General features: G+C 37.1%; 4 protein-coding genes across 8 annotated transcripts in view; 1 reads left to right on the forward strand and 3 right to left on the reverse strand.

Annotated features, from left to right (window-relative positions):
- Positions 1 to 30,914: 30,914 nt before the first annotated feature.
- Positions 30,915 to 59,941, reverse strand: Znf518a (zinc finger protein 518A). Of its 2 annotated transcripts, none has more exons than XM_071611045.1 (3): positions 59,876 to 59,941; positions 57,505 to 57,591; positions 30,915 to 37,659 (listed from the first exon to the last, which is right to left on the reverse strand). In XM_071611045.1, exon 3 carries the CDS (start codon positions 37,531 to 37,533, stop codon positions 33,079 to 33,081), a length of 4,455 nt encoding a protein of 1,484 aa, XP_071467146.1. In that variant the 5' UTR covers positions 37,534 to 37,659; positions 57,505 to 57,591; positions 59,876 to 59,941; the 3' UTR covers positions 30,915 to 33,078. The 2 variants fall into 2 exon arrangements, with proteins under 2 accessions (XP_071467146.1, XP_027786219.2); XM_027930418.2 differs by having other exon boundaries at positions 57,460 to 57,591.
- Positions 59,942 to 114,649: 54,708 nt separating this feature from the next.
- On the reverse strand, positions 114,650 to 133,253 carry Ccnj (cyclin J). 4 transcript variants are annotated; one of them, XM_071611048.1, is made up of 6 exons: positions 133,086 to 133,253; positions 132,383 to 132,492; positions 124,853 to 125,063; positions 118,534 to 118,833; positions 118,288 to 118,411; positions 114,650 to 117,716 (listed from the first exon to the last, which is right to left on the reverse strand). In XM_071611048.1, exons 2-6 carry the CDS (start codon positions 132,449 to 132,451, stop codon positions 117,305 to 117,307), a joined length of 1,116 nt encoding a protein of 371 aa, XP_071467149.1. In that variant the 5' UTR covers positions 132,452 to 132,492; positions 133,086 to 133,253; the 3' UTR covers positions 114,650 to 117,304. The 4 variants fall into 4 exon arrangements, with proteins under 4 accessions (XP_071467149.1, XP_071467148.1, XP_027786234.1 ...); XM_071611047.1 differs by having other exon boundaries at positions 118,288 to 118,414; XM_027930433.2 differs by having other exon boundaries at positions 118,288 to 118,447.
- Positions 133,254 to 137,164: 3,911 nt separating this feature from the next.
- On the reverse strand, positions 137,165 to 233,881 carry Cc2d2b (coiled-coil and C2 domain containing 2B). Its single transcript, XM_027930308.2, is given in 35 exon segments — positions 137,165 to 138,254; positions 147,173 to 147,350; positions 149,031 to 149,089; positions 153,899 to 154,021; positions 154,638 to 154,772; positions 157,035 to 157,148; positions 159,722 to 159,811; positions 161,109 to 161,306; positions 161,471 to 161,656; positions 163,552 to 163,650; positions 176,438 to 176,534; positions 183,351 to 183,460; positions 184,134 to 184,252; positions 189,049 to 189,230; positions 190,280 to 190,371; positions 192,531 to 192,623; positions 194,390 to 194,593; positions 195,635 to 195,773; positions 197,700 to 197,844; positions 198,759 to 198,909; positions 201,975 to 202,152; positions 204,592 to 204,710; positions 204,923 to 205,031; positions 207,018 to 207,158; positions 214,735 to 214,832; positions 217,577 to 217,786; positions 220,592 to 220,720; positions 220,819 to 220,955; positions 221,125 to 221,323; positions 223,511 to 223,604; positions 225,916 to 225,983; positions 226,443 to 226,519; positions 228,095 to 228,155; positions 232,192 to 232,256; positions 233,809 to 233,881. Coding segments are annotated over 35 exon segments (4,395 nt in total). The 5' UTR covers positions 233,816 to 233,881; the 3' UTR covers positions 137,165 to 138,065.
- A 28,860-nt stretch (positions 233,882 to 262,741) lies between these two features.
- Positions 262,742 to 282,003, forward strand: part of LOC114080607 (ectonucleoside triphosphate diphosphohydrolase 1-like) — a 23,065-nt gene continuing 3,803 nt past the window's right edge. Inside the window, exons 1-7 of the mRNA XM_071611050.1 lie at positions 262,742 to 262,753; positions 264,489 to 264,606; positions 266,229 to 266,379; positions 268,407 to 268,566; positions 269,262 to 269,501; positions 271,147 to 271,407; positions 275,319 to 275,432. Coding sequence (XP_071467151.1) covers positions 262,748 to 262,753; positions 264,489 to 264,606; positions 266,229 to 266,379; positions 268,407 to 268,566; positions 269,262 to 269,501; positions 271,147 to 271,407; positions 275,319 to 275,432 — 1,050 coding nt within the window. The 5' untranslated portion in view covers positions 262,742 to 262,747. The remainder of the gene's footprint in view (positions 262,754 to 264,488; positions 264,607 to 266,228; positions 266,380 to 268,406; positions 268,567 to 269,261; positions 269,502 to 271,146; positions 271,408 to 275,318; positions 275,433 to 282,003) is intronic.

A 282,003-nucleotide genomic window follows, 5' to 3' on the forward strand; every position in this document is an offset into this window, starting at 1 on the left:
CCTCTTAGAACTGCTTACAATGTGTCCCATAGATTCCGATATGTTGTGTCTGTGTTTTCATTTATCTCTAAGAATTTTTTAATTTCCTCCTTGATGTCTTCTATAACCCATTGATCATTCAGTAACCTATTGTTCATTCTCCAAGTGATGTATGCTTTTTCCTTCCTTCTTTTATCGTTGATTTTCAGTTTCATTCCATTATGATCAGATAAGTTGCATGGTATTATGTCTACTCCTTTATATTGTCTAAGAGTTGCGCTGTGACATAATATGTGATCTATTTTTGAGAAGGATCCATGTGCTGCTGAGAAAAAAGTGTAACTGCTTGATGTTGGGTAGTATATTCTATATATGTCAATTAAGTCTAGGTTATTAATTCTGTTATTGAGTTCTATAGTTTCCTTATTCAACTTTTGTTCGGAAGATCTGTCCATTGGTGAGAGAGGTGTGTTGAAGTCTCCCATGATTATTGTATGGTGGTCTATTAGACTCTTGAACTTGAGAAGAGTTTGTTTGATGAACATAGCTGCACCATTGTTAGGGGCATATATATTTATGATTGTTATGTCTTGTTGGTGTATGGTTCCCTTAAGCAGTATGTAGTGTCCCTCTTTATCCCTTTTGATTAACTTGGGCTTGAAATCTATTTTATTTGATATGAGTATGGACACACCTGCTTGTTTCCGAAGCCCATATGAGTGATATGATTTTTCCCAACCTTTCACCTTCATCCTATAAATGTCTTTTCCTATCAAATGCGTCTCCTGTAGGCAGCATATTGTTGGGTCTTGTTTTGTGATCCATTCTACTAGCCTGTGTCTCCTAATTGGTGAGTTTAAGCCATTAACATTTATGGTTATTATTGAGATATGGGTTGTTCTTCCAGCCGTATTTGTTTATTTCTGTTACTAAACATGGTTTGTTTTCCTCTTTGATTATTTTCCCCCCTTTACTGTCCTACCTCCCACTGTTGGTTTTCATTGTTATTTTCCATTTCCTCCTCCTGTAATGTTTTGCTGAGGATGTTTTGAAGAGATGGTTTTCTAGCTGCAAATTCTTTTAACTTTTGTTTATCGTGGAAGGTTTTAATTGCATCTTCCATCCTGAAGCTTAATTTCGCTGGATACACAATTCTTGGTTGGAACCCATTTTCTTTCAGTGTTTGAAATATGTTATTCCAGGATCTTCTAGCTTTCAGAGTCTGTGTTGAAAGATCAGCTGTTATCCTGATTGGCTACCCCTAAATGTAATCTGCTTCCTTTCTCTTGTAGCTTTTAAAATTCTCTCCTTATTCTGTATGTTAGGCATCTTCATTATAATGTGTCTAGGTGTGGATCTCTTATGATTTTGCACATTCGGCGTCCTGTAGGCTTCTAGGATTTGGGATTCTGTCTCATTCTTCAAGTCTGGGAAGTTTTCTCGTATTATTTCATTGAATAGATTGCTCATTCCTTTGGTTTGAAACTCTGTCCCTTCCTGTATCCCAATGACTCTTAAATTTGGTCTCTTGATGTTATCCCATATTTCTTGGATGTTCTGCTCATGGTTTCTTAACAGTCTTGCTGAGCTGTCTATGTTCTTTTCAAGTTGAAATACTTTATCTTCATTGTCTGATGTTCTATCTTCTAAGTGTTCTACTCTGCTGGTAGTATTCTCAATTGAGTTTTTAAGTTGGTTTATTGCTTCCTGCATTTCTAGGATTTCTGTTTGTTTGTTTTTTATAACCTCTATCTCCCTGTATAGTTGATCTTTTGCTTCTTGGTTTTGTTTATGTAATTCATTGTTGAAGTGATCTTTCATTGTCTGATTTTGCTGTCTGATGTCTTCCTTGAGACTCCAGATCATCTGAAGCATGTATATCCTGAATTCTTTATCTGACATTCCATCTGCTGTAGCTATTACCTCTTCTAACGTTGAGTTGACCTGCATTGCTTGTGGTCCTTTCTTTCCTTGTCTCTTCATACTGTTCGCGTTTCTTTCTGCTTGGTGAAACTTTGTGCTATTGAATTTTCCCCCTATATATTTATATTGGTCTTGTATAGTTGCAAAGTCTCCCTCACAGGCGCGGGCGGCGGCTCTGCCCCTCCTCCAATTGGGGCAATGTGCCTACCACGCCGGCAGGCCGCTGGGCCTGTTCTGCCGGTCGGTAGCAGGTCCGCCTACCTTGCAGGCGCAGGCGGCGGCTCTGTCCCTCTGCGGGTCGCTAGGCTTGTTCTGTCTTTGGTCGCAGTTCTGCCTAGTTTGCAGGCGCAGGCAGCGGCACTGCCCCTCTGCAGGCCTCTGGGGCTGTTCTGCCGGTGGGTTGCAGGTCCGCCTACCTTGCAGGCACGGGGGGGGTGGGGCGGCTCTACCCTTCCGCAGGCCACTGGGCCTGTTCTGTTTGTTGGTTGCAGGTCTGGCCTGTTCTGTTGGTGGTCACAGTTCCGCCTACCTTGCAGGCGCAGGGGGGGCGGCTCTGCCTCTCAGCAGACCGCTGCTCCTGTTCTGCCGGTGGGTCGCAGGCCCGCCTACCTTGCAGGAGTGGTTGGCAGCTCTGCCCCTCCGCGGGCCACTGGGCCTTTTCTGTCGGTGGTCACAGTTCCGCCTACCTGGCATGCGCGGGGGTGGGGTGGGGTAGGGGGCGGCTTTGCCCCTCAGCAGGCCGCTGGGCCTGTTCTGTGGGTGGCCACAGTTCCGTCTACCTTGCCGGCGCGGGGGGAGGGGGCGGCTCTGCCTCTCAGCAGGCCGCTGCTCCTGTTCTGCCGGTGGGTCGCAGGCCCGCCTACCTTGCAGGAGTGGTTGGCAGCTCTGCCCCTCCACGGGCCACTGGGCCTTTTCTGTCGGTGGTCACAGTTCTGCCTACCTGGCAGGCGCGGGGGGTGGGGGGCGGCTCTGCTCCTCTGTAGGCCGCTGGGCCTGTTCTCTGGGTGGTCACAGTTCCATTTACCTTGCCGGCGCGGGGGGAGGGGGCGGCTCTGCCTCTCAGCAGGCCGCTGCGCCTGTTCTGCCGGTGGGTCGCAGGCCCGCCTACCTTGCCGGTGTGGTTGGCAGCTCTGCCCCTCCGCGGGCCAGTCACTCACAGTCATTCTTCAAATACAAGAGTGCACCTCCATTCCCCCTTTCCTGAATTTGTGTTACTGCCATTATGCATTTTACTGCTATGTGTTAAAAAAAAAAAAAAACTCTGTAAAGTTTTTGTTATTATTATTATTATTATTTGCATTTAATGGCTAATTTTCTCTTTAAAATAAACAATGAGAAGGACAAACGGTGCTCTTGATTTCTTTGTGTAGATTCATATATCAACCTGGTATCATGTTCCGTCCACCTGAAAAATTTAACATTTCAGATAGTGCAATGTTACTGCTGATGAGATAGCTCACATTTCAAAATTGTTACATTGTATTTTTTATATCTTCATTTTTTATTTCAAAATTATATCCCATTTTCAGAGGTACTTTTTATTTGTTCTTATTAGTTATATATGATAGTAGAATATGTTTTGACATATTATACATATATGGAGTATAACTTCTCATTCTTCTGGTTGGATATGACGTAGACTTGGTCATGTAGTCATATATGTACATAGGATAGTAATGTCTGATTCATTCGACTGTCCCATTTCCCCTCCTTTCCTTTCAGTACCCTTTGTCTAATCCAAAGTACGTCTATTCTTTTTTGACCTTCCTCCACACCTCTTGCTGTGAACCAGCATCTGCATATTAGAGAAAACATTCAGCATTTGGTCTTGGGGGGTTAGCTTATTTCACTTAGCATGATAGTCTCCAGTTTCATCCATTTACTGGCAAATGCCTTAATTTCATTCTTTATAGCTGAGTAATATTCCATTCTGTATATGTACCACATTTTCTTTATCCATTCATCTGTTGAAGGGCACCTAGTTTGGCTCCATAACTTAGCTATTGTGAATTGAGCTGATATAAACATTGATGTGGCCACATCACTGTGGTATGCTGATTTTAAGTCTCATGGATATATGCCAAGGAGTGGGATAACTTAGTCAAATGGTGGTTCCATTCCAAGTTTTCTGAAAAATCTCCATTCTGCTTTCCAGAGTGGTTGAACCAATTTGCAGTCCCACCAACAATATATGAATGTACCTTTTCCCCCACATCTTCACCAACATTTATTGTTTACTTGTATTCTTAATAATTGCCATTCTGGCTGGGATAAAATGAAATCTCTGTGTAGTTTTAATTTGAATTTCTCTAATTGCCAGAGATGTCAAACATTTTTCCTTGTATTTGTTGACTATTTGTAGTCCTTCTTGAGAATTATCTGTTTAGTTCCTTAGCCCATTTTTTATTGGGTTATTTGTCTTTTTGGTGTTAAGTTTTTGAGTACTTTGGAGATTAATCCTCTATCTGAGGTTTAGGTTACACACATTTTCTCCCATTCTGTAGGCTCTCTCTTCGTGTTCTTGTTTCCTTTGCTGTGAAGATGCTTGTTAGTTTAATTCCATCCCATTTATTCTTGATTTTACTTCTTGCACTTGAGGAGTCTTGTTAAGGAAGTCAGTTCCTAAGCCAACATGATTGGAGATTTGGGCCTACTTTTTCTTCTAGAAGGCACAGGGTCTCTGTTCTAATGCCCAAGTCCTTGATCCACTTTGAGTTGAGCTGTGCAGTGTGAAAGATAGGAGTCTAATTTCATTTTACTACATATGGATTTCCAGTTTTCCCAGCATCATTTCTTGAAGAGGCTATCTTTTTTTCAATGTATGTTTTTGGTACCTTTGTCTAGGATGAGATAACTGAATTTATGTAGGTTTGTCTCTGTGTCTTCTATTCTTTACCATTGGTCTACATGCCTGTTTTGGTGACAATACCATGATATTTTTGTTACTATAGCTCTGTAGTATAATTTGAGGTCAGGTATTGTGATGCCTCCTGCTTCACTTTTCTTGCTAAGGATTGCTTTGGCTATTCTGGGTCTCTTACTTTTCCAAATGAATTTCATGATTGCCTTTTCTAGTTCTATGAAGAATGTCATTGGGATTTTAATGCATTAAATCTGTATAGCACTTTGATAGTATGTCCATTCTGACAATTTTAATTCTATCTATCCAAGAGCATGGGAGATCTTCCCATCTTCTAAGGTCTTCCTCAGTTTCTTTTTTTAGAGTTCTGTAGGTTTCACTGTACAAGTTTTTCACCTCTTTGGTTAGATTGATCCCCAAATACACACACACACACACACAAACACACAATGGGATTGTTTTCCTAAATTCTGATGTAAAGGAATGCAATTGATTTATGGGTGTTGATTTTATATCCTGCTGCTTTGCTGAATTCATTTTATGAGTTCTAGAAGTTTTATGGTGGGAATTTTTTTTAATGTAGAATCATGTTATTGGCAAAAAGCAATGCAATTGATTTATGGGTGTTGATTTTATATCCTGCTGCTTTGCTGAATTCATTTTATGAGTTCTAGAAGTTTTATGGTGGGAATTTTTTTTTAATGTAGAATCATGTTATTGGCAAATAGGGATAGTTTGAGTTGTTCTTTTCCTATTTTTATCCCTTTAATTTCTTGTAATTTCTCTGGCTAGATTCAAGGATGATGTTGAATAAAAGTGGCGAAAGAAGGCATCCTTGTTCTAATTTTTTAAAAAAGCATTTATTTTTTAGTTGTAGTTGGCCACAATACCTTGATTTTTACGTGATGCTGAGGATTGAACCCAGGGCCTCACACTTGTTAGGCAAGCACTCTATAGCTGAGCACAATCCCAGCCCCCTTGTTCTAATTTTTACAGTGACTGCTTTCAATTTTTCTCCATTTAGAATGATATTGACCTTCGGTTTAACATACATAGCTTTTACAATGTTGAGGTTTGGGCTTAGTATCCCTAGTGTTTCTAGTGTATTTTGTCAAATGCTTTTTCTACATCTATAGATATAATAATATGATTCTTGTCTTTAAGTCTATTCATGTGATGAATTACATATATTGATTTTCTTATGTTGAACCCACCTTACATCCCTGGGATGAACCCCACTTGATTGTGGTGTACTATCTTTTTAATATATTTTTGTATACAATTTGACAAAATTTTATTAAGAATTTTTGTATCTATGTTCATGAAGGATATTGGTCTGAAGTTTTCTTTCCCTGATGTGTCTTTGTCTGGTTTTGGTATCAGGATGGATACCAGCTTCATACAATGGGTTTGGAAAGGTTTCCTCCCTTTCTGTTTCAAGGAGCTAATGAACCTTACACTGAATTTGTAGATAAGCTTATTCAAACAGCTACCAGAGTTTTTGGGAATACAGAACAAGCAATGCCATTAATAAAACAACTGGCTTATGAGCAAGTGAATCGTTGGTGCAGAGAAATCATTAGACCATGGAAACACGAAGATTTAAACACATATATTAAATTATGTAGAGACATTAATGAACAAGGGCAAGTCGTGGCAGCTGCAGTACAACAGGTTTTAGATGCCAGGCCAAAAACATGCTACAATTGTGAACAAACAGGACATTTTAAAAGGAATTGCCCCATAGGAGGAGGGTTTAACAAAACTAGGTATCAAAGGAGTAGAATACCGGGTATTTGCCCATGATGCCATAGAGGGAGACATTGGGCTAATAATGAATGTCGTTCTCAAACCACCATAGAGGGTATTCCATTATCAAAAACTGAACAAGGACCAGGTGTCTATCCGTGATATCGTGGAGAAAGGCATTGGGCTCCATTGCCAAAATATGGACAGGGGGGCCCAATGCTCCGGGGCCCAAAACCACAAATATACAGGGCAATGGAGGAACCCAGCAACCCCATCAGGGTAGTGCCCAGGACACATTGTCCATTAGATCCCTCATCAGACAAACCAGAGGGAACGCAGGGTTGGACATCTGTGCCTCCGCCAGAGCAGTACTAACTCCAGAGATGGGAGTTCAAATTATTCCCACAGGAGTAAAAGGACCTCTTCCCAAAGGAACAGTAGGCTTATTATTTGGACGCAGTTCTTCTACTCTAAAAGGACTTATGATAAGTCCTGGGGTAATTGATCCCGATTATGAAGGTGAAATAAAAATTATAGCCAGTTCTCCAAAGGGTATATCAGTAATTTCACCAGGAGACAGAATAGCACAGTTACTAATAATACCCAGCCTACATGATAAATTTTCCAGTCATACTGTAGAAAGAGGTTCCAGGGGATTAGGCTCCACAGGTGTAGATTGGGCTATGCTTTCTTTAAATTTAGATTCTCGCCCCATGCTAAAACTAAATATTCAAGGACATGAATTTAATGGGCTACTGGATACAGGTGCAGACCTTAGCATCATCTCTCGTCAAGAATGGCCAAAACATTGGCCATTACAACAAGCTACTCAAACGCTTCGAGGCCTAGGAGTGGCGACTAATCCCAATAGAAGTGCAATGGTATTAGATTGGAAGGATCCTGAAGGATGTGAAGCAACTATACAACCATATGTATTGGATCATCTTCCCAAAAATTTATGGGGACAAGATGTCCTAGATCAATTAGGTTTCACATTAACAAATAACATCAATCAAAATGCACCTACTATTATGGCTACATGCTGGGAGCCATTAGCCAAGTAGGTATGACAATTTCCTTGCCAGCATACCCCATGTTGCTTAGTGGAAGGACTCGTGGAAATGTGACATTGCAGTTAGGTGACCTTGCTCAAGGACCAGGGCGGATCGGGATTAGGGTGTTCTCGGTTTAGGATAATCAGGTTTAGGGCGTTCCAGGTTTAAGATTATTCCTGCTGGGAATAGGGCGTATCCTGCTGCCTGAGATCCCCTTGAGTTCTCACGGGATTCAGACAGTATTTTTTTGGGAGATAGAAGCCCAGTGGAGGTGGATTTGGGCAGAGAACGTGGATTTCCCCAGAACGTGATTGTAGATGGCTGGTGTGATTTTGGGAATAAAGAGTTGCTGTTTGAATCTACAAGCTGTGTGGTGGCTCGTGATTGTGTGCCCAGCCAGACTGCAGCATTTGTGCCCAGCCAGACTGCGGCATTTGGCGTCCCGTGCGGGGAACTTCTGAAGCTTAGAGGTAAGTGAAATTTCTCACCCTTGAGGAAGAGAGAACGAATGGGTCACCAATTCAAAAAACAATGTGTTATTGTTTTGATTTATTTTGTTTTTATTTCAAGTTGCCTGTTCCTAGAACTTTCTCAGGCAAACTGGGGAAAATGGTTGACTCAAGGTTTGAAGTTGTTCGCCTCCGAGCAAGATAAATTGTTAGAGGAAGGAGGCACCCCAGTAAGACCAAGAACAGTTAGGACATATGTTGATACAATACAAAAATGTAGCCCATGGCTTTTTAAAGACAAGTTATTAAGTATATCAATGGGACCATCATGGTATCCTGTAGAAGGATTTTTCTTCAAGAAAGAGATGACTAGTTCTGTTTACTACATTTGTCTAAGATCTTGGTTTTTACAGACATCTGATTAATTTACAAAGCTAAAGTGTTAAAATATCAACCACTAAATATGAAATCAAGTACTCTTTACTTATTAAGTTCCATAAGGTAATATATTTAAACATTATGTGTGTTTTCATAAATTGGTAAATGGAAAAAGGTTTAATATTGCTTTGGTCTGTGTCTTTGCTGAAACAAGGTTACTAAGAGTTAAGATTCTATCATGTGTAATTTATATACAAAGAGTAGAAAAATTTTCAGTTGGGTTTCAATTATAGTATTATAGTATCATAAAAAACATGAAAGTCTTTCATCTTATTAAAGTGGAGTAATTTGTCTAAATCAGAAATTTTATAAGAGTTGTTTCAAAATGTGAATTTATAAAAAGGGTTAACGGTTAAAAAAGAGATAGAAAAAGATTCAAGATGTGGAAATATATTTTAATATAAAAGGTTAAAGGAAAAAGAAATGTTTCTAGATGAGATAATCTCTGTGTGGTAAAGTAAAAAGTTGTAAAATGCCATTTAAAAAGATTTTGAGGAAACTAGACTTAATTTAAAAGCTTGGGAAAGGAAGAAAGAAGAAAAAGGTATTTGTACATGGCAGATTGAGACAAAGCTTCTCAATGGAGTTAAAAAAAAAAAAAGCCTTTGGTTGAAGGGCAGCCATGTAAACTAACATTAAAGAGATTTAAACAGAATCTAAGCCTCGTTTAAAAGAGTGAAGTTGTAGGTGGTGAAAAAGTACATTTAAAAGTACAGTATAGATTATAATTAAAAGGCTTTAAAAGGTTAAATTGAAGGTGGTCGAGATACCTTCATGGCAGAAAAAAGAAAAAAGATATTTGTAAAATGTCTAAGTTGCAAAAGGCTTTAAAAGGTTAAATTGAAGGTGGTTTAAATGCCTTCATGACAGAGGAAAGATTGCATCATTCAAAGCCTAGTTAATCCTAAAGGCAGTACTTAAAAAAATGGGAAGATAATAGGATAAACGATATTTAGATAAAGAAGATTAAAAATTTGAAGTGAATAACTTTAAAGACAGAAGTATAGAAACTTAAAAAGAAAAAAAGAAGATGTAGAAAGAAAAAATGTAGGAAGACAAGAATTTTAAACCCACAAAATAGGAAAAAAAAAACAAAACTAGAAGACAGAAATAAGATTGAAAATATCAAGTAAGGTATTACAGATAGAAAATGCAAAAAGCTAAGACAACTATTAGATACAGACATATACTTATTAAAGCAAAAAGAGGGAGTTGGGAAGGGGTATATATCCCCCAAAGATAAACTTAAAATAACCCTTTTTACTCTAAACTTTTAAAATTTGGATTCATAAGGACTTAGTGCTGCGGAAAGACATATGTATCAAAAAAATGTACATAAGCCTAAGGTACTTTGGAAAGATATTCTAACAGGACAATGGAAAGGTCCTGACCCAGTGATTGTCTGGAGTCGGGGTTTTGTTTGTGTTTTTCCACAGGGAGAACAGCAGCCGATTTGGATTCCAGAGAGATTAACTAAAACAATTTCTGCAAATCGAAAAGAAGATGATTTGACTCAAATCCATAACAGCTGATATCCAGAACTCCAGCTTGGCCATTCTTACATCTGCGACAGTGATTAACTAGGATGCTTTTTTCAATAGCTATTTTATTATTGCATTTTTCCACATCATAAGGTTCTATTTTTATTTTTTGAGCTCATACAAACCTAGGTTAATGTTTTTCTGATCAGTTTTATTTTTTGACTGTGGAGTTTTTAAACATTGCAATGGAGATTTCACCCAGGTAAAGCTACAAGGCCTTTACTATTTTCTTATGTGTTGTACGTTTGTATACACTCTTGTGTTTTGTGTTGTATGTCTGTATGTGCGTATGTCCATATTTCTTATATGAGGAGCGCTCATGAAAAAATGGATCCAAATTATTATTATTATTTTTTATTCACGTGATTTAAATGGTTTAATTTAAATTAGGTAAACAGCTGTTAAGGATTGTTTTTAAAGGAGGTTAACAGATTTGTTTGTTTACTTTCACCTTTCCTTTTCATTATATTTAATAATTCTTTTCAGGATAATGTCTCTTTAGCATCATTGCCAGAATTCCTATCTTCATCCCAGTGCCGGTGAAGACAAAGATAAAACCAAACTACAGCTTCTATGATAGCTATCACAGTAAACTGTATAAACTGATGCATCAATGAATATAACTCAACAAGTAATGCTCAATCAAGGAGTCAACTTACTTTGGGAGGAAACGGATTTTGGGAGGAAATGGACATATTGATAGATTCCTCCGCTTTGAACTGCTTGCAGAACTTGCCTGGACTATGTAACTATTGTTTGGTGCAGCGAATTGTGGTAATTCTGGCATATCTTTGCTGATGGTGTCACCAGTGATGCAATTTTTCCCAAGGAGCCGTCAACTGGCTTGGTGTTGTGGCATTTCTGTATCCTCCTCCCTTCTGCTAGTGATGGTCTAAAATTTGGGGGCCAATGGCTGTATGCTGGACCGGTAGTCAGTGACGGGTATGATCCAATTGCAGTGGTATCAACCTAAGACAGGAGGCTGACGCCTAAAGGTCAGTTTTCCGATGACGGGTAAGAACCATATGTTGAATTGGACAACCTACCAGGCACGGTCCTTAAGCCACATTAACCTCACTCCCCCACTGGCACCAAGGCCAAATTTGGAGGCCAACAGAGGTGAGGCAAAGAACCTCACCCCCCCCCCCACTGGTGCATAGAATTAATCAGAACGGGGGAGATGCTGGGAGCCATTAGCCAAGTAGGTATGACAATTTCCTTGCCAGCGTACCCCATGTTGCTTAGTGGAAGGACTCGTGGAAATAGGACATTTTGCAGTGACATTGCAGTTAGGTGACCTTGCTCAAGGACCAGGGCAGATCCGGGATTAGGGTGTTCCCGGTTTAGGATAATCGGGTTTAGGGCGTTCCAGGTTTAAGATTATTCCTGCTGGGAATAGGGCATATCCTGCTGCCTGAGTTCCCCTTGAGTTCTCACGGGATTCAGACAGTATTTTTTTGGGAGATAGAAGCCCAGTGGAGGTGGATTTGGGCAGAGAACGTGGATTTCCCCAGAACGTGATTGTAGACGGCTGGTGTGAGTTTGGGAATAAAGAGTTGCTGTTTGAATCTACAAGCTGTGTGGTGGCTCATGATTTTGTGCCCAGCCAGACTGCGGCAGCTACACAAGGTTTTAGGAAAGGAAAAAGATTAGGAGAACAAGAACAAGGTATAGCAGCACCAATACAAATAGATCAAGGAACAGACAGACATGGGTTGGATTTTCAGAAGGGGCCACTGAGACAATAAAAATTACTTGGAAATCAGAAAGACCAGTATGGATTCCTCAGTGGCCCCTGACTAAAGAAAAGATACAAGCAGCCCATGACCTGGTCAAACAACAATTAGCGGAAGGACATATACAACCTTCTGTATCTCCCCATAATACTCCCATTTTTGTCATCAAAAAGAAATCTGGTAAAAGGAGATTATTGCAAGATTTAAAAGCCATTAATAATGAGATGGTTATTATGGGACCTGCTGAATCGGGGATTCCTCAATTGTCTGCTTTGCCAAAAACCTGGTATGTTTTAGTTATAGATATTAAAGATTGTTTTTTTTTTTCAATTCCAATTCATCCTGAGGATAGTCCACGTTTTGCATTTACTATCCCTGCACTGAATCATGAAGGTCCTGATCAGAGATATGAATGGAAAGTACTCCCTCAAGGGATGGCTAACAGCCCAACTATGTGTCAAATTTATGTTAACAAAGTAATCCAGCCACTTAGAAATCAAAATCCTGAACTACAAATATTTCACTATATGGATGATATATTATTACCACACAAAGATAAAAACACATTGCTAGAATGTTATGCCACACTTACAAACTTATTAAAAAATTATAATCTAGAGATAGAAATAGATAAAGTACAATTAAATCTTCCAATTAATTATTTAGGAGTTCTATTATCCTCAACCATGGTCCGTCCACCAAAAATTCAAATACGAGTAGATCAACTCAAATCACTTAATGACTTTCAAAAGTTATTAGGAGACATAAATTGGATAAGACCTTATCTAGGTATTCCAACAGGAGAGTTGGAACCTTTATTTGATATCCTAAAAGGTCCATCAGATCCAAATTCACCCCGAATATTAACGCCTGAAGCAAGAAAGGCATTAAAAATCATTGAAACATATATGGAAAATATGCATTTGGATAGAATTGATATAAGTTTGCCTTTATATTCCTACAGGAGTATTTTGGCAAGAAGGTCCATTATTATGGATACATTTATCTTATTCTCCTAACACTATTCTTACTAGGTATCCTGAGGCTGTAGGACAATTAATACTCAAAGGAATAAAAGCAGCAAAGGGAGTGTTTGGGATTTCTCCCAATAAAATTATTACTCCATATACTATGGATCAAATTAATGAGTTAGCTAATGAGTTAAATACTTGGGCAATAATCATGTGCAAATCTAATGTTTCATTTGATAACCACTTACCATCTAATCCTTTATTGTCTTTTTGGTCATCGCATCCTGTAATTTTTCCAAAAATGACAAGAAAAACACCTATCATGAATGCTCCAAATATATTCACTGATGGGTCAAATAATGGTACAGCAGCAATAGTTACCCCTGATCAAACTTTTACATTTTTAGTACCCAAACAATCAGCTCAAAAGGTAGAGCTTAATGCAGTATTACAAGCTTTTGTGATGTTTAAAGTCTCTGTATTTAATTTATTTTACGATAGTCAGTATATAGTTAATGCTGTAGTATCCCTTGAAGATGCTGGTAGGATTTCCCCTTCCTCTACTGTTTTCTCTTTGCTTTCCACTATACAAAGTCTAATCTGGGACAGAAAAGATCCATTCTTTATAGGACATATCAGGGCACATACAGGATTGCCTGGAGCCCTTAGTTTGGGCAATGAGTTAGCAGATAAAACTACACATGACATACATATTTTCTCCACAATAGAAGAAGCTATAAATTTTCATAAAAGGTTCCATGTCAATGCTAATACTTTACAAAAGCGTTTTAAAATAACTAAAGAACAAGCCCGACATATAATAAAACAATGTCAAAATTGTGTGACATTTTTACCACAAATTAATCTTGGAGTCAATCCTAGAGGACTGATACCTAACCATATTTGGCAGATGGACGTCACACACTTGCCAGAATTTGGAAAATTAAAATATTTGCATGTTACAGTTGATACTTCTTCCGGATTTTTGATGGGCTCCCTTCATGCCAGATAAAAAACTAAAGATATTATAGCTCATTGCTTACAAAATTTTGCCACTGTGGGCATTCCAAAACAGTTAAAAACAGATAATGCCCCTGGTTATACTTCTACCTTTTAAACAATTTTGCTCATCATTTGGCATTACTCATATAACAGGAATCCCATACAATCCACAGGGACAAGGCATAGTTGAAAGAGCTCATCAAACTATTAAAATGTACTTATTAAAGCAAAAAGAAGGAATTGGGAAGGGGTATATATTCCCCAAAGATAAACTTAAATAACCCTTTTTACTCTAAACTTTTTAAATTTGGATTCATCAGGACTTAGTGCTGTGGAAAGGCATATGTGTCCAAAAAATGTACATAAGCCCAAGGTACTTTGGAAGGATATTCTAACAGGATAATGGAAAGATCCTGACCCAGTAATTGTCTGGAGTAGGGGGTCTGTTTGTGTGTTTCCACAGGGAGAACAACAGCCAATTTGGATTCCAGAGAGATTAACTAAGGTCCTGACCCAGTGATTGTCTGGAGTCAGGGGTCTGTTTGTGTGTTTCCACAGGGAGAACAGCAGCCGATTTGGATTCCAGAAAGATTAACTAAAGCGATTTCTACAGACCAAAAAGAAGATGATTTGGCTCAAATCTATAACAGCTGATATCCAAACCTCCAGTTTGGCTATTCTTACATCTGCGACAGAACCAGGATGCTTTTTTCAATATCTATTTTATTATTACCCTTTCCCACATCATGAAGTTCTATTTTGTTTTTTGAGCTCATACAGACCTAGGTTAATGTTTTGCTGATCAGTTCTATTTTTTGACTATAGAGTTTTTAAACATTGCAATGGAGATTTCACCTGTAACAAATTATAAGGCCTTTACTATTATGTTGTGTGTTGTATGTATTATATTATGTGTGCACACTTGTGTTTTGTGTTGTATGTTTGTATGTACGTATGTCCATATATCATATATGATGAGCGCTCATGAAAAAATGGATCCAAAATTTTTTTTTTATTCACGTGATTTAAATGGTTTAATTTAAATTGGGTAAACAGCTGTTGAGGATTGTTTTAATATGTGGACAAAAAAGGAGGTTAACAGATCTGTTTGTTTACTTTCACCTTTCCTTTTCATTATATTTAATAATTCTGTTCAAGATAATATAAATTGTTCAGAAAATTGTTTTCTTTTAGTGCCTTCTGGAATGTTACATAATTTTTTCTTTAGCCATTATTGCCAGAATTCCTATCTTCATCCCAGTGCCGGTGAAGACAAAGATAAACCCAATCTACAGCTTCTGCAATAGCTATCACTGAACTGCTTGCAGAACTTGCCTGGACTATGTATCACTTGTATGCATTGTGAACTCACTTGTATGCATTGTGAACTATCTGTTGGTGCAGCGACTTGTAGTAGTGTTGGGGTATTTTTGCTGATGGTGACATTAGTGGTACAAATTTTCCAAAAGGAGCCCTCAATTGGCTTGGTGCATCCTCCTCCCTTCTGCTTGTGATGGTCGTTCAGCTAAAATTTGGGGGCCAACAGAGGTGAGGCAAAGAATCTCAACCCCCCGCTGGTACAAAGACCTATCCACAGGTGTGGCTGTATGCTGGACTGGTAGTCAATGATGGGTAAGATCCAATTGCAATGGTACCAACCTAAGACAGGAGCATGACGCCTTGAGGTCAGCTCATCTGATGACGGGTAAGGACCATATGTAGTATTGGACAACCTAAGGTAGGCATGGTCCCTAAGCCACATGCTTGTTGTTTAAACAGAGAGGGGGAGATGTTGAGAGCCACAGTCGAAGAGGCCCCAGCAAACTTCCAGCTGCCAGCAAACTTCCAGCTGCCAGCTGATGATTGGCTCACAGCGGCCCCAGCAAATTTCTAGCTGCCAACTGATTGGCTCCTCTGTGGTGATGCTCATTGTGTTGTTTCCCCACCCTTTCAGACCACGGAGCTGCTCATTGGGGGACTTTTTTTGGCTCCGCCCACGCGACCCAGCCAATCTGCCTCAAGAGCAGGAGGAGTGGGGGAGATTGAGAGGCTTGTGGGAAGTTGGTGGTGGCATTTGGGCTCTGAGGGTTTTCCTGAAGAGTTGTGTGGTGCCGTGTGTGTGTGTGTGTGTGTGTGTGTGTGTGTGTGTGTGTGTGTTTGTTCTAAAAATAAAGTTCGTTTCTTTTGACAAGTGGCTCCTGAATTGTGCCCAGCTAGACTGCGGCAATGGAGTAATTTGAGGAAGATTGGTGTTAATTCTTCTTTGAATTTTTTTGTAGAACTCAGCTGAGAATTCATCTGGTCTTGGGCTTTACTTACTTGGTAGACTTTTTGTTGGAGTCTTCTATTTCACTGCTTGAAATAGATCTGTTTAAATTATGTATGTCCTCCTGATTCAATTTGGGTAAGTCATAGATCTCTAGAAATTTGTCAATATCTTCAAGATTTTATATTTTATTGGAGTATGAATTTTCAAAATAGTTTGACTGTCATTTGTATTTCATAGTGTCCATTGTGACATTTCCTTCTTCATCATGTTTTAATAATTTAAGCTTTATCCCTCTTTGTTAGCATGGCTAAGAGTTTATCAATTTTATTTATTTTTTCACAGAACTGGTTTTTGTCAATTTTTAAAATTTTTGTTTGTTTCAATATCAGTGATTTCAGCTCTGATTTTAATTATTTCCTGCCTTCTACTGATTTTGGTGTTGATTTGTTCTCTTTTTTCTAGGACACTGAGATATAATGTAGTTATTTATTTGACTATTTTCTATTCTTTTAATAAATGAGCTCAATACAATGATTTTTCCTTTTAGAACTGCCTTCATAGTGTCCCAGAGATTTTTATATATTTTATTACTATTCTCATTTATTTCTAAGTATCTTTTTTTATTCCATTCCTGATTTCTTCTGCTACCCATTTGTCATCCAATAACATAGTACTTAGTCTCTAGGTGTTGGAGTAGCTTTTATTTTTTATTTTATCATTGTTTTCTAATTTCATTCCATTATGATCTGATAGAATGCAAAGTATTGTCTCTATATTTTTGCATTTGCTAAGAGTTGCTTTGGGGCATAAGATGTGGTTTATTTTAGAGAAGGATTCATGTGCTACTGAGAAGAAAGTGTATTCAATCATTGATGAATGAAACATTCTCTACATGTCTGATTGTACTATTTAGTTCTAAAGTTTCTTTGTTTAGTTTTTGTTTGGAGGATTTATCCAATGGTGACAGAGGTATGTTAAAGTCACCCAGTATTATTGTGTTGTGGTCTATTTGGTTCTTGAAACTGAGAGAGGTTTGTTTGATGTATGTAGATGCTCCATTGTTTGGGGCATAATAATTTATGATTATTATGTCTTATTGACATATAATTCTTTTAAGCAGTATGATATATACTTCTTGTTTCTTCTGATTAACTTTGGCTTAAGTCCACTTCATCTGACATGACAGAAACCCCTGCCTGTTTACATGATCCATGTGAGTGATGTTTTTTCCCATCCTTTCACCTGCAGTCTATGTATGTCTTTGCCTATGAAGTATTTTGGAGACAGCATATTGTTGGGTCTTGTTTTTTAATCCAATTTGCCAGTCTGTATCTTTTGACTCATGAGTTTAGGTTATTAGTGTTCAAGGTTATTATTGAGATATGATTTGTATTCCCAGTCAATTTGGTTTATTTCCAGTTTTTAATTTGAAATAAATATTGAAAAAATATTAAGAAAAATTGCCAAGAATGTTACATAGTGCAAGTTTCTAGTTGTGAATGCTTTTAACTTTTGTTTATCATGGAAGGTTTTAATTTAATCTTCAACTCTGAAGCTTAATTTTGCTGGATATAGTAATCTTGGATGGCATCCATTTTCTTTCAGAGCTTGGTATATATTATTCCAAGACCTCCTACCTTTGACAGTCTGGGTTGAGAAATCAGCTGAGATCTGAATTGGTTTCCTCCTAAATGTAATATGACATTTTTTTTCTGGCAGAGTCTAAAAATCTATCCTTATTCTGTATGTTAGGTATTCTCATAATAATGTGACTTGGTGTGAGTCTCTTGTAATTTTGTACATTTGGGGTCCTGTTATATATTCATTTTTTGAAGGATATTTTACTATGAAATTTTAAGATGACTTCAATTTCCCTTCAACACTTTAAGATGTCATCATACTGTCTTCTGGCTTGCAAAATTTCTGATTATGTCTATAATAATGCTTATCTCTGATTATCAATTGTTAAGAGCCACAGCCAAGTAATATGATGCATGGCATTTTTGGTTGAAAGGTGATGCCAGCAAGCCATTGAGATGATATGATTATGTTAAGATTTGCATTCATATGGATATTGGACTCCTGCTGTTCACCTCGGCCTGCTACGGGACTCCTGGAGAGTTCCCAATGGTTGGGGAAGTGCGGTAGGAGGGAATTCTGGAGGAGGGAGTCCCTGTTGGGACCCGGGAGAAGCTGCGTGGGTCAGTCGGCTATCTTCCCGGGAGCGTACGGGGCATTGGTGGCAGTTTCAAAAATAAAGTTTGTTCCTGCTTGAGTGGCTCATGATTTTGTGCCCAGCCAGACTGTGGCAATTGGTGGCCCGTACGGGGAACGCCTGAAGCTTGGAGGTGAGTAAAATTGCTCGCCCCTGAGGGAAGGCGAAAGAATGGGTGACCATTTCAAAAAACAATGTGTTCTTGTTTTGATTTATTTTGTTTTTATTTCAAGCTGCCTATCCCTGAAATTTTCTCAGGCAAACTGGGAAAAATGGTTGGCTCAAGGTTTGAAGTTTTTCGGCCCTGAGAAAGAGAAAATTGATACGACCATTTTTTGTTCCGTTTTTGTTTCATTCTGTTTCGGTTTTGTTTTATGTTATCTTATTGGGTTGCATTACCTTTATAGTAGATTAGAAATTAGTAAAAAACAAACCGAAAGACTGTTAAGTAAATTGTTAGAGGTCCAGACTATGGTAGAAAACATGTTAGGTCAAGCAAAAGAGAAGGTCTCTCGAGCTAGTCAGACAGAGGAAAATTTGAAGGAAGAAAGCTTAGAGGAAAAACAACCATCAGGGGGGGTTCTACAACAGGAGGCTGCTACTAACTCCGTTCTATCACCAGAGGGCGTAATTCAACCAACAGCTCCATCTACAGCTGAGTGGCCCTCAACTCCCGTAGTTGATGGACAGAATCCTGAGGCAGGACCTCAAAGATTAGCATGCCCTGTACTTGAGCAGGCAGGAGAGCAACGAATTCACCATGCTTTAGATTTTAAAACAGTGAATCAATTAAAGGAGGCTGTAACAACCTATGGCCCGCAAGCACCCTTTACCATAAGTATGGTCAAATCTATTACCAACTTGGAAATGACACCAGCAGATTGGGCTAACGTGTCGATCTGTGCTAAATGGAGGACAATATTTGTTATGGAAGGTTGCCAATGAGGAATTTTGCACGGAGACAGCTAGGTGAAATGCAGCAGCTGGTTATCCTCAAAGAAATCTAGAAATGTTGTTAGGAAAAGGATCTTATGAGGGTCAACGGCAACAAATTGAATATGATCCTGTGTGTATACGCACAAATTGCTGTAGATGCGGTTAGGGCATGGAAAACTTTATAGGGGCATGGAGATTTACAAGGACAATTATCTAAGGTAATACAAGGAACTAATGAACCTTACGCTGAATTTGTAGATAGGCTTATTCAAACAGCTTCCAGAATATTTGGGGAAACAGAACAGGCAATGCCATTTATAAAACAACTGGCTTATGACCAAGCAAATCGTTGCTGCAGAGAGGTCATTAGACCATGGAGACATGAAGATTTAAACACATATATTAAATTATGTAGAGACATTAATGAACAAGGGCATGTCTTGGCAGCAGTACAACAGGCTTTAGATGCCAGGCCAAAAACATGCTACAATTGTGATCAAACAGGACATTTTAAAAGGAGTTGCCCCATAGGAGGAGGGTTTAACAAAGCTAGGTATCAAAGGAATAGAATACCAGGTATTTGCCCACAATGCCGTAGAGGGAGACATTGGGCTAATGAATGCCGTTCTCAAACCACCATAGAGGGTACTCTGTTATCAAAAAACGGACAAGGACCAAGTGTTTACCCACGATATCATGGAGAAAGGCATCAGGCTCCATTGCCAAAAAATGGACTGGGGGGCCCAATGCTCCGGAGCCCAAAACCACAAATATACGGGGCAATGGAGGAACCCAGCAACACCATAACGGTAGTGCCCAGGACACATTATCCATTAAATCCCTCATCAGACAAACTAGAGGGAGCGCAGGGTTGGACATCTATGCCTCTGCCACAGCAGTACTAACTCCAGAGACGGGAGTTCAAATAATTCCCACAGGAGTAAAAGGACCTCTTCCCCAAGGAACAGTAGGCTTATTATTGGGACGCAGTTCTTCTACACTAAAAGGATTTATGATTAAGTCCTGGGGTAATTGATCCCAATTATGAGGGTGAAATAAAAATTATAGCTAGTTCTCCAAGAGGTATATCAGTAATTTCACCAGGAGATAGAATAGCACAACTATTAATAATACCCAGTCTGCATGATAAATTTTCCAATCGTACTGTAGAAAGAGGTTCCAGGGGATTAGGCTCCACAGGTGTAGATTGGGCTATGCTGTCTTTAAATTTAGATTCTCGCCCCATGCTAAAACTAAATATTCAAGGACATGAATTTAATGGACTACTGGACACAGGTGCTGACCTTAGCATCATCTCTCGTAAAGAATGGCCAAAACATTGGCCATTACAACAAGCCACTCAAACGCTTCGAGGCCTAGGAGTGGCAACTAATCCCCATAGAAGTGCAATGGTATTAGATTGGAAGGATCCTGAAGGATGTGAAGGAACTATACAGCCATATGTATTGGATCATCTTCCTATAAATTTATGGGGATGAGATGTCCTGGATCAATTAGGTTTGACATTAACAAATAACATCAATCCTAACCCGCCCATTACTAGGGCTAGAAAAGGCTTTAGGAAAGAAAAAAGATTAAGAGAACAAGAACAAGGTATAACAGCACCAATTCAAATACATCAAGGAATAAATAGACATGGATTGGATTTTCAGAAAGGGCCACTGAGACAATCAAAATTACTTGGAAATCAGAAAGACCAGTGTGGGTTCCTCAGTGGCCCCTGACTAAAGAAAAGATACAAGCAGCCCATGACCTGGTCAAACAACAATTAGTGGAAGGACATATACAACCTTCCATATCTCCCCATAATACTCCCATTTTTGTCATTAAAAAGAAATCTGGTAAATGGAGATTATTGCAAGTATTAAGAGCCATTAATAATGAGATGGTTATTATGGGACCTGCTCAATCAGGGATTCCCCAATTGTCTGCTTTACCAAAAACCTGGTATGTTTTATTTATAGATATTAAAGATTGTTTTTTTTTTTCAATTCCAATTCATCCTGAGGATAGTCCACATTTGGCATTTACTATCCCTGCACTAAATCATGAAGGTCCTGATCAGAGATATGAATGGAAAGTACTCCCTCAAGGGATGGCTAACAGCCCAACTATGTGTCAAATTTATGTTAACAAAGTAATCCAGCCACTTAGAAATCAAAATCCTGAACTACAAATATTTCACTATATGGATGATGTGTTATTGGCACATAAAGATAAAAACACATTGCTAGAATGTTATGCCACACTTACAAACTTATTAAAAAATTATAATCTAGAGATAGCAATAGATAAAGTACAATTAAATCTTCCAATTAATTATTTAGGAGTTCTATTATCCTCAACCATGGTCCGTCCACCAAAAATTCAAATACGAGTAGATCAACTCAAATCACTTAACGACTTTCAAAAGTTATTGGGAGACATAAATTGGATAAGGTCTTATCTAGGCATACCAACAGGAGAGCTAGGACTTTTATTTGATATCCTAAAAGGTCCATCAGATCTAAATTCACCCCGCATGTTAATGCCTGAAGCAAGAAAGGCATTAAAAATCATTGAAACACATATGGAAAATATGCATTTGGATAGAATTGATATGTTTGCCTTTATTATTTATTGTACTACCAATAAAAAATATTCCTACAGGAGTATTTTGGCAGGAAGGCCCATTATTGTGGATACATTTATCTTATTCTCCTAACACTATTCTTACTAGGTATCCTGAGGCTGTAGGACAATTAATACTCAAAGGAATAAAAGCAGCAAAAGGAGTGTTTGGGATTTCTCCCAATAAAATTATTACTCCATATACTATGGATCAAAATGATGAGTTAGCTAATGAGTTATATACTTGGGCAATAATCATGTGTAAATCTAATGTTTCATTTGATAATCACTTACCATCTAATCCTTTGTTGTCTTTTTCATCTAAACATCCTGTAGTTTTTCCAAAGATGACAAGAAAAACCCCTATCATGAATGCTCCAAATATATTCACTGATGGGTCAAATAATGGTACAGCAGCAATAGTTACCCCTGATCAAACTTTTACATTTTTAGTACCCAAACAATCAGCTCAAAAGGTAGAGCTTAATGCAGTATTACAAGCTTTTATGATGTTTAAAGATTCTATATTTAATTTATTTTCTGATAGTCAGTATGTAGTTAATGCTATAGTATCCCTTGAAGATGCTGGTAGGATTTCCCCTTCCTCTACTGTTTTCTCTTTGTTTTCCACTATACAAAGTCTAATCTGGGACAGAAAAGATCCATTCTTTATAGGACATATCAGGGCACATACAGGATTGCCTGGAGCCCTTAGTTTGGGCAATGAGTTAGCAGATAAATCTACACATGACATACATATTTTCTCCACAATAGAAGAAGCTATAAATTTTCATAAAAGGTTCCATGTCAATGCTAATACTTTACAAAAGCGTTTTTAAATAACTAAAGAACAAGCCAGACATATAATAAAACAATGTCAAAATTGTGTGACATTTTTACCACAAGTTAATCTTGGAGTCAATCCTAGAGGACTGATACCTAACCATATTTGGCAGATGGACGTCACACACTTGCCAGAATTTGGAAAATTAAAATATTTGCATGTTACAGTTGATACTTCTTCCGGATTTTTGATGGGCTCCCTTCATTCCGGAGAAAAAACAAAAGATGTTATAGCTCATTGCTTACAAAATTTTGCCACTGTGGGCATTCCAAAACAGTTAAAACAGATAATGGGCCTGGTTATGCTTCTACCTCTTTTAAACAATTTTGCTCATCATTTGGCATTACTCATATAACAGGAATCCCATACAATCCACAGTGATAAGGCATAGTTGAAAGAGCTCATCAAACTATTAAAATATACGTATTAAAACAAAAGGAGGGAATTGGAAAGGGGTATATATCCCCCAAAGATAAACTTAAAATAACCCTTTTTACTCTAAACTTTTTAAATTTGGATTCATCAGGGCTTAGTGCTGCGGAAAGACATTTGTATCCAAAAAATGTACATAAGCCTAAGGTACTTTGGAAGGATATTCTAACAGGACAATGGAAAGGTCCTGACCCAGTGATTGTCTTGAGTCGGGGCTCTCCACAGGGAGAACAGCAGCTGATTTGGATTCCAGAGAGATTAACCAAAACAATTTCTACAGACCAAAAAGAAGATGATTTGACTCAAATCCATAACAGCTGATATCCAGAACTCTAGCTTGGCTATTCTTACATCTGCGACAGTGATTAACCAGGATGCTTTTTTCAATATCTATTTTATTATTGCTTTTTCCCACATCATAAAGTTCTATTTTATTTTTGAGCTCATACAGACCTAGGTTAATCTTTTTCTGATCAGTTTTATTTTTTGACTGTGGAGTTTTTAAACATTGCAATGGAGATTTCACCCAGGTAAAGCTACAAGGCCTTTACTATTGTCTTATGTGTTGTATGTTACGTGTGCACACTTCTGTTTTGTGTTGTATGTCTGTATGTGCATATGTCCATATATCATATATGAGGAGCGCTCATGAATAAATGGATCCAATTTTTTTATTATTCATGTGATTTTAATGGTTTAATTTAAATTGGGTAAACAGCTGTTGAGGATTGTTTTAATATATGAACAAATTGGAGGTTAACAGATCTGGTTTTTTACTTTCACCTTTCCTTTTCATTATATTTAATAATTCTGTTCAGGATAATGTAAATTGTTCAGAAAATTGTTTTCTTAGTACCTGTTGAAATGTTACATTTTTTTTTTTTTTTTAGCATCATTGTCAGAATTCCTATTTTCATCCCAGTGCCGGTGAAGACAAAGATGAAACCAAACTACAACTTCTTCGATAGTTATCACAACAAACTTTATAAACTGATACATCAATGAATAATAACTCAACATGTAATGCTCAATCAATGAGTCGATTTATTTTGGGAGGAAATGGACATATTGACAGATTCCTCCACTTTGAACTGCTTACAGAACTTACCTGGACTATGTATCACTTGTATGCATTGTGATCTATCTGTTGATGCAGCGAATTATGGTAGTGCTGGCGTATCTTTGCTGATGTGTCACCAGTGATGCAATTTTTCCTAGGAGCCGTCAATTGGCTTGGTGTCGTGGCATTTCTGTATCCTCCTCCCTTCTACTTGTGATGGTCTAATTTGGGGGGCCAACAGAGGTGAGGCAAAGAACCTCACCCCCCCCCACCGGCACCAAGGCCAAATTTGGGGACCAACAGAGGTGAGGCAAAGAACCTCACCCCCCCACTGGTGCATAGGCCTATCCACAAGTATGGCTATATGCTGGACCGGTAGTCTGTGACGGGTATGATCCAATTGCAGTGGTACCAACCTAAGACAGGAGGCTGACGCCTAAAGGTCAGTTCATCCAATGACGGGTAAGAACCATATGTTGAATTGGACAACCTAACAGGCACTGTCCCTAGCCACATTGCTTGTTGCCTAATTAAACAGAAGGGGGGAGATGCTAAGAGCCACAGCCAAGTAATATGATGCATGGCATTTTTGGTTGAAAGGTGATGCCAGCAAGCCATTGAGATGATATGATTATGTTAAGATTTGCATTCATATGGATATTGGACTCCTGCTGTTCACCTTGGCCTGCTACGGGACTCCTGGAGAGTTCCCATTGGTTGGGGAAGTGCAGTAGGAAGGAATTCCGGAGGAGGGAGTTCCTGTTGGGACCCGGGAGAAGCTGCGTGGGTCAGTCGGCAATCTTCCCTGGAGCATATGGGGCATTGGCGGCAGTTTCAAAAATAATGTTTGTTCCTGCTTGAGTGGCTCGTGATTTTGTGCCCAGCCAGACTGCGGTAATCAATATAAAATGTAATATTGGTATCTAGCTTCTGTTAAAATCTGTTTTCAGTACTATGATTACTGTCTTAGTACTAGATGCTATGAGAACATACCATAGTCTGGGTATTTTAAACAACAGATATTTGGAGTCTGTGATCAGTGTGCTAACAGGTTCTGGTGAAGATCCTCTTCCTGGTTTGCACATGTTTTCTTCTTATATACTCACATGGAAAACAGAGGAAACTCTGGTGTCTCTTCCACTTCTTATAAGAGCACAAATCTCACCTTGGGGACCCCACTTTCAGGGTTTCATTTAAACCTAATTGTGCCACCTCCTAATACTTCCATTGAGGGTTAGGGCTTCAACATATGAATTTGGGGGTACTCAAAGATTCAGTACATAACACCTCTATTCTGTTTGGGGAAAGAGTTTGCAAATAATTGGTATTTCTTTTTAAATATTCAATAGAATTCACCTTTGAATTCTAAAACTACCTGAACCTGGGTTTTTCTTAGAATTTTTGTTTGTTTGGGGGTAGGCTAGTTCAATATCTTAGTTGATATAGGCTTCTTCATACTTTCTAATTTTTTCTTCAGTGATTTTGATAGTTCTTTTAGGAACTTTTCCATCTCATCTAGGTTATCTAATTATTTGGCATACAATTATCCACAGTATTCTCTTATATTCACTTTATTCTGTAAGGGCAATAGTGATGTCCATTTCCACTAGATTTTATAGTAATTTGAATGTTCTCTGATTATTTTTCGCCAGCCTCACTAGTGGTTGACAATTTTGCTACACTTTTAAAAGAACTAAATTTTGGTTTCATTCATTGCTCTAATAACTTTTTATTTTCTGTTTCATTTGTTTTCACTCTACTTTTTTATTTCCCTCCTCTCTTTGCTTTTTAGTTGTTTCCTAATTGTTTTTGTAGTTCCCTAAGATATAAAGTATGTTACAGATTTGAGATCTTTCTTGCTTTCCACCTGAACACTCTTTTAGTAATAAAGCAAGTTTGCAAGCAACAAATTATTTTAATTTACCTGGGAATATCTATTTGCCTTCCATTTTGAAAGGCAGTTTTGTTTAAAATAAGGTTTTTGGTTAACAGTATTTTTTTCCTCAGAACTTTGAACATGTCCACTTCCCTTCAGCCTTCATTGTTTCTGCTGAGAAGTCTGCTGTCAATTTTATTGGTGGTTCCTTGTTTTTTTGTTTTTTGTGTTTTTTTTTTTTCCTTAATGATTTCAGGATTTTCTTCTTGCCTTCCACAATTTCTTTAGATATTTTTTGTTTGGACTTCCATTACATGTATGATGCACTTAGTATTGTGTTGTTCTGCAGTTCTCTGAAGTCATATATCTGCTATAGCTTGGGTGTGGTAGGATAGGAGGCTTGGTCCCCAGGGTGGCACTATTTTAAGTAGTGCTGGAATCTTTAAGAGGTGAGATGTAATGGAACTTCCTGAGGTCATTTGGGGTATGATGTAGCAGATCCTTGAGTTCCTGTGAGAGGGTCTTTAAAAAAGAAGTAAGCCTGACATTTCCCATCCTGTTTCTTTTCATAGTGCAGATGTAATCTTCTTGCCAGAAAGCCAAAGAGAGAGGAAGGTGCTAGGAATTCCAATATCCCCTTCAAGGATACACTCCCGAAGATTTCCTTTCACTAGGACCCACCTCCTAATGGTTCCATGTGCCCCCAATAGTGCCACAGGCTGTGCCAAGCCTTTAACACAAGAGCCTCTGAGGGGAAAACTACAGATCCAGACTATAGCAAAGCCCTTCAGGCTGAAATGAAAGTGGGGAACTAGAAAGTTACTCAGACTCATATGAGGGGATTTTAAAACACTGACAAAGGTAAATATAAAGATGAGCACAAGCACATACTTTTTTTTAATAAAGGAATTTTTAGTTTGTAACTTCTGTTTCCTCCTGGTTTAAAATACAACAACCATAAAGCGACAAGTATAAATGTATATATATGGATACTTTATAAAAGATGTAATATGTGACAAAAACGGCATGGGAAGGAATAAAACTATATAGGTCAAACACTCATTGAAATTGAGATTCATCTGAATTAGGTGAATAGAATAGCTTTTCAATCTCCTCTAATAAAATTCTATGTATTGTTTTAAAAATTGCCCTTTTTTGTTTTTGTTTCATATCTAAGGCAGCTTTGCCTCAATAAAGATAACAAATATCTTCCTCTAAATCTTTTAGTTTTTGCTTACATTAAAATCTATGATCCATTTTGAGTCAATTTTTTGTGTATTATTTTAGAGTGAAGATTTTTTTCCTTCATTCTTTTTTTCTATCTATGCTTCAAATTACATATTCTCTTAATCTATTTTCATGTTTGCTGGTTCTTTTCCCAGTTTAAATTGCTGCTCAAACCTTATTGAATTTTTCACCTTGGTTATTGTACTTTTCAACTCCAGGATATTCATATGGAGATATATATATATATATATATATATATATATATATATATATATATATATATATATCATATTTAAAGAAATAAGGAAAATATGACAATGCCTAATCAAATAGAAAACATATATATATATATATATATATATATATATATATATATATATATATATATATATATTTCTATCTCCTTGTGTTTTCTATCAAATAGAATATATATACATATATTTCTATCTCCTTATGTTTTCTATTTGATTAGGCATTGTCATATTTTCCTTATTTCTTTAAATATGGTTTCCTTTAGTTCTTTGAACATTTTAGAAATAGCTTCTCAGCATTTATCCTATATCTGATATCCCTCAAAGGAAGTTTCTATTATGGATCACACTTTTCTTTGCTACCTCATAATTTTGTGTTGTAACTATATATTTTAGGTAACTTATAGCATCTCTGCATATTGATCTTTCTCACTTACTTCAGATGTATCATTATTTAGTGACATGGCTGGACAAATTCATGAAGCCTATTTCTTCCTCAATATGCCACCTTAGGCACTAGTATTCAACTTTTCCTCCCTGGCTTTCCTAGGGGTTGCTTGAGTCCGCACGTGTGGTCAGTTATTCAGTGGTCAAAAGTTGTACTTCAGCCCTCTGAATCAGTAAGATTTTCACCTTATCCTGGGGGTATGTGTGTGGCTTGAAGATTGCTTTCACAGCTTATGGTTTAAAAGTTGGCCCTGCATTCAGCCAGGAACTCGTGACTCAGAAGTTCCTTCTCTGGTCACTCTTAGGTCACAGACTTCAGGATGCATTCTTCCTGATCACAAGAGTATCTGTGATTTTATCAAGGCTCTTTCTCTTTCTAAACTCCTTGTTGTCTCTCTTGGTATCATCATCAACCATTAGCCCCCAACTAAATTTTAGGTGCATGCTCTATGGTTTTTAGCAATTCTTTAGCGTATTCATTGTTCCAGTCCTGTCCCAAATAAAGTCAGGCCCTCAGATGGTTATTTTTAGGCATCAATTTTAAGAATTCTTTTGAGAGCTGGTAAAGCTTTATTTCTGTATGTATCTCTGAAGTTATTTTCAGAGATTTGTGTGTTGATGGATGGAATGGGGAAGTGGGCATACTTCTCTTTTGCAAACTGGTGACATTCTCCTGCCCTGGAATACTGGACCTTCTGGTTCTCTGGCCTTTGGATGTCAACAGCCTCGCGTGGGTTGTGAGGCCTTACACTACTGGCTTCTCTGGTTCTGAGATTTTGAGATTTGGACTGAGCAATGCTACTAGCATCCTTGAGTCTCCAGCTGGCAGGCCACCTTCTCAACCTCCATAATCATGTAAGCCAATTCCCCTATGTACCCTCTCATATATTTCCATAGTTTGTATGGGTTCTGTCTCTCCAGAGAATTCTCATACAGAACCCTTGTAACATGTAGTATGTTGTCAAGTCTTTGAAGCTCACTCCAACCCTCTCTACAGCTCTCTACCTTTGTGCTATGAAGCAGAAGGTGGGGTTAATGAAAAACTGGCTGTTCATTGAATGCGCTACCCTGGAGCTGCTGTTGGGTGCAGGGAAAGCAGGGAGAAGGGCAAAGTTGTGGAAAATATAATCTCCCACGTGAGTTTATTTAATCTTCCACCCAGATATTCCTGTGGTTTTCCAGTAGCTTCATACAACTAATCAGGTTATTTTGTGCCTTTTACTATAAATGGGTCTTTTTTTTAAAAAGACTGTTTTCCAGCTAATTACTGTAGTTTTCAAGGAAGGTAATTTTCAGCATACTCCCTTGGATTTTCAAGATACTGAAAGCAAGTCCTCCATAATATTTCTTGATCATCTAGTTTTTAAATGAAGCACATATAAACCAATGAACCACAATCAACCATTTCTACTCTGCATTGTAAGGAAAATTTTTTGCTAATGTCATTTAATTGGCAACAATGAAATAAAAAATTAATTCCTCCAGCAAGTTTTGCCAGATGGGATATCAAGATACCTTGCCAAGAACAAGAACCCTAATAAATTTCTAAGGCAAATAATCGGTGTACTAACCCAAACAGGTATATATCCCAAGTAAGCAAATATCAATGGTAAAAAGGAATTTCATTTTTGAAAATATCTGTCAGCTGTGTGGAATTAGTGGGTAATATTCAACTCACCTCCATCATGTCCTATCCAAGATCTCTTATTACTTTTTCCTAACAACTATTTCAAATGAAAAAACTAGTAGCTATTTCTGACCTAACCTGGACATAATAAGTTCTGCAATTCTGCTTTTTTCATCATTTTTACTTCCCTCCCTAATTTGCATTAGTCTTGGCACACAGATGACATATTTACCCACTTATTGTTTTCATTACACTTAAAGTTTTTCATTATGTACTCTCCACTTTTACACAAAAATAACATTTACAGTGGCAACTTTATATCAAATTCAGTTTTTATACTTTGCAACTCAAAACAGATGGAGTGTATCACAAACCATCAAACTGGTATTTTTTAAATGCATACCCTACCCTAAAAGCACAGCTTTGAGGGACCTCAAGCAATAGTTGGTACACTATGACTGGTGGGCGAAATCTAAACTACTGCCTATTTTTTTAAAAAAATATTTTTTTCATAACTTCATTTATTTTTATGTGGTGCTGAGGATCAAACCCAGTGCCTCACACATACTAGGCAAGCGCTCCACCAGTGGAGTGACAACCACAGCCCCATTGCCTATTTTTGTAAATAGTCTTATTAAAACACATTCACCTTCATTTATGTATAGTCCCTGGCTATTTCTGCATTATAAGAGATGAGTAACAACAGAGACTATATCCAATAAAGCCCAAGTTATTTACCATTTGACCCTTTCCTGAAAAACAAACTGCTGACCCCTTAATGAAAATTTTCATAAAAACTACAGCATTTCAATCTGTGCTACTGAATACTCAGCAAGATGAAATTCTTTGAAAAAGTAAATTACTTTTTAAAGTCAATGCTAAACAGTGGGAGGCCCACATCAATGGAAATGGATAAATAGGAAAATAAACTAATTCTTGACTCTGAAGTTTGATTAGCTCAGTCATCTTTAGTCAAGAAAAATAAAGAACAGAGGGTTCTATTTATTTCCTACTCGACAATAAAGAAGTTCCAAGCAGGTTTGCACCCTTCAGAATAACCTAAATTAAAACCAAAAGGTTCCCATATGCAACTGATTTTAAACGGTTTTTAAAACTTTCAGACAAATATATCACAACTGTAATTTTTCTGGAATGGCTACTCTGAAAGTATTTTTAGAGCATCACAAAGACTGGCAGGATAATTCCTTTTTTCCTTTCTAGTCACAGGAAGCAATGGCTCATTACAGATCTATCCTTAACACAGCATTTCAGTTTTACTGCTGTAGGGTATTGAAGAGCATAAGCCACCTATGGCTCACCTTGCCAGCACAACAGAAAAAAATATGGTAAATGTGACCCTTCTCAAACAAAATTTCATCTATGACTTTTTCTGGGGAAGAGGCTCATACTTTATTTTGTATAGTTCACTAGCATAGCATAAAAAACAAAAAACTTCACACACTTTGGAAATATAAATAATTACCCATCAGAATAATGGGTACAATCTCCTATTAGATTTTAGCACAGTTAAAAAAATTCTTATGTAAACACAAACTTAAGATAACTTTAATTGAAGAAAACATTCATCAACAAGGAACAATGAAATTAACAATGCTTACCATTCTTTAAACACCATATACATTATTAATATATACTGTGTATTTCCAATCAACTCCATTCTTAGGCTCAATTTTTAAGAAACACGATTTTACCAGGTTTTATACAAAAAAATACTTCACTAAGAAAGTAGATAAACTGCACAAAAACAGTACAAGTATAATGTGCATAGCAAGATAGCTTGAAGCATCTATGTATGGCTTTCTTTAAAATAAAAAACTATTAGGGGAATGGGCCCATTTGGGACCTTACTGTTACAGTTGACATATGTAAACTGTTTCACATCTTTTTTAGGCACTTGCTAACAATAGTGTTCAATCCCTGAAAAATTAATTTTACCTAAAAAAAATCCACATCTGAAATAATAACCAAGAAAAATAGAAAATAACATGGGTTAAAGTTTTACATATTCTCTTTAAATTAAACAACCAGTTTTATTAGTGCATGCACAGAACTAAACTAAAAGAAAATAAATTTTTTGTGACAAAACTTTCTGTGCAAAATTTACATAACAAAGTACAAAAAATATGTACAGATTTGTTATATACAGAAAAGAAGCCCTGAAGTTTTCATCCAATCAATGAAAATATCATTAACACTTATAGTAACAATATAACAAAAACCATACAACACACAATTTTGTAATATAAGAACTTCATTACCCAATGATCCAACAAAATTTGAAGAACTTCATTACCCAATGATCCAACAAAATTTGATCCAAACTTACAAGGTGAAAAATTTAAATCTATTGATTGTTATGAAAATGTTCACTTAGAAACTCCTTTGGGCATGTTCCTTAGGAATCTGTCCTGAAGTTTTATGAACTACCAGAGTCCAGTGTTAATTCTTCCCCATTTTCCAACACCAACAATTAGTATATATCTGCTTTGGGTTGTCCATTATACTGAAAAGTTGCTAACAAAAATGGTTTGTCCTAATTTGGACATGTTCAGATAATAATAGTAATTAAACTGACAAAAATATGATCTGCCTTGCTAATCATGCTTCAAAATATCATCTCTGTAAAAAAAAAAAAATGTTAATTTTCAAGAAAATCTATTCCCTTAGAAGTGTTTCTATGTTCCACGGTTAAGGGATGGCAACTAGGAAAAGATGGTCACTTGGTTTTTGGGAAACAGTTTAATTCAGATGAGCACACTTCTGTGCAATGGGATCATTGGAGAATATAATCAGCTTAAGGAAAACGTTGAAATTCTTTAACTGGACTTGAAACTAGACAAAGAGATTCTCTTGAGGCTGCCCATCTATTGCAATGCTTGACATGGCCATTTAGAAAATCAAAATCACATTGGGAGGATGTTCCAATTTTTGACATAGAAGAGAGCTTAACATAAAACAGGGTTTACTTGCCCCATACTCTGAGCTTTATTTAAGATGTAACTATAGTAAGTTAAAAGATACTTTCAAAGGAGTCTAATACCCTTTAGACTGTATTTAGCAAATGTCAAGTAACTTTTTTTACCCAAGCTCTCAGTATATCTTCACAAGTGAGGAGAAATTTCTCAACTCCATCGTGAAAGAGCTCTCCATCTTCAGAGGAGCTGTATATATCAGACTTATAAGGCTGGTGGAAGAAGAGAGGGAATGGAGCTGCCATTACCCTCTACTAAGAGTCTCTAAAGACGTAAATTGGGAAAACTTTTTATCAAAATTTTCTTTAGCCCTAACTTCCCACAAACACATCTTTAAAAAAATCAAGGTACATCTGTGCTGATTAGTTTCTTCCAAAACTTATGTGTGTAACGATGGCATTTTCAAGTACCACACATAAAGCTTTTGCTCTTCCAAAAACATATGACTTTTAAAACATTTAATTTCAGGAACTATACCAAGTAAAAGCTGCATGTAGTATGGTACTTCAACCCAGTGTTTTCTTCTAAGGTAATGTTGCTTTTCTTTTCCTTGGTAATTACAATACCTTATTCTAACATATTCCAATCCCGAGTGGCTTCCATTAAATGTCTCTGCCCATGACCAGCCCAAGCGTCCTGATTGTCAAATACTCTACCACAAAACCAACAATTAAACTTAGTTTTCAAAACATTTTCAGAGGTAGTTTTTACAATCTGATAATTATTTTTGCTTGTCTTTTTGAGTGTTAATTTTAGCACAAACCTTTCTTTCACAGAACTAACATGTTTAAATGTTTTGTGCCTCTTGGAAAAATCATCATAAGTTGTTTTTGAATGGTTATAACAAACTGGTTTCAGTAAAGCATTCATAGTTCTTTTTGACAATGAAACTTTAAGTACACGTCCATTAAATTTAGCGACAGTTTTCATCACATTCACTACTTCTGGTGCATCTGCATCAGGATGATTTAAAACCACAACTGGTTGGTTTCTCCTAGGACATTTCACAAGCTGTTTGGAACTAAAAGGGAAAAGCCGCAAAGTTCTAACTGAATCTTTTGAAAGTCTAGGTCTGCTAAATCCAAATGTTTCACGAACATCTTCAGTTTTAGCCTTTTCTTTACACTTTCTATGCAATGACGATTTTTTTCTTGGAGGTTCTTGGGAACTATCCCTACACTTTCGTTTACAGTTTCTGTTTCTAGCTACAAAGGCAGTTTCAGAATCTTTATTTCTTACACTTGTTTTTATTTTTGAAAAATTTTGGGGGGAAGTCTTTCTTCTATTGAAATTTCTCTCAATTGTACAATTTGTCTTACATCTTAATACCCTGGCCTCTGAATGGTCACTGATACACACTGGTTCGTCAGAAGATTCAGGGCATGTTGCAGTAGAGGTTATAACAATTTCATTTGCTGGCATCAAATCATCTAATAAGAACGGTAAGGCATCTCTAGAAGATTCTGGCTCTTTCTGCTCTCCACCTATAGTCTGATTAGATGGTACACCGTCTTTCTGTGGTGAGGATGCAGAGTTGCTAACTAACAGATTATTAGCAGCAGTCACATTTAACACAGGGTTAAAAATTTTCAGCAATATTTTTTGTGATGTTCCTTCAGGTCTCTTTGGCTGTATATTTTGATAATAAGAACTATTTTGGACTAACTTAGGCTTAAGCAGCTCAGCATTATTTGGCATCACACACTTTAAAAAAACAGCTTGTGTGCCATCAGGCAAGAGGGTATAAAGTGGTGTTTTTGAAAAAATTTCATTCTGAGGTTTTACTGAATCCAAGATATTTAACTTTGTTCCCTGCTGCTCAGACAATGCATTGGGAATAGGAATAGCTTTCACTGAAGAACTTGCTGATGTTTTAATAATGTAAGGGCCTTTTAATGGCAATGTATTTTCTGAGCTACTTTTCATGCTCAAACAACTGCCAATGCTGGAACAAAGTGCAGGTGTTAGACAATTGTTGTTTTGTTCTACCTTTAAAAAAGGTGTTTTGCAAGGATCCTTGGTCACAGTTCCACAAACTTGAGCACTCTCAGTTTTTACAGTAGAAAGACCTTCAAGTTTCCCATTATTAAATGTCAAAATCATCCCAGGCTTCTTGTTTAAAAGAGGAGGTACACCTTGCGTATTAACTAGTGGACGTGGTCTTCCTGAAAAAACATGGAATCCAGGCTTATTGGCAACATGCAGTGGTATAAAAAAACCTTTTGGAGTTTGAACAAATATAGTTTTTTTATGTTCTGAGTTTAGAAGTGGACTCTGCATATATAAAGAACCTGAATTTTGTGTAGTGGCTCGTAGTTTGTCCTTTACAAGCTGCTGTGTTATTATTGCATCTGACTGAGTCTTAAGTAATGTGCCAATACCTGAAATTCTAGGTGTCTTCTCTGAATCTCTCATATCTTGTGATACAGATAGCACTTGTTTTTCCTTTCCATTACATTTTAAATTCAGATCATTTGGGGGCACATCAACACCTCCATTACTAGAGAGAAGTGGGAAGATGCCTTGCCCTCTGAAGTCTTTTGAAGATTCAACTATTGTGCCTTCTCCCTCGTGTTTCTGAAATGACTGGTCACAATGAAGTGGCAGGCTTTGATTTGGAATGTCAGAGTCTTGTTTTACATCAGATTTTGGTTTTAATATATCTTGAAGCAACTGGTTTACTTCAGGGGGCAAAAATTCGGATGCCTGTTGGCTCTGGAGAGAAAAAACAGATGTAATTCTAGGCATCAGAGGTGAATCGACACTAGAAATGTCATTCCAGTTAGATTTTTCAGTTACACTCTCTAAGTTTTGGTTTTCATTAGTGTACAGGTTTTGTCCCTCAATGTTGTGTCCTTTTTCTAAAACACATTGTTCTTCAACTTCAGCTTTCATTTTTAAAATTCCATCTTTATCATTTAAAAAGCTGACAGATGATAACAGGCTATCTGGGTTTGAGCTCTCCTTCCTCACTAGTGATAAAGCTGTCTCACTAACAACTGGCTGCTGAACTGTTTTGCTTGAAGATTCTCTCTGAAGGTTTTCACACATTGCTGTTCCTGAAAACCTTCGACGTTTATTCGAGTTATTCACTTTTGAGTAATTATGAAAAGGCAATGATCCTTGGTTGGAGGACTCAACAGGTAACTCAGAGTTGACATAATTAATGCAATAGTTGTGCATATCTCCACTGTTGTATGCATTTGGTTTGGTAGTATGGTTGACTTTGTCTGGACTTTTAATGGTAGTACCTAACACCTCAGGATGACTCTGAATGATATGATTTCCCCATAAGTCAACATTATCTCTTGCTTCAACTTTTGTGGTCACTGATGTGGTAACCAATTCTGATGTTGTTGGTAAAGAAGATACACTTTTGCCATAATCCATTGTTGGAAGCATGTTATTCTTTTCTGATATAAAAGCCATTTCTTTCTCTGAAATTACTTTCCCTGAAAGTACAGGAGATGAACATGAAAATGGAGGTGGTTTCATATAAACTGTGTCACTTATCTCAGTTGTTACTCCTGTTAAAAATCCAGGTGTGTCCAAAGTCTGGGGCTGCAAATTAGTAGTACTGTCTTTTGCAGCATCTGAGTGTGAGGTGGGTGAGTATAAATTCTGCTTATTTGTAGGCAACAATTTTATTACAATATGCTGTTTTCCATCTACCATCTTGAAGCCCATAAACTTAGCACTATAGTTAGCAGGAATTGTTATTTTATTATTTTTCACCATTAATACTGTAGGTCCTTGTAGAGCAGTCTTCAAGAAACCTGAAGTAGCATTGGATCCCTCCTCAGCTCTATTACATTGCCCAGTGGACAAAAGAGCTGGTTTTCCTGACTCCAACTCTGCAGGCTTATCACTATTCTCACAGTGTAGTCTTTCACCCTTTTCCTTATTTAAATGTTCTTCACCAAGATAGCTCTGGTCTTCAGATTTGGTCTGTGTTTTATTTATTTTATTAAGCACTTGAGTGTTTTCTTCTATATTTCTGTCACTTCCATTAGTAATTTTCTTACGTTTCCAGAATGTCTTCCTTGATGCACCTATTTTATATCTTTTCAGTATTAACTTGAGTCCCGATGAAGTGTTTGCCATCCTTTTTTCATATTTGTCTTTTTCCAGTTTTTCTTTTGCATACAAGTGTTCTTTGTGCAAAGTTATAACATGTCTTATAAGATAGTCTTTACGGGTGGCACCATAGCTACAATATTGACAAGTGAAGGGAAGAGTACCAGAATGCACATGAAGGTGCTTCTGAAGCTCCCCTTTGGTAAAACATACATGATGGCATTTACCACATTTATAATGAACTTCATTATGTCTATGAATGTGCTGGACAAATGTGCCAACATCCTGGGTGGAGAATTGGCATTTTTCACATTGAAAATTACCATTAACACAATGTGTAGATGTGAAATGCTTTGTCAAATCCAATAAAGTATATACACGCTCATTGTTACAAATATCACATTTTACTAAAGTGCTCCTATGGGTTCGTCGGTGCTGTTTAAATATCTGGAAGTCATTTGCTGAAAAACTGCACATTTCACAAGGATATGAAGGCAATTCACCATGGTGCCACATTTGAAAGTGTTTCTGCAAATCATTTGGGCTATATAGAGTGCTGTCTTGGCATTTTAAACAGCTGAAATTGAGTATTTTTGCAGACATTTTTATACCCTCTTCTTCAGGTCTTTCACACTTATGAAGTAATATGCACTCCTCTACACAGCTCACAGTCTTTACACTGATAGATTTTCTTGCAGTCTGTGGTTTACTCTGAAATAATTTTCTATATTTGTCAACTTCACTTTTCACTAGGACTTCATTTGGAATATTTATCTTCGGCAAATCAATTTTCACATTTTTAAGATCATAATGAAAACTACTTTCTGAAATTTTTGGTCTAGGTACTGATCTTATAGGATCAGATATCACCTTTTCCACATCATTTTCTTTTTTAAATGTAGTTTGGTTTTTATCACAAAAAAACTGTTTCTGTTCAGATGGCATGATTTAATTAAAAATCTCAGTTTCTTTTGTTCTGAAAATCTCTGAAGTTATCTGTAATTTAAACAGGAAATGATACTGTGTCGAGACATCTTCAAAATAACCAGAATTTTCCCCACATCATTTCACCTAAAATTAAACAAAAAAATTGAAATTTTCATCACAAAATTCAAAGTAAGTTTTATATCTCTACATTCATATTAGCAGACTAGAAATACTAATCAAGCATGTATATTAAAGACACAAACCACCTGTTAAGTATGTTAAGAAAAACTTAGCAAGAAGTAATCATTTAAAGTAAAACTAAAATTCATTTGGAAGTCAGGAAAGCATACTCTAGTTTAAACTCTATTATATGACACTGGGAAAGCTTCAGCTTCTCTGTACCTCAGTTTCCTCATTAAAAGAAAACAACAGCTGGATAAGTACCCTAGAGCTCTAAGATTTTTATAGTAAACTAGTTTTAAAACAGGATTAAAAAGTTATTTTTTGAGATAGGTTCTTATTATGTTGTCCAGGCCAGCCTTGAAATCCAAGGCCCAAAGGATCTTCCTGCCTCAACCACCTAAGTAGCTAAGACTACAGGCATGCACCACTATATCTGATGGAATAAAAATGGCTTCAGAGCCAGGCATGGTAGTAGCACAGGCCTATAATCCCAGCTACTCAAGAGGCTAAGGCAGAAGAATAACAAATTAGAGGCCAGCCTGGACAACTTAGTGAGACCCTGTCTCAAAATATGATTTTAAAAAAGGTGGGGAGCTGGGAATGCAGCTCAGTGGTAGATTGCTTGCAAGGTCTTGGGTTCATGCCCAGTTCTAGGGGAAAAAAAAAAAAAAAATCCTAACAAGAGAGCTCTAAAAACATACGCTCCAGTTATACCAGTTAAGCACACATGGTTTGTGCACACTATTAACTTTTACTTTTTCACTCACATAGTTGATCCTACACTCATAAGGTAATTCTCAATCCCGAAAGATTTCACCCCGAATTTTCTATTTCCTTAGTTACCCAGAGATAATCTACATTTAAAACAAAAGCCTGATTCATCTAACACAAACAACAACAAAAAGACGACATTTACTATCTAAAGTTATCACTACTAACTGGTGAAAAAATAATAAGTAGGAAAAAATTGAAAGAAACAGAAATTTCCCTTATTCTTGAAGTCTGTCTACGACCTGGTCTGGTTTCCTACCATTTAGGCTATTTGGGGTTTTTTGGTCCCAAGTACTCAGGCAGATGGGAGTAATGAAAGCCTCTGGCAGGTTAGAATATAACCATTACTATCCACTTCCACTAATTAAAGTACCTATTGTTCTTGTTATTCTAACAAGTTTGAATCTGTGTTATAATCTCTTCGCTGGAAAAATGGGGGAAAATCAGTACTTCCCCTTCCTCCTTCACAAGGCTGCTATAAAAAATTGAGAAAATACACATGGCCAGGTGTGTAGGGGCATACAGCTGTGATCCCAGCTCTCAGAAGGCTGAGTAAGGAAGAGAACTAGACTCAAGACCACCCTGAACAACTCAGTGAGGCTTGGGATGTGATAGCACTTTCCCAGCATGTGTAAGGGCCTGGGTTCCATCCTCAGAAGGAAAGGAGGAAAGAAAAAGAAAACACACATAAAGATTGTTAAGAACCATTAACAAACTGTTGAGAACCATTACCTTCTGATTACCAAGTACATTGCTGAGATTGGAATTTGAGTACTAAAAGTTCAATAGTAAACATATAAAATTATATTTTAGAAAACTTAGATTTTCTTATTTTTATGTTCTTAAATACATAAGCAAATATTAGATAAAACTGGATAAGCTAAAGAAAATAAAGTATAAATCATATTAAGCTCCACTCATAATGACCAAAGATCTCATGTTTAAATTTTAGTTAATCTAAATACCTAAAAACTTCAGTGTTACAGAAATCTTTTACTGAAGGAACATAATTAAAAGTCAAATTGCTTTACAGATTAAAATATCCTTATATTATTTCTCAAATCTATTTTAGGCCACATCTAAAAAAGCACATTAATGTACATGCTAAACTAACAATATATATTAGAAAGGTGCCAGGTTACTGATTTTTTAATATGCCATGCCTAATATAGTAAAATGTTAAATTTTTTACTCTAAATATTGTACTGTATCGCTAAATGTAATTTTTACATTTTAAAAAACATTTTGTTCTTCAAAACTACAAAAAATAATAATAAAGGGATAGATAAAAGTTCCCATGTACCTGGTGGGCATTGGAATATTCCCTATAGAGCAGTTTCTCAACAATGACAAGCATCATAACCACCTATGTAACTTTCACCATATCAGAATCTGACTGTAAGGTTCAAACGTGTGAAACGTTATAATTAAGGGTTCTCCGTTTGCCAAAGACCATAGTGTGGTATTACTACATAGATGGTATTACCTATTGCTACATATAGAGAGGACTATCATGGGGTTCATTACAAAAAGCAAACTACTTCTTATAGTAATATTACATGTCCAAAACTGTATTTCTACAAGTGCCCCAAAAAACCCCTATATTTTCATACTTCTAAATCCCATCAATCCCGTTTCAAATATCTACATAATTAAAATTTTTTCTTATAAAGTAACATTTCCCAAAGACTGATAGCCAGAGTGAAAATAGGCTTTTAAAGCAACTCAATCTGCCGGGTACTGTGGTGCATGCCTGTAATCCCAGCAGTTTGGGAGGCTGATGCAGGAGGATGGCAAGTTCAAAGTCAGCCTCAGCGATGGCGAGGTGCTAAGCAACTCAGTGAGACTCTGTCTCTAAACAAAATACAAAATAGGGCTGGGGATGTGGCTCAGTGGCCAAGTACCCTTGAGTTCATTCCCTAATACCCACTCTCCCCCCAAAAACCAACTCACTCTAATAAAAACTAATAAATACCTAATAAATATCAAGTATTTTGATAGGTGCTATGGAGAGATTAAAATAGTGGTCCTTGCCCTACTGCATCTTTAATCTAAAGCAGAAAGGACGTGTACATTAACACATTGTTTATTCAGTGCTGACTATCCAGCAGCTCTTCCAGTATATAAACAAGAACAGAAAATATTAAGCAGGATGTGTGGCAGCCAAAAGAGATGCCATGAAGTCCACTCATGAAAGTACATGAGCTCTCCTCATAGGCAAGTTCTGCATATTCTCAGGCAGATCTGACTTATTTCCAACAATTTAAGTGAAATTGTGTTGGTTTCACAATCCTTAGCAAATGAAGAAGATTAAGAGTTCCTTGGCAGTGAGAGAGCAAAAATATTTTCAAAAAGGAAGAGAGGATACCATGAATTACCCAGAATAGTTAATACCACAGAGATGGAAAGCAGGTTCATTGTTTTTAGGAGTTGAAAGGAAGAAGGAAAATGGAACTGATTGCTTAACGGGTATGGGGTCTCCTTTGGGAAGATCAAAATATTCTGGAACTAGATGAAGGCAATGGGTGCACAGAAGATATATGTAATAAGTACCACTACAGTATATACTTTAAAATGCCAATTTATGTCATGTGATTTTTCACCCCAATAGAAAGGGGGGAGAGGCACAAAATCTTAGAAGCATAGCTTATTAAAGTAACATAGCTTAAGAACGAAACAGTTATACCTGTGCCAATAACCTGAGGGCATTCTACAATACAGAACTACTGATAAACATAATGGCCCCAAAACATATTAAGAAAGAGTCATATCGTACTAAGAATACCCTATTTAAGAAGGTATGAAATTATTTAATATATTTTAGCATATCAAAAAATTTCATCAAAAGTAAATGGGCTGCTCAGTACAACGCAATGGCACAACACACCCATAATCCTAGCCAACTAGGAGGCTAAGGCAGGAGAATCATAAATTTGAGGGCAGCAACATAATGATACCCTGTCTCAAAATAAAAATAAAAAGGACTAGGGGTGTAGTTCAGTGGTAAAGCACCCCTGGGTTCATTTCCCATTACAAAAAGAAGTTAGTTAGAAAGTTCACTTAGCATTCTCATTTCTCTGACAATGACAAATTATTTTAAATTAAGATTATTTAGCATGTGTCTATATATGCACATCACAAATGTCAATCTTATGGGTTGGTGTCACCTTTTCACATTCTCTTGACTTTCTATAAAAACCATCCAAATATTTTTAAAAGCCTAACATTTTAGGGTCTACACTACATTTTCCAGTTTCCTGCCATAATAGAAACAGCACAAATTTCTCTGCTAGACTATGAATTCCTATTATTGTAGAAAATATGGTTGGCTTGATTATGAATTTAAATACAGATACTACCTACAGCTTTCTTTGAACATCCATTTATGAAAAAGGCTGTCAACAATGTGACTCAGGTATCCAGAAGACAATGAGTACATTACCATGACCAGAGGAAAGAGTCCATATAAGAAAGTAAGACACTAAAAAACATCTTCAGTACTGTTTGTAAATATTTTTAAAAGTAGTATTATAGTAAATTTTATAATTCAAAATAATGAAGGGAAAGAAGAGTGGAGAAAAACAGTATATAAACACAGTATTCTTTTATTGGGCTTTTAACCAATTTTTGTTTCCACTCATTTTTATAGGCATGTTAAAAAAAGTCAAAATAACACAAATTTAGGGTGAAAAGAAGAAAGCCCCCTTGGTATCCTCTCCCTCAATGCAATTCTTCCATGAAGCACTGTTAACATTTTGATGAGTAACATCCCAGACCATTTTCTATATATTTATAACATACCTGTTTGCACAGAAGTTAGTGCTCTCAGTTACAGATGTCCAAAAATCCAACTCAGTCTGATCTGAGCAAAACAGAATTTACAACTACTGGAGATGTCTAATACACTAAGCTAAGAGGAGGTTTCACTTAGATATACAAACAATGTAATTAGTATCTGGTATCTCTCATTCTCTTGGCTTCATTTTCAGGTTCAAGGTGATACCAAGATGACTGGCTAACATCCTTCTAGGTACAAGACTAAGAAAAGAGCATGTTATTCCCTCAAAAGTAGAACATAAGTCTCAGCCCAAATTTTCTTAAGTGCCAATCCCTACAGTGAGATAAATTTTTATGAATGACCAGGCCTGATTTGCAGGCGGCCTTCACTGGAGCCAGAAGCATGTGAACACCATCCAATAACATGAACTGAGATTACAGAATAGAGACTGGATAGTTCCCTGGAAAGAATCAGAGCATTATTATCAAATGAAGGATGGATAAGTAAACACAAAAGTCATACATATATATGGGGTTTTCTCAATTTATTCCTATGTAAATAGAATACTCTACATACTTTTGCAACTTGACTTCTTTCACTTTTATATCATAGACTTCTTTCCAGGCCAATGCCTGGAAATACCCTCTTTAATGGCTGCAGAGTATTTCACAGAACAAATGTATTCTGGCTTATTTAATGAGATACTCACTGGTAGGACTTGAAATCTTTTCCAATGTTTTGCTGTTATGAAGACTGATACAATTTCAGTCCTTGCATGTAAAACACCCTGCACATTTACCACTTAACTATATCCTGAGTCCTTTTTATTTTGAGACAAGGCTTTGCTAAGTTGTTAAGGCTGGCCTCAAACTTGTGTCTGGCAATGCATATTAAGTACTTCTGAAGGATGAATAGATTTACATTTATTCTCATCCCAATATGCACTTCTGCAGTCCTAAAAACTTGTAACATTCACAACAAAATAAAAAGTCCACACTGAAAATATAATTCAAGAGCTACTGGAAGGCTTATTAATTTCCCTGTCTATTGCATAGCTCTTACCTATTTTTCATGTTTCTCTCTCTCACACAGACAATGTGTTTTACAACTACAAATATTGTCATACCTAGATGTAGGATTATCTGTTCCTTGTATACTAAATAAGATTCTGGATTTAAATCTCCCTTGGTTGCAAATTATATTTAAAAACTCAGAACAGGGCAAATTATAGAATCATATAAGCAAATATTCTATCAAACATTTTGTTTCATTATCTTAACAAGAAAACACAATTTTCAGGGATGATCCCTACAAGGAAAGTTTTGCTCAAAGAAGTTACTATGTAATTCAATAAGCCCATTAAAGAGAGTAAACTAAGCTACTGACTCATAACTATCTCTTTAATGAGGACATCTTTCATACAGTGAACCCAGAATGGAATGTTATAATTCCTTGTTATAATTCCTCAGTATTACAAAGAAAAATAATGCAAGGTGAAGGAAGGCCCTGTGGAGGGAATGGAAGGCCATAAAGGGTTACCAAAATTAACTGGAACTGTAAGGAAGCTGGGATAGAAGACTGAGAAGGCCATTTGACACTATCCTTTCATCAAGAAAAATTCCAAAATGATGAGCAAAGCAGTGCACTTTTCTTTCCAGTAGAATGGACCAGCCACTCATTACCAATAAGAGGAGTCTCTGCAATGAAGGAGTCAAGTTTTAATTTACTGTTTTACTGAGGCCATTTTATGTAAGAATTGCATTATTTTTTTTCAAAATCAGATTTACTAAATCACCTTTCTGGTTTTTGTTCAGTGACTAGGGCAAGATGGGGGAAGAAATTCTGAAAAGCTAGAAACTGAACTGTTCCAATCTCTTTAAGTTACTCTACTGTGTAACTCAGGAGTCAAAATGGTTATAAAATAAAATATAGCAAATTAAAAAAAAATACAACAGATAGATTTGGCTTATTCCTTCCTTAATTACAGCTCACTTGAAACTTAAAATGACATTATGAAAAGTCCTGTTTCACCTTTGCCACCTCTTCTATAGTAATCTTGAGTTTTCATGTAAGTTCTCACTAACTTCAGGTTCAAATACAAGAGCTTAAAAAGCTTCATTGGAACATTTTTGCTAGACAAAAGAAACAAAGATTGTGAAATACTAGTAAGGGAAGAGACCACTTCAGAAAGAAATCCAGTTAGTCTTAAGTCTGATAACTATATATAACCATAAATAACTAATGTTAAATGTCAATATTTTTGTATGTGATTTATAACATGTAGAATACTGTATGACGGGAGTTGTGTCTTTTAGGTAGTTTTGGGTTTACAATTTACCCTCAAAATTCAAACTGTAAGCGTGCGGAAACAAAGATAATACTTGATAGCAACTTATACTAGGGTTGCCACCTGTGGTTAAAAATGTACTATATTTTGGGAACAACTCAGGTAAAGTACAAAAAGTAATGAGAAATTTTTATTGTAACTTTAATCTTAGAACCTATTTGGTTAATGCTCTTTTTATTATAGTTCAATCTCTACCCCACTAACAAGGATTACTGATTTTAAATGTGCTACTTAAACTACAGTATCATTACTTCATGAGAACTGACCAATACCCCTCGTCTTGAAATAAGAAAATTTCTAAAAGTGTTAAAATAATCTGGGGAACTTCCTGCATCAAGATGGCAAATTAAACCATTTAAATTCCTCCCTTTCCCAAGTACCCACTGAAATAATCAAACACTACAATAAAGAGAATACTACAAAATGGCTAAAAACTAGAAAAGCATTCTATAGACATATTATGTTTGGTTTAAGAAATGGACAAATACTGAACCAACCAACAACTACCATCTTTTTTTTTTTTTTTTTTTTAACCTGAGCTCTGCCTACTATGATTCCCAGACTGGCCTCAAACTCCTCGCTTCAAGTGATCCTCCTACCTCACATAATCTGAATACTGAGAGAAACTTCTTTTCTATCCAGCAATGAAAAATATTAACTACAATAAAAGTTACTGCAATAAAAAACAAATAAAAATAAATCAAATGATAGAGTAGTCCCCACCTTATCTTGGGGAGGATATATTCTAAGTATCCCAGTGGAACCAAAACTCATGTACTGCTTTTTTCCCTATCATTACATACTTAGGATAAAGTTTAATTTATGAATTATATAACGAGACTGACAACAATAATAATAATACAATAGAAGAAAATGCGTTTTTTTTTTTCCTTAAGACTTGAATTTCGAAAATTAAAGGCTCCCTAAATACCAAATAAGATTACCAGTAAGGAGAATATGAAACTCAATATCTATAATTTATCCTAGTAAAAAAAATTTTATAGGATAAAAATGAAACGCTACCTAAAATGTGATGAGGTAGTTATCTGAAATGGTATTCAATTTTTCATGAGCAACACCAACTTAAAACAGACACCAATATTAATCACAATTGTAAATGCTAGAAGACAATGATTAACAGTTTTTTGAGGGAAAAAGATTAACCCAAGAATTAATTCTATCTCCAGGAAAACTCTCATGTTAGGGAGAAACAATTTTAGAGATACAGATTCAGAGAATATATGACATATGTACTCTCTGTGGAAAAAGTAAATACTTCAACAAATTCAAATTTCAATCAAACTGAAAAGACATCTGTTGAGAGCCACAGCCAAAGGGGTCCCAGCAAACTTCCAGCTGCCAGCAAACTTCCAGCTGCCAGCTGATTGGCTCCTCTGTGGTGATGCTCATTGGGCTGTTTCCCTGCCCTTTCAGACCATGGAGCTGCTCATTGGGGGACTCTTTTGGCTCTACCCACGCGACCCAGCCAATCGGCCTCAAGAGCAGGAGGAGTGGGGGAGGTTGAGGCTTGTGGGAAGCTGGTGGTGGCAGGTGGGCTCTGAGGGAATTCCTGAAGAGCTCGTGTGGTGTGGCGTGTGCCACCAAATGCCGCAGTCTGGCTGGGCACAATTCACGAGCCACTTATCAAGCAGAAACTAACTTTATTTTTAGAACACACGCCACACCAGCTCTTCAGGAATTCCCTCAGAGCCCAACTGCCACCACCAGCTTCCCACAAGCCTCTCAATCCCCCCCCCCACCACTCCTCCTGCTCTTGAGGCCGATTGGCTAGGTCTCCTGGGCAGAGCCAAAAAAGTCCAATGAGCAGCTCCATGGTCTGAAAGGGCGGGGGAACAGCCCAATGAGCATCACCGCAGAGGAGCCAATCAGCTGGCAGCTGGAAGTTTGCTGGGGCCGCTGTGAGCCAATCATCAGCTGGCAGCTGGAAGTGTTTTTTTTGTTTTGTTTTGTTTTCTTAGGGAGAGAGAGAGAGAGAAATTTTAATATTTATCTTTTAGTTATCGGGGGACACAACATCTTTGTTTGTATGTGGTGCTGAGGATTGAACCCGGGCTGCACGCATGCCAGGCAAGCCCGCTACCACTTGAGCCACATCCCCAGCCCGGCAGCTGGAAGTTTGCTGGGGCCCCTTAGGCTGTGGCTCTCAACAGACATCTGAGGCAATCCTCTAAAATTAGTTCATAATCCAGACCAAATTAATGGAAAAAAGTAATTATTAAAGTGGAGATTATACATTAAGATAAAATATTTTTTAAAACTCATTGACAAAGGGCTGAAGAATATAGCACAGTTGATAGAGCGCTTGCCTTGTATGCACAAGGTACTGGGTTCAATCCCCAGCACCACCAAAAAGAAAAAAGAAAAACAAAAATCACTCATTGATAAAAAATAGAAATAAAAACAGTGCTGCTGATCCATAATGGGGGGGGGGAGGCATGGGAAGAATGGAAGAATGGAAGAACTTGGGCAAATGGGCGGGAGGGAGGGGAGGGGATATGGGGGCAGGAGAGATGGTGGAATGAGATGAACATGTACCCTAGGTACATGTATGACTGCACATGTGGTGTGACTCTACATCATGTACAAGCAGAGAAATGAAAAGTTGTGCTCCATTTGTATACAAAGAATCGAAAAGTATTCTGCTATCATGTATAACTACCTAGAACAAATAAGAATAAAATGCAAAAAAGAACAGAATGTTACCCCCCCCCCCACCAAAAAAAAGGAACATTAAGAGAACAAAGAAGAACTCTAAATAAATATAATAAACACCAGAAGCAATGGCATATGCCTGTAGGCCAGCTACTCAGGAGTCTGAAGCAGGAGAACCATGATTCCAAGGACAGCCTGGACAATATAGGCAATATAGCAAGACCCTGTCTCAAAAATAATAATAAAAGAAATAAAAAGCTAGGCATAGTGGCACACACATCTGTTATCACAGCTTCTGGGGAGGCTGAGGCAAGAGGATTATAAGCTTGGGGCCTGCCCGGGGAACTTGTCACAAAAGGTTTAAAATTTTTTAGAAAAAAGTTCAGGAAGTAACTCAAGGGTAGAATGCTCCTGGATTTAATCCCCAGTACAAGACAGGGAGGAAAAGAAGGACAGGAAGTAGAAGGTTTAAAATACAAGATAAAAATAGGAGAACCAAGAAAATTAATACGAGAAGCAATTCAGGTCTAACACCACAGGAATGGAGAAACAAAGTACAAACAAAAAGAGGGAGGCAATCATAAATTATTTTTTACAGTACTGAACTGTATAAAATCAGTTTCCAGGATAAAAATGTCTTCTATATGCACAGCAAGGCATATCATATGAACCAAGACATATCATTGCAAAAGATTCAGAACAGTAGGGCAAAAAGAATATCCCAAATGTTTATAGAGAGAAAAACAGTTCATATAACAAAAGTTCAGAAATCAGAAGGCTCCAGACTTCTCACAACAACAATGGGAAGACAAAAACAAAGCACAATGCTTTCAAATCCTGAGGTAAAACTTCTAACTGAACATTCTATAATTCACCAAGCTATTGATCAAGTGTAAGGATAAAATGAAGACACGAAAGAAAAATCTCAAAATTTACCTGCCAGATACCCTTCCTTAAGAAGTTCCTAGAAGATACATTCCACCCAAATAGAAAATAAACAGTAAAGGGAAATCCCAGTATAAAAGCTGGGCATCAGATCACATGTTCCAGGCAGGTCAAAGATGAACACTCATCATTAAGAACTTCACACCATCTTTTCAACCTTAGCACAGAATTCCCAGGTGAGCCAGGCCCAGATCTCATCTGTATTTGACTTGTGTTGATATCTACTGATGGTTTTTCTGTTTTCCTTTCTATGTTCCTATATTCACACTGTGACTCAGCATGTAACTTGTCACATGGTGACCTCAAAAACCAATTTCAAACCAGACTACTCATTCTTCCAGATATCCAATATCTGTCCACACTACAGACCCATCAGATTCTGATTATGGTGAGCCCTCAAGTTCCTAGGATTCACTCTTGACTTAATACACCAACATCCCCAAAAGGGCTCCCAGTTAACTACCACAAAAGCTAAAGCTAGACTATGGCCCAGGTGCCTTGTTCACCTTAGCATCCCCTGGGAGCCTTCATCTAATACCATTGTTACTTTTCATTGCATAGCTAGATGCAAGATTTAGGCTTATTACCAAATTTTCAAAACTAAAAAACTTGGAGTTAATTCTTATAAAAATACCAAAAGTGTCAGAATAGCAATTTCATATGGGTAGGGAGGATAGAACCAAAGAGAACACATTGGTTAACTTAAAACAGTAAATATAAAGGTTATTTGTTTTATTATCTAAGACGTGTATATTTTATGCATTTTTATATAAATATATCTGACAATAATAAAAACACATTACAAAATGGGCAAAGAACAAAGTCACAGAGGACTCTTAAGTGAAAATATGGGCAACATCCGTAGAATCCAAAACAAATTAAAATAAGAAAAATTCTGCCAATCGATTGTTACAGATGTCACATGTTTTTATTTTTTGAGGTGCTGGGGATTAAACTAGGCCCTAACACATGGGAGGCAGGTGCTCCAACACCAAGCTACATTCTTAGCACCGACACGTTATAAAATTTCTTTCTTTTTTTAAAAATATTTATTTTTTAGTTATAGGTGGACACAATATCTTTATTTTATTTGTATGTGGTGCTGGGGATCGAACCCAATGCCTCACGTATGGTAGGCGAACACTCTACCTCTGAGCCACAGCCCCAAACGGACATGTTGTATATTTCTAATGCCCACTGTTGGCCAGTGAAGAAAAAGGAACAGAGGATGGGGACTGGGGTGGGGAGAGGGAAAGACGATGTAGACACTGAACTGACTTGTAAAGATATTTATTGTGAATAATATTTTTATTTTTAAAATAAAGGAAGTTGTAGGTTAAGGCATGCAATACATTTTTAAATTAAAAGACCCTCATTTCTATGTCATTTTTGTCAGAAGAAATATTCCATGACTATATGTTTGTTAAACATATTTGACAAATCTGGGCTGGAGTTGTGGCTCAGCAGCGGTAGAGCGCTCGCCTAGCATGTGCAAAGCCCTAGGTTCAATCCTCAGCACCACATAAAATAAAATAAAATAAAAGGTACTGTGTACAACTATAACTAAAAAAATAAATATTTTTAAAAAATAGACAACTCTATATAGAAAGACATTCTCTAAACTACTGATGACATGTTAATTCTTTAGAAGAATGACAGCATGGTATAGCATAAAAGAAACAAACCAAATCAATAGGGAGAGATCATTGGCTTTCCCAAGTACCCTCACTGAAACTAATTACTCTGATATTGCTTGTAGCCATAAGCCTCTACTGAGGTCTGCCTGTATGTTCTTGTCCTTGAATTTTAGGAATCCCTTTTCCTTAAAGTAACTCCTCCTTTCAGCTTGAACTAGTAATTCACTTTGGTTGCTATTCCTTAGGACAGAAAGTTGATAGATCAATGCTAACTGTGTTTATTTCACAAAAGGGTAGGTTCTGTAAAGGTCTTTTGAAGAGAAGTAGGACTTAAACATGTAAGAAAGAAAGCAAAAGCAATCTAAACCTGAAAAACAGAAAAGTTGGAAGGAAAGCATTTTTCTCTCAAGTGCTAGATCAAAGAAAGAATGAATGCATAATGGGTGGTTAAGTAAGAAAGACTACAGAGGACAGATGTGAACTTGATATGAAAGGTAACTAGGAGCCATTGTTAATTTATGAGGACAGAGAAGTTTCAAAAGTAGTTATTTCAGAAATATTCTTAGAATGGCACCAGAAGGCAAGATAAATTGGCCAAAGAGTAAAAATAGAGGTGAGAAAATTAGAAGACTAGAGTAACAATTAAAATTAAAAATGAGGAAACAGGGAAGTAGCAATGTTAACATAGGACTCTTACACTGGGTACAAAGAAATTCCCAAAGCAAAATGCCAAGGATAAGGATGATTTGAACAGAGTGAATCAAAAGGTACCATTCCTGGAGAGTTATATTGCTCTTTACAACAAAATAAAAAGCAAAGTCATTCTACAGAGCCTAAAAAAGAAGACTCTATGTGCTACTAACTACACTTTAGTTGGTTAAACACTAAGAAAGAACTAAAAAACTCTGATTTTAGCACAGCCATATTTGTGACTCAGCATGTAACTTGTCACATTACACAGAAAGGAAAACAGTCATGATTTTTTTTTCTATAACTACTGCATTCTTGAGCTACCTACTCTTTTCCTGTAGAGATAAATAAGTATGAAACACTTATATATGACTGGAGATCAAAGTAGCTTGCAGCAGGAAAAATTTACTGAAAAATACAAGAATCTAGAAAACAAAGAAAAAAAAAAAAAAAACACCCCTAAGACTTATATAAGTGCCCTTGAAATAGCTACTGTCTTCATAACTTGGAAAAAAAACTAATGTCTTTTTGTTTTGTAGCTGTTTCAAGTTTTTAAAAAATTCACCAGAGGAACTAATGCCTGTTATGTTTTAAATAAGAAAAAAAGTTTTGTAGAATTGATATACATAACCAAAGCCAGCTCCCTTCCAATCAATGTGGCCTAAAAAGTAACTCAAACACAGAAAACAGAAATGTAGGCTTAAGTATGCAAATGTAATTTAGTGTACATGTGAGCCACATACCATTAAGGTAGGATGGCATGAACAAGTTTAAAATTAAAGATTAAAATACACAGACACAGTTCCTAATTCAGGGAAACATTTCTCATGCTATGAACTATGATGCATAACTGTTTAATATAAAAGATGCTTACCCACACATACATGCCTTAATTTACCTTGTTCATACTGTTTCCTTTCACCAGGCATGTCATTCCCTTTCCTCTAACTAAATTCAGTAACAGTTGAATATTCCAATTCTCTCCTACAGGGACGTGAGACTTCAGCAATACTCACTAATCTTTCCCTTCCTTAAATACTTACAAAAAGGGTAGTCAGTGCTCACCACCTTATCACAATCTGGTTCTATTTTATTTGTTTGTTTGGATATTTTTTGGTAGTACTTGGGATTGAACTGAGGGCCTTGAGAATGCTAAGCAAGCGCCTACACAGAGCTCCAGCTCCAGTCCTTTTTCTTAAATTTTATATTTTGAGACAGGGTCTCATTAAGTTGCCAAGGCTGGTTCTGAACTTGTGATTCTGCTTCAGTCCTGCAAGTAGATGGGATTACTGGCATGTGCCTTGGCAAAATGTGTTACATTGTTATGCCATTTCATCTTTTAAATTTAACCTCCCCGGATTATTTATAAACTTATATAACCTTTTTTAATTTTAAATTTAAATTTGTCCTTATTAGTTTTATACACACACACACACACACACACACACACATATATACATACACACACACACACACACATATGTTCTTTGCTGTAACACCAGCATCTGGGATAGTGCTGGACTTATAGGTGGCACCATTAGGTACCAGTCTTTGTTCTAAGCACTGGGAATACAAAAGTCAATGAAGCAAACAAAAATCCCTCCCCTCATGGAGTTAATACTCTACTAGTTATTTAGGTGATAAAGTAAATAAGTTATATATAATACATTTAAAGGTGACAGTTTTCCCTGCAGAAAACAATGAAGCAGGGAAGAAAAGACAGAACCAGAGAGTTCAATTTTAAATATGAAGTCAGGGAGGCCTCACTTAAAAAGGTCTTATTAGGAGCTGGAGAGTGATGTGGAGGCTTTGGGTTCATCCTCAGCAACCAAAACAAAAACAAAACAAAAAAGTATTATTGGAGCCAAAATTTTTTAGTTATAGACAGAGACAATACCTTTATTTATTTATTTATTTTTATGTGGTACTAAGGATCAAACCCAGTGCCTCACACATGCTAGATAAGCACTCTATCACTGAGCCACAACTGCAGCCCCCTGGAGCCAAAATCTTAAGAAAATGAGGGAGCCAGTACTCCAAGTAGAGAAACAGTAAATACCAAGACCCTGAGTGTACAGCATGTCTAGCCTATTTGGGAAATACCAAAAATATCAGCACAACTGAACGAAAGAATGAAAGGTAAAGCAGTAAGAGGTCAAAGAAGTAACATGGGAGCAGTTGTGTTGGTACACACCTGGAATCCCAGCTACTCAGAAGGCTAAGGCAGGAGGATCACAAGTTTAAGGTCAGTCTGTGCAACTCAGCAAGAACCTGTCTCAAAATAAGAATTTTAACAAAGGGCTGGGGATGTGGTTTAGTGGCAGAGTGCTTGCCTAGTATGCATGAGGCCCTCAATTCAATCACTAGTACTGCTTCCTCAAAAAATAGGGCTTGGGGCTTGATGGACGATGCTGTAAGGACTTTGGTTTTACTATGTATGAGATGGGAAGCTAGTGAAGCAGAGAAGTAACATGAGCCAAATTATTTTTTAAAGAGATCACATTTCAGCATTTAAGAGGGATCTAAGAGCAGAAGCAAGGGACCAGTTTGAAGGTTAATATACTACAACTATCCAGTTGATGAGATGATGGGTCTTGATGAAAGCAATAAGGCATGGTAAGATTCTGAATATATTTTGAAAAACATGACCCATAAGATCAGGTGACATACTTTCTGAGAGAGAAAAAAAAACATATCAAGAATAACTAAAAATTATGACCCCAGTCACTGGAAGAACTGAGTTGCTCTTTACTAAGGGAAAAAAAAAAAAAGGGACTCTGAAAGTAGCAGGGAATTATATCAAAAGGCCAGTGTTAGTTGTGTAAACTTTGAGATGTCTATCTGACATCCAACTGGAAATGTGGAATGTGTAACTGGATATAGAATAAAAAGGTTTAGGTGGAAGATAAAACTTTAAGAGTCAAGAAGAGATATATGAATTTATATATTTGGAACAGGATGAAATAAACAAGAAATAAATACAGAAAACCAAAGTCTGAGCCTTAAAACATTACAACACTGAGAGGAAAAAGATAAGAACCATCAAATGAAATGGAAAATAAATAAACAGTGAAACTAAAGGTAATCAGAATGTAATATTCTGAAAGCCAAATAAAGAAAGTGTTCCCAGAATAAGGAAAGAATCAATTCTAGTAAAATGAAAAAACTGTAAAAGAAAGGAATGAATGCAGTAACAATGCCTTTCAACAGGTCAGAAAGGATAGAAACTAGTGAATAAGTTGCAATTGAACTTGGAAAGGAGCATAGTATCATTTGTAGTAACTAGAGAGGAGAATAAAGATGTTAGCAGGTAGGCACACAGGACTGAGAGCTTGTGAAATGCCTGATAAGTCTACCACAGAGGTTGGCATACTACAACCTGTGGACTAAATCTGGTCTGTGGCCTATGTTGGAAATTTTCATTGGAACACAGCCACACACATTCATTTACATATTGTCTGTGACTGCATTCATGTTATAATGTCAGCTGATAACTGTGACAGAAACCATATGGCCTAAAACATTTACTATCTGGCCATTTATAGTAAGTTTGCCAACTCTGGTATAATGGAATATTTCAAATGATGCTCTCCAAATTGAGGGTCAGATAAATGGCTGTGAGGGGAAAAGGTAGGCAAGGGTCTAAAACACAATAGCATTTAATAACAAAGTGACATATTAACCTCTATACTATTCCTAGTATCCAGCTCAAAATGAATTCTATAAGCAATCAAATATTGCTTCAGTTTTGTTCTTTGTCTCTTTTAAAATATTTTGATAAATATATTGCTACATTAGTTTTAAACTGGCTGTATTTCTAAAGAGGGTATGGTTTTATCTGTTTATACTGAAAGATCTCTTGAAAAGGGTGAGGTAAGAAAAAAATATGTATGAAACATACATTAGCATTCCAAGTTAATTACTGTTTTTTAAAAATTCAAAATAGATAAACAACCAAGTTTTTTCCACAATGAATGACTTTACACCATTTTGTTACATTTACTTTATGTTTTACCATCCCTAAATGGCATTATCTTAAAAGGAATATAAGCATTTTACTCAAAGAAACCTCTAAGTAAAAAGAAATGAAATTCCTGGTTGGCTTTCTAAATGCCACACATATTTACCTAAAAAGTCAAATCTTATTTGCTACTATCTTCTTACTCCCCCAAAATAATGTTACAAAGCAATCTCCATCCCATCTTGAGTCAGCCAATAATCATTTCCAACTCCACTGTTTCTTTAATTATTCTCTGTGCCTATCAAAACTCCACTTACAAGTCAAAACCCATGTGTAGTTATGACTCCTTTAAAAAAAAACCTGCCTACATGGGCCAACCCTAATTTCCTTCCTAAATGAACTCAGATTTAAAAAAACAACTGTGCATTCATTTATCTGTTTTTTTGTGTTGTTCCCTACACATGAATTTGTATTCCTTATCTGAAAGCACTTTGAGTTCTTCAAACTCCTCTAATTCTTACTGAAATGTTAAGCACAGTACTGATTATTCTCAACGCATGTTTGTTGGTCTGTGTAAACTAAATATATTTCTTAAATGTGCTATATTAGATAAAGTCCACCATCCACTCAGCCTCATTCAGAATCTTAACCATTCAGGCAGCCGCACATACTTACATGTAATAGACACTCAATAACTGTTTGTAAGATGAATGAAGAAAGAACTAAATGCATGAAGGAATGATGAATAAGTAGTAAGTGAAAAGCATCTTTTATAAGGTAGAGGAAAGAAGCAAATATATGGAGTATGTGAATGACCATGCAATGCACTCACCTTAAATTTATAAGGGTCACATAATCATAAGAACACTTTCTGCTGCAATCCCATTCAAATCAATTACACATGGAATTTTAGCCCAAGAGTCTATGTTCCCTGAGACTGAAAATGGCACTCTATCACTATCCATTTCTCATCTCTATTGGCTTCACATTCTCCCTCTACAAATGGGATTCACATACACATGGGAAAGAATGTCACTAGCTCCCTCCCAAATTAATAACTTCAAAGAAAAGGGAGCTTCTTTCCACATTCATACATCAATTTCAAAGAATTCTAATGGGCTCTGCTTGAGTAAGAAATAATCACTGCTGTAACTGGGATGAGTTATAATACTGACAGCTCACCAATCACTCAGAATAGTGAGGGTTGTTTCCCAAATGGTGCAATACTAAACAGACAAAAATCTGTATGTCTTCTACCAGTCAAAACCTACAACCCAATTTTCAACAGGAACTAGTGATGCTTTACTATATTTTGGAGTTACTTAACTTTTTATAAAGCCAATACTTGGTTTTAGCTATTACTACCTCTTGAAATGAGATTCCCCCTGGGAAGCCTATTTAATTCTTTTAAGCTTCTATTCATTTTATGGGGTGATATTGGGGATTGAGCCTGGGGGCCCTTTACCACTGAATTACATACCTAGCCCTTTTTATTTTTTCTTTTGAGGCTAGCCTCCATCTTGTGATCCTCCTGCTTCAGCTTCCTAAGTAGCTAGAATTACAGGCTTGCATTACCAAGGCCAAGTATTTCTCCTAAGCACTTTCATTTTAATATTCTGACACTTTCTCACACAGCCAGACCAGGGAATAGGTTTATTTATTTGGAGGCGGGGCGGGGGGGGGGGGGGGGAGCACTCTATCAACTGAGCTATAGCCCACAGCCAGACCAATCACAACAAATTTCTAGTCAAACTTTGCTCATAAATTTTGCAAGATGAAACAATCCAAATCATTTGCTAAGTCATCATACAGCAGTCTCTTATTTACTTCACTACATCCGAAGCTCTTGTTCTAAGCACTTGTATTTCTTTTTTTGAATAATGTAGACCAAATATGGAATATAAAACTCTTAGTATTCAGCATTAGTTTCTCTACTCAGGAACAACACAGTACCCATGTAAATCTCCTAGCAAGAGGCTCAAACAAATATTATAGAAGATGTTATTCAAGTAAAAAACATTGATAAACTGGTACCTCAACTCAAGCTTTGTTGCTCTCTACTCAAAATAGTTGTCATAAATTTTTTGACAAAATTAAAAATTCATGCCTTTGTGAAAAGTGGCCCTGAAAAAGAAAACCATCTGTGAAGATCAAGGAGGAACACAGTTATGATTGATAAAATAATAATGCAGGGTGATATGGTTTACTTCAGCTCTTCAGCTGTTACATACATAATCTTTTTCCTCAGTGCTATATTAATGAGTATATTTAATACCCTTGATGAGAAGAATTTTAAGATACTGAGATACCCAAGAATTCTGGGATTTCAAATATCTTAAGACCTATCAAATACAAACAAGGACATCTGTGTGTGAGGAGTAGATAATCAGTACAGGGTAAAATATTTCCCACTACATTTCCATAGCTTTCCCTCTAATAACATGGATTTATTACCAGATTTTTGCCTTTTCTTTTGTCCACACCAGGATATTCAGATGACTGTCTCCAGGAAATTAGTAATAAATCTATAGTGATTCCCACACCCTTTTCTGACTCATAATGTAGATGCTATTAATATAAATACATATTTCATAATTTTTCTTAGGTGTACTACTTAGCACTGATCAGACCAAAAACACAGTCACTTTTCTGGCCATTTATACAGCTATAAAATAAGTTTCTATCATTTTTATCTCCAGTGTTCATTATTCAGATGCCCCTATTACTACCTCTACATTCATAAAAATAACAAATCTAAAATTCATCTTTAGAGCTTTAAGAAAAATATTAAATAATAAACTATAAGACCAAAAATTACCTTTTGGTTTCTATTAAAAGGAAAACCCATGTATAAATAATTTATTAAGACCAAAAATAAAAAATCTAACTTATAATTTATGAAAACTGATATTTAAATAACTATTTTAGTTTAATCCAGTATTAAAACATATGAACTTACTATGTAACAAATCAAATACTCCAGGTATTTCAGTCTTTACAATACCTCTTTCTTGAAGGAATAAAAGGCACACAATTTAATGCTTGGACAATGTCACAATCAGCAACCGTGATCAAAGGAAGAGATGATTATCTGCAAACAAAATGCAAGATTTTAAAATTTTGATTACAAAAACTGTTAGTGAAACATTTCTGTACTCAATTCGGTAACATTTCACATTCAATACAGCATAATTTTGAAAAACCTCCTCTCTGAACCTATGCATATTACATTGTCATTGATATCCAGTGACAACATTATATATTTACAAAAGTTACAACTCAAAGCTTGGAATCAATCTAGTTAATACCTTTATTTAATATGAGAGGGAACATTAGTCTGGCCCAACCCTGATATCCTACTACCATATTACCTCTTAACAATTCTCACTCTGGTATAATGTCCTATGAAAATTGCTCATCATGTGAAGTCAATATCCCATTCACTGCCTACACACCTGGATCAGATAATAAGTAAAATTTCAACATTTTGTAATAGTCCTTTTCTTCTGATTATAGTGTTTTGTCAATAATCTTTTAGTAGAGTACCTGAAGGAATCTAGGCAAAATTCAAGTCTCATATAATTTAAAAAAAAAAAAAAAAAAAGTTGTATTAGTGCCTTAAAGCACACAATACTCCAATGAGAAAAATTCCAAACAAATACAAACCAAAAAATAACAATAAAGGTATGTTAAAAGGGCATTTTAAGTTGTATTTTGAAGTCAAATTACAGATACAGGCTAAAATATTTCTCTTCATATTTCAAAATAGAAAAACTTTGGGCATCATAGGATACTATTACCAGAAAAGACAGGATATGAAATGTGACATAGTAAAAATCTGAAGCACTTCTACATTCATACAGTAGATATTCACTGTGGTCACTGTCCTTTTATCTTTTCATACAACCATATATAAAATGTTTTGAATTGGTAATTACAATTTTAGCAAAAACCAACGTGGTCTACTGTTTACCTTCCCCCACAAAATGCCGATGCCCTGAAAATATTAATGCAACATAATGTCTGTAAATTTCAGGGGGAAAAAAGATTTGCTGAAAGAAAATGAACCCATTTGTATAGATCTGGAGTTAAACTCTGACAATGACAAGGAATTTCCATGAGTCAATTAAAATAAAATGGTAGTTATTTATTCAACCTGAAGATATTAACTTTACGCTCAAATTAAACCTCTTGCTGCAGAAAAGGTAATTCAAACAATATCTTATAGATTATGACTAATATGCACAGACTCTCAAATTAATTTCCTAACCTGATGTGTTTGTTGTCTTCACTGTTCATGACTAAGACAATCATACAAAGTTCAACATTCTTATGAATCCTTTAAACACTAATTTCATTTTCCTAGAGTTTTTTCTTTTTTTTAAGACTTCTGGTAAGAAACTCAACCATGTTTTCACTAAAATGGTTCACAAACACTAAAAGACCAAATTTTAAACATAAAAAAGGGAAACCGAGCCTCAACTTTTGTTTTTGGAACTTTAAAGATACAACTGTCTCACTGGTCTACTTAAGAGCTAAAACATTTTATCTTACGTACATTCACCCCCATATACTTTCAATTACCAAAGACACCTAGTCAGAGACTACCTACTCGACAAAGAGGACACCATGTTAAGAACAGTTTCAAAATGGACACTTCAAGTGCAAAAAAGCCAGTTACACCAAAACTCATCTGCCATTGAGTGTGGTTGGGGTCTACAGGTAAGAGCACCTTTGCCCAGCTCTTAAGAGGGCGAGAAGGGTGCGAGCGCCAGGGAGCTTGGCACCTCTGCAAGAAACAGCCCCCAATGACCATAGACTGAGACCATAATAGGGATGCCGTCGAGTCGGGCTTAGCGAACCTACAGCTCGAGGGGTGGGGCCTGAGGGGTGCCCATGCAGTCTCGACGAGCCGCGGTACCCGCCGAGTGGTGCTTCGAGCGCCGCGCGCCCCGCTTCGCCCCAAACACCGCGCCCGATCCGCCCCTTCCTCCGGGGTTCCGCTGCCCCCTCGGGCGCGCGGAGGCACACCGTGCCGCGCTCCCGCCCAGCCCCTCGGATGTGAGAGAGTGGAGAGTTCAAAAAGCTCAGACTTAAAACAACCCCCAGCTACGAAGCGAACAGACCAGCCCTAGCAGCCTGCAAAAGCGCTGAATAAAAAGACTGACTTCTCCAGAAAAACTTTGCAGCAAGTTAGGCGGAAGCGCTGCATGGCCGGGACTATTTTAACAGGCGCTTCCTATCACAAGAGGCGGATCCCCTAGCCCGTATTGGGGACCCGAGAGCCCCCACAAATTCGCTCTTTGGCTCCTAGCTGGTGCTCTAGAAGTCCCGGCATCCTAGCCGGTTTGGGCAGTCCCGCTCACAGGGAATACCTGTCGTGGTCCCCATTGCCTGCGAGTCCCTGATGGCGGCCATTACCCTTCCATCCGGGTATTTCCGGAAAGCCGAGCGCAGCGCTATCGGGAATGCACGTTGCGGCGGAGGGATCCGCGCTGCACCTGAGGCGAGCGGAAGACAACGGAGGCCGGCTGGGTCCGCGCCTCATCTTGGTGAGAGTAGGCCATAGAGCCGGACTCTCGGCTGAGTTCTGTAGTTAGCGCTCTACCCTGTCTACTGACTTGTTGCTCCCCATTTTGCTCACCAGCAGCTGCAGAGATCCTACTGCCAATGAAATGGCAGACAGACGTCCATTCTGGGCTCTTCAGAGTAGACACCAGAGCAGGAACTGTGTGCACTTGGCAAGCTCTTGCTGACTGGGAATGGTCTCAACTCTGAGATTTTAATCAGTTCCGGTTTAGCAAATGGCGTCTTCCCACCACTGGCCACTGACAAGCAGATTTTAGCAGCCATTGAAGCCCCAGTCAATGAAAGAAGCTGCCGTCCACGACGCTGGGAGACGTGTTGAACTCCCAGCTTATACATATTTAACAATTGGTCTAAAAGTTGTCTTTACAGTGAGAGAGGCTGTCGTCCCAATCAAAGGAATCTTCCCCCCCCCCCCCCCCCGCATTCCCCAACAGGACTAGACCAAGAGTACAAATGTGGCCCCTCTTCTCTCCTTTAGAGCATTTCAGAAATGCACCCTATTAAATCAGTCTCATTCCTTACACAAATTATCTTTCTTAAAACAAAACAAAACAAAAAAAAAAACCCACAAGTGAGTCTGGCAGCAACTGTTACTACAGAAAAAGAAAAGAGGGGTGGGGTGCAGAGGGATATGACAAGATATTAAGGGGTGTTAAGATGACATTTTTGGATTCTATTTTATGTTCCTTGTTTGTTTTTTAAGCATGTGTATCATTTGTAATATTAAAAAAAAAAAAAAACTTTAAATGATAGGTATGATGAATACTACTTTTCATTGTCTTAGAGTATGCTTTGGAAAATTTCGATCCATAGCCATACACAAGATTTTCTCTATTCTTTAATAAAAATAGCATGTGAAGGATCCTCATTTTGTCTTAGGAAGCTCTGTTTGTCACTGTGCCTGTTGATCTAAAAATTCCACCAAGAAAAGGAGAGTAGTCATAAGGAGAAATTCTTATGTAAATGTCAAAAGGGACATGGTGGAATGATAAATATGTTTACAAAATGGATTTTCTTTTGACTTATACAACATCCCTCTCTCTCCCGGTCTTCAATTCTAATCAAGCCAGAAGCAGGCATGCACATTGTAGAGGAAAGGGAACCGATTTTGGGGGGGTTAATGAAAGATGATTGTTGGGCAAAGTTTGTTTTGATGAGGTTTTTGTTTTTCACATTACGTACACCCTCTCCTTCATTCACTGTACCTTTTACTTATATGTATATATTCATCTATAAAACTTTGCAAACCTCCATGTATATTATACAATAAATAAAGTATATTTATTAAGTAAATTGAATATTAGATCTACCTTATCTTTCCCCTTTCCTCTTCTTTCATCCCTAATACACAAACTTAGTAATTCTTTTGCTTTCCTCTTAGGTATTAAACCTTGAAGTTAGCAAAGAAAAGGAGTGAAACAGGAAGGAAAGAATAGGACTGAAAGAGAGAAAGGGAAGAACTATAGGGGCTGGGGTTGTGGATCCTCAGCACCACATAAAAATAAATAAAATAAAGGTATTGTGTCCTGAAAACTAAAATTATTTTTAGAAAAAAAAAAAAAAGAACTACAAAAGAAAGCTAAATAATAGCTTAAGAAAAGATTCTGGAATATTTTATACTTGAGAAGAATAGTTAATGGGGATAGGGTATCTAGATTAATGCTTTAAATAGTTGGTTCTGAAGACCTGAATGCTATTTATTAGCTTCAGGGCATTTGATCTCTAAAATTCTCAGTTATGCAAAACACACTTAACCATTAGTTGGAAGATTGCAGCATAATCCTTTGCACATACAGTAATGTAAGTGATACAATAATGTTGGTGGTGATAGCACAAAGTTTCCATCTTAATTACAAACTTCGGCTTTTTTTTAGTTGATTCTTTTTAGTTATATGAGACAGCAGAATCTATTTTGATATAATTATATAAGCATGGAATATATCTTGTTCTAACTCAGAGCCCAGTACTTCTCCTTCCCCTTCTTTTTCCCCCACCCCTACTCCCTTCCCTCTATTGATCTTTCTATATTTACCCATAGTTATTTTTTAATTAATTTCTTGTGGATGTATACATGGTGAGAGTCACTGTGGTACACAGGAAAATTATGTCAGATTCATTCCACTGTCTTTCCTTTTTCCATCCTCTTCCCTTACCTTCATGCCCCTTTGTCTAATCCACTGAGCTAATATTTCTCCCCCCTATCCTTATTGTGGGTTAGCTTCCACATATCAGAGAAAACATTCGACCTTTGGTTTTGGGGATTGGCTTATTTCACTTAGCATGATACTTTCCAGATCCATCCATTTACCGGCAAATGTCATAAAGTCATTCTTCTTGAAGTCTAAGTAATACTCCAATGTCTATATATACCACATTTTCTTTATCCGTTCATCTGTTGAAGGGTACTTAGGTTGGCTCCATAGCTTAGTTGTTGTGAATTGTGTTGCTATAAATGTTGATGTGGCTGCATCACTGTAGTATGCTGATTTTAAGTCCTCTGGGTATAAACTGGGCAGTGGTATAACTGGGTCAATTGGTAGTTCCATTCCAAGTTTTCTGAGAAATCTCCATACTGCTTTCCAGAGTGGTTGCACCAATTTGCAATTCCAAGAGCCATGTATGAGTGTACCTTTTCCCCACATCCTCACCAACATTTATTGTTACTTGTATTCTTGATAATTGCCATTCTGACTAGACTGAAATGGAATCTCAGTGTAGTTTTAATTTGCATTTCTCTAATTGCTAGAGGATTTTGAACATTTTTTCATATATTTGTTGACTCTTCATATCCTTCTTGAGAAAGTGTCTGTTTAATTTTTTTGTCCATTTATTGACTTGGTTGTTTATTTTTTGGTGTTGAGTTTTCTGAGTTCTTTGTGTATCCTGGATATAAATGCCCTATTTGAGGTGCAGGCGGCATAGATTTTTCTTCCATCTGTAGGCTGCCTCTTCATGCTCTTGATTGTTTCCTTTGCTGTGAAAAAGCTTTTAGATTTGATTCCATCCCATCTATTGATTCTTGATTTTACTTATTGCACTTTAGGAGTCTTGTTAAGGAAGTCAGGTCCTGAGCCAATATGTTGAAGTATTGGGCCTACAGTTTCTTCTAGCAGGTTCAGGGTTTCTGGTCTAATTCCTAGGTTTTTGATCCATTTTGAGTTGAGTTTTATGCAGGCTGAGAGATGGGGATTTAATTTCATTATACTACATATGACTTTCCAGTTTTCCCAGCACCATTTGTTGAAAAAGGCTATCTTTTCTCCAATGCATATTTTTGGTGTCTTTGAGATAAATGTATTTATGTGGGTTTGCCTCTGTGTCTTCTATTCTGTACCATTGGTATATGTGTCTGTTTTGTTGCAAATACCATGCAGTTTTTGTTACTATAGCACTGTAGTATAATTTAAGGTGTGGTATTGTGATGCTTCCTGCTTCATTTTTCTTGCTAAGTATTGCTTTGCCTATTCTAGGCCTCTTATTTTTTCAATGGGATTTCATAACTACTTTTTCTATTTCCATGAATGCCCTTGCAATTTTGATGGGAATTTTAAAATATCTGATTCACAGACCTAAAGCATATCAATATAAAACAGTGAAATTTTCTCCTGAAAATAATATATAAATGGAAAATGCATCTCACTCTACAAATAACCATCTCTAAATCACATCATACCATGCCATAATAAACAAGCTTATATATGCATTTACAAATATGTAAGTATGCTTTTTAGCCATAGATAGCTTGATAGTAGCTATCAAGAAGCTATCCTAAGAACTACAATTATAATTAAATTATAAATTTGGAGATCAAGAGTCCCTTAAAAATGAATCTCTTCTTTTTGCTCATCTCTTACCTCAAGCTCAAACTCCTTACCCTCAAGTGCATATAGAAATGGAAAAAAGAGGGACAAAGAGCCTAGGTAATCTACCATAATGTGGTCATATTTCTTGGTCAAAGAGGTTATAAGGTGATTATTCTTGGCAATCTATCAAATGTTTGTTGAGCTTCAAGCAGTATCCTTCCCAATGTTTTTTTCCAGTGTCTATTTTAATATTATTCAGCTGGAATTTTCTTGAACACCTATTATGTGCCACAGAGGAGAGCATGTGGATGACATTAAAGTACACAAAAACAACTAGGATTGATTAAGAAAAGATTTCAGAACATCTTAGGTGGGGGAGAATAGATGATGCTATAATTCACAGGGTAGCCAAGAGTTTAACATATGCCAGAAAATACAAAAGTCTTCCCCTGCTCTCATACCAAAAAATTACGTCAATGTTGAGTAAAGGGACAATATAACTCTGACCAGGAAATTTTTGATGTATACCTATTTTCCCCACCTCTCTCTTTATAGTCAAGCATTCCAGTGTGGATGATAATCATATGATCAGTAGAATGATGAAGGAAAATTGCTGAAAATCTCATCAACTAAGAGCAAATAATCTCAGAAATGTTTGGCCTGCCTTTCTCATTGCTTGGACCATTCTTTCCTCTCTTCTCAAACTCACACACAAAAAACACACACTAACTAGGACCTGATTTTCAACCCGACCCAAACACACAACCAGAAAACAAGTACAAGTTCCCAAGACACAAGAAGAAAATTAGAAGGAAAGATATTAAACCAAACAATATAAACTTTCTGATGAAGAATTACCTGCAGCAAAGATGTAAACATGCTAAGAACACTTAAAGAGATGAGGGATTATATAGTACAAGAACAAGAAATTATTGCAAGAATGGGGAAATACAAAATATATAAATAAAGCAGTTGAAATAAATGAAACAACTTATGGTTAAATGAGAAAATGGAAAAAAACCACCGAACAACTCAGTGAATGTAAGAACAGATTAAGGGATTTTCATAGAAGGATGCAGAAAAGCATGATAAGATAGTAAAGGAAAGAAATGGAAAGACAAAAGATGTGGAAGACAAAAGTAAATGTGTCAATATTTGAAAATAGGAGGCTTATATGAGAGAAAAGAAAATATTTGAAAAAAAAGTTTTCCCTAAATAAATTATAGGTTGTCAAATAGGAAATATAATTTTTTTAAAAAAAAACCTCAACATGTTATAGTGAGATTTAAGAATATCAATGGCAGAAAGGAAATTCTAAAAGCTTCCAGAGAAAAAGAGAAGATAATTTATAAAGAACAAGAGAAAGAGTGAGATCCTGTAGCCACCGTGGCACCAGGTATTTTATCCTCCCTTGGCAGCAAAGTAGATGTGAGCAAAAGCAGAAAAGGTCTTTCTTCTTATCATTTTTAATCAGGGAGAAACTTTTTTTTCTCCCAATAAGTTTCTCTTTATATTTTACTGGTCATGACTGAGTAACATACATACCTCTGAAATAATTGATGGCAATTGTTTGCCATTGTGATTGACTCAAACCAATCATGACTTATATTCTGAGATGGGGCCAATTACCACCTGATCTAAAATTATGGTTCTAACTAGCAAGGAGAAAGGATGAATAATTTTTGGTTGGCAAATAAATATATTTGGCATCTGCCAATAGCATAATAAGAAAGATAGAAAACTAGGTATTACAGAAGAAGAGAAGAGTGCCCATGAGATAGTCTTATCAATTTACAGGAAATACAGAGATCAGAAGAACATATTAAACAACACTATGGGCAAAATCAGTATGAATTTTGAGAAACTAAACAGGACAAATTATATGATTTCTCAGCCTGACAAAACTATTAAGGAAAAAAAGAGATTGAAAGGAAAACCTACAAATTAAAAAGAGACATAAATTACTTACCAATCACTATAATTCAGACAAACAAAAACATAGAGCATTTATGAGACAATTGGATATTTGAAAACTGTCGGTATTAAGATGTAGGTATTAAGAGTGATACATACCTAGTATTATAGTTTTAAAAGTTTACCACTTAGAAATACTTGCCAAAATATTTACAAATGAAATGATAGTGTAACTGAAATTTACTTTAAAAGTAAGAAGAAGACATATGAGAGAATTTAGATGAAACAAGATTGGTCTTGAATTGATAACTGTTAATCCTGAAAAACAGGAGCAAAAAATTATTATAAAATTCTGTCTACCTTTTTGCATGTGAATTACATTTTAACAATTTCAATGACATAAGTTGGCATAAGGTGAAAGGAGGAAAGAGGAAGGAGACACTATGATCAAGCTGCTTTGTGTCTCACTGATTTCCTAACAGGAAATGAAGATGTCATGTTTTAGATATCAGGTGTCCCCCAAAAGCTCACATGTGAAACAATGCAAGGAAGTTTAGAGGTAAAATGATTGAGTTGTGGTAATCTTGATCTAATGAGTGCATTAATCCCCTTATAGGGATTAACTTAGTAGTAACAGGAGGTGTGTAGAATATGACTGGAGAAGGTAGGCATTGAGGGCATGCATTGAGGGTATATATTTTGTCCTTGTTGAGCAGAGGTCTGTCTGTCTGTCTATCTATCTATCTATCTTTCCTTCTGTGACATCTGAGCTGTTTTTTCATTCTTCTGGCATGATGTCCTCACTCACCTTGGGCCTTGAGAAATTGAGTTGGCTATCTGTGCACTGAGACCTTTGAAACTGTGAGAGCCCCCAATAAACCTTTTCTCCTTTAAAATTGTTCTTGTCAGGTCCTTTGGAAAAGGACTGGAAAAGGTTGACTAAAACAGAAGGCTAGAGGAAGACTAGATCACAGCAGAAAAGGGGAAGTTCGTACCAAAAACCAGTTTTGCATTACTGAATAAATCAACTGAGAGTGAAGAATATATCCATAGGTCCATAGGCCTCTACTTGAAGACTGATCTTGTCATCAACATAGCCTATGTTCCTCAAAGACAAAGGGAACTGCCTCTAAGACAACAGAGACTCAACGAATTTAAATGAAAAATGTTCATAAGTAGACTGATGTTACTCCACTTTTCTTCTATTTTTCGGTTACTTAGGCAGCTGAATAACCGAAAAATAGATATAAGCTATCAACATTGAGCTCCTAGCTCAAAGTGTAATAGAAGGATTAAACCACTTTCTAGATAAATAGGAAGGGGAGCTGAAAACACTCTTCCAACTTTACAAGTACTGACACAGAGTATTTTAAAAATTAATAATAAAAATAATTAACAGAATCCATGGAGTACATATAAAAATTCTCCTCCCTCCAAAAAATGAAAGATATTTAGAAAAGTATTCTGGAAGGATCTCAGAATAGGAAGCACCAGGCATCTGGCACCATACCTATTCAAGGATTGGTAGAATCTCTCTGATGTAACTATTTTGGAATTTTAAGATTTATTTAAGGTTTGCAACTTCCAGGGAAGTCTTGGATGGTAAATTGCAGTTAATTTTGGTCAACTTGAGCTCTTAGCTCATCCCCCACCCTGTATCTCCTAGGCTGGCAGCTGGGTGCTTTTTCTTGGATCACAGAGCTTTCAAGAGTGATTTGGACAATAAGGACCAAATATTTGTTCTTCAGACACAGGGATCTTCTTCTGTTTTGAAGGGTGAGGTTGTGTGTGTGTGTGTGTGTGTGTGTGTGTGTATTGGTGGTGGTGGGGTGTCCTGGGGATGAAGCCAAGAGCCTCACCCTTGCATTTCTAAACACAGCTACAGAGGGGGACAGTCATCTTTGCACCACCACCACCCTACCCAAGCTGGTTCTCCAAGGTAGCAAGGTAACAAAACCCACCTCCTCCTCTGGCTGAAGCAACTGCAAGAGAATATAAAGGGTCAGTGCCTTTTACTTCCCTTTCATTATTTGGTGGTGGGATGGTGGGGGAGAGTACCAGGGATTGAACCCAGGAGCACTCAACCACTAAGCCTCATCCCCAGCCCTTTTTCTTTCTTATTTTGAGATAGTCTAGTTAAGTTGCTTAGGACCTTGCTAAATTCCCCGAGGCTGGCTTTGACCTAGAGATCCTCCTGTGTCATCCTCAGAGTCCCTGGGATTACCCCTGTGTGTCAGCACGCTAGGCTTTTATCCCTTCTGAGAGCCAGACTAGGACATTCAAATGAAGTTGTATATCCAGGGGAAAATAAGAAGTCATTTCATGTGCCCAGGGAAAGGCACAGGCTCAGAAAAAAATCTGAAGAGAACTTAAGTGTATACCTCAGGTTGATTCTTGACATGGGGACAGGCTACAAAACAAAACAAAACCAAAGCAAGCAAACAAAAAAGTAAACTCCTGGGAAGGGGAGGAATCTGATTGCCAGAGTTCTCACTGTTAGTTACAGAGCAGGCTGAACAAATGTTAGCTGCAGGGTGGGCTGAACACTCAACCCTCGCCCTCACTCATCTGGTTCCTTATCAGCTTGTTTGCCTCAAGTCTGAACACTCAGTCCCACTCAAGGCTGAACACTCAGCCCCACTCAAGGTTGAACACTCGACCCCCACCTGTCTGATGCAAAGGAAATCCACATCTGACCCCTACCCCATCTGCCTAAAGGCAGAAGATGACACCCTTAGCAACTACTGTATGATCTAGTCACTGTATGCCAACAAGGAAGCTTACAGACCCAGAGACCCCATTAGATTTTGGCTATAAAAACTCTCTCCTGCTGGACCCCTTCTCTTGCACGCACTCTCTCTCTCTCTCTCTCGCCCTCCCTCTCTCTTTCTTCCCTCTCTCTCTCTCACTTTGCTCTCTCCCTCTCTCTTTCTTCTTTCTCTGCTCTCTTTCTTTCTCTTTTTCTCTTCCTTCCCTGTTAATCAGACACTGCTGCAATAAAGGTCTCTTGGTCGCTCTGAGTAGCGTGGTCATTTCTTTCACTCACGTCATTAGAGTCACATATCCAGCTTTCAAAAACAACAAATAATGACAAAAGAAAAAGGAAAGTATGCCCGGGTGCCAGGACAGATGCCTGTAATCCCAGCCAGTCGGGAGGCGGAGGTTTCAGGCCAGCCTCAGCAATTTAGCGAGGCCCTAAGCCTTAGCAAGATCCCATCTCAAAACTCAAAGGAGGGTAGGGGGTCGCTGGGGATGTAGCTCGGTGGCAAAGCACTCTTGAGTTCAAGCCCCAGTACAAGAAAGAAAAAGGGGAGGGGGGCGGGTAGAGAGAAGAGAAAAAAAAAGAAAGAAAGTATGGTCCATTTAAAGGGGAAAAAATAAACCAACCAAAAGTGTCACTGAGAAAGACAGACCCATTAGGTAGACATTAAAACCACGGTCTTAAAGATTCTATTGAATTGTAATAAGTAGAACTAAACCAGCTTCCCTGAGTTCAAAGGGGCGTGGTACACAGTGCTGCAGCCTGACTTGATCTGCAGTAGATTGTGACTTAATCTCAGAGTATGCTCTTTGTACTAGGCAACTAAATTTCAGCCAATCACAGCAGTTTACCGCTTTGCCAATCCCAGGCTGAAGGTTGCCAAATTATGCCCAATAGGCAAACACCAGGCTGCACCAATCACGTAATCCCTATGTCACTTCCTGTTTTCCTGGTTATAAAATTTCATTGCACTCTTTGAAGGAGGTGAGGGCATTCTGACCCATTTTTGTTCTGGAATGTTGACTGGTTCTAGAACCCTTTTCTAGTTCAAGTAGACCGCTAAATTGAACCCTTCTCCGTTTTTCTTAATAACGTCCAAAGAATTAAAGGAAGAGGTGAGAGAAAAGTTGGGAAATTTATGTATGAACAAAACGGAAATATCAATAAAATGATAGGGAAAAACTTATCAAAAAAGAAGCCAAAGCAGATCTGAGCGGACACAAGAAAGAATCAGTGAAGTTGAATATAGAATAATTGAAATTATCCTGGCTGAGAGGCAGAAAGGAAAAGAAATGAAGAACGTGCACAAAACCTGAAGGAGCAGGGAAACATCATCAAATGTGCCAACATATGCATTTGGGGAGTTCCAGAAAGAAGAGAAAGAGAAGCAGAGAAATGATTTTACGCTGGATTTGCTCCATAAGAAATGCTAAAGGGAGTCCTACAGGTTGAAAAGAAAGGACACTAGACAGTAGCTTAAAGTCATCAAGAAATAAGCATCTCAATAAAGGTAAATATATGTGCAATTTAAAAGAAACTAGCACTATGGTAACAATGATTTCTAACTTTATGTTTGTTTTCTACTGAATTTGAGAAACTAATATATTTATCTAAAATAATTATTACTCTAAAACTTAGCATTATTCTAACTTTGGTTTGTAACAACATATTTCATTTTCCACATAATCTAAGAGACTAATGCATTTTAAAAACCAATCACTAGTTTATTTTAAAATGTACAATGTATAAAATGTAATTTTGTGATATCACTAATTAAAAGAATTAGAAGAGTTGGGCACAGAGGAATGAAAGAGCAGACTTTAGGGTAAGTTATTAAAGTTCAACTGGTATAAGTAAATTCATTAATTTAGTGATTACTTAATAATTACCATTATAACTCTAAGATGTTATATAAGAACATAATTATAGAGTACATACAAAAGGAAATGAGAAGGGAATTAAAATACCTTACTACAAAAACAATCAACTACAAAAAAGAGTAATGCAGCACGTAAGGAACAAAACCTATACAGCATATAGAAAGCAAATAGCAAAATGGAATAAGTTCCTTCTTATAAATGATTACTTTAAATATAAATGAATTAAGCTCTCCAATAAAAAAGCTGAGATTGTCAGAATGGGTTTAAAACAACCCCACAATCCAACCATATACTACTATATACTACTCTGTTTAGATTTAAAGATACAAATAGGTTGAATTTCACACTGAAGTTCACCAACATGACCATATCAAATTAATAAATTAATAAATTTTTCAAAAAACATTTTACTATTTTTGAAAAAAGTTGAAGCTAAAACTATATGCAATTACAAATACAGGATTTGGAGTTGGGCTTGGCATTCAACAATAAAGGTCATATTGTATTCAGAAGAAATAGTTACGGACAGTGAGAGTGAAAGGATGGAAAAATATATATATATTTTAAATGTTTTTCGTTATTGATGGACCTTTATTTTATTTTATTTATTTATTTTTATGTGGTACTAAGGACAAACCCAGTGCCTCACACATGCTAGGCAAGTGCTGTACTGAGCCATAGCCCAGCCCCGGAAAAACATATCTTATGTGAACAATTAAGATAGAATTATCTTATGATCCAGAAATTCCACTTCTGGGTATATATCCAAAAGAATTGAAAAGGGTATTGAGGAGAGAATTTGTATACCCGTATTCATAGCAGTAGTATTCACAATAGCTAATAGAAAACAAAAAATTAAAATCTAACATCCAATTAATAAAAGCTCCAGAAAATGAGGGAAGGGAAATGAAAGTGAATTATTAAATACAATAAATGTCCCAGACTGAATTTCCATACTGAATTTCACATAGACATGAACTTACATAATGAATTTCACACTGAAGTTCACCAACATGACCATATCAAAATACATCATTGTAAAATTTACATTAGAATACAAAGCCTAACATCTTACAGAATGAAAAAAGGTCACATAAAAAAGATTATGACTAAAAATAGAACCAGATTTCTCAAGCATTTCACAAATTGCTAGACAACAATGAACTTGTATCTTTTAATTCAAAGAGAAATTAAACTATTATTTAAATGAGTAGAATCAAGACATGTTCAGAAGCAAATATTCTCCAAAATTTAACTCACACTCTTTCCTAAATAGGTAATTCTTCCCTAAAATTAAGTAGCAAACTCAAAAATAGCAAAACATAGAAATCAGAAAATAAGAGATATAAATCAGAAGAAAATCCCTGGCAAATACAAGAAAGTCCCAGAGGAAAAAACACTACTGACTGTATTGGAAGCTATGATAGCCTCTGTTTACTCTGCAACAGGTGGCCTATAATTTATAATATAAAATCTTGTTCCAACCTGTGGACTGAGGTAAGCTGAGAAACACAACTTCAAAATAACTAGATGAGGAAGAGTAAAAGTGAGAGAAAGAGAAATAAAAGACAAAACTTCCCAAACTTCTCGGATTGAATCTGATAATCAAATTCTGAACCCCATAATGTAATCTAATGCTATGAAAGTAGTTAATAAAATCAAACCTTAAAATATAAATTCACTCCAGAAGAAATTGAAGTGCTTCACAAAGGCAAATGGAAGAATGATGCTGAAAAGAACAGGCAATGAATTATGAGGAAGGTAGAAATAAAATACTGATTGATATTAAAGCCAATCCATTAAAATTATAATTAGAAATCTGAGAAATGGAAAAATACCATAATAAAATAAAATACCATAACTTAACAGACTGCATGAAGTCTGCAGAGGCTATAATAGCAAAGTAAGTGCGAACATAGCACTGAGGAATTTCCTTGAGCTATAGCAAAGAGAGATAAATGTTTTAAAAGAACAGTTAATGGTATGGAGAAGATATTGAATGTTTCTGACATGCATCACTTACAGGAATACCAGAAGTATGCCAATGTGTTAATGGTGAAAAAAAAACCAAAACAGTGTTTCAAAAGATGAGGGCAGGGCATTTTCTAAATTGAAGAAAGACAAGAATCCTCCATTTGAAAATGTACAAGAATTGCATAGAGTAAATTAAAACATACCTGAACATGCCATAGAAAAATTTCAAAATAACAAAAATAAAGAGAATTTTTTTAAAAAGTCTCCAGTGAGAAAAAAAAAAACATTAAATACAAATGAATAATAGTCTAAAAACATACTGTCATATTTTTTTAGGTGTTAAGAGAAAATTACTGTCGACCTAGGATTTCATATCTAGCTTACATAATAAGTACAATGAGGGCAAAATAAAGATATTTGTCTTCATATGAAGACTAAGTAAATTTACCTATTATATAATCTCTCTACAAATACTATTAAATAAAGCACTTTAGCCAGAAGGTAAGTGAGTCTAGAGGGAAGGGAGAAGATTTAGCAAAATTGGTGACTCCTCAAACTTACAAAATTATTCAATAAATTAATAAATTTTCAAAAAACATTTTACTATTTTTGAAAAAAGTTGAAGCTAAAACTATATGCAATTACAAGTACAGGATTTGGAGTTGGGCTTGGCATTCAACAATAAAGGTCATATTGTATTCAAAAGAAATAGTTACGGTCATTGCTAGAAAATTTTATATATAATTATGTACATCATATATTAAGGATTACTATTAAAAGAATAAACACATTTCATAGTTTCCAGTTCAGGAAAGAAATCAAAGGCAGTGATATTTTTAAAAGATTTAAGCATTCATAGCTTAATTCTTTTTTAATATTAATTTTTAGTTGTAGCTGGACACAACACCTTTATTTTATTTATTTATTTATTTATTTATTTTTATGTGGTGCTGAGGATTGAACCCAGGGATTGAACACACGTGCTGGGTGAGCACTGTACCACTGAGCCACAACCCTAGCCCAAAGCTAGGGTTTTTTAATCCAATATTAGAAAGGAAAACTTAAGGACATAATGATACAAGGTGGTAAATTAAACATGTAAATATACCATTATGGCAAAAATAAGTACAAATATATCAACAATCATTTTAACAAGTTAAACTTATATATTGAAATATAGATTCTCAGAATGTTTCAAAAATAAATTCTATCTCTGTGTTATGGGTAAGAGAGAACCTAAAACAAAATTATACAGAAAGTTTCAAAGTAAAGGGTGGAAAGATACACCAGGAAATAGTAAACTAAAGGAGGATGGGTTAAAAACATTAATATGGGTCCACAATATCAGTTTTAGATACAAACTTTAACAGGAATCAAAAACAGTTCACTACATAGTAATAATAAAAAGAACAATAAAAATAATTTATCACAATCCCGAACTTATAAACAACAACATAAGCTTGGAATTTATAAAGCAAAAACTCTCAATTAAATGAAAAAAAAATGTGAGGAATCTATAATCAAAGCGGACTTTTTGTTTGTTTGTTTGTGTATTTTTGTCTTATCAGTACTGGGGATTAAACCTAGGCTTTTTGTAGGCTAGGCAAGCACTGTACCACTGACCTACATCCCTAGCCCTTTTAATTTTATTTGGAGACAGGATCTTTTAAGTTTCTGGGCTAACCTCAAAGACTTTGGTCTACTCAGGGGCTGGGAATACAGGCATGCACCACCACACCCAGCTCGAAGAGGGATTTTAACACACTGGGTAAACTTATAGATTTGCCCAACAACATCAGCAAGCTTGGTCTAATTTATATATTCGTGTGTGTGTGTGTGTGTGTATGATATATATTAGGGATTGAACCTAGGGCTAAGCAAGCACTCTAGCAATGAGTTATATCCCCAGCCCATTTTTAAACTTTATTTTGAGATAGGGTCCAGGCTGCCCTCAAATTTGTGATCCTCCTACCACATCCTCCAGAGTAACTGTGTGTGATGATTAATCTGAATTGTCAACTTGATTGGATTAAGAGATGCATAAGATTAAGAGGCTTTTGGGTGTCTCAGTGAGGGTGTTTCTAGGAATGATTGGCATGTGGTACAGTGAACTGAAGCAGAGACCCACTCTTAAGTGTGGACAGCACAGTCCAATAGATTGGAGGCTTGGATGGAAAAAAAATTGGAAGAAAAAGGAAGCAGCAATAGATGGGGTTCTTTAAAAAATTTTTTTTAGTTGTAGATGGACTCAATACCTTTATTTTAAAATTTATTTTTGTGTGGTGCTGAGGATTAAACCCAGTGCCTCATATGTGCAAGGCAAGCACTCCACCTCTGAGCTACAATCCCAGATACAGATGAGGTTCTTGATTGCTGCTACAATTGCCTGAGGATATCAGACTCCAGCTCCCTAACTTTTTTTAAAAAAATTGTTCTTTTTAGTTACACATGACAGTAGAATGTATTTTGACATATCACACATACATGGAGTATAACTTCCCATTCTTGTGGTTGTACCTGATGTAGGGTTACAATGGTCATGAATGCATATATGAAACTAGGAATGTGTCCAATTCATTCTGCTGTTTTTCTATTGTGTTTCCCATTCCCATTTCCCCACTTCCTCCTATTCCTCCCAATTTGATGATCCTCCACTCCTTGTTCCCCTACCTATTGTGAGTCAGCATCTGCATATCAGAGAGAACATTTCAGCCTTTGGTTTTTGGAGATTGGCTTATGTCACTTAGCACCTTAGTTTCCAGTTCCATCCATGTACCAGCAAATGCCATAATTTCATTCTTCTTTAAGGCTGAATGATATTCCATTGCATATATATATATACCACATTTTCTTTATTCATTAATCTGTTGAAAAAATTAATGAATTAACTGGGTTCCATAGCCGAGTTATGTGAATTACAACTCCTTAACTCTTCCAAAGCAGACTCTGCCTAGTGACTCTCCAGGGAGGCTGCCTCATTGATACCTCTGTTCTGAGGCTTCAGCTTCTTGGATGTAGCAGCTACTGGTTCCTCCAACTCTCCAGCCTGCAGACAGCCATTGTGGGACTATCCAGTTTCTGGTTGATATATATATATATTTTCTATATTATTCACAGTTATAATATACATACATATATATGTATGTAGGAATATATTTCCTGGTGGCTCTGTTCCTCTAGAGAATCCTTACTAATACACTGGGATTCCAGGCCTGTGCCACAATGCTCAGCTTTTCCTATCACTTTTGTGCTTCTTTTTCTCTTTGGGTGTTTTATTATTCCTTTCTGTCACTTTTCTCAGTTTAGATAGTCGTCTATATTTGTCTTCAAGTGCTTTACCTATAGCTTATATTATTCATCCTTGACTTATTAATGTCTAATGTATATTAATACTTTATCCTTTGCCCAATAAAAAGAGATCACTCGACCTCAGTAATCCATCTTTCCTGCTAATATGCTTTTGTTAACGTACTTTAATTCTTTCTATATTTTAAAACCCAAGAGACAGATTTACTTTTACATTCTCTCATACTGTTTTATAACTCTGAGCTTCCATCTGGGCTCCTTTTCCTTCTGCCTGAAAAAATATAACCCATTAATATCTTTTAGTATGTGTTGGCTGGTGATGAATTTTTCAGCTTTCACTTGCTTGAAGATGCATTTCTTTTCCTTTAGGACTTCATCGTTGATTGATATGAAATTCCAGGTTGGCGATTATTTTCTTGTGCCATATTAAAGATATCTTTCCACTGCCTCTGGCTTCCATTGTTTCTGTTGAGAAGTCACAGCTATCTATCCAATTTTTGTTCCATTATCTTTTTTTATTTTTTTATAATAAGAGTTTCTCTTTTAAAAAAATTTCCCTTTGTGTTTGATTTTAGTAGTTTGGCTCTTATGTATATTTATTATGATTTTTAAATATTTACCTCAGTTGTAATTTTCTGTGAAAAAATATCCTCAGATTTGTGAAAATTTCATGGGTTAGCTATTTATAATTACATCAAAAATTACCCCAAAGCTTAGCAGATAAAATTTCAATGCACATTTATTATCTCATATGGTGTTTGTATGGGTGAGGGATCCAGGAACAGCTTAGCCAGTTGTTTCTCACACAGTCTCTTAGACTGCTCAGATGCTTGCCAAGACTGCAATCACTCATAGCTTGACTTAAGATCCACTTCCAAGGTGTCTTACTCACATTTCTGGCAAAGTAGTGCTGTTAGCACTACTTTGGTGGTCCCAATATAATGTCACATGGACCTTTCCATTGGGCTGGTTGAGTGTACTTCTGGCATGGTAGTTGACTTTCACTGAAGAAAACGATCCAAGAGAACACAAAATAGAAGCCACCTGGTCTTTTATTACTAAGTCTCAGAAATTACATTCTCTCCTTTACACAATGTTGTGCTGTTTACAGGGACCAACTGTATTCAATGCAGGAAGGGATTACACAAGTGTGTTCACACCAAGAGGCAAAAATCACTAGAAGCTGTCTTGGTGGCTGGTTATCACATTCTACTATCTCTCCCCAGTTGTTAATGCCATTAATATATGTAGTACACAATAACCCTCAAAAATTTCATTACAGCAAGAACTCAAAGTCCTTGAATTTATAGGTCCCAGATATGAATGGGTCTCACTGGGTGTAGTTCTTAACAAAAGCGCCTCTAGTATTTTTCCTCTCAGTCTGAAGGCATGTGAACTTAAAGGACCTTTTGCATTTTCCATTCCAAACATAGAATGGTGGCGTAGGCATGGGATAACCACTGTAGATGCTTTTGTTTAAAAGGGTAGGTTTGGGGGAGAAGGGGCCAGCACAATGCATGATCTGCACCAGTTCTGAAATCCAGCTGGGCAAAAAGATCTTTGATTAGGACTCATTCCAAATCATGCACAGGAATGAGTCTTCAAATCTCCTAGTTCTACCATCTGAGCTCTTGGATCTTCTTTATGAAGATCCATAGAACACAGCAATGCTTATTGAGTCTATAAGGCTATCCATAGCAAAGTTCATGATTTTGATGATGGGTTATTACTTTCATCATTATGAAATTGTCCCTTGATCTTAATAGTTTTACAGTCAGCTGTACTATGGTCTGATAGTATCTTTGCTAACTTAGGTCTGCTGCCATGTTTTTTTTAGTTGTCAATGGACCTGTATTTATTTAATTTAAATTAATTTATATGTTGTGCTAAGAATCGATCCCTGTGCCTTCTCACACATGCTAGGCGAGCGCTCTACAACTGAGCCACAAGCCCAGCCCTGCCATGTTTTTTTTTTAAATCTATTTTTAATGAGTTTGTATTATTTTTAGATGTCTCTTCCACACAGAGTAAAGTTGATTTTTTAAAAATTGCAATTGAAGCATATTATTTAGGCTTATCTTATCCTTAGAAGATCATCACAGATTGTGTTAAACTTACTCTTTTAATAATTTTTGAGTAAATTTTCATTTCATTCCCCAGACATGACAAAACTTTATCATATTTATTTCCCTTTAGTCTTCTCCTATACAAGTTTTCTACTCTGTGAACATATTTTAGTTCTTATGACTGTGAAAAAAGTTACTCTCCAAACTCAGTATTATAAAACCCAATTTTATTCTTATAGATTTTGTGGATCAGAAACTCAGACAGGGTTGTGAGGAGATGGCTTGTCTTGATTTACAATGTCTGGAGACCAAATCAGAAGACTCTAAGGCTAGGTTCTGGAATCATCTGATGACTCATTCTCTTAGAAATCTGGTGGAGTCTGGCTGGAAGGTTCACTTCCTTTCCTTTCCATATACTGTCTCTTTGTCACCTAGTTTGTGTTCCCTCACATTATGGTGGCTGGTTTCCCCAGATCAAACTGTCCAATAAAAGAGAACCAAACTGAAGCTGTATCTTGCAACCCTCAAGTCGCAAAACATCACTTTGGCGTACTCTGTTGTTTAGAACCATTACAAACTGTCCAGATTCAAAAAAAAAATATAGAATCTAATTCCTGTGCTGGGGAGTAAGGAGTTTCTGGAAAATCATGTGGGACTGAATATATTTCTATGTCCATTTTTGGAAAACAACATCTGGCAAAAATATTGTTTAAAATATGCACACCAGACAGCTACAACAAAACATTTCATAGGGCTAGGATTGTGGTTCAATGGTAGAGCGCTTGCCTAGCATATATGAGGCACTGGGTTCATTTTTAGCACTGCATATAAATAAACAAATAAAGATCCATCAAAAACTAAATAAAAAAATTTATGAACAAAAATAAATTTCACTAAGTGTATGTGCAACTCTGTCTTGAATTCAATTGTATCTTCTTTCCAGAGGTGCTCCTTTTATGGTTCTGCAGGTGCAAGATTTTTGAGTCTTTGAAATATCTTCAAATATACTCTTTCCACCCTTCAATTGGAAAGGAGTTTTGACTAAGTACAGAATTCTTGGCTCCATAATTCTTTTTTTTAATAATTTGAAAATATTGCTAGTTTTTCCTTTTTTTCCATCCAATATTGGTGAAAATCCAACTTCAATGATTCTCCTTTTGTAGGAGATCCCTGATAACTTTTAAAATTATTTTTTCATCCCTGATATTTTAAATTTCTCTACAATGTATGCAGGCTTCTCTATGGTATGTTCAATATAAATAAGTCACTTCAATTTAAAGATTCATGTCTTTCATTTGTTCTGGGGAAATTTATTATTAAATTTATTATTATTAATTTATTATCATTAAATATTATTTTTGTTGTTATTTCTGTGTTTCTTCTTTTTTATCCTCTGTATTCTCTCCTTCCTGGAATTCTTCATGGATGCTAATGCCTTTGAATTGATGCTTTACATCTCTCAATATTTCATTTAAACATTCTATCATTCCACTACAACCTAATGTTTAAAATATAAACTCTGAAATCAGACTTCTTAGATTCAAAGCATGGCTCTCCTATTTACTAGATGTAAAATTTGGGCTGAGATCTTGATTTGTTTGTGTTTTTATGTTCTTTATCAGTGTAATAGGAATTGTAATAGCACATTCCTGACAGGTTTAGTCTTAGAATTGTATGGGTTCCATATGTACAAAGGATAAGATGATGCCTTTAACACAGTGAGCACTGAGCACACATTAGCTAGGTCTTCTTCTGACCTCTCTTCTTATTCCCTTTGTTGTTCAACATATCAATTCACCACACTAATCTTCAGTTACATCTACTCTGCTGTTCAGTTCACATACCGAGGGTTTATTTCAACAATCACATTTTTCATTTCTAAGATATTTAATGGATTTTTAAAAATCACTTGTTCTTGTTTTATGCATCAAATACCTTTTCATCAAACTGAGAATATTAATTTTACTTATTAGTCATTAGTTGTTTCATTTTGGTTATGAATTCCCTACTTGTTTCCTCTCTCATAGAAATTACAAACCTTAATGACTAGTGATAATTGACTCATCTTTGTAGTTGTTATTTCTTACTAGTCCTCAATGCAGCCTTCCTAGTAAGATAGAAGAAAGCAAGTTACTCAGGGTTATTGTCTGTTTTCAACTGCGATGGTGGGGGTGTGCCTGAGTTGCTGGTCTTCCAGGCTGTCCCTCACTCCCTCTCAATACTATCAGACATTTATCTCCACTTCAAGACCTGCTTGCTACATGGAAACTAAGCACCTGTATTATAAATCCTAGATTTTCATTCTGGATATTTTATTTCTAGATATTGTATCTATCCCCCATTCTGTACCTAGGATCAAGTATAGTTATTGGCATGTAGTAGACACTTAGTAAGTAGGTACCAAATTCACAAAGAAAGGAAAAAAGAAAATGAATTAAAATTTAAAATCTGCCATGGCTTATAATAAGAATTTAAGACAAGCTACTTCAGCACACATTAATTACATGCTTGTGCTAGGCACTCTACATACATGATCGTATTTAATATTCACCATGAGTCAACGAAGTGGGTCAAATTCATTATGGTATAAGTTTAGCAACTATTATGGAGACTTAAAAGTACAGTGGACAGTGTACAACCAGAGATATGAAAAATTGTACTGTATATGTGTAATATGAATTATAATGCATCCTGTTATCATATATAACAAATTAAAATTTTAAAAAATACAGTGGACAACAGCAGACTGGAACTTATTTCCCTTTCATGCAACAATCTGGTTTAAGTAGTCTAGGACTAGTGTGGTAGCTTACAGTGTTGGAGACCTAAACCCGTTCCATCTCATTTCCCAGCTGTTCCTAATTTGTTACCCTTGGTTTATGGCCCAAGTGACTCACCACTCTATCCTGATTCCAATCAGTAAAGAGAGAGGGATAAGGAGAAGGGAAGAGGCACAAACCTTTCAAAGTTGTGACTTGAGATTTGCACATATCTCATGTTCTGGTCAGCACTAAGTCACATGACCTAGTTACAAGGGATACTGACTCTTTATTTTTGGCAGCCCTGTGCCCTGCTAAGCTTGAGGGTGAGGTATCTGTTAAAAAATACTACTATTGTCATTTTTTTTTGTAATAGGCATTGAACCCAGAGCCACATCCCCAGCCCTTTTTATATTTTTAATTATTTGAGACAGGGTCTCGGAGTTGCTCAGAGTCTTGCTATGATGCTGATGCTGGCCTTAAACTTGTGATCCTCCTTCCTCAGCCTCTCAAGCCTCTGGGATTATAGTTATGTGCCACCATGCCTGGAACTACTGTCTATTTTTAAATTGAATCCAAGAACATAAAAAAATGTTTCCAATAATGATAATGCTTTCTCTTTTTAAAAAAAAAAATTTTAAATTGTAGATGGATACAGTACCTTTATTTTATTTATTCATTTTTATGTGGTCCTGAGGATCAAACACAGTGCCTCAAACATGCTAAGCAAATGCCCTACCACTGAGCTACAACCTCTGCTCCAATAATCCTTTCTTACCACTTAAATTTTTAAAAATTTTGGTCTGTTATATATGACAATAGAATGCGTTACAATTCATATTACCCATATAGAACTCAATTTTTCATCTCTCTGGTTGTACACAAAGTAGAGTCACATCCTTCATGTCTTCTTACATATACTTAGGGTAATGATGACCATTGCATTCCACCATCTTTCCTACCCTAATGCCCCCTCCCTTCCCTTTTCCTCTTTGCCCTATCTAGAGTTCATTTAATCCTCCCATCCCCCTCTCAAAGCATATTATGGATCAGCATCCTTAAATCAGAAAATCATTTGGCATTTATTTTTCGGGGATTGGTTAATTTCACTTAGGATTATCTTCTCCAGCTTCATCCATTTACCTGCAAATGCCATGATTTTATTCCCTTTTAATGCTGAATAATATTCCATTGTGTATATATACCACATTTTCTGTATCCATTAATCTACTGAAGGGCATCTAGGTTGGTTCCACAGTTTAGCTATTGTGAATTGTGCTGCTATAAACATTGCTGTGACTGTGTCCTTGTAGTATGCTGTTTTTAAGTCCTTTGAGTACAATTATTTGAGGAGTGGGATATCTAGGTCAAATGATGGTTCCATTCCCAGTTTTCCAAGGATTCTCCATACTGCTTTCCATATTGGCTGCACCAATTTGCAGTCCCACCAGCAATGTACATGAGTCTTATCACTTCAATTTTTTATTGTGGACATATTGAAATAGAACTTTTCAATTTATTTAGGCATGAACTCAATTATATATCACTCCTATGAAACATATATTAATATATAATATGTATTTGTATATTTAATATGAATATATAAAATAAGTTACTTGGTATATTTCAAAAAGTTCTTCATATCCAGAGTCTTGACTGTTCTGAATCACTTTAACTCAGTGGCATAAACATCTGAATTTTTCTCTCCAGTATCATTGCTGACATCAAGTCTGTAGGTTTTGCCCCTGAATATAACTAAGGGTAACTGGTGAAATCACATTGATTCTGACTAGCTATGGATCTAGATTTAATTTGAGGTTCGGTAAATATAGAAAGGGAGAATAGATATTAGGGGGAAATCAGCAGTCTTGGCAACATGTTTATCATTGAAACCTCACACATACAAGGTAAATGAAGCCCAGAAAGTGAACTGATTTTCCAAATGATAGACAATCACTGAATTTTGAAGCCAGAATCAAGTCCAGGCCTGCCGAACTCTACAAAACTGCTCTACAAAACAAATCTAGAATTGACAAGGAAGTGGTCATCTTCAAACTATTTGTGGGAGTGTAAACTGTTACAACATCTAAAGAAGGTAATTTAACACCACCTGTCAAATTTGAAATGTGCTTCTCTTTAAACCCTACAGTACAATTGTACAAAGATACATTAAGGTCTACTTGAATGAGAGGTTTTAAATTGGAAAGTAGTATTGCAAATATAGGTTACAGACTGTGGCAAGCACATTGAAATGGCAGAGCCAATACAGGTAGTATTGTCAAACCAGTGGCGTTGATATTTAAATTAAAACCATGTTGCAAAGATAGATAGTTGTACACTAATGTCCATTCTCTCCTTCTATATTTACAGAACCTCAGTATTGTCATTGGTGCAAGCCACAGCAAATATAACCAGCAGTAATGGCTGGCAACTGTTCTCACTAGACCAGTTCTGTAGTGTGATTTTTTGGGGATTTGTCTTGGTGAGCTAGTCTCCAGGATGAAATTCTGGCCATTCCAGAAATTCTGTGAGCTGCCAAGTGTCTTTCAGTGAATTCCTTTTCTACTTACATTGTTACATTGTCTTCTACTGATTGCAAATGAGATCCATAACTGTAACTGGTCTCTTCTGTTTCTCCAAACCGCCAAGTCATTATTGCCGCAGGACTTTTGCTTTTGGTGTTTCTTCTGTCTTAGTCATACAGGGATGATTCCTTTGCTTCTCTCAGGACTTAGGTCAAGTGTCACCTTGTGGAAACAACCCAGATCCTCCAGCTAAAGAAGTTCTACACCTACCCTTAGCACTCCTCATCAGATTGCCCTGTTGTCTTCACAGAAATCATCAATAGGTGAAATTATTTAGTTCACATTTGTTTATTTTCATGTTTATTTTTACCCTCCCCACATATAGAATAGTGCCTATTCTTGTCTAGAATAGTGCCTGGCATATAGTATGTGTACAATATTCAACAATATTCTTTATTGAATTGATAAGTAAACAAAAGGGTTTGTATCTTTGTTTTGTAGTACATGAAATTTGAAACATCATAAATGTATATAAATTGGAAATTACCCAAATAAATCAGGGCAAACCATACAGTAGAATATCATGCATCAAGGGCTGAGGTTGTGGCTCGGTGGTAGAATGCTTGCCTAGAACGTGCAAGGCCCTGGATTTGATCCTCAGCACTGTGTAACAATAAATAAATAAAATAAAGCTATTGTGTCCAACTACAACCATAAAATAAATATTTTAAAAAAGAATATTATGTATGCATCTATTAAAAAGTGGAAGTACATTTCATATATCTTGACATAGAAAAACTTCCATAATATATTGCTGAACTAGACAGTGACAGACATGGATTATACAATAGTATAATTTCACATGTGTAATATACCTAGAAAAAATATGGAAAGATTTTAAACAAACTGTTAAAAGCAGTTAATGCAGTGCAATGGGAATAATAAATTGGAAGAAGGAGGGGAGAAGCCCTGTACTTCATGCTTCATAATAGTTTTTGTATTTTACAAGCATTAAATCTTTATTATGATAAAGCTAGACAGATAAATTCATTGGGAAAAACTAAAGTATGATATCCTTTGTAATGGATGGAAAGGTTAAACACACAACTACAGAGTCTCAGGAACTCCCTGAAAATGACACAGAAACTCTCAGATCTTTTCCCATCAATCTTCTATTTTGACTTCTCTTTACTTAATAGTTTCACTCTATCTCACAGCAAAAGACCTTTGTACAAATAGTACAGAATGTCACTATTGATAGTTGCTAAACTTTTCTATCTATGCTCTTCCACCCTTTCTGCCTCTATGAGATGAGAAAGACTAACCTGACTCTTTTCCAGGTTCAATTTGAAAAATCCAAAGCTTTCAGATTTACTCTAGTGGCTAGAGCCTCCCATGCAGCAACTATAAAGTTGTTCCCAGAAGAACAGGAGAAGTGTTGAGCAGTAAAAGTATGAGAGATACAATATAATATACTATCTTAAAAATGAAATACACAACAACAAAAAAGTGATTCATTGAAGTAGTATCTGTATATCTGTATTTCAAAGTTCACCCAATTTATATATGAACTCATTGGCCAAAGGTGAGGAAAATTAATAATCAATATTTCTACCTGTGCTATATAGAATAATGCCCCCCAAAATGCCCATGACATAGTCATGAAAATCTGTTACCTTCATAGCAAAGGGACTTTGTAAATGTATGTTAAGAATTGTCAGATGGTCAAATACATTTTACTGTCATGTATAACTAAAAAGAACAACACAAGAATTGTCAGATAGGAAGATACACTGAATTAATCTAGGTGGATCCAATTTAAATTCAAGAGTCCTAATACCAAGAAGGTGGGAGAATCAAGAGTAGAAAAGAGATTCTGAAGATCCAATGCTGATGGCTTAGAAAATGGAGGAAGGAACCATGAACCAATAAATGCTCATGGCCCCTGGAAGCTGGAATAAGCAAGCAACCACATTATCTTCTTGAGTTTCTAGGGAGAACAAAACCCTGTTGATATCTTGATTTTATCCAGCAAGGCTTCTTATTTGCAGAACTGTGAGATAATAAATGTGTGGTTCTCTAATCCAGTAACTTCATGATAATTTGTTATTTCAGAAAAAGGGAACTAAAATGCCAACATCAGGCATGAAGCATCAATAAAATAATTAAGGATGTATTAAAAATCTCAAAGAAAATTCCTTAATCTGATAAAGGTCATATACAAAAATACTGTAAACACCATACTTAAGAGTGGACAATTAAAAGCATTCCACCTGACACCAGCAAGAGAAGAGTGACATTAATACCATTTCTACTGAACATTATATTTGGTACCCTTACTGATACATGAAACAAGAAAAAGAAATAAAAATATGAATAGAATAATAATTTGTCATTATTTACAGATTATATGATTTGGGATATAGAAAATTTGAAAGAACCTATATATGAATGAATGTGAAAGTTCAGCAAAGTTGCTGGATATGCAAAATCAACATATGAAAATCTGTTGCATCCCCAATCAATAGTTAAAAACTAAATATTTAAAGATAATGCCATTTACTAGAGCAATAAAGAAGTACTATTCCTGGAGTAAACATTAAAATAAAACGTTTTTGAGACTTTTGTAGAGAAAATTCTAAGGCTTTGGTAAAAGGCATTAAAGTATACTTAAATAAATGGAGTATACTTAAATAAATACCACATTCATGAATTAGAAGATGCAATTGTATAAAAGTGTATGCCTACCCAATTGCACAGAACAAGTCAGTAACTCTGGGGAACAGGGGAACTAACTTTGGTAGACAGGCTATAGGCAGGAAGTAAAGGGCTCAGAACAAGTCAGAGTACTTCTGTAGATGCTGCTAGAACTGGGAGCCATAGCAAACTAGTGCTTATCTCTCTGTGGCTTAATCAAAGGCAGCTCTAGGCAGTTGCATAGACAAAGTCTGGGTGACTGGCTCACAGACAGCCAGCTTGCAGGACTCCAGACATATGTACATGTGGGTCTGAGGAGTGGGTAAAAGGGAACAGTGACTCGAGAAGGCACAGTCTAACACTATTCTAGGTTTCCAAGCTATGCCTCAGCAACCCATGTTTAAAGCTGAGCATAGTGACCCAATGCTTCAGAAAGCTGCCTCCTTCATACCTCATACTACAGAAATCTACATAGACTGAGCAGTGGAGAATAAAAGCATGTTCTCCCAGAGCCACTAGAACCAGTTTTTCTCCTACAATGTCGTTCAGATCTCATTCCTTAAAAAGATTACCATCATACCTCCTAGAAAAGGAAAAGTATTGTGAGACCCAGGTCCAATCTTACAGATAAAAGAGTAAAATTGGACTGACAGGAACCAGCTGATAACAACCTTAGCTGCCTTGATAAATAATGCCTAATTATGAGCCACTTTACAGTAGAAGGCATATCTCTTATCTCAATAAAACATTAAAGAAGTTATAAAGAATAGAACATCTGGAGGATTAATAATTTTAACAACTGTGTTACTATTTGGGGGGGGGGAAGCCCAGTACTCAGGTAATTTCCTTCATGTGAGGCACCTTTAATCTACCAGTAAGGAGTCAAATAGGTGATTTAGGGCATCACTGAAGATTTCTTAGGTCTAGTCATAGAGCTTGTGCACTTATCTGTGATTAGTACTTGATGAAGAAGGAAGTAGCATAAGGAAAATGGTTTCTGAATAACCATAAACTAGTGTCACTGGTTCTCTTTCCTCAACAGAATATATTTTGAATAATGTAAATGTCTCAAGATTCCAGTGGTAGACGTAAATGGTGACAATTTCTGCATTTTCATCAGGGTAATTAACTGTCTTCTAGACTACACACATTTTTGTGCTCACATAATCTGAAGGTATTAACTCATTTTTGAAAAATGCTAAGAAAACTTCTAAAAATTGCATATGGGAATGTTATATTACTCTCTGAATAGGTATCACCAATAGCTATAGTATTATAGTATTTCTTACAACTTTGGTTAAATCTTAATCATGTTTATCCAATGGTTGATATTTTTACACAATATCTTTGCCCATATTAGTCAGTTCCATCAAAATATATAAGAAAATAGCTCTTGTTTTGAGACAGGGTCTTCTTATGTTGCCCAGGCTGACTTCAAACTCTTGGACTCAAGGGATCCTCCTGACTCAGCCTCCCAAATAGCTGGGACTTCATGTGCATGCCACCACACCTAGCTTATAAGGGAGTGTTTAAAGCTATCAATACATTAGAGTAGGCAACATGTCAGGTTGGGTTTTTAAATTTTTCATTATCTTAACAGAATAAAGGATAATTGTTTCTTCAAGTCCCAGTCTAACATGGGTTAATAGACATAGTGAGAAGGCTCAGTTTCATGCAGTCGGTCAGGGACCTAGGTTTCTTATAGGCAATGATTTCACCTTTCCCTAGAATCTCAGAATTCTCTGAATTCTCCACATCAGTCTTTCAGAAAAAGACAAAGAATAAGCCAATATGCCGCAGTCTGGCTGGGCACAAATCACGAACCACTTGGCTGTGGCCCTCAACACCAATGCCCTTTCTTAACCGTAACAACTTGAAAATAACACATCACTGCTTCTCACATTCTGTTGGTGACACCTAGATACAAGGAAGGTGCCCAAGAATAACAGGAGAAAAAAATGCTGGTAGTCACAATTAATTTCTATCATAGTTGATAGTGAACAACTTTTTATATTTTTCAAGGGTTTATTTCTGACAGTCACTTCTTTTTAGCATGAATAATGTTATGCTGTATAACCATTTTGGCAGGTCCACATTCCATATTAATTGATGTGCCTTTGGTTGCAAGTATTGGGAACTCAATGCAAATGAGTTCAAACATAAAGGAGGATTTATTTGTTCACATGTTCAAACCTCAGATAAGGGAGAGATAAGTCAACCTCAGGGAAAAGTAGAATATCAATAGGTTTGTTTATTTATCTTTGTTATGAACCACCATTTTTTGGTGGTTATTTTTCCTGAGGTTATTGATATTCTTTTTTAAAACTATATGTCCATGTGTTAGGAAGCATGTATTCAGCTACAAATATTGCTCTGATAGCTCTAGTTCTATAAGGAATGGGAATGGACTATAATAAGCTCTGGAGTCATTCCCAGTACTCAGTGTGAGTCTCAACCAATAGTTTGTTTGCCAGTTGTGGTCTAGTACTCATAGAAGTGGGAGGTACAGAAATGACAATTTTCTACCCTGGTGGTAACTATCTTACCAGTTCATAATCATAAAGAGGGTACCAATTCTGTCTCTACTGGTACCATAGTAAAGACCATTATTCCATAAATACTCAAGAACTGCAGAATAGTGAAGCTATGGAGATCTACAGCCTCTGTGATATTTGGCACAATTCAACAGCATTGAGTCCAAAATAAGACTTTTAAATTAGATGTAAAAAGATGCAGTGATGAATCAACTGCAAGAGAAATTAGGAAAACATTCCCATTCACAATAGCTGAGGCTAACAAAAGGAGTGAAACGCCTCTACAGTGAAAACTACAGAACTCCAAAGAAAGAAACTGAAGAAGACCTTAGAAGATGGAAAGATCTCCCATGTTCTTAGTTAGGCAAGGTTAATACTGTCAAAATGACCATCCTGGGCTGGGGCTGGGGCTCAGTGGTAGAGCACTTGCCTAGCATGTGTGAGGAACTGGTTTCAATTCTCAGCACAGAATATAAATAAATAAAATAAAGGTCCATTGACAACTAAAAAGATACATACAAAAAAATGGCCATCTTACCAAAAGCACTATACAGATTTAATGCAATTTCCATTAAGGTTCCAATTACATTCTTTATAGAAATAGAAAAAGCAATCATGAAATTCACTTGGAAAAATAAGAGGCCCATAATGGCCCAGCAATTCCTGGCAAGAAAAGTGAAGCAGAAGGTATCACCATACCAGATCGTAAATAATATTACAGAGCTATATTAACAAAAAAGTGCATGCTATTGATACCAAACCAGACATGATGACATAGACATTAGAACAGAGACCCTGAACCTAACAGAAGAAAAAGAGGCCCAACTCTCCAATCATGTTGGCTTAGGAACCAAATTCCTCAACAAGACTCCTAAAGTGCGAGAAGTAAAATTATGAATCAATAAATGGGATGATATCAAACTAAAAAGCTTCTTCACAGCAAAGGAAACAATCAAGAATGTAAAGAGAGAGCCTACAGAATGGGAGAAAAGCTTTACCATTTGTACCTCAGATAGACCATTAATCTCCCGGATATATAAAGAACTCAAAAAACTTAACACCAAAAAAAAAAAAAAAAAAAAAAACCAATCCAATTAATAAATGGGAAAGGAACTGAAAAGACACTTCACAGAAGAAAAATGATCAGTCAAATATATGAAAAAGAGTTAGCACCTCTAGCAATTAGAGAAATGCAAATTAAAACTACACTGAGATTCCATTTCAGTCTAGTCAGAATGGCAATTATCAAGAATACAAGTAACAATAAATGTTGGTGAGGATGTGGGGGAAAGGTACACTCATACATGGCTCTTGGAAATTGCAAATTGGTGCAATCACTCTGGAAGGTAATTTGGAGATTCCTCGGAAAATTTGGAATGGAACCACCATTTCACCCAGTTATCCCATTCCTTGGCATATACACAAAGGACTTAAAATCAGCGTATTACAGTGATGCAGCCACAACAATGTTTACAGCAGCTCAAGTCACAATATCTGAGCTATGGAACCAATCTAGGAGCCCTTAAACAGATGAGTGGATAAAGAAAATGTGGGGGAAGAGGTGTCAATGAAAATATTTTAGAATTGACTGCAGTGATAGATGCACAATTCTGTAAACACTAAAAGGCACTGTAAAACTTTAAATAGGTGAATTGTATGGCATGTGAATTGTATGTCAATAAAGCTGCTTAAAAAACGTGGATATAGGCAACAGGTCAAATGACCTTGGCTACATTCAAATAAAATTCTATTTTTAAAAACTGGCTGTAGTTTTCTGACACCTGTTACAGAGTAACAGAATCCCCACCCCATTTTTAAAGGTGGGCATTGGTTTACGAGGAAAACAAATACTACCTTTCCCACTTATCTTGTAGAAGTTTGTGTACAATTTTTGGGAGTTGTCCTTAAATGGAAGAGGTGGGCTTTTCTTTAAATCCCTTAGTCCTTTCCCTTCACTGAAATGACAAGAGCCCTAGGAGCCATCATGGATCATGGAGTGATTTTTGAAAACAGAAGCCAAATATAGTGGGACAATAAGATAGCAAGTATCTAGAGTCCTCACTCAATGAAACACCATATTAAACTAAGCTTATTTCATCCAGACTTCTATATGAAGGAAAAAAAATAAATTGTCATGTTTAGTAACTGTGTGGGGGTACCGGGGATTGAACTCAGAGGCACTCGACCACTAAGCCACATCCCCATCCCTATTTTGTATTTTATTTAGAGACAGTGCCTCGCTGTTGCTGAGGCTGGCTTTGAACTCACAATCCTCCTGTCTCAACCTCCTAAGCCACTGGGATTACAGACATGCAGGTTTAAATAACTCTTATTTTGGAGGTGTCTATTACTCCATGCTCACAACTAAACCTAATTTCAACTACTATAGCCCCCAAGGAATGTGACCATGTCTTTTACACCTGCACCTTGGGGAACATTTAAGATCCAAACTACAGGAGGCTGCAAAGTCTACAGCATATCTCCTACATAAGAGTCTAAGGCACAAACAGATCTAATGTTCCCTACCCCCACAAAAGATCTTTGATCCAGAATCATACTCTATTATGAACTGAATATTTGTATCCAGCACACCCCATTCATGTGTTAAATCCCTAATCCCCAGTGTGACTATATTTGGAGATGTGGCCTCTAGGGAGAAATTAAGGTTAAACGGGGTCATCAGAATGGATCTTTGCTTTCTACCTCTCCCTCTTTTCCTCAGGCTTTCTTTGCCTTTGCCTCATCCTTTTTCTCTCTTCTTAAGCTGGCACAGTGAAAAAGCTATGTGATGACATAAAGCAGTCCTCTGCAAGACACTAAAAGTGCCCCTCACCAGAAAGTGAATTGGCCAGAATCTTGACCTTGGACTTTCATCCTCCAGAACTGTGAGAAAATGTATTTCTGTTGTGAAAGCTGCCTGTTTTGCTAGTTGTAGATAGACACAATATCTTTATTTTATTTATTTTTATGTGATGCTGAAGATCAAACCCAGTGCCCCACACATGTTAGGCAAGCGCTCCACCACTGAGCCACAACCCAAGCCCCTCTTTCATTCTTTCTTATAGGTGATTACTCTGATAAAATTCCTGCATATTTAATACCATCTTAACACTGTTTCTCAGAACAGCCAGATTAACATGAAGGTATTTCTTTTGAAAACATGCATTTTGTTAGTGAAGGGAAAGCAAGGAACAAGAGACAGGTAAGTGAGAAATGAAGACCAGGCAGAGATACATATGAGCTTTGATCAGAGCTGAAAAATAAAGGCCATCTCTCTGTAGAGGAGAGAGGCAAAACAGGCTTGGGTTCTGTGATTTTATAGGGCAGCCCAGCAAGCGCTGAGGGCCCTAATGCAAGCAGTTAGTGGTTGGGTTGGTATGAGGGAGGGGTGAGCCTTTCTCAGAAATGCCCTTGGGCAGAAAGCAAAACTTTTTCCTAAAATGGTGGCTGTCACTTAAGATGGCTATCCAGATGCTAAGCAAGGACCTTATAGTCAAGTACCTCACTTCTGTGTTTCAGAGTTATTACACTATAATGCTGTGGGCAGTTTCCAGTTCAATACTTAGTTATGTTGCAAATCACCGGATGAATAAATGACATGGTAACACGGGGTGTAAAGGATGATGGAAAAGCTCCATAAACTCAACAAGCCAAAACAACCGTTTACCTGTCTGAGATTTTATTAGCAGGACCCTAGCGGCCAGTCGCAGAAGAGAAGGGGGGGAAGAGGGGGGGGAGGAGAGGGGGAGAGAGAGGAGAGGGGAAAGAGAGAGAGAGGAGGGGGGGAGAGAGGCGGGGGAGAGAGAAGGGAGAGTAAGAGAGAGAAGGAGAGCCAGAGAGTAAGAGTAAGAGAATGAACACGAACAGGGTATTGATATTTATGGGCTTAATGCAGGATGAGGAAGAGCAAGGCAAGTGGGCTGTTAACTTCTTCATTGGCTGAGAGTTCGCGCCACTTCAGGGATTGGAGGTGCGCCATTCAAAGTTTGTGCCATTCACAGGGATTGGAGGTGATGGTTCGTGTGCCATTCAGTGCCTCATGGACCTGGGCTCCCAGAAGACAATCACTCCAGGCACTATCTTTACCAACAGGGGATACTAGGGGAAAGGATGGGATTTTACTTCACATTTCTTATTGTTCAACCATACCAAATTTTGTTAACATACGAACATAAAGGTGTATGTTTGGTTAAGTGTTATCGTGGGTGCTAAATTTGGGTGGAGGAACACATACATTGTATGTGAATCTACCTTTTAGTGGGCAACCAGGCTTGTGCTAGACTATTGCTTCATGCTACCTTGGAATCCCAACATAACGTCAACGCCTAAATCAGCAAATTCTTTTATTTTTCTATTCTCCTCCCAGATCTGTCTTATTTTTCTCTTCCCTTTCCTCTGCATCTATTTTATTAATAAGTAATAGTAGGAAGTGGAGGATGAGAATAGATGAAGCTTGATTTTGCAGAGTCTGAAATAAATTGCTTAAAACAGCACTCCTGGACAAGGTCCTGGAGTTCAATCCATGGCACTGGGGAGGAGGAAAAATCTGTACCCTAAAGAAAGGAGAATAAAAATCACAATGGTTGGGCTTGGCCCCATCCCTAGGACAAAAATGCTACTGAGCTGAACAAGATACTTGCAGAGATGCTATACCAGGCTGCCAAGCGCCAACACCATGGGCTTTCCAAAATGGAGTCACCAGAGAGCTTGTCTCGGTTAGCCCAGCTTCACCAAATATGGCTGCATGATCTTGGACAAATTGCCCTCGCTTAGCCTCAGTTTCTCCATTCTTAAAATGGAAATTACAGCCTCTAATTCCTGGGGTTGTTGAAAGGATAAAATGGCACAGCAATGATCGCGTTAAGCACAAAGACAAACACATAAAATGAACTGGAGTTGATGTAAAGACCACAGCCTCCCTCCCGCCGTCAGCAGGCCTATCACACCCTCTTCCAAGAAACCCTTCACTTCCGTCTTCCCTCAGCCGAACGCGGATCCTTCCGCGTCGCGTCACTTCCGGGGGACTCAGGACGTGGCTAATCAAAATACCCGGATACAACTGTCATGGCTGCCATCAGTGAGGCACCGCAATGGAGATCGAGTCAAGGGTTGCCCAGAAGGCGTTCAGAGTTTGGGGTTTCAAGGAAGTCTGTCAAGAGAAAAAGGATGAGGATGCCGGGTGGCAGGGTGCCCAGGAACTGCGTTTCCACACTTCCTGTTAACTTGCCAAGTTTTAATAGAGAAGTCTCCCCTTTTAACAGGGTGGGGCTTCTCTTTTCACCCAGGCTTTCTTTGTGTGCTGAGTTTTTGTTCCCATCACCCCGCGGCCCTGGAGCAGGGCTGGCAGCGCAGCGGTAGCCTGGGAGGAAAAGGCGGGTCAGGCTCTGGGGAGGTGGAGCGCGCCGAGGACTCCCGGGCGGGGGAAGCTAGGGGGACGCCTCGGAGTGCAGCCTCGAACTGCCGCCCCCTTTGAGTCCTGGTTCTTGTTTTAGCCGAGATACTCTTCACCATGGGGTGGTCTCAGTTGATCACGGGACTTGGGTTGGCTGACCCAGCCACACTCAACCAGTCTGCTCTGCTCCAGATGGACCTTGATCCTGGCGAATGTCTAGGATGGGTATATTCCAGTGAGACTAGTTAAAAAACAGAACAAAACAACAACAACAAAAACTTCAAACATAAGCATTACGTTTGGAATAATGGATAAAGTTCACAGTTGAGTCATGTGATAATTTTCTTCAAAGCTTTAAATTTGTATGTTAGTGCTTGTGAGATTTTTTTTAAGCATTCTTGTAATATATTAATACTGAAAATATTCAGGAAATTCTTTAATTTTGGTGCTACAAGTTATAACACAAAGACATCGGTTATTAATAAATAATTCTTTAACTGCCAGAAGCTTCTGCAAATACAGCATTTCTAGCTATATTAATTTGAATTACTTTTCCTTTGCAGGGTTTCCTATAGGTTTTGTCATCAAATGAAACAGGAACAAATGTGAGTTGCTTCATCACCATTTCCTAGTAGTTACTTTTAAAGTACTCAACTATGTATCTGATGAATTCAAAGTCTCACTTGAAACCATTTTTACTTGCCTGAAATATGTATTAAAGGGATAGGTCAAATACATATAGAATGTTACTTTTTTTGTAGAAACAAAAATGGAGAAAATAAAACAGGTTAACTTTAAAGTGTGTTGTAATTTGGATGTTCACATAAAAGTCTCAAAAGTATAAGAGCTGACCTAAAAGGCTTTAAAAAGGAGAAAAGGAAGGTAGATCTTTACCTTTATTTGAATATCTCATGATTTGAACAGAAAATAACATGACATTAGAAAGTACTTTGAATCGTTTTTTTTACAATTAGGTACTATGTTCAAAGCTCTAAGTTAGTAATGAATGTGAAAATACATAAATGCTTTAAAATACATGAAATAAATAATGAACAGTTATTATCTCATGTTTCTGGCCTAGTTACGTCTTGCTGTTGTACATATTAATGTCCAGTACTTATGTTTATTTTTAAAAATATCTATATTGTATATAGTTACAATATTTTAAAGAAAGCAAAAATAATCTGTTTAAACATTTAAATATCTGTTCCTTGTGTATGTCTCACTTAAGATTGTGCTTATTTATACATTTGCACCCATTAAAGTACTTCATAATGTGATGATCATAAATCACCTGGATTCTTTTTGTATGGTTTCTTACAGGTATGTCTCCTGAGTTCTTTGTATAGCACAACCAGTGTTAATGTGGAAGATTTTGTTGTATTAATTAGTTTGAACATTTTACCAGTCTATTTATTTTTCCAGTATTTTATTTAGATAACTAGATGTGAGCTTTATGTAGTTAACAGTAGTTGTACAGTGCTTTCACCATTGAATCCAAGGTTTTCTCCCAAGCCCCTGATACTCCTTCTGGAAGTTTTGTTGTATCCCTGGTAGTGACAACTGCATGTCTATGTTGCATGGTCTAACTACATTGCAAGTTATCACTCATTTCAGGGATGTCAAAATAACATGTATCTTGGAATTGATGAGCTCCTTTTCAACCGTGATTCTGTGACATCTGCACATTTGTAACATTGCTGGGTTATGTGCATTTCAACATAAATAATTTAAGATAAAACATAAGCTTTATGGTAGTGGAAGAGTAGGTATGCGAATACCCAATTTGCTAAATTATTTAAACAAATCTTCATTTCGAAGTAGTATAGATACAATTTTTTTAAAATTTGTGTTTGACTTGAATTTGACATAAAATATAATAGTATCAATATTGCAAAAATATTTCACTACCTTTTTTTGCATTCAAAAGTGAACTTTTATAGTACAAACAGTATCTTTCTTTTCAATGTCATATGATGTTGGTTATCAAGAAGTATGGGGGTGTCTTTGTTCCTTGAGAGATATTATTAAATTGAAATGCTGACATATGAAGACTTAAACAAGGAAACTTGCTGGTTTTGTTTTTAGACTAGCCAAAGTATAAGAACATTATTTCATATGTAGAGATCTTCATTTTTTTAATATTTAATTTTTAGTTGTAGTTGGACACAATACTTTTATTTTGTTTATTTATTTTTATGTGGTGCTGAGGATTGAACCCAGGACCTCGCACATACTAGGTGAGTGCTCTATGCTGAGCCACAATCCCAACCCCGAGATCTTCATTTTAAGAGAAGTTGAAAACACATTATTTGATAGCTTGTTGAATTTTCATGAGCATTATGGATATGAACAACATATAAATAGTATTAAAGATTAATGAGTTATGAATTTAAAACTATAATTGAAAGATATTTTGAAATATATGAAAAGGCATAGGATAGGTATATGATAATGTAACTAAAGAAATTATTACAGCATCTGTAATGAAGTGTTTCAGTTAGAACCAAGAAGGGTATGCAGAAATTATAGAGTTGTAAACTGTTCTCTGTAGATAATCAGCTGAGTGTTCTGCTGTGGCTAGAAAAACCAACACATGTGAGATATTATCAGGAAGGGATTGGGGAAATCAACAAAAAAATCTTACCCTCAAACAGCAGTTTGTTTAAACATGAGAAACCGAAAATTATTTTATATTGATAGATCCAAAATGTCCAAACTCCTTTCAGTTGTTACATAACATTACAATTATCATTTTCTTTGCATAATTCTGTAAACTAGATATGTTTTTATACCCCACTTTAAAAAATTTAAATATAAAAGTCATTTATGTAGCTACTATAATTTCTGCCACTAAAATAAAATTCTATATCACATGACAGCACATCATTACTAGGTGAACATTAACCACTAACATCTTTGAATTTCCACCAACACTTCACTTTTCTTAGGACCCCATTTTTACTGAAAATACAGTCTTATTCCTTTGTAAAGTTATTGCCTATTCAGTAATGAAAAGGGAATAGTGTTCACTTCTATTTTTATTTATTTCCTTGAATAGAGTGTATAAATGTGTACTTTTCAGAATTCCCCAAACCCAAAGGGAATAAGACCAGTAGCCAAAAAGAAATTGTTGTGTGGGTTCAAATAATGTAATTCATTTTATGAGGTTTTTAAAGTCTTGTCAGTCCAAGTTTGGAGAGGTGAAGAAGTGGTATGTATCAAGTTTGGAGCAAATATATTAATTGAAATATAACTATAGAATATTTTAAGTACCTGAAGATTGCTTTGTGCTACCATAAAAAATTGGTATTTTAGCAGGACATGGTGATGCATACCTGTAATCTTAGCTATGCTACTTGGGAGGCTGAGGCAAGAGGATGGTGAGTTTGAGGTCAGCCTGAGCAATATGGGGAGATCCTTTCTCAAAAATATAATTTTAAAAAAATGTTTGCTACTTCCATGCCTTTTCCCTTCATCTTTCTGTTTCTCTGTAAATGAATCATAGTACACACCATGTTGAGTTCACCTAGGTCTTTATCTTAGTAACTAATTCTCTTGGAGATCACCAGTCAAGCCAGGAGAATAGTAACAATGAGTTGGCATTTATTGCACCACCTGCTTCTGGGAGTCTATAACCAGAAGGAGAAGAAAAGCTAAAGAGAATGTATATTGGATTAGAAACCGAGCATGATCTGTCACCTCTGCCTGGAGGCAACTACTCAACGTTAGAGACTGGACTTGGCTTACTTGGCAAAGAATAGATGGGTGAGAGTCCTCCATCTGTTTTGAGAAAAACCATGCTTTCTGTTCTGATTATTTGACCCTGACACTGTCATTTGAAGTGATGGGCTAATGTTCCAGTTAATAGGCCACCTATGAAGCCCTCTATGTAGTTATTTTAGGGCGTGCTTGGACAATGGTTTTAGTTTCCTTGTACAAAAAGTCTTTTCCGTTGCCATTCTTATGTACTTAAAAAGACACACTTTTATCTTCTACATATTTAAAATAATGCCAGTAACTTCTTACTTTTATCTTGCATTTAATGTAATTCTACATATACTACTCACATAAATGATATTTCCATCACAACTCGGAACTTGGAGTTTAAGTTACTCAATTTCAACAGAAAAGGCAACCTGCAGTGAATGGGGATTTTTCCTAGAAACTCCTCTCTTCTTGAAAGAGAAAAATCACACACTGGAGAAAAGTAGTAGCATGACATGTTTATGTTCATGACTGTACCTGATAAATCTTTTTTAATTCCACATTTTTATTGATGCATTATAATTGTACTTATTGATGGTATTTGTTGTTACCTGTTTGTACATGAACACAACATAATAAATAATATAATTTGGCCAATATCATTCACCAGTACTTCCCCCTTCCCTCCCTGTCTCTTGCCCTTTATACCTGGTAATTCTGTTTCCTGGTCTCTACAGGAGTTCTTTTATTTTTCATAATCCCCCAACTCTTGGGCTTAAGTGATCCTCTTGACCTAGTCTAGTTGGGACTATAGGTATGTGTCACTTCGCCCAACTGCAAGGGTTCTTTTTAAACACCTTTTACTTATCTCAGGCTTTCCCTTTTTTGCTGGCCAAGTCCCCCACCCTTTCATTATCAAAAGATTATTGTGCCTCCCATTTTCTTGGAGAAAGTAGCAACCATAAGATAGAAACTTTCAAATTAATGCCACCAAACCTTCAAACTTACTTCTTTGAAATCCACTCTTAGTCCTTCCCTTATTTTACAATGGAAAGGTGATCCTCTTCTGGTCCCAGACTCTGGATTCCTTCTCATTACTGCTTTTTTAGCACTTTTGCATCTTATCTGTGGCTCCTTCACCTTGACATTTAAGCATTCTCAAGTCTTTTCCATCTTAGAAGGAAAGAAAACCTTCTATATCAATTTGCCCTCGATTCTGTTTCTTGCATCCTTTCATGGACATGGCTCATGAAAACATTTTTCTACCTGTGGTTTCTTAGTTTGTTTTTCCTGTATATTCTTCAACCAACTGCAATATTTTACTTCAATTGAAAATACTAGTTTTAAAGGTCAACAACTACCACAGTGTTTCTAAATCCACTGAATACTTCTCAGGCCTTATCTGACTTAACCTCTGTTCAACTGATGACAGTTTAATCAATTTTCTTAAAAGTTTCTCTTCCTTGGGCTTTGCTGACATCATTGTTTCCTAGTGGTAAATAAATTTTCTCTGGCCATTCATCCTGTTTCTTTTGCCTTTTTCTTTCTTTCTTTTTTTCATAGTTGTAGATGGACAGCATGCCTTTATTTTATTTGTTTATTTTTAATGTGGTGCTAAGAACCAAACCTAGTGCCTCACAGATGCTGGGCAAGCGCTTTGCCACTGAGCTATAGCCCCAGCCCCTTGTCCTGTTTCTGAAGGGCTTCTCATCACTAATTCATTCTCTCATTCATATATTTATAAAGCATTCACGCACCCAGGCAGCATACTACATTCTGGTGGCAGAATTTGAAAGTGTGTAGACTTTCCAGAAAAATTTATTTCCAAACAGCCACTCAGAATTTGGCATATCATTGTCAAGGGCCTCACAGAGTGCACAATACCTGTTTATCACTCTGAATTAAAAAGCCTTGCCTCACAACCTCCAACCTATTTTAGTAGCAGCTTTTATAGAAACATTTTTTTAAAAAAAACTTCCTTAAGAAGCTTAAATTTGAAAAAGAAGAGAAAGCCCATGGAAAGTGAAAATAAAGACAGTTTTTCCCAGAAGAAAGATTTTGCAAACTGGAAACTTTCCTCAGGACATTAAGACTAGGCTAGGGTGTTGCTCAGTGGTAGAGTACTTGCCTAGTAGATGCAAGGTCCTGGGTTCCATCCCCAGGTAACCTACCCCCGGCCCAAAGACATTAATACTAGGCCAGTTCTCCCAACCTAACATTTGTGAACAAGCTGTTGTTTTCACCCTCATGATCCCCACACCCTTTTGCCTGGATTGATGTCATGAGAACAAAACTTAAGAAAGAAAGAACCTACTATTGAAAAGGAGGAAATGCAGTGATAGAGCTGATATCTTTGAGGTTAGATTGAGTAGAGTTCTAGCTTCTACTAGGGTTCAAATCATGGCTTGGATATCAGCTTCCAAGAAGTGGGAATAGACAGGAGGCTGAAGAATTCCTTACTTGATGAAGTTATTCCTAGTGACAAGAAAAGGAAATGGAGGGCTGGGCTGTAGCTCAGTGGTAGAGCACTTGCCTAACATAAGTGAAGCACTGGGTTTAATCCTCAGCACCACATAAAAATAAATAAAAATAAAGTTATTGTGTCCATCTACAACTAAAAAAATTTTTTTAAAAAGGAGATGGTCCTTGTGTGATATCTTGTGGTCACAAATAGAATATTTGCATTCTGGACACTATCCCTTAATGCTATTCATCCTTTACCCCTCCAAAATTAGTGGTGCTTAGAAGATCCAGCTCTTATCTTCTTCATATAACATGTTTGTTTATAGAGTATCTTCTAGCTAGAAATTCCATAATGGGTTCCTTTGATCATAGAAAGAGTTAGGAGACAGTGAGTTTCATGTTTCTTTTAGGGTTTTTGCACAGGAGATAAAGTTTGACAGTTTTTTTTCACATAGAAAATACATATTGAGCACCTACTGTGTCTTCAATACTGTTCATGTAAGTGATGAGTAAAAATAGATTCAACCCTGCTCATAAAGCTAATGGTTTAATGTAATAGATTACCAGTAACTAGATAATCACAGTAAAAATGCAAATGTAACAAGTATTACACATAGAAGTATAAGGTTCTATGAGTCTATAGCAAGAGAATTTGATTAGTTAGGGAGATCAGAAAGTTGTCTTAAAGTGATACACAAGCTGAAATTTGAAGACACGAGTAAATGTTAATAAGGTTAAGAGGAAAGGAAAGTTTGCCTCATAAAAGGTCTAAAATACACTAAGGATCTGTAGTAGGAAAGAACATTCAATTACAAAAAGGACTCTGTGGTTGGAGGAGAGAGTGAGGAGATAATACTTGAGGCCAGATTTGGGTTGCTTGAGAAAATCTTGGCTGTGCTTGGAGAAAGGATTAGAGTGCAATAGGGCAGACCTAAAAAGACCAATCATCTAACTGTGAGATAATGGTAATTCAGATCAGGGTGAGTGGTAATGGATATTCAAGAGAAGAAGTTGATTATACTCTGTAATTGGTTTTGAATATGAATACTGAAATAGATTAGATATAAATTTTTGTTAGTAATTTATCAAAAATTGAATTTTGTCTATCCCTTTTGAAAGTGAAATAAGAATTGATAGTTTAAAAAAAGTATGTGTGTGTATATGTGAGTGCACGTGCACACACACATGTGCTTTTTTAAAGTCATGGAAGATTGTACACTGCATACTCTAAGCCCTCTTTGAAGCCTTTTGTAGACATTAAATGTGAACACCTAAGCCTAAAATTTGAGAAAATTGCGCCTGAAGCACCCAAACTATAGAGTATCTCTATGATTTTAAGAGTAAAACTAATTTTTGTAAACAAGCTTGAGATCATTTAGCTTGTATGAATGGTTCAATGGAATAATCTTTTATTATTATTCTAGATGGATTCTTTACCTTCCTTCCTTCTGTAATTCCGCCCATCTCCAACCCAAATGCAAATTTAGACCTGATTTGTAAAGATATATACCTGTGATAAAATTGTAGGAAGGTGGTGTTTATCTTCCTTTGCATATTTTCTATGATAGTGAAAGTTTGTTTGAGTTTCTTACGTTAGTACCACCAATAAGCTGTGAATAAGACACTTGCCATGTCTATACATTTGACTTGAGTTGTAGAGTGTTCAGCTTTTTCATATTATTGGTTTAGGACATTTATAAATTATAATACTCAGGTGGATAGGTATAATTTTAGCTGAAATTTTATTTGTTTTTATTCAGAAATTATGTTCAGTAGCATTTATGGCCTTAGCACTAGCAGCTATAACAACAGGAGACATGAATATAATACATATCTTCCAAAAGATATGTAAAATATAAACACATACTCTGGAAAAGCAATTAGGGAGTAGCATGTGTTTTATGCATGAATGTAAAAATACTCTTTTATCTGAGATTGTTCAGATACCCAAAATATAGCACTTTGAGTAAGACATGATGAAATGTAGATATATCTGGCCATACTGAAGAATATAGGAAATGATCCAGACTCAAACAAGATTTGATAAAGTTACTTATGTAACAGGAACTCTAACTGCAGGGCAGGCTTCAGGGTTGGTTGCCTCTATTCACCTACACATTGATATTTCCAAGGACACAGGTTATTTCTTACCTTCCATCCTTTCCTTGCCCTTCCCTTCCTTTCCCTTCCCATTTCTTTCTTTTTTTCCCTAGGGAAATTCAAGAGGGAAATAAACTGCCAGGGATCAAACTCAGGGCCTTACACATGCCAGGCATGTGCTCTACCACTGAGCTATATCCCCCATCCTCTGTCATATTCTGTGTCATATTCTGGATAAAAGTATGTAATTATAACCTCAACATCAAGCTGTAGCAATATGGCTGCAGCAGTTCCAAACATCACATCTAGAGATGTCAACATTTGCTCCATATTTTTAAAAAACTTGTCCTGGAAGTCTTCCAGAAGAGTTCTCCCTGTGTGTTATTGACCTATACTAATCATGACACAATGGTCATTTATGAACTAACTATATGTGTTGTTTCTCTCCCATTTTGATCTTCAGGTTGGCAGAGGACACAAGTCTGGTTTGCTCATACAGGAAATTTACTATGGTGGGCCTTTTTCAGTAGGGAAGGCTGAATCTCCTGCCCAGCCTAAGTCTGGTTGGGAATACTAAACTCTGTAGTAAAATATTTATTAGATACCCAATGAGGTGAGACATGTAAGGCGTGTATTTTGATCCAGGTATTTTTGTTCTAAAGCTAACATTTTGCTCTTCACCTTGCCTGATTCATATTTCTATCTGTGAATTAGTTCTGACTTCTCCCTATTTGGGAGAGAGAAGAGAAGGATGGTATTTACTTGACCCCTAGAACCTAGACTAGAATCACAATTGAATTACCCTGTCTCTAGTGGCACATATGTGAGAGGTGAGCTAACTGGCAGCATGACTGGGAAATACAGTTGAAGGAAGGTGAGCAGATTCTAACTTCCCTTAGAAATCGTGCTTTATTCATCTTTGAAGTTTGTGAGAGCCACTTTGTAGGAAATCTGTGAATATCATCTAACTGTATCTTGTTTCATAATTAGTGGGTTAAATTATACAATTATGACCCTATGAGCCAGAATCCCATTTGTGGACAAAAGTAAATGTCTCAGAAGAGTTCTCCCTGTGTGTGATACTTTTATAATTCTCCAGAGAACTTAGGAGGAATAAGGAAATTTGTACCCATCTAAAGGAATGCTTCCATCCTACCTTTCATTACTCACATTGTCATATCTGTGCTAGAATCATCATCCTAAGGCTTCCTGCAGACATAATAAGAAGCTATGGTAGACATAGCATTATTATTTCCATGTTGTTCCTTGTTATCAGAATTAGTTTGGGATAACAGTGTGCCAGCCTTGGGCTATAAATCATGATAATCTATCAATCATGACTATTTTATTTTCCTTTGCAAGACCCTCATTAGCTTCCTTGCAACTATGGATGGCCATGTGACCCATTTCTGGCTGATTAAACAGGAAATCCTTCAGGGTGCAAAAGGGAAGACTTTTGCTTTTCTGATAAAAGTGACAGATGTAGTTGCAAACAACCATTTTCTTTTATTAGCTCTTCCTACCTTAAACATGGACATGTTATCTTGGCTGCGGTAGGTTTTTTTTCTTTTTCTTTTATGGTACTGGTGATTGAACCCAGGGGCACTTAACCACATCCCCAGCCCTTTTTATTTTTTATATTGAGGCAAGGTCCTGCTAAGTTGCTGAGGCTGTCTTGAACATGCAGGCTTCCTGCTTCAGCCTCCCAAGTTGCAGGGATTACAGGTATGCTCCACTGCACCCAGCCTACTTTATTCTTATAATAGAATGAGATATATTATTCATGAAGTCTATAATGAATTGAAGACACTGGGTTCCCTGCCACATCAGGAAGCTTAACACTGACCCACACAGTTTTCATATTCCCATACAAAAATAGGGCTACCATTGGACATTTGCCTCAAATGATGTTTTTTCCAAAGGATCAAAATTAGGTGCATGAGCCTGGAATCAAGTATGTAGCTTACATTTAACCAGTGGCAGCAAATTTCCTGATACATAAAAGGCACTAGAAAAATGTTTGTTGAATGAAGGAAAATTAATTACAGCACTAACAAATCCAAGTACTATTTATCATTAATTTCTGTTATGTGTTTTTTTATTATTAAGTACAAACAGAATAATGAACCTCAGAAACAGTGACAAATGAAAAAAGCCAGACTCAAAAAATGAGCATCCTATATAATTCTGTTCATTAGTAACTCTAGTAAAGACAAATTTATTCCACATCCATGAGATCCTTATCTCATAGATGTTATTCCCTATGGTTTCCTGGGCCAGGGACTTGAGTTGCAGGGAGGATTGAGTAGGAAGAGGCACAAAGAAACCCTTTGGGGCAGTGAAGTGATCTGTATCTTGATTGTGGTAGTCATTACACAGGAGTATATGTTTGTCAAAATGTGTGCATTTTATTGCATATAAATTGTACCTCAGTCTCTTTGCATTTTAAAAAGAAGTGGTTCCTCATTTCTTCAGGAACCAATAGCAGGAAGATGCACTGATTCTGAGTGTAATTTATACAGTCACGAGAGATCCACATATAATAGGAGATCAGAGATGAGAAAGTTACCTGTCAGATATTTTTGTTTTTATTTTTGAGCCTACAAGGAAGTGGTCTCAGACAAAGTCATCTTTGTAGGCTCCTTGCATGGGGTCTCTCTATTTAAATCAAGAAAGGTCCTATATCACGAGTTACAAAGTTCCTAAAAGTGAGATCTTTAATATAGGGACTCCTGGATTTCTTCAAACTGAAAGAAAAATAATTCTGTACAAATGCCTACTAAGGCTTCCATCCAGAACCAACTATGAGATATAATGAAATAACTTTGCTTTTGATCTAAGAAGATTTTACTTTTCTCAAAAACAAAACAAAACAATGATTATTTCCTAATTGTGAAAGTGACCCATAGTTACAGTAAGCAAATTTAGAAAACCAACTAATTTACAAAGGGAGAAACAAAAATCATCTACAATCCCATTACCCAATCCTTTGACATTCATCTTTTCAGATGATCACATTAAATTAGTTGTGTTTAAATTAATTAAACGTTCCCATTGGGATATCCTAAAGTGATTTAGGAATCCAAAGACTGCTCACTTAACACCTCACTGGGAAGAACAGCTGTAAAATGTATCTTCATATATATTCCAATTGCTAATATTAGTGGCACATAACCAAACATTACTTTCAGTATAGATTTCTCAGTATTTCTTGGAGATGGTAGTTTCTAGGATTCCAGATAAAGTATCTTATTTTTCAGTGCCTAGGTATGGGACCCATAGGGGCTATAGTCCTTGAATGACAGTACTTCCCTCAATTGTGTGAAAGATGGAAGAGAGGTGTGAAATTGGAGGATTTGGTCCCATCTTCTCATGTAGTGACAAGCCCCTTCCCTAAGTCATCAGAAGTGAGCTGTCAACATGTGGCCTCAGTTTCCCTTTGATCTTGATTTTTGTTTACACAACTAATATTTTTACTGAATATGCTAAACTACTGTTTCATGTATTGTGTTGGGCATTTGAGGAAATACAAAGATAACTGCCCCAGGATCCTTCACAGCTTCACCACTATCTCTGCTTCCTGCACACAGAAGGCAATAACATGGTCCTGCAAAAGTTTTGTGTGTTTGCTTTTGGCCAAGGTGCCTCATGGATATTAGATGAGATTAAAACTATGAGAAGCCTCTGTGAACTTTACTTACACTAATGTAAGGTGATATTCTTTTATACTTAATGGTACTTGGGAATGGTTAGAGGTTGAGGTGTCTGTCTTGGTGTATGTGGTACTTTCTGATCATAAACTCCACTCTTTCTGATACCTGCTGGATGGTCTTTAGAGAAGAAGGTACTACAGAAACTATGTTAATTTTTATGCAAATAACTGGTTCTTGCTCTTACATCATATCTTGGTTTCTTTCATGCAGGAGAAAATAGCCATAAAACACTCCTTGGAGAGTGTTTAAGGCCTTATAATCAAAGCATGCTTGGTCTGATAAAGAAATGAATAACAACTCCAAACTCAGGAACAAATCTTCAGTTGCACTACAAAGTGTAGTCATTGCAGGCTCTGCTGCCCAGATGCAAGGTAGTCAGTTCTGTTTGGGTCCCGGAAAGCAGCTGCTCTTGCCCAGCCTCACTTTTGGAAATTCCCTATCACAACTCACACTCAAGTCCACCCACTCCACTGCCTCACAGAGGATGACCAAACCACTTAAAGGGACAAGTCATCAACAGAAGAAAGGCATGGTGTTTTACAGACCACAGGCTTCAAGAGTTTCATCTCTCGCCCTTCTCTAATTCTTGTACTCAATGAGAAAATCTCTAATCTCGGTTAGATTTTCATTCCCACATAATTTGCAAAGAGAAATTCCCCATAGGATGTTACTAAACATACCTCCAGATACTATTTAGATTCATTTTCTTAAAATGTGGCAACACCTTTTCATAGCCTCCAATAAAAATTCAACAGGGTTTGCCTTTGAATAACTCTATAGTTAGTTAATAACTAAAGGTGTATGTGTGTGTGTGTGTGTGTGTTTATGTAGATATTCAGCATATTTTTATTACTTACAGTATAGCTGAAATACTTAAAATGAGTACCATATATATTATTACTGGTACTCTGTACACATTAAAATCTCAGCCATCATACCATTGTGTTATTTAATTTTGGATGGAATAGCTCATAAAATGAAGTGAGAAAGTAAAATTAGAGCTACTCATTTTATAAAGAAGGAGGCCAAAAGTTTCACTAGTTTGCTATTGATCTGACTGTATACCTGAGAAAGCTAAAGCAATCAACAGGATTTTGTGAAAAACAAAAGAATGCAATAAATTCTGGGTGGTTATGAAATTAAAAGTTTTAATGAATGACTCATTCTTATGTTGATTCAGAAGAAAGGCATGGTGTTTTAATGTTTAAAACAAGGTTTTAAATGTTTAAATGCAAGCATGTATTCATGTATTGTTAGTATAATTAAAAACATCTTGAAAACAAAATAGAGTTCTGTTTTAGTTAGCTTTTTCACTGCTGTGACCATAAGACCTGAAAAGAACAATTTTAGAGGAGGAAAAGTATTTGGCACTCACAGTTTCAGAGGTTTTAGTCCATAGATGGCTGGGTCCATTGCTTTGAGCCTAAAGTGAGGCAGAACATCAGGGCACAGAAGGGTGTGGCAGAGGAAAGTAGCCATGGTTATTATTTGTATCAATATTAAAGGCTGGTTTATTTAGAACCTCTTGTAGTTTATATATGAGGTGTCCCGCAAAAGCTCATGTGTGAGACAATGCAACAAAGTTTAGAGGTGAAGTGATTGGGTAATGAGAGTCTTACAAAATTAGTGCATTAATCCATTTGATTCAGACAATAATCAGTTAAAAATTTAGTAGAAGAATAAATTCCATTCACAATTATGATAATAATAATTTTTGAAAAGAGTAATATAGTCAGAAGTAAATTTAAGAAATGAATAAGAACTATATGAAAAAACTTTAAAATTATACTATCATCCAAAAATATTTCAATACATTGAAAGATATATCTTGATCTTAAATGGGAATGTTCCCAATAATATAAGCAAGATTCAAAGAAAATAACTGGTAAAAAATTTATAACTGGTAAACAGATAATTTTTGACTATGTAGAATGCTATTTATATTTGGTATTGGGGATTGAACTTGGGGGCATTATACTGCTGAGCTACATCCACAACCCATTTTATCTTTTCTTTTGAGATAGGATCTCTAAGTTGCATAAGCTATTCTTGAACTTGAGATCCTCCTGCCTCAGCCTCCTAAGTAAGTGGGATAACAGACCTGCGCCTTTGTGTCTGGCTAGAATGCTTTTTAAAATAAAGGTTAGAATTAACCAAAGAGAAAAACTGATAAAGGAATGAACAAATATTTCATGGATAATTATAAGTAATTGATAGGCTCATTCAAAGATGTTCAACTACACTTGGAATTTCAGACTTACTAATAAAAAATAAAACTGGGATATTTTCCTGTAATCTAATCAGTGGATTAATTCATTTGATGGATTAATAATTTGAAAGGACTACTGTACTGAGTATAAATTGTATGCAGGTAGAACTTGGCTGGAGGGAGTAAGTCGCTGGTGGTGTGCCCTCGGGGATTCTATCTTGTCCTCCTGAGAGCTCCTCCCTGTGGGTCTCCTTTCTTCTTCCTCTCTGCTTCTGTGCTGCCAGGGGCAGAACAGCTTTCTTCCACCATGCCTTTTTGCCATAATGTTCTACCTCACCTCAGGTCAAGAGCAATGGAGCTGGCCAACATGGACTGAACCTCTGAAATTGTGAACCCCAAATAAACTTTTTCCTCCTGCAAGCTGTTCTTCTCAGGTATTATGGTCACAGCAAAGAAAAGCTGACTAGCATACTTGTTAAAGTTTTGAAGATGAAATAGTTTAAGGTTAACACACATTAGTAGAGAAATTTGATAAAATAATATTCATTTTAGCATTTTTAATTATTTTAAAACATTAGAGATGGTTAAATTATATATATATATATATATATATATATATATATATATATATATATATATATAGTAGGAACAACCTTTAAAAGTGTGACTTGGATATATATATATTTTTTTAAATATTTACTTTTAGTTTTAGGTGGACACAATATCTTTATTTTATTTTTACGTGGTGCTGAGAATCGAACCCAGTGCCTCACGCATGCTAGGCGAGCGCACTACCACTTGAGCCAAATCCCCAGCCCCTTGGATATATTTTAATTTTATGAAAAATTGTTGCTGATAAATTGTGAAGTACAAAAAGTAGAATATAAAGTTATATATTCTACATGCAAGTCATTGAAAAGTATGTACAGGGAAGATATCAAAGCCAAATTTATTAGTTATGTCCTTTTGCTTTATATTTTTCATTTTCTAAAGGTTCTACATTGGCCATCAGAAAAAAGCAGTGAACATGAATAAACAAGATACCTTATGTGGTCCTGTAAGCACTGGTGTAATGGGAGTGTACTCTATACTGTGATATATCTTGGAGATCAGGCATTTCAGTGTGTATAGAGAAATACTCTGTTCTTTTAATGCCATTGTAATAGTAAAACAAAGTCCCCTAATGATGAGAATTTAAGTTGTTTCTAATCTTTTGCTCTTATCAATAATGGTAAAATAAATAATTTGTACCTATATCATTTCACATGTATGTAATTCTGTAAATTAAATTCCTAGAAGCAGAATTTCTGGGTCAGAAGATTTTTGCCTTTGTAATTTTGATACATATTGCCAAATTGTCCTTTATAGAATTTGATCTCTCAGACACTCCATAAATAACATACGATATTGCCTATACCTTCACCAACACTATTAAGTCAATTGTAAAAATAAGGTTCATTGTCTTTTCTTCAGAGACATCCATATTTATCTTTTTCTGAGAACTGTTCATATAGCTCGCTCTTTACATGTTAAGAAAAGTATTACTTTGGAGATTATTTGTAAATACTCATGTTATTTGTCTCTTGACATGCAGAAATTTTATAAACTTTTATATAGTTCAATTTTAGTGCATTTAGAATTCTTTTACATGTTTAGAAAGTTTACTCCCTCTTTGAGATTACAAAATAATTCTTGTATGGCTTAAATCAGAATTTTAAAATTTAAGGTATGGATAGTTGTTTTTTTTTTTTTTTTTAAGTGGCTATCTGGTTAATCCAACAGAATTTATTGAATAATCAATATTTTTTCCACTAATTTTAAGATGCCACCTTTACCAAATAATGTTTTATATATATTTCCATATGTATTTCCAGAACTTCTATTGTTTTAGTTTCTGTCAACTTATTTGCCAGTCCATCGTGTTTTATTTATTGAAGTTTCGTGTAAGGCTTGTGACCATTCATATTATTTTTTAGAATTTTCTTGGTTATTCTGCATGTTTAGATTATTTTTAAAAAGCAGCTTGTGAGATTATAGATTAAGAATTGACATCTTGATGTGAAAGACTATGGTGTGCCTTGTTCAATTATTCTTTTGTAGATCTTGCACATTTCTTATATTGTTAGGCCTTATTAATATTAATTTTGGTGGCCGTTATAACTGAGAATATTTTGCATTAAGCCTAACTGGCTGTTTGTGTATATAGGAAAGATATTTTAATTATGTTCCCAATTTACTGAATTTGTTTAGTGTCTGTAATAGTTTTTCAGTTTATTATCTTGCAGTTTCCAGGTATTCAGTAATCTATAAATAATGGTAATTTTACCTTCTCTTTTTCCAATTTTTAAACATTATTTTTTTCATTGCATGTTTATATATGGATGTCTTAGTTTTTTTTTTTTGTAAACCATTAATTTTTACCTTTGTCTTATTTCTTACCTTCAGTTTTTTTTAGATTTTTCTTTCTTAAACTTTTTCAGTTTGATGTTAATTTTCTTGTGAGCATGGTTTTATCTTTATCCCAGAGCTCATGATGTGATATGTAGAATTTTCTTTATGGAAATTTTCTAGATATTCTAAAATTTCAGATTTCTTATCTGACTCAAATGAATTCCTTATTTCTTTTGGTCCTACTAAATATTTTAGTCACATTTTCATGAGAGTGTTTTCTTCATTGCTTCTACATTTTAGACTTGATTAGTTTTTCTTTCTGAATTAAGGCATGGTCAATTTTTTTTGAAAGTTCATACTGGAGTTTGATATTATCAAAGAAAACTTGAAGAAATATAAATCAATTAATGGTGCATTGCTTACTTACATACAGTGGAAACCGTGTTTGCTTTCATTGAACAAAGGGAGAAGTTGCAGTTTGGAAACCATGAATTTTTTTTTTTTTTCTTTTCTTTTTGAGTGAGCTGTGCAGATTAGTTGGCAGCTAACAAAGAGGCCAGTCAGGGCACTCTGATCCTAGACATCTAAGTGGATCAACAAGGAAAGTAATTTCCTTTTGTTCTTGATATAGTGACAGGCTGTCTGTATGTCTGATGTCCTTTGTTTTTCTTCTTTGTTATGCCCAGTCTGCACCACTTCCCTTTTTAGACTTTCTCAACAGCTATCAATTTGACCTACCAGAAGAACAATATTAAGATTTTTATATCCTTGTTTTTTCATAATTACTGATCTGTCACAGACTGAGATGAATTAGTTTTCCTACTATTTTTTCTTTTTTCTTATACTCCCTGTAGATTTTGCTTAAAATTGCTAAGTTATTTGACCCACAGCTATTTATAACTGCTCATTCTTACTATGAGTTGTACCCATTTAGGAGTGCTTTGTTTTGGTCTGATTTAATGTTTTTTGGCATGGATTCAGCCTTGTCTGTTAAGATCTTGATCCTTTCTTTGTTTGAATTTTTCTGGTATTTTACTCATCCTTTGATTTTCAACCTTTCTAAATCACTTATATTTTAGATCAAAGTCATACATAGATTTGAGCTTTGCTTTATGATTCAGTCTGAAATTTTTTCGTAATTAGTTGTTAGTTTATGACTCAGTCTGAAATTTTTTCTTAATAGTTAAGTTTAGCTCATTGATTTGTTAGTTTTGTCCCATTTTGTTAACTGTCAGTATTTATATCTTTAAAAATATTACTATATGGATAAGTTTATATTGTTTTTCTTTTAATGAGGAAGACTTGTATTTTTGTTTTCATAGTTATACCTCTGTAATATCCTGATTGTACAAAAAATCCTGTTTTCTAGTTATTTAGCTACTACCTTCATATCTGTAATTCACTTTTACAAGTAATGCTAGAACAGTGTACTTCCTTATTTCTTTTCTGTAATTCCATTACCCAATTTTATTACTTCTGTCATCTTCCTTAGTGTTTACCCTTGTACTATTAAATATCCATACACTTTCATTACTTGATTTGTCATTATTTCAAAAGGCTTCCTGACTCTTATCTCCTCTCACAAAACTACAATACATATACAGCATTCGTCCTAAAATCAGCCGAATCGCACTGCAGATCCTCAGAAGTTTCTTTGATCCTCACAAAATCTTTCTCTTCTGGCTTTTGAAACTCTGTAACCCAGGTGGGCATGGTGGCACACATCCATATCCCAGTGTCTTGGGAAGCTGAGAGGATCATAGGTTCGAGGAGAACTTGGGCAATTTAGCAAGACCCTGTATCCAAAAAATAAATAAAATAAAAAGAACAAGGAAAGTAACCCAATGGTAGAGTGCCTCTGGGTTCAATCCCACTACTGCAACAAACAAAAAATACTCCACAAACCAGCCCCATGCCACCTTGTTTCCTCCACATTTTCTCAGCGAGTCTGTCCTTACTGTCCAACAGTTGGGTGGAGTATAGGAGGATGGACGAGCTTTAGCCAGGCTAGTGGGAGCTGCTTCATGGACATCACTAGGGTGATGCCTTCTCCTGTAGCTGCCCTGGGTAGTTGAGGCTTTTCTCTTCCTTGTACACCCAGCCTAAGTTCCTATCCATAAAGCCTTTAGAAATGTTTGAGAGCCCAAGAAACTCCTGAGAATTGGCAAATAACTTAGAAGTCATCCAGTCTCTTTTATATCCAGGTTTGAGAATTACTTTCATCCTGTTTCTGGTCTAAGTCAAGGACCTTTGGTGACTAAGAAGGAACCCAGGCACTCATTTGTAATATTCTGGCTTATTTTTCACCAAAATGTGAGAAACTTTTGACTACTATTTTTTTTTTTTTTTGAGAGAGAGAGAGAGAGAGAAATTTTTAATATTTATTTTTTAGTTTTCGGCGGACACAACATCTTTCTTTGTATGTGGTGCTGAGGATCGAACCCGGGCCGCCCGCATGACAGGTGAGTGTGCTATCGCTTGAGCCACATCCCCAGCCCCTTGACCACTATTTTAACTCAGCCCTTTCAAGTTATACGACATCTTACCTGTAAGTGGGAAGACAGGTGTTTCATCTTCCCCTCAGTGGAAAAACTCACCAGTTCCTTCAGTTGTTTCTCATGAAACATCATTTCTATGTTTCTATGTATCACCATTTCTATGTATCACCAGCTTTTAGACACACTTGATTTATTCAGTTCAGTTCATAGGATTATCTGGATACCATCTAATCACTACCAAATCCAATGGAACTGTACCTTTCCAAGACAGCATTTGTTTCCTGCCCACTGTGGTGTTTGAGTTACCTAAAGTCCCATGAGCCTTTTGCCAGGCTCTCTATCACACAAAGGGCACAAGATGAGTAAGACTAAAGCCCACCTCTCAAAAGACAAATATTCATTCTATGAAATACCTGATAAATGATCCTCCAAACTATCAAGATCATCATCAACAAGGAAAGTCTGGCTAGCACAACCAAGTTACCTAAGACCTAACAAGTAAAAGTCACGGGATATCCCCAATAGGAACTTGGGACAGAAAAGGACATTAGAGGAAAACTAAGGAAATTTGAATAAATGCTGGACTTTAGTTAACAATAACCTATTTTTTTCATTGTGACAAATGGGCTACACCAATGTCAGACGAAAATAAGGGGAAAACTGGATTGGGATACATGAGAACTCTCTACTATTTTAGTAATAATTCTATAAATCTAAATGTATTCTAAAAGCCTTTTTTTAAAAAAGAGAACATTTTAAATTAGGAGAAAACTAGCAAGTAAACAGATAAGACAGTGGCTACTATTTTTAATCACTGATCCCTTTGAATAACTGATAAAATTATATGGACTTTTATATATAAACTAAATACTATGGCAAGGTCTCATGGACTCCAGATTCTTCAATTCAGGATGGTAATGCTTCCCTAGTAGGCAGTGTTTGGGGAGTAAATATGAAGAAAAGTGGTAGTGGGGGCAGGCATCAGGTAGCAGATGTCCTTTCTATACAGTTTGAGCCTGATCTTTATGCTGTTGATGAGTATAATTTTTTTTTTTAATCTAAGGGATTTAAAAATGGATACTGAGTGATCCCTAAACCAAACATTAAACCGAGTTCCAGACACCATTCTAATTGCTTACAGTGTGCCTGTCATATTTATTAACCTAGATGTAAGCTGCTTAGAGCTGGAGAGGACAAGTCTCATATTGTGCTTGAGAGGCAGTTATCACCTTTTCATGTAGGGTACAGAATCACCTCAATGCAAAGTTTCTTGTCCTGGTTTTGAATGGTTGTTGCTTTTTTCTCTCTCTCTCTTAAAATTCAGCCCTAAAGAACATTGCATATTAACTCTCAAGAGCTATTGTTAAACCCTGGCATTATGCCAGAGTAAGTGAAAATTCTTACAGGACTTATTTTAAAAATGTTTAGGGGTATAAATCCCTAATCCATTTGTACAAACCTGTTAGATTTTACTCTTTAAAAATAATTTACATCTACTAAGGTTTAAGTTAGATTAAGTAGAAAATATTTACACCCAGATAAACAGACCACTACTTAGTTAATTCTGTTGCCTCTCACATCCTTGATCATTTGGGTCCCTACTTTTCTTAAGAGTATTCTGAAACTTGTATCATTCTGTAACAAATTAGAATCTGCAGTACTAATTTTAAGATTAAAAGGCAACAGTGGTGTCAAATAAAATGCTCAGGATGGAATACATGATGGGTCAATTTTTCCCACCACTGTGGCTATATCCTACATCTGGATGACTTAGTAAATCGTGATTCTAAGTCTGACTTGTACAAAGACATGGCTCAATGAAACTGTAAATTACTAGTCTGTATTTAAAACAAAAACACCAAGACCATTTTAATGAAAACTAGTTTTATTTTAAAATTAAGTGCATAGCACTCATCTAATTCCACTGGTGTAGACTTTAGCACCATGCTCGCTATTTGCAATTAATATCATAACACAGATACATTTTGGTTTGCAGTCTGTACTTGAGTAGTGTTTATTTAGTGGACTTTGGTAAAGCCCTTGATACATATTAATCTCTTCACAGTACACATTAATGATGGTCCAGTAATCTCAAAAAACAAAAACAAAAAAAACAAAATAACAAACAGCTTTAAAGACTAATCAATAAATTAAACAAAACAAAACCCACACAACTCCCCCACCCAACCCCCTCCCAAAGCTAACAGTTGTGAGTTGTATTTATATTGAAACCTAATGTTTTAAAAACACTTCTGGTTCTCCAACCACCCCACCCCACCCTGGGTATGCAGCAATAGTAATCAATTATTTTATTCTACCCCTCCCCAATTAATCCAGTGTTCTTTAGCTCTTTTAAATATAAATTGGGAAAAGTGTTAATAAGCTTTTAAAAAAGGCATATTCTTCTATAACAAGAATGACATACAAACCAATCAATAAAAGCATTTGACAAGACATTAAATCACCACAGGCACTGGTTGTTGTTTCAAGTTAGGATCTCTATCCCAATATCTTACATTCATAGCATTACTGAGGTAGTTAAAATACTGAAAATTGGACTCCAGGTTGCTGAGTTTGTGAATGTGAAAGATATACTATCTTTTGAACATATTTTCCCCCCAATGATTCAAGTTTTCTTACGGTAAGAACTACTAAACCTGCTCCAATTAGCAGCCTTTTTAGAGGAAAAATGATGATACTTTCAGAAAGCAATTTCCACACTTGAAAACTGCCATGAGCGAGTGTTCTTACCTGAGTGGTTTTTTAAATTTACCAGACTAATAAATGCACATCATGCCCTCTGTATCTAAATTATATAAAAGTTATTTTCCTTTTAAGGAAAGGACATTTCTCTAAGAATTCATGCTGGCAGAAGCCACCCACCCACACTCAACCACTGGAGCCATTTGGATCAGTCCTTTGCTGTGTTGAGCCCCTTCCCTTCCTCACAAAGGCCATTGGCTTGATTACTGAGACTCCTGCTGCATACCCACAACATCATTATGTTTGTCTTCAATGCACATTGTGGCGGTTGCATATCTGCCATGCAGATGCCCCTCTATTCAAGTGCTATCCTTAAAAAAACACAAATAGACACACCTTAATAATTTTTAAACCAGAAAGCATCCCTCCACCAAATCTCTCTTCTCCCACTAACAAGAGAGTAATGTATACAGTTTATTCATTATTATTATTTTTTACTTTTTAAGTTTATTCCCCCAAAACATTTCTCCCAAGTTGCCCTTGCTAACATGACTATTATTGTGTTTTCACTCATCATGAGTACAGTGAAATATGCCAGGGCAGTTGTGGGCCCAACCTAATGAAAGCAGCTACTGAAATTTAGAAATCAGTACTCTTGCCTGTTTAGACTAACTAGCTGGATTCCATGGTTGCTTATAAAACCTGTCTTCCACATAACAAAGTGCTGCACTAGCACAACCTGAGTACTACCCTGGCCACTCCCCTCTCCAAAATAAATCTACAGGACTTTATTCTAGTACTGATATTTTACAGTTATGTCTTCCTTTGAAAAAAACCTTTTTCTTAAGAGTATTCTCAAATCTGAATATAAATCATTGATTGCACTGAGAAATGCAAAACCTGTATACATATTATGAATCATAGGAACCACCACTTCATTCATTCTGTGCTACAATATTAAGTTCTCATTGGAAAACACATTTTAGCATAGGAGTATTTAACCTATGTTATAAAGGTAGTTCATACTATAACATTCCCAAAGCATGTTGCATTACAGTTAAATGTTTCCAAGTAGTACAAATTCCCTGAGTTAATGTGTTTTAATTCTAAAGAGTTGAGGCTGATCACTTAGGGGAAAAAACAAACAAGCAAGCAATCAAACAAAAGTTATGACCATGATTTTAAGACATGGGATCTACTCCACCCCTAAATTTAGTATATAAATTCAGATACCTATATTATTTATGATAGGAAGTTATACAGAATCATCTGAAAAAAATTTTTACTGCACAGATTGGTATAGCATATCAATTCATGAGTTTAACCTTAGTCAGAAATTAATCTGTAAGTAAAAAAACAGAACAGAACAGAACAAAACAAAACAACTCAAAAACTGCAGAATAAACAAAAGATCTCTTCACAAATTAATACTGTAACTTTCCTTCATAGAAGACGGTTTGGCAAGTCCACAGATAATCATTAGTCTTTGACATATAAGCCAACATAAGGCCCAGAGCCTACCACAGGTCAAACCTCAAAATGGCAAATTGGAGTCTGTCCAAATTTGTTGTTGTATTGAAAATATTTGAAATATTTGGACCATCAGCCAGGCCTGAACATATCTGTCACACAGGATTTTGTAACAGGATTTGACACACACTATTAAGTGTTTGCTTAGTCCTCCTAGATATTAATGGTGCACTGAAAGGGATATTCAGTCTTCTGGTAGATCCTTTCCTTCTGAAGAGAAGTTTACAAAGTTTGTACCAGAGCTTCAAGTCACAAGACAGTCTGGGTTGGTTACTGCCTTTGCACATAATCACCTTTCAAAGCACGGGGTAATACAAGGATAATGTTCATTTATCTGGTAACTCCGGTTATAAGAAACACTCAGACAGGGTTTAACTTCTACTGGTATTGCTAGGGACATCCCAACACCAGTCTGTATGTGCCCAAGGCCCTGAACACTGGTTTGGAAGCCAGCAGGACATGTCTGTAGTGTGTAAGACGAGGTGTGTGTGGTAGATACAATCTGCTGACAGCTTGGTTGTTCTGATACAGGATGGCGATATTGCAGTGAGGTCTGCTGAGTCTGAGGGAGATACTGAGGTTGCTGAAAATGGACCGGCCGTGAGGGCTGGGAGGCTGTCTGGAACACACCTAGTTGTGCTGACTGAGGGCCTGCCTGTCCTCTCTGTTTGTTTGCTTCTTTTACATCATTATCATGAGCACTAAAACATGGAGGAAAAAGGAAACAATATTACTTGAGAAGAATCTGCAGGGAACTCCCACCTCCACCTCCTCAACAGCTCACTCCATCAAATGCCACCACTACACAGGCAGCAGTCATTGCACCATAATTCCCAGCAGCAAGATCTTCCCTGTACCCTCCTAAGGCTATTTCCAACTTGGGAGGTGTGTCCAAAATAAGCACTTAATTTTGACTGTGACTTTAGTAACACTCTGGTGAGCCCCAAAATTTGAAGTGGAAATAAGAATGGGGTAAGATTTACTTGGACTGATCTCAAAGTTATGGCCTATAGACATTCAAGAGCAGCTCCTTTCCCTATCATGTACCTAGAACCACAGTAGCAAGGGTAACTTCTAACTTACTAGAAGCCAAAAGGAGCTCCCCTTCTACAGAGTCCTGCTCATACAGTGGCTTGTTCTCATGGCAGCAAGCAGCTGTCAAGAGCAAGTCTCCTAAGAGCTCTGTGCCTTTGAGAACTTTTTTGGGGGGTACCTTACACATGAATAAAAACGTTAATGAGAAACTATGAACACAAGACTAAAAAGGCTTACATCAACAGTCGTTCAATACACTGCACTAAGAAATCCCAGGAGTAAGCAGTAAGACGATGCAGTCTTGTAGGCCACGTTGGAGAAAGACGAAGTATAATCCTCGAAGAAGCCACACATGCAGCAGCTACTAAAGAAGGTGCATAATTTAGAAAGGCATAATCTGTGGAGACACCAAAAATGAACTTAAGCAACAGAATACCAAGTTACAAGCACACAAGTTACTTACTGGCAGCCACAACAACTCACCTTGCAGAGATACTTCCAGGAAGTAATCTGCATATTTGGCCATGTAGAGTTTAGTTTTTTCCAAGCAAATCATTGGCCAGCCATCATGAAGATCTGTTTCATGTACTGCTTCTGAGAGATAATACTCAATAAAGTGGGCAGCTGTTGGAAGGCAGAGGTTCCACTGAAAGGTTTCTAATAATAATAGTTCCATATGTAGCAAATTTTGTTTTGTTAATACTAGATTCATATTAGTCATACAACCCAGACTGTTGAGCTGCTCCAGCTTAGGCACACTATCTTCTTTTTCTTCAAATTTACCTTTTAAGAAAAGGGGAAAGGTTGGGAAAAGTATTAGGTAAGAGATCATTATATGTCTATTCAGTTAAATGGATTTTCTGACTTACCATCAAGATTTAGACCAAAGACATTCTTTTCTCTTCCTTACTGAGATAGGACTGTGCCAGAATACTTTGGTTCTGTATTTACATACGTACTTTCCTTCCCAGTAACACCATCTCCCATTTTCCCTATCCTCCAAAAAAATATGCATGGAATACTTTCATTTGTATCCTACCTTGTAAAAAGAAAATAGTTATATATGCCAATGAGAAAAATAACTCAAATCTCACAAGCTGATTCTTTTCAGAAAGGTTCCTTCTTGTGGGCAGGTGATGGTTGGTGAAAGAAAATTATTTTAAGGTAGAAGCAGAGTAGAGTTTAAAGGACTTAATGTCAGAGCTTTTTAAGCTCAAGTGTCTCATTTTGGCATATTTTCAGCATAATCTCAATTCCAGAAAGAAATAAGAGATGGGGAGGTAGGGCTGGGTGAATGTCTAGCAAGCATTATCATTCCACAAAAAAAAAAAAAATCTATCCTCTTCTGAATTCTAGGCAAAAATCTAGCTAAGTCTATTTTAAAAGGAGGGGGAAAGGAGAAGATATTTTCTATCCTCTTTCAAATCCCCTTACTCAAAGCAGAATAGAAGACAACATGATAGTTGGATTTCATTATTCAAAGGCATTAATTTTTCAGGAAATATTCATCTATAAGGTTTCTACAATGAACAACTGAGGAATAAGATTCCATCTCCAGCCCAAGAAACACATTTCTACTAATTTCCAAATAAGCATTTTCCTATACATAAAGCATGCATTTTAGGTATTTCTAGAACTTATGGCTGGAGAATAGTCATGAACTATCACTTACTATTAAGATTTTTCAGATGCAGCAATAGAACCAGCGTTGTTTTCAAGTCTCTCTGGGTCTTATTCCTTGGTAGTTCATAAAACAGAAATAACTAAAGCCTTCTAACTCCCATTATTATGTTCTATTTTACATTAATGTTTAAAAAATATTTTGACATTTCAATATTTTGATAACAATTTCAATATATGTGGTTTCCTTGGAAATCTTATAATTTTATTTTATGCATTTAAAAACACTTTTGGAGAAGAGCCAGAAAAATTGCCAAAGTGAGAGAAACTAGAAGTTTCCTTGTCAACTTTCTCTTCTAGAGGGATAGGTTTGTACCACACATTAAAGCTGCAACAACAAATGGTAGGGACCACTCAGTGCAGATGCTCAAAGTATAGGCACCTGTATGGTAGCCAGCAAAAATTCACTCATGATGACCTATTCAGTGCTGAGGAAAAACTGCTGCTACATGCCTTTGATCTTTGCTAAGGCAGCAGAACTGGGGTTAAGTTCTGCCTCTGATGCCAGGAGATTCTAAGTGCCCATCTTGAGAAAAACCCAAGCCCAAAGGAGAAGAGATGTTATCTCTTCCTGCTCAAGAAAGTTAAATTGCTCTTTAACTAAATAAAGCTGAAGATAGGAGTTGATCTATAACTTACATAATTCAGACTTTAAAATCTAGATAGCTCTTTCTAGTTCAAATCACATAAAGAAGACTTCTGCAAGTTTAGTATACACTTTGTATAATTGAAAACATCTTAGTGTTTTTTTAATATAGTTATCCACCACCCACTCAATAAAGTGAAGGAAGAAGACAGACTGTTCTCAGTGTTTTTAAAGTGAAATTCTTCAGAAGAAGAATGACCTAGGAATTTGATTCAAGCCCTCAGGATGAATCATTAAAGCTTTCAAAGCACCCTGCCATTTGTGTAGCAGCAGCCACACTGGCAGTATACTTCAAAGGAACATTGTAAAAAATTAATGAGTTTATTTATATCATGTTTGGAGTTCCTTTGAAGAAATTAATATACCATAATTCACAGATCAAGGATGTTTCATATTATCTCTTTGAAACTTACAACAGCAAAAATAAAATTGCAGCTGGGAGTGTAGATCAGTGGTAAAGTGTTTGCCTACCATAAGCCCTGGGTTTGGTCCCTAGCAAAGCAAAGCAAAGCAAAGCAAGCCAAATAAAGAAAGAAATAAAATTGCATAAGATCGATTTCACATCTCAAAAAACCAGGTAGTGAGGTTGGCCAATTCATTTAAGGTCAAATAAACTGATTTAAACAAAAAAAGGAAGCCAAAAGGAAGATTTATGTTTGAATTCCCAAATCTGAACCAAAGTACTGTACCAGATTTTATAGGGAGAACTACTAGAATGACAGATTTCTATATTTACATGTATAGAGTAAGTATTCAATGATTATAAATGTAAAAGACTTTGTATACTGATTTGCAAAGTTAAAAATAACTTGCATATTGCATATATAGCCACATTTAGAATTCTAATTCAGGTTAAGGAGTTTTGGAACTTTTTAATTATGTATAGTGATATAAGTGCTCAGCTTTGTGGACATTAAATTCAAAGAGTGTGATAACATCAATGAGTAACTGCTTTCATATCTATAGTTTCTATTATGCTGATGCTATGTGTGTGTACTTTAAATCTATTTACCTATCCATAATGCTACACACACACACAGTAAAAAGATCAGTTTCTTCAATTGAAAGGAAATACCAGAAGCCATGTGATTATATTGATAAAGGCCCCAAACAGGATATAAGGGCACAGGAAATTCATATCAGTTTCCCAGAAAATAAAGAATTAAGAGGCCACAGAAAACAAAACACCAAGTTGTCTTTCCTTTAGAGGAAATGTGCAAGTCAGTCATGGAAAGCAACATTTTCAAAGCCAGCAGTGAATGACAGATATGTGGTAGAGAAGAGTTGTACACCGAATTGGGAATGGATCTGGGGAAATTCTGAGCTCTGCCAAACCACTTTCTATTTTTTTAATTACTTAGTAGGAAAGTCATCCTTAATACATACTAAGAATACTCACAAATTTGTAAGGCCATCAATCTAATAGAAAAATTGATGAAGAACAAAAAATTCATAGAAAAAAATTCTAAGCTCATTAGAAATTTGAGATACAAATCAGATCAACTGTGAAATATTTTTGCTCTAAGAGGAAGTTATAAAAAAGAAAAAAAACTTTGCTAACCCACTACTGGTGTCAAGGAGAAACAAGCACTTGCTACAATTGTTATTACTAAAAGTCTATAATTTCACTTTCACTTCATCTTGATTCCAAGATCATTTGTTAGTTTCATAAGACCTTAAGCAAATTATCAGACACCCCATATTCAAGACTGATTCCAAGCTCTTCATATGTTTCATGCTGGCCACCAGACACCAACGGAAGCCATGCTACACGTGATAAAAACAGGATATGAGAATTTCTCTGTACAAACCAGGGTCTATTTTAGGATAAACCAGGACTCTTAGGGAATAATTACAATGTCAAACCCTTTATGTTGCATTTTCTTATGTTAAAACCCACCTTATCCTCAAAACTTTGTAAGGCAAGGGGTCTGTATTTTCATCTTAATAGAGAAATAACCTGGGATGCAAGGTTGTTGAAATTCATATTGTGGGTGATTCAAATCCAGAAAAATCCATCATTATAGTCCCTGCTCTAAAACAAGGCAATCAGAAATAATGTGTAGATCCTTCTTCCTTTCTCTAATGATGAATACAACAAGGAATTGGCAACTTAAGCTCCTGGAATTTTATAAGCTGCTGTCTTTCAACCTATTCCATAACTGAAATAAATTTTACCTGGTACTTTCAGTTATAAGCTATCCTGTACTTTCATACTCCAGGATGCCCACCCCAAAGCAGGGAAAAGTTGCGGGAGGATCATAATAGAGTTCAGTCCTTCTATGAGGAAGATAGCAGTTATCTGAATAATGTTTATGGTAACTAACAGGAGAGCTGCCATTGACATCAAATGTAAGAAGGCATAGTATGAGAATATATCACTAAGAATGAATTCTACAAATTTAAAACATATCAGACACTGAAAATTAATTTAGTCACATAAGTCAGTCTATGAACTGACCATGCATCATTTATTAATTTCATAATCCACAAAGATGAGCTTCCCACTTGACCTACACCATTCTTTTAAGAACTACAGGCAGAACGAGTGTGATTTTGTAGTGGTAAAATGACAGTGTCAGCTACAGCAAGCAAAAAATTTTTATTAATGATCCCAAGTTTTAAACCCCAAAGGGCTTCACAGTCAGTGATGAAACATATACAGCACTGTACATGTGATTACTTATGGGCATGAAACTTTAATTAAAAGTTAAAGGTTCAGACCTTTATAGATTGGATAGAGAGAAAGGATGGGAGAGGAGGGGAGGAGTAGGGGGGATAGGAAAGGCAGCAGAATAGAATAGACAATATGATTTATGTATATACATTCCATGTATGTATTATACGTCATGTATGACTAAAAAAATGAAAATAAATCGTATGGTTAAAAAAAATGAAATAAAGATATTTGTCCACATACAACTAAAAAATAAATACTAAAAAAAAAAAGTTAAAGGTTAATTATAAATGTGCAAAGAGTACCTCTCTGGCTTCTGGGTGGGGGAGAGATGTGAGATGTGTCTGGGTCTTAGGAGGAAGACAGATTAAAGGGGAAATGCAGTTATTCAGGAAGTAGATAATATTCTGCTAAGAATCTGGCTCAAGGTATCTGGGAAGAAATTTGAATAAGGAGACTGGGTGACTACATCCAGATAAAAGATTCTAAATGCTATAGTAAGCAGTTTCTACCTTAAACCACAAATAGTGGGAAGTCATGGCTTTACATGACAATGGCTTTACATTCATTCTTGTTCTAACAAGGGATCTGAAATAACATACAAAAAGATATTCAAGGGGACAAAATAAGTAGATGAGGTCATCAAATCACAGGAAGAATAAAGATAGGAAAATAAAATCTGAGAAGAGATTAGTACCAGAAATCAAACCACAGGGGACTACATTTGGTTTTAAGTTTATTAGCAGCCAAAACACAAAGGTGTTTCAGAAAGAACTTCGGTGGCACTGGCATAGGGGGAATGTTTTGTGGACAGCAGCCATACTGGATCTTAACCCTTCAGTGGTGATTAGAGGTGAAGACTGATGATATATGTACATATTACAGACTTTCTATTATAGTAACATGGATAATATAAAAAGTATACATCAATTTGACTTCAATAAAGACATTCTCATTACTGAAAAAAGAAAAAAACTCAATTCCTTTATTTGCCCTTTCTCTTCACTGAGAGTACTAGCAAGCAATGAAATGAGTTACAATTAGATATTAAGAGAAAGAGGTGGGAAAAGGTCTAGTGGTACCTTCTGTAAATTGGGTTAAAAAGATCAGTTGGCCTGATGCACAAGAAAGATTCTTCCATCTGTAGTAGCTACACACAAAAGTTCAGTTCACTAAGCCAATTTGTTATATAGTCAGTAGAAAGCATTCTAACAATCTAAGAGCATGGTACTTTTACAAGTATCTCAACTTTAGCTCCATTAATGTTTGGAGCCAAAGAATTCTTTATTCTGGGGAACTGTCCAGTGCATTACAGAATGTTTAGCAGCATACCAAGTTTCTGTGCACTAAATGCTAGCAGCATCCCCCAACAAGTTGTGATAACTAAATGCTTTCACATGTTGATGAGCATCCCCTGTGGGTCAGAGTTGTTCCTGGTTGTGAATCACTGATTTTAAATAATGATTCTCAATTGGAAAAGCACAACAGAATTATCTTTGGAACTTTTTAAAAATTAAAAATTATCCAGTTCCCACTAGGTAAATGCTGACTCAATAGATCTGTGGTGGTCTAGAATTTGCATTTATATCAGAATCTTCAACATGTTGGGCTTAGGCATATATTTTTCAAATACTCCAGAACCATTTTTTCATGTCTGATTAACAATCATTCTGCTAAAAAAGCACTTTCATAATAAACTTCCTGATAGTACTAATGAATAGGATTTGAGTTCTATGTAAGTCTATTTTATCATATAAGTAATGGAGATTTCCAGTCATGTAAATCACATTCCTACTTACTTGCTAGAAGCAGACAGGAAAGCGCAACTAAATGCAGCTGCTGGATAGAGATGTCATAGCGATCCATAAACAGGTCCAGCAAATAGACAGCAAGATGTCGGGCCGAAGGGCAGAGTGTGAAGCGATTGCTCACAATGGCAATCAAATCAGCAAAATACCTTCTGAGACTTAGTTGAGGGGACTGGCCTTTGTAGGAGGGCAACTTCAGCTCCTAAAGCAAGAAGAACAACACTTAATCTGACATAATCTGTAGAAATACCCCCACATAGTCTTTCCAATATATTAGTGTTACAAGTACGTCCAAAACACACTTTTCCTAAGAGGAACACAGAAATGAAAAAAGGGAGGATAATAAATGGCATTTAAAAATTAATCTGGTTAAAATAAAAGTTTTCTATTTATTCTTAACGACCTCTGACGTGACCAATTTTAAGTGTTTCTTGCTTTATGGAATGGATACATTCTACAAAGATCTTTAAAAAGAGAATTGTATTTTCACTATCATGTGTTTTCAAAAAAATGTGTCCTTGCCAAAAATCTAACCATCACACATACACACACACACACACACACACACACACCCCTGAGGAATCTCAAAACTTTTCTTAAGAAGGTGGATATGTTCCTGGTATGCTGCATATTATGTTATACTTGCAGAGATCTAGAGACCAGTACTCATCCTTAGTATTTTCTAATCTCATGTCCTTTTCAGCAGTTTTATGATCTTCTTTTGCCTAATCTTTCTTTTGCCCTTTATATACCTAAATTTTTCCCATCATCAGTTTTTAATCTTAAATATTATACCAACTAGTTTTTCAAAAATTGGAAAATATATACTAGTAAAATATTTCAGGAGCATAGAGAAAAGTGGAAAATTTCCAAATTCATTTTATGGATAAGTATAAAACTGACACTTAACTAATAGGTACTACAATAGCAGGAAGTAACATGGATATGATACCAAAAGCACAGGCAAAAAGAAAAATGTCCAGTCCCCAGAGTGAAAGGGCAACCAACAGAATAGGAGAAAATGTTTAGAAATTATATATCTGACAAAAGATTAATAGCCAAAGAACTATTACAATTCAACAGTAAAAAACTAACCCACTTTAAAAATGGGCAAAGGACTTGCATAGACATTTCTCCAAAGAACATAAATAAAAGGCCAAGAAGCATATGAAATGATGCTCAGCATCATTAATCACTAAGGAAATGCAAATCAAAACTATTCAAAAAAGGAAGAAAAATAGAATTAAGTGTTAACAAGGATGTGGAGAAACTGGGACTCTTGTACAATACTAGTAGGATGTCAAATGGTACAGTTTACATCCATATTATCATGGATAATGGTGGCAGTTCGTCAAAAAAATTAAATAAATAATCACCAAATGATCCATCAATTGCACTTTTAGGTATATCCAAAAGAACAGCAAGAAGGGATTTGAACAGATATTTGTACACCCACATTCATGTCACCATTATGTATAATAACCAAAACATGAAAACAAACAACCCAAATGCCTACTGACTGATGGATACATAAAATGTGGCATTCACAATGAAACATTATTCAGTATTAAAATGGAAATTCTGATAAATACTACAGAGAAGACAGTATGCTGTTGGATTATAAAGAATAATTATTTTACGGTTCCACTTATGTGAAGTACTTAGAATATTCAAATTTGTAGGGACAAAGCAGAATAGTGGTAACCAGGGGCAGAAGGGTGAGGGTGGAAGATTGGGAAATTACTAAGTATGGAGTTTCAGTTTACGAAGATGAAAAAGTTCTAGAGGGGACAGTGGTGACAGAAGCAAAACAATGTAAATGTACCTAATGTTATTGAACTGTCACTTAAAAATGGTTAACATGGCAAATTTTATTACATGTACATTTAATAATACATGAAAACAGGGAAGTTACATATAATCTAATATTTTCTAAGATTAGATTAGTATCAAAAATGCATCATCATAATCAGCTGTAATACTTCTCATGAATACAAGGACTGTTTGGTATTAGGAACTGTAATTCACAAAAAAATTCATACACAAATATGCACAATCATCTTGACAGATACCACAACAGCATCTGAAATAAAAGTGACCCTGGGAAAAACAGAACAAATGTTCATACATATCTTTAATGAAGGAATGGATTGGATGGAGGTAAAACGGTATTGAATATAAGAGCCTGCATCTCACTTGCAGGTGAAACAATAGAAGGATTACCAGGCTAGTGCCTATGATTGCAACATTACCTAACCAATTCAGATAGAAAAAAGTGAAGGTATACTTATTGGAAAGGAAGAATCATAAATTATTCTCATGAAACAAATTATTATTTTTTAGATGGCAGAATTTGTGTCCAGAAAACTCAAGAAAATCACAGAAAAAATAAAGAGAAACAGTAAGATTTCAGTAGGATGGTTGATTATAAAATTAAAACAGTTTTTCTATACAATCGAATACAATATTTCACATGAGTATCTATAAAAATAAAGACCAAGAATAGATTTACATATGCCAACACTGTATGAAGATAAATTTGGCTGGGTGAGGTGGCGCATATCTGTAATTCCAGTGACTCAGAAGGCTGAGGCACAAGGATCACAAGTTCAAGGCCAGCCTGGGCAACTTAGCAAGACCCTGTCTCAAAAGATAAAAAGGACTGGGGATGTTGCTCAGTGGTAAACAGCCATGGGTTCAATCTGTAATATGAAAAAAATGTAAAAAAGATAAAAAATTGATAGGTGTGGAGGACTTACATGGAAAGATGTTCTTGGACAGGATAAGATATATGAAAATAATGGCATTTCAAATAAGGGGAGAATAGATATATTTAATAAATATTTCTGTTAAATATGATGAAGAACTAATTTCTTACTGTTTAGAGAACTCTTACAAGTAAATCAGTAAGAAAAAGACAACATATGAACCAAGATCATAGGAAAAATACAACAGGACCAAAAATATATAAAAAGATGTCAGATCTTATTCAAATTTAAAGCATTATGTAATTGTTTACTTTCTAGATCAGGTTTTATCAATTTTTGTTTATGCTATTGAGAGAGAAATAGTAGCTCTCACATACTATTGATCAGATTGACAACTATTGGAGAGTAATTTGTAATAGATAATTTTTTAAAAAGTACAAATGCTTTTTAACCTAAAAACTCTAATCCCAGGAATATATTATATATAAAAAGGAATCCTTTTGCAGCTGTTTGTAATAGCAAAAAAAGCTTGATGCCCAACAACCACAATGGATCTCCAGAAAATTATGCTGAGTTTAAAAAGTTAATCCTGAAAGGTCACATATTTTATAACTCTTATTTATATAACATTCTTGAAATGACAAAACTATAGAAAGAACAGATTGGTAGTTGTCAGGGGTTAAGAGAGGGCATGAGGGGCTAGGGTTTAGGGCCAGCAGTAGAGCACTTGCCTGGCACACGTAAGGCACTGGGTTCGAGCCTCAACACCACATAATACATACATACATACATACATAAATAAATAAAATAAAGTTAAAAAATTCTTTGTTAAAAAACTCTTTTTAAAAAGAGGGCATGAGATGGCAGGGGAAGGGTATGCTTTTTATAAAAGGGTAACATAAGATACACCCTTGTGATGATGGAAAATATTCTACATCTTGGCTACGTCAATGTAATTACCCTGGTTGTGATAGATGATTATAGTTTTTCAAGAAGTTACCACTGGAGGAAACTAGGTAAAGGTAATAGGGGATCCCCCTGTACTATAACTGCATAGGATTCTACAATAATCTCAAAATATAAAGCTTAATTTTTTTAAAAAAGTGTGATGTCTATTAATAGGGATCTAGTTAAATAAACTATGGGATGTTGATGCAATGTAGCATTTAAAATAAAGGTCAATAGACCTAGATAGGTTGATGTGGAAAAACCTCATAAATTGGGGGTGGTATGGCAGGAAGGTACAGAATAATGAATATATGTTATGACCTCTGTAGGAACAACAAAATATTATATTTTCAGATATACTGATTTACTAGGTATCTTCAAGGAAAAAGAACCTTAAGAGGATCAAGGCAACACAAGCTGGGTGTGATGGCACACACCTATAATCCCATGACGAAGGAGGCTAAGGCAGGAAGATTGCAAGTTCAAGGCCAGACTGAGAAACTTTGCAAGATTCCATCTCAAAATAAAAATCAAAAAGGGACTGTGGGGTTTAGCACAGTGGTAAAATGCCCTGGGTTCAATCCCAGTACCACACATACACAAATATATAATAATAGAAATAATAATAATAATAATAGCATAAACAAACACTACTGAGAAAATAATTTTTCTCTCAATAAAAGGAACATGCTGGTTTCTCATATAGCTCCTAGGATTCTTCCTTTCTCCTTCACTATTTCTATAGATTTTTAGAATGGTGTAAATGAGTTGTAACTTTACCTTTCTTTGCTGCCATCATGTGACATATATTGAGCATCTCCCTTGTAGCAGGCACTGTGCTAACCCCAGGAGAAAAGCTGGAAAAACAGTCTCAAGCCTCTCTCTAGCAGGTGAATCAAAATACAGAGATCATTATAACACAATATTATAATCACAAGGTATTATGAGTACACTGAGAAAGGCTAACTCAGCTCAAGGAGTGAGGAACTGGGAAAAAATAAAGCCAGGGTAGGTTTTCTGGAAAAGACATACTAGGAAACACACCTTCAAAATGCTAGAGGGGTTTATTATTAGCAATGTTAACCTTACAAACTTAAAAAAAAAAAAAAAGTCAGGAGGGGCTCTGGATGTAGCTCAGGGGCAGAGTGTCTGCCAAACACGCATAAGGACTTGGGTTGGATCCCTAGCACTGAGGGAGAGAGGGAGGAGGAAGGAAGGAAACCTAAGGGCCATCAAGACAATTTTAAATAACGTGTCCAATATATTCTCTTTTAAGTTTTTTTAAATGGTAAAGCAGAAGTGCTTATCACATAACCAACAAGAGTCTGTTCTTGTCTAGGTACTGCAGTTATGTAAACATAAGAAAATGACAATGTTTTTCTCAACTTACAGGTTTCCCCTGCTGTCTATTCCCAATCCCTCAGAATTGAACACTCTTATTCTTGCTTCTCAAATGCCATTCCCTTCCCACACAGGAAGGAAATACAGGCTTAAAAGAATACTCAGAATTTTAACTACAATTCTACGGGGTAAATATTTTCTAAATGTTTCTCACAAAGCTACAATTTGAGAACTGTCATAAGTCTTCTAAAAATTCTTTCCCAAACAACTATGACACTAAATGCAGCAAGAAGATGAGAAGAAAAGGAGACATAAGTATCTGAGGAGACATGTTGATTTGTAGGTTTTTTTGAGTGGTAAATTGTGTTTTATAAAAACTGTCTAGTTGGCATTTAGGGTTGAAGAGGATTTCTAGTCACTGTATTTCACTCTTCCCTAGAAGAAATAATGCTGGTCACATTGATTATTTCTCTACAAACCTTGGGTCTAAACACAGAACATCTTCCAGATTATACAATGGCAACACCCCAAAGAAGGACCTAAATTTGGATGTTCTGACTTATGAAAAAAGATTGGATTCTATGAAGGTGGGATGTTTGTGTCTCTCAGTTACTGCTCCAACTGGTATGGTACTCAGCATGTTCGATACAATAAGCAGATGACTATCTAAGTAAATCATCAACTAACAGCCTGAATTTAACTTGTCTTTTTTTTTAAAATTCATTTATTTATATGCAGTGCTGAGAATTGAACCCAGTGTCTCACATATGCTAGGCAAGCACTCTACCACTGAGCCACAACCCCAGCCCGTAACTTGCTTTTCTATAATAAAAATTCATTTTGACTTCAACCCAGGATAGTGTGCCACAGATGGCCCAAGACACCTTCAGTGGTATTCCTTCAGACCCTGTGCTATCTTGTCCTATGACAGTTCATTAGCAACTTGAGTGCAGGGCTGTCTTATTCTTTGGCTCCTTCAGAGACTAATGCACAAGAGCATTCAACAAACTCAGATTTAAAAAAAAAAAAACTACTTCTAAATTCAACTGACAAAACCAACTCAGATAATCACTCATGATTAAAATTATCTACACATAAAATACAAGAATTGAAAACCATGAGGGATCACCAAGAAAAATCTTAAAAGTTTTGGTCAATTAAAAAATATAAGTATCATTTACAAATGATTAATTTCACCACATACAAGAGGGATTAAAAATCTAACCCTTAGAAAAGCACATTTCCAACTAAAAGATGACATCTGCCAAAAGGAAAAAAAAATTAAAAGCGTATCCAGACAATTTTCAAAGAAGAAAACCTGCAACTCTTCTTAACCCTCCAGAGAACCATCCCATAGTTGGAACTTTTTTATGCAATAAAAATGCTCTTTTAGGGGGCTGAGTTGTATTCAGGGTAAAAGACTGAATATCAGAAGTAGTAAACAGCATTTAGAAACCTAGAGCTTTAAAAACATACAAAATTCTAAGAATTTAAGTCAATTCGATTTTTTTTTCCAATCTACTTTGTGTCTTCAGGGACTTAAGATAAAAGTTTGTTATCATCCCAGAATCTCTCAAGTCCAATGATCAGAATCCCCTTTATTAAAGAGCAGGCTGTTTTGCTTCTCACTTTGGTTCTCTCTATCCAAAGTGAAAATGAGTTAAACTAGAGATCATTTTGGATCAGAAGTTATACCTTCTGGTTATCAGAAGCAGAGCTGTCTATTAATCTGTTTTGTAAAATGCACAGTAAAGTTATTTAAGAGCTGTGATACACAGATTTTGTGCCCAGAAAAGTGTATTTTTTCAATATCTGTTAAGTATATTAGGTCTTTCTACCTTTAATACTAAGCCTTTTTGAACAGTCCCAAATCTTAAAAGGCAAGTAATAATAACAGTTTTTACTTGGGCTAACTATATGCCAAGCACTAAAGCCCCTATACAATACATTTAAATTTCAAAATCACCTAATAAGGTATGTTCTACTGTTGTTGTTATTGTGATGGGGATCACCCAGGGCCTCGCTCAAGCTAGGCAAGTGCTCTACCACTGAGTTATACCTTCCACCCCACATTCTATTATGATTATTCCTCACTTTACATGTGGGCAAACTGAGAACCAGAAAACTAACTAGCCCAATGTCTCACAGCAAGTTAGATGAAAGCATGGGAAATTTAGATATGTACAAAAGAGACTTACAACAGCGGCATGCAGAACCAACTATAGAACAATTAAGGCTGCTTTGCCCAATAAAAACTCAGAGTGTATGTATTCTGAAATACACGATCAAATTCATGGTCCATCTGGAGACAAGAACATCCACTTTTCCTTTCCTAAGCCCTCGCATCATTTAAGTTGCAGGTTATTCTTATATAGCCCAGGGACGGAACGAATAAGTTAATTAACCTTGAGCAAATAAGCGAACTAGGGTTTTCTGGCCTGGAAGACCTGGACTTTCTGGGAACTTCGAGGTTCATTTTAACTGGCGCAAGACCCCGAATGGCAAGGTTGAGAACCAGTGTTACCTTGTACCGAAGCGCTTGGTGAATATCAGCAGCCAGTTGTCCTCGCCACCACTGCCCCTCCAGCTCCATGAGACTCGGCGGCGCGCCTAGCCAGACGCGGCAACTTCAGTCTGGAAGACACGCCCCAGACGCGGTCACTGCCAGCAACTTCCCCCACGACCCTCCGCGCCCCCTCCCTGAGGGGTGTGACCTCAGCTACCCTGTGCGGCTGTTGGTCTTCACCTCACTCGTCCTAAGCCCGGGACGCACCCAAACAGTTCCCAGATCCCACACTTAAGGCCCGTCCTATGCACTCAGGAGGAGCTAGCTTATTTAGGGAACTGCCCAACTAGTTTCAGGGAAAGAGGGAGATCAACTCGGACCCCGAGCTGCCAACGCACAGACCTGGCCGCAAGCAGGGCAAGAGCCGGGGCGGGAGGCCCGCCTTCGGACTCCCGGAGTCCCGGGTTGAAACGCTCCGAGGAGCGGGTAGACCTGACACCAGTCCCAGCCCCGCTAGGGTGCAAAGTTCCCTCCGAGAGGCCAGGAACGAACGTCCGCCGGCCGCAGAAGGCCGGGCGCCCGCTCCTCCCCGGGATCTGAGGAACCGCGCGGACCCTGAATGGCGAACAAAAGGCCTGGCCGGCCAGGATCCGCGCCTCGCCCCCGGGACTGGTGCCCGCGCCCAGCCCAGGCCTGCTCGGCCGCACCGCGGCTCTCTTACCCGGAACCGCGGCCTTCACAGCCCCAGCCCCGCCGGCGTGCGGGGGACCCCGGCCCCGCTCATGCTGCGGACAGTCGGCAGCGACGCGCCGGCCTCAGCTCGGGCCCAGCGCCGGGGCGCTCCCGCCGCCCATTGTTAAAGGACCGGCGGGCGGCTCGGCGTACAAAGCCAGCGCGGGGGCACATGCAGTCCTGCACTGCCAATCTCTTCTCGCGATACAGCGGGGTCACCCCCAGCCGTCCAATCGGCGGCCAGGCCGGGCCCAGGTGCTACGCCCCGCAGCGGCTCCGCTGCTCGGCGGCCCCCGCCCGGGTGCTCACAGCGTCCCGGGCGGCTCGGCCCGCCCTCGTGCTTTGGGCCTGGAGCCCGTCGTTCACCTTCTTCGAAACCGGCTTGAGACCGGATCCGGGTCGGTAGAGAGCGCCCGAGAAATTTTAATGTTGACCATTAGGTGACCCATCTGGTTAAGCCACTCACCTGCTGAGAACATTCGGTGCCCCGCGTGCAGGAAAAGGAAAGTTCGGACGCCTTATTCTGGCGATTAAAGCCCTTCACAGCGTGAAACCAATGGGCCCTACCTCAGATTGCTACATCCTAGGGGATCATCAGGCCTTTTAAATGGGTTTTAGGTGTTTCCGTAATCTCTAAGGTGTTATCTCCGTGAGGTGTTCTACCTCAAAATCCACTCCTCTTTTAGAAACCTAATTAATCCTATCCTTCGCCTTATTTCTTTGCTTTAGAGATTCCCGAGAACTTTTCAAGAAGGGAATTAACATTACCTTCAATAACCTAGCTTGTCAAATCCATAGAGGATGTAATTAACCATCTGTGGTAGTAAATCAGGAAACTCAAAACTGGAAACACTGCAACATCAATTAAGGGGTGCTGGAACTGAAATGTGATTAGCAGAAACCAAATCAATTGTTATTTTCACGTTTGGTGGACTATCACAAAAGAAGGTCAGCTTAAGACAGATCTGCACATAATAAATCAGACTCTTAATACTAAAAAATTATGGGACACACCACTTTTGCTTTTGAATCCAAAAAGACTCAGGATGATAAAGAATTACTACAAAGTGACGAGTGGACCTTCTGTGAATCTGAGGTTTGTCACAATGGCAGAACAGCAGCAGACCATACGATTAGACAGCTGATCAGAGACAATGTTTATGCCCAGGAGAACAGGGCAATAGGAACCAATGTCAAGAAAAGGGAAACTCAGAAGTGGAAGTTGGCATAGCCTGTCAAAGTCCAGGGAGAAGCTGCCTGACATATCTCAGGAAAGGACACATAAGGATAAAATCTTACCATTTTTTTTAACGGCATTTAAATAGTACCCGCCTCCTTAAGTTTCCAATTCCTGACTTCTAAGCAACTTTATGACAATAATTTGGCCTACAAATGACTTAAATGTCCAGGGCCTCCTTAAGAACTTTCAGAAAAAGGGGTCACAGACTATAATCATCAGTGTAATAAACAGGTTGTCTTTCCTAGTTTCTACTTTGAAGAGGTTATTCATTAGAAAACATTTGTTCAGAAATCATCTATGTTATTTTTCTGGATTTGCCTCATTATAAAACTTGTGTTTATTTCTTTTGTACGTTAATGTATGGGGCATGTGTGCGTGTCCCCACTGTGATTATACATCCCTAAAATGCAAATTTCAGGTTTGTTATGATTTCTTTAGTACTTTCTTTAGCACAAACTGGATACAAGGCATTTCACCTATTCCTAAATGAAGTCTCTGTTTTCGCGAAGTTTGTATTCTACTAGGAAGAGATAAACATGTTAAATGAACAACAACAAACACATCACATGGTGACAAGTGTGGTGGAAAAAAATAAACAGGATATGAGGTTTATAATGTGACCATGGTGGGGGGGCATTGTTTTATAGTAAGGTGGGGTGTGCAAAGGACTGAGGAAGCATGCAGATATCTGGTGGTTGAATATTCCAGGTAGAGGGAATGGCAAACGCAAAGGCTGTAAGGAGAAAGCATGTTTGGAATGAAAATGGAGACTGATTTCTCTAGCTGGAGTGAAGAGAAGACAGGAAAGATTTCCAAGTTTAGGAAGCAATGATCAATAAAGGTACAAAAGGATGGAAGTGAAAAAGACAGAACATCTACATTAAGAGCAGAGAATAGAAACTGTAGAGTCCAGTGTGCCTGCAGTAGAAGACACAAGTGGATTTGGCAAGAGATGGGGTGTGGTCAGAATTTCTGGAGAGCTTTTGTAACTCACTGAACTTTACTCAGTGAAAAGCCACTTTTTTAAATTGCTTTTTTTTTAAACAAATGCATGCAAAATATAAAACATTTAAACAGTATTAGACTGTACACAATGACTAGCAAATCTCTCACTCTCCTGATCCCAGTTCTTCCTAGAGGCAACACTATTACTCTTTTGTACTCTTACAGAAATAATCCAGGTCTTTATAAACATCCATGTGTATGGCCCCTTTACCCCATTTTGTGCACAAATGGTAGAACATTACAATCTATGTTGTGTACCTGTTTTTGTCATATAATATATTCTGGTGAACATTCCATGACTGAACACCCAGGATTCCTTTTAGTGGCTACATTGTGCTCTAGTGAATGTAAAGACTGGTATCCAGAAGCCCTTTCTCTGGTTCTTGATTCGTTGTGATTTGTACTGTTAATCTCACTGAAACTACTATTCATATTAACATCCTTGCTTAAGGCATCATTGTCTTATTGTACTCCTCCTGTCCTTCTCCAAGAAATTTAACCCTAGCATCTGGGGTGGTTATAAAAAAGGCAAATTACACCTATTATATATTTATTTTTGTGGTGCTAGGGATCAAGCCTAGGACCTCACACATGCTAGGCAAGGGCTGTACCATTGTATACTCCCACTTGATAGAGAAGATTTCCTGGGTCACTTTTCCAAACCACTTTAGCATAACATAGAATGTTAAGAATACTTTCTAGGGCTGTGATTGTATGTTAGTGGTAGGGTGCTTGCCTAGCATGTGTGAGGCACACTGGGTTCCATCCTCAGCACCACATAAAAATAAATAAAATTAAGGTATTGTGTCTACAACATATATATATATATATGTGTGTGTGTGTGTGTGTGTGTGTGCGCACGCGCACACGCACGTGCACATACAATAAAGAAAAAATAATACTTTCTAAAGCTATTTTTAAAAATAGGGTCTAGAATTTGTAGGTATTTATAATCAGTTTACCAGAAAGTGTTCCAGAATTCAAAATGCTACATGAGATTCTACTCCAGATAAGATGGATATAATAGTTATTTCTATGTGTATACTTCACTGGGCCATAGTGTGCCCAGATATTTAGTCAAATACTTTGAGGGTGATTTGGATGGGATTTGATTGGGACATGTTGACTGTCCTAATCTCTAGCTTGTTGACAGAAGATTTTGGCCCTTCTCGGTCTCCATGATCATGTGATCTAATTTTTCTTTTATATCTTCACATTTACTTTTATATATATATATATATATCTACATACACATACATGCGTATATATGCACACACATCCTATATGCACACACACACGTGCATGCACGTGCACATACACACATTCTATTGGTTCTATCTCTGGAGACCTCAAATACAACAGATTAAACAAATTTTTCCCTTTCTTTCTCAATGAATGTGGCTATAAAACCTGGACAGGTTAAAAAGTAAATAATAGCAGATGACTAGGGTAGACCATAATTTGAAATATCACCAAACTGGTGGTGAATTACCCCATTCTTTCTGCAGGATCCCTAGCTTGAAATCCAGAAATGGCAACCAGAGCATGGGTGGAGAGAAAGAAAACACTAGAATCCCTTCAATCATGAGGAATGGGAAAGTAGCCTCATAATGCTCACAAGTTGAGGCAATATCCTTCCTTCTTTCTTTCCCCTTTCCTTCCCTCCCTTCTCCAGCCCCCAAGCAATCCTGTTGCCAGAATAAAATGTCCCTGCTGCCTGCTGCTGGAATACCAGTCTTCAGGAGATGAGCTTTGATAGGAAAGAATCATGTTTATTCAAGGGCCACCAATCTTGAGAAAAGACGGACTTTTTTATTGCCTCAAAGCTCCATCTTGAGAGGGCTCAGGAATGAAAGGCTTTTGTTGGGAGGAAAAGGAAGTACAGTGAATAGGAAGTCTACAGGCTCCGTGGGGGTTGGGGGGTGTCTTGGTCACCCACCGAGGGGTGTATTTCCTTTCTTCTTCTGTGGCCAGGATATTGCTATGGACTTTCCTGCAGCTAGTCAGGAAAAACCTAAGGAAGGGTTTTTCTTTAGAAAAAAAAAAAAAAGATTAGGGAGGAGTGAAATGGCAAAAGGGAGGGCAGGGGAGCAAGGGACAGTTTCAAAGGTGCTTTTGTTACATCCTGCAGTAGATGTAGTGGTAGCAGCACAGCAGGGGTAAGGGGAGGATGCAGAGGTGCCTAAAACTCAAGGGAGAAGAGCTTCCTCTCTCAAGAGAACAGCTGTGGTTGCTTTTCCCCTCTTTGTCCTTCCACAACTTCAGTCTGGAGTAGGTACCAATATCAAACACACCAGCTTCACTTCAATAATGATGACATTCTGTAAGGCTGGGCTTTTGCTTACAGAATCACCTGGGGAGCTTGTTGATAATCACGCAGGCTCTGGAGCTCCACTCTCTGAGGTTTTCATTCAGTAGGTCTTGCAAGGCACCCAAGAATCTGCATTTTCAACAAGATTCTCCAGGCAGAAGTAATGTGAAGCCTACTGTAAACAGTGACACCCAACAGCCTCAATGCCCCAAATGTCCTCTTGAAGGAGGTCTCTGGTAAAGAGGTCATCTAGATTCATCCTTAAAGACTTGGGGGAGGGGATTAGTCTCCATTGTGCCCAATTGTAGGTAAATAAGGCTCAGCATGCAACTGGACTTGAGCATAAGCAGCCAAATTCCATGGTACCAGAAAAACTTTAGTGGCTTCTGCCTTTTCCTTTTCCCTTCTTCTTTTCATTGATGTCGGGCTAAGGAAGCCAAGTAGACCCACACAGACAGTATGTTGTTTGGGTATGGGTGAATGTACACAGCTAAAGCATATTCTGTCTGGGGAAATTCAGACGTGTGAATTCCAGTCTGATACACAGCATCAATAACAGACTGTATATCAGTGTATCGCATCTGGATGGGAAATCCTGTGATCTGGATCAAAGACAGAACAACACACAAACCACATTACAATCATGGAGATAATCTGGAATTACTGGATGCAAAATGATCAAAGAAAAAGTAATCATAAAACAATTGTTCTGTGGATGCTGATTATGTCCTAGTTTTACAGTGCTAAATGCTTCCCATACATATTTAATCCCAAAATGACCCTATGAGGTAGGTTCTATTGTAACAGCCACTTCACAGATAGAAAGGAGCATAACTAGGTCTGTCAGATAACAGAACATACACAATTAACTTGCAAAAAGCTGACAAGGATATTACTTGGCTTTACATATGAGGAATTTATTCAACAATGATTATATATGTATTAAGTGACTACTGTGTGATAGTATAAAAGGGTTGTGGAATACAGTCCTATGTAGAATTATTTAATATTACTGTAATAAACAGTAATAAACCTCTTTATTTCAGCCTGAGATTGCCTACCTCAGGTGGATTTTCCTGGTCCTCAAATCCATTTACATGTCCTTCATATGTGATTGAGTACTGCAGCATCTCTCCATTCACTTACTTAATAAAATATATTGTAATTATCTGCTTTCTAGTCTAACTAGCCTATAATCTGTGTGAATGCACAAGATTGTATCTTTCTTGTTCATTGTCATAATTCCAGTGCCTGGCACGTAGAATAAAAATAATAGTTAACATTTAATATAAAAACATTTATCTAGGTTCTGGGTACAATATTGACTAATTTAATCCTCACCACAACCACAAAACAGCTTTTTTTTTTTTAATCCCTGTTATCCAATGGGATAGAAGGTATAGTGAGGTTAGATAATTTTCCCTAGTGAGTGGCTACATCACTAGGATTTGAACACAGGGTACAGGGTTCAGTCCGGTTTTATTATTTTTGACTACGTATTATTAAATAGATAACTTTACATAGGAACTCAAAGTTTTAAACCTTGATTTTTATTTTACTATGTTTTGCAGTTCACCCCTTTAATTCTATTAAAAACCAAGCAAAGTAAAAGCAACTTTCTCCTTATTTATGAATGAATAGTGCCTGCAGATCCCTCTCTTGAAGCCTAAGGACTCAACTGCCAACAGGTCCTTTACCTCTCAGGGAGTTTCCCTAGGATACATCTCATCTATTTGATGGTACAGGAAAGGAGTCTCACTCTTGTAAGTATGGGGTTTTCAAAAATCCACTGGACCAGTTTATAGGGAAGCGGAGGTAAAAGGATACCCAGATGCTGTAGAAGGAAAGGAGGACCCTAACAAATACCAAAAGCCCAACCTGTTTGCATGTGGACTTGCTGAGTTTGAGATGCCTCTTTACTATCCAAGATGTCACTAGACAAATGAATATAAGAAGGGAGGTCAAGAAAAAGGTCCAAGGGCTGGAGATGTGGCTCAAGTGGTAGTGTGCTGGCCTGGCATGCGCGAGGCACTGGGTTCGATCCTCAGCACCACATAAAAATAAATAAAGATACTATGTCCACCTAAAACAAAAAAATAAATATTTAAAAAAGAAAGAAAGACACCGGTCAGACCACAGAGGAGGCCAGCAGCCACCATGTTGGTAAACTGACGTCACCACCGCTGTTTTCGACTGACCGCAGCTCATTCAGCCATAGAACAGGTAATTTCAGGCTGCAATTCGCCTGCGGCATGCAGACAGATTGCTAGGGCTCAGCGCCTGGGTGCTTCTTAGAAGCTGATCTTATCGGAGTGAATACCCAGCGCGGAGCGGCTGCTGAGCCCGCGGAGGCTGCTTCTTGGACCCTGCGCCTACCAGAGCATACAACAAGCACTAAGCAGCCGAATTACAGCTCCCGGAACTGAGCCCGCGGGGACTGCTTCTTGGAGCTTACATTTATAGGAGCTTACACCGAGCACGGAGTGGCCGAGTTCTGGCTCCCGGAACTTCCCTGGCCCGGGGCTAGGAGCCCGCGGAAACTGCTTCTCGGTCCGGGTCCTGCTGAGGGCCGGTCAGGACTCACCCGGTGCTTTGGTTGCCCGGCAAGGGGAACGAAATGCTGCCATTCGCATAGGATACCAACATGGCAGAGATCTGATGTCTGCAGAAAGCGGCGGAGGAGGGAACTTCATCAATACCAGTGGTAACATAAGCAGTTGGTCTCCTGGTAGGGGGGGTGAGGCACAGTCACCCGAGTCTCCTCAATTTGTCGTCGAGCCAGAGGGAAGGAGCCGGGCCGCCGCCAGCACCCGGAGCAGGCCCAGCGGCTTGCCAGCGTGGTGACCGCGTGACCCCAATTGGAGAGGGGGCGGAGCGGAGCCGCCACCCGCAACCGCAAGGTGGGCAGACCCGCGACCCAGTGGTACATGGGCGTGGTAGGAGGGGCAGGGCAGAGCCGCGGTTCGCGCTGTGACGAATGAGCGTGCAAGGTAAACAGACCTGTGACAGCCTGGCGGGTCAGGCCCAGTGGCCTGCCAGTGTGGTACACACGTCACCCCAACTGGAGTAGGGGCAGAGCAGATCCTTCTCCCACGCCCGGATCAGGCCCTGCCGGTGTGGTGGTCACGTGACCCCAATCGGGGGCGGAGCAGAACCGCCACCCGTGCCCGCAGGGTGAGCAGACCAGGGATCAACCTGTAGATCAGGCCCAGGGGTCCGCAGGCGTGGTAGGAGGGGCAGGGCAGATCCGCCGCCCGCGCCTCCAAGGTAGGCAGACCTACAACAGACCTGCGGATCAGGCCCAGGAGCCTGCCGGCGTGGTACAAACACCACCCTAATTGGAGTAGTGGCAGAGCAGAGTCGCCGCCCGTGCCAGGAACAGGCCCAGTGTCCTGCAGGCGGGGTAGTCACGACACCCCAATTGGAGTAGGGGCAGAGCAGAGCCTCCACCCGTGCCCGAAAGGTGGGCAGATCTGCGACCGACCAGCGGGACAGGCCCAGTGGCCTGCCGGTACGACAGACACGTCACCCCATTTGCAGTAGGGGCAGAGTTGAGCCGCCGCCCGCGCCTGCAGGGTAGGCAAACCTGCAACCGACCGGCGGATCAGGCCCAGTGGCCTGCCGGCGTGGTACACTCGTCACCCCAATTGGAGTAGGGGCAGAACAGAGCCGCCGCCAGCTCCCAGAACAGGCCCAGTGACCTGCCGGCGTGGTAGCCACGACACCCCAATTGGAATAAGAAGAGAGCAGAGCCGCCGCCCGCACCTGCAGGAAAGATACGCAAGCAGTATGAAAAGACAAGGAAAGAAAGGACCACAAGCAATGCAGGTCAACGCAACTTTAGAAGAGGTAACAGCTGCAGCAGATGGAATGTCAGATAAAGAATTCAGGATATACATGCTTCAGATGATCTGGAGTATCAAGGAAGACATTAAACAGCAAAATCAGACAATGAAAGATCACTTCGACAACGAATTACGCAAACAAATCCAGGAAGCAAAGGATCAACTATACAGGGAGATAGAGGTTATAAAAAACAAACAAACAGAAATCCTAGAAATGCAGGAAGCAATAAACCAACTTAAAAACTCAATGGAGAATACTACCAGCAGAGTAGAACACTTAGAAGATAGAACATCAGACAATGAAGACAAAGTATTTCAACTGGAAAAGAACATAGACAGCTCAGCAAGACTGTTAAGAAACCATGAGCAGAACATCCAAGAAATATGGGATAACATTAAGAGACCAAATTTAAGAGTCATTGGGATACAGGAAGGTACAGAGCTCCAAACCAAAGGAATGAGAAGTCTATTCAATGAAATAATACAAGAAAACTTCCCAGACTTGAAGAATGAGACAGAATCCCAAATCCTAGAAGCCTACAGGACGCCGAATGTGCAAAATCATAAGAGATCCACACCTAGACACATTATAATGAAGATGCCCAACATACAGAATAAGGAGAGAATTTTAAAAGCTACAAGAGAAAGGAAGCAGATTACATTTAGGGGTAAGCCAATCAGGATAACAGCTGATCTGTCAACACAGACTCTGAAAGCTAGAAGATCCTGGAATAACATATTTCAAACACTGAAAGAAAATGGGTTCCAACCAAGAATTGTGTATCCAGCGAAATTAAGCTTCAGGATGGAGGATGAAATTAAAACCTTCCACGATAAACAAAAGTTTAAAGAATTCGCAGCTAGAAAACCATCTCTTCAAAACATCCTCGCCAAAGCATTACAGGAAGAGGAAATGGAAAATAACAATGAAAACCAACAGTGGGAGGTAGGACAGTAAAGGGGGGGGGGATAATCAAAGAGGAAAACAAACCATGTTTAGTAACAGAAATAAACAAATATGGCTGGAAGAACAACCCATATCTCAATAATAACCCTAAATGTTAATGGCTTAAACTCACCAATTAAGAGACACAGGCTAGTAGAATGGATCACAAAACAAGACCCAACAATATGCTGCCTACAGGAGACGCATTTGATAGGAAAGGACATACATAGGCTGAGGGTGAAAGGTTGGGAAAAATCATATCACTCATATGGACTTCGGAAACAAGCAGGAGTGTCCATACTCATATCAAATAAAATAGATTTCAAGCCAAAGTTAATCAAAAGAGATAAAGAGGGACACTACATACTGCTTAAGGGAACCATACACCAACAAGACATAACAATCATAAATATTTATGCCCCAAACAATGGTGCAGCTATATTCGTCAAACAAACTCTTCTCAAGTTCAAGAGTCTAATAGACCACCATACCATAATCATGGGAGACTTCAACACACCTCTCTCGCCACTGGACAGATCTTCCAAACAAAAGTTGAATAAGGAAACTATAGAACTCAATAACACTATTAATAACCTAGACCTAATTGACATATATAGAATATACCACCCAACATCAAGCAGTTACACTTTTTTCTCAGCAGCACATGGATCCTTCTCAAAAATAGATCATATATTATGTCACAGGGCAACTCTTAGACAATATAAAGGAGTAGAGATAATACCATGCATCTTATCTGATCATAATGGAATGAAACTGAAAATCAACGATAAAAGAAGGAAGGAAAAAGCATACATCACTTGGAGAATGAACAATAGGTTACTGAACGATCAATGGGTTATAGAAGACATCAAGAAGGAAATCAAAAAATTCTTAGAGATAAATGAAAACACAGACACAACATATCGGAATCTATGGGACACATTGAAAGCAGTTCTAAGAGGAAAATTCATTGCTTGGAGTTCATTCCTTAAAAAAAGAAAAAACCAACAAATAAATGATCTCATACTTCATCTCAAAATCCTGGAAAATGAAGAGCAAAACAACAGCAAAAGAAGTAGAAGGCAAGAAATAATTAAAATCAGAGCTGAAATTAATGAAATCGAAACAAAAGAAACAATTGAAAAAATTGACAAAACTAAAAGTTGGTTCTTTGAAAAAATAAACAAAATCGACAGACCCTTAGCGATGCTAGCGAAGAGAAGAAGAGAGAGAACTCAAATTACTAGCATACGGGATGAAAAAGGCAATATCACAACAGACACTTCAGAAATACAGAAGATAATCAAAAACTATTTTGAATCCTTATACTCCAATAAATTAGAAGATAGTGAAGGCATAGATAAATTTCTTAAGTCATATGATCTGCCCAGATTGAGTCAGGAGGATATAGAAAACCTAAACAGACCAATATCAATTGAGGAAATAGAAGAAACCATAAAAAGACTACCAACTAAGAAAAGCCCAGGTCCAGATGGGTATACAGCAGAATTTTACAAAACCTTTAAAGAAGAACTAATACCAATACTTTTCAAGCTACTTCAGGAAATAGAAAAGGAGGGAGAACTTCCAAATTCATTCTATGAGGCCAACATCACCCTGATACCTAAACCAGACAAAGACACTTCAAAGAAAGAAAACTACAGACCAATATCTCTAATGAACCTAGATGCAAAAATCCTCAATAAAATTCTGGCGAATCGGATACAAAAACATATCAAAAAAATTGTACACCATGATCAAGTAGGATTCATCCCTGGGATGCAAGGCTGGTTCAATATACGGAAATCAATAAATGTTATTCACCACATCAATAGACTTAAAAATAAGAACCATATGATCATCTCGATAGACACGGAAAAAGCATTTGACAAAGTACAGCATCCCTTTATGTTCAAAACTCTAGAAAAACTAGGGATAACAGGAACATACCTCAATATTGTAAAAGCAATCTATGCTAAGCCTCAGGCTAGCATCATTCTGAATGGAGAAAAACTGAAGGCATTCCCTCTAAAATCTGGAACTAGACAGGGATGCCCTCTCTCTCCACTTCTGTTCAACATAGTTCTCGAAACACTGGCCAGAGCAATTAGACAGACGAAAGAAATTAAAGGCATCAAAATAGGAAAAGAAGAACTTAAATTATCACTATTTGCAGATGATATGATTCTATACCTAGTAGACCCAAAAGGCTCTACAAAGAAACTATTAGAGCTAATAAATGAATTCAGCAAAGTGGCAGGATATAAAATCAACACACATAAATCAAAGGCATTCCTGTATATCAGCGACAAATCCTCTGAATTGGAAATGAGGACAACCACTCCATTCAAAATATCTTCAAAAAAAATAAAATACTTGGGAATCAACCTAACAAAAGAGGTGAAAGACTTATACAATGAAAACTACAGAACCCTAAAGAGAGAAATAGAAGAAGATCTTAGAAGATGGAAAAATATACCCTGTTCATGGATAGGCAGAACTAACATCATCAAAATGGCGATATTACCAAAAGTTCTCTATAGGTTTAATGCAATGCCAATCAAAATCCCATCGGCATTTCTTGTAGAAATAGAGAAAGCAATCATGAAATTCATATGGAAAAATAAAAGACCCAGAATAGCAAAAACAATGCTAAGCAGGAAGTGTGAATCAGGCGGTATAGCGATACCAGACTTCAAACTATACTACAGAGCAATAGTAACAAAAACAGCATGGTACTGGTACCAAAACAGGCGGGTGGACCAATGGTACAGAATAGAGGACACAGAAACCAATCCACAAAACTACAACTATCTTATATTTGATAAAGGGGCTAAAAGCATGCAATGGAGGAAGGATAGCATCTTCAACAAATGGTGCTGGGAAAACTGGAAATCCATATGCAACAAAATGAAACTGAATCCCTTTCTCTCGCCATGCACAAAAGTGAATTCAAAATGGATCAAGGAGCTTGATATCAAATCAGAGACGCGCCGTCTGATAGAAGAAAAAGTTGGCTACGATCTACAGTCGGTGGGGTCGGGCTCCAAATTCCTCAATAGGACACCCATAGCACAAAAGTTAATAACTAGAATCAACAAATGGGACTTACTCAAACTAAAAAGTTTTTTCTCAGCAAAAGAAACAATAAGAGAGGTAAATAGGGAGCCTACACCCTGGGAACAAATCTTTACTCCTCACACTTCAGATAGAGCCCTAATATCCAGAGTATACAAAGAACTCAAAAAATTAGACAATAAGAAAACAAACAACCCAATCAACAAATGGGCCAAGGACCTGAACAGACACTTCTCAGAGGAGGACATACAGTCAATCAACAAGTACATGAAAAAATGCTCAACATCTCTAGCTGTCAGAGAAATGCAAATCAAAACCACCCTAAGATACCATCTCACTCCAGTAAGATTGTCAGCCATTAGGAAGTCAAACAACAACAAGTGCTGGCGAGGATGTGGGGAAAAGGGTACACTTGTACATTGCTGGTGGGACTGCAGATTGGTGCAGCCAATTTGGAAAGCAGTATGGAGATTTCTTGGAAAGCTGGGAATGGAGCCACCATTTGACCCAGCTATTCCCCTTCTTGGTCTATTCCCTAAAGACCTAAAAAGAGCATGCTACAGGGACACTGCTACATCGATGTTCATAGCAGCACAGTTCACAATAGCAAGACTGTGGAACCAACCTAGATGCCCTTCAATAGACGAATGGATAAAAAAAATGTGGCATTTATACACAATGGAGTATTACTCTGCATTAAAAAATGACAAAATCATAGAATTTACAGGGAAATGGATGGCATTAGAGCAGATTATGCTAAGTGAAGCTAGCCAATCCCTAAAAAACAAATGCCAAATGTCTTCTTTGATATAAGGAGAGTAACTAAGAACAGTGTAGGGACGAAGAACAGGAGAAGAAGATTAACATTTAACAGGGATGAGAGGTGGGAGGGAAAGGGAGAGAGAAGGGAAATTGCATGGTAATGGAAGGAGACCCTCAGGGTTATACAGTGGAGGAGGTAGAGAGAGAGGAGGGGAGGGGAGGGGAGAGGTGGGGAGGGGGGAGGGTGGAGGATGGGAAAGGCAGTGGAGCACAACAGACACTAGTATGGCAATTTGTAAATCAATGGATGTGTAACTGATGTGATTCTGCAATCTGTGTATGGGGTGAAGGTGGGAGTTCATAACCCACTTGAATCAAAGTGTGGAATATGATATGTCAAGAAATTTGTAATGTTTTGAACAACCCACAATAAAAAATTAAAAAAAAAAATAAATAAAAAAGAAAGAAAGATAAAGCTCCAGGCAGAATGTATACATTTGGGAGCAATTTGAATCTGGGAGATATTGAAGCTTGCCTAGAATCCTCTTGCCCAGAATAACAGGGAGTCCAGTTTATTACTGGAGATCATTTTTCATTTTTCAGTTGCAGTGTGTGTTCCTTTTGGGTATCATTTTTCAAATTTTGTAGTTCATATGTCATAAAACATGCAACTTGTCCCAAGAAAATGCCACACAATATGGTTCTATAATAATTGTTCACTACATTGGCAATTTCCTTGGTTTATAAGTAAGTACATTTTAATGCCATAGCATCTATCTTGTAGGACAAAGATAAAAGACACTTAAGAAATATTAAAGATTGCTATTTTTTTAGCAATGAACAACACAGATAACCCAAAGGTCATTAATACATTAAATTATATACAAACCCAATAAAATTGCATCAGTCTTTCAAATTCACTCTCTTCTTCTGATGAAACAAAGCTTCTTGTGCCAAGTTCCAGCTTAGGAAGAAGTTGTCGCAAAATAGAAATACATTGTCGATTCCAACGTGTTGGATGTTTAGGTCTCCATTCCATGATCTTACACTTTAGAGTCCTTTCAATCCTAAGGTAAGAATGCAAAGATAATTCTGTGACAAATTAAAACTCATTTAGTAAGTGTGATGAGAGGTTTTGTCATTCGATTCTTTAAGTATGAGAATGATGCTTTTTGGTCGTAAGAGGAAACCAGACCTCTTTAGCTAGGGTCGTCTGCCATCATTCACATTAATGAAGTTAGGAAGAAACAGAGTTTGGTTGGCTGGAGATTGGTTGGCCAGAAATTAGGTCTCTGGAGCACAACTCTTTTCCAGTTACCCGTGAGTAAGAAGCTGCTGAAAACATCTATTGCCCAACATCCCTACTCTGTAAGACCCTTCTTTGATATATGACATTGTTTTTCTAAGAATACAGAAACTCAGATATCTTGCTTGGGATGATGTTAACAGGGACAAGATTATTAGATCAGTTAATTTAGTAAGCAGAATTGAGAGGAAACCAGGCAATGGATTGATGGGTTTGATAATCAGCCTTCCTCTACAAGAATATAACTCAGTGAGGGTTTATCGGTTAGAACAGTGCCTGGTTAGGAATTGTGCTGGGAAGAGGAGGGAAGGAAGAACAGTATGGTTGATGGGGACCTCCTGGGAAGCCTCTCTTCTGTGCAGGATGACTGTGTGGATTTAGTCTCTAACCACAATGTGTATTACAAAAGCTGCTGGGAGTTTCTTCTTGGCTAGGTTTAATGGTGCAGTTAAATAGGTGGAGTTTGCAGTGGATCACAATAGTAGCTATTCTCAGAATCCCCTGCAGGGCTTTATCAGAATGTTTCACCTCCATATAATAATTCAAGAAGTCTGTACTGAGCCTGGGACATGTAATTAAAATTTTAAAAAATGTAAACTTGTGTGTGTGCGTGTGTACATGCGCGCATGCCGAAGATTGAACCTAGTATCTCATGCATGCTAGGCAAGCACTCCACCACTGAGCTACATCTCCAGCCCCCTGAACCTATATTTTTAAATAGTTCTATAAGCAATTCTGATGAAAACCACTTCCTTACTACATTTCTTCTTCTTTTTAATTTTGTTGTTGTTGTTGTTAAAAACTGGCAAATGAGGAAAGAAAACAACAGAGGGTGAAGTGGATAGTGTTCCAGTGAGAAAAAGGAGTGGCCAGATGATTTTCATCACACTGTTCTGATTAGTTGGTAGTGGAGTATCTGCCAGGCTGCCATGTGAGTAAGTCACTGGAGACAGTCAGACCCAAAAGCTTCTGATGCATTTAGATTAGAAGTGAGGCCCGGCTACAAAGTCTGTGACCCTTTGGACTTGACTGAACATTTCAAGGTACCTGCATGCAGTGACAGTAATACTGTTTCTATCATTCAAATGGGATGTTTTTACCATTCTCTGGGTCACTGTCATTTTCCTTTATGTCCTTCCAAGAAGCGTTAGCCCCTGCATTGTTATTAGCTTAGGTTCAACAGGCATCTGTGCCAGGAACTTTCCATCAGTGGCCTACAGTGTTCTCCCAAGTTAATTTGGACTATCCTTTCAAAGAGTGCCCTGGATGATAGGAGGGTTCGCTTTTCAATGTGTCTGTCAAGAGACAGGTGGCTCAATGGAACTAATAGTTAATGTCTTTCTTTTCATGTTTCTCTTGGTGAATCTAACAGGTATTTTAAAAGGCTGGATTAGAGGAATGAAATGTGACTGAATAAGAGATTAACAGGAGACCACGGTACCTGTTCTTTAGATCTTCTACCATGCTTTTATTAGTATCAGAATAAATGATTTCTTCAGGCTGAAATACAGATGATTTAAAGTTAGGAAAGATTGTAGAGAGGCCAACTTTATATCACAGTTACCCCTGGGATGCTAAGACTAGGGGACCCAAGCCCATCTCTCACGGCAAAAACACTCCATCCTTTTGGTAAAACATAGATGACAGTATTTCCTTTGATTTCAACATTGCTTCAACACAGCAGGGGAGAGGGCGTGGATTTACAAAAAAAAAAATAATAATTTTCCATGGGTAAGAGACCTTTCATCACCTCATTTATTCAAACAAGCATTTGACATGCATTGATTCTACCAAATAGTCTTTGACAGCTGCACTGGTCTTTTATGCCTACTGTGACTTTGGCAAAGTTATCTGATCTCTCAGTTTTTTGAGTTTGTTACTTCCTCTTTAGAACAGGGACACTATTAGAATAGTGCCCACTGCTCTGGGATCTTGTGAAGATATTTTTGTGTGTGAAGATTTTTAAATAGAGTAGTATGTGTAAAGCTGGACACATGGAATACTCTATGAACATCAGACATTAATGCTATTGTTATTAGGCCTCTTCTAACAAGGTTTATCATTGTCCTTCTGAATGCTTGCTTCTTATACTTGGCGGGAGCCAATTCTTTGTACTTACATGTGCGTGCTTGTGCACTTAATCTCACACACACCCAGATCCATTTTACCCTCCCCCATCTCCAAGCTCTTGCCACAGGCCCACACTCCCAACAGCCCTGAGGCACAGTTCTTCCTTTTTCCTCAGGTTCGCCTCCTAGACAGAATTTTCTAGGAGGAGGGGAGGACTTCTCAAGTGCCCTCTCAACCCAACTCTTCCCTCCCTGCAGGGCTCACAAGAGTGAGAGCAAGGGGCTGGGTTTTGAGACTTAGGCAGCTGTAGGGACAGGGACAGATGTTCCTCTCACAAGTGGAATGAGGGTTCTACAAAAAGTGGGCAAAAGGGATAGGCCTAGAGGTTCCCCAAGCATGGCCCAGACCAGCAATCCTAGAGTTGGGAACTTGTTTGAAATACACTCTTGGCCCTCTCCTCATCAGAAACTCTGGAGTGAGGCCTAGTGATCTGTGTTTTAATGAGCCCCCCCCCCCCCCCGGGGGGGGGGTTCAGATGCCCTGCATGGTTGGTGAGCCATTAAATAACAGTCTCAGGCCCAGGAAGTCTCCTCAAGAGACAGAGAAAGGCAAGGATGAACTCCATTGTCTTTGCAGGGACAGCAGCTCTTCCACACTACACCAGTGGACTGCATTCCCTGATTGTTCGCACCACCACTGTCTACCTTCCATCTTTCACCAGGCAACTGCTGTGGATGAGCTTGGCCCCTCCAGGTCCCACCCCGAGGCCTGGGAATGTTGAGTTGGTAAGTTTACAGGATGTTTGTTGTTGTTGTTGTTGTTGTTTTTGGCAAAGGCCACTTTCTTTCCAGGAACTCATGTCCCTCAATACTTCAAGAGGGTTTCCTTGTCAACCCCATCTCTGAATACCCACATGCTCATCATGGACACTCAAATTTGTGTTCTCGGTTGTATGTAACAGGCGGTGTTCACTTTAGATAGTGGTTTGTTCTGGGGTGAATGTGGCAAGGTGCAAGAACAAGGACCATTAACCCAGAGAAAAGAAATCAATGGAGATATAAATCCAACACCACTATAGGTTTTCTATTTGTACATTCAACTTGGTAGAGAGGTTTAGTTTCTACTGAGTCAGAAGGCTTTTTAAGAAGTTTACATAAGTTTGATCATGGCAGCCCTTGCCGTAGTGATGTTGGCTTTGACTGCCCTGGGGATAAAGGCCTGAATCCTTACCAGGACTCTGTTCAGCCCTGGCCGTGGCCATGTAGGGTAGTCAGCTCCTTGACAGACATCTCACCACCGCCAGTCTTCCCGCCTGCTGCTGCCCTCTCTGCTAGATCCCTAACTTTCATGTAGGCAAGCTCCTGCCAATTCTTCCTTACTTAGCTTGTCACAGCTTTTCCCTGGAGCTCTGGGACTCCACTTCCTCAGGACCTCCTGCATGCTCCCAAAGCTTACTCATTTTTTATTTTTTAAATAGCACTGATCATTCACCACTTTTTTGTCTCCTTCTATTTCCTCCTCCAAGACCTCTAAGATGTATTTTTTCCCTTGGGGTACCCACACCTAGCAAAGCACTGACTCACAGCAGGAAATCAATTAATATCACCCGAATGAATAAGAGGATAATTGTGTATTGAACAAACAAAAACCTCATCTCTAAATAGATCACTGTCCTCCTACGAGGCAGTGAGGCTCCGGCCACAGTTGTGGGATGGGAAAGCAAGGCATGAGCTGTAAAGGCTCTAAATGTGTCTTGTTCAGGAGAGAGACAGAAGCATGTTTCCCCCTTTTCAAGACAATGTTTCAAACAGGAAACATAAAAATATGTATATATGCTTGATCTGCATGGAGAATGTTTAGAGGAAGCACAAGAAACAATGAACAGTAGTTTTTCTTAAAGGGTGGGAGAAAAACGTTGAACATGAGAGAAGCTCTTGCCTTTATAAACTCTGCTACTCTTCGAGGTGTCATCATGTCATGTACTGTTGTGTCATGTCCTGTCCCCCCTCCATTGTTCTTTTTTTTTTCAGTTGTAGGTGGACACAATACCTTTATTTATCTTTATGTGGTGCTGAGGATCAAACCCAGGGCCTCACATGTGCTAGGTGAGTGCTCTACCGCTGAGCCACAACCCCAGCCCACCACCACTGTTCTTTTTGATATTTTGGATTGTCTTGAATTTACAAGCATAGAGGAAGATGTAGTGGACATCCACTCAGCTATGTCTAATCTTTGCATTCATTCTTCCATATTTGTTCTAGATTTTTTAAAAATCTAGTACTTGAAGTACTACTGCTCCCTGATCTCATTCATTTATTTCTCCCCCCAAAGGTAACCACAAACCTGAATTTAGTATTTATCAGTCCCACAAATGCTTTTATACATCACTGTCTTTCTTCACACACACACACACACACACACACACACACACACACGTGCGTGCGCACATGAGTTTTTAAAACTTCATATAAATGGTTTTGTATAATATGTATCATTTCACATATTTTTTTCTCTCTTTTTTTTAGAGAGAGAGAGAGAGAGAGAGAGAGAGAGAGAGAGAGATTTCAATATTCATTTTCTAGTTTTTCGGCGGACACAACATCCTTGTTCGTTTGTGGTGATGCGGATCGAACCCAGGCCGCACGCATGCCAGGCAAGCGCGCTACCGCTTAAGCCACATCCCCAGCCCCACATATTTTTTTATTTTGCTTAACATTACCTTTTTTTTTTTGGTACTAGAGATTGAACTCAAGGGCGCTTTCCCACTGAGATACATCCCAAGTACTTCTTTTTTTATTTAGAGACAGGGTCTCACTAAGTTGAGGATCCTCTTGCCTCAGCCTCCCAAATTTCTGGGTGCACTGCGCACCTGGTGTTTAACATTAAAAAAAAAAATTCATACATGTCGATAGGCCTGGCTAGTGGTTCACAATATTGGCTACACACTAGAATCACCTGAGGGGCTTTAAAAAATATTGACGTATGGGTCTCACCCTCAGAAATTCTGATGGAACACACGTTCAAATTGAGAACTATGTTGAATTTATTCATATCTTTTTCACTGCTGTATGGAAGAGTTCATTGTATGGATACTTCACAACTCATGTACTAATTTTCTAATTGCTGAATTGTTTCCGATGTTTTGCTATTTAAGCAATCCTTTCATATAAGCATTGTTGTACTTCTCTCTCTGGGCGTGTTCCTCAAGGGTATCTATGCACAGATTTGAATTGGTGGATCACAGATTGAGTATCTTTAACCTTACCAGATACCATATTGCTTTCCAACGTGATTACAACAATTTGCACTTCTACCATTTCTCTGCATCTTTGATAGTTGGTGTGATCATGGGTTTGTTTGTTTGTTTTTTTTTTTTTTGGTCAATTTTATGCAAGCCAATACTGTTTTATTGTTTTGAATTTCCTGATTATGAGTGAAGGTAAGCTGTCTTTTGTCTATTTTGTTTTTGCCTATTTCCTGTTTTTTCTCTCTCTCAGCTCCTAGTTTGTGGACTTTGCAAATGCCTGTGTCCTGCCATACCATGGCCCTCAATCTAGAAATATCCGTGGGCATGATATTTGGACTACCTTCCCAAAGTGAGACAGAGCACTTGACAGATTCGCTGGCCAAGACATCTAGGGATTGGGTCAGCTCCTGGCCTCCTGCCTCCTGAGCCCCAGGCAGCACATTCTCAGGGGTTTTCCCCCATCTTCTTCCAAAAGTAGGGCAGTAGGGGAGCCACATCATAATTCTTGACTTCAAAATGTGATGCTTAATCTGGCTCCATGATTTTCCTGAGACATTTTCAGATCCTTGTTGCCATCCCTGCTTCAGCCTTACTGCTAATGTTTCCGTCCTGTTTCCATTCCATGACATAACTACTGTTAGCCCAGATAAGCATTTTTGTGTTTGTTGATTTTACACTTGATGATCACCACGAATGTGGAGTAGGAAGGCTAAGTCAATGTCAGAACTTATTAACCTATCTTGAACATTATATGCTATGTTTATGATGAAATTTATACTTGAGATATTTTTTCTCAATTTCTTTTTTGCTGAAGATAGAGGAAGGAGTCAAAGTAATTCAAACACAGATGTGTTTGTGGATGACAAAGAAAACTAATTTTTGATGAGCAGTGCCAAATAACTCAATAAGCAATCAATTATAAAATATAACAAGATCTGACACTAGAAGAAATGGTGACTCTCATACAGACACACCTAGAAAACATGACTTACCTGAATGCTTTGTGTTTTCATCCCCTGGAAACTTTTTGGAAACAACTGTTTCCAGAAACTTTCCTTTGAATAGTCAAAATGCACAGCCATTGGTGTGTTATTTTGTTGAATATTAAACCAGACCTATAAAAGATGTAACATAAGGTCAGTTTGAGCCCATGGGAATACAAGGCCCTTAGTGATTAGGATGGAGTGAAATTTATAATCTTACTACTTCAATGAAGTGGCAGAAGCCAAACAGGGTCTGAGGCAGAAGCAGACCCCAGGGCTTTGTAATCATTGGTTCTCCACCTCAAAGGCTCTACAGAATCATCTAGGGGAGCTTTAAGGATAAGAGATTGTCCAACCCTTGTACCCCAGGGATTCTGATCGAACACATCTTCAGACTTCTCCAGCTAACACGTTGCCATGGGCTGGGATGTAGCTCAGTGACAAAGCATCTGCCTTGCGTTCACAAAGTCCTGGGTCCAACCACCAGTTCCAAAAAAAGACACACACAAAAAACCCTAACATATTGCCAGGATGATTCTGTTTTTTTTTTTTTTCTAGATATTTTTTAGTTGTCAAAAATAAACTAAATAAATGGACCTTTATTTTATTTATTTATATGTGGTGCTGAGAATTGAACCCAGTGCCTCATACACGCTAGGCAAGTGCTCTTCCACTAAGCCACAACCCCAGCCCACCAGGATGATTCTTGAGAACATAATTCAAAATAAGATCTACGCTGGATACTTGCATTTCTATCATTGAATAAGCAGTCTACACTTTGTAAGGGACAAAATGGATCAAACTTCTTGTGGCATTGCCCAGTTGATGGATTCCAAAGCAAATATTCATCAATTTCTTGAGTTAATACATAAGCCACATGTCCCTGTATAAGAAAAAAGATTAAAAATCTTTTTTTTCTTTTGTAATTTTGGGAATCAAATCCAACCCAGGGCTTCACACATGCTAGGAAAGTACTCTACAACTGAGCTACATCCTCATCCCTTGAAGTCCTTTTTGATGGATTTAACTAACTTCTGTATGTGGGAATTGTAATTTAATAATTCCAGTTTTTAAAAGAAATTTTTAAAGGGCTTTTACATTTTTTTGAAAAGGAAAAAACAAACCCCTCAAAGCTCCATAGATGCGTAGGCCAGGTTAGCATGAGAATTCAAATGAAAAAACTTATGTGCTAGTGCCGCCATGCCTGGTCCTTCAGGTGCACCCTAACTGCAATACAGAGTTACTCTAGCCGAGTCAGTGTATTACAATGGATTTCCAACAGATGGCACTAAAGTTTTGAGGCAGGGGCCCTTTTGTCTAATTCACACAGGGTGCTCTATTAACCAGCCCCACTCGGGTTAGAGTATATTTAAGACTGAGGGTGAACATCAGGCTGAGTTATGCAATAGAAACTGCTTTGAGATTCTGACAGAACCACTAAAGAAGTCAAAAAGTCACTAAATTAAATTTGAGATTTGGAATCAGAGGCTAAAGCGAAAGTATAAAGGAAACCGGACTGAGGAATAAAAACAAGTCATATTGTTATTCTGCGGTATAATACTTTCTTAGCAAAAGAATAAATATGTCAGGTAATAAAAAAATAGTAATAATTGCATTTAAAATATTTTATGCATTTATATGTATTGAGCACTATGGTAAGAATTACACTGACTTTCTCACTTTAAGACACTCCCAATTTTGTGAGGTATGGATGTTTATTATGCCCACCTTCCAAACGAAGAATCAGAGGTCAAGGGACTTGTTGGGGTAAAGGAAAGTGGAATTATCCCAGGTCTGTCAGTAGATAACTGAGGCTCAAAGAAGCAAAACAGCTGACATTATACAAATAGTAAGTGGCACTACAGGGTTTTAAACCCCTGTCTGATTGTGCCCCAAACTCAGGGACAAAATTAACTTAACATTAAATTAACTCCAAAGCCCTCGTTCTTCATCATTGTGTTCAGCTTCTCTCTAGTAAAGAGGCGGCTGCCCCTTCACCACACAGCTAGCTGAAACCCAGGGCTGCCTCCCATCTCATTGGTTCCCAGGTACAAATGCAAAGATTTGTTGAAATACTGTTGGCTGTTTACTGCCACCCAGTGGCCCTTAAAACTACAGCAGGGGATAATATGGGAAATCAACCCCAGGCTGGCTGTTCTTTAACACTTGATACAGAAATAATAAGCTATGTCAAGAGAATATAATGAAGTAAGTGACCATAAAAAAACACCCAAAAATCCAGAGTGAAAAATTTACACTTAAAAAGACATTCATGGTAGGGTTGATCCAAAAAGACAGCTTCCTGGAGGTATGAATTCAGGAGAAGTAAATACATTAAGCTGTAAAAATTTCAGATAGGCAATGAATTTCTAGCCCGTTCTTATAGATAAAATCCTGGAAAATGGGTCATTATGGAAATTATTTGTTAAACATCTTAAAATATAATATTAGAACACAGAATAATGATGTTGGTAATGATGGATTGATAACAGACACCACAACTTCACTAAAACTAATGCTACATAATCCCATCATCACCACAATTTATTGTGTATTTGCCATTAACAGATGTTGGGAAAAGTATAAATGGCAGCCATACCCCAGAGAAAAAACCCCAACATGGCGCCTAAGGACCTCTTCTTCCTACCTTCTTCTTTTCTGCAGTGGCGCGAAAAGTTCCCGCCCGTGTGAACTCTCCCGCTGGCGCCAATTTCAAATCTCACTGGCGGGGAACCTTAGCCCCAATGAGAACTAATTCCTGGGCTCCGGAGCTGATATCTGGAAGAACTTGCCAATAAACGGGTTGCCTGCCATTTATCTAAGCCCTACCATCTCCCCCTTAGTTCTATATAAGCACACAGCTTTTTGCAATAAAATTGGAATTCTCCCAGCGAAGTGTCTTTGTGTGGGGAATTCTTTCAACAGGTGCTATTCTCAGTGCCTTATATGTACTAGGTAATTTAATATTCCTAGAAAACTCAAGAAGTAGCACTATTTTTATGAACCAACATTATCCTCTTAATTTAATTATTTGCCCATGAAATTCCCTAATTAGCTTGCAAAAAGATGAAAACTTGGGGCTGAAGTATTTTAAACTTGCAGCTGAAATCTGACTTAATTTTGCTCTCACTATTTCAGCACTTACTTCTAATAATGAGGTTCCCAGGAGGACCAATGCCTTCTTTCCAAAATACAGAAAGAAATTACAGAGAAGGATGGCATGCTCTTCCTTATTTCCAAGGGCCAAACTGATGCAGCGCTAAGGCAAAAACAAAAAAGGCAACAACAAAGGAAGAAGAAGAAAAGAGAAAGGAAGGAAGGAAAGAAGGAAGGGAAGGTTGAGTAATACATGCATCCAACAAATGCAGGTAGGGCCTTCTGCACCCTCCAGTTCTAAACATAATTATATTTTAAACCATGTTGCTAAGATGACAGCAAAGCAGAAAGCTCTGGTTTTGTTAGGCATTAGAAGAAAACATTCACTTAGAACACTGGGGTCACCCCACAGTGTGGGGACACAGTGTAGATATTGTAGAGTGCCTAGATAAATTGCATCCAAAATAGGATTTTTTTTGTTTGTTTGTTTTTGTTTTTTTAGGACAAATATTAAGCTGCTCTAGACAAGCAGGAACATATAAATTAGTATTGTGAGGAACCTTATCAGGCAGGGAATGGCATAGCGTTTGGGGGTTGGGTAACCCTTTGGACAATGGAACTACATTCTGTCCTGTACCAATATAATACTCAACTTAAAGGGAGGAAGAAATCTGAGCCAAAAGAATGATTCAAAGAGCTGGGCAGCTGAGCACGGTGTAAGATCAAATACAGGGTGCCTAGTAAGGTGAGACACAAGCAGAGGTGGCAGACTAGTGGTTTATAGCCTAGATTTTATCTACAGGTATGTTTTGCTTTGTCCCTAGAATGTTTTTTTTTTAATAAAAGGAAAATTTCTATAAAACTCTGTTTCTAGTTTCTGTTGAAAAGAATTACAAAGATCTACCAAATATGTGTGCGCAAATGTTTAAATGCAAAATACTCCATTTATATGTGAAAAAAAAGTGTGTGTATGTTTGTGTGTGTGTGTGTATGTTTCAGTGCTGGGGATCAAACCCAGCGCCTTATACCTGATAGGCAAGCACTCTTTCACTGAGCTATACTGCAGGCTAAAGCAGCTTCGCTTTAGCTGAGTCATGTGATCTTGTTCATTTCAGTCCCCAGAATGCCAACGAGATGGGGGGTGGGGTGGGGGAGGGAGCCAGCGAACTCTTGGTATCAGCAATTTACCAATGGGTATAAGCGTTTTGATGTTTTAACAACTGACATGGCCATGTTAGTATGCACAGGCTGAATGTGATCATGTGGGATGGAAGGAAAATGGTAAGAAGGCCCTTCTGAAAGAATAATGTGAACACAAGAGCTAAAAGGAGATGGAGAGTCTTTGAGGAAGTCCCCCTGACTGAATTTCATGGCAAGAAGAGGGAGAGAATAAGCGAATGTAAATATTTTCTTTCTGAGTTCCAAATGTTTTGCATTTAGTCCTTTCAAAACTTCTTTATGATATAGATGAGGAAACTAAGGTCCGATGAGGTTGCATAATTTTTCCTGGATCGTGCAACTTTCAAGTCATTAAATTATGATTTGAATCCAGGTTCATTTGACTCCTAAAACTGTATATTAGGTGGGAACCAATAATTTTTATCTTGAAAAATTTAATCATATGTTCTGGAGCATCTTGTGGCTGGTGACTTCATCAGTGGGAAAACATTAATCAGGAGGAATCCCAAGCCTGTAGCAACCTCCTGTTTATGTGCATCATTTGGGTTGGAAGACTCGAATACTAGTATTTGCTGGAATAATTACTTTTATCTTAGTCTCTTTCAGTGTTCTATAGGATTATAATATCCTTGAACACATTCAGATTAAAGAGTCTCAGAAGAGTACAGACTGAATAACACCTTTCTAAATTCCACCAGGTTTGAATTACTGGAGCTTGATACCTAATCATGTGCATATGTCTCCCTTGGTCTCCTTTAGCAGAAGGCAGAGAAGCTGACCTATTAAGTTAGCTCTGTGCACCCTAAACCCATTTTAGCTCAAACTCAGCCCCTAAATTATTCTAGATTAAGTGCCAGATTAAGTGCTGCTAAACTGAAAGCAGCATCCAAGTGATAAGCAGAAGAATAAATAAGAACTAGGTTTCCTTCTATATTCAGGGAGGTTACAATTAGAATATATGAATTCAGGGTATGGGATATAGGGTGAATTCAGGAGTAATTAAATATAATCTAAGGTGTTATGGAAGAACCACTAAAATTAGGGTTGCCAGATTTAGGAAAAAAACATAGGATGATGTAAAATTTGAATTTTACACAGATGAGTAGCTTTTTAATATGAGTATGTTCCCAATATTGCCCAGGACCTATATTTGTTTGGCAATCAGTCTAAAGAGAATTTTAATCCAATTGCTAAGGAAGAGCAGTACTAGATGAGCTCTTCATTCAGATCAGGGGAGTGGGGAAAGCTTTGGGAAGGTGGTGATGTTTGCTATAGACTTCAGCCTGACCACATCCATAGTGACAAGCTTTACTGCTCTCTCAAGAATGTCATAATATTGCACTCCTGAAATTTTCATTGAATCAAAATATTCATGGGCTACCACTTGAATGTTGAAAAGATTTCTGACTTTGATGAATTATTTCTGTAGGTTGCTACAGAGCTGAAATTGATACATAAATTTATCAAATACTTTTAAATTTCACAAGTACTAAATACATAATATTTTAAAAAAGAAAAGTAAGAAATATATTTTAATTACAAAATGTAATCTGTTACCTCCGATGTTATCCATATATCACAATCAGCATTTTCATCCAGTGTGTCAGGCATAAAAGGAATCAAAGACACAAATCGAGCAATGAGGTCCTAGAATCACATTAACATTTACTGAGTGTGAACTCCATCACGAGCACAGTGCTTTGCAAACTTTATCTCATTTAGTACACATCTCATATAGTATATTCTACAAGCCTACAGACATTATTATTATTATAGTTTTAAGGAAGAAGAACCAAACTTAAAACTGATAAGATATTTGATTAGGGTCACACAGCTAATACATAATGTGGATCCTGTGGGGATGAAGCACAGATGCCCTGACTCCAGAGTGCACATTAGTAATCAAATTTTATTATAATAAATTATTAAAAATTAAACATAACAATATGCATCAAATTAAATATTCACCATAAAGTATAAATGTTAAAAAATTAAAAAGATGTTGCAAAATAGCAAATGTTTGATTTGCTTTTAGGTTCAAAGACTGAATTGGTTTTCTCAATGTAAGCTTGTTATAAGCTATACTATATGCATCAACATTAAACATATAGTAGAAAGTACAAATGTTAAACTTTTTAAAATGTTTGCTTTTAGGTTCAAAGCCTGAATTTATTTTTTTTCCAATGTAAACTTGTTATAAGCTGCTGCCACAAGAGATAGTGGTACAGTCTGCTTTCTCAAATAGAAAAATTTCTACTGTCAATTTTCCCCCATAGGGTGCTGGAGACAAGGATGCAGAGAAAGGGAAGAAGGGAGAAAGGATTATATTCCTTTGTATTAAGCAAATAATAATAAGTTAACACAGAAAGCTCATTATCATTTTCATTAATATACAGTAGCTGCCATTTATGCACTATTATGACCTTTTACACTGGTGGCTCCATGCAATTAATACATATGGTTCACAGTCCTTGACAAGCAAAGAAGTTAAGATTTATTTATTTAGGGACAGGGGTTGTGGCTCAGCGGTAGAGCACTTGCCTAACACATGAGGGGTGCTTGGTTCGATCCTCAGCACCACATAAAAATAAAAATAAAGGTATTGTGTCCAACTACAACTAAAAAATTTTTTAAAAAAGATTTATTTATTTAAACATAAAAGATAGCCTTTGATATAAATCTGAGAACTCTATTATCTCCTGGACACTTAGGCAGGAAGAAACAGAAAAGCAGATAATAGCAAAAAGCAACATGAATCAGGACTTTCAATTTTAACTTAAAGGGAACTTTATAAGTCACATATACTATATAACTCACATATACTATAACTATTCAGAGGAAGGACAATTGACTAGATTAAACCCAAATAAACAAAAGGCATATGTGATTCTTCATAGATACTCTTTAATCACAGCAAAATTGTTTTAAAGTAATTGTTACTTACAAGTGTTGCATTAGAATCATGAAGAAATGTATCCAGGAGTTGTCGAGGTGGATTTAATGCCTTGATATATCTTGTTACTAATATCTGTATCCCTTCATCATTAAAAACAGTAGTTATGATTCTTCTGTTGGGAAACATTAGTTTACAATTTTTTTTAAAAACCCGTGCTCTCTGCAAAACATCTATTTGGTCTGAAAACTAGAATAAAATTGAAAGTATTTCAGCATTGTACTGTATTATTCCCAAAGGAAAATAACAAGAGCCAATGTTTATTTTTGTCAGCTCTGAAATTATTATTGATTTTTGAAATAATTTACCCTTCTTTGATGATGTATTTAAAATAAATTCAGTGTAAGACCTACCTTATCTAGTTTTGGATTAAAGGCAATGTATGATATTTGAGGTTCAATAGTAGCAAAAATATTTAAGAAGGTACATTCTTTAAAATTCTGCCCATTGTAATAATCTTCTTTAGGCGATATGTAAGTCTTACTCCAAGTGTACCCAAGTAAAACTGGTGGAATATTTACTTGAAATGTTCCACTAATCTGAAAGAACATATTGACATAATAATTATGTATGAAAAAAATCAACATCAATTATATTATAGTCAAATATATTATAGCCCAGCCCTGTCTCCTCTGCAAGAGGGAACAGGCTTGTACAGGTAATTGAGAATGACCAGGTTCTCTGGGATGATCTACAGATACTTTTGACACCTTGGGTCCTGCCTAAAATGTACTTGGGAAGGAGTGAGAAAGAGATGAATCAAGGAAGCCAATTACTATGCCATAGTGATAAAAGTGCTTGAAAAATCTAATTTAGGCTCACAGAAGATGCTTAACGATTATGTTATATTTTGAACTGGTCCCAGAAGGAGGAAAAAATGTTATAGCAGGAAAGATGACCTGAAGTCCACATGACAAGGGAACATGTATGTGTGTGTGTGTGTGTGTGTGTGTGTGTGTATGCACACATGAGAGTGTGAGAGACATCACCCAGTGGAATAGATACTGCCCTGATGTTCACTTTATACCTAAGGAAACTGAGGCTCAGATTGTTGAAGTAACTGCTGGAAGACCACAGAACCAATGAGTTGTAGAGCCAGATGACAACCCAGGTTTATCCATCTCTGAAGCCACATTCTTGCCTACCTCCTGTCTAGCTTCAGAGAGTAGCTGCAGGGATTGACCAGTGTAGGAAGTCTGTACCTCCAACAATGTAGATCCCTGTCACTCTTTATTTGCAGCTTGCTCCCTCATGACATCATGTGGACTACACATTATGCAGGCACTTCTGCTCTCCTACCTAGTATCCATTCTCTCTTCCTTTCTTATCAACAGTTTTAGTTGGTAATATGACAGCCAGGTAGAGGCCATGTCACATAAGTAAGATGCAAGCAGAAGTCCACTGGGGTTTTCTAAGGAAACTTCTGTTTTCCTAGTTAGGCACTGCCAGATTGCTTCTCCCTGTCTCCTGCTGCAACATAGATATGAGGCTAGAGTTGCAGTGAACATTTTGCAATTAAGAGAATGAAAGACATATAATAATAATAGTGGGAAAGAAAAACAAATTGCTTAGATTCTTGATTCTTGATGATATCCTGGAACTGCTGCACTGGCAGTGCAGTAGACCCCCATACCTACTGTTAAGTTTTCTGTCACATATGGCAGAGTGCAGTCCTAGCTAACACACACCTGATTCTTTCTCACTCAAATGCCTTTATTTGCTTGAGAAATTCAACTTCAAGAATTTGATTCAAAAGTTATCTCCAGTAAAGGCTTCCTTGACCTCCCATTCTTCTCTTAGCCAACACCAACCTCTCCAAGCTCTGACTAGAGCCCAGAAAGAGTAAAGCACTACTATATATGTTTTCATAGTACACCTCTCATGCCTCTACTAAAGCTTGACAGCATAACGCATATTACCAACATGTTGGTTTTATTCTGTAGATAGTGAACTCATAGAACTTATTCTGTAGACAGTGAATGCTTTCTTGGCATTCTCCTGCCAGGTAACCCAAGAGCAGAGCTCTCTGAGGGTATCAGAGAGACCAGTTCTAGTCATCAGTCTCATCATTATTTAAAAACAATGCCCACAAAATGAAATTCTTGGGATTCAATGATTATAGAGCAATACCATTAATCAGAATGTTTCATAAACCCAGTCTCAAAAAATTCACATATGCAAATATGAATGTTGCTTTAAGACCTAAGGTTAGTTATTCTTTCTCAGTAAATGCTCTAAAGATATAAGAAATAAATTTGTGGGCATATCCTGTTCTGAAGACAGTCAAAACCCTCAAACACTCTGAACCTCCAAGAACTCTCCTACAGGATCATTTCAACTAACTTTCCAACCAGTAGATCACAGAATCTAATTTAAAAACAATAGAAAGCATTTTCATTAACCAAAAATAATTAGCAAAGAACCATTTTCATACCTCAGATTGTTGCAGAAGAGCAGAGAAAGGTAAGACAATGGAACCAAGCCAGTTTTTTCTTAAATATGAGTGACAAGTACAGCTCTTGAGACAGTTATCCTATTAAAATAAATTAAAATTAAATTTACTAAAATAAAGTTTCTATTACTTAATGTCATGTGATGAGCAGTTTCAAAAATCCATAGGTCATTAAAATAATTTTTATTCTCTTTTTAAAACAAACCAAAAGCTAAAAAGAAATATATTTTTCTTGCTTTTTAATTAATTAAAAGATAATTGACTATTTAAAGCAAAAATATGACATGTGTATTTTATGATATTTATAAGTAAAATATATGACAATATTAGCACAAAGAATAGGAAATTTCACAATAGTCCATTCTTCCAATAGATGTGGAGTGGTACTATGTTTTATAAAGGTAACATGTGGTAAGTTAAAAAATATATGGTAAACCCTACAACAATACTTAACAAAGAATCATAACCAATAAGCCAGTGGTAGAAATAAAATGGAATTACAAAAGTACTGTATCAATTCAGAAGAGGGCAAAAGAAAAATAGGTAGAATAAGCAGAAAATCAATAGGAAAATGGAACACAGATCAATAATTATACAAGTGTAAATGGACTGTTTTAGTCAGCTTTTCATTCTGTGACCAAAATACCTGACAAGCATAATTTAAAGGAGGAAAAGTTTATTTTGGCTTATGGTTTCAGAGGTTCAGTCCATAGTCAGCCAATTCCATAGCTCTGAGCCATCATGGTGGAAGGGCTAGAGGAGGAAACAGGTTCAGAACATAGCAATCCAGAAGGGGGGAGGAGAGAGAGAGAGAGAGAGAGAGAGAGAGAGAGAGAGAGAGAGAGAGAGAGAGAGAGAGAGAGAACACGCTCTCTGTTCACCAGGGATAAAATATAAATGTCAAAGGCACATCCCCAATGACCTATTTCCTTAAGCATACCTGACCTGCCTATAGTTACAATCCAGTTAATCCATAACAGTGGATTAATCCACTGATTAGGTTATACCTATCATGATCTAATTTTTTCACCTCTGAAAATACTTGCATTGTCTCACATATGAGCTTTTGGGGGACGTCTCATATCTAAACCCTAACATTCTGCCTCTGACCCCCAAACTCATGCCCATTTCACAAAATACATTTAGTCCATTTCCAAGAGTTTCCATAGTCTTAATGGTTCCAGCATTATCCAAAAGTCCCAATTCAAACTCTCATCTGAGACTCAAGGCAAACTCATAAATTTAAAAAAAAAACTTATAAAGCTCAAAAGCAAGTCACATGTATCCAATATATAATGACATAGAGTAAACATTTCCATTTTATGAGGAAGAAATGGGGACACAAAAATTAATCATAGGACCAAAGTAAGAACAAAATCCAGCTGGGCAAAAAAGTTCCATAGCTCTATGTCCAGCATCTGGGGCACATGGCACTGTGATGTTTTCTCCACAGGGATTGTGTAGTTTTGCCCCTGTAGCTTTGCTGGTTTCAGCTCATATGGCCTCTCACATGGTCACTGCAAGATTCCTGCAGCTTTCCTCAGTATACATTTCACATTACTGGCATCTTGGAAGACTCCAATGAAGCTCTGGCTTCCTTCTCATGCATTGCCCTCTCTGGGGAAGCCCAAAGGGACTCTGACCCTGCTACACTTTGCTTGGACTTCCAGGTCTCCATTTGAAAGCTTGCTGGACATCTTCATGACCCCCTAAATCCAGCATCCTGCAATCCTAAAGATCCAGTACCAAGTGGTTGATTGCAAAGGTCTGCTGCTGTACTGAGAAGTAGTCAAGCTTTCTAGAACCTTGGCTGCAGCAGTCCCCGAGTACCTGTGGCTGACCACAGTGAAACAACTTCCTAAGTCCCCCTGTCTAAGTTGGGTGCCCCAGTGGTCTCTTCTTAAAGGAATTTTTACCTTCACACCCTTGAGCCTCAGATGGGTGTGGTTTTGTCAATTTCTGAAATGCCCTTAAGCCATCTTTCCTATTATTTCTGGATAAAGTACTTAGCAATGTCTCTTTAGGGGCTGTAATTTCTGTAACAACCACACCTTCCTTAGCCCCAGTTTTACTTGCACTTGCACTTTTTTTACTGGCCAAAATGCAAGTTTTTCAAATCTTTCTGATCTGCTTTCTGCTCTTGACTGTCACAGTTAACTTGACTCAAAGCCATCAGTAATATTTATGCCACCATCTGAAACCTGTGCTGCCTTGAAGTTTCCTCCACCAGATTAGTGCATCAGCCTCACAGAACCTCAGGACATGGGCAAAATGTAGACAACTTCTTTGCTGGATGGCCTCTAGTCCAATTTCCAGTATAGTCCTCCTTCCCTCTTGAACCTCATGAGCCTACTCTTTACTGTTCATAGTCCTATTGGCATTTTGGTCTTCTGAGGTCCCACCAGAATAGTCCATTAAACTCCACTCATAACATTCTAAAACCTTTCTAGCTTGACTCTCAAAACTTTTTATTCCTCCCACAAACCAGCTCCTAAAACTTCTGAACCACATGGTTAGGTTAGTCATAGCAACAGCTCTACTTCTTGGTACCAATTTCCGTTTCAGTCAGCTTTTTGTAGCTGTGACCAAAGTATCTGACAAGAACAATTTTGAGGAGGAAAGGTTATTTTGGTTCATGACTTCATAGGTTCAATCCATGGTTATCCAACTCCATATCTGTGGGTCTGAGGTGATGCAGAACATCATGTTGGAAGGGTGTGGCAGAGGGAGGTGGCTCAGGACAAGGCAACCAGGAAGGGGAGGGGTGAAGATAGAGAAGGGGTGGGTACTCCACTCACAGGGTCAAAATATAAGCCCCAAAGGCACACCCTCACTGACCTACCTCCTCCACCCACAACCTAGCTACCTATAGTTACTGCCCAGTTAATAAGATTACCAGATTAATCCATTGATTAGGCTACATCTCTCATAATCTAATCATTTCACCTCTGAAAATTCTTTCATTGTCTCACACATGAGTTTCTGGGGACCCCTCAGATTTAAACTGTAACATGGACATACATTAAAAGTCAGAGATTTTCAGAATGGATAAAAAGGCAAGACTCAACTATATGCTGCTTACCATTTTAAATAGAAAGATACAGGTTAAAAGAAAGAAAAAGATATGTCATATGAACACTAAAAGAAAGTCACAGTGACTATATTTATAGCTGATCAATTAGATTTTTTTTTCAGTCCTAGGGATTAAACCCCAGGCCTCATACCTGCTAAATATGTGTGGTATCACTGAGCTATATCCCCAGCCTGATAAAGCAGATTTTAAAGCAAGAAATATAAAGAATAAAGAGAAATATTTCATAACAGTAAAGGATCAATTCTTCATGAAGAAATACACTCCTACCTAAATATATGTGAACTTAAGAAGAGAGTTGCAAAAATAGAGCTGAAAAATATGAGGACAGAAGCAAGTGGCTCCATCAAAATTAAAAACCTCGTCCTTTAAAAGACACTATTCAAGAAAATGAAAATATAAGCTTTATACTGGGAGAAAATATTTGCAATTGTGTGTGATATATGACATGTAAAATATACAGAGAAAACTCAAAATTCAATAATAAAAAAATAAGTAGTTCAATTTAAAAACAAAGAACACAATTGAATATTTTACCAAAAAAGATATGTAGATGGCAAATAAATACATGGAAAAGTACTCAACAACATTAGTCATTGGTAAATACAAACTAAAATCACAATGAGAAACCATCACAAATCTTTTAGCATGGCTAAAATTTAAAAATCTGACAAAGTATTTGTAAAAAAATGGAAGAACTGTGTCATACGTTTCTGGTGCAAACAAAAAAAAAAAGTTCAGAAGCTTTTCATCTTAATATCCAGCCTTTTATTTTCTAAGAGAAATGAAAGCATTTGTTTATAAAAAGACTTGTATATAAATGTACATAAATGTTCTTAGAAGCTTTATTTTAATAATTAAAAAAAGAAAATTGGGCTGTGGGTATAGTTCAGTGGTAGAGCACTTGTCTAGCATGCGTGAGGCCTTGAATTTGATCCCAACACCTGAAAATACAAAAAAGAACCTAAAAAAAAAAAAAACCCACCGAAAATAACCTTAATGTTCATCAACAAATAAACATTGGGATACTACTATACAATAAAAAGGAGTCAATTATTTGATAAACACTACAACATGATAAATCTCAGAATAAATTTTTCTGAGTGAAAGAAGCAAGACCAAGGGGGAAAAAAGAGTACATACTGTATGATTCCATTATTATTTTTTTTTTGTAATATAATTTCATGTTTATTGACTTGCAAAAGAATTCAAAATATCATCATATCAAAAGGTTATAAAATGGTATGTATAATATTATATTTTAATAAAAAGGTGCAGCTAATCTAGATGAATTTATCACACAAATATTAACATTAGTAAGATCATTGGAATTTAGTTAATTCAACACTTGTACCATATTATGCAGTACAATGTGACATTTCAATTCCTGTATACATTGGGTAATGATGATTCAGTTTCTATAAAATTGCATAAAATATAAACTATAGTGACAAAGCAGACCAGTGGTTGCCTGGGTGGGAGACGCGAAGGAGAGGGAGGGAGATGTCAACTGGGCAGGGGAAGACTTTTGAGGTTAATGGATATGCTCATTTTCTTGATTGTGATGATAATTTAATGGTGTATAAGAGGTGGTGTGGGGCAAAAGGACAGTCAGGGTAGGTAATAAATGATTTAATCAGAAAGATGGGAGCTCGGGCTGATGTTGTAGCTCAGTGGTAGAACACTTGCCTCACTCACACTTGTGAAGTATTGGGTTCGATACTGAGCACCACATAAAAAAAAAATAAAGTATTATGTCCATTTACAGCTAAAATATTTAAAAAGAAAGATGGGGCTCATTCAAGAGGAAATAAAATACCTTCAGATCACTCCCTTTCCTCCAACCTGTTGTCAAAGACACCTGCCTCCAAGGGATTGTTCCTCCCTGCAGGGAGTTGCAGGGAGTTGTAGGTGTTGTTAATGAATGAAGGCCCCTTGGACTGCTCCCTTCCTGCCTATACCCCTGTGATATGAATGCCAGAAATAGGATTATTGACTGTTGATTATATCAATTAGTGTGTGTTGAGTAAAAGACCATAAGCAGTATGCCCATGATGTAATGTGAACTGCAAAACTTAGATATACTGCAGAACTTAGATAAATTTAAGTTAGTGATGTAAGACTTGGGGCGGACACTACAGACTTCACCCAGTTATCAGCTGCAAGCACAACTGAACTAGAATTTAAAAACCTGGGCTTCTGGGGGCGGAGAGGACTAACAAAACCTGGACAGACAGGCCGAGGCCTCCATCGCTGTTGTCCCCCCTGTACCAGAGGCCTCTGGCCTTGGTCGAGTTCCAGCATCACAGGTGAGCGTCTGGAACCCTGGGGTGTAGACTCAGGACTTAGAATTAGGATGTGTGTCTGAAGTGTGATGAGCATCAATAAAATATATCGAATTGAATCTAACTGTGCCTCAGTCCGAGTCTATAGGAACTGCTTGTGACATTCTGGAAGGTGCCTTCCCCTCTGTTTGGCCCACCTTTTGGTCGCTAGTCTGGTATGCAGGATAGGGGAGAGAACATGAGAAAAAGGAAATCTAAAACCTATAAAAGAGGCAGACACCCCCACTTCCTCAGACACCCAGCTCTGGGGCCCCTTCTCTTTGGAAAAGTCTGTATCTGTTCTATCCTTTAAATAAAATTTGCTTTCTATGCTTGCCTCCACAAGAGAAATCTGGTGTTCAATCTTCACCTAAGGGACATGGGACTCCAGCTTGATTCTCATCACCGGTGTCATATATACATGTCAAAACTTGAGAAATTTCCTCAAATATGTGCAGATTCTTGTTTACCAGTTTTTCCTCAATAACACTATTTTAAGATCAGAAGAAGTATGTGTAGTGGGGAGAAGCAGGGATTAGGCATAAAAAGGATTGGCATTTCTTACTACCACCACCCCTCCCATTGGCAGACCCTATGATCCACTCCACTTTTTGTCACTGAAGGATATGGAATAACAACTCCCGGGGAGAAAGAAGGCAAACCGTGGGCTCTGGGCTCTGGGCTCTGGACTTTCATCCCAGTATCAATGGGTTTCAAACTTTTACAACTGTTGTTCTGATTTAGACTTTGAACCTGCACAACTATTTTCCTGACTGCCCAAGTCTCTAATGATTAAGTCACACTAAAACATTCTGCTATCTCATTAAAACCTATAAAAAACAGACCCCCTCTTGTAACTGGTTGCCATTTTCTCCCCTGAAAATGTGCCATGTGCCATTCATCACTGCCTAATAAATACTGCTAGCTGATCCACTGAGGTCTGCTCCCCTTTCCGTTATTTTTGCTTACAGTCACATTTTTCATTCATCTACCAAAGGCCAGAAGTGGGGGACACCTTCAGTTCCCATTGCCTTTGGGCCCTTCGAAGTTTTCTGTACTTGAAAGGTTACCCCTTCCACTTGACCAGAGAATACTAGAAGAATCTAGAAGCTAACTAGAAACAACAGAACTAGGCAAGGACTGTGTTGCTCTAGTCTAAAAGGTAACAGATACACTTAGTAGCTTGAAGCAATTTATGCTTTGGACTTCAGACTGATGTGATCTTAAGTGCATTAACCAATCCCAAGGGTCCTGCAGGCTTCAAAGGACCATTTTATCTCAGGCAATAAATCTTACCTGTGCTGAGGTTCACGTTAAAATTGGTTCCCTATGCATCTTCTCTGAGAAGCAATGAGAAATATTTATTTTTAAGATAATGAGTATGGCCAGACCTGTGGCACATGCCTGTAACCCCAGTAACTCGGGAGGCTGAGGTAGGAGGATTGTAAGTTTGAGGCCAATATCAGCAAGACCCTAAGCAACTTAGTGAGACCCTGTCTCAAAATTTAAAAAATAAAAATAATAAAGAGGATGAGGATATGAATCAGTGATTAAGTACCTCAAGGTTCAATTCTTGGTATTAAAAAAAAGACCATGAATAAAATTACATATTTAATTAAGCTTTTAGAAATCTGCTGGTATAGGAACTACTTATATCAAGTGATAAAACAAGACTTAATATTCCTAATTGTTCCATGTGTATATGGTAAGTGTGCAACATGGCACTGTAATTGAAGCACTCTGATGAATAAAAGATTGAGGTGGAGCTGCTATGATTGGACCATTCTTGTGGATATACGATGTAAGTAAGACCAAGATTTTTGTGTATTTGGTTTCTTCAACTCCTTGCAAATCAAAATAACACTTTCATCTTTGTCCCAGCATTTGATTCTGTATGTGTGAGCTACTCAGCTGGCACAGTGTGGCCTTAATCTTATTACTAGGATTAATACCTATGTATGTTTATTGGCAACCACAGAATTGGGACCAATGACTTGAAGAAATGAATTGTGGCTAAGAGGCCCAAATATCCAATTCGACTGGCTACAATGTAATGAAACTAGAATTTAAAACCAAAAGTTTTACACTAAATTCTCTCAAACATTTGAAAATGTAAAAACACAATATTTTAAAAAACCTATTAGGTCAAGAAAGAAAATCAATAAACATATGTAGAAAATAATGAAAAATAAAGTAGTAGGTATTCAAATATAAAAGATATAGCCTAAGATGTTTTTAGAGATGAATTCATAGTCTTGGAACATTCAATAATCTTTGGAACATTTACAAGAGGGCAAGAGATCAAACAAATGAGGCATTCAACGTTTTTACTACAATAAGTACAGAAATCAGTTCTAAGACACTGGAAGGAAGAAAAGAATAAAAATGCAATCAGAAGTAAGTGAATTAGAAAACACAAAAAAGTGAAATACAAAAACAATTTCAATAGTTGGTTCTTTAAAAATTAGACAAATCTTTTTAATAGGAAAAATTCTGAGATGTCTTAAATTTAATTATAAGGGATGAATAATGGAGGGGAGGTGAAATGGGGAAAGTTATACAGCTAAGAAACTACAGATTGAATAGAAGACGACAGTTTTATACCCTGAATTGCCACCTCATTCTGTTTACAACCTCAGCTAGTCCCGAATTCCTTCTTATTCTCTGCCCTCCTATCCCAAAGTTTCCCCCACTCTTGTGTAATCCTCTCTTGTCTACAGCCAATGTAGTTTTGAGATAGATATTTAGGATAAAGAGAGAGATATACTGTATCTTAAGGGAGCCACTGAGATGCAGAAAGCACAGTTGTAAATCTTGTGTGACATTTCCTTGGCCCCTATAAAATAAAGGAAACACACAAGCACAGGGAAAATTGCTCAGGGTGCAAAATTGTGCAGCTCCACCTGGCTCCACCTCCAGCCCGGCCCCTAACCATGGCCTTTCTGTAAATATTGCACCCCCAGCCCAAGGCAGGGCTTCTCACTCTCAAGAGAGCCTGCATTCTCCCTAGAATGTGTTATCTACTTCCTAACTAAACCTCTGTCTATGCCTTAGATTCCAGTTGAAATTTTTTTTCGCTTACATGTGCCAAGAACCCCCTTGTCCTGACTCGAATTCCCCCTCCCCTCTGGAAACTTCTTAGACCTTTCTCTGGAGAAGTCTCTTCTCCAGTGACAAGTTCACTATAAATAATTTATACGTTCTTTCCCCCAGATTAGCATTATAAAATACTCTGGCTCTTTAAAGGTCCAGTGAGCATTTTTCCAACCGCTACAGAGCCATAGAGCTGGTTACTGTGGTTACTGCCGGAACTTGTTTGTCTCAGGACTTGGCCTTTCTTTCTAGCAGCATCTGTGTTGGCTCAATAAAGCCCTTTTTAAAGAGATCCTCTGGTTTCATGAGTCTTGGTTAAATGCTTCCAAAATAAATCATGGAATAAAATTAGACACATTTGGACAAAGTTAGGGAGTAGATAATACTAGGAAAATTTTTTAAGGGATTATGATGAAAATGATATGCTGATAAATTTAAAATGTTTTTTTAAAAAGAGGGAAAAAATGTAGTACTGGAAGTTGAATCTAAGAGCATTCTACTTCTGAGCTAGATCCCTAGCCTTTTTAATTTTTACTTTTGAGACAGGGTATCGCTAAATTGCCCAGGAGGGCCTTGAGCTCACAATCCTCCTGCCTCAGCTGGGATTACAGATGTTGGCTAGGTCCCCCAGCTGGTTTTTGGTTGTTTCCTTTTTAAACCAACATCCAAGAATTGGAGTAAAGTTCTTTTGGTGGCAATCAGAGGGTTTATAACAGTTTTGGTTCACCTAAGTTCCAAATGTGGAAGATGATTCTAGCTTTCTGTGCCAAGTCCAAATCCAGTTCAGTTCAGCTCTTTCATCCCCAGTGTTATAAGTAGGTGAGGTGTTTTTTGCTAAAAGTACTGACTCTTCCCTTGGGCCCGCAGATGCCTTCTGGGCAACTGAAAGCAGGATATGAGCTTTAGCTGGATATGTTGGTATATGCCTGTTATCACAGCAATGAAGGAGGCTGAGGCGGGAAAGCTGCAAATTTGAGGCCATGTCACTGTTATGGTTTGGATATGAGGCATACCTCAAAAGCTTCTGTTCATGCAGGAATATTTAGAAGTAAAATGATTAGACTATGAGATCTATAAGTTAATCAGTGCATCTTGGTTTGAATGGAAGGACTGGTAACTGTAGGCTGTGGGCCATGTCTGGAGGAGGTGAGTCATTAGGGGTGTGAGGTGCATCTTCCCTGTGGCCCTTTCCCTCTGTGTCCTCCCTCTCTCTGCTTCCTGAGTCCTCCTTGTTTATTTATTTTTAATTGGTCTGTACAAATACATATAAAGGTGGAATTCACCTGTTACATTTATACATACATAGTGTCATTTTGTCAAATTTATTCCACATTTCCTACCCTTTCCCATCTCTCCTCCTTCCCCATAAATTTATTCTGCTACACTGACCATTCCTCTACCTTAACCCTTTCTTAAACTTTCTGTAACATATATCATTGTATAAAGTGTGGGACTTCAGTATTATAGAGATGAGATTGAAATAAAGAACTTGTGATTGTCTGGCTTCTGAATAACAGGTGACAAGTATTTGGTGAGTTGAAACCACTGAAAGTGGTGGAGCTTGTGAATATATTGTTAATCAATAAATTCTGACACTATGTAAAGACAAATGTGTTTGGTCTATTTTAAAGGCATAGCTCACTCACAACAGTATATTAATAAATGTGTTTTAATGAATTTTTGGTATGTGGAAAAGCAATTAAGATTTTTTTTTTCTGGGTCTTCACTAAAAAGCAAGGTTGCTGAGAGTTAACATTCTAATTAACATGTTTAAGGCTTTAAGCTATGTTTTGATTTTTAAAAATATGCAAAAAAGTATTTATCTTACTGAGAAAAAAGTAATAATTTACCTAAATTTAGAAATTATGTAAGGCTTGTTTCAAATTATAAATTTTAAAAATATTAAGGTAAAGGAAAAGAGACATAAGAAAGTTATAGCTCTGGGGATATATTATGGTAAGGAAAGTTAAAAGGAGAAAGGAATGATTTTTGATGAGAAAGGATTGTATATAAGTTGTAGAGATTCTAAGTCAAGTCAAAGAAGGTTTACAAAAATAAACCTTAGGAAATTTGTATGTGTGATTAAGTCGGCTAGAATTAAGTTGTTTAAGAGTTTTTCCAAAGTCAAAATTTAATGAACTGATAAAAAACCAGACTCTAATTCTCTATATTGAAAGCAATAAGTTTAAAAAACAAACAAACAGTAATCTGCTATTACTAACGTTCACAAAGAACTGGCTTAAAGAACAAAGACTTTGTATTTTATCAAGACAATTTCTTGGTCTATTAGGTTTTCTTAGGAAAACTAGTCTTTAAAAAATCAAGGTTTGTATAAGTACCTGTCTATTTTTAAATCTTTTAAGTGATCACTTTATAACTCTCATTAAATGTTATTTTAGGTTATATGATATATTTGACATAATATATCTGTGACTAGAGTTGTGTATACATCTGAAGGCTAAATATGCAGTGTATTTGAGCTTTTTCTAAATGTTACACAAGAGTTTGTAAAGTTAAAGTTATGAAGGTTTAATACATGCAAGGTAACTGGTAAGTGTTCTCTTTTGTACAACATATTTTGTTATGGTGTATATGAGATGTACTGCATCTGTACACTCCATGATAAATCTCTTTGGGATTATTAGCCCTGCTTCCTAAACCACACAGATATTCTTTGATTTTTTTCAGTATTATTAGTCTATGTAACCCTGTTACAGGAGACTCACATAATTATAGTTATTCTATGAAAACATGTATTGTGAATTTTGCTTCAAGAATAAAAGCTAATTTTATACATATGACATCTGTGTTACTGTGATGTTAATTATTTCTGGCTTCTTTGTGTGTTAAATGTATACTTTGCATTCTGCAGATTACACACTCTTTTTAAAATACAAAACTACAGAAAACAGTTTACCAAGTTTGTATCCTCCAAACTAAAATCGTTTCTTGGGACAAACTTTTTCAGGATTATGTTTGTGTGTTCCTAATTACATTATATCATTTTTGAGTAAAGATAATTAGATGTGTCCAAACAGTTGACATTCCAAACGATGCCACTCTGATAATTAAAATGATTGAGAGCACTGGTCACCTAGGGAGTACATCTCTAAATGTGTTCTATTTTACTATATTTTATTTATTCTTAAAAGGCAAAATTAAGTGGGGGTTGTTTCAGTCATTGCTGTTATCAAAAGACCTGACAAGAATAATTGGAGAAGAAAAAGTTTATTTTGGCTCATTGTTTCAGAGGTTCAGTCCATGGTCAGCCTACTCCACAGCTATAGCCCCAGATAAGACAGAACATCATGATGGAAGGACGCAGCAGACGGAAAGCAGCTTGGCAATCAGGAATCAGAGAGAGCTCTGCTCACCAGGGACAAAATATGAACCCCAAAGGCTTATCGCCAGTGACCTACTTCCTCCAGCCACACCCTACCTGCTTACAGTTACAACCCAGTTGACTCGTATCAGCCGATTAGTTCACATCTCCATAATCTAATCATTTCACCACTGAAAATTATGATACTGTCTTACATATGAGCTTTTGGAGGATACCTCATAAGTAGACCATAACAGGGATTTATTTTGCTATTCAATATTTTGAAACTGAATAATAACCTGTTATCAATAAGTTATATGGAGAATTATATTATTCTTTATACCAGCATGAGAATTTAAATGTATTTTTGGAAGGATAATAAGAGCCTGGTTGATTTAAGTTTGGCAATGTGCAACATAAAAATATTTTGCCCCTTTTTTCACAAGGAAAGAAAAATATGGGCTCTCTTAGTCTTTCTGATGGATTCAAATTTCAGATGCAATGTTATTAATGTTAACTTCATTTGTCCCTTACAAATTAACAATATATAAAACCTTGCTTCCACATCTACCTAAACAGAATGATATTTAGAAAGAGGGAATAGATTAGCTTCAAATGTAAAAACTTTTGTTAAGACCTGTCAAAAGGCCAGCTTTGTCTAGGATAGGGCTCTACCTATTGCCCTGCTCCAGAATACATGTGAAGACTACTATGATCCCAAAATAGAAAGAGATACAATACACGACTAAATAAAGATTTGGGTAAATTATAAAAGGTTATTTAAAAGTTGTAAAAGAATTTTAAAAAGAAGTAGAACTTGGCTGGGATATAACTTAGTACTAGAGCACTTGCCTAGCATGTGCTATGTCCTGGGGGTTTCAATCTCCAGTAGCACACACATAAAAATTTTATGTATGCAAGGACACCACTTGTCCTGAGTTGAGCATCCACACCCAGGAGCTTACAGAACTCTTCAGGTGACAGTTGGATCTTCTTAGAATTATTTGAACATTGACTATTGCAATTATTCTACTTTACCTCATGTTTTTCAATTATCATTTCGTCAAAAATGTTGATACATATATTATCTTTTATTTTAGATAAGCTTGAGAAGCTATAATCATGTCCTGGTGAGCTGCAAATAAGAAAAACATAGGTAAGTGCTTATTTTTTTCAAAACCCATTTATTTTCTAAGAGCATTATTCATAAAGTATGGTAAAATTGTCATATCCTTTTCTTTATAAAGCATAAACCTAGAAAAAGCTGCATGCTTTGAAGACTAGCTGTGACCTTCCATTAGAATCAGTAGGTGTTTTGGAATTTACCTTATATCTCTTTTAAGATGTAAAGTAAAAATGTTAACTATCAAGCAGAAAGGCTTCCACCAGAGCCATCCACTGAAACATTATCTGGAAATGCTGAATTAAGATTAACTACTATCTTAAATTCTTGGTTTATATATATGGTTGAAATGCTCTTTCTGGGCTCAGTGGCACATTCCTGAAATCCCAGGAGGCTGAGGCAAAAGGATCACATATTTGAGGACAAGCTGGACATCTTGGTGAGACCCTTTCTCAAATAAAAAGGGGCTGGGGATACACCTCTGAGGTATAGCTCCCCTGGGCTCAATCCCTTGGATTACAAAATAAACAAAGAATATAAAAAAACCCAAATAAAAACCCTCTTTTGCTTCCAGTTCATGGATATGATTACTTAATGACTGCAGAGCTTATTCTTTTTCTCATATTTATTTTCTCCAACCAGAAATTGGGATAATAGAGTATATTTAATTTTGCAAGCTGTCTGCTGATGGCTTAATTGATTAGGTACATATTGGAAATAACAGAAATGACAGTATATATCATAAGCAATGACCTTCCACTCTCAGCTCCAGCTAGAGTATTGAATCTCCACCAAACATTCAACTAAGATGAAAATAGTAGGTTATCATACATGGGGTAACTGAAGCTCAATTATTGGTGTTGCCACCAAGTGGCAGAGCTCAGACATTATTTGGTTTGTGTTAGTTTTTTGATTGGGGTGGGGGTACAGGGATTGAACTCAGGGGCACTCCATCACTGAGCAACAACCCCAGCCCTATTTTGTATTTTACTTAGAGACAGGGTCTCACTGAATTGCTTAGTGCCTCACTTTGCTGAGGTTGGCTTTGAACTCGTGATCCTCCTGCCTCAGCCTCCCAAGCTGCTGGGATTATAGGAGTGTGCCACTGCACCCAGCTCAAACATTATTTGTTAAAGCCTGTTACTTAAAGAAGCAGGTACTATCTCAAAGGATCTCTTAACGGTTCCTATAACTTTCTGAGTCCAATAGGTAGTGATAACTGAAAAATGCTAGTTGAGTTTAGAGAGAAATTTTAAACTAAAATGTCCCTTACATTTCTGAGGGACAAATTAACAACTAACTCCCCTAATTTGCTCAAGGGTTTCCTTTCATGTTGGAAAGCCCTAAGGCAGGGCAGGGCAGGCAGAAGGAGGGACAACTATCATCCTCAAGACATTTTGAAGCTTGTTAACTTAGAATATCCCTTAAATCCTTCAAGTCTTTCTGAATTATCTTGTATTGTACTCAGACTTTCCTCAAAATTTGCCACAGTTCCTCCTCCAAACTACGGCTTAGAGGGCTATGTACTACTTGTGAATTATTTATTATTACTATCTGCATGGGTTTTTAGACACTAAAATGTCACAGGAAGAAGAGAAATAGGGGACTTATTTTGGAGGCCATAAAAAGTGGTCCCTAGATGATTTTGCCTTGGCTGAATTGTCAGATCCATTCAGTTGAACCCAAGTGTGTTCTTGATTCAGCTCACTGTTACAGTTGCAGGAATGAAAACACTCTCCAGTCTTTAGTTCACTTAGAAGTTTATTTATCTGTTTGTGTCTGTTGGGAAAAGTATAAACGGCAGCCATACCCCAGAGAAAAACCCCAACATGGCGCCTAAGGACTTCTTCTTCCTACCTTCTTCTTTTCTGCAGTGGCGCGAAAAGTTCCCGCCCGTGTGAACTCTCCCGCTGGCGCCAATTTCAAATCTCACTGGCGGGGAACCTTAGCCCCAATGAGAACTAATTCCTGGGCTCCAGAGCTGATATCTGAAAGAACTTGCCAATAAACGGGTTGCCTGCTATTTATCTACGCCCTACCATCTCCCCCTTAGTTCTATATAAGCACACAGCTTTTTGCAATAAAATTGGAATTCTCCCGGCAAAGTGTCTTTGCGTGGGGAATTCTTTCAGTGTCCTCCCAAATTATTTAATACAGTATACTTCTTCTAATTTTAATGTCTAAATTAATATTCTAAATATTTTCAAACACATCTAACCAATATTTTACATTTACAAGCTTTTATTTTTTATTGGGGATTGAACCCAGGGCCTTGAATATGCCAGGCAAGCACTCTACCACTTCTACCATGGAGCTACATCTTCAGCTCTTTTTTATTTTGAGAAAAGGTCTCACTAAGTTGCCCAGGTTGGCTTCAAACTTGTGATCCTCCTGCCTCATCCTCCTGAGTAGTGTGCACCACCATGCCCAACTTAACTTTTATAAACTTTTAAAGAAAATACATTTGATATACTAATTAGTGAATTTGACATAATATAATATTCTCTTTAAATCAACATTCTCCTTCATACACAAAGACTGGAAAGTTCAGGAAAGTGCTGAGGTTGTAACTTGGTAATAGAGAACTTGCCTTGCACATGTGAAGTACTGGGTTCGATCCTCAGCACTAAATAAAAATAAATAAATAAAATAAAGACATCTACAACTAAAAAAATAAATAAAATTTCAGGAAATCAAGTATGAATGAAGGGCAAAGCAAGAGGTACAATATCCACACAGGCAGTCAAATAAGAAAAGCTATTTGGGAATAGCCAAAGACTCTGAAAATACAACTGAGCTGATATTAAATATGGAAGAACAAACTTGATTTCTGCTGTTAGTAAAAGTATCCATAGCATCTGAGCTAACAAAATTCAAAGGCACACTAGTCTATTATGATTTTTTTCTCATCCAGTTGAAGTCATGGCATATGATTTCAGGGTCTCCCTCTCCTTGCACATCCTGGTTAGGGTCTGGAGGTTTCCATGTAAAGTGACAGCTGGAATGTGACGGTTTATATAGCCTACACAATGTCTTCATATATATGTAAATGATTATGTTAGTTCTACTGAGTCTCTAAGACTTGTTGATGGGAATGACTATGTTAACACTAGATAAATTATATAAAGAATATAAGAGCATATGAACAATCATATATAATCATATATGAACTATAAAATAATGTGAAATATAAAATGTTAATACAAAGTTCTAAAAAAATTAGAAAATCATATAAATCATATGACATTCAATCCATAAGACAGTCCTCATCTGCATATACAAATAAGAAGTCAATTTTCCCACCTTTAAAGATAAAAATAACATCATATTATTAGGAAAATATTTACATATTTAACATCTACAGATGCTTGATCAGAAATTTGTACCCAGCAGTAAAGCACAGCTATATTAGAGAAAGTACATATTTAATTATATCAATTTTCCCTGGGTTTTGTGTATGTGTGTGAGTTTGCGTTCCTAAACACCACATTTAGTTACAGAATCAAGAAATTCTAGTCTGTTTTGTTCCTTCCTGGTAGCAAGGAACATAGTTGGGTATTTCTTTTAGGCTTAAAAATATGATTTATCAGCTACACCTTTTATATATAGGAATAGCATAGAAAGATATATATGTACATGCTGTTTAGAAAGTGCAAGGAGTCTAAAACTTCAATGCAAATTAATTTAAGTTTTAAAGTAAGGAAAGTAAAGGAAGTCCACTGATAATTAAACAAGATTAAAAAAACCACAAACCATAAAGGAAAATTATAGTAAAATTAATAACTGATTTTTCATCATAATATATTATAAAGAAAATGAAAACCCAAGCATTAGGGAAAAGTAGTTTCACCACATATAAGAGACAAAGGGCTAATATCCAAAAGATACAGAGAACTCCTTAAAAAAAAAGGAAAAGACAGAGCAATAGAAAGATGTACAGAAAATAAAATACTAATGATTGAAAAGCCTATGAAAAGAAGCTCAAGGTGAACAGACAAATAGAATTCTGACATGTCCATACGATGGAGTATTATTCAGTGGTAAAAACAAATGAGTTATCAAACCATGATAAGACATGAAGGAGCCAGGGTAGTGGCCCACACCTGTAATCCAGCTTCTGGATTCTGAGTCAGGAGGAGTTTAAGGCCACCCTGGGCAACTTAGTGAGATTCTGCATCAAAATCAGAAATAAAAACAAAAGGCAGGGGATGCAGCTCAGTGGCAGAGAGCTCCTGGTTTCCATACTGTATTATTCCGACTCTATGACTGTGATGGCTAATTTCATGTGCCAACTTGGCGAGGCCACATTTCAGAGATATTTGGTCAAATGTTATTCTACATGTTTCTGTGAAAGTGTATTTTGGTTGCAATTTAAAAAATTAATAAACTCTGAGTAAAGCAGATTACTCTCCACAATAAAGGTTGGCTTCTTCCAATTAGTTGAAAACACTAAAAAGACTGACCTCCCTGTGGACCACCCCCCCCTTTGGTTCTGTTTCTCTGAAGAATCCTGATTCATACAACACTGTTCTGGAAAAGGCAAAATGTGGAGCCAATAAAAAGATTAGTAGTTCTAAGAAGAGTGAGAGACAAACAGATGGAGCACACAATTTTTAGGGCAGTGAAACTATTTTGTATGATATTATAATGGTGGGTGAATGGCACTGTATATTCATCAAAACCCACAGGATGTACAACACAGAGCATGAATCCTAATGTAAACCATGCACATTGGCTGATGACAGACAGCTATGTAGGTGATTTTAATGCACAAAAAGTTTGAGAGCCACTGTCTTATTAAAAAAAACTCTTAGACGTGTACTTCAGTGATGTGTCAATGTTGGCTCATCAGTTGTAACAAATATACCACATTAATATAGCATGTTGATGCCAAGAGGCTATGTGTTGTAGTCACAGGGACTCTCTCCACCCCCTTTTACTGTAAACCTAAAACTGATCTAAAGAATAAAATCTGTTAGATTTAAGAAGCTGAAGAAAAAAAAGTACAACCTCATTAAAAATAAGAGTGATATATATATATATATATATATAATTTATTTATTTATTTATTTTTTGTATCAGGGATTGAACCCAGGGGCTCTTAACCACTGAGCCACATCTCCAACCCTTTTAATGTTTTATTTTGAGATAGGGTCTCACTAACTTGCTTAGGGCTTTGCTAAGTTGCTGAGGTTGGCTTTGAACTTGTAAGCCTCCTGCTTCAGCCTCTTGAGCTGCTAGGTTACAGGTGTGTGCCACTATGCCTGGAAAAAGTATATAAATTAAACCACAATGAAAATACCATTTTAGATCCATTATATCAGAAAAAATAAAAAATATTTCAATTATATGTTATAATGTGTATAGTACAATCACTTTAGGAAACAGTTTGGCATTATCTAGTGAAGTTGAAATTGAATTCAACTACAACAAAGCAATTCTGCTCCTGGACTAGAGAGAGGAGAGGTTCTTAAAGTTTGTTGCCTAACAAGCAGCATTAGTGCCACTTGGTAGCTTGCTAGGACTGTAATTATAAGGCCTAATGAATTAGAAACTAGGGAGGTGGACCCAGAAATCTGTTTTAAGAAGCTATGTAGGTGATTTTAATGCACAAAAAGTTTGAGAGCCACTGTCTTATTAAAAAAACTTTAGACGTGTATTTCAGAAGATAAGCACAAAATGTCCACAGCAACTCTGCTTGCAGTACAAGAAAATTAGAAACAAGACAAATGTGCATTAACAGAAGAAAGCATAAATAAATTATGTTTTCATACAATGTAATACTATATAGATGTGAAAAAAATAAACAGCAGTCTTAACCCATTTTATGCTGCTATAACATAATACCTGAGACTGGGTAATTTATAAAAAATAAGAGTGTATTTCTCATATTTCTTTTTTTAATATTTATTTTTAGTTTTCAGTGGACACAACATCTTTATTTTATTTTTATGTGGTGCTGAGGATCGAACCCAGTGCCCCGCGCATGCCAGGAGAGCACATTACTGCTTGAGCCACATCCCCAGCCCTATTTCTCATATTTCTAGAGGCTATAAGTTCAAGAAAAAGGCACCAGTTTCTGGAGTCTGGTGAAAGCCTTTGTGCTGTGTCTTTACATGATGAGAAACTGAAAGACCAAAAGGGGATAGACGCTATATTGTCACATGACAGAAGAACAGATCAGGGAACACAATCCCTCTACCTCTTTTATAACAGTATTAACTGACTTGTGAGGGAAGTGCCATCATGACTTGAACACTTCCCACTAGGATCCGCCTCCCAACACAGCTGCTCTGGGGATTAAGTTTCCAACACTTGAACCTTGGGGGTGCATTCAGAGCAGAACAAACAGCTAGACCATAATTATGAACAAGGATGAATCTCTCAAAATAATTTGAGTAAATTAACAAGATTACAAAAGAATATATAATTGTGACTCAATTTGTATAAAGCTGAAAACATGCATAAATAAATGTTGGGGAAAATATGTATGAAGTAAAATAAAGGAAGAGAGAGAATGACAAACACAAATTCATGTTTTTTTTTTTTTTGTTACCTCTGGGAAAGGGATAGTTAAGTAATGGTACAGAGGGCCTTCTAAGGAATTGGTAACATTCTATTTTTTAAATCTGGATGCAGGTATTTATTTTATTATCTATCTTCAGAACTTATATATACTATATATTATGTATATTAGTTTATATGAATTAAATATTTCACAATTTCAAAGTTTAAAGTGTATCATTATTTTTAATTAATGGCTTAGGAAAACAATTTTCTTTTTCTTTTTAAAAAATCAAAAAGCTTCAGGAAAATGGACCAACTTACATAAAATCTACTTCAATTTCTTCATTCCAGCAAGGATGAGATCCATTTGCAGTACTGGTTTGGTATACTGTATGCTGAAAAGAAACTTCTATAAAAGGATGTATGGTATCCTGAAACACATAATAAACATTGACTAGATTTTTGAAATATTTTACGTAGTTGGTACAGGTAGAAAGCTAGGAAATTACTTGGCAACTGGATTGCAACTAGTTTTCCAAATGGCCAGTATTCATTCACTGACTTAATGAACATCCATTCATCCTATTCCACATCAGCTACTTTCCAGGGCCCAAAGATAAATAGAACTTTCCCTTAAGAGTTTTAAAGTTTACCAGGGGAAAATAAATAGTAAACCAATAAGTATGAAGGAACATGAGAAATAAAACAGAAGAAATATGTTAAAGTCAAGGAATGATTAAGTTTCTGAGGTTAGAACAAGGAGAACATCACAGAGAAAATACTGGTTGAGAAGGTGGGGAGGCCACTGCATGCAGAAGAACCCAGAGGAGGCCTTGTAGAACAAGGAGCAGTGAGACTCGGCTGTGGGGTGGACAGGACTGAGGCTGGTTGGTGGACAAGGGCCAGAAGATTGAAGATTTGGTAGCCATTTCAAGGAGATTGTACCTTGTTCTACAGACACTGAGAGCAGAGAATAAAAAGCTTAGAATTTTTTAAAGAAGATCTTCACTATGTTAGGAAAGTAAATTGGAAGTCAAAGAAAATAGAGATAGAGAGGCCAATTAGGAACCAGTTGCAATTCACAGCAAACAATCAATAGTATACTTTATAGAAGTGTTAAATACTTATCTCATTTAAGATCTCATCTGAGCCTACTGATTTGATTGTTTCTTTATGTCTGAGGCGAGATATGGATGACATCAAATAAGCAGGCATATCCAAGGCTCTTTAGGAAAAACAATATAGAGACATACAACTTAATTAGCTTTTTAAAAAATATTGCTTTTTTTAGTTTGAAAATTTAAAATTTTTGCCGCAGTCTGGCTGGGCACAAATCACGAGCCACTGAAGCAGGAACAAACTTTATTTTTGAACTCCACCAGCAACTCCTCCCAAACACCCCGAGGCTTGTCCAGGAACCAGCCACCGGAAATATCTCCTCCGGAAATCCCTCCTCCTGCACTTCTCCAACCAATGGGAACTCCCGGGGAATCCCCGGGAATCCCCATGAGAACTCCAAAGTAGCGCGAGAACTCAAAAGTAGCAGCCGAGGTGGATAGTAATGCCTGGGCTGTCAATCAATACTGTTGGCAAAATGCCAGGGGCCGTACAGACTTGGCCATGGCTCTCAGCAAATTTTGTTCTAATTAGCTATACATAACAGTAGAATGCGCTTTGATATATGATAAATAGATGGAGTATAGTTTCTTATTCTTTTGGTTGTACATGATGTAAAATCCCACCAGTTGTATAGTTATATATGTACATAGGGTAATAATGTCTGATTCATTCTACTGTCCTTCCTACCCACATACCCCCTCCCCTCCCCTCACTCCCCTCTACCTAATTCAAAGTAACTATTCTTTCCTAGCTTCCTCCCCACCCTTATTGTGAATTAGCACCTACATATCAAAGAAAACATTCAGCCTTTGGTTTTTTGGGATTGGCTTATTTTGCTTAGCATGATATTCTACAACTCCATCCATTCACCAGCAAATGCCATAATTTCATTCTTCTTTAAGGCTGAGTGATATTCCATCTATCTATTTCGCTATTGTGAACTGAGATGCTATAAACATTTATGTGGCTGTATCACTGTAATATGCTGATTTTAAGTCCTTTGGATATAAAATGAGGAGTGGTATAGCTGGGTCAAATGATGGTTCCATTCCAAATTTTATGAGGACTCTCCATATTGCTTACCATAATGATTGCACCAATTTGCATTTCCACCAATAATATATGAGTGTACTTTTCCCCCCACATCCTCACCAACATGTATTGTTGCTTGTATTCTTGATAATTGCCATTCTGACTGGGATGAGATGAAATCTTAGAGTAGTTTTGATTTGCATTTCTCTAATTGCTAAAGATGATAAACATTTTTTCATATATTTGTTGATTGATTATATTTCTTCTGTGGAGTGTCTGTTCAGTTCCTTAGCCCGTTTATTGATTGGGCTATTTGTGGTTTTGGTGTTAAGTTTTTTGAGTTCTTTATGTATCCTGTAGAGTAAAGCTCTATCTGCAGTGCATGTGGTAAAGATTTTCTCCCATTCTGAAGGCTCTCTCTTCACATTATTGATTGTTTTCTTTACCAAGAAGCAGCTTTTTAGTTTGAATCCATTTCATTTATTGATTCTTGATTTTACTTCTTATACTTTAGAAGTCTTGTTAAGGAAGTCAGATCCTAGGCCAACATGGTGAAAACTTGGGCCCACTTTTTTTTCCTATTAGGCACAGGGTCTTTGTTCTAGTGCCTAAGTCTTTGATCTACTTTGAATTGAGTTTCATGCAGGGTGAGAGACAGGGGTTTAATTTTATTTTGTTACATGTGGATTTCCAATTTTCTCAGCACCATTTGTTGACTAGGCTATATTTTATCCAGTGAAAATCATGCCTTTTTTTATGCCTTTGTCTAGTATGAGATATCTGTATTTAAGTGGGTTTGTCTCTGTGTCTTCTATTCTGTACCATAGAAAAGGAGGGAACCCTTCTAAATTCATTCAGAGGCTAGTATCACCCTGATAGTAACTGGACAAAGACACATCAAAAAAAAAAAAATAAAACTTTAGACCAATATCCCTTATGAACATAGATGCAAAAAGTCTCAATAAAATTCTGGCAAATTGCATACAAAAATATATTAAAAAGATAGTGCACCACGATCAAGTAGGGTTCATCCCAGGGATGCAAAGTTGGTTCAACATACAGAAATCAATAAGCGTAATTCATCACATCTACAGACTTAAAACCAAGAATCACACGATAATCTCAATAGATACAGAAAAAGCATCTGACAAAATACAGCACCCCTTCATGTTCAAAACACTAGAAAAACTAGGGATAGTAGGAACATACCTCAACATCATAAAAGCTATAATGCTAAATTCAAGGCCAATATCATTCCAAATGGAGAAAAATTGGAAGCATTCCTTTTAAAAATCTGGTACAAGACAAGGATGCCCTCTTTCACCACTTCTATTCAACATCATCTTTGAAACTCTAGCCAGAGCAATTAGACAGGAGGAAAGAAATTAAAGGGATACAAATAGGAAAAGAAGAACTCAATCACTATTTGCTGACAACATTATTCTATATTTAGAAGATTCAAAAAATTCCACTAGAAAACTTCTAGAACTCATCAATGAATTCAGCAAAGTAGGAGGTTATAAAATCAACACATATATCAAATGTGTTGACTCTACAGAAGGAGAAATTAGGAAAACTACTCCATTAACAATAGCCTCAAAAAAAAAAAAAAAAAACTACTTGGGAATCAATCTAACAAAAGAGATGAAAGACCTGTACAATGAAAACTGCAGAATACTAGAGAAAAAAATTAAAGAAGACCTTAGAAGATGGAAAGACCTCTATGCTCCTGGAGAGGCAGAACTAATATTGTTAAAATGGCCATACTACCAAAAGCACTATACAGATTTAATGAAATTCCTATTAAAATCCCAATGACATTCTTCACAGAACTAGAAAAGGCAATAATGAAATTCGTTTGGAAAAATAAGAGACCCAAAATAGTCAAAGCAATCCTTAGCAAGAAAAGTGAAGCAGGAGGCATCACAACACCCAACCTTAAATTATACTATAGAGCTATAGTAACAAAAATGGCATGGTATTGACACCAAAACAGACATACAGATCAACTTAATTAGTTTTAATATTAGGTTTGGTAGGACTGGGTAATTTTCCCCTGGCTTGGATCTTGCAGTTTTTATCATAGTCTAAGTCAGTGGTTAGAGATAATTAGTACTCAGGAAAAGCAGCTCCCAAATGCTCAACTAATAGTTGGATCCAGCCTATGACAAAATTTTCTCTGGTATTCAACAAAATGAGAAAAATAAACAAGTTATATTTTGAGAATATATTTTTTCTATTTATTTGGTGTTACCATTTTCTTCAACAAAATGATTTTAGAAAATAGTGATGATTTTATATGTCCTTATTTTACAAAACAACCTTGGAAATGTACATTTGTTTTGAGAACATTGAATTCCATTAATAAATAAGATTGTAGTTCATAAAACATTGGGGAAAATCTTTAGGATATTTTAAATATAGATTAATGTGAGAATTTTTTTGGTTTTTGTTCTTATTTTTTGGTACTGGGGAATTAAATCCAGGGGTGCTTTGTCACTGAGTTATATCCCCAATCCATTTTATTTATTTATTTTTTGAGATAAAATCTCACTAGTTGCTTAAGGGCTTGCTAAATTGTTGAACTTGTGATCCTCTTGCCTCGGCCTCCCAATTACAAGCATGTGCCACTGCACCTGGATATTTGTTTTTCATAGGTTTAATTCATGAGTTATAGTAAGAATAAAATAAGCAAGCGGAGTATATCATATTAAACATAGACAGGGACACCTAATATTTTTGAGGCACTTGGGTACTAAATATTCATAATATATCAATCATAAAAGACACTAAATATAGGAGACACTAAATATCCAGAATACACTAAATATACATGAGCACTTAACGTTTATGATATTTTAATTTGACCATTCATTATGAAATACATTCTGACTTTGCATATCCTCTGCAAGAAGTAGATAAACCCAGTGACTGCATACTGAAGAATGAGTAAAATCCTATGATAAATTGTGGTATAAAGGTATATTAAGAATTGTGGGGGCTGGGGTTGTGGCTCAGTGGTAGAGCGCTCGCCTTGCACTTGAGAGACCCTGGGTTCGATCCTCAGCACCATATAAAAATAAATAAACAAAATAAAGATATTGTGTCCATGTGTAACTAAAAAAAATTTTAAAAAGAATTGTAATGCAAAAAAAAGAGCTCATGTAAAATGGCATAATTTGGCGTGAACATACTCTATATACAGACTTACGAAAAATTGTGCTGTGAATGGATAATTGTTAATGTAATGCACTCCACTATTGTCTTGTATGTAAGAAATAAATTTTTTAAAAATGCAGAAAAAAACGGGGTATTCCAACAAGCCCTGTTTAAAAGGTTAAAAAAGAAAAAAAAAAAAGAAATGAGTAAAATCCTACTTTCACTAAGCCCAAAATAGAATGGTACAACTGTGGCAATTCTGATTTCATAAAGCATTCCACATTTGTTCCTTAGCTTTCCTGACACATTTCATAAAATGAAATTTGTATCCCAGCTACTCTCTTCAACTTTCTGCTTCCAACACTGAGAAGTGACAATGGCATGGAATGGTGTTGGCAGTAGAAGCTCCAGAAGTTTCACAACAGGGAATAGAGATCAAAGGAATTTTTTTTTTTTTTTGATATAGCATGGGAAAGTGAGCATGGTGCAAATACCCCTAAAATATACATGTTAAATTTACTTCAGGAGTCTCAAACTTCTGAAAACTGAAACAGAAAGCTAGTTTGATTATCTAAATGAACATATTAAGTTTCATTTATTTTATGTATATGGAGTAGTAACAAAGTGCAAAAGTTTCACAAATAAGAAAGCAAGGAAATTTATCACATTTAAAACTGATTTTTTTGCAGTTCTATAAATTGGAGCATACTGCCTTACCTACTACTAACTGCAGTTTTCCTGGTGGGAATATTATATGCCCTCAGTATTCGGATGAGAATCTTAATATCTCCATCAGAGATATTCTGTGCTGTGACTTTTTTCCTTTCTTTCCTCCAAGGTTTTAACCTTCTTCGTGGTTCAAGAAACTTACAAATTGCATATGTCAACTGGCTAAAGATTAAAAAAAAAATGATTAGCCTCACATACACAAAATAACATAGTTGATAAGGTTACTTGTTTTTTTTTTTTTTTTTGATTAATTGAAAATAAGACCATTATTCTGAACCACACTCTCCCCATTATGGAGGGGGGATAAAGTTGTTTTAAACCCCAGGAAGAAATCTTGTTTTTCTGAGCATAAAAAGGAAGAGATGCTTTGTTCCCTCTTGTTGGAGAGAAAATGTGATTGCTCCATGCCTTTCGGGAACATGGTCCAAAAAGAGGCAAAGACATTGAGAAATAAAGACTTAAAGCATGATAAACTTTCAGAAGATGATTCAATTTTTTAGGAAGCATTTTCTCGAAAGTGACTGAATATTCAAAAATTTCCAAGCCTTTGAAATGAGTTAGTTATATAAACTGACAGCCCTGCCAACATAGATCCATGAATTATAGTTCTAGAGTTACACTCATTTTTCCCCAAGGACTGAAAAATAAAATTCAATAGATTTCAGCATCTTAAAGAAATTAAAACTTTGTTGGTAATACCAAGAATTTGCACATGGCCCCAGGAAGGTTTGCTACCTCCCTGTTCCTACCCTTAACTTTAACAAATGGACAACACGAAAAATGAGTTGCTGCAGCAAAGGCCACCCCAACTGCTTCAGGTCTCAGTGCCTTTGCGCTGCTGAGGATTTTCAGATTTTCGGATGGGGGAAATTACAGGCTACCAGCAATGGGTAGCCCAGTAGCAGTCTCAAAATAAGAAAATCTTAGGACTTAAGACAAAGGCATTTCTTTCATATCCTAAAAACTATCAATAAGGAGAAGGTGACAAACTTCCCTAAAGTACTATACCATTACAAACGTGTCACGTAGATATTCTAAAATGCAACTGTAAAGTGACCAAATATATTTTAAAATCTCTACCTCTTGCTTTATGATCTGAAATGTTATCTTTTGATATGTGACTTTATTAATATAAAAAGTAGAGAACTTAGAGGAGTTGGAAGGTATTAGCTCACAGGTTTATATTTCATACTTAATAATTTTAGTAGTACCTTGCAGATACAATTTCTTCATAATCAGCCACAATATCTGGCAAGCTATATTTGCTAATTTTGATGATTCTTTTCATTATTGATCTTCTCACCTAAAAAAGTTTTTAAAATTTAAAGAAATGTATTATTTATATTTTAAGGTTAGGTATTTATAATATTTCTGGTATATTTTACTCCTAATTTTTGCTAGCAACAAATAGGAAGTTTAGATGAGTGAAAATATGGTTCTGTTTGCTACCATTATTAAAATCATCCCCAACATACGCTGTCACACTAAAGCAAATTCACTTTTTTTCATTTTCCCCTTCTGTGTTCATCACATCTCATCCTAAATTCCTTGCTCATTTTTTTCCCATCTAACTCAAAGAATACATAGCCAGAACTACTCTTCACCAGAGAAGATGACTGCCCTGTGAGCTCATTTCTATATGTCACTAGCACATGAGTCTTAATCTACAAACTCAAAGACATCTGGTCACATTTCTATATTTTCTTTGTCAATCTTATGCTCTCATTCCATTTGCTTGGCTAGAAAGTCAATGCCCAAACAGAGCCATTTCCCTAAGTCCTTGCAACAGACCTTGGTTCTTCAAAAGACTACTTTTAGTCTCCTATTAAGTCTGAGGAAACCCCTCCCTTTCTCCTTTAGTTCTATCCTTAATAATGGGTTTAGGTTTACAGATATGAAACCAGTAAGTGCAACTTCTGGTTGCAATTTTCTACTTTCTGTCCTGCTACAAATCATTCCAGGGACATGTAACCTAGAGCCTAATTACCTGATCAAATGAGGCAGAAGTGGTAGAAGAATGGGAAAAAACATAAAATTATCCTGCCACATGGGCAACAAATTGTTTCCCTTGAAGATGAACCAGACCCCACTGGACCAAAGGCTGCTCACTCTCTTCCTTTCTCCATTAGCATCCAGCAGATGGGGTTCCTTGCTGTTTCTCTCAGAGGCCAAGTACGCTTTACCCTCAGAATTTTCACATGTGGTTCCATTAGCCTGGAATATTCTTTCCCAAAAAACTCCTGGCCACTTTCAGGTTTAAACAAGTACAAGTTCACTGTTGAAATATTACCTTATCAAAGGATTCTGTAATCAACTTACATTGCATACCCCCACCCACCCCACCCACACATACACACAGAACTCTTTTCCTCATTTCTTAGTATGTTTTACTCGCTGAGAGACTAATAATATGTTGTTTATATATGACTTCTCCCACCAGAAAACAAACTCCAAGAGGTCAGAGGTTGTAGTAGATACTCAATAAATATTCACTGAATAAATGAAGGAAAGGGACAGATTGAGAAGATGCACTAGCCTCTTAGATGCAAACATTTCAGCAAAAATCTATCTAGTAATCCTTGAGATTGCTGGGACTCCATTCATTCTTTACTGCTATAATCCTGGCCTTGGCCTCACTGATCCCAGTAAAGCAACAAGAAGTAAAGTGCACACAACTCCGGGTCTTATGAGTTCCTTCAATAGAACCACACAAAATTTATAGAGTCACACAATAAACACTTAAAGAACCCTAGAGCAAAGGAAGGAATTAAGCACCTATGGCCATAATAGGCCTCCAGGGTCAAATCTAAAGTATCTGTAATTATAGTAATTATTATATGAACCTACCAAACATGTAGCTTTAACCATCCTCACATAGCAAAGAAGTCTTCACAGGGACGGAAATTTAATAAAATTCCTTCCCAAGATTCCTGTATGCATTACTTGTTCTCTTACTCCCTTGCCCATCTTCTGCCCTCTGCTTCCCTCCCTCCTGGGCTTCTCCAAACATTAAAAGATATATGTATATATCTGTTAATATATGTTAAACTATATATATTATATACATTAAATATTAATATATGTATGAGAGAGAGAAGGGATAAGAAGGATGAGTTCTCTCATATCTCTCATATTTGTCAGAACAGCAGACTTATTATTAAAGCACAACCAAGTTTTTGATATAACTGTGATAAAATATGCCTTCTGGTGATGTGGGGTGCTCCAAATGAACTTTGGGATGTCTATAATATTCCTATTCAAGATTGGGATGTGTTTTAACAATGAGTTCACTGGACAGGAAGTAACCTAGCTCCAAAAAGGAACTGTGATTAGAAAGAGGGGATGATAAGTGGATTTGTACATCTGGCTCTCAGGGAAGTCTATATAATACCATGTGTACAGAACACCAGTTTTCACAAAAACAAATGCAAAAATACTGATAATATTATGTTGTTTTGTTACCTTTTTCAGAAAATTGACAGAAGTAATCCTTTGGGCAGTAATAGAATTCACATCTAAAATGGACATATCCTTCTCTACCTGACTTTCATATTCCTATAAACAGAGAATTAAGTTAGTTTCACATATGACCTGCTGCAATAAAATATTGCTATCCAGTTCTGTTCACATGTAGGAGGAAAGTGGTCACACTATAGCACTGAAGGGAGAAAACATTACAATTCTTTTGCTGAGAATTGGCTTTTTAGTTTAGGACTATATACTATAATTGCTTCTGGGATGAGGTCATCTTTTGTATGTGGTACTGGTGATTGGGGTGCTCTACTGCTGAGCTACATCCCTAGCACTTTTTATTCTATATTTTGAATCAGGGTCTTGCTAAGTTGTCCATGCTGGCCTTCAACTTGAGACCTTCCTGTCTTGACTTCCCACATAGCTGGGATCATAGGTGCCACCATGCCTGGTGCAACTTGAGTTTTAAATGTAATGAGCCCTGTATGATTTTTTTTTAAAGATAGAGAGAGAGGGGAGAGAGAGAGAGAGAGAGAGAGAGAGAGAGAGAGAGAGAGAGAGAGAGAGAGAATTTTAATATTTATTTTTTAGTTTTTGGCGGACACAACATCTTTGTTTGTATGTGGTGCTGAGTATCGAACCCGGGCTGCACCGCACGCATGCCAGGCGAGCGCACTACCGCTTGAGCCACATCCCCAGCCCAGCCCTGTATGATTTTGTTTCTGTGTACTCTAAGTGGCTGAGTGGACATCAGAATCTGGTGTCTTATTTAATTTTGCTGACATCACCCTGCAGTGGTAATGCTTCTGCACAGGCATTTTATTCAGAGATGGAAAAATAATTCCTTTCTTCATGAACTACCTCTTAGCAAGAGCAGGTGCTCGGGTTACAATACAATTGGTTATTATAGGAAACATCTCTTATAATTCATCTATTATAAGACTAGTGTTATGTTGATAAATGTTTAAGAATAAATTTTTTCTAACTGGGAGGAGAAGCTCCAATTTATAGCATTTGTTGATTTATAGCATAAAAACTCTGCCATGAACAGATTTAAAGCAACAATATGAAATCACTAAAATAGAGTTGGGAATAGGTATACATGATAGGCTCTCACCAGGTGGAGTCAGCCAGTTGTAGCACACTGTCAAATAAGATATATATATGTATATACATCTTAGAGGACACAGAAATTATAAATATATATAGTTATATATACATATATATGTGTGTGTATATATATATACACACACACACATACATCTTAAAGATTCTGAAATTGAGATGAGCCTTATAATAAATGTATAACTTAACTATAGTTATATTCCCTCCTCAGTCCCCCAAAGCTGTTATTAAATTGGTAATGCATTTTATGATAACAAAAATAAAACAGTTACATAAATTTACAATACACAAAAAGGATTTTGGCTGTTAAATAGATTGTCTCAAGAACACTAAGCTAAAAAGCAAGCTGAAGACTTTTTGGAATTTAGGAGATGCATAAAGAGAAGGGAGAAAACTCTATCTACAGATTATTAGTTAAGAAATACTAACAATGCTGGGCCCAGTGGCACACGCCTATAATCCCAGTGGTTTGGGAGGCTGAGGCAGGAGGATTGAGAGTTCAAAGTCAGTCTCAGCAAAAACAAGGCCCTAAGCAACTCAGTGAGACCCTGTCTCTAAATAAAATACAAAACGTGGCTGGGTATGTGGCTAAGTGGTTGAGTGCCCCAAGGTTCAATCCCTGGTACCGATTCCCCCCAAAAAAATACTAACAAAGAAATTAAGATGGGTTTAAAAAAATATTAATTTCTCATATAATAAATCATATTCAAATAAAAACCAAGTACCTGGAAGACTAAATCTGGAATCTCTGAATCATAGAGAGGCATTTGCTGCAAAATGAAAACATCTAATTGACCAGCATTTCTAAGCTGCAAAAGCTGGAAACGTTTACTCTTTTTCATTTCCTCTTCAGAAACAAAGTTAAATTCATCTTGTAACTGTTCAAGACGGAAATAATTTGAAATATCCTGTCCCTTATATCTCATATACTGTAAGACACAAAAATGTAAAATCTTTCCTTAAAATATTATTTTTTAAAATTTGAGATTATTTCAAAACACTATTTCCCCTTCCACCTCAACTGTGAGAGTGAAGATTCACAAAATATGTAGGGAATGAAACAAGTAAATCTGTGTAGAAGACCAGAAAAATACAGACTCCAGCTTAAAAGGCTTCCCAACCTTTTCTCACACAGAAAATGAAAAAATTCATATTGCACACAGAATGAAAAGATGAGAGTGCTTCTAGCTGGTTGCCCTAAAAGTTGAGGAAGAATCAATATTTCTGTCCACCTGTAGCCAATTCTGCCCATCAGTTGGGAAGCTCTGATCTAGGAAAACTTAGTTGCAATAATCTAATTAATGGAGTTGCTTTATTCAACATACGCAAATGCAAATGTATGACTAGTTGCCATCAGAGAGACAAAGATTTATTAGCTGTGGTTCCCCCAGGAAACATGTAATACACGAATGAATAAAAGGCAGAAGAGTCAAAAGAAAGGCTGCAGGAAGGCAAGAAAAAAAAAAAAGAATACAGGTCTAATGCAAATTGGCCTTACAGGGTGGGTAAGACAGCTACTATGAATGCCCGCTTCATGCAATGGCATGAATATAGGTATAAAGAAAACTCATGTAGGTACACAGAGCAGTTCAGTTGACTATAAGGACAAATCAAAGTGACCAGATAATGGAGTTTGAGGGAAGTCATCTTGATATTTTTAGTGTCTAATAATATGGTTGGCACATAACAGATGTACCATGGATGTTAGTCTGAAGGTTGGCCTGCTGAATGTGCTGTGGGCTGAAAGTAGAGGCAGAATACAATCCATCAGGCCTAAAGTAATAATTATTTAGTTGCTAAATTTCTAATTACCTTAACAATACAGTAAAATAGCTGAAAACTGTCCTCAAATTTACTGTCATATGATCCCTAGTTCCTAGAAAAATATACAGCGAACTATGGGAAAGTACAAGGCAGTAGAGCTTAGGAAATAGAGTATAATTACAGTATTGTTATTTGCTATAACTTACTGTCATAAATTCCACTAAATCAGAATATTCTGGATTATTTGGATCAATTCTGACTTCATTTGCCCATTCAAAAAGTTTCTGTGCATTGACTAGCCAGGGAATTCCAGGAATGCTTCTTGCATCTACATTCTTTAACACACTAACAGAGAAAATACTTTGTGAATTTGCACATAATATGCAAGTTATACAGGCTAACACTTACCTATTCTGGGTATTTAAATCTAAAATATATCCATATTTGCATTTAAGGATAAAATGGAAGGATTAGATATGTATCTCTCCTAACTTTTCTCCCATTTTTTCTTCATGATAGCTTTTTATTAAATGTCTACTCTCCATTAAGAGACAACAAGATTCTTAAAGATAAGTTCTATAAAAATTCATCTTTGTCATTCACTCTGTGGAATAGCTAAAATATATTAGATGCTTAAATGAATGGTATTTATTGGCTGTATTCTATAAACCCTAAGCATAATAAAATTATTAAATATTATCTTTTCATAGGATGCACAGTATTAAAATTTAATTCAAATAATTGCTTAAGCAAAATTAAGGAAGTACACAATATTAAAAAAAAACTCTTAGGCTATATTGTTGTAGTTAAAATATAACAGAGAACAATGTAATTAATGTGGGCACTATGGTCTAAGGGAGGATCTTTGATCACATGAGATTATCTTCAAATATTGAGGCTAGATTCATAATATGTTCATAATTGATTTTAGCCATAGGCTAAGTGTAAAAGGAATTCAACTCTAAAGATTTCTTTACATCCATTGATTATTCAGTTAATCTCTTCACAATGATCTGTTTCATTATGTATAAGCAGAAGAATTTGGATTTCCAAGATCCCTTCTGTAAAGAACTTGATTCATAATTTCTCAACTATAAATTTAGATTCCATAAACACAGTTCTGACACAGATTCAATAATGCTTCAGGCCAAACATAAACACAAATTTTATATTGTCTTCTTTTCATCAATATCGGTTCATATTTCTGTATTTCTGTGAAGAGTCTTCTGAAGGATTTATTAATACAGACAATGTCTGGTATGGTAGGATGTAAGCCAATTACATAGGTGAAGTTCAAGTGGTCTCCCTTTCCTTTACTTCATGTTTCTTCCCTCATGGTTGAATTATTTTGATGTTTGTCATAAGAAATCTTTTGGACCTGAAATCATGTAACAAAATTAGCTTCTCCTAAGAATGATCTTGGCCCAGATACCCTAGAAAATAGGGCCAGAGGCAAAGCTTAACTGTATTAGAATAGAATACCCATTATATTCTCTTAAAGAAAAGAAGTTATTATTGGATCTCAATATAATCCCATGATTTGTCTCAGGGAAGAACACAATATTAGTAGTAAAAACTAAAGTAGTAAAAACTGCAGGGTTGGATTACAAAGACTCCCTCAGATGCTTTCTATAATTAGGTGTTCAGCTGTGGGCTGTGGCAAAATCCCTGTCCAATCAGACACCAAGTGAGTAACACAGTCTCTTGGCTCAAGACCAATGGAGGATTTAAGATGTTCACTTTGCATATGGAGAGCTAGAAATACACAAGGGGCATGTGTATTTCTTGGAACAAGAATAAAATTTCTAGGATTTTCCTTCCATCAAAGTGATAATGCATAAATGATTCTTTGTTAATCCAGAATGATTAGGAGATTTAAAAGTTCCAGAAATAAAATTCTGGGGTGTCTTGGCTGCCTACAAATGAAGTGCTATGGAAATGCATTTCTCATTATCCATGTGGCTAACATCCTAAGCATTAATACATTCTCTTACTTACAAATGTACTTAATGACTTAGTAGAGTGATTTAAATAAAGGAATAAATCTACATCCAAATAAAGTAAACTGCTTCTACTGCTGCTTGGGTTTTCCCTTTTTTTACACACACATTTTGTATGATGCCTTGCTGAGACTTGGCATTCTTTTTGAAATATAAAAGTTCATTAACCACACACACAAAAAAAAAAAAAAAAAAGAAGAAGAAGAAGGAAAAGAAGGAGGCGGAGGAAGAGGAAGAGGACGAGGAGGAGGATGCCGACAACATGTTTTACCTACAGTATGCAGATCTTGACTGTGGCATAGGTGTTAGAGGAATACCATTTTCATCTAAGGCCCATGAAAGAGAATAGCTAAGTTTTCCTGATGTCAAAAGACAAAGTTCTTCAGTTTCATTTCCCTCAAGAAGGAAAGGCACATCTGTTTTATAAAAGGCATTAAAAACATGATTTTTTTTAGAACATGTACAGTTAGAACACATTTCCTCATTTCTTCTAGGAACACAAAGTTTTATGCTGACCCCCGCTCTTATCTCTGCACTCCCTCATTTCCTCTCTAAAGTACCTCAAGGGAAACAGGTTCAGGCAGACTACAAAAAATAGAAGGAAATATTGAGCTAAATACACAGGGATGAGCATTTCTGTTTTCCTTTTCTTATGCCTGGAAATTTCATAACCATTCTTTCTTGGAATGGCTTCCAGCAAGAAAGGACCATTGGCAGCAGAAAAGGGGCATGTGAGCTACTCTTTCTCCAGCTTTCTCTACATTCCTGAGTCTTCTTTCAACTTTTTCTTTCTCCATCTCCAGAAAACATACTTGAAACTTGTGCTAAGTTCCTAGTGTTCCCTAAATTTTTTGAGTCCTCAGTCTCTCTCCCTGTTTTTCTGCTTCATGTGGACTCCAGGCAGACTACATTCTTCCTCATCCTCTGTCCTTTCCAGGCTCTTTTACTATTTATTTTCTTGTTTCTCTTCCTTGTTCATTTGTTCATAGCTCCTTTCTTTTCACCAGATGGGCACAAGTGGTTAAAAAATCCCTAGGGTGGAAAGAAAGAAATCTTGGGAAGAAGGAAAGAATGTTCTCAGAGATGTGCTAACTTAAATATACTTGCAGACAAAAAGTAAAATCGGTGCAAAAATAAATGGACAGAAACATCCCTTCATTCTTTTGTCCTTTTCTCAATTCTTCCCTCCTTTCTTCCTACCCTCTTTTCTTTCTCCATGCTCTACACAGTTTGAAGACTAATTCACATGTTCTGGAGTCCCTTAGGATCATTTAGGATTTGTTACTTATGCACAAAACTGGGGGATAAGAAACATATTTAATAAACTCACTACTTCCTACTTCTTCATCCACGGGAATTACCAGCTTATCAGAACTAAATTCTATATATTCCAGAACACTTTTGCCTTTCACCTCGGTGTTGTTAGGTAAAGGTAAGTACAGTTTTGCCAGTAAACTTGTCCTTTTACTTTTTTCATAAACCTAAATATAAGAGAAATGGTTGGTAACTCACTGAAAATACAAAACAGAAAAGTGAAAGAAAAAAATACAAGGACCATCAATAAGATATTTATATCATTTTTTAAAATACTAGACTAAAAATCAGCTATTGTTCAATAAGATTTCATTCACAGGATTAAAAGGAAAGTAGATAATCATGTGACCTTAGAAGTGTAATGCCTTTTGCTGGTTTCATAGAAAATTAGCAGAATATGAGGCTTACAAATATAGTATTGAGAATATACATATAACATAATACCCTAATAACCTGACTTTTGTGTACAGATAACATAATGCCCTAATGCCTTACCTTTGTATAGCACTTTTAAAGTTCTTATATTATTCTTCTCATATTACAAATAAAAAAATGGAAACCTCATACAAAACTATATTAGTTTTTATTGTGATTGAAATCTAGGTTGAATTACTTAGGAAAAAGTAAGAGTTATTGGCTCATGAAATCCAAGCACAAGCATAAGAAATTATGGGAGCTGGGGAGGAAGGAAAGTTCTACAAGAAGAAAAAGGGAGGTACTAAGCAGACAGCCCCAGAGAACACTGGGCATAAAACTCAGGTCTTGTGATTCTATACACTGTGCTTTCTATAGAGTTTCCTATAAGTTCACTGCCATCATTAGAAACCTAACTCTTTTTCAATAGAAAAGTCTTATTTTTGGCCTAGACTGTGTTGTCAGTACTTGGAGAAACAGTGATAAGTGGTCTAAAAGAAGAAAACCAAGATGGGGGTGGGGGTGGGGCTGCTCCTTGAAAGATAAGGAAGGAAGCTAATCAAAAGGATAGCTGATTAGTCAAGAAGACAAGAAAAATGAAAGACAAAGAGATCAATATTTCTTGTGGTTGCTACTTCCTGGTGAGAATGAATTTAAGCCAACACACTGGTCCCTTTGACAAAGGCATTCCTAATGCAAAAAAGTTTCGTTTGTAGGAGTCGTGGGTCTATGAAATAAATTTCTTATTGTATATCAGTAAATTAACTAATTAAAAAAAGAAAATAAACAGATAAATATATTCAGATGTTGAATTGGCATTCTGATTTTATACATCAGCCTCATCAATTTGCTTAAGAGTATGCAGATGCATTCTCAGTGGACTGTCAAATCCAGGTTTGAAGACTACAGGTGGGAGGCCAGACCTTGGAGAGGGCTAAGGAATTCCACCTGGTGCTTTCGCTTTGTGCTTCCTGCCTATCACTAACTGAGTGGCTTTCTTCTGCCACACTCTTTGGCCATGATGTTCTGTGTCATCTCAGGTCCAGAGCTATGGAGTTGGCTGACGATGGACTGAACCTCTGAAACCCTTAGTGACCAGCATTTTCCTATGACTGATTAACTGGCATGACAAATTAATTCACTTCTCTAGACCATTTTGAAAAAAAGTTCTAGAGGAGTTGCAAGCAAGGAAGGTAAAGTGCAGACTGGATTACCTTTCTCAAGCTCCTTAAAATCTCCTATTCTTAACTGAGAGCACAGTCAGTCTTGGTATAGAACCACTTGATCTCTGACTCAGAAAAATATCAAGAGAAATATTCTGTTAGAAATTCACTGCAAAGATAGCTGAAACCCTAAAAAAAAAAAAAAATTACAGGAGACATTCTACCTTCTAAGAAGACAAAGGAAAGGAAGTAAAAAACAAACAAATAAAACCTCTTTTTTTTCCCTTTGGAAAAATATCATCTTATTTCTCGAGCCTGTGTTAATGTAGACAGGACTTTATTTTGATGAGTTAAAAACAAAGAAATAAAGAAAAATTTGCACTTCCCTCAGGGAGAAAACTGTACACCTCATAAAAATGTCTTGGTTACAAAAAGTTCAAACTTCTGCTCTATAGTTCTTCTGCATAAATTTTACTCATGTTTTCTCCTTTTGTGCTTTGAAATATAAATGTTTGATCACCTTGTCCCTTACTGTCTATGTGAAAAATAAGATATATTAATAACTGAAGTGAACAAAAGAATTCTACCCAGTGAGGTTTCCCAGAGACAGTCTTTAACACCACTGATGGCAATGGTAAGAAGTCTGGTCAACATAGTTTTTTGATACTGGGAATGAACCCAGAGGCTCTTTTCCACCAATATACACTTCTAACCCTTTGGATTCTTTATTTTGATCAAGTCAAATTACTAAGTAATTTCTCACTAAATTACTAAGGCTAGCCTCAAATTTGTGATCCTCCTGCCTCAGTCTCCTGAGTAGCTGGGATTACAGACACGGACCACTGTGTTGGGCTTGTTCAGCATATTTTTAACGTAGGAACTTCAATAGAAGGATATTGCAGGTGATAGAAACTTGGGTAAATAAATAATGAATAAAGCACTCATCAGGGATAGAACCAAATTTTTCTAGGCATTACAAAAATAATTTTAAATTAGACTAGTAATTATAATTCTCTCCACACTCCAAACTCTACCTTCACACAAATAAATCTTTATTCCCTCTTAAAACAAATAAATAAATAAATACTTTTAGGTCTAGCTTCAAATTTAACCCCTACATTAGCCACAAGGACTTATTGTCTAACTTTATTAATTGTTCCCAATTTTTAAATGATCCTATTTTCTTCTGCTTTTAGTACAAGTGGTCTTTGATCTGGGATCAGGAGTCTCCTGTATGTTTTTTCACCTGATTTTTAAAGGGATCAAAATTTAAAATATGAAGAAAAAATACAGCAATACTGAAGCCATCAGATCAAGGATAGGGAAATGTATAGAAATCACTCAATGTTCTTAGTAGATATGCAACTTATTATATTTTAAACAGCCTTCTTCCAACTCACTTGTGAATGAACAGTAATAATGCACATCAAGGATTGGCAGGAATTTTAGCAGGACTAACCACAAATAAAATAATTTTGTATTTATGAAGTAAAAGGCCATAAGAGAGATGGAATATGCATTTATTAATTATATACACATTGTTAACTATAGAAAAACCATCTTTAATATAAAAATAACTTATCACATAACAGTAGCTAACATGAAAAATTATGCATGGCAAAAAATAAGATACAAAAGTAATGACAATGGCATACCTCCAAGCAAATTGTTTCAGGCCAATATATTAACTGGATATTGAAAATTTGCTGAAACATTACTTTAAAATCAAGCTGTAGAGGAGATACTGAAGTGCAAGAAACTTGTTTATTGTTGTAAAGTATTTTAAGAAAATATTTAAGCTTCTGAATTTTGGCTCTTCTCTTTTGTTCTTGCCTAAAAATTAAATGAATCTTTAAATGACCCATGGAAAACAGAATGGTTATAAAATATCTTTTTTTTTTCCAAAATGTATCTTAGTATGTTAAAAAGATAGTTATTTTAGAGAACGAATGGTATCTTTAAGTCAAATAATATCTGCCTATATGTGGATAAAAGTTTCCCCTTCCAAGTCAGATGTTTTTAAGATATATATATATATATATATATATATATATATATATATATATATATATATATATTCAAAAATAGAAAAAGAACTAAAAAAATCATGGTACTATAGATAATTTAGCTATTTATTTTACTAAATTATAACAGATTACAGCATTTATCCACCAAATGTTCTGTAAGAGAAGAAAAGTGAGAAACTTGGTCATGGGGCAGGGGTTAGGGGACAACTTACATCTGTTTTCTAAATTTCATAAGACACATTACGCACACACAGTGTTTTCAATAACTTCAAAGCTGTGCAACAGGCAATAGGCCTGCTATTATCCTCTTGAAAGGTCTTCGTAAATCTCCTAGGCTTTGGGCTGTGCACAAGACAGCAGAGAAGCCATTCTTTCTCTGAACCCAAAGATCAGAGAGACAAACTAGGTTACTTCCCTGAAACCTACTTTCCTTATTGGAAACAAAATGATCCATGAGTGATATGAAACTCCTAGAACCTTCCCTCCATCCATTCATCCACCCAACCAACATTTTAGGAGCATCTTCTCAGCTGCAGGGAAACTGACACAATGATATGTAAGGCTTGATCCTCTTTTGAGAAGGGAGAACACTTGTTGAAAGATAAGCCCTAGATTGAGACTGAAAATTTCCTTCTACTGCCCCCTCCCTTGCCCCTACCGATGATCCTATGCACCCAGAACCTCCATGCCAATTATCTGCCCATTTTCTCTGTAATCTTCTCAGAAGGTTAGGGGAAAAAAGGTATTTCTTCCTAGCTCCCTTTATACTACTTTCTAAAAGTAGTTTTAACAATGAGCTCATAAATTGATTATGAAAATGTGTTAAAAAGGGATTATATTTATCTTCAGGAAATCTCGCCTTTCTTCTTAATCTATAAACCATTCTTTTTAAAAAATATTTTATTTTTTTAGCTGTAGTTGGGCACAATACCTTTATTTTATTTATTTATTTTTATGTGGTGCTGAGGATTGAACTCAGGGCCTCACACATGCTAGGCGAGCACTCTACCGCTGAGCCCCAGCCCCAGCCCTAAACCATTCTTAATTCCTCCTCAATCTCTGTATGAATTTCATATCTCTATCCTTGATATAAACATATTACTTTTCTCTGAAGACTCAAGTTTTATTCAGCTAGATATTTAAATGGATAGCAATACTACAAGATAGCAATGGCTGTAGAAAGATTATGAAACATTATATTTCCTTTTGCCTTGACTTCCACTGTTTTAATCCAGCTTTTCTAGCACTAATATCTTCTTCCAACTCTTTTTCCTCTTTTCCTTCAACTTATATTTTTATAGCTCCTGTTTTTTCCCTTCATTTAGATGATCCTTTTGTATGTGACTGACATAATAAATGATTTCAGGCATTTATTGGGAAGGTGTAGAGCAAATGAGTGTTGCTTCACTGTTGCACATCTCTAGTTAGAGTGGCTCTGTGTCTGCTACTCTTAATGTTCACTTTTCAATGTAACTATCAATGAATATGAACAGTTACTGAGTATCCACTGTATTCTAACTCCATGCTAAATGGTGCATTTCCAAAATACTTCAAGATAGAATAGCAAAGTCTCCCATGGGACAGAGATGTTGAGGAACTGGACGTAGTTCAGCGTTCTGACTTGCCATATCCTCTTTAAGGGAGATTGGATCCACAGACTTAGTAGATGAGAGAAATGGGTTATGTATGATGCCAGTTTTTTACATAATTTACTAGGTGCATAGTTCAATGAAGAAGTCACAAGTGGGATAGAATGAAATTTGTACTGTTGAAGAAGGAGATTGTCTGGAGGTCCTCTTGATAGGGAACGGTTTTTATGGGAGCAAGGGGTCCTTTAATGAGCACAGGTGACAGTATAATCTTGTTTGTTTTTTTTTAAGCAGTAGTTTTATATTCCACCTATCTATATATGAATAAAAATTACTATCCTAACAAAACAATTACACTTACTAGTGAAGCTATTATAGCCTTTATGACAAGCCAAACTGGCTTTTGTCTCACTTCAGGTCACATATTAGATGTGTGACCCTGGGCAATTTAACCTTCTTTAGCTTGCATTCTCCCACCTCTAAGATGAGGATAACATTAGACTCCACAGAACTATGGGGATTGTCAAACATGAGCATGTTTTAAAAAAATGAACTTAGCAGAGTGTCTAGTATATGGCACTCACTCAAGAAATAATTACTAAAACTAATTCAATTAATAGGCTATGTAATGAAAAAAATTCTTTAAAAATGCTTACAGTGAACACTTGGATAAATGTGTTAATTCTGCTGTGAAAGAAAGTTGTGGTATCAAGGAAAATGGCTCTATTATTTCATTTTCTGTTTCTTCAAGCTCTGATGATAAACATAAGAGGTTCTAGAACCAAAAAAGTGAAAATAAAAATAAAAAATATATAACTTACACCAGGTACATTCATTGTTTAGGACAATTATTCTTAAAATTAAAGTTGACTTCTTATATTTATCATTTTGTTAGAATCTGTTACATGTATCAAGATTTCCTATTCTACAATGACATACTATGATTAGCTTAAGATGAGTTGAATGTTATTTTGCAATAAAAAATACCTCCTGTTTTCCTCTACTCTTAAGTGCTTTTCCTTTGGTTTTCTTCTTAGTCTGAGACATTTCTTGATTTCCTGTTTGTTTCTGCTTATCAAATTTATTTATATCTGTCCTAATTAAGAATAAATAGAATTATTTAAAGCAGAAATAATGGAGGTGTTTGAGTTGTTAGAGGTCTTACCAAAACCCATACATGCAAACACACTCACACAAAACCAATTTCTTCCAACAAATACTCTTATAACCTAAGGAAATTAACAATATGATAAACAGAAAAAATCTTCCTAAGGTTGTTCCATTTTCACAGATTTCTCCTTACTTAGTAAATCTACCATTAGCATTCACAGTCCTTTTCTAAGGATATCAAGAAAACTTTCCTCTGGTGAGAATAAATAACCAGAGGCATGGGGTGATGTAACTAAAGAGCAACCGGCAACCACGTCTCCTCTCACTTTTTTTCCCTCTGTTTAAGTTATGAGACCATGACCAGGTGACCAGATATTAAGTATAGAACATAGCTATACTCCTTGGTGCTTATGCATAAACATTAAGTAATTACTGACATTAACTATCTGCTACTGTTCGTATTAGTTAATTCTTATCCAGTATTCACTATATGCAATGTTCTAAGAAGTTTGTGCATATTAACTCTTTCAAGTCTCACAATGTTGTGAAGTGGGTATACTATTTTTTTTCTCTTTTATTAGTTCAACAAAACCCCACTTGTCTGGAATCCTTTCAGAAAATAACCGACCAAAGAGTTGAGTTTTCCTGATAGCTTAAGGGTTTTTGTTTGTTTGTTTTAACCTCTCAGTATAAGGTTTCATTTTTTTCAGTTTCAAACTTTAAGAAGAAAATCATTTGGGAAGATATTCTGTGCTCTGTTGTGAATGTCATATGGTTCAGCTATTTTGGAAAACAGTCTAGAAGTTCTTCACTAGGTTAACTACAGAGTTATCATTTGCCACAGCAATTCCTCTCCTAGGTATGCCCAAGAGAATTGAAAACATGCCCACACCCGAGGAGTGAAGGTTAAGGGGAAGATGGTGTCTTTTGGGAAAGATTAAAATGTTCTAAGATTACATTGTGGTGACCGTTTTGGAACTCTGTGAATATTAGAAACCATTGAACTGCATACTTTAAGTGGGTGAGCTGAATGGTGTGTGAATTATATCTCAATAGGCTATTAAAAGTATTCTGGAGAAGTGAATGTAAGCCCAGGTCTACTGAGAAAGCTGAATGTTAAATATGAGGAAGAAAAAAAGGGTCTCAGGTGGGATTGGAGTTCAGAATAGTGAGAACAGAAAGTGGTGGTGGGCAGGCAATATGGGTCCATTTATGTTATCTGTAGCTCTTCTTTCTTACACAGGGGATCATGATATATAGGTATGACAAGTCAAGTTATCAAGTTTACATTAATTTAGGAATCTAAGATAAAGTTACATGGTAGGCTTAGGTTAAGAAACTGTCAGATGCACTTTTGCTAAAATCTACTGCAGCAGAAAAAAAATATCAGTAAAATAAACATCTTTCCTAATTGCCTAAAATTACACTGAACTTGTGGGGAAGGAACTGGCTATTTCACTATGAGTTCATAAGTAACTTAAGTGATTAATAAATTTAGTTTTGAACTATAATGACATTTCTTCTAGTATATATGTTTTTATAACTTTAGCGACTTACCTAAAATGTTTCACCTAGGAGTATGATTGTTGAGTCTATTTTAAACTTTATTAAAAAGAGCCATTTGCTAACCTCTGTTTCTTTTCACTGTTTTGGATTTTAGTTACTTGAATGGGTATGTAGTGGCATTTCACTGCAGTTTGAATGTAAATTTCTTTATTGATATGACATGATATTATGAATCTTTTCATGTGTTTATTTGCCATCCATATATCTTCTTTAGTGAAGTATCTATTCAAAGCCTTTGCCCATTATTAAGTTGAATTGTCTTCTTACTAAATTGTAAAAATTGTCTGACTTCACGATACAAGTCCTTTGTACACTATGTGGAACAGTTGTCTAGTTTCAAGAAGTCCCACTTATTCCTGGGCTGTTTCTCAGAGGAAGTATAGGAGTCAACAGAGCAAACACTTACCTCTGAAACTGCAACTTTATTAGAGTGCTTGTAAATCCTTGACGTAGTCTCAGGGATTTTATCTGTTTCCAGGTCTGTAACATACTGTGTAGCAGGGAGAGGTTCTTTTCTTTTTCTAAGTCATATAGTTGTTTTGTGTTACTGCAACAATAATGGCAGATCAAATATAAGTTGGTGCATTAGAACTGTAAGTCCTTAAAAATGGTCTGGAAGAATGTGTTAGAACTACTCCTGTCGGTCCCTTCACCTTATTTTTTTCCCCCATTTTGTTTACATCTGAAACCCCCATCATCTTATTTTAAAAATTCTACCCACTGAAATTTAATCATTAAAAAATAATTCCTTGAAGGTTTTTCACTATTCAAAAGTGCCCTGACAAAATAAAATTCTCCTGAAAAAGGAAATATCCTACCGTGAATTCCACAAGATCTTGAAGTACCACAGAAATAAGAAGAAAAGAACAGTGAAAGAAAGAAACGGTGGGAAACCCATACATTGTGACAACTGTTCTTGCAGGCTCTGTAGCATTTTAATTAACTTCACTATTTATGAAAAAGAAAGGCAATGCTTTCACTTGTATTGGCAGATTGATGCTTTCACAGCTTTTATTTTGCCATCTAATAAGTTCAAACTGGTATCCTCAAAGCCACTAGGGTGTGGACTAGTTCCAATTTAGGATGCCAAAATCTCAAGAGATCTTGATGGAAAAGATGGTGGTGTCCCCGAACGATAGTTTGAATCACTAAGGAAGTGCTGGGGAAGAATTCTTATTTAGTTAAAGTGCTTGAGGACACCTTTCAAAAGTCAGTTTATATCACTTCCTCAGTGTAGCTTTTCAAGTGCCTCATCATATGGCAGAGGGCAGAAGGGAAGAGAGATAGCCAGATACAGAAAGCACTCCCCAAAGTCCTTTTATTCAGGCACTAAGCCCACCTATAAGGGTGGAACCTTCATGGCCTAATCACTTTTTAAAGGCTATACCTGTCTCGCTACTGTTACATTTGCAGTTAAATTTTAACCTAAGTTTTAGAAGGAACAAATATTCAAACCATAGGAGCATGATATTCTTATATTTTGTCCATGCTGCAGCGTACACCAGAATTTACTTTCTTTTCAAGGCTGACATTAGATTGTGTATATATATGGCATTTTGTTTATATTAGACATGATATTATAAATATCATTCACTGCTGGACACTTGGGTGGCTTCCACCTTTTGGATATATTTGTGAATATGTTACGAACATGCATGTACAAATACCTATTCAAGAGCCTGGTTTCGGGCTGGGGATGTGGCTCAAGAGGTAGCATGCTCGCCTGGCATGCGTGCGACCCGGGTTCGATCCTCAGCACCACATACAAACAAAGATGTTGTGCCCGCCAAAAAACTAAAAAATAAATGTTAAAAAAATTCTCTCTCTCTCTCTGTCTCTCACTCTCTCTTAAAAAAAAAAAAAAAAAAAAAAAAAGACCCTGGTTTCACTTCTTTGTATATACATACCCAGAAATAGAATTGCTACATCATGGCAATTCTATTTGTTTGTCTGGGGTACTGGGGATTAAACGCAGGGCTTTGTGCATGCTAAGCATGCATTCAACCACTAATCTACATTTTTATTTTTTGAGGAACCACAATAAATTTTTTCCATAGAGGCTGTATCCTTTTTATATTCCAACCAGCAATGCAAAAGAGCTCAGATTTCTCCACATTTTTCACCAATGTTTGTTTTTTTTTGATAATGGTTATTCCGGTAAGTATAAAGACATACCCATGTCTCTGACTGCTTTTAATATATTCTTTGTCTTAGTCCACATAATGTGTTTAGGCGTCTACTTGGGTTTGTTGGGCTTCTTGAAATAATAGATGGACGTTTTCCATTAACTGTAGGAAATCTAACATCACCTCTTTGGTTATTATTTTGCCTCATTTTCTTTCTCTTCTCTTTCTAGGACTCAAATACATGTTAGATTTTCTTGCTGTATCTTGTGTTTTTATAGTCTCATTTTTATCTTTCATCTTTTTGTTTCTCTGTGCTTCATTTTGGCTAGTTTATTTTGAGCTATCCATAAATTTATGAATTTAGGCTTAATCCATTAAGACAACTTACTGAATTCTTAACTTTGGTTATTGTATTTTTCATCCCTCTAATAATAATAATAATTATAATTATAATTATAATTATTATTATTATTATTATTTGTAGTACTAGAGATTTAACTCAGGGGTGCTCTACCACTGAACAACATCCTCTGCCATTTTCATTTTGAGACAGTCTAGTTGCCCAGTCAGTTGCCCAGGCTGGCCTCAGACTCCTGTATTGCTGAGGTTACAGGAGTGCATTGTGGAGTCTGGCTTCATCCCTCTAAATTTTTTATTTTCTCTTTCAAATGTCAGCTTATAATGTCTCTTTGATAAACCTTTCTAAATTTTAGCTTACCTCTATCAATATAGTGTGTGGAGGCTGAGGATGGGATTTGTTTACTTCTGGTTCCTATAGAACTCTGTTCCCTGTCCTCAGAACAACTTGCATTTCATCTGCCACTTACCCCATTCTTATCCCAGTTTGACAAAAGGGAACTCTCTCTCCCAGCTACTTCTCTTTTGGGGCTCATACCCCAAGACAGAGATGGCTCAGCTATTTGAGCTCCTTTGATGTCTGGTATCCTCCTTATTTTCAATTTTTTTCTTGTGTCTTTTGTGCATTTAAGAGAAAATATATATATTTCATCTACTCATTTTAGTTGTTTTTGGAAGGATGGTTGACTGGCATTACTAGAAATGATAGTCCTCCATTGAATTTTTGTTTGCTTCTTCAAAAAATTTTTTTTGCTATTTTTTTTCTTCTATGGGATTTTTAAGGTAGATTTTGTCTAATGTTAACAGAGCCATCCCTGTTCTCTTTAGTTACTATTTGTATAAAATTTCATTTTCTGTACTTTTACTTTCAAGCTATTTGCATCTTTGGATCTAAAGTGTCTCATATAGACTATATTTACTGGATCACATATTTTTATCTTTCCTGTCAATCCTGGCCAATCCTTTTTTTTTTTTAGAGAGAGAGAGAGAGAGAGAGAGAGAGAGAGAGAGAGAGAGAGAGAATTTTAATATTTATTTTTTAGTTGTCAGCGGACACAACATCTTTGTTTGTATGTGGTGCTGAAGATCGAACCTGGGCCGCACGCATGCCAGGCGAGCACGCTACCGCTACCGCTTGAGCCACATCCCCAGCCCCTGGCCAATCCTTAATTGGCAAGTTATCTTAACTATTGATAAGGAGACACTTCTATCATTCTATTATTTGTTTTTCATATCTCTTAAAGCTTGTTTTTTTCTCTTATTTTCTGCATTATAGTTTCTTTTGCGTTTAGTTGATTTTTTTAAAGGGAAGTTTTAAAATTCCCTTCTCATTTCCTTTTGTGTACACTCATAGATTCTTTCTTTGTAGTTTCCATGGGGACTGCTAAAATTATAATACTCATAATAAATAACACTAATGGCAAGTAATACTCTGTATAAATACTTGAATTTATCCAGCTTAAACTTTAATAGCATAAACCATGCTCTTTTAGTGACTGTCACCATCCCTTTCAATTGTTGATATCACAAAATTCTCTTTATATTCTGTACCCCAAAACATAAACATAATTCTTTTAAATGCATTAGTCTTTTAAACCATGTAAAAAACAAATACTTGTTAAATACTAGTTTTTATCATTGACCATGCTATTTATCTTTATTGAGAACTTTATTTATGTACTTTTGAGTTACTATCTAGAATTCTTTCATTTCATCCTGTAGGACTCCCTTAAACATCACTCGCGGGGGAGTTCTAGTGGTAACAAATTCCCTCAGCTTTTGTTTATCTGGGAACATCTTAATTTCTCCCTCACTTTTGAAGGACATTTTTGCTGGATATAGGATCTTGGTTAACAGATTTTTGTTTTCTTTCAGAACTTTGAATATATCAACCCCTGCTTTTTGGTCTCCAAAATTTCTGATGAGAAATCTGCTGATAATCTTATTGAGAATCTCTTGCATGTAACGAGTTGCTTCTCTCTTGCTGCTTTTAAAATTCTCTCTTAGGCTCTGTCTTTTGAACATTTGATTATAATGTGCCTTGCTGTGGGTCTCCTTGAGTTCATCTCACTTGGATTTGGCTGAACTTTTTGAATATTTACATTCATACCCTTCATCAAATTTGGGATGTTTTCATTCACTTTGTTTCTTTGAATAATTTCTCTCCACCTTTCTATCTTCTCCTTCTGGATCTCCTACAATGAGTATATTGGTCAATTTGGTGGCATCCCTGAAGTCCCTTAGCTCTGTTTATTTTTCTTCAATATTTTTTTCTTTTCATTCCTTAGACTCTACAATTTCCATTGTCCTATATTTAAGATCACTGACTCTTCTCTTTGTTCAAATATGCCTTTAAATCCCTCTTGTGATTTTTAAAATTTCTGTTATTCTACTTTTTAGCTCTGAAATTTCTTTCATTTTTCAATTTTCTATATCTTTAATGATATTTCCATTTTGTCCATAAATGTTTTCTTGGATTTTTTCTCATCTCCCTTTACTTCTTTGGGCACCTTTAAGACAGTTGTTTTATCTATCTATTTATTTATTTATTTTTAATTGCTTTTATTTTTTAAATACATGACAGCAGAATGCATCACAATTATTATTACACATATAGAGATCTTTATGTACTTTTTCATACCTCTGTATAAAGTATATTCACAACAATTCATGTCTTCATACATGTACTTTGGATAATGATGTCCATCACATTCCACCATCATTTCTAACCTCCTGCCCACTCCCTTCCCCTCCCACCCCTCTGCCCTATCTAGAGTTCGTCTATTTCTCCCATGCTCCCTCTCCCTACCCCACTATGAGTCAATCACCTTATATCAGGGAAAACATCCAGCATTTGTTTTTTTGGGATTGGCTAACTTCACTTAGTATTATCTTCAACTGCATCCATTTACCTGAAAATGCCATGATTTTATTCTCTTTTTTATTGCTGAGTAAAATTCCATTGTGTATACATACCACATTTTTTTAATCCATTCATCCACTGAAGGGCATTTAGGTTGGCTCCACACTTTAGCTATTGTGAATTGTGCTGCTATAAACATTGATGTGGCTGTGTCCCTGTAGTATGCTGTTTTTAAGTCCTTTGGGTATAGACCGAGGAGAGGGACAGCTGGGTCCAATGGTGGTTCCATTCCAAGTTTTCCAAGGAATCTCCATACTGCTTTCCAGATTGGCTACACCAATTTGCAGTCCCACCAGCAGTGTATGAGTGTATCTTTTTCCCCCGCATCCTCGCCAACACTTATTATTGTTTGTATGCATAATAGCTGCCATTCTGACGGGAGTGAGATGAAATCTTAGAGTGGTTTTGATTTGCATTTCTCTAATTGCTAGTGATGATGAATATTTTTTCCATGTATTTGTTGATTGATTGTACATCATCTTCTAAGAAGTGTCTCTTCAGGTCTTTGGCCCATTTATTGATTGGGTTATTTGTTTTTTTTTTTTTTTTTTTTGGTGTTTAGCTTTTTGAGTTCTTTATATAGATTAGCGCTCTATCTGATGTGTGAGGGGTAAAAATTTGTTCCCAAGATATAGGATCTCTATTCACTCACAGATTGTTTCTTTTGCTGAGAAGAAACTTTTTAGTTTGAGTCCATCCCATTTATTGATTCTTGGTTTTAATTCTTGCACTAAAGGAGTCTTATTAAGGAAGTTGGGGCCTAATCCCACATGATGAATATTAGGGCCTACTTTTTCTTCTATTTGATGTAGAGTCTCTGGTTTAATTCCTAGGTCCTTGATCTACTTTGAGTTGAGTTTTGTGCATGATGAGAGATAGGGGTTTAATTTCACTTTGTTGCATATGGATTTCCAGTTTTCCCAGCACTATTTGTTGAAGAGGCTATCTTTTCTCCAATGCATATTTTTGGCACCTTTGTCTAATATAAGATAACTGTAATTATGTGGGTTAGTCTCTGTGTCCTCTATTCTGTACCATTGGTCTACCAGTCTGTTTTGGTGCCAATACCATGCTGTTTTTGTTACTTTTGCTGTAAAGTATAATTTAAGGTCTGGTATAGTGATGCTATCTGCTTCACTCTTCCTGCTAAGGATTGCTTTAGCTATTCTGGGTCTCTTATTTTTCCAGATGAATTTCATGATTACTTTTTCTGTTTCTATGAGGAATGTCATGCTACCAAAAGCACTACATAGTTGAACTTTCTATGCAGTAAGTACCTTGCAATGAGCTTTCCTGCTTTTGGGGATTCCTTGACATGATTATTTTATTTTAGTGTTATTTTTCCAGTTATTTCATGTTTTTATAACTTCTCTTCCCAACTAGTCCAATGTTTCTAATTTGTAAAATATAGGTTTTTAAATAGGGGCTCTTAAATCCAAATGGTCATGATGTATTATCTTTAGACTAAATAATATATCTTGCACATATGTAAATGTATACAACACCTGAGACTGAAATAATCTAAAAGCATTGGTGCCATCATAGTAGTTTTTCTTCAACATATATTTTTTTTTAAAAAATCTATGGATATTAGGGTTGAGGGTGTAGCTAGGATATAGTGCTTGCCTAGCATGTGAAAGGCCCTAGGTTCAATCCCCAGCACAACAACAACAAAATTAATGCATATTAAAACTACAACTACTTTCTCATAGTACTCTGAAATATTTTTACATAAAAGAGTCTTAAGGAAATATTGTAGCCATTTCTATAATTTCTTAAAGAATAGTGCTCTTCAACAAATACTTGAAAAAAATGTTCAACATTATTAGCAATTAGGGAAATGCAAATCAAAACTTTACTGACATTTTATCTCATGCCAGTCAGAATGGCAGTCATCAAGAATATAAATAATAATAAATGCTTGATAGGATGTGGAAAAAAAGGAACACTTTTACACCCTTGGTAGTACTTGGTAGTAAATTAGTACAACTACTATGGAAATCAGTATGGAGGTCCTTAAAGGACTAGGTATGGAGCCATCCTATGACCCAGGTAAACCACTGCTTGGTTTTTATCCTGAAGAATTAAAGTCATCTTACTAGAATGGTAACCTGCATACCCATGACACAGCTATATCAATGTTTATAGCAGCACAATTCACAATAGCCAAACTGTGGAATTAGCCTACATGTCCATCAAGCAATTAGACTACATGTCCATCCAAAATAATGGATAAAAGGAAATGTAGCATATATACATTATGGAATTTTATTCATGCATAAAGAAAAATGAATTTATGTAATTTGCAGGGAAATGCATGGAACTTGAGACCATCATGTTAAGGGAAATAAGTCGAACTCAGAAGGTCAAGGGTCAAGTTTTCTCTCACATGTGGAAGCTAGAGAGGAAAAGAAAGGTGAAGGTGGATCTCCTAAAAATCAAAGGGAGAGCAGGTGAGGAAAAGGACCAATGGTGGAAGATGGGGAGGGAGTGGGGAAATGGTGGAGTTGATATTGGTTAAATTATATTGTTATATTATATGCATGTATGAATACATAACAACAAATCTTATCAATATATACACCTATCATGCACCAATAAAAATGCAGAAAAAAGAGTAGACCTCTTATACTTTTCTTATTTTATATCTTCCATTTCAAGTGCAAACCCAAAGTTAATTAAATATTTGATTAATATATGAATAGCTTAAAACCTACCTTATCTGCCAATAATAGTTTTGTAAAGATTTTTTGGTAAGCTGATCTACTTCAAAATTTTCACTTTCTGTTTTGATAGCATTTGTCAGTGCTTTCAGCTACAACAAAGAAAAAAGCTCTTTATTATATTTCATCCACTTGTAACCATTATTCCAATTCATCTGTACATATGTAAATGTATAGGGATTTGCAGCAGAAGCATAAATGTTTAACTAGTTTGTGTATTATTATTTCGTCTTCCAAAATATAGTTCATATAAAAACCTTGGGTCAGAACTGAGAAGAGCCTCAATATCTAAAAATAAATATCATACCTTGAATATACTAGGCAATCAGTTCATCAATTGATAAAGAAATGCCATTAGATGGCAGATCAAGTACAGATTATGCATCTTATCTTCCACCTAAAATCTCATGGTTACAGAAAAAAATCTGTCTATCCATAAAGACTTTGCCATCATCACATCCACACCTGAAAACCTATATTGATAACTATCTATGCCTTTCTATAACAATATAAATGCATAACATAGGAAAATAAGAAAAAATAAAATCAAGAAAAAAGATATACTGAGAATGTATAAAACACATATCTTAAACATATTTTTATAGAGAAATAAAACTGAAGAAAACTATACCCTAAAATCCTTGCAGGAGAAATGTGTCAGTTAAGGGTAACTTTTGGGAACTTTAAGACTAAAGTAAACTGCTCACACTTTCACTGGAAGACAAATGAAAGGACCTAAACAAATAGGAAGACACTGTATTCCTGGATGAAGAAATCCAATTTTTATAAAGACAAGATTTCTTTCAAAATTAATATAACAACTACCATCATATGTAAGAACCAATAAAGATAAAATTAATATAATGATATAATGCAATCACAGTTAAAACAGTAACAGGAATCTTAAAAAAGAAGGTGGCAAACTAATTCCAAAGTTGGCATGAAAGATCAAATCTATAAAAGTATTCAAAAACACTCTAGAAATGACAAGAGAAGGCACTTGTCCCATGACATATCAGAGTTTAATTATTAAATATTATAATGAAAACAGGATAGGACTAGACCAATATGTCAGTGGAATAAATAATCCTTAAACAAGATTACATCACTATGTCCAGCTGCTTTGTGAGAAAGGCAGAATTTAAAGTCAGTAGAGAAATGATGCTGTTTAACTATTAGGCTAACTTTTGGCGGATTATGTATTGAGTTGGAATTCAGTTTTGCCCAAGACACAGCTATAAATTCTAGATATAAAGCCTAGAAATTACACACACACACACACACACACACACGTGCACACATATCACAAAAATATACAGAAAATTATTTTTATAATTTGTACATCAGACAACAGTCACTATCAATTGCCCTTGAATGATCGTTTTTCTTAGAGAATTCCTATACCTAAGAATCAATAACAATAATATCATTATATATTACAAACAATGATCCTAAGAGGTTATTATTTTATGCAAAGCCATGCATACTATATGAAAAAATAAACCTGAAATTTCTCTATGTATAAATAGATAGTATGCTATGAAATAAAATCATTATTGCTAAATTAGACTTTAAAGATGAGATAACATTGTTGGAGAAAATTGTATAAAGTAGAAATCTATAAACCATGACACTTTTTTAGTGACCTGAATCTAAACTTCAGAGTTGGTTCCTCCATTCATGAAAACAATGGCTGTAGTAAGTGAAAAGTTAGAATATTCAATGTCTGTCTTATTCCAGTGTTGGCGTTGTTCACCTATTAAATTTTCCTACACAATGCCTAACATGAAAATTCAAATAAGTCCTATGGTTTTTGTATTTACATCTTAAAAAGCAAACATTTATGGGGCTGGGGTTGCAGTTTAGTGGTAGAGCGCTTGCCTAGCAGGCGTGAGGCACTGGGTTCGACACCTGGCACCACATACAAATAAACAAATAAAATAAAGGTATTGTGTCCATCTACAACTAAACAAATATTTTTTAAAAAGCAAACATTTATTAAGGTGTAATTTCATGTCAAGCTTACTGAGATGTCTTGGTGACTCTAACAGAATTGGCTAGTTAATTAAATAAATACCTCATTAGGTAGGTATTTAATTTCATAGGTACTCATTAGTTGAAAGAGATTTATCAAACTGCCTTTCCTGAAAGAAACTCAGCAGAGAATTTAAACAAGAGGTACAAGTTTGTAAAAATAATTGGTAGGTAGCCCCTTTTATTCCTCTTCAAAATTTATATATCCTTCATAATGTCATTAAATGACTGTTTGGATTAGTCATCCATCATATTTGAATTAAGTCAAAACTCTTAAATTTGACTTGAGATTCATGATCTCTGATATTTTTACTAAAAAATTTATTATAAAAGAGATACACGAGGGTTGGGGTTGTGGCTCAGAGGTAGAGTGCTTGCCTAGCACAGGTGAGGTCCTGGGTTCGATCCTCAGCACCACATAAAAATAAATAAATAAAATAAAGGTATTGTGTCCAACTACAACTAAAAAATTTTAAAAATATATTAAAAAAGAGATACATGACTCTTTTAAGTCCTACTCATTTAAAATATTCTTATTGAGTCATAGGACCAACAATACCACTGATTAGTAAGTAAATTATTTATATGCGTAAAATATCCTGCAGAATGTCTGAAGCTATCTCTTCAGACAGTCTAGTCCTAATTTCTTTTCAGAAAATGGAAATCAAACCATTGTTCTAACTGGTTCAATATTTACAGTGCTAAGGGAAAATATTCTACAATAACTTGATCTGTACTAAGATCTTTTTCTTTCTGATTATTAAATGTTCAGCTCTATAACTAAAACAAAAGCCATTCTCACCTTCTCATACAGCAGCTGAGATAAATTCTGTTGCTGTCTCTCCTGAAAACATTCATAAAATTGGAGCAGCCTAGCACATAATACTTGTTCTTTATTGAAGAGAGGGTGATGGCTGAATTGCAAACCCACAATGTTGAGATCTATTTGGTACATTTCTCTGTGACCTTCCATTTTGCTCCTCAAAGAGCTTCCTAGGTCATATTTAATTGCCTTTTAAAGAAAAATGTGTATACAATGTTAATTTTATGCTATTCCTTTTTAAATTACAAGTAACATGACAATTGTAGAAAAATCAAAAGATATGGAAAAGCTAAAAACAATAATTCAGTCTTCTTTGAAATTGATTATGGCTTAAATTTTTAAAATATATTTGGATTACAGTACTTTAATTATATTGCTATGGTCTATTGCCATCTACCTCACTATTGTTTACCAGTGGAAGTTGTACTTTCAAATTATAAGATGAAAACAAATTTCATGTAGGGACATTATGACAGATATTAACTTTTGGGTCGAGTTTGGTGTATTGCTCATCTGGGTATCAGAGCTAAATGATGACTTATTAAAGCATTGTTTCTAAATCATTATACTGATAGTCATCTGGAAAATTCCACTAAGTTATCTGGATCATTTAAGCAAATTCTACATTAACAAATACTCTTTGTATATGAGACTGTCTCCATCTAGGGGTACTAGATTGTTCCAAATTAGTTGAAGTCTATAGAACTTAAGTTATATGCAAAATGATTCATGCATGTTTCACCCACTATTTTGAATTTAAGCATGTGTATCTGAATATGCATGTGATTGGTTTTTGCGATATAATTTGAGGTGGGTGAATTACTTAACAGGGAGCCTAATCCATTAATGCATAGCCACCCCCAGTAAAAGCCATGACTGTATCCACCTGAGGAGAGCACTGAGCTCCTCTCCCTAGGTTAGTATGGTATAAAATGACACGCTTCTATAGTTTGAATGTTGCTTGTCCCTTCTGAAACTCATCTTGAAATTTAACTGCCACTATGAGATATTAAGAGGTGAGATCAGGTAGGGCCATTAAAGAGGTGATTAGGATTTTGCCCTCATGAGTGGATAAACCCATTCATGTGATAAATGGGTTATCTTGAGAGTAGAACTAATATAAAAGACAGTTCGGCTAAATAAAAGACAGATCTCTTGAAATGTTCCCTACCTATCATCATGTGATGATCTGGGTCGTTTGAGAACACTGCAAACAAGATCATCCCCAGATGTAGTCCCTCAATTCTGGACCAGGACAATGAGACAAAACAAACCTATTCTCTTTAAAAATTACATGGTCTGTGGTACTGTATTATAGTCTATACTACTGTAGTACAGCTGCTGTTATGCTGAAAAAAGTGCTGTCTCACTCCAAATCTGTAGTGGCAGGATCAAGGATCCTCAAGGACTGTAGGCCACCAGAAGGGTGGCTAAATCTCTGCCTCCCTACTCTTTCCTGAGTTGGGAACCTTCCTTACTGGATTTCAGGGAGAATGGCCATAAAGCTTGTTTTTAAAAAATTAATATTTGTTAAGTTCTTATTCTCTATGTAAGGGCCAACTCAGATTCCACCTAAGGGATTTAGTCAATTGGTTACAAACTAGTAAACTGATCATCACCAGGAAAAAAACACCAAGGGGGAAAAACAGCTTCAGTTCTAAACAACTAAATTACAAATGACAGATGCCCATCTGGTTAAGCAGATTAGGAGCTAGATGGATAATAACTATGTTGCTACTTGCTTTAGGTTTCTATTAGAGTGACATAAACCTTTGCCTTTGATTTTGTCTTGTTGAGTACTTACTGATTGTGGTACTCAGGAGCTAGAGGACAGTAACAGATGGTGGAATTTCTAACAACAACCAAAGGAAGTGAGTTTAGACTGGAGAGCAAAAGCTAAAGGTAGAAGTGACTGTAGGCTTTACATATCTGAAGAGGTATCATACAGGTGAAGTACTTTATGAGTTCTCTGTTGGCCAAACAAGGTCAGATAAGTAGAAGTGATCAAGAGGCAGGTTTTAGTTCAATAACAGAAAATAACAAACAATGAGAACTGTGCAACACTGGAATGAATTCTCCTGGGTGGCAGTAAGCTCCCAGACACACTGGCTATAAGCAGTGATTAACTGAGAGGCTTAAAAAGGCTTCTTGAAACAGATAACTGTGTTACACCAAAAGCACAAAGATCAGGGCAACAATGGATTAAAGCCCAGATAAAAGCACAAAATGACCAGACATTAAGGAAATACCACTTACATACACCATAATGGGCATGATTTAAAAGATAGACAATACCAACTATTGGCAAGAATATAAAACAGAACTCTCACAAGCTTCTAGTTTGTGAATCATTTCCTAGAGTCAACTGGAAAACTGTTTGGCCTTATATAGTAAACAGAACACATACAAACTTATAATCAGCATTTGTATTCTGAGATATTTACCCAACAGAAAATATATACACATATATGAGTCAGAATGCATGTGCAGAAATTACACAGCAGTGTTATTAGTAATAGATAATACTGGATGCATCTTGTATCAATAGCAGAAGAGGTAAATAAATAAATGTATTTTTCGTACCATTCTACCTAGGAAAAAAATGAGCAAATTATTGTTGCGCACAACATAGAGTATTTAGTTTATGATTCCATTTATGTGAAATAAGCAAAACTAACAGGCAAGAGTAATCACAGTGGTAGAAGTTATATTAGTAGTTACTTTGAATACTACTCATTACTTTTATCAAATTAGGATCATACGTAATTTTGTATTCTGCTTGTTTTATTTCACATTTTATTTTGAGCACTTCCCCATATCATTAAATATTCACCAAGAACATAATCTTAAGGGCCAATTAATATTTTAATTCAATTAATATTTTAATTCAATTTAACCAGACTTAATATCTTTAGAGGGAAAAATAAAACCACAACTTATAATTGATATTATGAGAATTTCAACCATGATTACAAATAAACTGTTTCTGATTACCTTCCTATATATGGTCTTTAGTGCTGGATTTAAAGATTCCTTGCTTATATTTAGTCTGAAATTCCATGACTGTTTAATAGGTGAAGGTAATGACATTATTTCTCCACTTTCTTCAAACCAACACTTTCCCTATCAAAAATATTTTTAAAATATATTAATTAAACATTCACTAAAAACAAATGCCATACTATCTATGAGTGGTTTAGCTTCTTAGCTGATACACTTGCCTTTTCTAATTTAAGTAGACGGTTTTCCATTTTGTTGCAGGTCTTTTTATATATTTTTGGCTTTCTCTGAACATAGAATCCTTCATCTTCTAAAATGCGTGGTATCATACCTTTTGGCAGTTTACACTGGTTGGCCACTTAATAACAAAACTTAGGTGTTAATTTAAAGTCCCAAATAGAGGAACAAATACAGAAAACTTACATGATTTTAGATCAATACTTCTTATTAATCCAGCATACAAAGAAGTGATTATCCTAAATATGACTCATTAATGACTTAAATATTTTACTGGAAAAGAACATTACCTGGGGAACTACTTGGCACAAAAATATTTGCCTGCTGTTTTTTGATTTGTTCTTGATCATCTTCATACTCTGCAGCTTTTATTTCAATTAAATCTGCAAAAAGGATTTCTTCCATAAAATCTTCATCTTGGCTCTCAGCAACATTTTGTGAATTATCACCAAGGGAAAAGTGTTTGAAATAACTATCATTTACTGACTTCTGTTGATATCAAAAAGAAAAATAAGTCTATATCCTTGTCCCCAATGGTCAATATAAAGATAAGTGTACTAGAACTTTACTGTGATAGTTCTTTCTGATTCACCTCACCCAGACAAGTGCTAGCTGAAACTCTTATAATGAAACTTCCTTGAGAAATTAATTTAAGGCTTAGTATTACACAACATGATTTTTCAATAATCCATTTTTGCAATTGCCCAATGAAAGACTGCTGAAATAGAACTAACTTAATCCTCTCCTGTCCTATGGAAAATGCCCAGAGATACTGGACCATTATATATCAAGTATGATAATCTAAAGTTATCAGACCATATGGTCTTAACACACCCCCCCACCTTTCTTTTTAATCATTCAAAGAGCAATATTACCCAAAATTATGTGGAATAGACATATTTCCTTGAAGATATTTAAGAAAAAGAAAGAAGATTTAACATGGAAGCCTATGATATGTGTATGACAAACTATAACATATGTGTTATGTTATCTATATATGTGCATACAGATTATAACATATAGACACAGTATCTTTAATAATGTATCATTTGAACAGAGTCCCAAAGACAATATGGGATAAAGCATGAGGATAACGAAGAATCTTCTAGGCAGAAATACAGGTACAAAGACAATAAGGCAAGAGCATGTTGTGAGGAACAGAAGGACATTCATGTGGTGGGAGGTTAGGTGAAAGGGGGAAAAGGGAAAACAGGAGAATTGAAATGAAGTCAAGAGGCACTAAGGGGGACACAGCATGTAAACCTTGAAGGCTCCTGTAAGAACTTCAGCTTTTATTTCAGAATGGCCTTTCTCAGATTTTTAACAGGATCACTCTGACTATTGTATGGTATGGAAAACTGGTTATAAGAGCATCAGTGAATTCAGAGGGAGACTATGACAATGGTCCAGAAGATAATTTATGGTGACTTAAACTAGGGTGATACCTATAAAGGTAGAAAAAAGTGAGTCAGATAATGGAATATTTTGAAGGTAGCGCCAACAGGATTTGTGATGAACTGGATTTGAGGCATGTGAGTAAAAGAGGATCCAAGGATGACACCAAGTTTTGGCTGAGCTATTGAAAAACTGGAACTGCCGTTTACTACTATGGTTATTTATGTAACCTCTGTGTTTTTGCATGTATGGGCATAAGTATAAGAAAGATAAGAAAGAATGACAATTAGTGCTTATTTTGGGACAGTGGGGTTTCAGATGATTTTCATTTTATTTCTCATGGTTTTCTGCATTAAGTTTTTATAGTTAACATTTTTATTTGTGAACGTTTTTATTTGTTCAAAATTTTAAAAGACAAGGTTTTCATTAAAGAAAAAACAGTTAATGAAAAAGGAATGAAAAGACTAGAGGAGAATGCAAAGAAAAAAATGGAAGAGATTGGGAAGTAAGTAAGAAGACAAATGGGAGTCCAAGAGGAATTGAAAGGAGGACCTTGGGGATGCAGAAATGGCTGAGAGGTGTCAGAAGATGTTAGGTGGGATGATTGGGAATAGGACGTTCTGGGTGGTGGGGGCCTCAAGAGAACTGTGGAGAGATTTGAAGGTTCAGAGGAACTGGAGAAAGTTCTAGCAACAGGAGCAAATAGGGGGGCTAGTGAGACTGACAAGTCAGGAGAGGACAGGGAAAGACTGGTGAGACTAATACTGCAGGAAAGGGCAAGCACAGAGCAGCAGTAGACTGAGGAGTGCGAGGGGGACTGGGAAGGGTCTAGGAGTGGCCTCTGAGGGATGGAGACTGGGGAAACTATCAGGGCTAACAAAGATCATGGAGAACAACATGAAGCACTTAGAAGGCAGAACAGCAAAGGAAGGAAACACAGGCTTTAGAGCTTATGCTCCCCAGCTCTATCAGTGCTCAGCTCTCTGCGCCCAGGTTCCCTCACCTCAAGAGTCAAGATAACAATAATACCTATCTCTCAGGGTTATGATGAGACCTGAATAACACAGTCCACTTTGAAAACAGTATATCACTGGGTATCTAGTAAGCACTCAATAAGTGTTGGGTATTATTATTTTTATGAACAATCTCTCTTTTCAAAGAAAAAAGGAAGGCACAATAATAAAAATGTCATCTCTCATCCAACCAATACATTTTATACATTTAAGAAAGAGTTGCTTTTCCTGATAGCAAGGATGTGGGAGAGAGGGGAACAAATCCAACCTGCTCTGACGACTGGTCCAAAGCTGAGCCTTCTTCACCACTCAGAATGAAAAATGAAAGACCTTCATCCAACAAGACTTCAGTCTGTGGGTTTTAAACAATAGTAAACCAGCATTCAGTGTTTAAATGAAGACCTTTTCTGCTTAATAAGCAAAGAACAGCAGGAATGAATTATTTTTTATCAAGTTATATTTAGCTTCCAGTCTTTTCAGTTCATGAGTTTTTAGTTGTTTTTTTTTTTAATGTTCTAGTAACTTCAATAAAAATCATTAAAGTAAGTCAAAATCTCTGTCCTCCCAAACTATCTTCTTACTTTAGTCTGAGAATTAAGAGCACTACCTTGCCTTGTAGCTTGATCAAAATGCTGATACTGGTCAAATTTCCCTCTACTGTCAAGTGTTCATGGATGCAGACAAGCACCACCTCACTGCACAGTCTGGTGCCATTAGAAGTGACTAAAGTTTTAAAAGTTCCGTAGTCTTCATTAACTTGCTGATCAATACACCCTGTTTTTCCATACTGTAAAGTCTGACTCTTTGAAATATAAATCACATTGCTTCTTTCTCACAGAAGCATATTAAAATAAACTGTTTTAAGAGGGGGTTGTTAAGGAATCAATTCTGTTAATGAGGTAAAACTAATAGCTACTAGGAATCAAAGAATTTTTGAAAATGTAAAATGTGAAAATTTATCTTATATCCTGTTGTATCTACAGTTTAGCTGTCATGTTATCTTTCAGTGTGTCACCTTGCAACAATGCTGCATATATTCTCAATATGTATTTTTACTTCCATCATCTCTGCTCATCTTAAAACTACTTCCATTATCTCTGCTCATCTCAAAACTATTGTCAAATACTTACAATGAAAATTCTTTTGAGCCCATTTCTCTTTCTTTTTACCTCTTTTCTTATACTCAATGGTTCAACCTCTGCAAACATTTTGTTAGTCATAGTTTTTATTATTTTTAATTAAATCCAATTTAGGTATACTCTTATTCATATGTTGAATTTAAAATGTGCACAAACATCATTTTTAATCTGCTTTTATTTCTAACTTAGTTAAAATGTTTTTAATTAAGCACCCAAGAGAGGCACTGTGGAGGAGATAAAGATGAATTAAAAACAACAAACAAAGGGGCTCGGGTTGTAACTCAGGTACAGTGCTCGCCTGGCATGTGTGAGGCACTGGGTTTGATCCTCAGCACCATATAAAAATAAAATAAAGGTATTATGTCCACCTAAAACTAAAAATAAAACAACAACAACAAACAAACAACAACAATTCTTACATTTTAAAATTTGCAGATTTAAATACTCTAGTGCTTGTGGCAGAAGTTACTAGCTGTACATCATTGTTTTTTTTTCTCCTACCTCTAATAACAGAACCTATTTTTAGCTGGATGCCTAGACACTGCTCCCATATTCTCTACTGGAAATGCTGTGTGCAGTCTGCATGTCTTGTCCCACAAGATTAACCTGCAATCCTTTGGTTATTTGCTCCTCCCTTTTCTTTGGCTTGCAAATGAAAACAGTGGAGCCATGCCATGAATTTAAGAGATGAAAAGCACATGTTGAAGACAGCAGAACTCCCCCATCAGCCTGAACAACTTATTGTTAACACCAGAAAGAAGAAAAGCTTCACTCTTAAGACATTTTACTTAAATCTTTTTGTTACAGCTACTTAACCTATACTTTTAATAATACAGTTGCCCAAAATGAATTGTTTTGTCATTCATGTTTCAAGTATGCAATCACATACTGAATTTTAGAACAAAATCTGTAATTTGGGGACCATCTATAGTATTTTTAGAATAACTAATTGGAAGGTCAGAAGGCTAAGGTGGCTCTAGGACCCTGAATTTCTATAAGTAAACTGAAACACAACTCAGCATGAATGATCATATCCTAAGAAAATGAAACTCAAAGTTTCAATCAGAAACTGCCAGCTAACCTCTCAATAGGATGTGAAGGCTACTGTTCCACTTTAATGTTTTCTTTGCCTTGTATATTTTGTGAAAGTTCTACCCTCATGCCCCTTTGGTGGAGCCCTAACTACCTGCAGTCTGGAGTTGCCTAATTCATGAACTGCTTTTTGCTCAAATAAACTCTTCAAAATTTTAATGTGCTTAAGTTTACCTTTTAACAATAAAAATTAATATAATTTAAGGATGAAAGTAAGAAGAAATAGGGAATGTCAAGAAGAAATAGGGAATGACTGCAAATGGACATAAGACTTCTTTTTGGAATGATGAAAATTGCCTAAAACTAGACTGTGTTATTGATTACATAATTCTGTAAGTTAAATGAAAGTCATTGATCATAGGGTTAAAATGGGTGAATTTTCTCTAGAAAAGGTATACATCCATAATGCTGTTTTATAAAGTTTTTTTTTAAAAAGTTATTCACCTTAAACCATTGATATATTTTAGAATCAATGAGCGTCTCAGTTGAAGATTTTTCCCCTTGGTTAATCTGAAACACAACAAAAATAAATTTTTATAAAAATAAACATAATTATGCTCATCAATAATCTGTCCAAAATGAATAAATCAAGACTTCTCAATATTTTTCTTTTTAAAAATATATGTATGTATTTCCCTTAAATGTCACATAGAATTACTATAACGAAGTCACTTAACATGTCTTTGCTTTAGGTTTGATATCACAGCAGAGACTAAAGGAAAAAAAAACAGGAAAGAACATAAAGGCTTTTAGACCTAACGAGCTCAATGGAGGCTGGGGGTGGGGGTAAGTGATAAAGGATTTGCCTAATGTATGTAAGGCTCTGAGTCTGACCCCCAGCATTGCAAAAAACAAAGCAAAACAAAAATGAACTGAGCTTCAGCTTATTATTCAGGTCATTATGTTACATGTTTCATTTAAAACAGTACATTTTTTTTGAAAAAACAGGAAAATTTTAAAAAATCTTACCTTAGCATTTTTCAGTTTTTCTCTTACTTTGCCTCTCAGTGTCTCTATAATGTTTTGATTTTCTTCTGTATCTAACTCTATCAGAAAATAAACATAATATAGAGTTCATAACATTTTCTTTTTTATAAGTTTTTAATACACTTTTTAAAGTTGTCAATGGATCTTTATTTTACTTATATGTGGTGCTGAGGATCTAACCCAGTGCCTTCCACATGCTAGGCAAGTGAGCCACAACCTCAGCCCCCATAATACTTTCTTATAATTAAACATCAATAACATCAAGAGTACCTGTTAAATATCTGAACTGCATGCATTTCTAAGCATCATGACAACTATGAAGACTAGGTCATTGCCCCATGAGAGCTCAGAACCTAAGACCAATGGATGTCCCTTGCATCTCCTAATCTGGAATCAAAAAATTATCTATGATGAATTTTGCTACTTTTGTGACTTCTCTTTTTGTCACTTTCCTTTTCTGATTCTTCAGACAAACTAACTTTTATCTTTTTCCTGTTGGGAAAAAAAAATCCATGAGAACAGTCATATTCTATATAGACTGTTCTGTGGAATATACAAATATACAGATATCAAAGCTGTTTGATTAAACTGGAAGAAAGGAATTGAAGTAGGACAGAAGAGGCTGGGCACCTGAGGAATTTTCAAAACTACCAACCACAATAACCTCTGCAGACATCCTGCTGATCTGACAGGAGGAGAAGCTTAATTATGGCAAGGGTGTTTTGGGTGGGGGTACCAGGTCTGCTGCAGAATCTGAAAGGTAAAGAGGTAAATCTCTAGGTACCTATTTTAAGTACTTAAGTCAGTTTTGTAAAATCAATGTAATACTTCTAACCCCTACTTCAGCAAGCGCTTAGAAGAAATAAATCAGTCTTTAGGGACACAGAAGGCTCGAGCCTTCTGTGTCCCTAAAGACTGATTTAATAATACTAATTAAGTATTATTATTTAATAATACTAATTAAGTATTATTTTCTGCTCATCCACTGGATGATCTACCAGATGTATTGAGAAGGACAAAGGTCACAGTCCTGGACACAAGAAGGAGGACCTGCTGGTCATTTTGCCTAACACTGTGTCTTTTCTTCTCCCTAACTAAATACTGCATGGGTGGAAGTAAAGGGTAATATATATTTAAATTACAATAGGACATGAAAAAATTTTAGTCTCAAATATAACATTCCTTGGAATAATTTAAAAATAATCAGTCCCTTTGTTTACACTCTATTCCCAGATTTTACAATGGCACATGACATATAATAGATGCTCAATAAACATCTGTTGAATGAATGAACCGGAGGTCAACCATTATTTATTTTTCTCCCCAAGTCTTGGCACTTCTTAAAGCAGGTTCTGTTACCTATGTATGTTTAAGTTCTAACAGTCTCAAGCACTAGTGAATTCTCCATGTTTTCAGAGAAAGATGGAGAAAATAGAACTTATTTTATTATATGCATTGACTCTTCTATGTATTTCTCTACACCAATCTTGTATTATCTGGTAAATTTAATTTACACTTAAACTCATTCCTTAAGAAACTGTGTTCCTAGCTGAAACTCTACCATAGGAGTAATCATTTATGATTTTAAAAATAAAAATCAAGAATATCAAAATTGTGAAATACTTAATGAAAACCTTTTGAGAGATGTGTGTCTTCAATTTCTTCTACTGAACTGGTAACTGTCTCTTCTGAAATCTGCAAAAATTTTTTAAAAAGCAAAAAATCACAAAGGATTAACTTGCATCTTTCTGTTTTGTCTTTGAATATCTTTTATGTGTTCATCAACCTGTTGACCATCATCTCCTTTAAAATGCATTTCATACCTTTTGCCTGTTTTCTTAAATTACATCTTTTAATTAACTTATCCAAGCTCTCTCTATATATATGGTGGAACTTTAAGAAATTGCTCTTTGTAATATCAGAAAGTATCTTTTAATAATAAAATCCACAGGTTAACTCTTAGTGTTCATATATTACCTACTTCGTATATCTTCTAGGAGAGTCAAATGGGATCAGATACACATGAAAAGAATTTGAAAATTCAACACTACCAACCAGTGTTAATTATTACTTGATTACTCTGTAGCATTTGACAATGTTAAGAACCCTTACTGTCTGGAAACTTTCCATATTCTTGCCCCTCTATTCTTAAATTTCTTATTCCCTGTATTCTTTAATGGTCATGCTTCTCTCCATAGACTACAGGTAGGTGCATTCCAAGGCTGTGGAGAGTGCATGGCTTCCAAAATCTGTGTCTCCAGCCTTGAATGCTTTCCTGAGCATCGAAACCATATTTCAATAATTCTAGTTGAATGTTCTACCATAATTAGAAGTTTAGTATGTTAATAGTAAATATTCTAAAGTAAACTAAACTAGCAATGTTAAATCCTTTGTAGTGATATGGAATATACTTTTCCTGTTAACTTTAAGACATGTAATTTCAAAGACTATTATAGCTGCTATAGCTACTATTTAAATATATATACTAGTTAAAAGAACAATTATCCATGATAACAAATTACTATGGAGATGGAAGGAGAGCAAGAAGACACACATCAGCTTTACCATCATATTTAAAACATGGATTTGTGTCAAATGCCAAAAAGCAAGATACTAACATGATCGTGATAAAAACATTATTATGATAGAAGTACAGTCTATCAACTTTCTGAAAGAACTTCCAATTATTCTTACACCATATTTTAAAATTACTGAATAAAGTCAACATGAACTAAGATGTTCCCTTACTTCTTATTCAACTTTTAATATCTTCCTTAAGATAATTAATACTACCTAATTCTATTCTTGACCAAGAGATAGCAACTCTTGGAGGTATGATGAAACATCAACCCTGAAAAATGACTGACAGAGGTCTGCCTTTAAGTCTCAATATTTTTGCCCAACAATCCTATTTTAATAATTTTCCATCTCCATTTAGAAGGCAGGGACAAAAATATGAATCTTAATTGAGTTATTCTAAGAGACAGGTAAATATTTGTCCATATATGTTTCAATAACTAACTAGACAAAAAAAAATTTTTTGGTCCTGGGGATTGAATCCAGGGGTGCTCTGCCACCAAGCAATATCCCCAGCTTCTTTATCATTTTTTATTTTGAGACAGGGTCTTGCTAAGTTGTTGAGGTTGGCCTCAAACTTGTGATTCTGCTGCCTTAGCCTCCCCAGTCACTAGAAATGTAGGCGTGCATTTATACCCAAAATTTTTTGAGCAAAGCAGGAAACAGATTGCTGGCTGGCTGAGACATGAATATATGGATATTTAAGTTGGAGGATAATTAAATAAATACATAAGTAAATCATCTCTAAAGCTCCCTATTCTATTACTGACAGACTTAATAAAAGAGTATAATTCGTACCTAATACCTTTCCTATTAACATATGAATTAAATGATTTGTATATAAAACTAAACATATCACATTTATCAGGATTATTCTACAATTAGGTTATTTAGTAAAATCAAAATCCTTATAAACTACTTTCTAAAATCACAAAATCTGTACAGAATTACAAAATACCCAGAATAGCAAAAGCAATCTTGAACAAAAAGAGCAAAGGTGGAGGCATCATACTGATTTTCAAAAGATACTCTACAAAGCTCTAAAGTGTCATAAAAACATGGACCAATGGAACAGAACAGAGAGCCCAGAAATAAATCCACACATTTACAATTAATTGATTTTTGACAAGCGTACCAAGAACATACAATGGGTAAAGGATAATCTCTTCAATAAACAATGCTGAAACAACTGGATACCCATATACAGAAGAATAAATTTAGCCCTTCATATCATGCTGTATGAAAAATCAACTCAAAATGGATTAAAAATGTAAATATAAGACCCAGGCATGTGGAACTACTAAAAGAAAGCATAAAAGAAAAGCTCCATGCATTGGTATGGGCAAGGATATTTAAGATGATCCCAAAAGCACAGGCAACAAAAGCAAAAATAGACAAATGGGACTAAATCAAATGAAAAAACTTCTGGACACCAAAGGAAACAATTAACAGAGTGAAGAGACAACCTACAGAATGAGAGAAAATATTTGTGAACTATGTGCATGAGAAGGGGTTAAAAATTCAAAATATATAAGGAACTGATAAACTCAATATAAGAAAATAAATAAACTGACTTTTACAAATGAACAAAGGATATGAATAGACATTTCTCAAAAGAAAACACACAAATGATCAATAGGTATATGCAAAAATGCTCAACATCACTAATCATCAGAGAAGTGCAAATCAAAAACACAATGATAATCATCTCACCCCAGTTAAAATGGCTAATACCCAAAAGATGAAAGGTAACAAGTGTTGAATAACACTTGTACACTGTTGGTGGGGATGTAAATTAGTAGCTTCATTATGGAAAAGAACATGAAAGTTCCTCAAAAAATTAAAAATAGAACTACTACAGGATCCAGCAATCCCAAAAGTGGTGTATGTGTGTGAGTGTGTGTGTGTGTGTGTGTGTGTGTGTGTATGTGTGTGATAAATGAAAAATATTCTTAAGAATGATTATCATGATGCTAAAAGAAGACTATTGTGATATTTAAGATAAACTTATGGTGTTTAAAAATATATACACACAAACACATGAGAGAGATACCTGCACTCCCCTGTTCACTGCAGCACTATTCACCATGGCCAAGTTGTAAAATCAACCTAAGTTTCCATAAACAGATGAATGGATAAAGAAAATGTGGTACATTTATGTAATGCAATACTATTGTTTTAAAAAGAAGAAAATCCTGTCATTGGTGACAACCTGGATAGAACCTAAAGGATAGTATGTAAAATAAGTCAGTCACAGAAAGACAAATACTGTATTATCTCACTCACATGTGGAACCTGAAAAAAGTGAGCTCATGGAAGGAGAGAACAGAATGGTGGTTACTAGAGGCTGGAGTGGATGAGGACAAGGGCTGGTCTGGTAGGATGATGGGAGAGATTCAGAAGATGATGATGATCAAAGACAGGAGGAACAAGATCAAGAGACCTGTTGTATTACATGGTGACCAGAGTTAATAACAATGTACTCTATTCTTGAAAATTGCTAAGAGAGTGGATTTGAAATGTTCTTGCCACAAAAACAAGTACATGAGATAATGCATATACTAATTAGCTCAATTTAGCCATTCCACAATGTATACAAATTTAAAAACATGTTGTACATAATAAACATTGTCAAATAAATAATGTTTAAAAAGAACAACAAGAAAAGAACAAAAGGAAACCTTAGTTTGATTGGCTTAATAAAATACTTGAATACAAACTCATGATTTTATTAAAAACTGCAATGAATTATTTTTTCCCTTAAGGTTTTAAAAAGTGAAAAATAGTGGAGGCATTTCGTTTCAGTAGTTCGTGAGGGGAAAAAAAAGCTGATGAAAAGTGTTGCTTGATAATTAAAATGAGTTACCAAAGGAGATTGGGAAGCCTGTGCTGTTTAGTGGATGAAATTATAAAATGAATTCTCGTTTGCCTGGAAGGAAGCAGGGAATGATTTTAATGACCTCTGTAAAGCTAATTCTATCCAATACTATGATGTCCACATGGTACACAGGCTGTTTAAGATTCAGAATGTTTGGCAGAGAATACAAAAGCAATTGAATAAAAATGTAAACTGTCTTCAGGAAAACATACCTCTTGGTAAAATGCTCTAAGACATTCATACTAGAAATCTTTATAAACTCCATTAATACTTTACCCTTTTTTTAATATTGTCTCTTCTCTTTGAGATCTTTTTCATGATGTTTCTTTCATATCCACTTTCTAAATAAATGAAAAATATTCTTAAGAATGATTATCACGATGCTAAAAGAAGACTATTGTGATATTTAAGATAAACATGGTATTTAAATTTTCTGATTTAATAGAAACAAAACAAATAAATATTCCCTTTAGTTTTTTTATATTTATCATTTTCTCACCCTTTAGTATCTAGCAGAAATTCTGGTCAATGTAACAAGACACAAAAGAAGTAAAAGAGAACTTTAAGAAATGGAAGACAAAATTATCATCATTTGTAGATGATAAGTTTTTATATATGAAAACTCAAGAGAATGAATCAAAAACATTTAGACATAATAAGAAAGTTATCAAGAGGGAGAAAATATGTAGCAGTCAGCATCTTCCCTGTGGGAGGCCAACCTTATGGGTGACTGAGTTACACTCCCCAGCTGGGTGCTGAGGCGCTCAGTCACAGAAATGGGTGTGTCTTGCTACAGCCCCATGGGTGAAGCTATGCTCACCTGTTCCTTTGTAATATAACCCCTTGCCCTGTTTAGGATAGAATCTTCCATGGAAGTGCCTTGTGTGTGTCCCCTCCTCTTACTGTGCCCTTGGGTGTGGCCTACCCAGGTGTCAGTCAACCTGCTGACAGTGGACATCATGAAGATAGACTCAGCCCCCTGAAACCTGACCCCTTGCCTCATTTGAATAGCTTCTCCTCAATAAAAGGGGTCAGCGGTACTCTCGCTCTCTCTCTCTTTCTGACCCTTAAGGTCAGAGGAGCTGTCACAGCAACCCCAAAGAAAAAGGTATTTGTGTCTCTTGTGTGGTTATTTCGTGCAGCCCAGTTAGCCCAGTTTAACTAGAGTGACCCCTGAGCCTTTTAGTCGCGAGAACAGAAACCCGGCACTTCCCTGTATACTAATATAATAGGAAAAAATCACTTTCATAACATCGACTTAAAAACATTCCAAAATACCTAAGAATTACTTCTTAAAATATGTTGGAATTTCCTTCCTTGCAGAACTATTAAACTTTACAGTGGGAGAAAAAGCAGAGTTTGACTAAATATAGAAATACTACACAGAGGCATAGAGATTAACTAAAAGGTCATTTTAATCATACTAATGTGAAATAATAGATATCTGAATTTTAAAAATGGATGTGGAAATGGAGAATGGGAATGGGTGTTAATGAGATACTTAGGTGAAAGGTTTGGAAGTATTTAAAAAGACTGAAGCATTTGGAACAGAATAGAATCAAGTCTAAGTTAATTTTTTTATTTGTTTAACAGTTAAAAAAAGACACTTAAACAGATTGGCTTAATGATTTTGTGTGTGTGTGTGTGTGTGTGTGTGTGTGTGTGTGTGAGAACTATGGGGATCAAACCAAGAGCCTCACACATTTCATGCAGGTGCTCTACTACTGAGCTACAGTCCGAGTTGTTTAAAAATTTTTTTAAGTTTAAGATAGGGTCTTACTTAGTTGCCTAGGCTGCCCTTGAACTTGTGATCCTCCTGCCTCAGCCTCCTGAGTAGCTATTACATACACGCCACTGGAATAGGATAGCAAGAAAACTGAAGTTTGAATTTACCTTCCATTCTTCAAGAACTTCTGAAATGAACTTCCAATCAATACCTGGCTTTTTGATGCTTATGTATTGAGGTGACCAGCACCCCCACCAGGGTAGGTTCCTGCTCAGAAGGTGTGAGCCGCCTGGGAAATAAAAAGTCTGAAATAATCGGTGAGAAATAAAGACTGAAACAGAAATTAGATATGAAAAGCGGAGTCTTCCAGTCCTGATAGAAGCTAGAACTGAACAACTGAAAAAAGACTCCATTTCTTTATTTAAGGGGGATACATCAAAGGCAGGAATAAGGTTTCAGGGGGAGGAATCTGGGGTGCTTGCTTCAAGGTGTGGCACAGGTCTTGCAGTAAAGAGGCTGATTGGCATTTTGGCAAGCCACACCCACCTCCCAGAGGCTGTGTGGCTCCAGCAGGTCACCCCATCTCTGGTGATGTGCTGAACTTGAAATGGAGATAGGCAGGATGTCACATGAACCCCATGGTTCATGGGAAAACTTTGGGTTTTGCCAGTTACCAGTTTGAGAATGCATTTCTCAAACAAGCAAGCTTGCTACTGGGAGTTCCTGATACCATACTTTCTTGCCTAATGGCATTAACATCACTTTAGTTCACGCACAGTTCATGGATGGCTTCCCACACTTAAATTTTTTCTTCTAAACTAGAGAAAATATTAGCAGTAGTATGACCTAAAGATAGTAAAAGTGTAATAATTAATCAAATTATCAAATAAAATGTTCAAATTATCAAAGTGTAATAATTAATCAAATTATCAAATAAAATGTTATTTTATTTGATAATTTGATTAATTATTACACTTTGATAAGAAAATATTTATCCTTTTTTTATAAGAAAACATTTATCCTTTTTTTTTGCACACCTGAGGATGTTCCTAACCTATTCATTTATTATTCCACATAAAAGATAAATAAATTATTATACACAAAATATTGGATAAAATTACAATATTAGATAAAAACTGCATTTTCTCTACTGAAATATCCCTTTTACAACAATTCAACTTTCTGTGTTAGAAAACTGACTCCAAAAGTTAAACCCAATATTCTCTGTGAGGATATTGCTAATTTGCAATTCCTGTAGCTAAAGGGTAAAGAAATTGACTATTTTGGGGTCAGATGGCCTATAAGTCCACAGCCAAAGCATGAAAATTAAAGCTAGAAATTCATTTGGGCTTTTCTGATCCTCAGCTAACAGAAGGCAATTCTATTTGTACAAATATTTCCTTTCTTGCCTGGCAATGGGAAAACTTTGGGTTTTGCCAGTTACCAGAAGTACTATATATCATGATGAGTCCTGAAACAAAACTTCCTAAAGACTCTTTTATGTTTTTTGCAAATTTAATATACAAACAAGAATATATCATGGGGACCTTTGAGAAACCTAAAAAAAAAAAAAAAAAGAAAGTTGCACAGGAGAACTACTCCTAGAAGGGTTGGCATAAGAAAATATGCCCCTCAAAGTCCAACTTGTAATTTTGGAAGCATCTATCTAGTAATGATGCCTCCTTGGAAATAGATATAATAGAATATAAAAAGTTTTACAAACAGGGATGTTAAGCACAATAAATTTTATTGTAGGTTCTTTTTTATTTGAAATTAATGTAATTAAGTCAAAGATGAAACCAAAAACATTACTTTCCAATGACTATGAAGGTTAACATCTCACACTCTTACACAGTCTTTAGGATGGAAGCCAGCTTCTGTAAAACCAAATAAAACAGCAATGTAATCAGAAAAATAATCTGAAGAACAGCTTGTTGAGGGTAACACAACAAAATAAGCAGCAATTGCCTAATTTGAAAGTCTTTCATATTTACAAATTAAAGAAAATATTAAACTAAATGAATGGAGGTTTGTGGAGGCCAAAATGACCCTGCCAGCTTTATTTCTCTTTCCACATTCATTTTTGGCTCCACAAGTACTCCTTGCAGCAGTGTAATTCAAGATAAAGGCTACAAATACAAGTCTGTATAATTTTCAAGATGTATTTATAGTCTAGTCTACCACATAGTTTTCTTTTTTATTTTTTTTTGTGGCAGTGGTTGGCAGGGTTACCAGGGATTGAACTCAGGGGCCCTCAACCCCTGAGCCACATCCCCTACTTTTTTTTAGAGATAGGGTCTCACTGAGTTGCTTAGCACCTCCCTGTTGCTGAGACTGCCTTTGAACTCGCAATCCTCCTGCCTTAGCCTCCTGAGTCCCTGGGATTATAGGCGTGTGCCCTGTACCAGGTCCCACATGGGTTTCTAACTCAATTCTGGGAGTATAAGACTTATGCAAGATCCTGACTGGATCTTCAGTTTTGGAACAGAATGCTGAAGTACTACCTACCACAAGGAAATGTCTTCTAGGATTCAGCGGACTTCTTTTCAGCACAATTTTCAACCAGATTGCTTCTGTCACACAGTTCGGGTTCACCAGTACTACCAGAATAAAATCACAGAAAAAAAACTAGTGTATAGAATGATCACAAAAATGCATTTGGTACTACTTACTAATGTTTCTCTGGTTAATTTTAAGCTAAACAGAAATTTCTTTTCCCTTATTTTCCTCCTAGCTCTTGTTGGAAATCTTTCTAAATCTGCCAATGAATGAATGCCCTCTCCTTTCATAACACAACTAAATTCAGTCCAAAGTACATTTGTCTTTATCTGGGTTCATCTATTGTCACATACTCTGATGAAAGTCTCACTCAAAGGTATGATAAAAATTAAGACAATGGATTACATTTTGTCAAAATAAAAATATTAAACATACAGAATCAGTTACCCTTTACTGGCGTGAGGAATGGAAAAATAGAGTTCAAAAAAATAGGGCTGAGGATGTGACTCTGTGGTACAGCTCTCGCCTGGCACATGTGGGCCCTGGTTCAATCCTCAGCACTACATAAAAATAAATAAATAAAGGTATTGTGTCCAACTATAACTAAAAATATAAATATAAAAATAAATATTCTACACTTAGCTAAGTGTGATATAGCAGTATGTTACAGCATTCTGTGAATAGCATCATGACTTTCTGAATTCCATTACCTGGCAAGTTTGATAATTAACATAATTTAGTTTAGTGTGATCTTACTATCCAAATCAAAACAGGAATACACGGTCTGAAGGAGCATTTTCTGACCTGTGAATTCTTATATGTCTTTGAAAGGTATCAAATTTAAATGACCCACTGTTCTCAAGACCAAGTTCAAATCATATCTGGCTCCTGTAGGTCCAGAACCATTTGGGCCCACTTCTCTTGTGTGGGGACTTCTGGTACAATTCAATACAAATTAAATAAATGTGGAAACAGGTTATGAAAACCATGATGTATTCTGAAAGTTTGTATCTAATATACTCACACAATTTTAAGTAATTATGTTACCCACAAAATAATTGCAAGAGTAAAATATACTAATTCACAGAGCAACCACACTAAGAGGTCCAGAAAGTTGACTGGAGGAAGTGCGTGATGCTGTTTTTTATTTGAATCTCCAAGGGGTCTTATGGTTTGAATAGAAGGTGTCTCCCAAATGCTCATGTGTGAGACAATGCAAGAAGGTTCAGGGGAGAAATGATTGGGTCATAAGAATCTTAACTCAATCAGTGATTTAATCTCCTGATGATTAACTGAGTGGTAACTCAAGCGGTAGGGTGTAGCTGCAGGAGGTGGGAATTGGGGACTCGCTTTGGGTATATATTTGCATCTGTAGAGCGGAGTCGCTCTCTGCCTTTGCTTTCTGATAACTGTGATGTGAGCTGTTTCTCTCTGCCACCCTCATCCGCTGCCATGATGTTCAGCCTCACCTCCAGCCCTGAGGAATGGAGCCAGACTTCTATGGATTAAGACCTCTGAAACCGTGAGCCCTCAAATAAACCTTTCCTTCTCTACAGATGTTCTAGTAGTCCTTTAGTCACAGCAAATAAAAAGCCGTTTAAAACAAGGGGTAACTCTGTGTCTTCATTTGGTCTTCTTTAGAGAGAAAGTCAACCCGTAAGTCCTTTCTCCAAGTGAGGCCAAAAGGCCCTCCAGCCCTCTAATGAGGTCTCCAACATAAACCTCCAAATAAGATTAAACTCTTACATTTCCTGCCATCTTCATTCTTTGCTTTTTGCAACTTCCACTGGCCTAGAGCATTCCACGCGTGAAAAACTGACACAAATTCTATATCTTCCAGAAAGCCCCCCACCCCACCCCGTCCCCACTCTGATCTTGACCTCCAAAGGCACTTAGTTTGTAAGCTAGTTTTTGTTCACTGCATCCTATCTTGCAAGTTCATCTTTGTGCTTATTCCAAAGTGAGGACGAAGGCTGGGTCATGGGACTTGTTTTCGTCGCACCAAACCTCCAAGGTGTTCCGCAGGCACAAACACCTTGCCCACCGGCATTTGATGCAATCAATTGCTGGCCTCCAGTGCTCTACCACTTCCCCAAATAGGAGAGGAGGCCAACGGAACAGGTCCCTGGGGACTGCAAATCCCAGGGTTCCCAGCGACTCTGTCCCCCAAAGCTGGAGCAGTTCCAAGTCGTTGGGCCACCCCATCCCTTCGCCCACCTTAGGCGGGCCCCGCGGGTTTTCCTACAGCGCAGGGCTTCAACCTAAGACCAGAGTGTCTGTCAGGAAAGGGTCCTGGGGGGCCTTAACGGGCAGCATCACATTCACCTGGAGGGACAGAGCGCCTCTGTTGCGCCTGGGCAGCAATCACGGGGCTCACGACCCTAGGCTGAGCCAGAGAGGCCACCAACCGCCCACAAGCCTCCTCACCCGGCCTCGTAGCGTCAGGCCCAGGAGCATGCGCGGGGCGGGAGAGGGGGCGGGGGCGGGGAGCGCCCGAGCTCTTGCTTTCCTGAATCCCGGGAGCCGGGGGCGTCTGTTCCCCCGCTTTCCTGGGGTCAGAATCCAGGTGCCTCAGTCTTCAGCTTCTATTAGCGCTCACTGCGGGAGCCGGGGACTATAATCACCTGGGGCGTGGCTTTTTTGCAGCGTGGGGTGGGCTTTGCCAGTCCTGCTGATGCTTCCGGGTTTGTCTGTCTTGTTGGGATCCCAGCTGAGAGTGGCGTCCGGCAGAGCCCTTTAAGTGCCCACTTGACCAAGTAGCAAACAGGCCTTGCTCCTTTAATGTTTTTAAGAGTCTCCGAGGGGCTGGGGATGTGGCTCAAGCGGTAGCGCGCTCGCCTGGCATGCGTGCTGCCCGGGTTCGATCCTCAGCACCACATATAAACAAAGATGTTGTGTCCGCTGAAAACTAAAAAAAAAAGAGTCTCAACAAAGATGTTGTGTCCGCTGAAAACTAAAAAAAAAAAGAGTCTCCGAGCATGCTGGACATGCTCGCTTGCGTAATGTTTGCTTCCTAAACGAAGCAACTTGCGTTGTTTATTTCCCCAGTGCTGGGCCCAGTGAAAACAACTACTTCAATAAACTTGTTTGGTTTGGGTTAGGGGACAGACAGATGTGAATGGTGGGATCAGAAGGTTAAGAGAATAAGTCTATAATATGGGCCCACTGTGCTGACCCCCACATGCTTTCTTTTGCAAGAAGCAATTTCTCTGCAGCCTTGCCTGGCCTAAGTGGACAGGATATATCACATTCCTCAGCAAACTACCTGTTAAAGGCAGAGAAATGCAGGACACAAATAATGTTGATAAGAGGAACCCAAGTTACCATGAAGGAGGAGACTTTTGTGACCAGATCCTGAAACTCGGGGAGATAAGGATAGTTCCTCCTAACCATAAAATCAATAAAAATGTATGATTAAGTGGAGACACGGGCATGGAGTACTGCATACAAGGCATATGTTAAGGGTGTCTGAGTGTCAAACCACTCCCCCATGCTAGGTGTGTGAGTGGCAAACTGCTTACCCCTTAGGCACAGCCCTGGGTGTGAGGTCGCACATTGCAGTCCCTGCGATTGTTCCATGGCCGGCTCCTCCCTGCAAGGACAGTTGGCCAGAAATTGTACTGGTGACTGCCTATAATCTGCTTAGTTACTGTCTGAATATATACACATAGTAACTACATTATAAAATCAGACCTACTTCCTGCTTGGTCTCCGGGGATCTTGATTAGCAACTCCGTGGCCACACTCTCCTCTACCCTGTTCTGTGGACCTCCTCGATGGATGAGAGAGAGCCAGTGCAGTTAAGAATCCAATTAGAACCAGTGCACACAGGCCAAGGTCACCTAGAGTTGCCATGATAGTGGGGACTTAAAAGTCTGATGTCACCTTTCTGTCAAAAGTCAAGAGGTAGCCCTGGATGGGACTCTCTGGAAACTTCTCTGGGATCCCATTAAAACTGGAGTGCAGGAGAGACACATTGTCCCCTTTCAGCTCCAGAGGACCCACTCTCTCCCTTGAGAGTGTCTCCTTCCCCTTTCCTATCCTTTCAATAAACTCATGCCGATTACTCTGAGCCACTTCTGAAATCTTTCTGACTTGGTCAGAAGAATAAGAGTTTTTTTCAAGAGGGTTTCTTTGCGCTACCTCAGTTTCGCAGAAGGCCTCAGTCCCGTAACAGTTTGGAAATTTTAGAAATACCAAGGCAAACTTTACTCTGCCAGAAGGGCTGGGAAGCTGGCTAGCAAGCACACTTGGGTGGGCTGTCGTCTTCTCTTTGTAGTTGATCACATAGGTTAGTCTACATGATCAACTGATTTTAAAATAGGGGAGGGCAAAGGGAAGGACGATAGTTAAAAATGACTACAAATCGATCTTTAAAACGTCCCAATTAAGGCTAAATATTATATTCTGAAAATGGACCATTCAAGTTCCTGTTTCTCACAGAAAATGTTCTAGGAAACCCGCAAAGATGAAGTTAAGGAAGTTACTAGCATGGAGGAGAGCACAGCAGTGATCCGTAGTCTTTCATTCATTCAAACGTTCGACAAATGTTTATTATCACCTTTCCAGGAATGCTTGGCAGTGCAGCCCTTCAGAGAGTTAGTTACTCAAAACATTACCAGCACCCTGTTGAGAAACTCTGGTTTAAATGGTCAAGGAACCTAGGGAAACAAAACAAGAAAGAGGGAGGAACTTGATGTATTTGTTGAACTCTAAGGAGACCTGCTGGACCAAAGAGATGATTTCTGGGTGGGATGTGTGGTGAAAGTTAAGATTCAAATGATGGCATCAGTCTGTGTGATACCGGGCCTTGAAAGAGCCTGGGCAGGTTTGAATTTTATCCTGTCATGAGATCAGTAACCATGGTTATAGAATGTTTCTATAACAGTGGGTTAAAAAAATGTAGCTTGCCGCAGTCTGGCTGGGCACAAATCAGGAGCCACTGAAGCAGGAACAAACTTTATTTTTAAACTGCAGGAAAACACTTCACACAGCTCCCGGGGAATCCTCCCGAACGCACCAGGAGGCTTGTCCAGGAACTCCCAGCCGGAAATATCTCTCCCGGAAATCCCTCCTCCTGCACTTCCCCAACCAATGGGAACTCTCGGGGAATCCCCGGAAATCCCCACGAGAACTCCAAAATAGTGCGAGAACTCAAAAGTTGCGGCAGAGGCGGATAGTAATGCCTCGCCTGTCAATCAATACTGTTGGCAAAATGCCAGGGGCCATACAGACTCAGCCGTGGCTCTCAGCAGTAGCTTCTTCTATAATAGGAAGTATTATAAAACTATTTGTATTAAAGGTTAGGCAGCATTAAAAGGAGAATACTTTGGGGGCTGTAGCTGTAGCTCAGTGGCAGAGATCTTGTCTAGCCCATGTGAGGCACTGGGTTAGATCCTTAGCATCACATAAAATTAAAAAAATAAAAATAAAAAAAGAATACTTTGAATTCTAGTTCTCTCCTCCTTTTTAAAATTTAAAATATCTTTTGTACTTGTAGATGAACAGAATTCCTTTATTTTATTTGTTTATTTTTACATGGTGCTAGGGATCAAACCCACTGCCTCACACATGCTAGGCAAGCCCTCTGCCACTGAGCTATAGCTACAGCCCAAGTTGTCCCCTTTCAACTATGTAGCTGTATAACTTTTGGTAATTAATTTTTTTAGTTTCCTTTTCTGTACAATGATAACAATTAGGTAATTATTTGATCATAGGAATGTAATGAGGATCCAGGACAGTAGGTAAAAATAACTTAGGAATACATACCCTTCACTAATGCTACACCAAATTTCACTTTCATAGGAGTCTAGTATATGGTTGTGGTGTGGGGAATTGCCACAGTCTGGCTGGGCACAATTCACGAGCCACTTGTCAAGCAGAAATAAACTTTATTTTTAGAAAACACACACACACACACACACACACACACACACACAGGGCACCACCCGAACTCTTCAGGAATTCCCTCAGAGCCCAACCGCCACCAGCGGCTTAGGGGGAGCCTCTCAATCCCCCATTCCTCCCACTCTTGAGGCCGATTGGCTGGGTCCTGTGGGCGGAGCCAAAAGAGTCCCCCAATGAGCAGCTCCGTGGTCTGAAAGGGTGGGGAAACAGCCCAATGAGCATCACCGCAGAGGAGCCAATCAGCTGGCAGCTGGAAGTTTGCTGGGGGCCATGGTGAGCCAATCAGCTGGAAGTTTGTTGGGGCCCCTTGGCTGTGGTTCTCAACAGGGAATTAAAAAAAAAAATGTACTCAAGCATGTTATTCTAAGAAAACAGGACAGAAATCAAGAAGAAACTTTGAGAAGCTTGCATTTTCACCATAGGTAAAAGAATCAACATTAAAAAAAAAAAAGATTGCTGTAGAACATACTGTTTTTTTAAATGAATCTAAATGGGGAAGGACAAATCAACCCTTGCCTTCCTAAACAGAGTCTTCTATTCTTTGCTGCCTTTATTGCCTCAAATATAGGATGTCCCTTAGAGGAGAAGTGACAAGACCTAGATTTGGGTTTTCACTTTCCCATGAGATTTCCATGCCATTTGACAACTCCAATCAATTCTGGCTTCATTTTTTTTTTTTTAATAATCTTTCAAGTGGAGATAGTATCTTCCCTAAAAATTATCTTCCCTAACTCACATTATCATATGATAAACAGGATGATATTTATGAAAGTTTCTGGGATAAATGAAAGCCTGCAATGTAATCGTCATTACAGCTAACTACTCCTTAATTCTCACCAGAATGTGACCAAACCAGAGAAGACTCACTTCATTTCAGTGTTAGTGAAATTATCTGTTACCTATGCTTTACCACTTACATTTTAATAATTTGTTTAATTTCTCTTAAAATTATTGCATTTATTTATTTTGTATATGGTCTAGGTATTGGTTCAATCAAGTAGGGTGACCTTATTACTACTTGTCATTATTTACTGGGATTTATGGCCCAGGTAAATGCTTGTTCAGGTTTTTATGGTCATATGCCATTTTGTTAGTTTATTGTGGTGCTGGGGATGGATCCCGGGGGCTTCTGACATCCTAAGGAAACATCTCCAGGCCCAGTACATCATTTATTAACTGAAAGTTTATTGTACACTGTATGCATGCTACCATGCCCAGGATTCTTTGGGAATACAAAGGAAGCATCAGGTCTACTTTACATCTTTAAAGAGCTCAAAGTATTCATTGTGAGAATAAGACTTATACAAATATTAGAGATTAAGAACATATAATAGCTTGCTGAATTTTATGATCCATTAATGCAAATGTCAGTTTAGAGAAGGAAGAACACAAAGGACTTTTGGTTGGCAGAGCATTAATATTATATATGTATGCATATTTTGTATATATTTTATGCAGATATGTAGATGTGTGTGTGTATATATGTATGTATATGTATGTGTGTGTGTGTATATATATATATATATATACATATACATATACATATATATATATATACATATACATATATATATATATATATATATATACACACATATATATATATATATAAAAGTACATATATCGGAGGCCCCCGAGGAATAGTGCTGGACTTCTATGGACTGAGACCTCTGAAACTATCTGCCCTCAAATAAACTTTTCCTCCTCTAAAATTGTTCTGGTCAGATCCTTTAGTCATGGCAGCAAAAAAGCTGACTAAAACACCTATATTCAGATTTCTCAATGTAATTGTAATTGGTTTGGATTTTGATCCATGCTCCAATAAGGGTCATACATATATTTTAGTTGTCATGTATCTTTACTATTCTCCATCTAGAATAGTCTATTTTTGGTCTTTAACAACATCATTTGTTAAGAGTTTAGGCCAGCCATTGTCAAATTACATTCTGTAGACTGACCACCTATTTCTATAAATAAAGTTTTATTAGAACACAGGCATACTCCTTAATGTACCTATGGTGTAAGGCTCCTCTTGTGCCATGATGACAGAGTCAAAAATTTGTAACAGTGATCATGTTGACCTGAAACCTAAAATATTTACTATCTAACCTTTTTAAGAAATTTGCTGATGCCCTAGTATAATCACCTTGTTACATATGTCACCCCCAGTTTGACTTTGTTGTTTCCTTGGTTGGATTAGATTAAACACTAGTGACATAGGTTGGTGATGTTATATCCTTCTTAGTAGACTAGATAAGGAAGCACATGAGGTCAATTTGTTAGATAGGTAACACAGACATGAGCAAGGTCATAGGAAAGAAGAGGGAAAGGGGGTGGACAAAGAGAAGGAGTCCCAAGACAAGGTAACAAGAATCCTATGCCCAGTTCCAGTCAGAACTGTAGGTTTTGTAGCACACCTGTTCAGTCAAATTGATCCTAACTGGTTCCCAGGTGCACAAACATCAAGCTGAAATATGTCCTAAGGTAAGGTTTGACATATTACCATGCATTGCAATTTTGTTCCCACCCACTTTGTTGGTTTTCTTAGGGGATGCTGGGACAGCACATGTACCTTTTTCTTGGAGTTATATGATATTGCCTGTCCACCAGGTATGCCAATCATGTGTGGTAGGAAAAAGGAAGGAACAAAACTAAGACAATATTGGGTTGTAAAGACAGACTGAACCCAAATTCAGGAAGAGGAGATGCTCCTACTTGCCTGTCTTGGGAGTGTACATTCACCTTTTGCTTAATAAACCTCCTTGGTCAAACAATGCACTGCTTCTGGGTCTCATGTGAAATCTTTTCTTCCAGAGCACAAAAACTTGGATTCAAGACAGTAGGCGAAAGGAAGGCTGTATTCCTAGTTGTTCCATGGCTCAAGACTTAAGCAGCGGGTGTACTGCTTCTCAGTGATGTGGGTGAAAGAGGGATTTCACTAAAACTCAATACAGGATAGTCAGAGTGTGTTAAAGAATCAGAAATCTGGGTACATTAAACAAAGAAGAAAGACACATTGGAGCCAAGCTGGTTGCAGTAGTGGCAGTGCAAGTCTAACACAGAAAGAGGGATAACACAGAAACACAACAAAAAGATTTACTATAGAAAAACCTGAGACCAGAAAAGCAGCTTGAACTTGGCAGACGCAGAGGTTGCACAGTGCACTGGAGTTTGAAAGGTGCTCCATGTTTCTCAACTACCAGCAGAGAGGTAAGGTGGAGCCATCTTGAAGTGGCCACGCTGCACCTGCTGATGTGGACCAGAAAATCAGAACAAACACTTCCACACTGTCCTGGAAAATGCTTACTTTATAGCCTAGGGTATACCCAGAAGAAAAGGAGTGAAACAGGCACAGAGAAGATTTTACTCAGGGTGATTCAAGTTGGAAATATGAAACGGAGCGCAACTCGATTTTCCATTAAATTTGAAAGCTTATGTGACCAGTTGAAGCAAATGGGAAATCTGAACAGGCAGGTGTGAATACACTCAGGGACAAAATCTACTGTGTTCACAGGCAGCAAAAGGGGTAGAGGATTGCCTTCCTTATAACCATCACCTGTTACGTCTATTTCAAATTCTCTCTGTTCACCTTTTGAAATTATAAACTCTTCTTTGCCTTCCTATAACATTTTCTTTTCTCTTAACTGTATTCTTACCATCTTTTAGAACAAATGATTTATATAACTTCTGCATCACCATTAATGCTGTTGCAATTATTACAGCTGAGGATAATATAGTTGACACCAGTTGTTTGCCTAGGCTTGAACATTCAGACAGCATTAAAGAAAAGAAAATAAGTTCTTACAATCACAATATACAAGAACTCTGGGAAAACATGAAAAGAACAAATTTAAAAATCATTGGAGTTGAGGAGGGTTGTGAGATTACAGGCTAAGGGAATGGATATAGCAGAAAAATTTCCAAACCTTCAGAGTGACAAGAACATGCAGAACTTTGAAAGATCAAAAAAGAAACTTTTCTTGCCACATCACTGTTTTAGCAGCTCAATTCACAATAGCTAAACTATGGAACCAACCTGGGTGTCCGTCAATAGATGAATGGATAAAGAAAATGTGGTATATATATATATATATATTCAATGGAATATTCCTCAGCTTTAAATAATAATGAAATTATAGCATTTGCCAGTAAATGGATGAAGTTGGAGAATATCATGCTAAGAGAAATAAGCCAATCCCCCAAAATCAAAGGTCAAATGTTTTCTTTAATATGCAGTTGCTAATTTACAATAAGCCGGTGGGGGGGCACTAGAGAAGAATAGAGTTACCTTGATTAGGTAGAGAGAAGAGAAGGGAGGTGAGGGGAGGGGATGTGGAGATAGGAAGGATAGTAGAATGAAACAGACATTATTACTTTATGTATATATGTGATTACATGACCAATATAACTCTACAACATGAATACTCAGAAAAATGAGAAATTATATCCCATCTATGTATGATATATCAAAGTACATAAGTGAATTCTACTGTCATGTATAACTAATTAAAACAAAAAACTTTTAAAATGCAAAAAAAAAGAACATCTTCACAACACATTATAATTAAAATGTCTAGCACACGGAATAAGGATAAAATTTTAAAAGCCTCAAGACAAAAATGCTATCACATTTACAGGAAGCCAATCAGAACCACTTGGGACTTCTCAGCACAAACCTACAAGCCAGGAGGACTTTGAATGATTGTGTTCCAAGGCCTCTGAGAAAATAACTATTTACCTAGACTGCTATATCCAGAAAAGCTATCCTTCAAGGTCCACAATAAAATAAAACACTTCCAAAGTTAGCAAAAACTGAAAGAATTCATGACGACTAAATTGGCACTAAAGATCTTGCTTAAAAAAATGCTCCACACAGAAGAAATTAACGAATAATAATAAAACCCAGAGCTCACAAATGAACAAATCTCACTGGAAGAATAGCTAAGCAAATGAGAAACAGTTCCAAATTAAACATGATAAATAAATCACAATGGCATGAAATAATACATATCTCTCTATAAAAACATTGAATGTGAATGGACTCAACTCTCCAATAAAAGAACATAGGCTGGCAGAATGGATTAAAAACAAGATGCAACTATATGTTGTTTGTAAGACACATCTTATAGGCAAAGATAGCCCCATGCTAAAAGTGAAAGGATAGAAATTGATATACCATGCAAATAGAGCCCCCAAACTACCAAGAGTAGCTACTCTCATATCTGAATAGGCAAACTTCAAACCAAAACTAATCAGAAGAGACAAGAATGTCACCTCATATTGGTAAAGGAAACAATCCAACAAGAAGATATAACAATAATGAATGTTTATGCCCCAAATGGGGGTACAACTATTTATACAAGAGACAGTACTCAAATTAAAGCCTCAGGTAGATCCATAAGCAGTAATATTGGATGATTTCAACATACCTCTGTCACCAATAGATAGCCCATCCAGACATAAACTCAGTAAAGATTCTGTGGACCTGAAAAATGTTATAAATTAAATGGACTTAACATACATCTCTAGAATATTTCATCCAACAACAACTTAATACACATTCTTCTCAGCAGCTCATGAAACCTTCTCCAAAACAGACCATATTTTAAGACACAAACCAACTCTTAGCCAATACAAAAAAATGATATAATTCCTTGCATCTTATCAGAGTATAATTGACAAGACTAGAAATCAACACAAAACCCTACAGAAAATACATAACCGCATGGAGACTGAACAGTACTCTTTTGAATGATGAATGGGTGACAGAAGAAATCAAGGGAGAAATTAAAAATTCTTAGACTCAAATGAGAATGAAGACACAGCATACCAGACAGTCCTAAGAAGAAAGTTTATAGCTATGAGAAAATAAGAAAATCAGAAGGACCCCAAGTAAACAAATAAATAATGCAAAATCAAGGCCTCTAAAAATGAAGAAGAAGGCAATTACAAAACCAGTAAAAGGAAGGAAATAATTAAGAATTGAAACCAATAAATTTGATACAAAGTATCAATAGAACAAAGAGGTGTTTTTTTTAAAGATAAGCAAGATTGATAAACCCTTAGCAAACTAACCAAAAGAAAAAAGAGAGGAAACAAAATTATTAAAATTAGAGATGAAAAAGGAGAAATAATCATACATCTCACAAACCCAGATCATTTCATGAAGCACTATTTTTGAAACTTACACTCTAATAAATTGGAACATCCAGAAGCAATGCATACATTTCTAGACAAACACGATCTGTGAAAACTGAATTGAGGCACAGAAAACCTAAACAGACCAATAACTTGTAATGAGCTATAAGCAGTAATAAAATGCCTTCTAACAAAGAAAAGCCTAGAACCAGATGGATTCTCAACTGAATTCTATCAGACCTTTAAAGAAGAACTAATGCCAATCCTCTTAAAATTATTCCATGAAATAGAAAGGGATGGAATGCTTCCAAAGACACTCTATGAAGACAATATCACACTCATACCAAAACCAGATAAGGACACTTTGAGAAAGAAAACTACAGACCAATATCCCTGATGTACTTAGATGAAAAATTACTTAATAAATATTAGCAAATCATGTTCAATAACATAATAAGATTGTATACCACAACCAAGTTCATTTCATTCCAGATATACAAGGATGGTTTAATATACACAGTTCAATAGATATAATTCATCACATAAATAGAATTCAGAACAAAAATCAGTTACTAATTTCAATAGATCCAGAGAAGGTCTTTGACAAAATTCATCACCCATTCATGAAAAAAACACTGAAGAATGCATGGACAGAAGGAACCTATCTCAACACCATAAAGGCTATATATAAAAACCCCAAAGCCAGCCTCATGGTAAATGGAGAAAAGCTGAGAGCATTTTCTTTAAAATCTGAAAGAAGCAAGGTTGTTCACCCTCATAACTCCTGTTTAATATAGTGCTAGACATTCTAGCCGGAACAATTAGGCAAGAGAATGAAATAAAAGGAATAAAAATAGGAAAGGAAGAAGTCAAATCTCTGTTTGCAGATGATATCATCCTACACTTAGAAGATACAAAAATCTGCTTGAACTAATAAAGAAATTCAGGAAAGTAACAGGTTACAAAATCAACATAAAAAATTCAGTAGCTTTCCTATATGCTAACAATGGATCCACTGAGAAAAAAAATTCAGAACCACAATCCCATTCACATAGCCTTAAAAATACCCAGAAACAACCCAACCAGAAGGTAAAAGACCTCTGCAATGAAAATTATAGATCTTTGAAGAAAGAAATTGAAGAAGGCTCATATATATAGTCAGAATAAAATGGCAATAATACTAAGAGCAATATACAGATTCAGTGCACTCCCTGTTATTCTTCACAGAGCTAGGAAAAAAAATAGTCCTAAAATTCATTTGGATAAATATAAGACCCAGAATAGCCAAAGCAATTTTAAGCCAGAAAAACAATGATGGGGTATTACAATATCTGACTTAAAATTATACTACAGAGCTACAGTAACAAAAAATGCATGGTACTAGCATTACAACAGACCCATAGACCAATGGTACAGAATACAAGACACAGAGACAAACCCACACATCTACAATCATCTGATCCTTGACAAAGGTGCCAAAAACTTACACTGGAAAAAAGAGAGCCTTTTAAACAAATGTTGCTGGGAAAACTGGTTATCCGTATGTAGAAGATTGAAACTAGACTCTTATCTTGCATCCTGAACAAAAATCAATTCAAAATGGATCAAATACCTAGAAATCAGATTAGAAACATTCAATTCCTGGAAGAAAACAGGGTCAACACTCAGCATATAGTCAGAGGCAATAACTTTCTCAATAGGAACCCTAAAGCTCAGGAGATAAAGCCAAGAGTCATTAAATGGAATAACATCTTAAAAAGCTTCTGCACAGCAAAGGAAATCATGAAGAGAGAACCCACAGAATATGAAGAACATGAAGAGAGAACCCACAGAATATGAGAAAATCTTTGCGAGCTACTCTTCTATCAGAGGCTTAGTATCTAGAATATATAAAGTACTCAAAAAACTTTACACAAGAAATGAAATAACCCAACAAATAAATGAGCAAATGAATTGAATGGATACTTCTCAAAAGAAGAAATACAAATGGCTAGTATTTACTATAACACCATTTGCAATTAGGGAAATGCAAATCGAAACTATACTGAGATTTCATCTCACACCACTCAGAATGGCAGCCATCAGGAATACAAAGAAGGGGCTGGAGTCGTGGCTCAGTGGTGGAGAGCTTCCCTAGCATGTGTGAGGCACTGGGTTAGCCTCAGGACCACATAAAAATAAACAAAATAAAGGTATGGTGTCCATTTACAACTAAATTTTTTTTAAAAAGAATACAAATAATAATAAATGCTGGATGTTCAGAATACAGACAAAAAGGAACACTTTTACAACTGTTTGTGGGATTGTAAATTAGTACAGGCTCTTTGAAAAGAGAAGGAAATGGGACACAAAGAGACACAAGGGGGAAGGCCATATGAAGATTGCAGTGAGGCAGCCAAAAGCTAAGGAATGCCAAGAGTCCCCAGAAGCTTGAAAAGACAAGAAAAGAAGCCTCCAGAGTCCCCAGAGGAAGCAATGTCCTGCAGACACCTTGGCTTTGCACCCTGGCTCCCAAAATTGTGAGAATATAGCTCTGCTGTGGAAGCCACCATCTGTTTGTGGTGTTTTTGAGGCAGCTCTAGGAAACGGATACAGATGTTTGCAGCTGATAATAATCATACCTTGGACTGGGGCTGTAGCTCAGAGGCACAGCACTTGCCTGGCATGAGTGGGCCACTGGGTTCGAGCCTTAGCACCGCATCAAAATGAATAAATAAATAAATGGCATTCTGTCCATCTACAACTACAAACAAATAAAAATAAGTAATCATACCTCTACCTCATAGGCTTGAAGTGAGTTAGATTGGTTAATAATCCCCCAAGGATTATTGCTAGGGTTAAACTCACTTAACCTTCACCATCATCTTGTGAGGTAGATATACCATTATTTAAAGTGTTAAGAGTAGAATCAGGAATACAGTAGGAGCTCTTTAAGTATTGTTAGCTCACTGAGTCTTACATAGCAACCAAATGCAGTAGATTCTATTATGGTTCTCTTTTTCCACATGAGGAAATATACACTTACCAAAGAGATAAGCTTGTTTGGACTCTGCTATAGCTGGAACCATTCCCCAGTTGGAGTGGGCTTTCTGCTGATGGATCCTGGCAACTATTAGCTTGGTGACCTTTCCTGATAATGTCCCTTCGGGATTCATTCCCCAATAATGAACCACAAGAAACTTCAGAAGGTATTGAGATGATTGACCCATGTGATGGTGTTTACTCCTCCTGGATGTGTCTCCCTGGCCCTGGTTTTAGCACAAACTCTGCTATGACAAAGCCAGAATCTGTCTACTGGCTGTGTGGTCATCCTATGACCTGAGCTCATTGGGACTAGCTTCAGCACCTCATCACCACAAGAAGCAGGGGTATGGTGCCCTACAAGGCTGTATTATCGCTCTCCAGTGACTTCAATAGCCCGTGTTATGGTTACCTGTTCATCATTAAAGTGCTCAACATAGATTATACAAACTTCTCTAGAAAAAGTAATATCAATTAGAGTAAGGCCGAGTCCTCTCTGGGGCTACCAAGGCCCTATGAGCAAGGCCCATTACCCTCTCACCATCATCATTCTCCCTCTCTTTACCCTTCTAGCCATACTGGCCTTCTACCCAGGCTCTGTCCTACCTCAGGGTCTTTGCATGTGCAATTCCAGTGCCCTTAAATGCACTTACCTTAGAGGTGTACATGCTTTCCCCTCTACTCCTTTGACTCTTACTTAGGATCACCTTCTCAGAGGCTTTTTCCAATCACCCCATTCTTCTTAATCTTCCTTGCTTTTTCTCTTAGCACTTACGATTATTAAGATACTATACATTTTCTCTATTTATCTTATTTATTGTGTTTCCCTCCAAACTAGAACATAAGCACCATGAATATGGTGACATTTATCTGTTTTGTTCACTGCTGTAGCTCAGAGTCTAGGGAAGGTCTGATGCTTACTATAATACATTCAATAAATAATTGTTGAAAGAATAAATGAAGCTCAAGCCCCTCTTCAACAACTATAGAACTCTTGAAGTGGTTCACATCATTAAATACTGAGAAGGAGCACATGAAGAGAGGACTACTGGGATAACTGAGCTTCATTTGAAGGGTATGGAGGGGTCTGGAACTCTTGAGCTTATGTTGAAGGAAACAAGAAGAAGGCTTGGTGGAGAATGAGGGGAATGGAATTCCAAGTGAAGGAAATATTACATTGAAAAAAAAAATCCCGAGAATCCAAAATGCATTCATTCAATATGGGATATGAGAAAGCCAGAAAAAAAAAAAAAATCCCTGTCCTCGAGGAGCTTACATTCTGGTGGTCCTATGTCAGGCATTCTGATCATAGTCAAAAACAGAAAGCAACATGAAGCCATCACAAGTTCTTGATCAGGAAGACCCTCGATTACACAAGATCTCTGCAGCCACATGAAGGATGGATTTGATAGGCAAGGGAACGTAGAAGGGTGGGAGTGCCCAGAATGTTCCATAGTAGAAGATCAGATATGTAGGGCTGATGGGACTAAGGCAGATGGATAGATATCACTATAGAAGGTGGGTCTGTCTAAAAGGCCTGTGATAAAGCAACTGAGAAAGGATCTTAAAGCCCCAGAATGTGAGAACAGCATAAACATGTGTCCTCTAATGGACAGGAAGGAAGGTGGCAGAGACCATTGGAGGACTTTGAGTTAGGGAGTTGGGGGAAGGCAAGGCTATATTAGGACAGTTCCTTTGATCTTTGGCCATGGTGCCATCACTGGACTGTGCGACCACAGGAAGGACCATGGTCTTCTCTGGTCTTATTCACCAGTGCTCATGCACACTTACCATTTTGTTCTCTATAGTCAGCGTGTGGCCCTTGAGAAGTTGGAAACCATTTGAATCTAGTCAGTTGCACCGGATCTGTGGAGCCAAATTTTTGTTGCTTTTGTCTGAAATTTACCACCTGTGAATGTTCTAAAGCTGTTTATTAATGAAGAAGACAAGTTTTAAGATATTATGTGTTTTGGTATCATGAAGATATTAAATATTTTGTGGTAAATTTTTAACTAAGGTCTATCCTTGTTTTTCATTATTTGTCACTTGTATTTTGATAGACCCATATGACCTATTAAACTGCCAGTTTGAGACTCTCCCCTCTCCTGTGCCTTATCTGATCAGTGACCTAGTTTTGTCCATTCTCCTTTTCATAACTCAGTCTTGGCTCCTGTCACAATACAGGCAAATCTTTACCGTACTTTTTGAATTGCTTGAATTATTTCTCAGTTACTTTTCACATTACTTATGGATAAAGATAGACTCTTTTTTTAAAAACATCTTTGATGTTTTCAAATAGCCATCAAAAGACCAGACAGAAAAGTGAGGAAAATCATTATTCTTATTAATATTTTCTCTTTTGATTTTGGTTTTAGATTGTAATTTAAAGAGCTTTTGCAGTAGAAATATCCTGATCATCCTTGGCTTCTCCTGTGTCATATCCGTGATAGCTTTGATCGCTGTGGGGATTTCCCATAACAAATCATTGTCACATAATGTAAAGGCAAGTCAAATCTGTGTGGGGGGAGATGGAGAAGGGCCCTGAGTGGGGTGTGGAAGTGGGGTGTGAGGATAAATTAGACCATACAGGAAGAACTGAGGATTCAGCATCCCAATTACAAGTCAGAATCCATTGGATTAGGGAAGTAATATGGAAACAGATGCTCATTCTTTAAGAGGAAATGCCTTGAATAAATTAGTGGTGGAAAGATAACTGCCTTTATGAATGTTCAGCCACTCAGTAGGTCAGCGTTTCAACAGAGATGACTACTTCATTAAGCTCATCCACATCCACACCTTTGTTGTACCATGCTCATATCCTATGGTCTAGTACTCTCTCTATTTTTTTTTTTTTTTTTTTTTTGGTACCAGGTATTGAACACAGGGGGACTGAAGTACTAGGCCATATCTCCAGCCCTTTTTATTTTTTGTTTTGAGACAGAGTCTTACTAAGTTGCTTAGGGCCTCAATAAGTTGCTGAGGCTAGCTTTGAACTTGTGATCCTCCTGCCTCAGTATCCTGAGACTCTGGAATTGCAAGTCTGGGCCATCAAATCAGCGACTAGCTCTACATTTCACATATTGTTTCATCTTGGGTGAATCACAACACTGCACTCTTCTTTTTACTCTGCTTTTATCATGATTATCAAATAAAAAAATTATTAGCTCTGTACAAAGTCAGAGACTGTAGAGATGTATTTCTTAACTTCAAAAATGTTACAGAAGCCAGGTTTGGTGGTGCACACCTGTAATTCCAGTGGCTCCGGAGGCTGAGGCAGGAGAATCACGTGTTCAAAGCCAGCCTCAGAAATGGTGAGGTGCTTAGCAGCTCAGTGAGGCCCTGTCTTTAAATAAAATGGAAAAATAGTGCTGGGGATGGGGCTCAGTGGCCGATTGCCCCTGAGTTCAATCCCTGGTACCCTCCCCTCCAAAAAACAAATGTTATATGAAGCAGGAAAATCAATTAAAAAAAAAAAAGAGCCAGAGGATGGATGCATGTATCAAGCAGAGTCATTTGAAATGAATTCTTGGGAAAATTTCTGAATTTAAAGAGCTAGTTAATGCCATTAAAATCCTTAGGATTATTAATGTTCTGTGTTGCATTACTGCTTCCTTTTCAATTAAAGTATAGTTTTGGATGTGAATATTTCACAAGTATGTTAAAAATCTGTTCATTATTTAATCTGTTCATTAAAAACATGTACTAAATTTATATCTATATTGGAAATAACACCACCTTAAACTCGCACTGAAGTGAGAGTAAACAAATCTATAAAGGTCAGGCTGGTACAAACATGCTAACAAGCACACATGTGCACATGGGCAATGGCATATCCAGAGGTTGACTTAACTACAGAGGTCCTTAAATGTGTGTGCAGAAGTACATTCTCTGGTATTTAAGGTGATGACCTGTGAGGCTGGATGGATGAATGCACATGCCAGGGTTCTGAAACTTATGCCTCCCACCCAAAGCTCTTGCGATAAAGAAGAGGAGTGGGTGTTACATTGGTGTCCTTTTGTCACACAAGTTTGCCCCAGTGAGGCTGAGTGCAGCAGCTGCTTTGTCTAGACAGAAGGCCGAGGCTGTCTCACTGTCCATGCTCTCTTGCCTTTTAATGTTGAGTGATGTTGGTTCTCTTGGCAAAACTTCACTCACAGTAGAAGGCTCATGACATCTTGGTTCTGCTATTTGTTTACCAGCTCCAAAAGAGCATGACTGCCTTCTTGATATGACCTTTTTGCATGTTCAGTGTTACATCACTGGAGAGAAGGACTGCCCAGAAGGCAAAATCCATGACAGACTCAGGCTCTGTGCTCCCAGTGAATACTTGTGGTCATGGATGACTTTCCTTCATTCACTCTGGTCTTCAAATCCATTGTGCTTCTGTGTTGTTATGTTGGCCTGGCAAATGGAACAAGGGCTTTGGCATTCTTTCAATCAAAGGTATGGGTATTTGAAGAGCGGCCACTGACATTGAAATGAATCTATGTAACATTACTGATTTATTTCACACAAAAATATCAATATATGAAAACTAGCTATTTGTTGAGATTGTGCACTAATTTAAGTAAGGATTCTGCATACCAGGGAGAAAAGATTGGGCAATACAGACACAGAATAGTTCCATCACTTCAGAAAGATCAACTGGACATTGCAACTTTAGAGTAAACTCTTTGAAATATCTGTGAAACCACTCAAAGCTAGGTTGAATGATTAAGATGTGTGAGAAAACATAAAATCTAAAGTAAGGGAAAAAATGAAACATTTTGTGTGTGATTTGTAAACTAGTACCAGGATCATCCCCAGATATCATGGCTACTAAAGCATTTTAGGTGGTTAATTGGAATAATGTACAATCGTCTGTCACTATCTTTGATGGATTGGTCAAGACTGCCTCATAGATTCTCAAATCTGTAGATGCTCAAGTCTTTTATATAAAATGGGGGATTATTTGCATAATATGACTACACATCCTCCAACATGCTTTATTTTTTAATTAAATTTTTTTTACTTATATATGATAGCAGAATACATTACAATTCTTACTACACATATATAGCACAATTTGTCATGTCTCTGGTTGTATACAAAGTATTCACCAATTTGTGTCTTCATACATATACTTTGGATAATGATGTCCATCACATTCCACCATCATTTCTAACCCTATACCCCCTTCCTTCCCCTCCACCTCTCTGCCCTATCTAGAGTTTGTCTATTCCTCCCATGTTCCCCCTCCCTACCCCACTATGAGTCAGCCTTTTTATATCAGAGAAAACATTCAGCATTTGTTTTTTTGGGGGATTGGCTAACTTCATTTAGCATTATCTTATCTAACTCCATCCATTTACCTGCAAATGCCATGATTTTATTCTCTTTTATTGCCGAGTAATATTCCATTGTGTATATATGCCATATTTTTAGCTATTGTGAATTGTGCTGCTATAAACATTGATGTGGTTGTGTCCCTGTAGTATGCTGTTTTAAAGACCTTTGGGTATAGACCAAGAAAGGAACAGCTGGATCAAATGGTGGTTCCATTCCCAATTTTCCAAGAAATCTCCATACTGCTTTCCATATTGGCTGCACCAATTTCCAATCCCACCAGCAGTGGGATTTCCCCACATCCTTGCCAACACTTATTGTTGTTTGTATTCGTAATAGCTGCCATTCTGACTGGAGTGAGTCTTAAGAGTAGTTTGATTTGCATTGCTCTAATTGCTAGAGATGATGAACATTTTTTCATATATTTGTTGATTGATTGTACATCATCTTCTGAGAAGTGTCTGTTCAGGTCCTTGGCCTGTTTATTGATTGGGTTATTTGTTTTTTTGGTGCTTAGCCTTTTGAGTTCTTTATATACCCTAGAGATTAGTGCTCTATTTGAAATAGAAAAAGAGGGAGTACTTCCAAACTCATTCCCAAGATGTAGGCTCTCTATTCACCTCACAGATTGTTTCTTTTGCTGAGAAGAAACTTTTTAGTTTGAGTCCATCCCATTTACTGATTCTTGATTTTAATTCTTGTGCCACAAGAGTCTTATTAAGAAAGTTGGAGCCTAGTCCAACATGATGGAGATTAGGGCCTACTTTTTCTTCTATTAGATGCAGGGTCTCTGATTTTATTCCTAGGCCCTTGATCCACTTTGAGTTGAGTTTTGTGCATGGTGAGAGATAAGGGTTTAATTTCATTTTGTTGCATATAGATTTCCAGTATTCCCAGCACAATTTGTTGAAGAGGCTGTCTTTTCTCCAATGCATGTTTTTGGCACGTTTGTTTTAATATAAGATAATTGTAATTTTGTGGGTTAGTCTCTGTGTCCTCTATTCTGTACCGTTGGTCTACCAGTCTGTTTTGGTGCCAATACCATGCTGTTTTTGTTACTATTGCTCTGTAATATAGTTTAAGGTCCGGTATAGTGATGCCACCTGCTTCACTCTTCCTGCTAAGCATTGCTTTAGCTATTCTGGGTCTCTTATTTTTCCAGATGAGTTTCATGATGCTTTTTCTATTTCTATGAGGAATGTCATTGGGATTTTGAACAGAATTACATTAAATTTGCATAGTGCTATTTGGTAGTATGGTCATTTTTGATAATATTAATTCTGCCTATCAAAGAACAAGGTAGATCTTTCCATCTTCTAAGGTCTTCTTTGATTTGTTTAGGGTTTGATAATTTTCATTGTCTAGATCTTTCACCTCTTTTGTTGATTCCCAAGTATTTTTTTTGAGGCTATTGAAAAATGGAGTAGTTTTCCTCATTTCCCTCTCAGAGGATTTGACACTGATATACAGAAATGCATTTGATTTATGGGTGTTGATTTTATATCCTGCTACTTTGCTGAATTCATTTACTAGTTCTAGAAGTTTTCTGATGGAACTTTTTGGATCTTCTAGGTATAGAATCATATCATCAGCAAATAGCCAATTTGAGTTCTTCTTTTCCTATGTGTATTCCTTTAATTTATTTCATCTAATTTCTCTGGCCAGTGTTTCAAGAACTATGTTAAATAGAAGTGGTGAAAGAGGGCATCCCTGTCTTCTTCCAGTTTTTAGAGGGAATGCCTTCAGTTTTTCTCCATTTAGAATGATGTTGGCCTGGGGCTTAGCATAGATAGCCTTTATCATGTTGAGGTATGTTCCTGTTATCCCTAGTTTTTCTAGTGTTTTGAACATGAAGTGGTGCTGTATTTTGTCAAATGCTTTTTTTTGCATTGATTGAGATGATCATATGAGTCTTATCTTTGAGTCTATTGATGTGATGAAATACATTTATTGATTTCCATATGTTGCATCCCTGGGATGAACCCCACTTGATTGTGGTGTACTATCTTTTTGATATTTTTGTATTCGATCTGCCACAATTTTATTGAGAATTTTTGCATCTATGTTCATTAGAAATATTGGTCTGAAGTTTTCTTTTTTCCTTTCTCTCTCTCTCTCTCTCTCTCTCTCTCTCTCTCTCTCTCTCTCTCTCTCTCTCTCTTTTGATGTGTCTTTGCCTGGTTTTGCAATCAGGGTGATATTGGCCTCATGGAATGAGTTTGGAAGTACTCCCTCTTTTTCTATTTCCTGAAATAAATTGAAGAGTATTAGTATTAGTTCTTCTTTAAAGGTCTTGTAAAACTCGGCTGTGTCTCCATCTGGTCCTGGGTTTTTCTTGGTTGGTAGACTTCTGATGGCATCTTCTATATCATCACTTGAAATTGATCTATTTAAATTTATGTATATAATCCTGATTCAATTTGGGCAAATTATATGACTCTAGAAATTTATCAATGCTTTCAATATTTTCTATTTTATCAGAGTACAAGTTTTCAAAATAATTTCTAATTATCTCCTGTGTTTACAAAACATCTGAATTGGGGGGTGGCTTCCCAAAATTTATTGACTCAGTGGATAAAGTGAACATCTTGAATAGATAAAACTGCTCCCTTCTTGGATGTGAAGGGCACAGGACCTGCCTTGCAGCAGGGAGCATCAGTGTGGGAAGCAGACCCTTGCTTCAGGACCCTCTAGAGATCCTGGTCACCCACTGTCACCCCTAGTGCCTTCTCAGGGCCTGGGGATCTACTCCTTAATTGCCTGCTCCCCACTGCACACTGGGAGTTGGCGTACTGTCACATTAGCATGAACATCCCACATTTTGGCACACAGACTGGCCAATGTGAAATCACATGCCTTCCTTAAAAGTTGCCACCTGTTGGGGGCCTCCATGAACAAGAGCTAAGCACACTTCTTTAAGCCTTGAGTAAAGAGGTACTGAGCTGGCATTGCACCTGCTGCGATTCATGTGGACTTACCTCTGCTGGACAAGAGAGGTGCAGCTCTCAGATTGGGCGTCACTGGATGGAACTGCGCTACACCCCCTGAAACCCAATCCTTTGCCTTATTTGGGTTGAACTTTCTCAAATGTCTTCCCTTCAATAAATAGGATGGTCTCAGGTGTTCTCTCTCTCTTTTGCCTGCCTCTCTTGCTTCCCTTGTGGGGGCTGGGGCAGAAGAGCCATCACTGAGCCCCAAGAAAAAGCTACTTTCTGTGTCCGTGGGATTATGTAGCACCAGCCTAATTCACCTGGATTGACCCTGACTGATTTAGTCGCATGTTGTGGCAGGTGATGCATGAACAGGGACAGGGACACTCCAGGGTGAATTTTAAGAATTAGTGGGTTTGGCTTTCTCTTCAGTAGTCAAGCATGCTTAATTTTTCAGAATATTATGGATTGGTTTGTGAAAAGTAAAGAATTAGATAGAACAAAGCGAGTGATGTTAAACTTATAACGTGTGGAATTTTTTGTCTTCAGAAAAGCAAAAAGAGAATTTATTTTGCAATTCTGAAGACTATAATTAGGAGTAGAGAAAAAGAAATTAGAGAATTGGAAGTCCCACATTATTAAGGTGATTGATAAAATATATGTTGCTAAATTCAGCCCAGTCCCATTGGGTGACGCTTAATCCCAGAGCTTCACCTCTCTTGCCCAGCAGAGGTAAGTCCACAAGCATCACAGAGGATGCGATGCCATTTCAGTACCTTCTTACTCAAGGCTTTAAGAGGTATACTTAGCTCTTGTTCATGGAGGCCCCCAACAGCTACCTCCATGGAACGTAGCCTCGGGATGATGGCTGTATCATGGAACGTACAGTAGACCTGCCCTCGTATCGGTTCATATCCAATGGGAAAATAGACATTAATCAAATAGCCACATAGATACATAATTACAAAGGTGTTTAGTCCTGTCTTTAGAAGAAAAAGAGAAGTATTCCAATAAGAATGGTAGATCCTAATCATAGGATATCAGAGAAGGTGGGGATCTCAGGTGAGGGGCTTTCTGCAAAATGGCACTGGAGTAGAGATTGTGTGGCCCATAGACAGCTATAAGCAAGCCAGTACAACAGTGGGTATTAAACGAGGAGATTACACAGAAGCCTGGAACCATGATATTTGTGCAAGTAGAATTTCCATCGCAAGGAGTATCTGCCCTACCTCCATGTGACCTCCAGTCTCAGTGTGCTCAGGATCTGTTGCTGTCCACATTTACATGTCTTCACAAGGCTACAAGGGTGTTGATGTGTCTATCTATCAGGAAAGGTCATTTCTACGGTTTTGCTTCCCAGACCATCACTTCTATTCATGAGACATTGCTCATGAAGATCAGTTATGCTCACTAAAATCATGTGCATGATCAAAATTAGCTTAGGATAAGGTTATATGTACAGTAAGGTTACAACTGTATTAAAATATGCATTGAAAAAAGACTAGAAGGAAAAATTAATACATTATTATTTAGGAATAATAAGAATATGTAGATGGAATGATAAATGTCATTTTTTCTTGTTCATTTTCTAGGTGATTAACTTTTAATACTCTTAAGATAGAAAATAATATTGAAAGAATAATAAGGGAATGTCACCACTTGAATCTTTGATTTTTTTCTTTGATATGAAGGACATGCTCACAGGGGATTTTAGAAATGTTTTAAGTGTGAGCCACAGAGGAACACTGGGTTCCTTCACTGCTAGGCTTCTCTGAGACATTCACTAGAGAATAGGCTTGTGAGGTAGGAGCGGGAGAGAGCAGGGACATTCCCTAAGCTTTTGGGAAGCTTTATATGCTGAGATGCTTGGAGGCCTCGTGCTTTCTGGAACATGCCCTGGAAAAAATATTGTGGTGTTGGAAAGAAAACAAAAGTGGTGGCTACCTGGTCTACAAGTGAACCCTGTAGCTACGAAAAGCATATTACCCAAATGCTCAAACAGAGCTCCTAGAAAAGCAAGCTTTAGCTATCTCAAGAAAAATGCCAGTTTTTTTGTTGTTTGTATGTTTTTTTTTTTTTTAATTCTGCAAAAGATTCCAGAAGGAAGAAAAGAGAAGTTTGGTGCAGCTGAACAGGTTAACATTCCTGTGTGCTGTAAACACAAGGTGAAATGACCTCAACTCCTGAGTAAAAATACACTCTGCCCCCTTCTCAAATGTTTGCAAACAAAATATAGTAAATGCTTTCATTTCTCAACCACCTCACTATGTAGGACCTTAGAGAAGTGGGCTAAGAGAAGCAAGGCTGGCCCCCTTGGCTCTAGTAGAACTTGGCTCTCGTGTCTATCCAGATTCCAGATAAAAGTGGCTTGCTGTTGCTGCTTCAATACCTTTTATCATGTGCCCCTGTGGTTGGAAAAATTTTTGACAGGAAGAATTCAGGAACCCAGATAGGAAACAACAGAATTTTCTACTGTGTAACCCCTGGAGCCTCCTTCTGCACCCTGGGAAGTTTCCCAAGGTTCCAGAGGCCCTGTACCTGAGTCAATCAGTGTCCCTTTCTCCCCCAAAGCCTGTTAAAGCCATTTCTGGGATTCCTTTGACAATAAGCTTAGCTGCAGGGCAGTCTGTCCAGCCTGCTTGCTTGTCTTGCCCAAACCAAGTATGTCTATAATTCATTTTCTGTCTGAGGGCAAAATGCTAGTGCCTAGAGGGGCTCCCTGTGGTGCACGAGAAGGCAGGGAACACTGTGAAGATTGACAGGCTCAAGGGTCCTGTACTGCTTCCTGGTCTGTAGTGAAGTGCATTGAAGTTGGTCACTCAAGAGGCCCTACTTTAGCTATTCCTATTGGTCCGGGGAGGTCTCATTCTTGTCCTAGTTTCTCCCTGGAGGTTTTTAAGTCTTACTACTTGATAAGACAATGTGAGGATGGCAGTGGCAGGGTGGGGTGAGAGCTAAATTAAATGCTTTCAAATGGCAGACCACATTTTGAGGTCCTCAGTGAAATAAGAAGCAGAGTGTGACAAGGGTTGGCTCACATTTCAGAAGTGCCTCCTTTGGTTCTCTTCCTTTTGCTTCCCCATATACTTCCCTCCATGTTTCTCTCTAGGATAGGGATCATAGAAAGTGCATGTGCCACCATATTATCAACCCAAGCCCATGGCAGATGTCATTAATCTCCATGACATTTTTTGCTCCTGATTCAGCTCAGGGATATAACCAAAATGAGTACAAACTGATAAAAATGGGCATTTGGCAGTCTACTCCTGGGTAGATACCAAAGAATATGAGAGCTTATTTCCACAAAATGCAATGTGCTAGAATGTCCCTGGCAGCTATACTGCCAACATCCCCCAATGAGAAACAACCCCAACATCCATCAACAGTCAAATGGATAAATGTATTGTATGTACATATAATGAAATATTCTGCAACAATGGAAAAGGAAGAAGTACTGATACACACAGTTTGAATGTACCTTACAGATGCAGGCTAGAGTAAAGTTACACAGAAAGGAGGAGCACACTATGTGAGTCCTGCTGATTGCAGCTCAAAAACAGGCAGAACTCATCAATGGTGATGGAAATCAAGAAAGTGGTTACCCTTGAGGCAAAAATGACTGAGAAAAGGGTATCAGGAATCCTACTGGGCGACTAGAAAATGTTCTGTACCCTGATATTCTGTATCTTGAAGCTGGACAGATTCCTCTGCAGCTGGACTTCTATTTGGTGATGGTTATTCAGATGTGCACATGTGCAGAATTTCAGAGATACACATCTAAGATTTGTGTCATCTTTATAGTTAAGTTTACTTAAAAGGGAGTACCAGTTTGAAAAGTATTCTCCATCCCTTGCTTATCCTTCCATGTATAAGGCCATAAGCATACAGTCTTGAGTCTGACTTTGATTCAAATGCAAGCTCTATCACCAATTGGCTTTGTAAATTACTTAACATTTTTTACTCTAGCTTCTCACCTCTATAGAGGAAATAAAAATAGCACCTATTTTACAGAACTATTGTGCTTCATACAACATCTGCCTGGCACATTTAATGCACTCCTGAAATGCAGTGTGTGGTTTTGTTCTTCTCCCTCTCTCCTTTGACCATCTAGTTTTTTCTTTAAGTTGTCTTTTTTCCTCCTCCCCCCATAGTCTTTCTTCCTTTATTCTCCTACTTCATGAAGTTTAAGCATGAATCTTTTAAAATGTATTGAGTCCAATTTTATAGTTAATGACATAATTAAAAAGCAAGTATATTTAGTATTTTCTATGCCTCTCTTTGAAACAAATTCTGTATTCACTGAATTAAAATTAGAAGAATGTACTGATTATTGGAGTGAAGCCTTCAATGTATTAACAGTGATTCCCAAACTTTCCTGCACAATAGAATCACAAAGGATCTCATAAAGAATCCCTAGCCCAGGCCAAATACCAGACCGATTAGATCACAGTATCTGGTGCGGGGGGCACAGGCAGCTCTTCAGGTGGTTTCAGTGTGTAGACGAGTCTGGCAACTACTACAGAACTTTGCTTTCTGTTCATTCCATAGTGTCTCAGGAACTTCAGCATGTGGATTTGAATTCTGGCTGCACCTTAGAATGACCTAGGAAGTTTCTAACTAATATTTCCACTCAGGTTCTACCCTTGGTGAAGCCTGGCCCTGATTCCCACCTCCTCTAGCCACACCCTACCACTTCAGTTACCACTCAGTTAATCCCCCAGAGGGGATTAATTCACTGATTGGGTTAATACTCTTATAACCCAATCATTTCTCCTCCGAACCTTCTTGTGTTTGTCTCACACATGTGCTTTTGGGAGACACCTCACATCCAAACCATAACAGGTGTCTCGGTAACTCTAGTGATCCAGGTAACTCTAGCCCTCCAACCTGACCCAGTGTTCCTCTCAAGTCAAAATGCTTTCTCCTTGTGGTTTTGAAAACCCTATCCTTGTCTCATTCCTGTTGCAAGCTGAATATGGAGAAGAATGATGTGATTCTGATAAGTTTTTGTCTTGTTTTGCCTTCAGTATGGAATTGTGCTGGATGCAGGCTCTTCTCACACAAGTTTGTACATCTTTAGCTGGGCATCTGAAAAGGAGAACGACACAGGGATAGTGCAACAGATAGAAGAATGCAAAGTGTCCGGTAAGGTGAAGAAAAGGGAAGGGAAGACGGTGGAATGTGGGAACACGAGAGTCTATGCAAGCAGAGCAGAAGAGGAAAAGGAGAACCAAATACAGGACACTGGATGAAGAACACCATGGAGCTGCTACTGTTACTTTTTGTGATTATAAAAATATCAAAATCCTTAATGATCAAGCCCTTGAAGAATAAGCAAATCTATAAATAATTGAGGGGTTGATGGTGTAGCTCAGTGATAGAGTGCCATGTTTAGAATGCACAAGGACCCAGCAACACACACACACGATAGAAATAATCGAGTAATAGCAGTTCCCACCAACAGAACACTTCTGTATGTCTTGCACTGACCAAGAACTAAAAGTGTACTTTCATTTCATCCTATAGTCTCCCATTGAGGTAGGTATTATTTCCCATTTTTAAAAAATTAGGGCACCAAGATTGAGAGAGACCACATACCACTTGTTTAATGTTACCTTGAACTAGTAAGCAATGGAGCTGTTCATCTCCCATGGGAGATGTTTCCAGGAGAGGAAATCATAATAGTCAGTGGCTGGATGTCCTAGGATGTTTTAAATATTTTTTTTGTTGTTGTAGATGGACGTAATATCTTTATTTATGTATTTTTATGTGGTGTTGAGGATAGAACCTAGTGTCTCACACGTGAGAGGCAAGTGCTCTTCTACTGAGCTACAGCCCTAGCCCATACTTTGCATTTGTTAATGTCCAGATTTCTCATTTTGCTGGCTTTGAATTCATTGCCTTCCATTCTTACAAACTTTTTTTTTTTAATCTAATAGATGTCTGTGTTCTAAGGGTCATCCCATGAGTGCATGAGTATTTGGCTTAATAAATGCAGTAATTTCCCCTCTCCAAAGGGGAGAGAGAAGGGGGGGGGGGAGAGAGAGAGAGAGAGAGAGAGAGAGAGAGAGAGAGAGAGAGAGATGGGGGGCACTAAGTTCTGGTTTTCCGAATCCAAATAGCTGGTAACTTAGAGCTGATTTTCTCATTATTGTTAAATAAATGGGCTGTTTAAAAACCTGTGTGAATTATCTGCTTAACTTATTGAAGTTTTGGGGTGGGAAAGTCACTAAAGAGACGGGATTCTATTCCTGTTTTTGCTAATGAAAGAAAAAAAAAAAACCACTCAGAAATATTTGGCACTGCCCATGACTGCATGCAATAGCAGCTTCTACCTTTCCATTAGAAGCAAGTATATCTTGTGCTTATTTTAATTTTTGCTATAAATGTCATTTTTATTTATTCTTGGAACTAAGGTTGCTAATTATAACATTGTGGCATAAAAATACAGAAATATCAAATAAAGAAGCACTCTAAAATCCATGTCAAAATCTGAGACAATGTTATTCAATTACATGAAATTGTGCCATCCAGTGGCAAAACTATCAAACACCAGATGGACTCACTGCCAGATTTGAAAATTAAATCATAACAATGCTAGATGTGGTGAATTAGTCTCTAAGTACAGCAACTTAATATATATCACATCAGGAAATTGATTTTTTTTCTTGTATTTTCTCAGCAGCAACATAATTTGCTCTGATATTGTCAAGGTGTGTCCTATACCTTTTTAAAAAAAGGTTGTCATCTTTCATATCCTTCCCTAGGTGCTGGAATCGCAGCATATTATAGAAGACCAAATGATATAACTATAAGGCTGACACAATGCATGGAGAAGGCCAGGAAAATGATTCCAATGTCCAAGCACCAAGAGACACCTGTTTACATGGGAGCCAGCGCAGGCATGCAGTTGCTCAGGTATAGTAGGATGTGGAGTTCAGAGAGGCAGCACCAGAGCCCCTGAAATTATAAGAGATAACCACACTTCCACACTCCAAATGCTACGCATCCTAAAGCCCACACCTAAGAAAGAAAATTTCAATAAGTGAGTAAAACTCCCCAAAGCATAGTATATATATATTAAGATTTTGAGTATGTAAAGAAGCTTTGCATCAGCCATGTAGTATGTGCCTGAAATCCAAGCTACTAAGGATGCTGAGAGAGGATGTATGAGGTCATCCTGGGGAAAATTAAAGAGACCACTTCTCAAAAAAAGCCTTGCCCATTTGCCCATAGTAAACTCAAGCGGGAAGAGACACACAGAGAGAAAGACTGAGCCTGTGTGCTCTGAGATTTGGAGACACAGAATTAGTCAATCAATATCTGGATGTAGGAAGACTAGAGGAGACCCACAGATGTCCCAAGACACTTATAACAAGCACATCTTTATTGGTCAACACTTGGTCACCTAGTTGCATTATTTGTTTACTTGTTCATTCATCGCTCATGAGTGCCTACTTTGTCCAGAATATAGATGAAGGTGACTCAGCCCCAAGGAAATAGTTCCACCCAGTGTGATCACTTCTTTTACAGAGGAATGATCAGAGCTCCTGTGGGAGCATTTGTCCTGCTCAGGATGAAAGGCCCTCAGAAAGACTTGTGCAAGGAGGAGATATATGAGCTGAGTCACAAAAGAGGACTTGTCGGGTGAGGGAAGGGTGTTATAGACCAAGTGATAGCACATGTTCAGTAACCCACTGTTATTCAACACCTATTGTGTGTCAGGCACATTCTAAGAGCTGTGATACAGCAATGAAGAGGCAGGACAAAGTTGCTAACTTGATGCAGTTGGTGTGGAGTTTGTTCTAGGATGTGCAGTGGTGGGGCAATAGGGCATATTCACAGGTCCGTTAGTAGCTCTGCAAAGACAGGAGACAGGGTGCATGTTGTAAAATAATAATAGTAGAAGCTAATATTTATTGAGCACTTGCTGTATTCTTAGAAGTGCACTAAATTCGTGACACACATTGTTTGATTTAATCACCAAAACAACAGTATGAAGTAGAGGATATGATTAACTGTTACTAACCAGATAAGGAAGCTGTGGCTCACAAATGTTGAGTAACACCCAAGGTCCCAAGTCTGCCTGGTAAGGGACAGAGCCAGAGTTGTGAATGGGATTCTGAGAAGGCCTTGTAGACCATGTGAAATTTAGAGTTTATCTTGAAGACAGTGGAAACTCACTTAAAAAAGTTACACAATTGGTGACGCTGGTAGAGAAGATAGATTGCAGTGGAGGGAAGCAAGGGTAAAGGAGGCGCAGGTAGTGGGTATGGGAGGCATTCAGATGAGAGGTTAGAGTTGGAAGGTACATCCTCTCAACGGGAGGCTCTCAGTGTTGCTTAGCCTAGGTCTTAGAAACTGGTGCATCTCATCTTCATTATGACAACTCCGGAAAACTCCTTTCTTAGGTCTCAAGGTCTCAAATGGACCCAAGAACTAGTGATAGTATGAGGAAGGTATTTCCCAGTCTGGAAGCAGTAGAAGTCGACTATGTCCCAGGTGACTTGCCACCTGCTTTCTACCACAGTCCAAATTGAAAACCTCAAGCACAGACTAACTTGTGTAATCAACTAAGAGTCACCATAGTTGCTAATATCACAAACATCAGCTCTAGGCATGGACAAAATACCCAACTACCACCACCACAATCTTTCTAGAACATTTGATTTTTTGATCCAGGAAGCAAAAGAGCAAAAATATTATTTTAGGAAGACTAACCTACTCAAGGATTGGAGAGATTTGAATTAAGGGGACAAAAAGATTAGCTCAGCCTCATCCCAAAGGAGGGTTCCTCTGTGAGCCATGTGTGGGGATCCCCATGTCTCCATTTATTCCAGCATATTTGGTTTGTTTCTTTGCAGCATTATGTGGAAAACATAGCTGGAATAAGTAGGTGTAATTATTAAGACCAAGATGGTAACGCCACCTCTTCTTTGGTGTAGGATGGCAAGTGATCGAATGGCTGGCAAGGTCATGGCTGCAGTGATAAGGAGCCTCAACAACTACCCGTTTAACTTCCATGGTGCCAAGATCATCACTGGCCAAGAGGAAGGTGCCTATAACTGGATTACTATCAACTATCTGCTTGGCCATTTCGTTCAGGTGATCACCTCACACCACCCATGGAAATGGCTCCCTAGGGGTCCATGACCTTGTTCTCTCAGGCAATATTTCATCCAGAGTGAGTGATGGATGAAAAAGTGCCATGAATTTATTCCCATGTTTGTAAGAATTACTGGAGGAATAGCTGCCTGTCAAGAACTTCCTTAGGGAAGTCTTCATCTCTGGGAGACAGAGGAAAAGAAAGTCTATCATTAAAAGTAAGAGCAGTTAGTACTTGCCTAGGCTGATTGCTGTGTGCTGTGCTAGCACTTACTTGTGCTGAGAGAATTCATCCTCAAACGACAGTCTGAGGTCTTTACAAGACTCCTTGCACCAAGAAATTTAAGAGGACTCTGCCATTTTAGAGGTGGGTGGTGATGCCTAATGAGGGTAATTATTGTGCTGAAGGTCACACGGTAATTACTGACTAAGGTGGGAGATGAACTTGAGTATGCCTGGTCCTAGACCCCTTTTTTGTAGCACTTGTTACAATGCTTCTGTGTCACAGCAGTGTGTACTATGTCAAAGCCCCTCTCCTTTTGCTGTTGATCTAATGCAGACTCAGGAACCTCAGTGCTCTATGCCTTACCTTTCTGCCCCTGCTTCTCTGCTTTAGGAATCCCTGACTCTAAGAAACATGGTGAAAAGCTGACTGTCCAGAGACCTTTAGTGCTGGTGACTGTCCTCTTTTTCAGAAATCAAAATGGTACAATCAGTTCTTTGAAGGAATCAAACACGAGAAAAATTTTGGAGTTTTGAATCTTGGGTCAGACTCTACACAAATTACTTTTGTGCCTAAAAACCACACTATGGAGTCCCCAGAAAACTCTCTGCAATTTCGCCTCTATGGCAAGGACTACTATGTATACACACATAGCTTCTTGTGCTATGGGAAGGATCAAGCACTCTGGCAGAAACTGGCCAAGGACATTCAGGTAAGTGTTACTGAATTCAGACCTGCCCTTTCCACATCTGGTCCTCCAGCCCTCACATCCTGTTATTTTCTCTTTCTAATTCTGTAATTGGTCTGAAGCTGGTTATTGTACTTTCCAAACCCTTTCAGGCAAGATACCAAGCTATACCTGGTGGACCCCTATGAATTCTTCCATCCAGACATCCCCTCCTGTGTTTGTTTACTGCACTATCTCCAAGGAAACCACACATTTTTTTCCCTTAGCAATTAATTTCTCACCCCTGAAGGATTGGTAATGAAAACTGCATGCTAGAGTATCATTCAGGGGTAGGTTGTTGCAATTTATAAGCAAATGGTCTTCTATGCCATTTTTTATTTCCCTTTTCTACAAAGTACAGAAAACAGGGTTGTTTGGAATGACCTGGAGAGGAAGAGAGAAAAACACTTCAGGAAAAACACGGAATTTATTAATCAACACTTTAAATCTTATTCCTGTATGCTTTTTGCATTTTTTAACACAAGAAAAGTTAAACACTCTGTTACAACATACAACTAAACCGTCAGGGTCACTCCAGGTGAATTGGGCTGGCATGAAATAGTCAACACAGAGATAGAGAAATACCTTTTTCTTTGGGTTCTGCAATGGGTCCTCTGACCCAGCTTACAAAGGAGGCAAGTCAGGCAAGAAAAAGAGGGAGAGCATGCCTTGAATCTGGGTTTTATTGGGGGAGGCTGTTCCATGGAGTATTTTATCCCCAAAAGGGCAAAGGGGTAGGATTACAAAGGAATAGGTGAGTGTATCTCAACCCATCAGGGTGACACCCACACCTGGAGCCATGCCTTGTTATCTGAGCTGGGCTAATGCCCAAGTTACTGGGACCTGGCACTACTGTGCCAGACTAAAAGCAACAATTGGTAGAACCTGGTGCATCAGAACTTAAAGGTGTCTGCATCCAGGGCAGCTCCCGACAACACTCCACATCATGAGAGTATCAGGCACATCCTGACAAATAAACACAGCAAGGTTGTCATATCCAGCTGGTCTCTGTCTCTGCTGGAAGGACAACTAGTTCTCTCGTCTCCCCATCTCTGATTCTCAAAACCACTATTAGTAAGAAGATCATCGTGGAGCAGATGCCACTGTGAATGGCCCACTGATCCTCAGAATTCCACTAAATTTCTTATCCATAGCCACCTCATTTCTTCTCTGTAGGGTTAAGGGTTAAAAATCACTGGATTCTATTGGTTTAAAAGACCTAACACATGTTCCACCTCTTGGAGTTTCTGATTCTCTGCTTGGGGAGGTGAGGAGCCTCAGCCTCCCGTTTTTGAGAGTCTTGAGAATTTTCCTTGCTCCTGTTTTATGTGATTTAGCCCTAGGAACTCAGGGACATTCCCAACTAATCGTACTTCTGGGTCCAGCTTTAACTATATCAACATCCTGTAAATAGCTCAGAACATTAATATGTGGTACCACTTCTGGTGTCTGTTGTAGAAACTGTTTTTTAAACTGATTTCCAAGCATGAAAAAGTCAGGGAGGGGCATAATAATACCAATTCTATGTGCTGCCATTTTGTACTATGCCTACACAATTAATGAAGTAGGATTGTGGCTTTTGTACCCCAACATTCACAAGATTCCTTCAAGTGATTTTTTTTCCATTCAGGTGTTGAGTGATGGAGTCCTCAAGGACCCATGCTTTCATCCTGGGTATGAGGAAGTAGTGACAGTAAAAGCGCTTTACGAGACCCCTTGCACCAGGAGATTTAAAAAGATTCTGCCGTTTAATGAGTTTCAAATCCATGGTACTGGAAACTATAAACAATGCCAGCAAAGCATTCTTGAACTCTTCAACACCAGTTACTGCCCTTATTCCCAGTGTGCCTTCAATGGGGTTTTCTTGCCACCATTCCAAGGAAGTTTTGGGGTAAGTTTGTGAAATGATAAGTTATATTGGTTAGAATGATTTGGGTTGAAGGTTATAGAATATGTGTCTATAGAGAGCTTAAATAATAGGATTTCTTTTAATCTCACATCATAATGTCCTGAAATAAATCAAGGTTAGTTTTTTGGCTCAACAATGTAGGGACATGGGATCAGTGTCTTCATCATTTTCTTGACCTTCTTGTAGTGCTAAGATGGCAACTAGTGCTCCAAGCATCACATCACCACATCAACGCCAACGCAGGATTGACGTTAAGAGGTTCCTCTTGTATATGTCCCTCTGCCATTATGTGCGAGTACCTACAGATATCTTTTCAGATCACGTTGACAAGAACTTCGTGAAATGCATATACTAAAATTTTTTGTGATAAAGGAGAAATTTTCAATAATATGGTTGGTTTACACTAATTATGGTTCATTTCCTGGGGAGTCTCTCCTAAGGATATCACTATCTCTATCTGGATAAAAACATTATTGTATAACCAAGAAAGAAGTAGGGGCTGGAACCCATTAGAGTCTGCTACAAGTGGCTCCCCAATGTCTGTGGGACATTTGTTATAGTTAAAGCTTCGTCCCAGGGTTTCATAAACTGACTTCCAGACCACTCATGTATAATCGAATCAAGCCTTTATTGAAGCACACCGGTGGCGGCTGACCAGAACATAAATCTGTTCCCCTGATCAGCCCCGAACAATTGCAAGGGCACTCCTTACAAGCCTGAAAACTGCAAAAGAGATGTTCGCGGGGGTGGGGGGGGGGGGGTCTAGCCAATGCAAGCAAGCCAGGTTACAGAAGCCGGACAGTGCAGTCAAGCAGAGGGAAGCCTAACCAATCACAGTTAGCCCAGTCACCCCAGTTACAAAAACAGAGCCCCATTACCCTAGTTACAGAAACAATACCCCATTAGGTAATTCCGTGTTCTTAAAGGTTTCTATAGCAAAAGGAAAAGAACATCTTGCTCCAGTCATGACTCTTCTACTTGGCATGGTTGTTTTACAGGATGAAGTCATAAAACAAAATGGAGTCACATTTGCTCCTACTATCACACATTGACTCAGCTGAGGTTTTTCCCCTAAATAGACATTTAATAAGTAGAAACTCAGGATATCCCAAAGAAGAATTGACAATACTATCATTTTGATTACATTTTGAAGAGTGGGAAATTATTTAATTCCAAAATCCTTCTTTTCCTAATTGTTCCAGAAGAAGATGAAGAAAGTGAGCAGAAGCAGAGGAGATGCCCCTGATCTACTTACTCATTATTCAAATTACATGTCATGTTTCTGGAGATCAAGTGTTACTGCATTAACAGTTTAGGAGTATATTGCAAAATTCACTACCATTTATTAAGTGCCAGTTATGGAGCAAACATTGTTTATATTCATTTGAGGCAGCATCCAAAGAAACAAGGGCTTTTATCTGTCTTGACTACTCTTTCTCCCTTTCACAAAACAGATCAACATGTGAGAATGGGGGGTTCACTTCCCCTTGAGGATTCCAGCAAGTGTCACAGAAAGAGCTCCCTGGAGACAGCACAGGACTGATGGTACTCAGACCTGACTTAAGTCTTGGCTTTTGGGGAAACTTTTGAGCTCCTCATTCCTTTGGTCTCTGGGAAAGCAGCAGGAGGTAGTGCCATGGATCCAGGCTTACTTTAATCATGGCCCAACTACAGCTTCCCTCTCCTCAAGAATCCTGAGGAAAGCACATCACTAGAAAACCACTGGCAGAGCAATAGCTTTGGTTATTAGTTGGCTCCAACCCCCAGTTCAGAACAAATTAGAACCTCGTTTGAATATTCTGTAACTGAGCTGGCATTGGTTGCCCACCATGGGATTTCTTGGGCCAGGGTCCTCCCTTGCCTTGAATCAAACTTCTGGAGGAGGAAGGAGGGTACCACAAGAGGAAGGCAAGTGGTGAGGGCAGCTGGAGACAGCCAAGGGCCTGTTTAACTCTAGTCACTGCTAGGAAGTAAATGTAAAGGAAAAGGAACATACCCTCTTTAAGGAGTTGACGTTTTAATGTCTCTGAACGCTTTGCCTCCTGGGAAACATGGCTTAATTCCTGCCTTCAACATAGAGCAAACCCTTCTTCCTTGAGGGAATGGAATTTTTTGCCTCTGAATGTGATTTCTGCAATCCAGGTAGGGAGAAGTAATGGCTGGAAAAGGTGGTGGGCCCTTGAGCTCCCCCTAGCGGCTTTTATGTTTGTTTTCTTGGTCTCTTGTTGAGATTGTTCTGACTTCTAAACCTTTATTTGGTAGCCCCCTTGGATTAGCTCATTGTCTCCCTCTGCATAGCCTCTTTCTTCTCTGTATACATCCCTCAGGGTCACTGTCTGATACTTACCCATGTTTTGGAAATTTTTTTCCATTTCAGATATTTTTTTTGGGGTGGGGGAGTGGTCCTCTTTGTAAATATTTTGCTTGTTTTTTCTCTAAAAATTAGAAACTATATTCCCTGTTTCACTGGCAGTTGGTTATGAGCAATGGATATGCTGGACAAGTGGTTACTGGGGATGGGGAGCTGATTTGTAGCATTTGCCAATTTCCATAGTGTAAATATTCCCACCCCAGTCTATTTCTGCCTCCCAAACTGACATGAACTACATCACAAAAATCCTGAAGTTTTCGTGTTCACCTCTTGCCTGTCAGAGTCAGCTCATAACACCAATACAGCAGATGTCAAGTGGGCCCTAGCATCAGGGAGGTGCTGACAGAGCTTAGCTCTTTCTCCTAGCAGTCCTCTGACCTCACTGAAGTTCTGAGGACTGATTTGGAACAAATCATCTTCCATGCATGTATAAAGTGAGACAATGAATCCTAATGTTACATATAACTATTATGGAGTGATAAAAATAATTTAAAAAGAAGAAATTCCCATTCCCAAGGCCAGGAACTTGAAGCATAACTTTTTGAAACACCAAATCCAGTTGCATTTCCATTATTTCCGGAAGGAGTTATCTTGTGTGTTCTCAAACCACAGAGCATTTGTTGGAGGAGAGTTTGTGGACCCATTGCAAGTGTCCCTGATGATCTAATTCTTCGTCTGTAAATATAGTATTAAAAACTGTTAGTGCTGTGTCTGCCTACATTGTGGCCCTTGTCACTAGGTTGAATCCAATGTGACAGGCAAAACAGAAACACCAACAAGATGGAACATCTCTGGGAATTACTTTGGAGGTAATTGGGGAAATAGCTTTTGAGATCACATGGTGCAATTTATATAAACAAGAAAGGACGGAAACAGATTCAATGGAGACCTGGAAATAAAGAACATTTGAAATGTATTTGCACGTGCACGTGGGAGCGTGCGCGCGGACGTGCGCGCGCGCGCGCGCACACACACACACACACACACACACACATATACACAGAGTTGACCACTGAATAACATGGGGAATGTGGGCACTGATCTCTCAGTCCAGTTTCCATGTGTAACTTTTTTTACAATAAGTATTTAAGATTTTTTTAAACACAGCCTCCTTGGTTAATTTATACACAAATTTTATTTTGTGCTAACTTTCTGAGTTTTCCCCCCTTTGGAATTCTGGTAAAAGTGGAATGTGAACTTTACTAAAACATTAGTAGACTGCTTCAGAAATGAAGGAAATATCAAACAAACAAACAAAACATCTTGACTAGATCTCATATACATACACTCATTTTTATTAAATTAGACAAATAGTAAATATGAATACAGATTTGTTACAAATAATGCATCTTTAAAAACTGCCATTATTTTAGTGGAATTGAAGCATATGGCTTGTTTGCAGCAGGAATACCCTGTAAATGGCATCTTTGCTTTTCTCTGAACCAAAAATGAGCTCCCACAGGGATCAAGTCAGTGTTCCTATGTGTTGGACACAGCCTAAAACTTCAATTTTCTCTTATAGGCATTTTCGATTTTCTATTTTGTGATGGATTTTTTTAACTTGACATCAGAAAAGGTCTCTCAGGAAGAGGCAATTAAGAGAATAGGAAACTTCTGCTCTCAGCCTTGGAATGAGGTAAGTACCTAGAGACTGTAGCCATCACAGTTGCACTGTGCCCCTTGCAGCTTGAAGGATGTGAGTCTGCTCCTGACCTCGTGCTGCCCTGACCAAGATCTAGAAAATGTGTCAGATAAGCCCAGATGGTGGGCCAAGGAATGAATTTACCAACATTCCTTGATAACTTGACATAAAATGTCGTATGTAAGGTATTGTGTTTCTCACCTACTGTGAAGTCTGGCAGCAAGCAGCTGCTGGCATGGGATTAGCAGTTCATCTATGTCTCAGGCATTGCACCTGCAGTTCTATAGTCATGTCATGTCCTCATGGACACAGGTGGCTGCTCTAGCATCTCTGTTCAAACTTAGAAGAAGGTAGAATAAGATACAGCTGTCCTTTTCACAGGAAAGGAAAGGCTATTGCAGAAGGCCCATAGAAGTCTTTCTCTTGTTTTTAAATTTTTTTATTATTAAGTTTTATTTTGGTGGGGGGCTGGGGTTGTGACTCAGTGATACAGCGCTTGCTTAGCATGCATGAGGCATTGGGTTCGATTCTCAGCACCACATACAAATAAATAAAATAAAGGTCCATCAACAACTTAAAAAAATAAAGTTTTTTTTGATTGGTACATAGTAACAATACATTTTATGCAGTACCATGTGATATTTTGACATGTATACATTGTTGATCAAATCAGGATAGTGATTGCATCCATCCCCTTAAACATTTATCAGTTGTTGGGGTGAATAACATTCAAAATCCTCTTTCTAGCTTTTATGAAATATTCACTACCTTATTCTGAACTATAGTCACCCTATTGTACAACGGAACACCAGCACTTATTCCTCCTAACTGTAATAACCTCTCTCTATCTTTCCTGGTATACTTCATTCCCTCACCCCAATCCCTTCCTTGCTCAACTCAGTGGGATCAACTTTTCTATATTCAACATATGATTGAGATCATACAGTATTTGTCTTTTTGTTTTTGGTTTATTTAACTCAAAATAATCTCCTCCAGGTTCATCCATAGTGTTCCAGATGACAGATTTTCATGTTTTTTTAATGGCAAATTAGTATTCTATTGTATGTGTTTATCACATTGTCTTTATCCACTCATCTCTCTATGGATACTTACAGTGAGCCCCTATCAAGGTTAAGGTGAATAAGACTGCAATAAACTTTGGGAGTAAACCATCATGTCACCTTAGGAACCGAATTCCTCAACAAGACTTCTAAAGAGAGAAGTACAATCAAGAGTCAATAACTGGGATAGTATCAAACTGAAAAGCTTCTTCACAGCAAAGAATGGAAGAAAATATTTACCACCGGCACCTCAGATAGAGCATTAATCTCCAGGATATACAAATAACTCACAAACTGAACACCAGAAAAAATGAATATCCCAATCAATAAATGGGCAAAGGAACTGGACAGATACTTCACAGAAGTTATGAATAGTTATCAAATATATGAAAAAATGTTCAACATATCTAGCAATTAGAGAAATGCAGATTAAAACTACACTGAGATTCCATCTCACTTCAGCCAGAATGGCAATTATAGGAATATAAGTAAGAATAATGTTGATGAGGATGTAGGGGAAATGTACAAATTGGTGCAACCACTCTGGAAAGCAGTGTAGAGATTCCTTAGAAAACTTGGAATGAAATCACCATTTGACCCAGTTATCTCACTCCTTGGCATATACCCTTAAAATCGGCATATTACAGTGATGCAGCCACATCAATGTTTATACAGCTTAATTCACAATAGCTAAGCTATAGAACCAACTGACATGCCCTTCAACAGATGAATCAATAAAGAAAATGTGGTATATACACACAACGGAATATTGCTCAGCCATAAAGAAGAATGAAATTATTGCAATTGCCGTAAATGGATGGAACTGGAGACTATCATTTTAAGTGAAATAAGCCAGAACAAAGGCAGAATGTTCTCTTTGATATGCTGGTGCAAACACAACAAATGGGGAGGGAAAGAATAAAAGCTCAGTGGATTAGACAAAGGGTAATGAAGGGAGGGGAGGGGGTGAGAATAGAAAAGACAGTAGAATTAATTGGACATAACTTTCCTATGTTCATATATGAATACACAACCAGTGAAACTCCACATCATGTACAACCACGAGAATGGAATCCTAATTAGAATAAGTTATACTCCATCTATGTATAATATGTCAAAATACACTCTATTGTCATGTATATCTAAAAAGAATAAATCAAAAAAGGGAAGAAAAACAAGGAAAAGGAGAAAAATTCCCTATAAATAATACATTAGGAGTGAAGATGTCTCTTTTGACATACTGATTTCATTTTCTTTGGGTATACACTTATTCATTTCTTTGGGTAATTCCACTTAGTAGTGGAATTGCTGGACCAGATAGTACTTCTATTTTTAATTTTTTTGAGGAATCTCTATACTGTTCATAATTTCTGTGACAAGTTTATGTCCCCAACAGTGCCAGGCAAGCACTCTATTCTTGAACTACATTTCAGTCCTTTTTTTTTTTTTTTTAATAATAGTCATTCCAAGAGAAGTAAGGTGGTATCTCACTGTGTTTCTTTTGTTAACTGATACCAGGTTCCACTCCCAGAGATTCCTATTTAACTCGTATGAGAATACCCAGCTAAGCATGAGGAATTTTTTATTGACACATAATATTTGTACATATTTATGTGTTACAGTATGATAATATGATACATGTATGCAATGTATAATGATAAAATCAGGGTAACTAGCATTTCCATCTCCTCAAATATTAATGATTTCTATGTGTTGGAAACCTTTATGTTCTTTCTTTCTAGGGATTTTGAAATGTATCATACATTAATATAAGGTAGTTACCCTACTAGCTATGGAGCAGCAGACTAATTGCTCCTGTCTGTTTTGAAGTCCCTAATCTAAGCTCTGTCTACCCTACCCCTACAATTCCCAGTCTCCAGTGACCACTATTATTCTGTTTTTCTATGTGATAGTTTTTTTTAATTCTCAGAAATGAGTAAGAACATGTGATATTTGTTTTTCTTTGCCTGGCTTATTTCACTTTATATAATGTCTTCAAGTTTCTTACATGTTTCTGTGATAGGATTTCATTCATTTTTAGCTGAGTAATATTCCATTGTGTGTGTGTTTGTATACGCATACATATATACCATATTTTCTTCATCCATTCATCAGCTGATTCCATATCCTGGCTATCATGAGTAGTCCTGCAAGAAACATGAGAGTTGTTTTAGTCAGGTTTTTTCTTGTTGTGACCAAAAGGCCTGATAAGAACAATGTAGTGGAAGAAAAGTTTATTTGGGGATCACAGTTTCAGAGACTGCAGTCTAAAAACAGCCAGCTGCACTGCTCTGGGTCTAAGGCAAGTCATAACTGAGTCAGGGGATAGCATCTGAGGATGTAACCAACAGGAAGCAGAGAGAACATGTTCTGTTCACCATGGATAAAATACATCCACCAAGGGCACACCCCAGTGAGCTACTTCCTCAGCCACATCCCATCTGCCTAGAGTTAACACCTCATTAATCCATCCAAGTGGATTAAGGCACTGAATAGGTTAAACTGTCATAACCCAATCATTTTACCTCTAAACTTTTTTGCATTGTCTCAAACATGAGCTTAAATAGCTGGGGGACATGATATCTAAACCACAACATTTTGCTCCTAAAAGCTCATGACCACGTCACAATATGAAAAATATTTAGTCCATTTCCAAGAGTCCCCATAGTCTTAATAGCTCCAGCTTTGTCCAAAAATTCTCCTCTGAGACGAAGGCAAACTCTTAGCTGCTGTCTCCTGTAAAAATTCAAAGCAAGTTACATATATCCAATATATAAAGGCAGAGTAAAAATTTCCATTCCACAGGGAGAAATCAGCACATTGAATGAAGGAATGGGACCAAAGCAAGACCAAAATCCAGCTGGGCAAACAAAGCCTTTAGCTCCATGTACCCCATTAGGCACATTACATGATGATGTTCTCTCCAAAGGGATTGTGTACCTCTAGCCCTTTGGCCTTGCTGGTTGAAGTCCAAGGCAAGTCTCTTGGCTTTTGCCCAATTCCTATAGTTTTCCTTGGCAGACTTCCCAGGTTACTGGTATCTCTTATTCTTGGGGATCTGCAATGAAGCTTTGGCTTCCATCTCATATCTTCAGGCATTGCCCTTTCAGAGGCTGCCCATAAGGAAACCAAACCTGCTATGCTTTGTCTAGGCTCCCAAGCTATCCTTTGAAATATCAGTGGAAGCCTCCAAGACCCCTAACTCCAGCTTCCTGCAGTCCTGCAGAACTGGCACCATTTGGTGGATGCCCAGGTCTGCCACAATCTAAACAGTAGCCAAGCTTCCTGCAGCAACCTCTGAGCATTGCTGAATATAGTGAAACATCTTCCTAGGTGCCCCTGTGCAAACAGGGGCCTCATACTCTCTTCTCAAAGGCATTTTAAATTTTACATCCTTGATCCTGAGATGGGTGTGGTCTTGCCATTTTCTGAGGTGCCCTGATGCCATCTTTTCTATTGTCACCATTTTTTAGCGGCTGTAATTGCTTTAATAACCACACCTTCCTTAGCCAGAGTTTGATTCCCATTTTTCTTGCCAAACTGCAAGTTTTCAAATCTTCCTGCTCTGCTTTCTGCTCCTGAGTATCATGGTAAACTTGGCTAACAGCCTCTAGCAGTATCCATGCCATACTGCCTGAATGCTGTGCTACTTTGAGATTTCCTCTACCAGAGTCATTAGTTCTTCACCTTTAAATTCAATCTCAGGAAAGTCTCAGCACATGGGCAAAATGGAAACAACATCTTTGCCACATATAACATGAATGACCTCTAGTCCAATTTCCAATAAAGTTCTACTTCTCCTCTGCAATCTCATGAGCTCAGTCTTTGCTGTCCATTTGCATTTTGGTCTTCTGAACTCCACCAGAATCACCCATCAAGGTCCACTTGCAACTAAAACTTTTCCAGCTTGCACTTCTAAACTTTTCAAAATTCCTGCCACAAATTCCAGAGAGTTCCCAAATCTCCTGAACCAAAGACCTGACAAGAACAACATAGAGGAGGAAAATTTTATTTGGGGGCTCATGGCTTTAGAGGTTCAGTCCAGGGTTATCTGACTTAATATCGCTTGGCCTAAAGCAAAGCAGAACATCATGGCAGAAGGGCATGGGAGAGGAAAGTAGGTCAGGACATGGCACCAAGAAGCAGAGAGAGCTCCACTCACCACGAACAGCATATAAACTCCAAAGCCATGCCCAGTGACCCACCTCCTCCAGCTGCTCTTCACCTCCCTACAGTTACCGCCCAGTTAATTCCTATCAGTGACCAATGCACTGATTAAGCTAAAACTCTCATATCTCAATCATTTGACATCTAAACTTTCTTGCATTACATGAGCTTTGGGGAGACACCTCATATCTAAACCATAAAAGGAGTACTATAGATATCTCTTGGATGTAATGATTTCATTTCCTGTGGATATTTTCCCAAGTGTGATATTGCTGGATCATATAATAATTCAATTTTTAATTTTTTAAAAACTCTCCATACTTTTTTCCATAATGACTATACTAATTCACATTCCCACTATTAGTACATAAGAGTTCCCCTTCTTCTGTCTCCTCACTAGTATTTATTCTGTGTCTTTTTGATAATAGCCATTAAAACTGGAGGGAAATGATATTTCATTGTGATTTTGGTGTGCACTTCCCTGATTAGAAAATTGAGCATTGTTTTCCTATACATGTTGGCCTTTTGTGTACTTTCCTTTAAGGATTCAGATCATTTGCCCATTTTTTTTAGTTTGATTATTTGGGTCTTTCTGCTGTTTGAGTTCCTTGTGTATTCTGGATATTAACCCTTGTCCGGTGAATAATTTTTAAATAATTTCTTCCATTCTGTTATTTCCTTTTTAATGCTGGTTGCTTCCTTTGCTATGCAGAAGCTTCTTTGAGATAATCTTATTAGTATATTTTTACTTTTGTCATCCAAGTTTTTTCGGTCTTATCCAAAAAAAATCTGCCTACCCAAGTACTACTTAGACTAATATTGCTAAAAGTGGACATCCTTATCTTGCTCCAGATCTTAGGACGAAATGCTTTCAGTCCTTTTCCACTAAGTATGATGTTGGCCATGGGCTTTTCTTACATGACCTTTATTGTGCTGGGGATCCTTCTACACCTAATATCTTGGGAGTTTTTATCATGAAGGGCTTACAGACAATATGTTTTTCAAAAAGGGCAAGAAATTTAGGGAAAGGCAGGGCAGGGAGGTACCACATATAAAATATTTGGCACAGTTCTGAGTACATGATATATCTTTAAAATGTTAGTTCTTTCTCTGTCCATGGTGTCCAGGAGGGAATTCCCATCTTAAGGGCAAAGAGATGGGGCTACAAACAGAACTCTGGGCTGACCAAGAGATGTCCTAGCCTATTGTCCTCTAATTAAGGCAGGAGGAGGAGGAGAGCAGGCTATATCATCACAACAGTTAGATGGATAAGGGCAGGGAGTGGCAGGCAGCTCTTAATATCTTCAGTAGAAAGTGGGATAAACAAACAAGGACTC

This window comes from Marmota flaviventris, chromosome 4 (assembly GCF_047511675.1).
Source record: "Marmota flaviventris isolate mMarFla1 chromosome 4, mMarFla1.hap1, whole genome shotgun sequence".
In the NCBI taxonomy this organism is placed as follows: domain Eukaryota; kingdom Metazoa; phylum Chordata; class Mammalia; order Rodentia; family Sciuridae; genus Marmota; species Marmota flaviventris.

What these genes read in the sequence shown, in the direction of transcription:
- Znf518a (XM_071611045.1), bottom strand. Translation starts at nt 37,533, where the DNA reads ATGCCATCTGAACAGAAACAGTTTTTTTGTGATAAAAACCAAACTACA.
- Ccnj (XM_027930433.2), bottom strand. Translation starts at nt 132,451, where the DNA reads ATGGAGCTGGAGGGGCAGTGGTGGCGAGGACAACTGGCTGCTGATATT. An exon ending in ACCAAGCGCTTCGGTACAAG is followed by an intron (nt 125,064 to 132,382) that starts GTAACACTGGTT and finishes TTCTTGCTTTAG; the next exon opens with GAGCTGAAGTTGCCCTCCTA. An exon ending in TGTATTGAACGACTGTTGAT is followed by an intron (nt 117,717 to 118,287) that starts GTAAGCCTTTTT and finishes TCCATGTTTTAG; the next exon opens with TGCTCATGATAATGATGTAA.